The 249,335-nt window shown below is 35.8% G+C and overlaps 34 protein-coding genes, 9 long non-coding RNA genes and 1 other non-coding gene across 93 annotated transcripts; 16 read left to right on the plus strand and 28 right to left on the minus strand.

Annotated features, from left to right (window-relative positions):
• Nucleotides 1–1,990: 1,990 nt before the first annotated feature.
• LOC148786775 (uncharacterized) lies at nucleotides 1,991–8,626 on the plus strand. Its single transcript, XR_016067965.1, has 3 exons — nucleotides 1,991–2,144; nucleotides 3,909–5,139; nucleotides 8,153–8,626. It is a non-coding gene; the product is annotated as an uncharacterized LOC148786775 (long non-coding RNA).
• Nucleotides 3,775–5,438, minus strand: LOC105171544 (MATE efflux family protein). Its single transcript, XM_011092695.3, has 2 exons — nucleotides 5,300–5,438; nucleotides 3,775–5,208 (listed from the first exon to the last, which is right to left on the minus strand). The coding sequence occupies exons 1-2, from the start codon at nucleotides 5,339–5,341 to the stop codon at nucleotides 3,775–3,777; spliced, it is 1,476 nt and encodes a 491-aa protein (XP_011090997.1). The 5' UTR covers nucleotides 5,342–5,438.
• A 2,485-nt stretch (nucleotides 8,627–11,111) lies between the features above and the next one.
• Nucleotides 11,112–15,967, plus strand: BCE2 (2-oxoacid dehydrogenases acyltransferase family protein). Its single transcript, XM_011092759.3, has 8 exons — nucleotides 11,112–11,442; nucleotides 12,046–12,192; nucleotides 12,812–12,937; nucleotides 13,413–13,819; nucleotides 14,175–14,422; nucleotides 14,658–14,746; nucleotides 14,921–15,148; nucleotides 15,564–15,967. The coding sequence occupies exons 1-8, from the start codon at nucleotides 11,224–11,226 to the stop codon at nucleotides 15,675–15,677; spliced, it is 1,578 nt and encodes a 525-aa protein (XP_011091061.2). The 5' UTR covers nucleotides 11,112–11,223; the 3' UTR covers nucleotides 15,678–15,967.
• A 194-nt stretch (nucleotides 15,968–16,161) lies between these two features.
• Nucleotides 16,162–21,356, minus strand: LOC105171545 (pyrimidine d). The gene is made up of 11 exons (XM_011092696.3): nucleotides 20,905–21,356; nucleotides 20,527–20,609; nucleotides 19,433–19,756; nucleotides 19,027–19,279; nucleotides 17,942–18,022; nucleotides 17,735–17,842; nucleotides 17,625–17,654; nucleotides 17,021–17,158; nucleotides 16,850–16,887; nucleotides 16,650–16,749; nucleotides 16,162–16,528 (listed from the first exon to the last, which is right to left on the minus strand). Exons 1-11 carry the CDS (start codon nucleotides 21,061–21,063, stop codon nucleotides 16,454–16,456), a joined length of 1,389 nt encoding a protein of 462 aa, XP_011090998.1. The 5' UTR covers nucleotides 21,064–21,356; the 3' UTR covers nucleotides 16,162–16,453.
• Nucleotides 21,357–21,986: 630 nt separating this feature from the next.
• On the plus strand, nucleotides 21,987–28,099 carry GEX2 (gamete expressed 2). Its single transcript, XM_088886070.1, has 17 exons — nucleotides 21,987–22,071; nucleotides 22,158–22,481; nucleotides 22,773–23,111; nucleotides 23,377–23,703; nucleotides 24,003–24,209; nucleotides 24,284–24,327; nucleotides 24,407–24,593; nucleotides 24,689–24,997; nucleotides 25,090–25,214; nucleotides 25,383–25,600; nucleotides 25,694–25,921; nucleotides 26,027–26,253; nucleotides 26,454–26,692; nucleotides 26,879–27,035; nucleotides 27,300–27,463; nucleotides 27,605–27,693; nucleotides 27,874–28,099. Exons 1-17 carry the CDS (start codon nucleotides 21,993–21,995, stop codon nucleotides 27,998–28,000), a joined length of 3,390 nt encoding a protein of 1,129 aa, XP_088742196.1. The 5' UTR covers nucleotides 21,987–21,992; the 3' UTR covers nucleotides 28,001–28,099.
• A 44-nt stretch (nucleotides 28,100–28,143) lies between these two features.
• LOC105171546 (epoxide hydrolase 2) lies at nucleotides 28,144–30,141 on the minus strand. The gene is made up of 3 exons (XM_011092697.3): nucleotides 29,584–30,141; nucleotides 28,749–28,978; nucleotides 28,144–28,578 (listed from the first exon to the last, which is right to left on the minus strand). Exons 1-3 carry the CDS (start codon nucleotides 30,058–30,060, stop codon nucleotides 28,332–28,334), a joined length of 954 nt encoding a protein of 317 aa, XP_011090999.1. The 5' UTR covers nucleotides 30,061–30,141; the 3' UTR covers nucleotides 28,144–28,331.
• A 756-nt stretch (nucleotides 30,142–30,897) lies between these two features.
• Nucleotides 30,898–33,063, minus strand: LOC105171547 (epoxide hydrolase 1). Its single transcript, XM_011092698.3, has 3 exons — nucleotides 32,399–33,063; nucleotides 31,496–31,728; nucleotides 30,898–31,405 (listed from the first exon to the last, which is right to left on the minus strand). The coding sequence occupies exons 1-3, from the start codon at nucleotides 32,876–32,878 to the stop codon at nucleotides 31,135–31,137; spliced, it is 984 nt and encodes a 327-aa protein (XP_011091000.1). The 5' UTR covers nucleotides 32,879–33,063; the 3' UTR covers nucleotides 30,898–31,134.
• A 1,612-nt stretch (nucleotides 33,064–34,675) lies between these two features.
• LOC105171548 (uncharacterized) lies at nucleotides 34,676–36,152 on the minus strand. Its single transcript, XM_011092699.3, has 2 exons — nucleotides 35,503–36,152; nucleotides 34,676–35,279 (listed from the first exon to the last, which is right to left on the minus strand). The coding sequence occupies exons 1-2, from the start codon at nucleotides 35,587–35,589 to the stop codon at nucleotides 34,875–34,877; spliced, it is 492 nt and encodes a 163-aa protein (XP_011091001.2). The 5' UTR covers nucleotides 35,590–36,152; the 3' UTR covers nucleotides 34,676–34,874.
• On the minus strand, nucleotides 35,142–39,072 carry LOC148786776 (putative late blight resistance protein homolog R1B-16). Its single transcript, XM_088885659.1, has 2 exons — nucleotides 36,184–39,072; nucleotides 35,142–35,279 (listed from the first exon to the last, which is right to left on the minus strand). The coding sequence occupies exon 1, from the start codon at nucleotides 38,483–38,485 to the stop codon at nucleotides 36,230–36,232; it is 2,256 nt and encodes a 751-aa protein (XP_088741785.1). The 5' UTR covers nucleotides 38,486–39,072; the 3' UTR covers nucleotides 35,142–35,279; nucleotides 36,184–36,229.
• A 793-nt stretch (nucleotides 39,073–39,865) lies between these two features.
• LOC105171602 (putative late blight resistance protein homolog R1B-16) lies at nucleotides 39,866–43,302 on the minus strand. 4 transcript variants are annotated; one of them, XM_020697516.2, is made up of 2 exons: nucleotides 40,302–43,302; nucleotides 39,866–40,183 (listed from the first exon to the last, which is right to left on the minus strand). In XM_020697516.2, the coding sequence occupies exon 1, from the start codon at nucleotides 42,879–42,881 to the stop codon at nucleotides 40,311–40,313; it is 2,571 nt and encodes an 856-aa protein (XP_020553175.1). In that variant the 5' UTR covers nucleotides 42,882–43,302; the 3' UTR covers nucleotides 39,866–40,183; nucleotides 40,302–40,310. The 4 variants fall into 4 exon arrangements, with proteins under 4 accessions (XP_020553175.1, XP_020553174.1, XP_020553172.1 ...); XM_020697515.2 differs by having other exon boundaries at nucleotides 39,866–40,186; nucleotides 40,302–43,301; XM_020697513.2 differs by having other exon boundaries at nucleotides 39,866–40,186; nucleotides 40,279–43,299.
• A 647-nt stretch (nucleotides 43,303–43,949) lies between these two features.
• LOC105171549 (RING-H2 finger protein ATL2) lies at nucleotides 43,950–45,316 on the plus strand. Its single transcript, XM_011092700.3, has one exon. It carries the CDS (start codon nucleotides 44,088–44,090, stop codon nucleotides 44,988–44,990), a length of 903 nt encoding a protein of 300 aa, XP_011091002.1. The 5' UTR covers nucleotides 43,950–44,087; the 3' UTR covers nucleotides 44,991–45,316.
• Nucleotides 45,317–46,515: 1,199 nt separating this feature from the next.
• LOC105171551 (pectinesterase-like) lies at nucleotides 46,516–48,748 on the minus strand. The gene is made up of 2 exons (XM_020697146.2): nucleotides 47,589–48,748; nucleotides 46,516–47,475 (listed from the first exon to the last, which is right to left on the minus strand). The coding sequence occupies exons 1-2, from the start codon at nucleotides 48,607–48,609 to the stop codon at nucleotides 46,784–46,786; spliced, it is 1,713 nt and encodes a 570-aa protein (XP_020552805.2). The 5' UTR covers nucleotides 48,610–48,748; the 3' UTR covers nucleotides 46,516–46,783.
• Nucleotides 48,749–57,049: 8,301 nt separating this feature from the next.
• On the minus strand, nucleotides 57,050–59,176 carry LOC105171552 (pectinesterase-like). Its single transcript, XM_011092703.3, has 2 exons — nucleotides 58,090–59,176; nucleotides 57,050–57,976 (listed from the first exon to the last, which is right to left on the minus strand). The coding sequence occupies exons 1-2, from the start codon at nucleotides 59,108–59,110 to the stop codon at nucleotides 57,285–57,287; spliced, it is 1,713 nt and encodes a 570-aa protein (XP_011091005.1). The 5' UTR covers nucleotides 59,111–59,176; the 3' UTR covers nucleotides 57,050–57,284.
• A 9,691-nt stretch (nucleotides 59,177–68,867) lies between these two features.
• Nucleotides 68,868–71,248, minus strand: LOC105171553 (pectinesterase). Its single transcript, XM_011092705.3, has 2 exons — nucleotides 70,163–71,248; nucleotides 68,868–69,993 (listed from the first exon to the last, which is right to left on the minus strand). Exons 1-2 carry the CDS (start codon nucleotides 71,157–71,159, stop codon nucleotides 69,284–69,286), a joined length of 1,707 nt encoding a protein of 568 aa, XP_011091007.1. The 5' UTR covers nucleotides 71,160–71,248; the 3' UTR covers nucleotides 68,868–69,283.
• A 1,765-nt stretch (nucleotides 71,249–73,013) lies between these two features.
• LOC148786777 (uncharacterized) lies at nucleotides 73,014–75,313 on the plus strand. Its single transcript, XR_016067719.1, has 2 exons — nucleotides 73,014–73,972; nucleotides 74,896–75,313. It is a non-coding gene; the product is annotated as an uncharacterized LOC148786777 (long non-coding RNA).
• Nucleotides 75,314–75,494: 181 nt separating this feature from the next.
• LOC148786778 (uncharacterized) lies at nucleotides 75,495–77,625 on the minus strand. The gene is made up of 2 exons (XR_016067718.1): nucleotides 76,950–77,625; nucleotides 75,495–76,866 (listed from the first exon to the last, which is right to left on the minus strand). It is a non-coding gene; the product is annotated as an uncharacterized LOC148786778 (long non-coding RNA).
• Nucleotides 77,626–80,148: 2,523 nt separating this feature from the next.
• LOC105171554 (exopolygalacturonase) lies at nucleotides 80,149–82,261 on the plus strand. Its single transcript, XM_011092706.3, has 5 exons — nucleotides 80,149–80,534; nucleotides 80,642–80,956; nucleotides 81,045–81,331; nucleotides 81,414–81,630; nucleotides 81,718–82,261. The coding sequence occupies exons 1-5, from the start codon at nucleotides 80,346–80,348 to the stop codon at nucleotides 81,934–81,936; spliced, it is 1,227 nt and encodes a 408-aa protein (XP_011091008.1). The 5' UTR covers nucleotides 80,149–80,345; the 3' UTR covers nucleotides 81,937–82,261.
• A 642-nt stretch (nucleotides 82,262–82,903) lies between these two features.
• Nucleotides 82,904–85,967, plus strand: LOC105171555 (uncharacterized). 2 transcript variants are annotated; one of them, XR_016067992.1, is made up of 4 exons: nucleotides 82,904–83,061; nucleotides 83,170–84,628; nucleotides 85,170–85,296; nucleotides 85,531–85,671. XR_016067992.1 is itself a non-coding variant. In XM_011092707.3 (3 exons), the coding sequence occupies exons 2-3, from the start codon at nucleotides 83,231–83,233 to the stop codon at nucleotides 85,702–85,704; spliced, it is 1,572 nt and encodes a 523-aa protein (XP_011091009.1). In that variant the 5' UTR covers nucleotides 82,904–83,061; nucleotides 83,170–83,230; the 3' UTR covers nucleotides 85,705–85,967. The 2 variants fall into 2 exon arrangements, 1 of the variants encoding a protein (XP_011091009.1); XM_011092707.3 differs by lacking the exon at nucleotides 85,170–85,296 and having other exon boundaries at nucleotides 85,531–85,967.
• A 1,240-nt stretch (nucleotides 85,968–87,207) lies between these two features.
• Nucleotides 87,208–89,347, plus strand: EBP (ethylene-responsive element binding protein). The gene is made up of 2 exons (XM_088886146.1): nucleotides 87,208–87,496; nucleotides 88,611–89,347. Exons 1-2 carry the CDS (start codon nucleotides 87,328–87,330, stop codon nucleotides 89,117–89,119), a joined length of 678 nt encoding a protein of 225 aa, XP_088742272.1. The 5' UTR covers nucleotides 87,208–87,327; the 3' UTR covers nucleotides 89,120–89,347.
• A 3,872-nt stretch (nucleotides 89,348–93,219) lies between these two features.
• LOC105171557 (glycine-rich protein) lies at nucleotides 93,220–94,073 on the minus strand. Its single transcript, XM_011092709.3, has one exon. It carries the CDS (start codon nucleotides 93,956–93,958, stop codon nucleotides 93,407–93,409), a length of 552 nt encoding a protein of 183 aa, XP_011091011.1. The 5' UTR covers nucleotides 93,959–94,073; the 3' UTR covers nucleotides 93,220–93,406.
• A 1,524-nt stretch (nucleotides 94,074–95,597) lies between these two features.
• On the plus strand, nucleotides 95,598–98,102 carry LOC105171558 (large ribosomal subunit protein eL19y). Its single transcript, XM_011092710.3, has 5 exons — nucleotides 95,598–95,789; nucleotides 96,484–96,606; nucleotides 97,090–97,403; nucleotides 97,708–97,757; nucleotides 97,837–98,102. Exons 1-5 carry the CDS (start codon nucleotides 95,678–95,680, stop codon nucleotides 97,859–97,861), a joined length of 624 nt encoding a protein of 207 aa, XP_011091012.1. The 5' UTR covers nucleotides 95,598–95,677; the 3' UTR covers nucleotides 97,862–98,102.
• A 742-nt stretch (nucleotides 98,103–98,844) lies between these two features.
• Nucleotides 98,845–109,734, plus strand: LOC105171559 (phospholipase D zeta 1). Of its 6 annotated transcripts, none has more exons than XM_011092711.3 (20): nucleotides 99,001–99,258; nucleotides 100,315–100,416; nucleotides 100,672–100,787; nucleotides 100,891–101,032; nucleotides 101,322–101,492; nucleotides 101,773–101,946; nucleotides 102,619–102,861; nucleotides 102,953–103,069; nucleotides 103,914–104,053; nucleotides 104,150–104,299; nucleotides 104,761–104,917; nucleotides 105,000–105,524; nucleotides 106,296–106,406; nucleotides 107,170–107,316; nucleotides 107,396–107,593; nucleotides 107,901–108,002; nucleotides 108,538–108,669; nucleotides 108,811–108,876; nucleotides 109,011–109,072; nucleotides 109,151–109,734. In XM_011092711.3, the coding sequence occupies exons 1-20, from the start codon at nucleotides 99,007–99,009 to the stop codon at nucleotides 109,398–109,400; spliced, it is 3,357 nt and encodes a 1,118-aa protein (XP_011091013.1). In that variant the 5' UTR covers nucleotides 99,001–99,006; the 3' UTR covers nucleotides 109,401–109,734. The 6 variants fall into 6 exon arrangements, with proteins under 6 accessions (XP_011091014.1, XP_011091013.1, XP_011091015.1 ...); XM_011092713.3 differs by having other exon boundaries at nucleotides 99,118–99,258; nucleotides 100,677–100,787; XM_088885937.1 differs by having other exon boundaries at nucleotides 99,144–99,258; nucleotides 99,408–100,416.
• A 1,348-nt stretch (nucleotides 109,735–111,082) lies between these two features.
• On the plus strand, nucleotides 111,083–113,105 carry MDO1 (telomere-capping, CST complex subunit). The gene is made up of 5 exons (XM_020697192.2): nucleotides 111,083–111,149; nucleotides 111,299–111,416; nucleotides 111,898–112,048; nucleotides 112,309–112,450; nucleotides 112,880–113,105. The coding sequence occupies exons 2-4, from the start codon at nucleotides 111,313–111,315 to the stop codon at nucleotides 112,426–112,428; spliced, it is 375 nt and encodes a 124-aa protein (XP_020552851.1). The 5' UTR covers nucleotides 111,083–111,149; nucleotides 111,299–111,312; the 3' UTR covers nucleotides 112,429–112,450; nucleotides 112,880–113,105.
• Nucleotides 113,106–113,253: 148 nt separating this feature from the next.
• LOC105171561 (putative protein phosphatase 2C 34) lies at nucleotides 113,254–116,338 on the plus strand. The gene is made up of 6 exons (XM_011092715.3): nucleotides 113,254–114,254; nucleotides 114,644–114,914; nucleotides 115,014–115,322; nucleotides 115,412–115,529; nucleotides 115,648–115,880; nucleotides 115,991–116,338. Exons 2-6 carry the CDS (start codon nucleotides 114,672–114,674, stop codon nucleotides 116,210–116,212), a joined length of 1,125 nt encoding a protein of 374 aa, XP_011091017.1. The 5' UTR covers nucleotides 113,254–114,254; nucleotides 114,644–114,671; the 3' UTR covers nucleotides 116,213–116,338.
• Nucleotides 116,339–118,741: 2,403 nt separating this feature from the next.
• Nucleotides 118,742–121,251, plus strand: LOC105171563 (uncharacterized). 2 transcript variants are annotated; one of them, XM_020697282.2, is made up of 8 exons: nucleotides 118,742–118,996; nucleotides 119,298–119,428; nucleotides 119,709–119,786; nucleotides 119,864–119,908; nucleotides 120,017–120,061; nucleotides 120,160–120,211; nucleotides 120,543–120,639; nucleotides 120,783–121,251. In XM_020697282.2, exons 1-8 carry the CDS (start codon nucleotides 118,801–118,803, stop codon nucleotides 120,946–120,948), a joined length of 810 nt encoding a protein of 269 aa, XP_020552941.1. In that variant the 5' UTR covers nucleotides 118,742–118,800; the 3' UTR covers nucleotides 120,949–121,251. The 2 variants fall into 2 exon arrangements, with proteins under 2 accessions (XP_020552941.1, XP_088741875.1); XM_088885749.1 differs by lacking the exon at nucleotides 120,017–120,061.
• Nucleotides 121,252–121,463: 212 nt separating this feature from the next.
• LOC105171564 (lipase class 3 family protein) lies at nucleotides 121,464–125,308 on the minus strand. The gene is made up of 7 exons (XM_011092721.3): nucleotides 124,759–125,308; nucleotides 123,892–124,089; nucleotides 123,545–123,817; nucleotides 123,155–123,257; nucleotides 122,929–123,047; nucleotides 122,630–122,806; nucleotides 121,464–122,400 (listed from the first exon to the last, which is right to left on the minus strand). The coding sequence occupies exons 1-7, from the start codon at nucleotides 125,053–125,055 to the stop codon at nucleotides 121,642–121,644; spliced, it is 1,926 nt and encodes a 641-aa protein (XP_011091023.1). The 5' UTR covers nucleotides 125,056–125,308; the 3' UTR covers nucleotides 121,464–121,641.
• A 551-nt stretch (nucleotides 125,309–125,859) lies between these two features.
• Nucleotides 125,860–131,991, plus strand: LOC105171565 (transducin family protein / WD-40 repeat family protein). The gene is given in 13 exon segments (XM_011092723.3): nucleotides 125,860–126,148; nucleotides 126,590–126,730; nucleotides 126,843–126,958; nucleotides 127,469–127,623; nucleotides 128,328–128,416; nucleotides 128,560–129,103; nucleotides 129,554–129,658; nucleotides 130,320–130,465; nucleotides 130,551–130,630; nucleotides 130,842–130,947; nucleotides 131,501–131,575; nucleotides 131,660–131,775; nucleotides 131,777–131,991. Coding segments are annotated over 13 exon segments (1,782 nt in total). The 5' UTR covers nucleotides 125,860–126,058; the 3' UTR covers nucleotides 131,796–131,991.
• Nucleotides 131,992–132,383: 392 nt separating this feature from the next.
• LOC105171603 (uncharacterized) lies at nucleotides 132,384–133,856 on the minus strand. Its single transcript, XM_088885748.1, has 3 exons — nucleotides 133,478–133,856; nucleotides 133,297–133,381; nucleotides 132,384–133,202 (listed from the first exon to the last, which is right to left on the minus strand). Exons 1-3 carry the CDS (start codon nucleotides 133,613–133,615, stop codon nucleotides 132,442–132,444), a joined length of 984 nt encoding a protein of 327 aa, XP_088741874.1. The 5' UTR covers nucleotides 133,616–133,856; the 3' UTR covers nucleotides 132,384–132,441.
• Nucleotides 133,857–134,001: 145 nt separating this feature from the next.
• On the minus strand, nucleotides 134,002–135,101 carry LOC105171566 (pathogenesis-related protein STH-2). Its single transcript, XM_011092728.3, has 2 exons — nucleotides 134,761–135,101; nucleotides 134,002–134,674 (listed from the first exon to the last, which is right to left on the minus strand). Exons 1-2 carry the CDS (start codon nucleotides 134,942–134,944, stop codon nucleotides 134,370–134,372), a joined length of 489 nt encoding a protein of 162 aa, XP_011091030.1. The 5' UTR covers nucleotides 134,945–135,101; the 3' UTR covers nucleotides 134,002–134,369.
• On the minus strand, nucleotides 134,005–134,200 carry LOC148786779 (U2 spliceosomal RNA). The gene has a single exon (XR_016062271.1). It is a non-coding gene; the product is annotated as a U2 spliceosomal RNA (small nuclear RNA).
• Nucleotides 135,102–140,635: 5,534 nt separating the features above from the next.
• Nucleotides 140,636–146,206, minus strand: LOC110012727 (uncharacterized). Of its 4 annotated transcripts, none has more exons than XR_016067793.1 (5): nucleotides 146,015–146,206; nucleotides 145,637–145,819; nucleotides 144,769–144,850; nucleotides 143,847–143,954; nucleotides 140,636–140,935 (listed from the first exon to the last, which is right to left on the minus strand). It is a non-coding gene; the product is annotated as an uncharacterized LOC110012727 (long non-coding RNA). The 4 variants fall into 4 exon arrangements; XR_016067794.1 differs by having other exon boundaries at nucleotides 140,636–140,939; XR_016067796.1 differs by having other exon boundaries at nucleotides 143,447–143,954.
• Nucleotides 146,207–152,846: 6,640 nt separating this feature from the next.
• On the minus strand, nucleotides 152,847–158,409 carry LOC148786780 (uncharacterized). 8 transcript variants are annotated; one of them, XR_016067792.1, is made up of 6 exons: nucleotides 158,218–158,409; nucleotides 157,840–158,022; nucleotides 157,198–157,266; nucleotides 156,973–157,054; nucleotides 156,050–156,157; nucleotides 152,847–155,699 (listed from the first exon to the last, which is right to left on the minus strand). It is a non-coding gene; the product is annotated as an uncharacterized LOC148786780 (long non-coding RNA). The 8 variants fall into 8 exon arrangements; XR_016067789.1 differs by having other exon boundaries at nucleotides 152,847–155,723; XR_016067791.1 differs by having other exon boundaries at nucleotides 152,847–153,137; nucleotides 155,650–156,157.
• A 6,641-nt stretch (nucleotides 158,410–165,050) lies between these two features.
• LOC148786781 (uncharacterized) lies at nucleotides 165,051–170,613 on the minus strand. 8 transcript variants are annotated; one of them, XR_016067868.1, is made up of 6 exons: nucleotides 170,422–170,613; nucleotides 170,044–170,226; nucleotides 169,402–169,470; nucleotides 169,177–169,258; nucleotides 168,254–168,361; nucleotides 165,051–167,903 (listed from the first exon to the last, which is right to left on the minus strand). It is a non-coding gene; the product is annotated as an uncharacterized LOC148786781 (long non-coding RNA). The 8 variants fall into 8 exon arrangements; XR_016067865.1 differs by having other exon boundaries at nucleotides 165,051–167,927; XR_016067867.1 differs by having other exon boundaries at nucleotides 165,051–165,341; nucleotides 167,854–168,361.
• A 6,641-nt stretch (nucleotides 170,614–177,254) lies between these two features.
• Nucleotides 177,255–182,817, minus strand: LOC148786782 (uncharacterized). 8 transcript variants are annotated; one of them, XR_016067885.1, is made up of 6 exons: nucleotides 182,626–182,817; nucleotides 182,248–182,430; nucleotides 181,606–181,674; nucleotides 181,381–181,462; nucleotides 180,458–180,565; nucleotides 177,255–180,107 (listed from the first exon to the last, which is right to left on the minus strand). It is a non-coding gene; the product is annotated as an uncharacterized LOC148786782 (long non-coding RNA). The 8 variants fall into 8 exon arrangements; XR_016067882.1 differs by having other exon boundaries at nucleotides 177,255–180,131; XR_016067884.1 differs by having other exon boundaries at nucleotides 177,255–177,545; nucleotides 180,058–180,565.
• Nucleotides 182,818–189,458: 6,641 nt separating this feature from the next.
• LOC148786783 (uncharacterized) lies at nucleotides 189,459–195,021 on the minus strand. 8 transcript variants are annotated; one of them, XR_016067877.1, is made up of 6 exons: nucleotides 194,830–195,021; nucleotides 194,452–194,634; nucleotides 193,810–193,878; nucleotides 193,585–193,666; nucleotides 192,662–192,769; nucleotides 189,459–192,311 (listed from the first exon to the last, which is right to left on the minus strand). It is a non-coding gene; the product is annotated as an uncharacterized LOC148786783 (long non-coding RNA). The 8 variants fall into 8 exon arrangements; XR_016067873.1 differs by having other exon boundaries at nucleotides 189,459–192,335; XR_016067876.1 differs by having other exon boundaries at nucleotides 189,459–189,749; nucleotides 192,262–192,769.
• Nucleotides 195,022–201,656: 6,635 nt separating this feature from the next.
• Nucleotides 201,657–207,231, minus strand: LOC105178925 (uncharacterized). Of its 7 annotated transcripts, XR_016067853.1 has the most exons (5): nucleotides 207,042–207,231; nucleotides 206,660–206,842; nucleotides 205,792–205,873; nucleotides 205,223–205,310; nucleotides 201,657–204,976 (listed from the first exon to the last, which is right to left on the minus strand). It is a non-coding gene; the product is annotated as an uncharacterized LOC105178925 (long non-coding RNA). The 7 variants fall into 7 exon arrangements; XR_002288448.2 differs by lacking the exon at nucleotides 205,223–205,310; XR_016067851.1 differs by having other exon boundaries at nucleotides 201,657–205,310.
• Nucleotides 207,232–209,521: 2,290 nt separating this feature from the next.
• Nucleotides 209,522–210,477, minus strand: LOC105178924 (major allergen Mal d 1). Its single transcript, XM_011102517.3, has 2 exons — nucleotides 210,043–210,477; nucleotides 209,522–209,962 (listed from the first exon to the last, which is right to left on the minus strand). The coding sequence occupies exons 1-2, from the start codon at nucleotides 210,224–210,226 to the stop codon at nucleotides 209,664–209,666; spliced, it is 483 nt and encodes a 160-aa protein (XP_011100819.1). The 5' UTR covers nucleotides 210,227–210,477; the 3' UTR covers nucleotides 209,522–209,663.
• Nucleotides 210,478–211,012: 535 nt separating this feature from the next.
• Nucleotides 211,013–211,846, minus strand: LOC105178944 (major strawberry allergen Fra a 1-3). The gene is made up of 2 exons (XM_011102535.3): nucleotides 211,583–211,846; nucleotides 211,013–211,505 (listed from the first exon to the last, which is right to left on the minus strand). The coding sequence occupies exons 1-2, from the start codon at nucleotides 211,764–211,766 to the stop codon at nucleotides 211,207–211,209; spliced, it is 483 nt and encodes a 160-aa protein (XP_011100837.1). The 5' UTR covers nucleotides 211,767–211,846; the 3' UTR covers nucleotides 211,013–211,206.
• A 2,482-nt stretch (nucleotides 211,847–214,328) lies between these two features.
• LOC105178923 (major allergen Pru av 1-like) lies at nucleotides 214,329–215,303 on the minus strand. The gene is made up of 2 exons (XM_011102516.3): nucleotides 215,016–215,303; nucleotides 214,329–214,908 (listed from the first exon to the last, which is right to left on the minus strand). Exons 1-2 carry the CDS (start codon nucleotides 215,197–215,199, stop codon nucleotides 214,610–214,612), a joined length of 483 nt encoding a protein of 160 aa, XP_011100818.1. The 5' UTR covers nucleotides 215,200–215,303; the 3' UTR covers nucleotides 214,329–214,609.
• A 2,485-nt stretch (nucleotides 215,304–217,788) lies between these two features.
• Nucleotides 217,789–220,966, plus strand: LOC105178921 (uncharacterized). The gene is made up of 6 exons (XM_011102513.3): nucleotides 217,789–218,274; nucleotides 218,967–219,172; nucleotides 219,592–219,865; nucleotides 219,953–220,038; nucleotides 220,117–220,208; nucleotides 220,380–220,966. Exons 1-6 carry the CDS (start codon nucleotides 218,065–218,067, stop codon nucleotides 220,595–220,597), a joined length of 1,086 nt encoding a protein of 361 aa, XP_011100815.1. The 5' UTR covers nucleotides 217,789–218,064; the 3' UTR covers nucleotides 220,598–220,966.
• A 98-nt stretch (nucleotides 220,967–221,064) lies between these two features.
• Nucleotides 221,065–223,929, minus strand: LOC105178922 (protein DEHYDRATION-INDUCED 19 homolog 4). Its single transcript, XM_011102515.3, has 5 exons — nucleotides 223,576–223,929; nucleotides 222,759–222,898; nucleotides 221,921–221,998; nucleotides 221,536–221,792; nucleotides 221,065–221,366 (listed from the first exon to the last, which is right to left on the minus strand). Exons 1-5 carry the CDS (start codon nucleotides 223,634–223,636, stop codon nucleotides 221,258–221,260), a joined length of 645 nt encoding a protein of 214 aa, XP_011100817.1. The 5' UTR covers nucleotides 223,637–223,929; the 3' UTR covers nucleotides 221,065–221,257.
• Nucleotides 223,930–230,955: 7,026 nt separating this feature from the next.
• RR2 (response regulator 2) lies at nucleotides 230,956–235,482 on the plus strand. 3 transcript variants are annotated; one of them, XM_011102512.3, is made up of 7 exons: nucleotides 230,957–231,479; nucleotides 231,928–232,080; nucleotides 232,184–232,570; nucleotides 233,408–233,484; nucleotides 233,641–234,336; nucleotides 234,454–234,801; nucleotides 234,907–235,482. In XM_011102512.3, the coding sequence occupies exons 1-7, from the start codon at nucleotides 231,311–231,313 to the stop codon at nucleotides 234,979–234,981; spliced, it is 1,905 nt and encodes a 634-aa protein (XP_011100814.1). In that variant the 5' UTR covers nucleotides 230,957–231,310; the 3' UTR covers nucleotides 234,982–235,482. The 3 variants fall into 3 exon arrangements, with proteins under 3 accessions (XP_011100813.1, XP_011100814.1, XP_011100812.1); XM_011102511.3 differs by having other exon boundaries at nucleotides 230,956–231,479; nucleotides 233,641–234,801; nucleotides 234,910–235,482; XM_011102510.3 differs by having other exon boundaries at nucleotides 233,641–234,801.
• A 311-nt stretch (nucleotides 235,483–235,793) lies between these two features.
• LOC105178918 (COBRA-like protein 7) lies at nucleotides 235,794–238,900 on the minus strand. Its single transcript, XM_011102509.3, has 2 exons — nucleotides 238,221–238,900; nucleotides 235,794–237,474 (listed from the first exon to the last, which is right to left on the minus strand). The coding sequence occupies exons 1-2, from the start codon at nucleotides 238,765–238,767 to the stop codon at nucleotides 236,057–236,059; spliced, it is 1,965 nt and encodes a 654-aa protein (XP_011100811.2). The 5' UTR covers nucleotides 238,768–238,900; the 3' UTR covers nucleotides 235,794–236,056.
• Nucleotides 238,901–244,208: 5,308 nt separating this feature from the next.
• On the minus strand, nucleotides 244,209–245,837 carry LOC105178917 (GATA transcription factor 15). Its single transcript, XM_011102508.3, has 3 exons — nucleotides 245,337–245,837; nucleotides 245,049–245,186; nucleotides 244,209–244,692 (listed from the first exon to the last, which is right to left on the minus strand). Exons 1-3 carry the CDS (start codon nucleotides 245,355–245,357, stop codon nucleotides 244,360–244,362), a joined length of 492 nt encoding a protein of 163 aa, XP_011100810.1. The 5' UTR covers nucleotides 245,358–245,837; the 3' UTR covers nucleotides 244,209–244,359.
• Between the last annotated feature and the right edge of the window lie 3,498 nt (nucleotides 245,838–249,335).

Consider the following 249,335-nt stretch of genomic DNA (forward strand, 5'->3'; position numbering starts at 1 on the left):
GTAAATTTCAGGACACTCATAAAAAAAATTATCAGGATAAAAAAAGAAGAAGAAAAAAAAAATTAGATCCATTCTCAAACTTTATGTAAGTAAAAATTACTTACACTTATAACTATATGTAATAAACTTATATGTCCATAGAAAAACAAAAATGTGAGATGTTTAAGACTAAATTCATAAAAGAAGGACTAAATATGTACACGGAGTAAGTTACAAGACCAAAAATACTAATAACCTAAAGTTACAGGACCAAAAGTTCTTACATAAAAACAAGATTGAACGATTTTTTGCGCACTTATAATTTGAAATTGGTAATAAATTGTTTGATCTTGCATGAATTATTATGTGTGATCTATAAAAAAAAAAGTTTAATAGAATTAACGGGTAAATTGGCATATATTTTTTTTTTCCAATTGTTGAGGAAATAAAATGATTTGGAAGAATATTTGGCACCCAATATGAAATTGTTGTTTGGGAACACAATTTTACATGAATTGAACTGAAGAAACTCAACTTTTTCCTATCTTGTTTTTAAAGTGGGTGACATTGTAATGTGGTTTTTTGGGGGTTGTGGGATACCTTCTCTATCTTTTCTTTTATAATCAAATCCCTTTTTCCACTTAGCGTATGTGATTGATTCATAATATTCATGATTTTGGTGCCTATATTCCCTACTCCCTCCCCTACCCATCTCATTCCTTTCATGAAAACAAATGAACAATCACAATAATTCAAAGTTACTCATCACCATTCATTTAACCTTTTGATATTATATTTTGATAAGGCTGTTGATTTATTATGAATATTCTACTCCGGATATAAAAAATATTTTATTTACAGCGCACTGTACATGAATTTTTAAAATATGAAAATTCATTGTTCGATATTGGTGGTTAATATTGAATGAAAATTTCAAAACAAGTTACATCTCTAGAAGTTCATTTTCAAAAAAAATAAAAAATATAGTAATTTTTTAAAAAATAGAACGTATTTTGATTAATGTTAAAAGATTTCTAAAAATAGACTTTCGGGTATTTTTAATTACTCATTTTTGAGGGAGCTTGTTGTAAATTTATCTTATTAGAGAAGTGCATTTTGCAGATGACTTCTACACCAAAAGTGCTACTTTGATGAGATAACAACAAAGAGAAATAGTATGGTAACCTTTGTACAGAGAGGTGGATTTTCAATTAATTCCAATATTTTGGTGGCTAAATTTACAAAAACGAAAAGTTAGAAGCCAACAATTTGAAGAGAACAAAAAAATGAGGGGCTAATTGGCAAATTTCAGGTGAGATTTGGATGTGGAATAAGATGGGCCCAAATGTCGGCCCAAATTCATTCAAACTTAAAAGGTAGGTGTATTTGGGCTTTTTTCTATTAAATTCGTATACTGGGCCCCACTTTATGACCCAACGTGAAAGCTAAATTGACGGGTAGTTTCATCATATTTTGGACTGATGTGAGTTGTTGGGCCACGTTTACGGTGACAGACAGGGACCCCGTAGTACACTGGCCTTCTCCAAGCTTGACATGACAGGTTAGGGCGTGTTTGGTTGGTTGCAAGCATTGCAAAGTATATCCGTTTTGGGAGAAAGATACAAAATGAAATTATTGGTAAATGTTTGAGTTTACTTTGTTTTGATATTAATTATACTTTACATCAATCACATGATAATATACTAATTTATATAATTAATAGGTGGGTTTTTGTTTTAATCTACTAACACGTCCCAAATTTTGAGTATGCAAAATATTATGACTCAAAAAATTAAAAATTATCATATATCATGGAATTGATTATCATCAACTAATTTATTTGAGAAAATTTCGAGATCAACAGTTGGGTTTTGTTTGATAAAAGACTCAGAAAACAGCATGAGAATATATAGATCTTAACAACATGGTGGATTTGGATTTGTATGTGGGCCTCAAATTGGAAAAACTGGGCTATTATAAGACCACGTTTGAGCCCTATATCAAGTTTGATTTTTCAGTCCAAAAGAGCAAAAAACTTTGGAAATTCAGCCCAAAAATTGTCTACCGAGAGACAATTGCATTATTTTCTTATTGCTGGCGAAAAGCTTGCAGTCTCTTGAATTTTGCACAATGCGATCAACTCTGGTGATTTTCTTGTAAAAGAGGTAGTGTTTTATCTAATTATTTTGCCCAAAAGAAAAATGTACTCATCGTATTAAACAATTCTGTTTCCTTTTCCGCTGTTGTTTCTGGATAATTTGGGTGTCGAATGAAATTATAGTTGCGGTCTTCTTGAGGATGGAGTGGGGTCTCACTCACAGTTGCTTTCGTTGTTATTGTTTTTCTTTTTTTATTTTCCATAATTCTATTGCATTTTTTTGGTTTAACTAAGTGAAGTATTGTTAATGAGAATTTGAAGGGAGCTTTAGCTTTATACGCTTGGGTGCAGATGGTATTAGTAGTGAAGCTGCAAGAAGAGTGTTTAGCTGATGCGTTTTCTTTTTAAATGTAGATTGAAGGGGGGTTAATTGGAGGAAGATTAGTATAGGGGAGTTGTTATACACTTGATGGAAATGAATGTACTATTTTATTGAAATTATTCTTGATTTTAACAATCATAATCATGAAGGTGACCATCTTTGTTATATAATTTCGTGGGGGTGGTTTGATGAGAGAGGTGATTCTAGTTGTGGCTGAGCTACGGTTTGGTCGGACCAAGGCATGGGAAAATTGGGATAATATGCTGTAGTTTGAACGAGGGACCATAATTTTGCGGAATTAGGAGCACGGTACTCTCTTTTTTGGTTGAGATGATTAAACAGGAATCGTATGTCTTGCATAATGAATTTAATTTGACTCTTGGCATTTCAAGATGGATGTCTATATTTCTAGAATAATTCAGGTCTTAATGAGATCCATTGATTCATGACGTGCTGGATCTATAATAATTTACGGTTGTCATAAGATCCTGCAGCCACTGATTTTACAGTTGAAAGTTAGGACATCTATCTATCCGTTCAAATTTAAAATAGTAAATTGCCTGAGTAAAACACTTCTCTCCTTGTGCTCTTCTATGGACATCTGAATATAATTACTGAAGATACTCTGATGGAGAACAGTGAGATGGATATTGTGGACACCCTTATAGAGAGGTTACATTGTTGGTTCTCTTACATTATGAATAAACAAGGGCATTAAAAATTTCAGAAAAGTCTTAAAACTTGAGGTGTTGAAGTGGTGATTGATCTTTGGATATTTAATATGTTAGCCAGTTTGGCCTAGGTTAGTATACTTCCATGGACGGATTTGTTCATTATCTCCCAGTGGAAGGTAGAAATACTTTGGTTAGTAATCTTAGGGCAGGAAGATCTGAGGGCCTGTTGTTCACTCTTTGCAATGCAAGGTAAAATGGTATATTTTGTCATGTTCATTTTTCCTTTTTGGTTTTGTGAACTCTAGATATTATATGACATCTGGAGGAGCTTTTTCTGACAAGCAATCATATGATTATTGATGCATATAATACCTGACAGAGAGAAATGGAAAACTATGGTACTCGTGATGTGTATAGTCAGAAGAGTTATCATCTGTAATATTATTTGCTCTTCAGTCAATGAAAAGGACAATTTATATTGTTCCAAACTAGTACACTTTTATATACAAAGAGTATCTTCACTTTTTACTCCCTGAGTTCTGCAATAGATCTCTTGGTCATTGTAATTTTAAGATTGAAGAGAGAATTACAAATAATCTATTCCTATCTAGCTGCAACTTGTGCTCTCCATTACTCCAATTTTAATATATAGTCACTCCTTCCTCACATTTCACTAATAAATCTGCATGTACATATTCATTGCTTATACCAATCAAGTCTTTTGCTTGTAATGATTCATTCTCCCAATCTGTTTTATGGATAACTTTTAAAATAGATAATACGCATGCTACCTGAGCTGCTAAAAGCCCGTAACAAAGGCCCACGAAGCCCAGTTCCCAGTAAAAGGCCAAAGCTACCGCCACAGGTGTTCCCATCATGTAAAATGAGCAAAAGTTTATTCCTGCGCCAATGCTAGGCCGAGCGCTTCCTCGGAGCACCCCGCAACACGTGGTTTGTGGACAATTGGCAAGCTCACAAAGTCCAATAATGGGTAACACAGCCATTGTCAACTCAAGAACTTCATTATCGTTGGTGAAGACCCTACCCCATGCTCCTCTTCCTAAGGTCGTCAACAGAAAGCCAAAGATTGATGTGGAGAAGGCCAGTGCTATGGCTACTGCAGTTGCCAGGCGTGCCTTTTGTGGCCTGCCTGCTCCAAGTTCATTGCCCACTCTGGTTGAAATAGATGCACTAAGTGCTGAAGGCAGTGTGTACATAAGAGATGTGGTTTGTATTACTATAGCTGATGTTGCAAGTGCAACATGGGGTTTGTAGAGGTAACCAGCTAGAAGTGTCATGAGTTCATACCACCACCATTCTAAGCAAACACCAAGGCAACTAGGGATTGCTAGTCGAAGTAGCATTCCCCATTCCTCCCAAAGTGCGGTTGTCGAACCAAGCTTATTTGAGGGTGGTACTAAGGATTTGGATAAAGATGTCTTCTCATCGTGAGCATAGTTTATATAGCCTAAAAGAAAGAGCAAGATGTTGAGGTTGGCAATAAATGTGGAAATAGCAATTCCCTGGATCCCAAGATGCTGATGGAAAGTAAAGAAGACGGTGATGGGATAATGTAGAAGTATTGCCAGCAGAGTGCACCAGAGTAGTGGCCATGTTGTCCCTTTGCTGCGTATGTAGATACGTAGAGGATGAAGTAAGCTGTTGGCAATAAGATCAGGGACTGCAAATCGGCAGTAAAGGCTTGCAATACGAACTACTTGGGGTTCTTGGTGTAGCCATAACAAGAGAGGTTCAAGATAAATCCAAAGCATCCCAATGGGTATAGATGCTAAAAGCAACAAAATGATTGTTCTCTGTAGAGTGAGAGACACCATGGTAAAGTTTTTGGATCCAAAAGCTTGACTACAGAGTGGTTCCATTCCCATGGCGAGGCCGAAAAGCACGGAATAACCTGTAATGTTGGTGAAACCAATGGCTAATGCACCTCCTGCTAGCTCCAAGCTCCCCAGCCTTCCTATGCATGCTACTGAAATCATGTTTTTCAGGTAACTGAATATGCCCATAATCAATATAGGAAAACCAATATCTACTATATTCTTGAGTTCCTCCATCACCTAACAATTAAAGAATTGTCAGAGTTAAAAAGTTAAAAATCACTATTCTATAGCATTATGCTGTGAGTTTTAAAGATTTTGTTATACTTACCTCTACAATTGTCAGGTTCTTTTTGGTACTCACGGCCGCCATAGTTTCCTTCTTGTTTATTTCTGTTTTTCTTCTCTCTTGTTTGGTTGAGTGTTAGAGCATCTTATAGCTGACACACTCTTCTATGCGCTTCAACATGCATGCTCACTCCATGCACTGAAGGAGAGTGGATGGAGACTTTATAGGGGCTGGAAGTGGTTGGTTTTCAAATTTCTTTGTCCCTTTTCTTCTGATTAAATAATTATGCTAATTGTAAGACAAGAACCTAGATTGGTTTTTGCTCTAACCTCTTACGATTAAAGATTGCTCAAGGTTTGGTTTGTCATTTTGCCAAATATATGAGAACATATCTACTTCCTCCACTTAGAGAATCTTCAGAAAGTAATATTGCCTAGATCTATGATTTAACTCCACATGTGGAGGTTTTATCTATTTGTAGTTCTCATTTTCTCCAATATCACTGATTTCTGCTAGCCTAACTGATATTTTTGCAAGATTAGGTCCCCATACGATCGGATTATTCAAGTAACCCACTCAAATCAAATCAATGCCATTTTTCACTACTTTCCTTCAAATTTTTAAGAAAATTGGGTTCTTAATTGGTTGCATCAAATGCTTGTGATTATCTTTAGTTTCCCAATTTATGCATTAACTTGAAATTATCAAACTACTTTATCACTTAGATATCTCAAGATTTCTTGATGTTGTGAAGAACCTTGATAAACTCATATCTGATGCTGTATATAAATCCATGCTTTGTCAAGTTAATGATGGGAAGAATCTATTTATAGTAGTGGAAGCGATTGATTCGGGTCTATGTCAATTCTAGCTAGTGTTTTCAGCTAAGCAGAAACCTTCCATCCTGTGCCTACGTGAAAGTATGTATCCAAGATCCTGGGAAAAACTTCCTTCTAGTCAATTGTAGCACATACCTTGTCCAGAAAAAGTTTCTAAAAGAAGCTTTCTTTCTGTAAACACTGTTTCTTTCTTCTTTTTGCAAGTTAGGTTCAACTTAAGAAAGCACACTCTCTCTCTCACCCACCCCCCCAACCCACCTTTGCGTCATCAATTTCCAATCTTCTGCAGTAAAGGGTGTAGTCATGCTACCCTAGTGTTAGTTATTTTTGGAGTTATGTTTGCAAGTTGTCATCATATCTATTGTCTCTATCAAGAGATGCATGTCATAGGCATCACACAATAAACTTGCAGAAAATCATGTATTCGCATCCATGCATTTTTATGAAAGGCTTAATATGCATATTTATCACACATGTTTCACACTTCATGCATTTTGACTGTTTATATTTTTTTAAAGGAAAATAACAATGTAGCCAGAATTACAAAGAATTGTCTGCATGTTTACTTTGGTCGCCATTTGCATGTATTTGTGAGTCATTAGTTGGTTAGAAGCCCGAGCACTTGCAACGGATATAATCTTGTGTTGCTCATATGGAACCATGTGCATGTGCATATTTGTTACACCAAATGAGCGACAAATCAGGCCATATGTATAATTATTGTCCCCACTTTCTCATGATCTTTTAGACGAATTGCATTTCAAGCATAATTTTTCTTCTTCCCATCCAAAGATGGGATATTACACCTTCCCACTCAAATTCCAATTGAACCCCAAAAGTGGTACCGTCGTAAGAGAAAAGAGTACTATCCGTAAAGGGTCACATCTATTGCTATTACTGATATGCTGTATTTTGGTCGCGAAGTCTCAGGCAGTGTGCTAAGAGAACCGACAGGATTATTATCCTCCACTATAGTGGTATAATTTTTCACATCCACTGATTGAGAAGCTTGAAAGTAGTTTACACTAACCTTTGAGTTATTTAATTGGATTTTCTTCTCTTCTACTTTAATGTTCTGCCCCTATGTTCCCACCCTAAACTTAGACAAATACACTAAACATTTTCTTGATGTATCGTGCTTTAAATGACTTAAGTTCTGATGAAAATTGATATTATGCACTAACCACCACCATGTTGAGGATCTTATCGTGTTTCTGAAAGCTTAAGCGACTAAGCCACAACTTGCACAAAGTTGACACTAGATCAAATGCCTTTCTTCCTTTGCCCCACAGGCACTTTGCTAATTAGTGTCTTTTGTTGACAAGCAAAGATGGAAAGCCTACTGAATTGTCGTTTGGGTTTGAGATTGAAGAAGAGAAAAGTAACAACTTAGAAAAGAACTAAACACCATAAAGACACCTTGTGGATCATAGTGCAATGATACTCTTTTTGTAGGGTCGTGGGATTTCAAATTGCTGACAAGATATGTAGCACTTATGTCTCTATTATGGACAGTCAAGAATAGTGTGATTAGTTCTAAATTCTGACTATTATATGGCTATCAGTTCGAGTACAGAAGGATTGTTTAGTGGAGAGAATCTACTGGAGCTAGATTTCCCACATTATTTGGTCTCATTTCTTCATGAAATGTCAACCGAGTAACAGGAGAATTTTTCCCAGCATTGGGGGCAGATCCATGGAGTCAAAACTAGAAAAGATCAAGAATTGACCATTGTTTATTCCTTGTTTTGAGAATTTGCTTATCCTAATTGGTGGTGCTTCTTTGCGGGGTGCACATAGTGGAAATGGCTGGGAAATGTCTAAGCAGAAATCTGGTGCAGAATTGCCTGTTAGGCTCTAACCAAATACTCTAAGAAAGTTACAGAAACAAAACTTCGTTAAAGCATCTTCTTTTTGTTTAATGTTTATATCTAACTGAGTCGAGCTCAACCTCATGTTGAATGGTGAACAACTTCAATTATGGCACATATCACCTTTCCTATTTATTCTTATGAAGTGAAAGGCATGTAACTGTTGAACATTTGTGACAGTGCAGAACTCAATCACTTGTAACAAAAGGAGGATTGGATACAACATACAGATGTCAAGTACTCTTCCTGCAACTCTATGTTTGGAGTGAAATGGACGGGGGGAGTCGTGTTTTCCAGCTTATATTTCTCATTCAAAACGTGTTCTTTAATTTACATCTTGTGGTAGAAGGACATGTGATTGGAGATAGATTTCAAAATCAAAGCTGTTGATGGTGTGCCGCATTGCTCTCCTTCCAAATTTGCATGCAATTGCAGCTAAATTTAGGTAGCGCATGTGCTTCAACTTTATAGACTCTCTCTCACTATATATATATATATATATATATATATGGGTGTGTGTGCGTGTGTGTGTCTATTGTCATTTCTTGGTTGGAAAATAATGCAGATATTGTTCAAGGGTTATCGCAATTAACACTAATTAGTCAACATTCTTTTACTTGTAAAGCAATTAATATATTTGTTCTTCTTTCTTCTTTTCATTATATTTTAGCTTTTGGTTTGAAGTAAAGAGAATGTGTTGTTCTCATGATGGGGTTGGAAAAAGAAGGTTGCTTTCCAAGGTTGGCATGTGATGTTTGCAGATGGAGTTCTCCATGTGATGATGATGGAGCCATTGATGGGGATCAGCATCACTGATGGATCAATGTAGAGGATGAAAGAAACTTACTAGTTAGGATTGAGCATGCTCAGCATTATTACAAGAGCTCAACACAAAAATAGCTATGTGATTGAAAGTTATCATGTGATGAGGGTGGGGTTGAGTTTTTGAGATAACATGGATTTATATGGTGACATGACATTATCCTAATATTCAACACACCCCCTAATGGCTTCTAACTAGGAAAAAAACACCTTGCTGACAAGACTCAAATTTAAGCTGTAACATGTGTTGATTTTTGGGGGAAGATTAGGTTTTCTGTTTAGGATTAGAGTTTAGATTAGTTTCAATTCCAACTCAAGAAAGGGTTTTTCAAATGTAGCAAAGAATAAGGCATATGGAGGGGATTTTTGTATGATTGGAGTGAGGTCACAATCATGTGAGGTTGTTACCAATCAAGCTCCATGGATGGTGATGATCAAAATTCCTTCCACCTCAACCATGTGGCTTCATTTCTTAGATGCAACTTAACTAAATTGGACCACTTTCTTCCTTGCCTTAATAATTCAATTCTTGTTAAGTGATCAAGCTCTTAAGATATTTTAGCAATTATTTTATGTTACTTGGTTTTATTTTTTTCACTATTAATGATTATAATTGTCGGTAGTTAGCCTCTAAATTAAAGGGAAAAAAAATTGGTATAGTAGTATACTTGATATTTAAGTGCACAAATTATTAATTTTATTTCATAATTAGAAAGCCCAGTTTGTTATAATAGAGAATGCAACAGTGAAGTCAAGATAGCTTGCTTGCTAGAGTGTGAATAATATAAAAAAAACCCCACTTGGGGAGTAGAGGGTTAGGCCAATAATTCCTATCCATTATAAAACAAAACAAAATTTAGTTTGGGAGGTGGACTTAAACCTAATTTCAACTGAACAAAAATAAATGAACTAGCCATTGCTTTTCTTTTAGTCCTATCTACAGTGTTATTTAAATTGGATTCAAATTTGAATACAGATTCATTAGGTATTATATTAGAGTCCATACCCAATCCTCTTGATAATGATAACTCATTGCCACCATTATTTGATGTTAGGTCAAATTTGACTCTCATTCATTTCTGTTTCCACCTAAATTGTTAAATGACGATTGGGCCCAAAGGTCGACGATTAATGGGCCCAAAGGTCTATATCTTGTGTTCTAAGCAAAGTTCAGATGCCATAGGCCCATTTGTTAAATCGAGAACAATAATTGAGTTGGCAACACCCATGGGCTTAACTGCAATATTTATTGTTCTACTTGATTCAGCTTCCAAGAGAATTAATGTTTAGGGTGGCTCCACTTTCAATACTTGTATTTATTAAAAGCAGTGGCCTCCATTCTATACTTTAAACTTTAATATATAGTTTCATAAGTTTTTATTCCTTGGGCAGAGTAATTGTGACTCAAATTAAATATTTTATATGATCACATTTTTTTTTATTATATGATCACATTTTAATTAAATTAACTGTGTCTGGTGTTTTTTTTAATGAAAAAATAATTCTATATTTGAAATAACAAATGTATCTTTTTGTGAGATTTAAAGAAGTGGATGTATTTTTTAAATCATATCTCAAGTGTTTATTTGGATAAGCTCTGCTGACATAGGAAACGTGAATTATACTAAATGTATAGCGATAAATAAAGGGTGGACTGTGGGAATTAAAGATAAATATTGGGTTAAATATGTGGTATCTGATAAATTAGGGGCAAAAATGAAAGATAAGATAAATAGTAGTAATACATATCTAACAAATTAAATGGGTAAAATTCATTTTAGTTCCTGACTTTTGATTCTAACTTCAAAATAGTCCTTATCTTTTCAACGTATTTTAAATTAGTCCTTCCAACAAGAAACAATCCTATATGGCTTATCAAACTCTTTCTTTCTTTTTTCTTTATTATTTTTAACATAAAATCATTTGTCATTCACTTTTTAATTTTAATTATAACTAAGTCCTTATATTTTAAACTTAGAAAAATATAATTATTTTAATTAAAATAATTTACCGTTGGTCAATTAATTAAGCAATAACTTGATTAATGATATATTAATATAATTATTATGAATTTAACGAGCTTATCGAATCTTCAAATAAAGAAATATTTGAATTAATAAGTTGGAGGAAATGTTTGAATAAGAAAATAGAGCAAAAATATCTTTAAAAAATCTAGTATAAGAACATAAATAAGTAAATATAGGAAAATTACCCCCTAAAAAGACTATTTTAAATTGAATTGAAAAGAGAGGGATCATTTTCAAATTGAAGTTAAATATGGGGACTAAAATGAATTCCACCCCAAATTAAATTGAACTACGGAACTCCTAGACGTAATCAGTAGCAAGCTTCTCTGTGAATTTACTCTCTTAACAAAGAAAATTGGAAATCATAAGGATTCGGACCACTCCCTCGTACGTAACGGCTTCCTAATATGATTTGCCGTAAAATTTGTCGGAGGAATCCATGGAGCTTCAGCCATTGGTGGCGGTGTGTATACCCCACCACCACTCCGCCGTCGGCGGCTGCTGGAGCCGCCGCTCAAAGAGCCAGTTCTGGACTGGGTTCTTTAGCTCTAGCTCGAGCTCAACCCAACATTTTTGTTAATCGAAGAACGTTTCCTTTTTTCGAGAATCATCATGAGGGAGATTCCGTATGCCCCTCTTATTTCGTTTTTTATTAGATAGAATGTGGCTTCTTCCTTATTTTTTCAGAAATTGTTGATTTGCTGCACATGATGTGCGTGTGTGTGTATATCTGCTGCATCTTTTTTGCTTGCAGTAGAAAAAGAAACTGAAAATTTAAGATTTTTAGTTTTGTGCATGAGACACTAGCGCTGGCAGATGAAGTTCTAAAATGCCGGCCTCGACGATATATTTCGTTAAAACATGTAAATTCGTTTGCTGTGTGTGAAGATAGTAAAGAAAAAAGGGCGTATCTTTGTGTTAATTAGTGATGCTGATAATATCAAAATCATTTTCATGGTTGATCAAATGTAATTGTTATGTGCACCTTCCTTGTTGCTTTATTTGTTTTAGTTGAGCTTTCCCTTTGGCATGAACCGGTGTTCTACTCATTTCAGGCTCCCGTGTTCAAATATGACAAAGGAATTCAGAAAACTTTGAATTTCTTTCCTGTGGAATTAAAGAGAGTTTGATATTCTAAGGCTGCCTGTTTTGCCAGGACATGAAGATTTTATGAATGCTTGATGTGTGTTGATGAACTGTGTTTATATGTTCTTTTTTATGTTTTTTAGTTGAGCATTCCATTTGGGACTAAAGGATGTAACTTTACAACTCATACTCTGGGCGATCCTCCAGTTGGTGGGGTGGTTGATGTGCCTTTGGCACAAACAGGAGAAGGTATTGCGGAATGTGAACTTCTTAAATGGTTTGTGCAAGAGGTGAGTGGATGATCCTTTCATTTGTTCAATGTTTAGGTGAAAAATCAACAGTTGTTGATTTTGTGGATGAATTTTCTGTTCACTTTGTGCAAGTTTTTTTCTTGTGTTTCGTTATGCGCTTGTGGTGTATTTGCATGTTTGAGATGTTTGGTGACTTGTACCCAGCAACCAACTATTACAGTCCTTGTAATTTATAAAGCGACAAGCAATCAGCTGCCTGCATCCTTGTGCTTTTCCTTTCATGTAAACTGCTTCTGCGGACGATATTTTTGCTTGCTCTATTCTGTCTCTATTTGCAAGTCCAAGTCAGGGTCAAGAGGCTACATGTTTCTGCTCTTGCAGAACTCCTTGCTCCATGAAGTGCCAAAAGTATGCCAACCTTGGTCTCTAGCAAGGGTCCAAATACATATATGAGCGACTCTTTTCCTCTTGGTTCAAGGATAAAGACTTTGTCCATTTAATGCTCTTAATACACTTTTAAGGTCATTGCAACTACTGATGCTGCTATTCTTACATGGCTTTTTCTGATTCTATATTTTTATAGTACTTGACATCATATTTATCTTTAAGTTATTAGCTATGGGAAATCTTGAAATGTATATTCACCATCTTCCGGCAGGGGGATCAAGTTGAAGAGTTCCAACCACTTTGTGAGGTTCAAAGCGACAAAGCAACCATAGAGATTACTAGCCGCTATAGAGGAAAAGTTTCAAAGGTTCTCCATGTTCCAGGAGATATTGTAAAGGTAAACAATTGCAGTTAACCAAAATAATTTTCTTGGTAAATCAAACACTTCTGCTTGTCCTGTATGCTATTGCAGTTGCTTGCTGATAGGCTTGTTGTTGCAACTTGCTGACCGTAATTGGCATAATACAGTGTGAGCAATGGTGGCTGCAAAATGTAATATTTTGATGTCAAAGATATCTTACAATTGCATGCTAAACACAGACAACAAATTAGCAGCTTCGACTTGTAGCTGAATATTTCATAGACTGTGGATATAAGGAACTATTGTTATCAGAACATAGAAACCCCTGATATTTTATATGTTTTTGAGTTGTCATCTCTCTTTGTTCTAAAGATATGCCTGGTGATGATGCTTGGAACTCCATTTTGCCTTGCATTTCTTTTAATTTTCTTGTACTTGGTGCAAGACTTCATCACAGTTGCAGAATGTAAGCTTTTTAGTATATGAGGCCCTCTTTTACTGATATTTCTAGGTTGGAGAAACGCTTCTGAAGATGGTTGTTGATGAAAATGCTGTCTCTGATCAATGTTCTGAGACACTAGAGGTTATTAAGGTGCACGATTCTAATACAAGTGAACTAGATGTTACTGATTCAGGGCACAAAAAAGCAAAGCTAGGTGGGGCGTTATCCACGCCTGCCGTGCGTAATTTTGCAAAACAATTAGGTGTAAATATCGAAGATCTGCACGGAAGTGGCAAAGAAGGAAGAGTACTCAAAGAGGATGTCCTGAATTATGCTGCACGTGAAGGCATTCTTAAGGAAAGCTCAGCATCATCTGATGATTCTTCTGCCGATGAATATCTTGAGAGAGATCAGAAGTTAACTGAGGTTGCATCAACATATGGACTGAAGTTTGACGACAGGATAGTTCCTCTGAGGTATATTATCTTATATCTCAATCTGTTCCCTGAATTAAATGATAATATCTAATTTTGACTATAGATTCTCATTCTTCCTTTCTTTTTTTTTTTTTTTTTTTTCACATCCTCTTTTAAATAGGCAGGTATACTGTCATATAATATATATTTTCATGATGTTAATGTTTCACTCATTATTATGTTGTTGAGATAATTGGAAAGGTGAAATGGATGGTAGCTGTTGTTTCCAGTTGAGCAAGTTCAATAGCAGCAGATACAAATTACTAATGATTTTGTTAGCATGTAAAAATCAACATGGCAAATTAGTATCAAGTTAAGCATGCTCAGGAACTCGCCGGTGCTTTACTTTTTGCAGGGGTTTCCAGCGTGCTATGGTTAAATCGATGACATTAGCTGCGAAAATCCCTCATTTTCATTATGTTGACGAGATAAACTGCGACGCCCTTGTTCAGCTTAAAGCATCATTCCAAAATGAGAATTCTGACCCAGGGGTCAAGCATACTTTCCTTCCTGTGTTGATAAAGTCACTTTCAATGGCATTGAACAAATATCCTTTGCTAAACAGTTGCTTTAATGAGGAATTGCAAGAGGTGACCCTGAAAGGTATATATACTTCTGCTTATCTGATAATTTTGGTAATGTATCTTGTTTAAGAGCTGATTCTTTTCAACTTTGTAGCAGCTTTTTATTTTATAATATGGCTGTCTGCTGAAGTACCGAGTTATATTTATGACTAAATAGATTTAAAAAGTTATCTTTATTTTCTTTCATTTGTGCTTCGAGTACTGCATTATAAATCATTATGTTGGACCTGATATTTTCTTCTTGGATATCAAAGGACTGCACAACATTGGAATTGCAATGGCTACCCCACATGGCCTGGTAGTACCTAACATAAAGAAGGTTCAGTGTCTCTCCATCTTGGAAGTAAGTTATAATTCTTGGTATTAAGCTTGACAAACGCTTTTATTCTCTTTTCAACAATTTATATTCAATCTTTTCAAGGTATCCCATGCAACCCCTGCTCATAGTATGATAATAGAGCTTCAGTATGCTTTCTTGTAAATACACCTGTTCCTGATATTACTGTTATTCCTTCAGATAACAAAAGAGCTCTCACGACTACAACAATTGGCTTCAGCTAACAAGCTTAGTTCCGATGATATAACTGGTGGAACTATTACTTTGAGCAATATTGGCGCAATTGGTGGAAAGTTTGGTTCCCCTCTTATCAATGCGCCTGAAGTATCCATTATTGCAATGGGACGGATCCAGAAAATTCCCCAATTTGATGGAGACGGGAATATCTATCCTGCATCAATTGTGACCGTAAGCAAATCCCTTGAGCACCTTACACTCTGTACCATGCCCTGCATATCACATATAATATTCAAATAGGGGCATACCAGCCATCTTAGCATATATGAGGATCTCCATTCACTAGGATAATCTGGTTCTCCGACTTAGCTATTGCATACCCAGCATCCTGTTGAATTTCCTTGACCTTGAAACAACATTCCTTTTTGTTCCCAATGTGGTGGTAATATGTGATCTCTACTCAATACACAAAAACATGGGACTGAACAAAAAAAATAATAGGGATGAAGAGAACATATTTTGCAAGTGCTTGATTTATGTGCAAATTCTTTTTCTGGAGAGTAATTATAGGTGGCAGCACCTAAGAGTCTTTTTCCAACCTATGACGTGTGTTTTCTGCCTGGCTAATGTGGTACATGTTCATCAGGTGAATATAGGTGCGGATCATAGAGTTCTGGATGGGGCAACAGTTGCTATGTTCTGCAATGAGTGGAAGCTGTTCATTGAAAAACCAGAGCTCTTGATGCTGCATATGAAATGATTGCTCTTGGGATGGAATTCATTTGAACAAGCACCACTAATATATCCCCAGGAAGTCACCAAATATGAGTGGGAGCTGAACTAAAAGATTCCATGGCTGGTGAGGCACAAGCTAAACACAATGTAGCTAAACGAAGTGGCAATGCTTCTTCTAGTTGTTGAGTCTTTAAGATAGCAACTATTTGACAGGTATTAGAGTATATGAAACAAACTGCAGAAAATACTCTCTTATGTGTAACCATAGAGGCAATAAATTTGTACAAATAAATTCAATCTTAGGTTGCCTTTATATCTCGCATTGTGCCTTCTTTTTCCCTATCTTCAATTCTGTTGTGAACGGGCCCCAAAGTAGTAGTAATATGATCCTTTTATGCAAGGAATGGAGCCAATAGAACTAACTGATGGATGTTTCAGCTAACCAACACCTGCCTCCAATTTCATAAACTCAGCAAGATTTTTCAGGTAAAACTTAAAGGAGAAACAGATGAAATTGCAAGAAACCCTCTGTTCCTGCTGAATAAAATCTTATACTTTTGGCATTCAATACGAATCGCAAGCCTGTCAAAGTTTTGCTCTCTGTTGACAACCCAAACAAATTTTAACTCTCAAATTTGAAAAAAAAAGGAATTTCCGACCAAAGATGAAAGATATATATATCAATGGCAGACAACTCCAGTTTCACAAAATTCTTGGAGGGGATATCTCCCTGGTGGCCTGTGTACAATGTGGTAAAAATTGGATTTTCCGACCAAAGATGAAAGAATATAAATTTTCAGGCTACCTACAGTCTGCTCCAACTGCCTCGTATATTGACTTGTAACCATCCCTCTCTAAGCACTGAGCAAGTTCAGCCTATAAAAAGGAATAGAGGACATCAAAGAGAGGCAAGTATAGTAACCACTCTTTCTTCTTTCTTAGGAGGGAATAGATAAAGAAAAAAACCTTATATAGTACTCACGAAACAAGGTAGTACCTTTATCTCAGGTATAAGTGCAGGACCTCCATACGCGAATGCAGTATACAGCTGAACAAGAGTTGCACCTGCTCGTATTTTCTTGTATGCATCTTCACCACTGACAATTTATTGGTTTAATATGATCTCAAGATACAACAGAACTTGGGATCAAAAAGCAAGAATGAGATTATATCATAAGCTCAAGAAGGATGTGTTACCTACTAACACCTCCGCAGCCAATCAAAGGAATCCTTCCCTGTGATAAGTTACACAAGATGCATGAGTCGAATCCATGAAATGCAAGCAAGAAACTAAATCTATAAGTTGATTAAAGTTAACCAAACTATCAGTAAATGATGCTGTACGGTAGTATTTTGAAACTTGATTACCTTTGTAAGAACATACATGTCCTTGAGTATATTTGTGGACAAATTAAAGAGGGGTTTCCCACTCAAGCCACCAGTTTCTTCAGCAACAGGGTTTATACTTACAGGATCCGGTCTTTGAATAGTAGTATTTGATATGATCTACATGCAAAAACAGAAGCTGGTCAAGCATGCCAGGTTCTTACCATCATCTTATAGACAAACAATGACGCACTCAATAGGAGGATAACAAGTAATTGACTAGAAAAGCATTCCATTGAGCACCACCGCATCCACCTAACTGTTTTAAGATGTATGTGAAATGTAATGTTATAAAACCTTTGACCATTTGAGTGAAACAACCACAGACCAGTTTCCTCAAGTTCAAAGGTCCAGACAAGAATATTCAGGAATATTCTGTCAAGAACATATTAATTCAATATCTAACAGTATGACCTCTATGTCGACAATCACACTAAAGAGAAATAAAAACTCGGCTGTTGGAAGATGAGCCGTCTTTTAAGTTGACAAGAAGCTCTGAGAACTACAATTGTGCGCATTGAGCAGATATTACAGACAGTGAGAAAAGAAAAGGCAGAAGAACTTTAGAGGGTAAGGAAAAACATACCAAGCCGTCTACTCGAAGGGCAAGAGCAACCTGCAATGCAGAGAGCAAAACTGAGAGAATTTAAGGGCCTGTTATACAGAAGGTCAAACAGAACATAGTTAATCGCATACCGCTGCGATATCTTCAAGATCCTGTTTGGACAAGTCTGGAGCAATTTTCACAAGCAGAGGCGGTGGTCCTTCTTCACCCCATTGCATTTCATCACGAGCAGCTTGTACCTTAAAAAATTAAAACATTAAAGTCAAATCCCTACTTAATCAGCAACTCAGTCTCTAATGTATATAGATCAATTGAATTTACATAAGTAATATCTGTACCTTCTTAACAAGGTCTTTCAATTGTTTCCTCCCCTGAAGCTGTCGCAGTCCAGGAGTATTTGGAGACGAAATATTGATAACCTACAAGATGATTCCTATGCATTACAAGATCAGCAGATAGCTGTCCAACAGTGATTTTGAAAGATTGACGATGGATATATGATATTAAGAAAGATAAAAGTGAAATCAGAAATGGCATAAAAAAACACAAAGATCTACCAGCCAGAATGTCAATCACAGCACCATTACATTTAACATCAAGAATAATCCTATTATATTCCCAAGGAAAAATTCATTACCAAGCCATGAATTACTGGAAGTGGGCAAAAAGTGATACATGGAAAACAGATCTGATGGGTAATAAACAGGAAACGAGAAGGAGATGTTGTACTCAAGAAGTATTTCAAATATATATTTGAGGACTCTATGAATACACCCTCCAAGAGAAAATTAAATTAAGAATAAGAAATTTGAGAATACAAACATATTGCATCAGTTTTATTGCTTGCTTCCACCCTCCTCCCCTCCCTATAGTAGAATGCCAGAGCATATAGACGATTCCGGATGGTGCTTATTGCTACAGCCAACACATTAATCCATTATTCTTTACAAATACCAGTTAACCATGGATCTCTTACATCAGCACAACCAGTAAACCTGCAGTGAATGAATATTTGAAGGTAGTATAGGGCACACTTAGCACAAAATTCATTTCAAGTTTCTTTCAGTTTCCAATGCACACTTACTAAGTTTTAACATCAATCCCATCCATTGATACTCAACTCCTACGACTGATGAAGTTCCTACTGCCAATTAAGTGGAACTGGTTTCTTCAAAATTCAACAGCTTTATCTTTGTGGATCTAGCTTTTTTTTTTTTTATTTTAACTGATTTGAAATTGTATTTCCATGTTCTAGTTAATAACAAATTTACCTTGTGAACTTTGACAGATCCCATGATATGTGGATGATTAGAATCAACACTTCTTAAACATCAAGAGAAGAATTACATACTCAGGATAGGGTCAATTGTGCCATGAGAGAGATGGTGAATATGAACTGACATGGATCGTATAAATCATATACCAAATAATCAGCATATTGTGATAATGTATGAACTCCTTGTACATAGTCAGCTGCAGCATCTTCACTGGTCTTATTCTTCCCAAGGTTAACCCCAAGTATTCCAGGACCAGCTTTCCCTCCATGTACGGCATCATCTACAGCTGGAGATAAAGTGCTTGATGTTTCTAACTTTCTTTTACCATGTTGTGCACCCAACCGCTTTGCAACAACAACAATTCCTTCACTATTGAAGCCACACCTATTAATGATAGCACTGCCACAAATTCAAGCAATTTAAAGCTTAGAGTCTCATTTAAGAGAGTGGCACTTTATAGATTAAGTAACAATACACGTAATGCCACAGGAATAGAATATAATAAATGTGCTTTTAGACTTGAAGAAATCAGTTCCAGACATGCAGTCCTACCCTTCATTTCGCAATCTGAATATTCGAGGCTTTGGATTACCATCCTGTGGAACCGGAGTGACTGATCCAACCTCCACAAAGCCAAAACCTAAACCGAGTAAACCTTCGACAGCCTCTGCATTTTTGTCAAAACCAGCAGCAAGACCAATTGGATTGGAGAACCTCCTCCCCCAGACTTCAAGTTCCAATATTGGTGGATCTTGCCTCTTCTCGATCGGAACCCATCCTCGAGCAGCAGCAGAGACGGCTAATCGGTGGGCAACCTCTGGGTCCAGAAAGGCAAAGAAAGGATTGACCAGTTTTGTAGCTGAGAAAAGCCAGCCACTGCATGATCCAAGATAGGTAGAATCAGCCATTCTTTTCACCCCCGAAAAAATTGAAGTACAGCAAAAACTTGAACTTTAAGCCAAGTATGAAAGCATTTACACTCTCTGACCCTGTAAGCTTAACAATATTGATATGCATAAATAAAATTTCATTTTGTATCCAACCAACATGCAGTTTACAACTCCATAACACTAGGTACATATTTTAGGATTGTCAATGGGCAAATCAAAGTTTTTAATCTTTGGATTAGCGACTTGCATATCTGGCCCTCCATTTTAAGGCATTTCCCCAAACTCGAGTTTGTTTAAACGGCATTGTGGCGCTTCTACATGAAGAGCTTAAAGCATAAAATATTTGGTAGAAAATACCACAGCAGCATTTATGATTTATCTTTTCCAACAATCTCGTTAGTGACTGAACATTAAGTTTTATAGAAAGTAATCCAAAAACAAATATCCAGTCTCCACTTTAACATATCCTCCTACTTCAAGAATGATCTCATTATAACAACAAAGAAATGCATTGCTGTGTCTAGACTTCATTCTTCAGCTGGTGTAGTTTATCAACCTTCCTTATGACTTCCCTTCCAAACACTCTTCAATGAATCCTTAAAAGAATTCCTGATAGAGAAAGTGACATAAAAAGTCTCACTGAAAGCAATACACAAGATTGACACATTACCAGACATATAAAAACGCTGTTGTATCTGCTCCAAACATTAGAACAATACAACCAAAACACATCTTAACAAAGATCAATATGAATACCAGAAAGTTGCTTCATCCACAGTACTTGCATACGCACCTCCACCTATGAGTAGACCTATAGCAGCTCCTGTAAACAACCTACCCTGCAGTTTAAGAGCGAAACTTAAGCGTCTGGAGGGAAAAAAAGACGAACTATTCTTTTAATGGAACAGCAGACTCATTTTAGCCGCCCCTACACAAACCATTCTTCCAAAACATCGAATTTTCATGGTAAAAGCTATATTTACACAAGCTAGTAAGACATAATCAAACTACGAGATCACCTTTTTCTTTGGAAATGAGGCACTTTTTCGATATTACATAAAAAAGATTGCATTTTTCATGTCAAAAGCTACATTTACAGAAGAAAGCAAGAGATTACCAGAAAAACAAGATTACCTTTTTGGAAGAATGAGGGACTTTCTTGGGACTCGGAGGCTGTGGAGTGTGAGTATTAGTAGAAGCTGTCGAAAAACAACGAGTGGGAAGATTATTGGATTTCGCCTTCCTGTACACAGAGCATTCTCTAGCGAATTTCAGAGCTGCCCTTGTTGCCATATTTCTTTCACAGAGAAAAAAGAAAAGTAGGAACTCGCTTGAAAACGCTCACTCTCAGCAATTCGGAAATTCTTCTTGTGGATTTCTATCTATACACACACACTCGCGTGGGCAGAAAAGAAGGGCCTAACAAAAAAGACTGAGTGGAAGCGAATCTCTCTGTCTGCCACTGTTAAAGAGTGCGGGAGGTGTATGTGAGAGGGAGAGGGCTCTGCAGGGAGAAGAAAGGGGAAATCTTTTGAAGAGAAAAGGAGCGGCGCACCATAATCCAGCCTCAGGGTTACTATTATACTATACATACATACATGAGACCTGCTCCAAGTAGACATCTAATATTAATGATATACTAAATAATACTTTACAATATTAATATCAATATATCATATGTGTAATAATATTTTTAATTTGTCAAAGTTTTACAAGTTAAATAAATATGAGGAACAATGATTCAAGCAACAAGGTCATAATCAACTATATGAAAAATATTACATAACTAACAAAAAAATAGCAAAGATTTCTTTTTTCTTTTTGGTTTTAAGAGAAGTAATCAAGAATTGATCTTGAAAATAAAGACACTTCCTTTTTCTTTTCTTTTTATCTTAAGATTTTCATTTCCTTACTGAAATTCTTAAACCAAACAAAGTAAAAGAACAAGGCTGAAATGTTTCTATACGCATCAAAGATGCAGATTTTCTATGCGCATTTGCTTTGGATATTTCATCAAATAAGACGTTTTTTTGTACAATTCTCGGAGGTAACTGCAAAAATGGGACTTGGAACCATATCTAACTGCCATTTCTGCCATAAACTAATCAAACTTCTCCCGCTTCAGTCTTTTGATCCTAGTTTTCCTCATAAAAAGAAACAAAGCAAGAAAACTGAGAAACTTATCCAACCCCCTTGAAGAAACTCACCAGATCATTTCAACAATGGCGTCCCAAGAACTAGTACTCTTTACTCTCTTAACATTCTTCACATTCTCTCTCAATCCTCAACCTGCAAGATCAGGTACATTCTCAAAAACTCCATTTGTATATAAAGATTTCTGTGTTAGATTATGATTATATTTCTTAGAACTTCTCTGTTTCCTGCAGATAATGTGCCACTGCCTGCTTTTGCATTCAGTTGGCTGAATGACAATGATACCTTCGTGGCAGGTGCGACTGCAACCATAAACGTGAGAGTTCTTGGGAATTATGAAAGTGGAAAGTATGAGTTTCCTTTTAAGCCAAACATCACAGTGAATGATAAGATGGGAAATAGCAGTTTCGTAACCGGGGTTACTTTGCATGTTGATGGTGGCACTGAGAATTGGAGTATTAGTTTTATTCCCATAATGGTTGGCTTGTTCAATGTGCTTATCACTGATCAGCATTTCCACGTCTTGGATTCGTCATTGCACTTCGGGGTGAACCCAGGTTCTGATTCTTTTTTGTTTTTGTTTGTTTCTAACCAACTGATAATTTCTTCTTATCTAGTGATTTGTTCTTGTGAGAGTGCTTTTGTTAATGTGGGAAGTTTTTGTTTTCGTTTTCGGAAGAAATAGTACTTGTTTTTAAAGTGTTCCTGTTAGTTATCACTCATCATCTTACTACATAATGGCTTTATTTGGCTGTTACATGTTTCATCAGCATATTAGTTAACTCTGTTTCATGAAAAAGAAAGGGAGAAAGCATTTTTAGTTCCCTTCTGATTACATAAATGTGTAGGTCGAATGTATCCAGCAGCTGGAATCTTGTCATGGCTAGATGGACTGGACGAGTTTATAGCTGGGACAGAGGCTGAACTATTGATCCTTCCAAAAGATGCATTTGGAAATAATGTCTCTTCAGCCAGTGAAGGACAAATACCTTATAATTTTACACTGTTTGCGTCAACCTTAAATGGTTTGCCCACAAATATTCTTAATATTACCCAAAAAGGATGGAATCAGCAAGGTTATATCTGCATTGGGTTTGTTGCAGCCACTGCTGGAAGACTGCTACTTCATGTACAAGTTGAAAACCAAACATTGAATGACCCTCCGCTGCCGTTCAAGGTGAATCCAGGTGATTCATGTGAGACTTATTAGTTAAAGTACTCTCTGTCTGGTCCGATTTTACCAGTAAGAATTATTAGATATCATTATTTTACGATGTTTGCTCAGGAGATAAAAGGTCTATGTGCCACTAAAAACATGTTGATTTGATACAGGTCAAATTCAGTAATGAAATGGAAGTGAATAGTTTTTGTACTCAACAGAAGTAGTTATGCTACTGATTGACTGATGAGATGTCTTGGACCCGTTTAAATAAATTCCATAATGTTCTACAGGAAAGCTGGATGCCCACAGTTGCAAAGCTCAATGGAATACAGAAACTAAGTACTTCCAATTATTTACCATGATGGAAGGTTTCATACACCAGCATGATCAATATGGCAACCTGGTTTCAGGATTGTATGCATTTGACATTGAGGTTATTGAGAAGGGAACCAATTTGTCTATGCCAGTGGCTGATCTACTCTTCAAAGATATCAGTCCGGGTATCCAATCATTTTCCTTCAGCCTATACGAGCCTGGAAACTTCATGCTCATGATATCTGATAAGGAGAAGAACACCCTTATCTCCAACATGCCACATGATTTCACTGTATATATAGGTACCCCGTTCTGCCCTTCTAGTTCTCCTGGTACTGCTTATGTTTATCCTTCCCATTTCCAAGTTTTTGTAAGACGCAAATGTTAATGCTAACAGTAATTTTATATTTTCTGAAAACATTTACTTCGCATCCAGTCAATTATCATTAAATGGAATGCCACATAATGTTCATTAGATTTCTGTGTTCATGGTTAATCGTAGATAGCTCTGTAGGAGTAACAATTCCCATTTTGGTCTGATAACGAAAGAAAATGGTGTGAAATTTAAGTTTACAGCTTGATGTTTAGGCTGATTCAACAGGTTATTGTGATGGGGCAAACAGTATTGTCAATGGATCAGGTCTTAACAATTCCGTCGCTGGTGATATTGCAACATTCTCCGTCTTCCTGAAGGACTCTTATTTATATCCATCTCCAGTTGATTTAGAAAACCTTAAAGTTCAAATTTTTCAAGAATCTGATTCCGAGATTATACATCCAAGCATACGGATAAGGGGGGCTATCAATGGTAAAAATTAACTAGTTTCCTCTGAGCATCTTCTTTCGTTATTATATTAATGGAAGCATTCATCTTTCCACCAGGAAGCTTTTCCTCAGGAAGATTAAATTATGGGCTAATTGATCCTGTGCAAATTGCTTCCGCTCCAGCGGTGGACCCAAAGAACACTGCAAGTATCTACATTTCTCATTGATATCATATGATAGATTAGAGATTACAGGCCTGCTGATCATAGATGGTCTTTGTTGCAGTCTGCTGGAAAACGGAATCACAAGTCTAGTGACTTTGCTGTCATTTATAAACCTGAAAAGAGTGGTACATACGAAATCCGTGTGTTTTGTGGAAATATTCCATTGAATGGTGGCCATCCATTTAAAAAAGAAGTCAGCCCAGGTACCGTTGAAGTTTATAGCGAGTATTTGCATTTCATCGGAGGGATTGGATGCTTCATTTGAAGAATTCTTGATAGGTTCTTTGATTGGCTGCAGGAGCTGTTAATGTATCGCTCTCAGGGGTTGTGAAATTTGCAGAGAAAGTCCCGAAGCTGATTAAAAATGAAATTGTTGTACAACTAGTGGATTCATATTACAATCCTGTTCTGCTGCAACAGTCAAAATTGACATTAGAGATCGCTTCGCTCAATAAATCTGCTTCTTTGATGTGGATGTTCTCTGATGAGAATGATGGAACTTATAGCGGTAGCTACCTAGCGAAAGATGTTGGCACCTATGAGATATGTGCTTCATATAATGGAGAGCGATTCATACCGTGCCCTTTTGGTGTGAATGTGTACAACAGTAAGTCTATAATGATACATTATGTCAACTGAATATTTTTGGAATTTTACATGGCATATGATTATCTACCTGATTAAATGAATGTGTTTCAGGTGAGTATTTCCCCAAAGCCTACAACGATACAGTTTCAGTGTGGGAGGATGAATCGATTCCTTTCAATGTTCTTGAAAACGATTATTTTGCTGGGGGTAATGCAAGTATTCTTGAGTACTCAAAGGTAAGTTCTAGACATTTTTGAAGAGGATGTAACAGCATTCACTTTTCTGAAAATCCTAAAGCTTTAGAAATTAAACATGCTTTTGCTCTATGACTAGTATTGATTCAAATTATTAGACAATTAAATGATATTTTTTTGAAAACTCACTTGATATATCGTCCTTGGCAGCCAGGTCATGGTTCACTTCTACAGCACGGCAACCTCTTTAGATATACACCATACAAAGGGTTTTATGGTAATGATTCTTTTCTGTACACGATGGCTGACATAAACGAGAACCGTGCTTCTGGTTCTGTGCACCTACTTATCCTCTGCAGGCCACCTCAGTTTGTTTCTCTTCCAAGTAACTTGCAAGCTACAGAAGATGTAGTTAGTCCCACATTCGGGTTAAATGCTACTTTTACTTGATCTTTTTCTCTTCTTCAGAATGAGAAAGATGAATTATGACTGAATGACAGCCATTTTTGTTATTCATGCAGTGGATTCTCTGGATTTGAGATTGTCTACTCTGCTTTAGCTGAAAACATCACTGTTACTCTCAGTTCCCTATCTGGGACTGTGTTACTATCTCCCACACAAATGCAATTTTGGCAGCCAAGGCGGAGTGAACTTTATGTTCACAAAGAGGCTGGAACAGCCAGTGAATTAACTTTGGTAGGCTCTTTAGATGCAGTCAACTTTGCCCTTCAGTCCATTCAATACTTTGGGTATGCACTTGCCTCTTCTGATATCTAAATTTTATAGCGTTAACAGAATAATAAGTGATTACAGGTAATTTGCTAACGAATGTTATTTGCTTGGCTTTGACATAGAAATGAGAATTTCTATGGTGGTGATACGATCCGAGTTTCTACCATAAACAGGAATGGGAGGAATGATATAGATGTTCCTATCTATGTGCAGCCTATCAATGATCCTCCTGTCATAAACATTCCCTCATTTGTTATCCTGGATCGTATGAGTGATGGGGTAGTCATCTTTGGTGAACGAAGAGACAAGATTGACTTCATTGGAGATCCAGATCTTCTGAATTTTCCTGGTAATACTGCAAACAGCTGAGACATTACTATCTCTGAAGATTAACGGGCAAGAGCTATTTTCTGGAGCCCAGATGATAATAAGTCGAATTCTTGAAATTTGAGTGCCCATTGACTCTTTCTGAAAGCTATGATGATATCATCATTTTGTTGAGGAAAAAAAAAAAAAAGAAACCTGATTTTCAGCTAATGTGGTGTTCAGGTAATAGGTCTAGCTTTTTGATTATGTTCTCCATAGAGGTCAGTGCTGGACTTTTATCGACAAGCCTTCCTGCAGTGCTCATTGGTTCAACTGAACTAAAGTTGAAAACTAGTTATCAGTGGCAACCTCTTCAGACGTTCGTTACCATCTCAAAGCATTTCGTGGTGAAAGCAAAAGGTATCAGGTTCCGGGGTACCATTGATGACTGCAACAGTATCATGGAGCATCTATCATATCATGTGAGTCCGCTGGAACCATTTTCTAATCATACTATACTTTCTGAGACAGTGGAAAGGTTTCTGTCCTATCTTTGTTCCACATGCTCTCATTCTTCCATCGAAACGTTTTGATCATGGGTTTTCGTTTTTGCGTAATCAACACTTACTGTTACATAATCAGACTCTTAGTTCCTAAAAAAATTCCAGGAAGGTGAACATGGTGCTGTTTTGACTGTGATGGTAAACGACCTTGCAAACCATGGATGCTACCCGAACTGTGCTGAGATGATGTCGATGTGTCTATTTGCTGAGTCCACAGTAAATCTGATCAGACACAGGCCCATGGGTTCATTGGCAGCTCATGGTAAGACTGTTAGCTATACTCCTTGCTTTAAAAATTTCAAAACATTTTTTCTCCTCATAGCAATCAAGAATGAAACACAAATTCAGTTACTCAAATGAGCCCATAAACTCCTAAATCATATGAGTTAGTTGTACGATTGATGATGTTTGGTTTACTCACAAGAATTGATTCTTCTGACCTAACATGCTGATGCTGGCCTACTTTTATGCTCAAAGGTAAAAATTACATGAAATTTTATACCAGCCTTTTATTGCATGGTTGCAGCGTTAGGATCAGCAATCGTGATTGAATCCATTGCGGTGTTTTCTCTTGGTCTGCTTCTTTTGTTTTTCGTATGCAAATGTGCTGCTGTTCTCGTCCACGAAAAGAAGAGGCGGAAGGCCCAGGATATTCAGCTATCCAAATGTGAAGGTTCCCCCAAACAAAATGTAAGTTGGTTTTTGATGTTCGTACTCTTCTGACCTTGATTCTCACAGTGAAATTCGTTTTTGCCTGCATATTTCTACATTGTTTCTCCATGAGCTAAATGAAATATATATACAGTTTACAAAGTTTCTATACATCTACAGTTGGCTGGAGACAGTTCTGGAAACGAGAAACTATATACAGGTTATTGTCCATTACCCTTCTTTGGAGGCCAGCATTCAAACTCCCAGAGGTATGTGGTTAGACGAATTGGTCATGAGTTATTTCACAATCACTAGAAGATGTCCTCACTTGTACCAATTGCTACAACTGTAAATCAACATTCAATCAATTCATCAAGACGAAGGTAGAAGAAGTTTAGAGCCTTGTCAATATGTTTTCAGTATGATTTATATGTGAAGTTGAATTTCAGATCAGTCCATATATCTGGAACTGAGGAAGCTGATGAGATCATGAAGAATTCCCCTCGGTCTTCCACTGATCATCATGAAGATGTTCTGCCCTCAGATGTTGCGCCATCTGTTTCTCTGGAGGGATGAGAATCTTAATGTTTCACCCTCAGATGTAAGGCCATCTATTTTGCTGGGACGATGATGCCCGTGTGCATATCAGAAATGATATATCGTTAGAGTTTATCATCTCGTAAACCAACTTAAATTGGAAAACATCCTTTCACAACATATAAGCACACATTTTTCACTTGGATATATTATACTTCTGTCGTGAAAATTCATGAATACTAACAGAAAAGTAATACATATAGCTTCATAAACAGGTTGAAGCCTCACCCCCTGATTCTGGTTGCTTAGAGCATGTACATATAGATGGCCATCACTTGAGCAAACTCCCAGTTGTTACAAAAGGAAGCATCTAAAACTGCTTAAGAAAAGCATAGATGTGTTCATTGATCTCATCTGGTCTTTCTTGATTGATAAAGTGAGCAGCACCTTCCAGCACTACGACTTCCTGCAACAACGGCACAAATTTTTTGAACCCACCTTTGTGTATATGATCTTTGGTTCCTGGTACATGATAGGTTATGTCAAATTCCCCGACAATAAACTTTGCTGGCACTTTTACTTGAGCCCCAGACCAGGGTGCATTCAATTCCCAGTTTCTGCAATTAGCAGCAGCAGGAGAAGTACGAATGAACATTAAATATGTCAATCCAAGCATCACACAGTATTCAGCTTGGAAAATAACAAAGGATGTAAGGGGAATGGGTCATTTAGAACGATTATAACAACATTCAAATTCCAAGAACCGAAGGCTGTGGAGAGCACTTACAAGCCAAACGCGCGATAGTAATTCACTCCTCCAGTGAAACCTGTCTGTTCGAATGTGCTGACATAATAGTCCAGATCCTCTTCTGTCAACCAAGGTGCTCTCTCAAGAGAATAGCCAAATCCTTTACCCTTGGGAAAATAAAATGGACCAGGAGTGCGGAATGCAAAAATATTCTTGACAACTTCCTTAACACCAATATTTGCAAATTCAGCTTCTATGTCACCAGGTTCCTGCAAATAAAGCAATATCTCTGTTACAAAACCGTTAAATTGTTCATTAACATCTTATAGCCACAGAGATGCTTAAGATGTTCGAAATATTGTGAGGCTGCTTAAACAGAACCACACAAGCATGGTTAGTATTCCTTTCTAAACTTTGGTCCAAAATCCCAGAATCTTAATTGATGAGGTAAGAATTCACAGCTTGAGAACAAACCATTGTCTTTGAGTAGAGGAAGTCGTGGCTGCCATTGGTTGAAATTTGTATAAAGCTTTTGTAAAAAACATTAGTTTTAAATTCAACTGCTTGGACAACTAATGATTTTGCCAAGGATTTGAAATCCCTCATTCTCATTCAGCTGAAAGCTATATGTTCTTTCAAAATCATGAACTCAAGCCAAGAACCTAACAGCCATACTAAGATCCTTCAGCCGAATTAGACTCACAGAAAGAAGTTGGAAGAATTTTGAGCAGTAATCATTAAAGAAAACTCTTCACCAATATCATGATTCTCGGGCAAACAATTCCGCATCCACAGAAGAGTGCCCTCCTATCCAAGATTACACATAACATACACTAAAAATCCAGGATTCTACTAAAATACGAGTTATTCCTACCTGAAATCTGCAGATATAGTGATCATCCCCGTATAGACCCCGAAACATCTCCACGGGATTCACCTCAGGATTCCTGGGATAAAAAGCAACACTCAAATTGACCAAAGCCTTGACTCTATCAGGCCTGTACAAGCACAAGTGCCAAGCAACGAGAGCACCCCAATCATGCCCCACAACGAAAACCTTCTCTTCACCCGGCGCAATCGCGTCCAGGAGTAAGATCAGGTCGCCCACCAAGTGGAGAACGGTGAACTTGGAAGGGTCGTCGAGGGGTGCGCCGGTAGTTTCACCGTAGCCCCTCATGTCGGGCGCCACCGCACGGTAGCCATGCGCGGCCAAGAATACCATTTGGTGGCGCCAGGAGTACCAGAGCTCGGGGAAGCCGTGGACGAAGAGGACCAACGGGCCTTTGCCGAGCTCAGCGACGTGCATTTTGATGCCGTTGACGGGTATTATCTTGTGCTCTATGTTCTCCATTGTTATCTCTCTCTCTCTCTCTCTCTCTCTCTCTGTGTGTCTGACACTGATTTCTGATTTCAAACTGTGGGGACGGCAGAGAAACTATAAATACACAGCTGTAGAAAATGGCTCATTTTTTAACAACTTTATCTCTCTTGTAATTTATGTTGCTGACTTATATACAACTTAATAAAATATCCTTTTAAATAATAATAACGTAGTTATTATATGTTGAGCTGAACATAAAATACAATAGTGTTCAAGGAGTTTATTAAATTACCTAAATATCCCTGTTAATTTGAGGTATTTAAACTCCATAGTTGACTATTCTGACCATTTTTGATCAATTGTGATCAGTGAATAAATAAAGGCCTTAGGATTATGATGACGTGGCAACATTTCAAGAAACACGTGGCGCTCTACTAGACGATACCGTACGGTTATAAATAGCCTCATTTATGATTATTCAAATTACGTTTTGTCTATCATTTTACTGTCGTTTCGTGATCTCATTCGATTTTATTTTTATCTTTTTGACCCCGCCTTTCTAACTTAAGCATCGGAAAGCCATCGTCGAGGGCTACTTGGCTAGTCTCACGTTTGCTTTGTTCTTAGGATCCACCAACAGGTAGTACGAAAGAAGGATTCAGCGACCCGACTTAGCGATCCAACCCTGTGACCCGATCCTGATTTCGCGCGACCTACATCAAATAGAAAGTATAATAAAAAAACTCATGATCATATATATTCACGTCCGAAATATGAATATCAATCGTGTAGGGAAATAATTGGTTGATACATTCACATGACATGATCTTGAGTTCATGCAGATACTGGTGAAGTCTATCGACCAAATTTTCAGCAAATTAGCTTCATAAAACACAAACATCAGTTGAGAACCATGTCAAAACGAATTACATACACCGAAACATTTTATCCAAATTAAGTTCCACCAAACTCGATCTGAATTAAAATTTTTCTTACACAAACTACTTGTTTCTGGACATAAATGCTCAAACTTGAGCCATCAATCATAAAATACATAATTAACAGAGAAGAGTGGTATAGTAGCACAATGAGGCTGCACGCAGATCACAATGCTGAACAATGGGAAGAAGAGAATTGCTTGAAGAAAGAGTGAATGTGGGCATTAACATCATCAGGCTTCTCTTCATGAATGAAGTGACCTACCCCTTCCATTACAACTACTTCCTTCAACAGAGGAACATCTCTCTTGAACCCACCCTTGTGTATGTACTCTTTGCACCCTGGGGCATTGTACGTCAGATCAACATCCCCAACTATGAACTTCACTGGGACTGTAATTTGAGCCCCCGTCCACGCTGCCGTCAGTTCCCAATTTCTACAAACATCCGCACATATGTCATTGATTTTTTATGTTTAACAGTTTAAACTTTTAGATGAGACATAAATAAATGGATCAGAAGATTACATGTCGAGTGCTCGATAGTAGTTTAAGGCTGCGGTGAAGCCAGTGAGGTTATATTTGCTGGTATAGTAATCGACATCTTCTTCAGACAACCATGGAGGCAGAGAAATTGGAGTATCAGGGAATGGTTTGCCCTTAGGAATGTTGAGTGGACCTGGAGTGCGGTATGTTAGGAAATGTTTCAGCACAGTCTTTGTACCTATTTGGGCAAATTCGTGTTCTATTGCTCCTGGTTCCTGCAAAAACTAGTTAAGGATATTAAAAACAGAAAATCTAATTGATAAGGCCTCAAACACTTCATAGGTATGGGCCGATCACCGGAATGATCAAACATAGGCCTCCAAACCATTAAATGGTATCCAAACAATATGTAGTTAATACGAATTTTGTGACGCATAAGCCTCTTTTAAAGATCAATTAAGCCATTTTCACGTCTTTTATTATGATCAAATCGTACTTTGTAGTTAAGATTATAGTTCAATACTAATTTAAGCATCGTTGCGTGCCGTTTCAGCAAGCCTAATGTTTTGTGTACGAACAACCCTTATTAATCTAAATCGAGGTAATAATTTGAATCCATACTCGAAGAAATTGTGAAATCATCACGATTGCCAGGGTATTGAGAACCTCGGCCCAGATCACTAATAATTATATTTGATCTACATTTGGCGTTGTTTGTATGAATTAACAAGGAATGTGCCCTTTGAGCTAGTGACGTTTTTACATTGTGAGAGAAAAAATCGAGAAGTTGTAAAATTTCTTTATTCATGTTGAGAGCAGGTTTTCAAGACAAGCCGACTCTAATTAAAGCATATATATAAAGGTATTAATTTAAATTTATAATTTGTTCTTGTTTTTTCTTTCCAAAAAAGAAGTAAAAAAAAGAAAAAACAAAGGGAAATTAACCTGGAATCTGCAGATGTAGTAATCATCTCCATAAACAGCACGGAGCATTTCAAGGGGCTTCCTGCTAGGGTTTCTGCGTGTGAAAACCACGCTCATATTCACCAAAGCCTTAACCTTATCCGGTCTATACAAGCACAGCGCCCAAGCAACCAAAGCCCCCCAGTCGTGGCCCACCACCAACACCTTCTGATCATTGGGCGGCGCCAACGCGTCGATGAGCGCAACGATGTCGCCTACCACATGCAGCGTGGTGAATTTCGCGGGATCACTGGGCGGGACGCCAGTAGTATCTGCATAGCCGCGGAGGTCGGGGGCCAGGGCCCTGTAGCCGTGGGTGGCGAAGAAGGTGATCTGGTGGCGCCAAGTGTACCAGCACTGAGGGAAGCCGTGGAGGAAGAGGATTATTGGACCATGGCCCATTTCTGCTACGTGCATGCTAATCCCATTTAAGCTCAGTGTTTTATGTTCTACTCCTACCATTTTCAGAGTGTGTGTGGAAGTGTTTGTGATTGTGGGAGCAGTGAGTTTGTATTAATATAGCAGAAATGTTGGATTAGTTTTTGCTTATTTCCAATAATCAACATATAATTAGTTTATGTATTAATTATGGAGTGTCTAATAAATTAATTAGGAGTTATAGTGAAGGGGAGGAGGGCCTCAAAACAATGGTGTTATTAGATATACATACATAGTACAAGTACAAAATACCTGGCATATACATAACCAATCAAAACTAATCTAAAGTTGCTTAAAGGTGGAGAAAAGAATCTGCAGCATCTGTAATAAAAAGCTAAGGGCTGCCAAGCTGCAGCTTTTGCTTTATGCAACTTTGCAATGTGGTAGTTACGAGTGTGAAGGGGTGGGTTCAAATATTTGATTTATTATTATTATTATTATTATTATGTGGGCCCCTACATCATCAACTATTACTTTGCATGTTGCTTTTTAATTGGCAATTACACTAATTTTTTTGTTATTAATAATATATTTTAAAATAAAAGAAGATAACATGCCAAATACGTAGAGGTAAACAAAAAGGAAAGGGGGAGGGGCAGAGTGAGAGCGAGAGAGCATGTTAGTGCAGAGTGTGGTCTAAATTGACAAGTCCATACGACATATGCTGCCGCCGTCCCCTATTTTGGATTCTAATCCCTCTACAAAACCACATTTGCGGTTTTGCCCCCCCTTTTCCCCACTTCCCACAAAATTCAAATACTCGAATCCAAATAAATAATTCTATACATCTTAAATTGAAATTTAATCATTTACTTTATATTATCATAAAATAAGCATGAAATATTGCTTACATTCCGACAAATCAAATTTTAAAAATTAAAATTGTAGGTGAATTAAATATAAATATATTTAGACATATAAGAAGCGTATGGTAAGCAAATATTATTGTATGATATGAATGAGATTGGGCCTCGGTGGCTGCACATAAATATTCAAAATCCCATGTGATTGTCTCACTCACTTTCCTACTTATTATTTCAAATTGTGGACCCAATTATTGCACTTTCCCACTCTCTCCTACACAAACGGTTGAGAATTTTAATTCTTATCAAATTTAAATAAATTATATGATAAATATAATAATTTATTGTGATAATCGTATATTTCAGAAAATATGATTAATTATATATATTTACTTAGGTGTGAGTGATTTTGTTTTCTCAAAACTTGATTGATATAAAAAAAAAAAAGCAAAATTTATTGAAGAAATAATTGGCGAATGGGAGTATAGTGACAAACAAGAGAATATTCAAACCCAACCGTTGGGAGCGTCCTCTAAAGTCTAAATACAGACAGACAGCCAACCCCCCACCCCCACCCCCATCATCTTCTCTCAATAAATTCATCTACTTATGATTCATGACAATAAATAGTATTTTCAAGCACAGGACCAATGTTACTAATAATGTCTTAATGTAGTTAAAGTTGAATGTTCTAATAATGTCTCAGTGTAGTTGAATTCTCGTCAACTGGGTAAAAGGTTCCACAGGACTATGGATATTTAGTTTATATTTTTTTTATTATATTAATTGATGTATATATCATATTGTTAACGTTTGTAGCAGCAATCAAAATTGTTGAAATTTTGTTGACCATGAAGAATTTATGAGGTGATAAGTGCAATTATACATAAGTATACATACATAATTTAATCGCAAAATAGTGAAATGTTTTCCAAGTAATAAATTTGGTTAGCACACTGTTAATATTTTCTTGAAATAATAATAAAAGAAAATAAGAGATTAAGTTAAAAATCCATGATAACAAAAGTCACAATTGCATTAAAAAAAAATATTAGTCACATTCTTGAAAAAGGGCAAAACGAAAAAAAGACACACACACACACACACACACAGACACTGAAAAAGTAAATAATTACTTTTCAACCCCCCAAATCCACTAGGAAAAAAGTTCATCTGGAGAAAAAGGGTAAAGAAAAAGCTACAGAGGGTCAAACGCATCATGTGACCAGGTATATGGGCGTCGCCGTGCCTGAAATCCGACGGTTTTCCTCCATATTCAGCTCCCTCAGGCTCATGTACGGGATCTCCATCTCACCCTTCACGAGAGGACCCGACCCAGCCCGGCTGTAGGGAGTGGACGAGCCGCTCCTGCTCTCAGTGATGTAAACCGGGCCTGATATCGAGCCAATGCGGTGGCGAGCACCACCCAAGTCACGGCTGGCGGGAGGTGTCCACTTGGGGAACTTGAAGAAGAGAAGCGCGTTACGCCACCAGCGTTTCTTGTTCTTCTTGATCTTTTTGGAGGAGTCGTCCTTGGAGATGGGCTTCTGTAGTTTGAAGTGCAGGAGGTCTATGGATCTTGATGCCGACTCCCTCTTGTGCTTCCGGGCTTCTTCCAAAACCTTACAAAGTAAAAATAAATGTATGGAACCAAGGAAAACAACGTCAAGAAAGCGCTACTCACTCGTCGTATATTAACACGGTGAAATTCAAACTCAAAACCTCCTCTTAATCTACGCCAAGAATAGCAGTTGGTGCAATAATGTGAAGTTACATGCATAGTCATGCATATACATTAGTTAAGATTCATGAAGAAGAGAAGGTATAGAGTATAGAGAGGAGTACCTGAAAGTAGTCAATTTGAGGTTCAAATCCATAGTCAGTGAAGTGTTGGGGTTGGGGTAGAGGGAAAATGGGGGATTTGTTTGACATTGTTATAGAAATTGGTGACACTATCAACTCTTTTTGTGTTGTTGAGGAAATATGAAGGGGGGGAGCCCTAGTAAGTAAATGCAGTCACATCTTTTGTTGGATTTCTCATGGGTACGGTACCACCTTTAAAATATTATTATTATTAATAAATAAATTTCACGCATGCAGCCCCGTAGCCAAAAATCGAGCTACTCCGCTTGTTAAGAAAATCCTGGATTTGAGCAATGTGTTTGGAATTGACCAGACCGGCCAGTTCGGCTGTGTGTTGGGGCCAATTCATAGTAAAGTGTATTAAAAAGACAGCACAAGCTAAATCATAAATGCGGTTAATTGCATCCTCATCCTCTCAACTTGAATATTCACAAATCTTGACACTTTAGTGCACATACAGAGACTGCAAATTCATACTACAACTACCGACGCGGTTAGTTCACACCATACATCCGCAGACATGAACTTTGCAACTCTTCAGCAACTATAACACAGACACACACTTGGACAAAGTGATAATACTGAATCACTGATCATCATTGACGCAAGAATACAACAAGTGTGGAAATAGTTTCTGAACTTAGGGGTTAATTAAAGTTGTACCTTGGAAATTGATCAGCAAGCAGAAAGTGACGAGAGCTGCAAGGCTCTAACTGATACGAACTTCAAGGCCATCATTCCCATATTCACGTTGGTCCTCCTGAATCTGTTTAGCTGAAGCCACAACAGAAGGGCTGCATTCATCCAACTCAATTATTTCAAGTGTTGGTATCTCTCCAATGCCGCTTGGTATTTCCTCTAGAGCAGAGCAGCCGCGAATGAGAAGGTGCCGGAGTCTTGGGAGGTGAGTCTCATCGGCCTGCCAATGCACAAGATTCTTCAGCTTTTCAAGTAGGAGAAACTGCAATGAGCAAAATTCCCCTTCTGTCAGCACCCACTCTTCATCATCTCTTGGCTGCATTTCCTGGCCCTTGAAGGTGCACTTCCGTATTTTGAGCACTTCAAGATTGGGTAGCAAACCAATAGTTGTCATGAATCCCCAGTGTATAGTTAACTTACTCAGAGTTAACTTTCTAATTGAAGGAGGGAAATCGAGTTTGGATATTGAAGTTCGAGACCATTTTCGAGCAGAGCATTTCAGAATTTCAAGTCTATGCAGATGGGAAAGATCGACATGGAACGGGCTGGCAGAGTGGATTCCCAAGTTTTTAATGTTCGGAATGTTTCCTAAGAGATTGCAATCAATTAATTGATCTAAAGTCGTACAAGAGATTGTTTGAAGCTTTCTTTGAACATTCTTTTTCCTGTATGCATCATCAATGCAGATACGTGTTTTCTTAAACTTGATATGTCTCAACTCTGGCATCTCCCATATTTCAGATGGCAAATACATATAAAATAAACTTGACTGAACAATTAAGGTTTGCAGATTCCACAATCTGGATATCGCGGAAGGGAAGTCTGAGTTGCAGGAGAAAGCCAAGTAATGTAAGTTGACTAGCCCCAATAATTCTGTCGGAAACTGGTGGAATTCTATGTCCAGTACATCCAACACCCTCAGCAATCTTAATGCAAAAAAAACAGGAGAGAGAATCACACGTGATGCAAGACCAATGCAAAGAAAAGAACGCAGAAGAGACATAAATTCTGTTGAACCATAAACATCTCTGATCCGATATGATTGATGCACACTCACACGGCGAGGGAAGTAGGACAAGCCTTCTGGTACATTGTGAACTTGCCAATTCTTGACATGAAGAAACTTATCCTTTGCAGCTTTCTTCACGCACAAATCCCTCAAAAGATCATGGATGCTGTAACTCTTTGCTTTGCCATTAGACTTCCGTTCTCTTACCATTACAAGATTTCTGTCAACAAGAACCTTTAAGTTTTCCTCAGCTATCTCTTCCAAGCTTTTATCTCCATTTGATTCTAGGAACCCCTCAGCTACCCATATCCTTACGAGTTTAGAGGCCCGAATCTCGTGATCTTCGGGGAAAGCTCCCATAAACAGAAAACATGACTTCAAATGATACGACAAGTAATTATAACTCAAAGCTAATATATTATAGAATTGCTCATCTTTTTCAGCCATAGCTGAACTTATATCATCTGCAACACGCTCCCAAAAATCTCTTCTTCCCTTGGCTTCTGAGAGGAGCCCACCAATCACATGGATAGCAAGAGGAAGCCCTCCGCAGTCGCTTGCAATGTTTCTTTCAATCTTTTCAAATTCAGGAGGGCATTTATCTTCCCCAAACACCTTTTGATGAAGTAGATTCCAACTTTCAAACTTGTTCAAAAGACGCATCTGATGATACTGACTCGATGAGCCCACATAATTAGCCACATTCTTTTCTCTAGTGGTTAACAAGATCCGGCTTCTATTATTATTATCTGGAAAGAACATTCTTACGTCATCCCAGGCTCTGGTACTCCACATATCATCTAACACAACCAGATATCTTATGCCAGTTAAGCTCTTGTATAGTGTGACTGCCAATTGACTATTTTTCTGTTGAAGCATATCATCAGTAAGCTTTCCAACTATGCAAGCAAGAAGGCCTAATAGAATAGCTCGCACATCATAGTCTTGTGATATTACAATCCATGCACAAGTGTCAAAGTGGGAAATAATGAGACGATCATTATAGAGATTTCGGGCGAGGGTAGTCTTACCAATACCCCCCATGCCAATCATGGGGATTACCTCGAGTTTATTTTCCAGACTGGTAAGTCGATCCTTCAACTTAATCAAATCCTCGTCAAGTCCCACTACAGTGTTCGTGGAAGTTGGATCAGGTGTGGATGAAACAGCATCAGAGAATGAACTATTCCGCATCCCATCGCTCCCATGTTCCACGATCTTCTGCAATTTATCTATTGCAGAATCAAGTTCTTCCATGACTTCCTGCAAGTCTGGCGGGAAATGGTGCAGCTCTGAGCTCCAGGGTTGGAGAGCCTCTGATCCACCGTATGGGATTCAATGATGTCTTCTGCTTTAAGGGCAGCATCTGTGATTTGACTCATCAGACTTTCAGTCATTGGGCCGCCTGCTGATGAAGACTTTTCAAGAATCTTCTTCAAAGAAGAAGCCTTTTCCAAGAGGGACTCCATTTGTGGCCTCTTATTATGATCAAGAATCCAGCGTTTATTATCAGGTTGCAGGATTTGGTGTAGAATTCTAATAAGAGACTCTAGATTGTAAGCCATTTTCAGATCTCTCCTCACTCTCAGACAGAAAAGTTTTGCAGCAAACTCTACAACTATCCAATGAATAGCAAGGTAGCAAGATGCAGTTGACTTGTTGATCATAAACAGAGGCTGCCCTGTAAATGTGAAGAGATGATAAAAAATTGCAACTGCTATTATATTAATCCATTGATTACTTTGTAATTTGATGTGGAAATGGTTTCGACTGAGGGATTGAATCGGAAAATTAAAATTTTTTGTGGTATATAATATGTCAAATCAATGAATAATAGTTTGTAATAAAAATATTATTTTAAGCATTTGCGATGAAATATGAAATTTTATAATGTTATAGGGTGTAGGTACTTAAGATGTATTTCCACACTATAACCCTCAATAATCATTTAATATTATCAGTATATCCCTCGTAATGTAATGCAAATTCCACTTGATTTTTCGCTGAAATTAAGAAATAATCACATGCTACATGTGAGGTTTGCTACACTGTCCGAGGCCGGCTGGCATTGACTTGTATGCGAAGATGCCCTTACTATATAGCTTGAGTATTGATTTATAACCATCCCATCCACAATTTATTGCTTACAGGAATTGTCCTTGGAGATGGGGTTCTGTAATTTGAAAGTGCAGGTCTATGTATCTTGACGCCGACTTCTCTTGCACTTCCAAAACCTTGGGAATGAAATGAAGTAGAAAGCAATCCCACCAAGAAAAATACAAGCAGAAAATTACTTAGTCATCATATTTTGTTACTTTCTTGTGTCGTCATAGTTTTTGTGTCTATTTTAATTTATTAAGAGAGATCCGAGGTAAAAGCATATAAGCATGATTAAAGTGAGATGGTCCTGATGAGTTTGTACTTGAAAAGCCAATGGGTAACAATAAGTATGAGAATAAACAAAAAACACATGCCTTAAGTCCTCTCAACCTGACAACGAGGTCTTATTTGAGTGTAGAGGTTGAGAACTCACTATGACTAAATAATGTGGGTATATAATGTTTTGTTTCTTTGTTTACTTTGAATATATTTATTAATTTCAAAAAATTAATATTTGAATTTGAATGTATTGAAAGATTTACTAACGAACCGAATCTTATATGAAAACTTGACACATTACGACTGAAAATCCATACATCAAATACTAAGGCTATACTTCCCCAGACATGAACTTAAGAATCCTTATACAATCTGGAATAGCCGAGGAGATGACCAACAGACACAAACTGATGTCACTCGTTGAGACAAGAATAAACCAGATAACTGAGTCCAATCACAACCAACAACATAGAATACTTGCACATTTAGCAGAAGTTGATGCCATCTCTGAGTGTCCTGATGAGAGGCTTCAACGGGAAAAAAGAAAAATAGACAACATCGGCATGGCACGAGCACCTGCTGCAACATACACAAGAAAAAACATTTATGATGAGAAAATATTTACGCACCTTTAGTTCACAGTTTAAGTAGTAAGGAGAAAACATTATCACATCAGCAAGCAGAGAATGATCACAGCAAGGATTTAGCAGATGCGAACTTCAAGGCCATCGTTCCCGTTTTCGCTTTGGTCCTCCTGAATCTGTCTTGCTGAAGCCACAACAGAAGGGCTACATTCATCCAACTCAATTATTTCCAGTGTTGGTATATCTCCAATTGCACGCGGGATTTCCTCTAGAGCAGAGCATTCCCGAATGACCAGGTGCCGGAGTCTTGGGAAGTGGGTCTTATCGGCCTTCCAACGCACCAGCTTCAACTTTTCAAGTAGCAGAAACTGCAATGAGCTGAATTCACCTTCCGTTGGCTCCCACTCTTCATCACTTGACTGCATCTCCTTGGTTTTGAAGTCACAGATCCGCATTTTGAGCACTTGAAGATTGGGTAGTGAACCAATACTTTTAATGAATTCCCAAGTAATTGTGCACGACCTCAAAGCTAACTTTATAACGGAAGGAGGGAAAATGACTTCGGACAAGTGACCGTGATCAATCAAACAAAAATCCGAGAATTTCAAAGTTTCAAGTTTAGGCAGAAGTGAAAGATCAACGACAGTACGGGGTGGTATCCAAGAATAGATTCCCAAGTTTTTTATGTTTGGAACGCTTCCTAGGATATTGCTGTCAATTAATACATTTGCACTCATAGCAGATATTGTTTGCAGCTTTTCATGAACAAAAGGTATCTGATACACCGAATAAATTGAGATACGTGAATTCCTGAACTTGATATGTCTCAACTCTGGCATCTCCCATATCTCAGATGGCAACTCAAAACTGCGTAAGATTGACCCAACAATTAAGGTTTGCAGATTCCACAATCTGGAAATTGCAGAAGGTATTTCTGAGTTGCAGTAGAAAGCCAAGTAACGTAAATTGACTAGTTCCAGGATTTCTGTTGGGAACTGATGGAATTCTATATCCAATACCTCCAACACCCTCAGCAATCTTAATGCAAAAAACACAGGAGACAGAATCACACGTGATGCAAGACCAATGCAAAGAAAAGAACGGGCAAGAGACATGAATTCTGTTGAATTATAAACATCTCTGATTCGATATGATTGATGCACACTCACACGGCGAGGGAAGTAGGACGAGCCTTCTGGGACATTGTGAACTTGCCGATTCTTAACATGAAGAAACTTATCCTCTGCAGCTTTCTTCACGCACAAATCCCTCAAAAGATCATGGATCCCATAAGTCTTTGCTTTCCCATTAGACTTCCATTCCCTTACCATAAGAAGATTTCTATCGGCAAGAACCCTTAAATTTTCCTCAGCTATCTCTTCCAAGCTTTTATCTCCGTTTGATTTTAGGAACCCCTCAGCTACCCATATCCTTATGAGTTTAGAGGCCCGAATCTCATGATCTTCGGGGAAAGCTCCCATATAAAGAAAACATGGTTTCAGATGATACGGCAAGTGATTGTAACTCAAAGCTAAGACATTGTAGAATTGCTCATCTTTTCCAGCTATAGCAGCTCTTACATCATCCGCAACGTGCTCCCAGACATCTCTTCTTCCCTTGGCCTCCGAGAGGAGCCCACCAATTACATGGATAGCTAGAGGAAGCCCTCCGCAATAGCTTGCAATGCTTCTTCCAATCTTTTCAAATTCAGGAGGGCAATTATCTTCCCCAAACACCTTTTGATGAAGAAGATTCCAACTTTCTGAGTTGGTCAGAAGATGCATCTGATGATATGAACTTGATAAGTCCACATAATTAGCCACATTCGATTCTCTAGTGGTTAATACAATCCGACTTCTATTATTATTACCTGGAAAGAACATTTTGATATTATCCCAGGCATCCGTACTCCATATATCATCTAATACAACCAGATATCTTCTACCAGTTAGATTCTTGTACAGTGCAACTGCCAATTGACTATTGTTCTTTTGGAGCACTTCATCAGTAAGCTTTCCGACTATGCAGCCAAGAAGGCCTAATAGAATAGCTCGCACATCATAGTCTTGTGATATCACAATCCATGCACGAGTGTCAAAGTGGGAAACAACAAGAGGATCATTATAGAGATTTCGAGCAAGAGTAGTCTTACCAATACCTCCCATGCCTACAATTGGGATTATTTGGAGTTCACTTTCTAGTCCGGTCAGCCGGTCCTTCAACTGAATCAAATCTTCATCAAGTCCCACTACAATGTTGTTGGAAGTTGAATCAGGTGTGGATGAGACAACATCAGGGAACGAACTATTCCGCATCGCATCACTCCCATGTTTCACGATCCTCAGCAATTTATCCATTGCAGAATCAAGTTCTTGGACGATATCGTGCACGTCTGGGGGGGAAATGATGCAACTCTGAGCTCCAGGCTTGGAGAGCCTTCGATCCACCATATGGGATTCGGTGATGTCTTCTGCTTTATGGGCAGCATCTCTGATTTGACTCATCAGACTTGCAGTGCTTGAGGGTCCGCTTGCTGATGAAGAATTATGAGGAATCTGCTTCAAAGAAGAAGCTTTTTTCAAGAGAGATTCCATTTGTGGTTTCTTATTATGATCAAGAATCCAGCGTTGCTGATTAGGGTGCAGGATTTGCTCTAGGATCCTTGTAAGAGACTCTAGATTGTAAGCCATCTTCTGATCTCTCTCACTCTCAGACACAGAAAAATTTGCAGCAAACAGAAGAATGATCCAAAACGTGAGAGCAAGGTAGCAACATGGAATTGATTTATGCTCTCATGGACATGTACTGGCTGATTGCTGCTATATTGACGTACTGAGCGGTAGTTGGCTTATTTAGTGAAACCTTTACTACTTTGATAATTGAAGGCAACTTATTGCACGGACGAGTCAACCTGACAGAAGAATAAGCATTGACTAAACTTCCGAGATTGGAGTTCCATCGTTTTGAAGAAATTCTGCCAATAGCCCAACACTGTAAGAATTGGGCTGAGAATCATATGAAGCTCATGGGCTTCTCTCCCAAAAATCCCAATGTTTTTAAAGACAGATTTTACTTGTGAATCCTAACGTAATACTTCTGTTCTTAAAAGGAATTAATTTCAAAACAATCCCTACAAAATATTAGTTAGATGTTCAGACAATCAATTTCAGAAACCATAATCTAACACACAATAAAAGTAAATGGGGATTGCTTCATAAATCATAACACTTACTCAAAAAACACACCTAAAGTAAGTAATAAGTGGTATTTTCAGGGATTCAGCAAATATCAAGAGATCTTGACCGTTCATCTCCGAAATCCACAGAATAGTTTTGACTCTGATTTTTCAAATCCCATCTTTTGTTTCCAATGTAAAAAGGGAGGAAAAGAGATAAGAATTTGGACCAAAACTCATTATTAATTCACACACACACACACACTCTCTCATTAATATGGAGAGGGAAAAAGAGGGAAAAAAGAAATGAATAGATAGTAAGTAGTGTATCATCATTTGACCTTTCTTTTCCACACAATTCAATTGACCTTCAGATTTCAGATTTCTGATTTCTCTTTTTACCTCCCAAATTTAACCTGCCATCTTTATTTAAATCCCCACCCAATCCACCTCAATCCACCCATCCCTCTTTGCCCTTTTACGTCAATTCCCACAATCCCGCGTCAACCATGGCGTCTTTTATCAGTTTCAAGTTGGACCCAATTTCTTGACGTCAACACCTTACCATTATAATTCTCACTGAAACCATCAAGAAATTTCCTCCCCTTTTTCTTTTTTCACATATATAACTCCATTTGCTCCTTCCGTTCTTCTCCTCATCAAGAATTCTCTTTCTATTGAAATTTGAACAAGGGTTTTGCTTTTCTTTGAATTTTCGTGCATGGGGGACACGGATCATCAGGAGCTGCGTATTGAGACTGACCCCGGAAAAGGGTATGCCTTGAGTGGTAAAATAATGCTCAGCGCCATTGTTGTGCTCTTCGCCGTCGTCATTTTCATGGTGGGCCTCCATCTTTATGCTAGATGGTACCTCATCCGCCTTCGCCGCCGCCAGCTCGAGCGTCGCCGCCAGCGCCGGATTAGCCGGACCCAAATCGTGCTCTACGCCGACAGCCGCCTCCCCGGGACCGCCGTGGACCGCGGCCTCGAACTTCCTGTTCTTAATTCTCTTCCGGTGTTTCTTTACTCCCTCAAGGCGGAGCAGCCGCCGGTGGAGTGCGCCGTGTGTCTGTCCGAGTTCGAAGATAGGGAAATCGTGCGGCTCCTGCCCAAATGCAACCACTCTTTTCACATTGAGTGTATAGACATGTGGTTCCGTTCTCACTCCACCTGCCCCCTCTGCCGCTCCCCGGTCGAAAAGGTGGCGGAGCGGATGGCGACTGAGGTGAGGGCGAATCAACCGGTGCAGAAACCGAACTCGTCGGAACCGGGCTCCAGTTCCGGGTCAGGGCTCTGCGCCACGTGCCAACACGAGGAGGGGAACGGGGATGGTAACTCTGCACAGCCGGGAGGACGGAGGAAACGGCCGGAATTGGTGGAGGTGAGAATAGACGTGCCGCCGAGGAGGGCCGAATGGGAGAACGAGTTGAGTCAGAGTTCGCCGGCGAGTCGGCTGTTGTCTTTGAAGAGAATTCTGAGCATGGGGAGAAAATCCCCGGCAGGGGTGGGGCCAGCTACGCCTTGCGTGTCGGGAACGAGCAGTGGCGCGGCCGAGTTAGACGTGGAAAATGGGATCGGCGAGTCGAGTGGCGAACCGGGTCGGGTTCAAACACCGAGGGTGTGAAGAGGAAGCAACCATGTAGTTTCAGGGAAAACGACATGGGGCTATTGTTGAAATATCGCGCTTCGAAACGTATCGTAGCGGACACGTGGCGCGCTAAGAGAAGGGATAAGATCCCGAGTAGGCGCTGCTGTGTTTTGACTGCGGTATTTTCTTTTTTCTTTTTTCTTTTTAGAGGGAAAGTGCAGTATTTGTTGTACAGATAAATAGATAGGAAAATATATGGATGAAGTTATCCAGTGAGACAAACTTTATTTTCTTCTTTTATTTACATATTCTAATTTTTCCTTTTTTTTATTTTTAAATATAAATTACAATTTTTTCTCATATATTTATTACTTCTTTAAATTATATTTAATATATCTGTCATTCATTATTATCTAATAAATAAATTCATCCGTTAAAAATTAATTATCTATTTATCATTAAATTAAAAATTTTAATTATTTAATGATTACAAACATTTTTAATTATTGGGTATGAATCAATAATTATGTTCTTAATTACTAAATTGAACATTTATTTTTTCTATTAATAACTTTACTAAAACAAACATATGAAATATTATTGTAAGTATGGGATGGATGTAATTACCACTAAAAAAAAAAAAATAAAGTATGATGTCTCCATAAGTGTGGGGGTGTTTTTCATGTTGAAATATTATTAAAGATTCCATATATATATAAATAGAAAAACGTTAAATAGGTACACTTATAATTGGGCAGGAAGGTACCTCGAAATGCATTGCCTTAAACATTCTCTCTACTTGAAAAGGACTACACTATCATTTTAGTAATTTAAAGAATATTTGAATTTGGTGATATCACTTCAAAAAAAAAAATATTTTTATATCGTCGCTAAATATAATTAATAAAAAATAAAAATTATACATTCTTAGTGATAATTTTAAATTTATTAATTGATATTTTGTTTTTACAGATATCATTTTTTGTTGATCATGTAGTGTATTTGACTGTACGGATAAAGTTATTATATATTTCTATTTGAAACTTATGTAATTTAGAATATTGTTGACTAAATGTACAATAAATCAAACAATAAAATTAGAAAACTCAAAATAAAAATGGATACAAACAACACTAAGTTTATATTTATTGAATTTTATGAGGGGTGGAGGGGGAATGAATTTACCTTTCTTGCCCATAACTCCCACAGACACCATGTGGTGGTGGTACCCAATAGGCGGCTACAGAAAGTCAAAATCCGTGGTCAATGTTCAATTGTATCCCTCCATCAGCACAACGTACACCCCCCCAGATGCAACGTGCCATCCATGTTTCCTTTGTATCATTTGCATAATTAACTAAAATACCCAAATTACCATATATATATATATATAGTTGGTTTTTTTTTCTTATATAAAAATAACCTACGATTGTAATTTATATATGCAGACGAAAAGACAAAAAAAAATCATAAATCTTAATTATTTAATCATATAGCACGTTTTTAAGATTTGAAGTAAACTCAAATAATATATATTCATGGAAAAAATTAAAAAAACAAGTTAAAATAAAATATAATCTATTTCATTCTCACGTAGGTTAAAGTACATAGAAGCTTCTTACAAAATCAATTAGAAAATTATGAATTAAACAAATGAGCTATGATCGATTCTAATCCTAAATGCCGTCACATATGAGGACGACGAACTTAGAGCTACTTATTAATGGAGTCAGTCAAATTAAGTTGACGGGACTCTTTTTTTAGACAAAATTAAAAATTACATCGAGCAAAAGCTGACAAAATTATAAGCAGGTAGAGCACATGAAGACCTAGACCATGCCAGCAACATAAGGAACTCCAGATTGTCTGACCCATTCATCACCTGCAAACAGTCTTCCGGGAGTAAAGCTGTCAGCAATTGCTGGAGTAATAGTCTGGATGCCCTTCCATCTGACCCTCCTCGACATATCCGACCCTGGTCCACGGTTCTTGAACTCCCCGTAGTACAGTGTGTCTAGTGCAAAATTTCCTTGCCACGGTGCCCACCCCTCTGGTGCAATGAACCCGTCAATGAGGGTTTGCATGATGATGGTCCTGGAGAACTGCTTCCAGGGACGTCCGAGGTAAGCTTTCAGTGGAGGTGTAGTGCTGAGGAACGCAGGCTCGGCCAAGATGTGGCAGTTCTGGATCACCGTGACGCCAGTGCTGCGGCGTTCCTTGCGGCCTTGGGCTGTGACCATGCATCCCTGGTTTGCCAACGGCTTGCGGACTATCATCTGGCAATTCTGAAAAACGGCCGCAGCGTCGCCGAAGATAAAGTCAATGGTACCGGTGATGGTGCAGTCGCGGTAGTACTGACGGTAGGCGTGGGCGTAGAGAGTGTCCTGGAAGCCATTCATGTGGACGTTGTAAAAGATGGATTTGTCGCCGGATACGCGAACGGCCACTGCTTGGTGCTTAATGGGCCCGGCGGTGTTCTCGATGCCGATGTCCTTGGCGATGAACCCGTCTCCATTCACGCCTGCAACAAGAAGAATGCATATTTTTGAAACACAATTATTAAGAAATGTGTGGCAGATCAAAGATTAGGGACCATCAAGAAGACTGAATATTGACAAGTTGGAATCAACTGACCAAGAACGGCAGTGTGGAAGGTTTGAACTCCATCTACGTAGTTCTTGCTGCCGCTGATTCTGGTCTTCAATGGCCCGTCTCCGATCAACACTACGTTGTTAACCTTCTTTGGAAAGATAACATTCTCTTTGTAAAAACCAGCCTTTACATGAATCACGAACGGGCCATCGCCCTTCTTTGGCAAGGAGTTGATAGCTCCCGTGATGGTCTTAAACTGACCGCTTCCATCTTGCGCCACCACAATATTTGCCTTTAACGTATTCACATTGGCTGTCATTATCCTCCGGGCCTCAGCGTCAACGAAAGGCGGAGGACCAGCAGCATCTGTTACTTTTCCATCAAAGGCAGTCTTGAGGTCTTCCCCGTCCGTTTGATCCACACCGTATGCAAGGCTACCTTCTTCCTCGAGGAGCCTTCCGCTAGTGAATCCTCCCAGCGATAAGGACGAAAAAATCGAGGAGATATCGCCCACCATCGCCAGGCCATTGCTCAAAATCATGCCCGAAGAATGGAGCAGATTCTTCATTTTCTCTCCAGTATCACCTGTGGTGTTCTGAAAGGCGTCAAGGCACGTCTCGTGGTTGGTGATGGCACCACTAAGCCATACCTTGACATCTTCGATGTACTGCTTGAGCTTGGTGATGTCTAAATTGCCGACTCTGTCGAAGGATCTCCTCAGGTCGTCGATGGAGGTGTCGAGCACTTCTTCACACACCTCAAGGGCCCCTTTGGTTCTGTGATCCGTGGCGGCTTGTTTGTATAGGGTGGAGTTCTTGATGGCCTCCTGGATGTCTGTGATGGCGTGGTTGAACGCTACTTTTATAAGCTCCTGAGGGTTGGAGCTGTGGGCATCGGACAGGCTCTTCTCACAGGTTATTTTGTAGTCCACGGAGGTGCAAAGGGCTTGCGCCGCCTTGTTTGAGATGGTGGGAATATCGCCAGTCGCCAAGGGCAAGACCATGGCCACCAGAAGGACGGACGAGAGGCTGGCCATAGCGATTTTCTTCATCTTGGCACCCATTTTTCAGTGATTATTTTCTCTTTATTCTATCTTCTACTTATTTCTATTTTATTAGTACACTCTTCTTGAAACTTATGGAGTGATGTATATGAGGATGATTGGAAAGGTATTTATAGGTAGGTGTTTGAGAGGTGAAAACAGAAATTAGTGAAGAAAGAAAGGGAAGGCTGTGAGAGATTGTAGGGATGATGAGGAGATCCATTCATGCATGCAAATCCATGGACGTGGTGGATCGAGCTGTTTGCCGTCCAGCCCTTAATTCAGTTGACAAAAACCAGTTTGAATTCAGTACTCCAATGATTTTAGGAATATTTCTTTTAAGTTACTTTGATTTTCAATTCACTATTACTACTAGCTAGTGGAAATTAATATATATGTGGTTTACATTAATTACAAATTTAATTACGATACTAACGGTTCATAATATATCCACACTACTTAGTAATTAGTAAATACTTGTGACTGATATATTATATATTGACTAAATTATTCTCAAGACTTAATATTCTTTTTAAAATGATAATTTGTTGATAGTTTTTCTATCAATAATATTCTATTCATGCATGATACAAATTTGGAGTTCAGTATTACAAAATAAATTGAACGATCTTCCGAGTATTTAATATTATTGAAGAAGTAATGTGTAAAATACGAGTTAGTATTCTAATACTAAAGTTGTTAAAGTATTTTAAAAATAAATGAGATGGGCACACTAAGTAAAATAGTAAAAAAATAGTAAACTTAATTTTGAATTGTACAAAAAGTCATGTGGAAGATGATGATAGCAAAACCTATATATGGATAACTGTGTTGAAAAATGAGTGTGATCGAGTTGAGAGTCAGTGAAAGTCAATTGAAAACTTATTACATCCTTCATCTACTTACACCCTAATTTACAAGGGTACGTAGGATGAGAGAAACAGCGAGGCGGTCGAGGATCTTAAGATATATATCTCTGAATTTCTTGGTATGTCTATTTTATTATTATATAATTGTTTTAGTTGTTTGTCATGTCATATGGGTTCATACTCAGTAGGAAAAATATTTGTCGCATCAGTAGGGAAGTAGGTGAAACTAAAGACAGTGGTTACGGCATGTCATCCATGCTGATGTACTTTTATAATTTGTACAATATGACTGATGTGTTCATTGTGATAGATGGGCCCTTAGTTGTAATTGGGCATAAATTTATAGTTGTCTCACTAGTAGGTCGAGGGTAGCGCTAGCTAGGTTGATTGGACTTGTGATTTCATCGCCTGCTAGTGTTGGGTTTATTTGGCATGATGATATCTTAGACTAATTTTGGTTGGACTTTGCTATTGAACTTCAAAAACTAATATTGTAGCACCTTCTAGCGGTACTACCACTGTATCTCCTCTAATTATCTTATTTGGTGTAAACCTTATTTATTTATACATAAATATGCACCACAATCCAGCTCCTATTGAATATATATACATGTAATCTCAATGTCACAACAACACAATCAAATTCTCCTCTACAAGATTATATATATATATATATATATATCAGGCACCACAAAGTAAAACTATGGTAATTATTTCCCACATCAACATTTTTTTAATTGCTCTTTATACATTTTCAAAATGTGAGTTGTATTTTACTTATTAATGAGGAGAAAACTAAATATTGGCCCGACCTAACTAAAATGCAAGGTTTCGTTCTGAAGATATTATCATGGGAAGGTGCAACTATTGAAGATAGAGTACATAGGACATATTATATCATGAGAAGGTGTAGCTACTGATCCCCAGAGGATTGGGAGCATGCTTAAATGGCCAACTCTCACCCACTATCAAGGTACTCAGAGGGTTCTTAGGGCTCATTGGGTATTATAGAAAATTTATCAAAGGGTATGGTGCAATCAGCAAACGTTTAACAACTTTACTCAAGAAAGATGGCTTTGAGTGGAATTCAGAAGCTGAAAGGGTCTTCAATCATCTTAAGGAAATAACGACTAGAACACATGTGTTAGCTATGCCAGATTTCTCTCAACCTTTCACAGTTGAAACTGATGCTTGTGGAAAAGGGATTGGGGTTGTTTTGATGCAAGGAGGTAAACCTATTGCTTACCTTAGCGAGGCTCTATGCACAAAGAATATGGGCTTGTCTATTTATGAAAAGGAGTTCCTAGCACTGCTCCTAGCTGTCACAAAGTGGAGGCATTACCTACAGGATAATCACTTCATTGTCAAAATAGATCAAAAGAGCTTAAAACACATATTATATCAAAGAGTTGACTCCATGTTGCAGCAAAAATAGGTAACTAAATTATTGGGGCTTAACTATGAAGTGCAGTAACCAGAGGTGTAGATGCCTTTTCAAGAGTGGAACATGAGGGAACTAAATTCTCTTCTAATGCCATCAGTGCTCAAATTCCTCTATGGATATAGGAAGTGCAGCCTAGCTATGAGGGAATACCTTGTTTCAAACAATAATTCAAGCCAAATCTTCGGATGCTATGTTTTACCTTGATTATGTTTATAAACCAGGTTTGGTAAGGAAGGGGGGGGGGGGGTAAAGTGTGTGTAGGGAGCCATGGAGGTGTCAGGAGCAAGATTATCAAATCACTGCATGTCTCAGCATTGGGAGGGCACTCTTGGGTTAATGGCACTTATCAAAGGATTAAACCATTGTTCTACTGGCCTGTAACGAAGCAAGATGTTCAGAAGTGTGAAACTTGAAAAAGATCTAAGCATGAAAACAACCTCTATCTTGGGTTGTTGCAGCCATTGCTTATCCCAAAGCAAACATGGTCTTGTATATCCATGGATTTCATCGTGGGCTACCTAACTTTGAAGGAAAAAACTCTATCCTAGTAATTGTTGACAGACTGACAAAGTACTCTCACTCCACAGCACTCAAACACCCTTACGCAGCTACAATTGTTGCCAAGGTCGTCTTTGATAGCATATACAAGTTATATGGGCTTCCAGTTAGCATAGTGAGAGATAGAGACATGGTATTTACCATCCATTTCTGGAAGGAGTTGTTCACACTTTCTGGGGTATCCTTGGACATGTCCTCATCCTACCACCCTCAGAGTGATGAACAAATAGAGAGGGTAAATCAGTGCTTGAAAAACTATCTAAGGTGCATGTGCCATCAACCCAAAAAGTGGGCTCAATGGTTAACTTTACCCGAATATTGGTTCAACACCAACTTCGATAAAGGATTGAAAGCCACACCATTCCAAGCCCTCTGTGGTTATCTTTCCCATCAGTTAACCTTGGGTCCTTATCTTTAGAATCACCGTACTGAAGTTGAGGAATTGATAAAGGAAAGAGTCAAAGTGATCCAACTGCTAAGGGTTAAACTCCACCAAGCTCAACGAAGAATGAAAATTTATGCTGATAAGAAGAGATCATAAAGAGAATTTGAAGTGGGAGATGAGGTGTTTCTAAAGTTACAACCATACAGACATACTTTAGTCTCACTTAGAAGGAAATTGAAGCTCACAGCAAAATACTTTAGAACATACAAGGTGACTGTGAATATTGGGAAGGTTGCTTACAGGCTGGACTTGCCCCCAGGTTCTAAAGTCCACCTTATCTTTCATGTTTCACTACTAAAGAAGAAGATTGGTTCCAAATACTTGAAGAAACCTTCCCTATTCCTTCTAGTGACGCCCAGAAGCGCAAACTAGAGGATAGGCTGGAGCGTTTGGGAAATGAAAATGCTAAATTGAGAGAGACTAAGAAGGAAATAATAGGGCACTACCAACAATTGGAGAGAGAAATGAGGCAGTTGAAGGAGGAAGCGGCCGGCCACGAGGGTATCATGAAGAGAGCAGTGGAGAAGGCAGTGATGGACTTTTCTAATTCTGAAGAGGGCAAAAATTTCTTGGAGGCCTACTGGGAGAGTTGTTTGAAGGACTTTAAAGGGTCCCTCGAGTACCAGCAGGAGGTATCTAAGATAGCAGGGTCCTTCTTCGAGTACGGCTTCTCGGCCTACAAGGAGCAGTTTCCGGCTCAAGGGTATTCCCCATGCAGGAGATGAGCCCTCCTTCCTTAACCTTGTCACTGCTTTAGATAATGCACCTGATCCTTTTCCCAGACCCTTCGTCCAAGGAGAGGGAGTCTTCCCCCCGGACTCAGGTTAGTTTCCTTCTTCCTCTTCTGTTTGTATTTTTCTTGCCTCTACAGTGATCCTTTGTAATGTCTCGCAGAACGAGATTTGGACAATCTACTGGGGGAAGCTGAGGCAGAAGTAAGGAGTCCGCCATATAAAGCAGCAATTGATGCCACAACAAGGGATCTCCAGAGAGAGTGTGCTTCCGAAGGGAAGAAAGAGGGACCCTCTCAAGCTAGTGATACAACTCCTCCTGTCGCCACTTCATCTGCTGCCGATACTCCTCTTGAGAAGAAGTGGAAGACCCCGCTTGTGGAGAGAAAAATTGATGTATTGTGACTGTTGGTTGAAAATAATTTATTTTCTTTGCTTTGCCTGTTATCCCCATTGAAAATAATTTAATTTTTTGCTCCATTGGGATATTTTTAATTCCCCCCTAGCCGTGTTTTAGGCCAAGGGTCTGGTAATGCGATTTGATGGTTCCTGCTTTCATATTTGCTATTCACATTAGGGAATAAGGCTATGTTCTTGGTGTGTTGATATCTGTAGATTTTGTTCTGATGAGGGGTCCCCCCTTACCTTTTTGGAGGAATGTCACCAAAACCTCTCTGAATAGAAGGCTCTTTGTGCCTTCTTTTTCATGGAAGGAGCCTCCACTATGCTACTTGATCAGAGATTGTTGTCATTCTTCTTGACTGGTGTTTCCTAAGGTCCTCCTTACATTCTTTGAGTGGACTGGTTCCTTCATTTTTTCCTTACAGGATGTGTCCTTAACCCTTTTTGTAAGCGAGTGTTTGAACAGTATATTACAAAATATATATTTATAAAAAAATAATGAAGTATAAAGTAAATGAGGGCTTAGGATGGGAGCCTTAAGAGGTCCCTTTAGCGATGGAAGCCTGCGTGAATTTTGATAGGGCTTACTCATCGACAAAATTTATGCCTTATTTTGACAAATGTAATGAATCATACCTTATTCGAGAAGAGCGTCAATAGAGGTAGACTTAGTAAAGGGAGTCCTTATGGGATGACTCATTGGGGGATGTCTCTCGGGAGAACAATTATTTAGAAAGGGCCCTTCTAGAGAGCCTATGGGAGAACGCCCTGCAGGAAGACATTTTTGGAAGGGATCCTTCAGGAGGACTTATTGTTGGGATGCCCTGTAGGAGGATATCTGTAGGTCTTTTAGGAGGACTTATTGTATGATGCCTTACGAGAGGACAACTTTAGGGGGATCCTTTAGGAGGACTTATTGTAGAATGTTTAGTGTATAATAGGGGTAACCTTTTTCATGAGTAGTATCTTTTGAGGTTATGAATATTCCATGGTCGTGATATCGGACGTCCTTCAAGGTCTTCTAATTCATAAGCACCTTGTCCTAATATTGCTGTGACCTTGAAGGGCCCAGGTGGGGTCCAGTTTTCCCACAGGTCTCAATGTATCTACCCTCCGTAACACAATGTCACCTACTTGAAGGCTTCGTGTCTTCACTCTTATACTATGAGCATTAATCATTGTGCTTTTATAGCTTTGGATTCGAATGAAAGCTTTTTTCCTCAGTTCTTCGATGAGGTCCAAGTTTTCTTTCAGCAATTCCTTGTTATTTTCTTCTAAGAAGCGTAGGATTCTATGGGAGGGTACCCCCAACTCCACTGGGATGATTGCTTTGGTCCCATATACCATGGTGAAGGGCCTTTCTCCTGTAGATTCTCTAGGGATTGTGCGATATGCTCATAAGACACTGGTTAGCTCCTCCGTCCAATTTTCTCCAACTTATTCTAAACGTCTTTTAATCCTTTGAACAAGTATTCGGTTTGTGACCTCTACTTGTCTGTTGGCTTGGGTGTGTGCTACTGATGTGAATCTCTGCTTGATATGCAAACCCTTACACTAGTATTGTATTTTGTGGCCTTGGAATTGTCGACTGTTGTTTGAGATTATTTTTTGAGGGAGTCTAAAGCGACAAATGATGTTACGGCTAGAAATACCCTGCCCGTAGTGCTTTGTTGACAAGCATCCAGATGCCTGCATGTGCTCCACAACAACCGCTATGTATTTCTTTTAAAACAAGGACCCCTTCTGGTAGAGATAGGCATCTGAGCAGATGAAAGATTTCTTATAGAGGGACCACTTGCAATAGGAAACGAGAAGCTCAGGCCTTAAGCCTGGCAGCCTCCCACCTGTCGCCCTAGAGAAGTTCTTCTTCCAACCATTGGATGACGGGGACCCTCTAGTCGTTCGAGGAGGACACAGCTTGAATGCAGACTGGGGGCCCTTGGTTGAGGGAGGTATTGTATGGTGATACGTCTTGTTCTAAAATCCTCTAGGGTGTTGGCTAATTTAGAGAGACAGTCAGCTTTCATGTTTTCCTCTCTTGGAATCTGAATGATTTGAAAAACTCTTGAAACATGTTTTGAGTTCTGCCATCTGTTTGAGATACTAGATCATATTCTCTTCCTTGGCTTCATAGGAGCCTTCTATTTGCTTTACAATCAACTGGGAATCCGAATAGGCTATTACATATTTGGTTCTTACGTCATGCGCCATTTTGAGTCACGTCATGAGTGCTTTGTATTTAGCTTCATTTTTGGAGGTTTTGAATCCAAATTTAACAGCGAACTCCGAGTCTTTTCCTTAAGGTGAGGTCAGGACCATGCCTACGCCACTGCATTGGAAGGTAGATGACCGATCCATGTGTAACAGCCATTCCTCAGCTTATGGAGTATCATTTTCAGATGTTCCTATAATCTTAGAGACAAAATCGGCCAGGGCCTAAGCCTTGATGGTGGTTCTGGGTAGGTATGAGATGTCATATTCTCTTAGTTCCACCGCCCATTTCACCAATCGCTCTGAGGTATCTGGTTTGCCTAGCGTTTGTTTTAAGGGTAAGTTGGTCTTCACTCCGATAGGATGCGAGAGAGGATACGGGTGCAATCTCCTGGAAGTGGTGCCAACGTGAGGGCCATCTTTTCTATGAGGGTGTACCATCATTATGCTCCATTGAGGACCTTGTTGACATAATAGATCGGCTTTTGTTTTCCTTTCTCTTCACGAATCAGCATGGAGCTGATTGCTTGAGGGGTGGTTGACAGGTAGACATAAAGGATATCCCTTGGGGAAGGCTTCACCAACAGGGGAGTCCCTGCTAGATATTGTTTGAGGTTCTTAAAAGTTTGTTGGCAGGAGTCATCCCACTTAAAATCTTTCACTTTTCGAAAGATTTTGAAGAAATGCAGCCTTTTTTTCTGCTGATTTAGAGATAAATCAGCTTAGTGCCGCTATCCTTCCGAGGGAGTGTTGGGGCAAATCATCCACTAATCGGGGTTAGAGATGTTCCTGCAATGACTTTCAAAGCCTAATTGTTATCAAGTGCCTCCACAGCCTTTTGCTTGTTTGCGGGATTGCTGGGGGTTTTCATGGTAACTCACGTATTCAACTCAAAGTTTTCCATAAATGGCGCCACTTGATACGTGCGTTTTTAGCATGGATCTAATAAGTCTGGACCTTGATGATGGACTTGGGCTGATCAAACAAAAGAACTTGAAATATGGCACCTGGAAAACAACACGTTAGCAATCCGACGTTCAAATTAGTCTCGAATTTAGGAATAAATAATCATAAAAATAAATTATAATAAGAATCCAGATATGATTAAGAAATTTGTAGAAGAAATTATAATCAGAGTGTAATTTGATAGCTAAAGCTAGAGTAGAGAACAATTTTCCGGATTTTGAAATGTATCCCTATTGGGGGACTGCACCTGTATAAATAAAGGGGGCATCCCCTTTTGTTAGGACTCTGCATACTACTTGTATTCTCGAAAATGGGCACGAGATACATGTGGATAAAGCATTATGTGACCTTATCTCCAACTAATCATCTTGCAACAACACGCCTTTGCCTGGGGTAGGACTCCCTGCATGCGGAAACTCCTATTCTACGGGGAATTCATCTAGGTTTAGGAGGACCGAGTATTGGGGGTGCCTCCCTTCTCCTGAACTGTCCTAATTGGTTATTGAATGTGAGTCTAAGGTTTGAAAAGCATTTTATTAGGCGTTCTCCCTAGGCCAGATCTGTGGGCCTTCTGGTGAGCTACCCTCTTCTTGAACTAATGGGCTCAATTTGGACTCTATAACTCCTTTTTGGACCAAACCTATTTAGGCCGTACCCATCAATATATATGCAGAACAAAAGACAAAAAACTCATAAATATTAATTATTTAATCAAACATAACATTTATACTTATATAGCATGTTTTTAAGATTTGAAATAAACTCAAATAATATATATTCATGGAAAAAATTAAAAAACAAGTTAAAATAACATATAATCTATTTCATTCTCACGTAGGTTAAAGTACATGGAAGCTTCTTACAAAATCAATTAAAAAATTATGAATTAAACAAATGAGCTTGATCGATTCTAATCCTAAATGCCGTCACATATGAGGACGACCAACTTAGAGCTACTTATTAATGGAGTCGAGTCGAATTAAGTTGACGGGACTCTTTTTCTAGACAAAACTAAAAATTACATCGAGCAAAAGCTGACAAAATTATAAGCAGGTAGAGCACATGAAGACCTAGACCATGCCAGCAACATAAGGAACTCCGGATTGTCTGACCCATTCATCACCTGCAAACAGTCTTCCGGGAGTAAAGCTCTCAGCAATTGCTGGAGTAATAGTCTGGATGCCCTTCCATCTGACCCTCCTCGACATATCCGACCCTGGTCCACGGTTCTTGAACTCCCCGTAGTACAGTGTGTCGAGTGCAAAATTTCCTTCCCACGGTGCCCACCCCTCTGGTGCAATGAACCCGTCAATGAGGGTTTGCATGATGATGGTCCTGGAGAACTGCTTCCAGGGACGTCCGAGGTAAGCTTTCACTGGAGGTTTAGTGCTGAGGAACGCAGGCTCGGCCAAGATGTGGCAGTTCTGGATCACCGTGACGCCAGTGCTGCGGCGTTCCTTGCGGCCTTGGGCTGTGACCATGCATCCCTGGTTTGCCAACGGCTTGCGGACTATCATCTGGCAATTCTGGAAAACGGCCGCAGCGTCGCCGAAGATAAAGTCAATGGTACCGGTGATGGTGCAGTCGCGGTAGTACTGACGGTAGGCGTGGGCGTAGAGAGTGTCCTGGAAGCTATTCATGTGGACGTTGTAAAAGATGGATTTGTCGCCGGATACACGAACGGCCACTGCTTGGTGCTTAATGGGTCCGGCGGTGTTCTCGATGCCGATGTCCTTGGCGATGAACCCGTCTCCATTCACGCCTGCAACAAGAAGAATGCATATTTTTAAAACACAATTATTAAGAAATGTGTGGCAGATCGAAGATTAGGAACCATCAAGAAGCCTGAATATTGACAATTTGGAATCAACGGACCAAGAACGGCAGTGTGGAAGGTTTGAACTCCATCTACGTAGTTCTTGCTGCCGCTGATTCTGGTCTTCAATGGCCCGTCTCCGATCAACACCACGTTGTTAACCTTCTTTGGAAAGATAACATTCTCTTTGTAAAAACCAGCCTTTACATGAATCACGAACGGGCCATCGCCCTTCTTTGGCAAGGAATTGATAGCTCCCGTGATGGTCTTAAACTGACCGCTCCCATCTTGCGCCACCACAATATTTGCCTTTAACGTATTCACATTGGCTGTCATTATCCTCCGGGCCTCAGCGTCAACGAAAGAAGGAGGACCAGCAGCGTCAGTTACTTTTCCATCAAAGGCAGTCTTGGGGTCTTCCCCGTCCGTTTGATCCACACCGTATGCAAGGCTACCTTCTTCCTCGAGGAGCCTTCGGCTAGTGAATCCTCCCAGCGATAAGGACGAAAAAATCGAGGAGATATCGCCCACCATCGCCAGGCCATTGCTCAACATCATGCCCGAAGAATGGAGCAGATTCTTCATTTTCTCTCCAGTATCACCTGTGGTGTTCTGGAAGGCGTCGAGGCACGTCTCATGGTTGGTGATGGCACCACTTAGCCATACCTTGACATCTTCGATGTACTGCTTGAGCTTGGTGATGTCTAAATTGCCGACTCTGTCAAAGGATCTCCTCAAGTCGTCGATGGAGGTGTCGAGCACTTCTTCACACACCTCAAGGGCCCCTTTGGTTCTGTGATCCAAGGCGGCTTGTTTGTATAGGGTGGAGTTCTTGATGGCCTCCTGGATGTCTGTGATGGCGTGGTTGAACGCTACTTTTATAAGCTCCTGAGGGTCGGAGCTGTTGGCACCGGACAGGCTCTTCTCACAGGTTATTTTGTAGTCCACGGAGGTGCAAAGGGCATGCGCCGCCTTGTTGGAGTTGGTGGGACTGTCGCCAGTCGCCAAGGGCAAGACCATGGCCACCAGGAGGATGGACGAGAGGCTGGCCATAGCGATTTTCTTCATCTTGTCACCCATTTTTCGGTGATTATTTTCTCTTTATTCTATCTTCTACTTATTTCTATTTTATTAGTACACTCTTCTTGAAACTTATGGAGTGATGTATATGAGGATGATTGGAAAGGTATTTATAGGTAGGTGTTTGAGAGGTGAAAACAAAAATTAGTGAAGAAAGAAAGGGAAGGCTGTGAGAGATTGTAGGGATGATGAGGAGATCCATTCATGCATGCAAATCCATGGACGTGGTGGATCGAGCTGTTTGCCGTCCAGCCCTTAATTTAGTTGAGAAAAACCAGTTTGAATTCAGTACCCTCATGCTAGTAATTAAATCTACAATTTTAGGAATATTTCTTTTAAGTTACTTTGGTTTTCAATTCACTATTACTACTATCTACTGGAAATTAATATATATGTGGTTTACATTAATTACCGATTTAATTACGATACTAACGGTTAATAATATATCCACACTATTTAGTAATTAGTAAATACTTTTGACTGATATATTATATATTGTGTTAGTAATTCTCGGTGGCCCAAGTGAAAGAGCCGGCCCACTTCGGCAGCCCAAGAACCCGACCCGAGAACCCGACCCACGAACCCACTACTTAAAGGTTTTTTGGCTGAACCCTAAATCACTCTTGTCTTTCCCTCTCTCACTTGCGCCGACAGTCGTCTCCTTCCTCCCTTTTCTCTGTGATTCTGTTTCCTTCTCCTTGCCGCGATTCATGGCTCCCTTCCTTAACCAACGTGATGGTTTTAGGAAGGTGACCGAAGCCTTCCTTCTCCTCCATCACGTCCGACCCTATAAATGAGACGTCGTCTCCTCTCCTTCGACACCGAACAGAAAACTACCGGAAAAAGGAGTGGTGTGCTTGTCCCTTCGTGAGAACAGTAAAAGCTTGAAAGTCTTCGTGACTGTGAGATAGAGACACCGAGTGATTGTGGGTGTTGTGGTCGGGTCCTGAGAGGTTCCTTGGTGTTACCGTGGGTCGGTCTCTCTCGGGTACGGAACTTTTGTGTCCGATTACCCCTTATTGTTGGATCAGGTTAATCTGAGCCGATTATCTCTATCATTTTGCTTTGTTACTTCACTGTTGATTTCTGTTCTTACTTCTACTATTATTCTGTAATATTCGGTCTGTAATTTATTAAGGAGTTTCGTACTCCAATCGCTTGTAATAGTTGAGATAGGAGCGTCTGATTACCACCCAACAGTGGTATCAGAGCCACTCTTCCGATCCGTCAAACGCTCCGGTGGTGGTAAACTTGCTGAAACCCCTCCTTTTAAGTTTTCGCATTTTTTTTTTCAGTTATACTATCTCTCATATTATCCGTGTGCGAGGTGCTTGTTCCCCCTGATTACCCTCCTGGCCGGACCCCTGAGGTCGTCGGGTATCTGGACTGGGTGTCAGGCTGGAGAGGCCTCGGTTTCTATTCTGCTTTTGATATTAACTGTTGCGGTTATCTCATTATTATTCACTGTCTTGAAATCTTGATATACTGGTTATTTCTGCTTGGTGCTTGAATTTCTGTGGATATCTCGGTCTCAAATTAAAATTCTGCTGTGTGCCTGTTCTTGGTGAACTGTGATACCTATACATTGTGAAACTCTGGATATACCGTATTACCTCTGCTTTGTGCTTGACTCACTGTTGACTATCGCTGTCTATACTCTGCTCCGATTTTCTGAGACAAATTTCCTTGGTGTGTTGTCATAATCTTTGAGAAATCTGTGCTATTCATATCTGCTTAAAGATCTTTGCTGTGTTACCTGTTTACAAACCGCTGCAATAATAAAATTTTTCTGAGAAACCTTTTTCCCTTAAAACCGTTTTTCTGAAAAATCCTTTTTTCAATGGCCGGATACAATTTGCAACCTTTTGATGGTAAAAGTGATTTTTCAATTTGGCAACAAAAAATGAAGGGAATTCTTATTCAACAAAAGGTTTTTAAGTCCATTGATGGTAAGTACTCTGATTCCATTTCTGAAGAAAAGGCTCTAGAAAATGACGAATATGCGTATTCTTCTATAATTCTGAATTTGTCTGACAATGTGTTAAGAAAAGTTGGTAAACAAGACACAGCTAGGGATTTATGGAAAAAACTTGAGGATCTTTACACTGATGTTTCGCTTCCGAGTAAACTGTTCTTGCTTGAAAAGTTTTTCAAATACAAACTCGATTTATCCAAAACCATTGATGAAAACCTTGATGATTTCACTAAGTTAGTGCAAGATATAAAGTTGACTGGTGATAAAAATATTGATGAGTATTCTCCTATAGTGCTCTTGAATGCCATACCTGATACCTATGCTGATGTGAAAGCCGCTATTAAATATGGTAGGGATAGCGTTAGTCTTGATATTGTTGTTAATGGCCTAAAAAGCAAAGAAATCGATCTAAAAACAAATAGGCCTAGTAATAATCATCATGAAGTGAACTCGGTAAGAGGTAGGTCTAATTTTAGGAATCCTAACAAAAAGTACAATAATAGGAGTAAGAGTCGGAATAAAAATAGGAGTAAATCCAGAAATAGAAATTATTCTAATAAGGATGATAAACTTAGAGAGAGAAGATGCTATAACTGCGGCTTGAAAGGTCATTATATCAAGGACTGTAGAAAACCTAGACGAGACAATAGGGATAACAATGGAGAAGAAAAAGAACTAGTGAACAATGTTGTTGATGAAACTGGAGAAGTTTTTGTGGTTTCTGATGTGAATTCCGTGCTTCCCTTAAGTATGCATGAATGGCTTATTGACTCCGGCTGTACTTTCCATATAAGTCCTTTTGAAAGCATCTTTTCTAATCTTAAACTTGGTGAATTTGGCTCTGTGTCTATGGCAAACGAAAAACGCTGTGATATTAAAGGGATTGGTGACATTTCCTTGACTTTTGATAATGGTTATAAAATGATTCTCAAGCATGTTAGATATGTTCCTGAACTTAGTCACAACCTTATTTCTTGTGCTGTTTTAGAGGATGAGGGTTTAGAAGGTAGATGGGGAAAGGGCATTATGAAAATCATGAAAGGCTCCCTTGTCATTTTCAAAGCTGAAAAAAGACGCAATTTATACTTATGCTCTGTGACATATGACTCCTTGGCTGCTTCTGTGAACATGCATGACAAAACCGTTCTTTGGCATAAACGTTTTGGGCATATTAGCCAAAAAGGACTTGAGTTTTTAAACAAAGAAGGCATCCTAAGTGATAACATTGATAAACTGCCATTCTGTGATGATTGTGTTATGGGAAAACAACATCGTGTGCATTTTCCTGCCACACCTTCCCCAAATCCCTCTTTGTCATCTTGCATTCTTGACTATGTTCATGCTGATGTGTGGGGTCCTTCTAAAGAACCTACCCATGGGGGAAATCGATATTTTCTGTCCATTGTTGATAACTTTTCCCGAAAAGTATTTGTTTTCTTGCTTAAACACAAATCTGAGGTTTTTGAAAAGTTTGAGAATTGGAAAACCCTTGTTGAAAATCAAACTGGAAAAAATCTTAAATCTCTTCGCACCGATAACGGCCTTGAGTTTTGTAACAAACAATTTGATGATCTTTGTGAAAAGTTTGGTATTAAGAGGCACAAAACAACTCCCTACACCCCACAGCAAAATGGTGTTGCTGAACGAATGAATCGAACTTTACTTGAAAAAGTAAGATGCTTGCTAATTAGTTCAGGTTTACAAAAAATGTTTTGGGGTGAAGCTGTGCTAACTGCTGCGTATTTGATAAATTTATCTCCATCTGTGCCTTTACTTGGGAAGTCACCTGAAACTGTTTGGAGTGGTAAGAAACCTGATATTTCTTTATTGCGCACCTTTGGTTGTTCTGCTTTTGTTCATCAAACTACTGATAAACTTGAACCTCGCTCCTTGAAATGTGTCTTTATTGGTTATCCTAATGGGGTCAAAGGATATAGGCTGTGGGTTAGAAGCAAACCAGGTTTTAAAGTCATCATTAGTAGAGATGTGACGTTCAATGAAAATGAGATGCCCTGCCTATTTAAAACTGAAGAAAAACCAGAAAACTTGACCTTTAATAAGGTGGAGGATAACCAAGAAGGGGGAGAGAATGTAGTTGAGACTAATAATGATGAACAAAACTTAGAGATAGAAGAAGATCCCTTAAGAAACTCCCTAGAGAACTATCAACTAGCCCGAGATAGGAGTAGGCGAGAACGGAAGATCCCTACTAGGTTAAATGATTTCCAAGTAGCTTTGAACATAGAAAACATAGAACCTTCGGACGTAGATGAAGCCCTTAAATCAAAAGAATGGCTTAGTGCTATGAATGAGGAGATGAAGTCTCTCAAAGACAACCATACTTGGGATCTAGTACCCAAACCTAAAAACTGCTCCCTAGTTGATTGCAAATGGATCTTTAAAATAAAGCAAGAAAACCCTTTGAAATATAAAGCCAGACTAGTAGCTAAGGGGTTCACTCAAAAAGAAGGGATAGATTACAATGAAATATTTTCGCCTGTTGTGAAATATACCACTGTTCGTATTATTCTTGCCCTCACTGCTCATTTTGATTGGGAATTGAAACAAATGGATGTTAAAACTGCTTTCTTACATGGTGATCTTGATGAATGCATATACATGCGACAACCTATTGGATTTATTGAGAAAAACAAACCTGATCATGTTTGCCTTTTAAGGAAATCTTTATATGGTTTGAAACAATCTCCGAGACAATGGAATAAGAAGTTTGATATGTTCATGCTCTCACTCAAGTTTAAAAGGAGTGATTATGACCATTGCCTATATTTTAAGTTTTCTGATGAAATGCCTATTTTTCTTGTGCTATACGTCGATGACATGCTCATTACTAGCCCCTGCATAAAACTCATCGAATCCTTGCAAAAAGAACTTTCCAAAAACTTTGAAATGAAAAATCTTGGTGATGCAAAGAAAATTCTTGGCATGGATATTCATAGGAATAGAAAACGTTTCTTTATCCTCTTGAATCAGAAATCTTACATCCATTCTGTTTTGAAAAGATTTTCTATGGAAAATTCAAAACCCACTTCAGTTCCCTTAGCTGCCCATTTTCAACTATCCAAAGATCAATGTCCTAAAACCACTTTCGAAAAAGACAAAATGAGTAAGGTCCCTTACTCTAATGTGATTGGGTCTATAATGTTTCTCATGGTATGTACTAGACCCGATATTGCATATGCTATAAGTTGTTTGAGCAGGTACATGTCCAATCCGGGACCCCCTCATTGGGAGGCTTTAAAATGGCTCCTAAGGTACCTATGTGGTACCGATAACATAGGTATTCACTTCTCCAAATTTTCTGATTCTGTTGATCTTATTGGTTATGTGGACTCAAATTATGCAAATGAGAGGGATAGTAGAAAGTCCACAACCTCTTACATTTTTACTTTGTGCGGATCATGCATTAGTTGGAAATCCCAACTCCAACACATTGTTGCACTTTCTACCACTGAAGCCGAATACATTGCTACTACCGAAGCTTTCAAAGAAGCTATTTGGCTCGAGGGTCTTGTAAAGGAAATTGGTTTTCTTAAAAACCGGCTTACTGTCTTTTTCGATAGTCAATCCTCTATACAACTTTGCAAAAACCCAGTTTTTCATGATAGGACCAAACACATCGATGTCAGATTCCATTTTATTCGTGATATCGTGAGTAAGGATATCATTAAATTGGAAAAGGTAAAATCTGAAGAAAACCCAGCTGATATGGGTACTAAAAGTCTTCCTGCTGAGAAATTTGTTAATTGTTTAAAGATTTTAAACTTAGCCCCAGACTAATCTTGTTTTACCTTTCTCGCAGGTACAAGGGGTGGACCCCCAAAAGGCTATGATGACAAAACCGATCCAACAAACTCCTGACCTCGTTCTTGGAATAAGACTTGGTCCAAGGTGGAGTGTGTTAGTAATTCTCGGTGGCCCAAGTGAAAGAGCCGGCCCACTTCGGCAGCCCAAGAACCCGACCCGAGAACCCGACCCACGAACCCACTACTTAAAGGTTTTTTGGCTGAACCCTAAATCACTCTTGTCTTTCCCTCTCTCACTTGCGCCGACAGTCGTCTCCTTCCTCCCTTTTCTCTGTGATTCTGTTTCCTTCTCCTTGCCGCGATTCATGGCTCCCTTCCTTAACCAACGTGATGGTTTTAGGAAGGTGACCGAAGCCTTCCTTCTCCTCCATCACGTCCGACCCTATAAATGAGACGTCGTCTCCTCTCCTTCGACACCGAACAGAAAACTACCGGAAAAAGGAGTGGTGTGCTTGTCCCTTCGTGAGAACAGTAAAAGCTTGAAAGTCTTCGTGACTGTGAGATAGAGACACCGAGTGATTGTGGGTGTTGTGGTCGGGTCCTGAGAGGTTCCTTGGTGTTACCGTGGGTCGGTCTCTCTCGGGTACGGAACTTTTGTGTCCGATTACCCCTTATTGTTGGATCAGGTTAATCTGAGCCGATTATCTCTATCATTTTGCTTTGTTACTTCACTGTTGATTTCTGTTCTTACTTCTACTATTATTCTGTAATATTCGGTCTGTAATTTATTAAGGAGTTTCGTATTCCAATCGCTTGTAATAGTTGAGATAGGAGCGTCTGATTACCACCCAACATATTGAATAAATTATCCTCAAGCATACTTAATATTCTTTCAAAATGATAATCTGTTGATAGTTTTTCTGTCAATAATATTCTATATATTCATGCATGATACAAATGGAGTCCAGTATTACAAAACAAATTGAACGGTTTTTTGAGTATTTAATATTATTGAAGGACTAATGTGTTAAATGCGAGTTAGTACTCTAATACTAAAATTGTTAAAGTATTTTAAAAATAAATGAGATTGGCACATTAAGTAAAATAGTAAGAAATAGTAAACTTAATTTTGAATTGTACAAAAAGTCATGTGGAAGATGATGATAGCAAAACCTATATATGGATAATTGTGTTAAAAAATGAGTGTGATCGAGTTGAGAGTAAGTGAAAGTCAATTAGAAACTTATTACATCCGTGATCTACCCATACCCTAATTTACAAGGGTACGTAGGATGAGAGAAATAGCTAGCGAGGGCGGTCGAGGGAATACCCTAATCTACCCATACCATAATTCTCTTCTAATGCCATCAGTGCTCAAATTCCTCTATGGATATAGGAAGTGCAGTCTAGCTATGAGGGAATACAATGTTTCAAACAATAATTCAGGCTAAATCTACGGATGCTATGTCTTACCTTGATTATGTTTATGAAGCAGGTTTGCTAAGGAAGGGGGTAAAGTGTGTGTAGGGAGCCATGGAGGTGTCAGGAGCAAGATTATCAAATCACTGCATGTCTCAGCATTGGGAGGGCACTCTTGGGTTAATGGCACTTATCAAAGGATTAAACCATTGTTCTACTGGCCTATAATGAAGGTAGATGTTCAGAAGTGTGAAACTTGACAAAGATCTAAGCATGAAAACAACCTCTATCTTGGGTTGTTGCAGTCATTGCTTATCCCAAAACAAACATGGTCTTGTATATCCATGGATTTCATTGTGGGCTACCTAACTCTGAAGGAAAAAACTCTATCCTAGTAATTGTTGACAGACTGACAAAGTACTCTCACTCCATAGCACTCAAACACCCTTACGCAGCTACAATTGTTGCCAAGGTCTTCTTTGATAGCATATACAAGTTATATGGGCTTCCAGTTAGCATAGTGAGAGATAGAGACATGGTCTTTACCATCCATTTCTGGAAGGAGTTGTTCACACTTTCTGGGGTATCCTTGGACATGTCCTCATCCTACCACCCTCAGAGTGATGAACAAATAGAGAGGGTAAATCAGTGCTTGCAAAACTATCTAAGGTGCATGTGCCATCAACCCAAAAAGTGGGCTCAATGGTTAACTTTACCCGAATATTGGTTCAACACCAACTTCGATAAAGGATTGAAAGCCACACCATTCCAAGCCCTCTGTGGTTATCTTTCCCATCAGTTAACCTTGGGTCCTTATCTTTAGAATCACCATACTGAAGTTGAGGAATTGATAAAGGAAAGAGTCAAAGTGATCCAACTGCTAAGGGTTAAACTCCACCAAGCTCAACAAAGAATGAAAATTTATGCTGATAAGAAGAGATCATAAAGAGAATTTGAAGTGGGAGATGAGGTGTTTGTAAAGTTACATCTATACAGACAGACTTTAGTCTCACTTAGAAGGAAATTGAAGCTCACAGCTAAATACTTTGGGCCGTACAAAGTGACTGAGAATATTGAGAAGGTTGCTTACAGGCTGGACTTGCCCCCAGGTTCTAAAGTCCACCCTATCTTTCATATTTCACTATTAAAGAAGAAGATTGGTTCCAAATACTTCAAGAAACCCTCCCTATTCCTTGTAGTGTCCCCCAGATTGCTAACTAGAGGATAAGCTGGAATGTTTGAGAAATGAAAATGCTAAATTGAGAGAAACTAAGAAAGAAATAACATGGTACTGCCAATTTTATGATTCGAGTAAGGCTCTATTGACGATTTTACACATTTATTATGCATTTATTTGAAATTCATCATTGATTTCTCTTTTTAACTGGAATTAATAATTCTTTGATATTGTTCATTATGTGTTTTTTCTTCTCTTTGTTTAGTCCATACAATATCGCGAAATGAAATGGTGCATGAAGAAAGCCGCTTCAGTATTTCTTTAAAATTTTCTTTCTATTGTAAGTTAAATTTAACTACATTTTTTTATAGTTTATATTTACAAAAGTTTCATATTTCTTGAGTAAATGTTGATATGCTTTGTGTAACATATATAAATTTGTGAAAGAATTGTTTCTGAGTTGATTTTTTAAAGCAAACTAAAATAATATGATATTATTAATTATGTTGAATATGAATACGATATTCAAGACATTTCCTTTTCTTTTAAAAGAAATATATAATATTTATTCATAATTTTAGAAAGAATATAAGTACTCTCTAAACAAATATGACATGCGTCAAAATAAACAAATCAATCTTTCAAAAGTTTATTATGTGCTGAATAAAAATTATTTTCTTGCAACTCCAAAGAAAAAAGAAAAAGGTAAAATGAAATATCTTAGCCTAAATCAATAAAATTAAATTAGCGATGTTAATTTTTTTATACACATGAAATTATTAGATTGCAAATTCATTAGTTTTTATCTTTTTGACAAAATAATGAATCAACTGGTGAAACACAGGATAAGCATGTAAATTATTAATATAAATAGATGTAACTGCACATCCGATGTGCACACATAATATATAGCTATTTATATAATTAAAAAAAAACTATAGAAATAATATCACTTGTTGAAAAGATTGACCATATATATAAATTAAATTTTAATAATATATAAAATAAAAATTGACTATAACTAAAGAAAATTCTAGAATGAAGAGCGGAAGTAAAGATAATTCTTTGAAAATATAATAAAGTTAGAAAAATGTACAAATTAAACAGGGTGCCTGAAAGTATGAATTTTTAAGTGCATAGGATCAAAAATGCTATTTTTTAAAAGTTATGGACCCAAAGTGAGAACTCCGTAATATATGGGACCAAATATGTAAAAGTTCTAACAACCATTGTGAAACATTTGACACATTCTGCTAAAATAATATAACGGAAATATATTATAGGATTAAAAGTGCTATTTTCTAAAAGTTACAGACCGAAAGTAAAAATCTCATAACTAATAGGAGCAAAAGTTAAAAAGTCAACCAAAAATGATATTTTTCAAAAATATATTTTATCTTTTATAGTTACAAAAGGGGAATATTTTTATTCAAATTTGATCTGGACGAATTCAAGCAACAACATAGTAAATATGATATACTTTTCATTTGATCATCGTTTTCTCTGAACGCTCGAGATTAATGCATTACAGGTATGGTGCAATTGATTTTAGGTCTAGCCTGATTTTCCCCTTGGTACTGAGTCTGACTTAATCCTTTTTATCTACTATATCACTGGATGATAAAGAAGCAAGGATAAAAGGGACAGTTAAGGGACGAATCACATGAATTCTCATTTCTCTCTCTCTCTCTCTAACTTCTCTTCTAAAATTCTCTGGTAAGAGTTCGCTGATAAGCTTATGAATGAAGTCAGATATAAACAACGAAGACAAGTGCAGTAATCCCAATGATCAGAAAGGCCACGGGGACAACTGCATGTATGAAACGGAGTTAGCATTGTTATAAGAGCGGTAGGATCAGGCCGGAGTCATATGGTATCCCTTTCCCAGCAATCCAGGAGTCACCAACCATGAATTGTCCGGGCGTAAAATCGTCAGCCTCATTCACCGTGATCTTCTTGATTCCAGGCCACGCAACTCTGCGTGACAGATCTGCACCAGGGCCCTTATTGTTCAACTCAGCATACCAGCAGGTGTCGAGGTGGGCCGACGTCACGTTCCAGGGTGCCCAGCCCTCGGGATCGACCAGAGAATCCAGATGAGAATCCATGATAACTGTCCTGGAATACGGTTTCCAGGGCCGGCCGAGATAAGTCTTATACGTGGGGTCGTTGACAGGGTACTCGGGAGCTGGCAGGATACGGCAATTCTGGAGCACGATTGCTGAGGTCTCATTAATCGTGGTACGACCCTCAGCTGTCACCAAGCACGCCTTTTGGTTTTCAAGTGGCTTCCTGACTAATAATGTGCAGTTCTGGAACACAGCCCTGGCATTGCCAAAGATGAAGTCGATGGTGCCGCTAATGGTACAGTCACGGAAAAATTGGCGGTGGTTGTGGGCGAAGACGGTGTCCTGGTACCCGTCTATTTGGCAGTTGAAAAAAATTGATTTGTCGCCTGATGCTCGGAGGGCTACGGCTTGGTGCATGCTGGCGCCTGCACTGTTTTCGAATCCAATGTCTTTGGCTATGAAATTGTCCCCATCAACCCCTGCATCGTTCAATGCAACCATCAAAAGATTATCATTATTATTTGGGGATAGAAAGAATTATGGAGGAAACAAGGGATGGGGACAGAACGTTGGTACGTGATATACATGTCTAACCATGAACATATCAATAAGAAATATGGCATGCAAGTTATAGTTTTGTAAATTTACCAACAGTTGCAGTCCAAAATGTTTCTGTACCCCCAACTTTGCTTTTGTTTCCAGTAATCTTGGTTGCATTTGGGCCATCTCCTATGAACATGACAGACCACATTGAGGTGCCTACAATAATGTTCTCCTGATACACGCCTGCCTTGATGTAAATGATATATGTGTCGTTACAACTGAGAGGAACACTTTTCAAGGCTTCTCCTATGGTCATGAAATTGCCTGACCCATCTTTGGCCACTGTAACATGTGGTTTAATGTCTCCAGGAGCGGCGTAGAGGAGCCTACGAGTTCTTGTAGCATAATTAAGCCAATGTTCACCTATATAATCCGCCTTGTTGATTAAACCCATCTTATTGCTATCGGCCAGTAGCCGCCTGCCAGCACCATGATCATTTGGTAGCAGCAAATCGGAGAATCCGTTGGCCAGGGCTAGGCCATTGATTGTGAGCTCCTTCCCCAGTTTCATAAATTCCATCATTTTTTCGGCAGCGTCTCCTTCAGCATCCTCAAAGCAATCCAGGCACGTTTCTTGGTACGTCAAGGCACCCGTGAGCCAGGTCTTGATGTCGTCTATTAACAAATTCAAGTTGGAAATGTCAACAGATTCAGTCCTCTCCAACGTTTTCTGGAGATCGAGGATGGAATCATTCAGGAGCTTTTGACAGGTTCGGTAGGCTTCAGCCGTCTCAGGATTCTTGGAGGCTTCCTGAAGGGTAGCTGATTGCTTGATCACATTGCCAAGCTCCTCCATGGCCGTCCGGAAACTAGTTCTGATGAGGTCTTTGGTGTCAGAGGAGATTGTGGCTTTTGAGAGGCTGTTGATGCAGGTTTGCTGGTAGTAAGTGTTTTGACAGAGATCCACAATGGCTTTCTGTGATGGATTTATATTATTGCTGTCCTTGTTTTTCTTCTGGACAATGATTACCGTCGCAGCCACCACCCCTGCCACCACGAGGGTGGCAAACATGGCAATGATGGCTGCTTTTTTAGCTGCCATCTTCCGTTGTTTAAAGATTTAGAGAAAATATTTTTAGTGCAAGGCCCTAAAATTCACAGAGCCATACCCTGGTCCATGTGACAAATTCTAATAAATTGAAAGGTATATTTATGCAGTAGGGGTTAAAAGAATAATTGGCAGACCATAGATTTAGGCAAAAACCATGTAGAGTCCATGTTAATACTAAGGCTACAAATAAAAAGACCCAAAACAGGTCAGCGGCATGCAGTTGAAAAATGTGAAGCTTAAAATTCATCCTCCGTATCATGTTTCATGATTATCCAAGCTGATTCCCACAGGATGATATCCAATCCAAACACAAATTTCAGTAGTGATGTGGTCCACGTTTTTATGAAAGGATAAAATTGAGAATTTTACCCACGACTCGATAACTCACCAGGTGAAAACACGATTTTAGAAGGATTTTTTGAGTAAGAGCGGTCACTATCAATAAGTAGTAATTAGGTAAAAAAATAATATTTTTGGTATTTATAATAGTGTCGGGAGTTATATTGTATGGAGGGTTGCAATTGTTTAACATGTGCCTCATATATGTTAAATTACTTTTTTACCCTTGCAGGTTAATATTTTTTACCAATATACATCATACCGCCCCCCACTCTCGGATGAAATATGCACTAGTCGGTATAATATTTTGTCCGAGAGTAAACACTTTTATGAGTTGAGTTAACACATGGGAGTGGGTGGATGGGGAGTCATTTATTATTTTCAATTCATTGGGGGTATGCGAATACGCTTGCAACCCCATAACTAACCATAACTTAGTTGAATCAATGTCCACCCAGTTAGCCCAACAGTGTTTGGTGCTCGGCTCAAGTGCTACTCGAGCCACCTTGAGTCCAGCTCGAGAGCTCGAGTTGAGTGCCAGGTGGTGCTGCACCTCGAGCCCGGCTCAAGGCAGTGCCTCGAGCTGGGGGTGCACGAGTGCTTGGGACAGTGCCCTGAGTGGGGTGCACCACGAGTTCAGCTCGAGGCACTAGGGCACCAGGTGGTGCACTAAAATACGCATTTTAAAGTTGTAGAAGGGTAAATTGTTGAAAATTTGTCCAGATCTAGCCAGAGAACTAAAATGACGAGTTTTTGAAAAGTTACAGGACTATTTTACCAGGGCTAAAGTTAAAGATTAAAACGTCATTTGCCATAAGTTACAGGATTATTTTCGCAATTACCCCTAAAAAAATATATAGTTTAAGGAAGGGATCAGATTCACATATGATTAAGCACAATGATTACAGATATTAACGAACAAATGCTAGATTCGATGATCTTTTGGTTAGTTAATTTAGTTAATAACTCTAACTTACACAGTTAACTATTAGAGTAGTAAAGGAGGAGGACCCTGCGAACTTTATTCCCATCTTCTTTCATGTGCAACTACCAGCTTTGTAACCACGTTTTCTTACCATAATATCGTCCAAGCACTTGGACGAACATCGAAAACCTTCCGGAGTTCAAATTTTCGGATCAGCATGCATTTCAATAATAAGCTAGCAGGTTTCGGAAACGTTTGGATAAAGTATTTTGCTTTCTGAGTTGTAGCTTATTACATACTGTCACAATGCTACAGGAAATAATCTGAGTTTCGTTTTATTTGTCCCCGTGTAAGAAACCATATTGAAGGATAAAGTGTGCTATAGTTACCTATTTTGAGTCAATTGATGAAGAAAATGGTTTTCTAGAAAACAGAATCTATCGGGTGGATGAGCCACTAGTAAGCGGACATCTTTGAACAAATCCTTATTTTCCTGTGCAGTGAAAGACAATTACATGATTCTTTAGTTAAAACTATGTATACATGTCATTCATTAAGCTACAAATTAACAAAAGTTGGATTCTTTACGTTTCTTTTTCCTAATACCTATCTGAAAGGAATCAGCACTTGTTGGAAAGCTAGTGGCTACAAATTTAGATTTTCTTTTTCCGTCTCAGTTACTTGTGTTCTTCCACTTGATATTGAGCTTTTCCTATTTAAAGGGGTTTCATTTGATATGCTTTAAATCAAGGAAAAGCAATCTATCTTCTATTTCTCGCATATACTAAATGGCAACCAAGGAAGATCTTGTTAGAATAGGCATTGATGGGTTTGATTTAGTCGAGCGATACATGGAAAAGAAGCAATATGCTCCAAAAAGACATGCAGTTCCCGGGGGCACCAGACAAGCTTGTCTGTACCAGTATCAGCCTCAGCAGGCTCATGTTTATCAGCTAAAACCAGTGTCAGCAGAGGAAACAATGATGTACAATTATGAGGTGAGACAGTTCCGTGATGGAGTGTCTGTTATGGACTATTCTAAGAGAAAATCTGCAGCTATGTCTAGTTAGATCCATACTCTATTATATCTAGATATACCTACTAGAATTTCCCTCGGCCAAGCATTCTCGTCTTTGTAATCCTAGTATGGAGTTACTTTGTATATGTAAACCTAGCAGTTGCTGGCCTGTAGGTGGAGCCTGTAACTCTTTTAATATGTGAATAAAGAGTTTTCTCGGCTATAAACATGGTTGTATGTTCCAATTTTCACATACTCCACCGAAGCGGACAGCAAACCAAGTTGAATTGCTACAAGGCACTATATCATGATTGCTGTTGCTACAAGTTAAATGACAGTGAAACGTTGGGTAGAGACTATCAATCTCCTATCCACTAATAATTTTCTTTCTAGAAATCGAGCAACAAGGATAAAAACCAAGCGTTAGTTGAATTCCAAAGGAAATAGTGATCAAAGATGTCACCAAGAGTTGAAGATGAACTCGTGTAGTTGAGCATGTTCATGTGGAGTTTAACAGGCCAGGTATGTGTATTTTAAACTAAAACAAGTATAATTTCCATAACAATACGCTCTTTCCTTTATACCGTACTTTGGAACAAAATCTGCTCCGGCATATCTTTATTTTAACAAATCTTAGTGGAGAGATGGAAAATATATATGAAAGAAGTTCAGAAAAAGCAAATAATATCATATTCAAGATCCGATGCTATTCACTTGATCATGCACTCATTATGATACTGTACTGTTCTCAGATTCCAGTTGATAGAGCTAAAAGAGAATACTTGTTAACAGTTTATTGATCTATGTAAATATTTAACCTTTAAATTATGCAGAAAGCTTAATGCTTTCAGAATATACCAAAGCCTCGTGGATCTTAACGATGCGTTTGGACATTATGGCTAAAAAAGTGTGTTTTAACTAGCTTAACAGAATTCTTTTGACATGTTTTAATAGAAAATATGCAGTACAAGTTGCTTTTGAATCTCATTAATTTGGGGAAGAAAAGATGAAGGATACCCTCAGGCTACTGATCATGCTAAGACAGGTAAAATGAATATCTCAGATGGATGAGCTTGCCAGAACGACTGAACAGATCACAAGAAATAAAACTGTTATCACTTAGAAATAAAAGGGACACTTACATGAAGTTCTTAGTAGTAGTAGTAGTATTAGTAACCAGGCCATGTGCAAAGGTTAAAGAGCTGATATTCAGATTCTTGATTTTCAACAGCTTTTGTACCGTGAAAGCATTAAATTCCCACCTGAAAGGAATCAGAACAAGTTGGGAAACAAGAGGCCACGATTTTTAGATTGTTTCTTCTTTGTTTTAGTAATTTTTTTTACCTCTTGAAGTTATTCTTGTATATAAAGGGATTGCAGCAGATACACATACAGCACAAATCATCTTTCTAAACATCTCTAAACTTGTTTCTTGCATCTGAAAGAATGGCATCAAAGACGGACCTTGTCAGAATAGGAATTGACGGCTTTGCACTAATCGACGAATACATAGGAAAAAGGGGATGGCCTGCTGAACGACAACGGCAGGCAATTCCACGTGGGCCGAACCAAGCTTGTCAGTATCAGTATCAGCCCCAGCAGACTCATTTTTATCAGGTGAAATCAGTTTCTGCTGCCGAAGAGATGATTCATAGCCACCATCAGGTGGTGCAGTTTTGTGATGGAGCGTCGTCAATGGACTATTTTAAAAGGAAGTCCAGAGCTATGGGTTATTGAACTCTTATGTATCTGTGCATGCACATAGTAGAATTTGGCTAAGCCACTTCAACATGTAATTCACTAGCAGTTCCGGGCATGTAGAACATTTCAAGCCTGTATCACTTTTCATGTGTGAATACAAATTCTCAGTTTTGAGTATGAACTATGTCTTGCAATAACCTCCTACTTTTTCTAGTAAAATATCAAAGTGTAGTCAGCAGCAAAACTTTAGTTGCTGCATTATACCATGATGTCTGGAATCAAGTTGCTAATTAAAATAAAACTGATAATCAACACTGGACTAGCATATATCATACTTGATCAATTTTGTGCTAAACCAAGACCAAGCTGTATGCCAGAAACACAAGAATATTTACAGTTTCCTTCCTTCCTAGAATAACAATTATCCTGTCATAATATGATCTGAAATTAATACATTTTGCTCTGAATTCATTTTGCCTTGCAATTTTTGCTCCTTGGGGAGTAAACTTAGAACTAATCTCTAGTCCATATTTTCCCCAGTTGCAATTTTTCTTTAAAAATTTCTGTAATGGACACTACCAATAAATACATAGCAATACTTGCCCAAGTCCTAGGTTCCTGTCATCAATGTGTTTCATCCCCCACCGTTCATGGTTCTTTGTTAACGGTACGTCCTTTTGCTTCCAAAACTGCTTCTGAGCTATCCAAATCTGTCATAGTGTTTCTATGGGGTATAACGTGTATCTTGAAGACGAATTCAAATGAAGAAAATTGAAAATAAGTATTTCCAACCTAAACCTTTTGACACTTTAGCAACCCAAGTCCTCCAGAAATAGGAAAGTTATAACTTAGATATGTCCACTCCTGTCATGGTTGATGAGCATAAGGTCCTGTTATCCATCATTCTTGACTTATACTTTTTCGAAAATTTTCTAAAACAGAAGAAGATGGTTTTTCATAAAGGAGAACAACAAAGAAAATTCAAAAGAATTTACTTCTAGCAGAACAGGACCACATCAGTAATTGATACTAGGCCTATCTTGAGTTATGCCTTGTTGCCACTTGTCCTTAACCAAAGTTTGAGAATTTTTTTCATCAATATGACTAAGAATCAGCCACAGTGGACTCTTCAACTGTACCGTCAAATATACTTGAGAAAAAATTCCACTGTAAACTTACACGGGAATTGGAAAATCAGTTTTTCTTTCACTTATGCTGCATCGACTCGCATCAAATTTTAATCAAAAGTAGTTAGTTAAATATCGATTTTCTGGACAGGAAGGACCAGCTTTCACCGACTTTAAACATAAAGAACAAATTCTAAGTTGATCAGTCATCTGAATCTTTTCTTCTCCAATTTATGCACCACCACATGACATGTCTATCACCTCATCAGCATTATTTTGTCCTCCAAGTCACAATGTATGTAATGCAGACACATAATTTTGTCCATTTCTATCACTTAAAAGATTCTTCTCTTTAACAGCTTCCTGTTCAAGTTACAGCTTAGTCTAATTGTTCATGAATTCATTCATTCAACTTAGTTATTGAACATGGATCAGCTGCTACGGAATTATTTCCCTGCATTATTTATGGCTGCTTTTTACTGGATAGCCACCAGTACATACTTATCTGAAAGGAATCACCAAATTTTGAAAGCCAAAGGCAACCTCATATTCTCCTTCCTCCAGCTCCGCTATATAAATCACTTAACCCTGTCACAGCTTTCTCAACATAAACAACCTAACACCAAAACATATCTTGAAACAGCAACATAAAAATGGCTCATGAGGCTGACCTCGTCAAGATTGGCATGGAGGGATTTGCATTGATCGATTCGTGCTTTGGGAAAAGGGGTGGAAAACGCTATGCTCCAAAAAAATCTCGAGCCCATCAGAATCCTGATCCAACTATCCAAAGCAACATAGCAGCAACAAGGCGTCAACCGATCAACCACTACATTTATCATCCACAAGAATCTCATGTTTATCATGCATGGAAAGTTTCTGCAGAAGAGACTGTTGCAACGGACTATGAAACTGCTCGTACGCATGACGGTGCAGTGTTTATGGATTTCTCAAGTGGAAAGCCAATGCGCATGGCTTTCTAAACGTGCTTTTGTTCTCTGTAAATTTAGATTATGTAAGGCGATTTTATTATGCCACTAATGTGAAATAGCACCAGTATCTCCTAGTCTTCTAGGACTGCCAGGCTTGTAACTTAAGTTATAGCCCTTTATGCAGTTCTAATAATATAACTACTCTATTAGATATTTGATGGTTGTTGCACTGTTTTCTTTAACAAATTCCACTAGCATATGATTACAATTTGCTGGTCAAATTTTCAAAACTTACCATTTTTCAAGCATTATCATCTATCAGAGATGGGGGAAATGACAATCCTTTAAATAGTTGTCAAGATATATCGATTTGTTTACCATTCAATTTCTATATTTCGTCTATCTACTCTGTGTTTGCAAGAAGTAGTACATCAATGAAAAGAAATTCGAAGAATAACTCAAGATTGGCAGCAATCAAGAATGTCAAAAGTTTTTATGCTTTCTAGTATAAGAAAATGCCGTTCTTGTTATGTGTTTATTGAAGTTGTTAATTTGCTTTTCTTCTTCTTGAAAACACAGTGCTATATATTTATGGAGACGTACGTGCAAGTTTGCCAAAATGATTCTCTTATGAATTAAACAAATCATAACACCTAACTAGGAAGTATTCTCAACTGAGGGGTCTCTTCAAAGTTATTGTTGCGTTTTCTAGGCACCTTTTACCCTTCTGGTGATTTCTACAAAATTATGAGTTCAAATTCTTCTCCTTTTACTTCTACTGAAAGAGTTGTAAATCCTCTAGAGAAGGAGCGTCTCGTTCTCCGCTACCTAGAAATGTCGTACCAGAAAGAAATTGTCAATAAGTTAAAAGAGACTTATCTGGCAAATGACCATGTATATACAGTAATTAACATGGACCATCAACGGCCAGAACGACCAGCTGGAGATGTTCCAAAACTCCATAAGATATTTCTTCTTTATTATCCATTGGTTCAATGATTTCCCAAGAGAATAAAAAGTTGAACAGAGTTTCTTTAAGTAAACACAGTCATGCCAGTAATCTACAGATTCTCTGTTTTTCCAGAAAAATTCTACAGCTTGGAGGTTATGTAAGAATATCATTTCTGGCTAAGGCATGAAACGTATTTGGTCCATCTGGGAAAATCTATGTGCTTAACACCAAATACGAGAAACCGAAATCTACTTAAAACAATCAGTTATCAGCCTTGTTTGTACTGAAAGAATAACCTCCATATATAGCTAGAAACAACAATCACTTTTTGTCGTAAATATCTTCTCTTTTTCCTTTGCTAAAAAATCTTTTTTTGTCAGATACATCTGTTATTCTTCACATCAACATTGTTTTCTTTCTCCAAAGAACAATGCTGTATATATCATTAGTACATGAATGTTTTACATCTTTTAAGTCTGAAATAGGAGTACCTGTGAAAATAGTTTATTCAATTCAATGTCACAGCTTGCCAAGTGTTACCCTTTCAAAGTCCATTGTTTTATTAAAAAAATATGTAGTTTGGTAAGTTCTTTGCATCTTCTAACATTCTGGGACCCCATGTTAATATGCTCCTCCAGAAAGATACTCAGTTTTCTATTTTCAATGCCTTTCTTCCGTATCCAGATTTCTTGTTCCACCGGCCAATCTTGGAGTCTCAATTATTTGGTGATACCTGTAATGATCTGATTCTTTTTCAGCTTAAGCCAAGAATTAGCACGAACCATTTTAGTTTTCGATTCTCATGGTACCTGCCTACTTGAAAGAATATTTACCCGAAAATGTGATGATTAATCCAACTTTAGAAGAATCCTTGCATTATTAACCACGATGTGCTGCCATTATGTAGCTTATGGTCCTAAAAGTGTTTATGCTCCCATATAGTTTATATTTTAGAAGTATACATTAATCTTGATAGGGAATCACAGAAATATCTTTGGTGTTAATAAAGATAATTAAAGATGTAAAGAAATAAAATTCAGTAATTTTCATATGTTATAATCAGGTTAGATTTCCTTAAAGAATATCTGCCAGCAAGAAAAATTAATCTAGCATAAAGTATAGCTTTGATATGATACACTAATTAGGTACTTATCCACAAACCACTCTTGCATGCCTTCTCACAGAAGTGAAGTTCCCAGTTCAGGTTAACTAACTATACTGCTTTAAAGTGTCGGAAGGTAGCCAGAGAGTGGGATTCGAAGAGCTTTCCCTGACCCTATATAAAGACCGTTGATCTGCTCCACATTGTCATCAAACCAAAGCCACTTGCAAAAATTAAATTCATCTAGTTATCGGTCGTTGATAATTAACATGGCACATCAGGAAAACCTTGTGAAGATCGCCAAGGAGGGTTTCGCTCTAGTTGAGGAGTTCTACAGCCGAAGCAGGAGGCCTGAACGCCTGCCGCATGAAAATCCAGTTCAGAAAACATATCCAGTTTGGAGAAGCTTTGCTACTCCAAAGACTATTGATACCTACCAGGCTGCCAAGAAATATGGTGGAATAGTAGTCTTGGATGGCCGAAGAAAGTATCGCATGTAAGTTAGTTTTGTAGCTGGAGAACTATGTTAAAGATCAAAGCCAAGTGAAGGTTTAAGCTTTATGCAGTTTTACTTTGCAGGATTTACGTATGGAATTATAATGTAGCTGTTTTGTCGATAATGAAAGTTACAATGTTTTTCTGCTTTTTCAGTGTGTATCAATTAGACCATGAAACAGTATAAATCTCTGTATAGACATTTGCTTTGAATCTGTTATGACAGTAAACCTGATTGCCATATACCAAAAGTAAATGAAAGGGAGATGTTTTAAAAGAAACCAGCATCATTAAGTCCCCTAACAATGTTCCTGCAAAATAGCCAATTGAAGTTTATTTACTGTGTTTAGGGAGTTATTACCTATTAATGGGAATTTCATGAGAGGCAAACAATTCTGTAAAATGAAAGGAATTCAGACACCATTAACCTAAGGCACCTAAATTAAGGCATCCCTTTGTTTTGGACGTGACAATATTATCTTGTTTACGAGAACCCGAAAAACCCAAAAGAGCTCTTGCTCTTCAGTTAAAAACAAGATTAGGGTAGGATTCATATAATAAATTTACTTAAAAAACAAAGGAAAAAATGAATTGCGTAGTGGGTAGCTCATGTTCGATGATGGCTAGCAGAGGCAGTACAGTTTTGGTCCTCATCTTGTGTTCAGCTCTGGTCTCTTGCCACGCAGCAGGCGGCCGAGCAGGCAGAGCTCTTTTCACGACGTTTAACGTCTTGAACTACGGTGCAAAACCTGGCAAGCAACAAGAAAGCACCCAGGTTACCGAATTTATTGTGATTCTTAAGTATACCATTATGACTTTGTAATCACGAACACACAGAAAACATTGAGGAACATGTACATATACGTTCCCTTGTCAATGCAGGCTTTCGTTAAGGCATGGAGAGCAGCTTGCGATTTCGATCGGGAAGCCAGGATCCTCATTCCACCAGGGGTTTACAAGCTAGGAGAGACCATATTCCAAGGGCCATGCAAAAGCCAAACTCCAATAACTATTCTACTTCAAGGAACCCTGCAAGCAGTTTCTGATATTTCTGCTTATCCTGATAAGGGATGGATTTCGTTTGATGAGGTTAACGGTCTAATATTGACGGGTGGAGGCACGATAGATGGAAAAGGCCAGGACTTATGGAAGTATGACGACTGCAAGACCAATCCTGATTGCACGCACCTTGCGGCTGTAAGCACCTAAATCTGATTTAATCCTTAAATTTTGGCACGTTCTATTGGATGATGGATCATACGTTGTTCTTTTTTCTCTTGTACAGAGCATTTACATGACGAAAGTGAAAAATGCAAAGGTCAAGTCCATCAATCTGATAAACAGCATGGGATTCCACATGCACATTACTAACAGCTATCTGGTTAGGTTCCACCGTCTTAAGATCACTTCTGAAGATGGCCCAAACACTGATGGCATGCATATAAGCAAATCCAACACAGTCAAAGTATCGAGGAGCGTTTTCAGAACAGGGGATGATTGTATCTCCATTGGCCAGGGATCAAACAACGTCACCATCAACAAAATAACCTGCGGCCCGGGACATGGCATTAGGTAAACTCATCAAGAATTCAAATAATCGTCTCGTTTTCCTTAAGAACGTCGTCTTATTACTTTCTGATGGTGCAATTACCAGCGTTGGAAGTCTCGGAAAGGTAGCAAATGAATTGGATGTGCAGGGGCTCATAGTGCAGAACTGCACCTTAGTAGGTACAACAAATGGCTTAAGAATCAAGACGTTTCCAGCATCAGGCCCAAGCAAAGCTTCAGGAATGCTATTCAAGGACATCATCATGGAAAATGTGAAGAACCCCATCATCATAGACCAGAACTACGGGTCCAAATCAACCAAGGTTTTCTTCTAAACAATCAATATTATGAAATAAATCACGAAACATAAGCATTCATTCTGAAAGAAAATATTCTGTCATAATATGCAGCCGTCTCGAGTGAAAATCAGTGATGTGATTTACCAAAACATCAGAGGGACTACAATATCACCAGTAGCCGTAAATCTAAAGTGCAGCGCGCAGGAACCCTGCAAAAACATACGATTCCACAACATTAATCTGCGGCATACAAGCAACGTGAGAGTCTCGTCCACATGTACTAATGCAGTAGTTCAACGTACCGGGCTACAAAGTCCACAGGCTTGCTGATTTGTTGCTTCTACTGCTTGTACCTTGATGATCATCAGGAGGAAAACAAGACTGATAAACTTCAGACAAAAAAAGGACTGTTTTGTTGCAATATGAAGATGAGAAATTGGTCATGCTTCTTTCTCCAGATGCTCTGCAACTCAAACAAAGAAGACACAAAATTCAGAACCATCATCTGAGAGATGAAAGCAGTGTTAATGACTATATATGCCATGCAACAACAGATGGAAACTCTCTTCAATGATTTCTTGTCATTGCTTACAGATTCACAAACAAATGTGACAGCTGATTTCCTGACTTGTATTTGGATATGTACTCAATTGATTTGTTTGTTAATTTCAAGACAATTATTTACAATCTGATTATTTAGAAATCAATTTTCAAGAAATGCTAAGCTTATCTTTTACCTGAACGGTGGTTTTATTATATATATTATAATGATTTTATTTTAGAAAATAAACTATTTAAATTCTAAATAGGGTAGACCATAATTTATCAAAACATTAGCCGCAATAATTTCATAATCTTTATAATAAAATTAAAGATACTTGTTAAAATTATAAAAATAAATAATTCATTATATATTCTTTTTTTAAAAAAAATTATATATTTAAATATTTTATTTTTGAAGCTTATAAACTCGTTTTTAAATTTTTGATCCAAAGTTGAATAATTAATATTCTTTACATATTTTTTTATATTTATTTGAAAAGTTTATAAGCATAATTAAACTCCCCTAAAATCAAATTCATAGGGCTCATAATTTAAATTGCAAGTTACGTATTCATCAATATATATATATATATATCAAATTTTGCATCAGACCATATATTATTACACTTTCATCAACAATTACCTCAAAATAAAAAGAAAAAAAAGAATAATAGACATTTTTTTATGATTCCCGAAACTACCCTTCAACAATTTTTTTAATGACATTTCCTGCCATTCGTCTTCCCTGTATAATACTGTCTAATTTTGGAAACCATTGAATTCCCAACCCCCCATCAACGCCAAATTCCAGCTCCTCTCACCCAGAAACTGTCCCCACAACGCCGGAGGTTAGCAAATCTTTCTCTGCATCTGGCAGGCTTTCTCTTGTAAATCCAATCCCATTTCATCGAGGTACGTTTTTCGGATTTTGTAGATCTCGCTTTCGTTCTTTGTGATCTGCAATATTCATTTTTCATGTCATTCGATGTGTTAAAGTAATCGTCTTTTGCTAAATCCCAGTTTTCAGTTGCCTTCATTTTCAAGAATTCCAAAAATCCACTTGAAAAAGAGCTGAAGAAACATGAATTCGAGTTACGGGAAATCGAACAGCAAATCGGGCTCGATCAATGCCTTCGACTTCGATCTTGGCCTGGGTTCGGGCCGTTCGAAGTCTATGAATGATCAGAAAAATCAGACTTCCTCGTATTCATCAACACCTTACACGTATTCATCAGCTCAACAAAAGCCAAACACATCTTCGTCCTGGACTCATCAACCCAACAAGCCCGCGTGGACCCATCAACCCGCAACTTCGGTTCAGTCGGGCATGGCCGGATCTTTATCAGGCCCGACATCAATGGTGGGAGATATATTTGGGAAGAGCTGGAATTCCTCGGCGACTTCCGGTTCCGGTGTTTCGGGTGTTGGGATTGTGAATAGTAAGAACCCAAATCTGTTTGGTGATCTGCTGAGCTCGGCGATGGGAATGAACAAGAGTAGCAATGCACCATTGAAAAACGCTGCGCCAGCTGCGAGCAGGAGCACATTCTCAATGGGGGGAATGGCTGATTCGTTGCCTAAAACTGGTAATTCCTCCAGCGGAACTTGGGGATCTAATGTCAGTAACAGTGGTGGAAATGTGAATTTTGGTGGTAATTTTAATAAAAGTTCAAATCTTGGTGGTGGGAATGTGAATTTTGGTGGTAACTTTAATAAGAGTTCAAGTCTTGGTGGTGGGAATGTGAATTTTGGGGGAAGCAATACTAAAAACCCAAATCTTGGTGGTCCATCAATGAAAAGTATGGCCGGAAGTGGGATAGGAGGTGGTGGGATGGGTGCAAGTAAGGACCCTTTTGTATCTTTGGTTGATTTTGGGTCTAAGCCGCATGGTGGTATGAAGTCAGCAAGTAAAGAAAATGATAAGAGTGATTTTGGGAATGATCCATTTGGGGAATTTCAAAATGCTGCCCCAAAGGCTAGTGCTTCATCATTTTCATCAGGTGCTTTTCCCACGAGTAACAGTGACCCCATGGATGATTTTGGGTTTTTGAATGCTCAGACTCACAGTCAAAATCAGCCCTCAGTGCAATCATCCGCAACAAATGATTTTGATGCATTGTTTTCTTCATCTTCTGATGGTGGCGTGAGGGGGAGTGAAGGGTTCACCAGCCAGCAGTTCACAGGAACTGATGACTGGGGAATAAATTCAGAGTTTGGAGGAGGGGATGATAATGGGACAACCGAGCTTGAAGGCCTTCCTCCCCCACCTGCTGGTGTTACTGCTCCATCTGCAAAGAACAAGGGTATGGACAACTACAAGCAAGGCCAATTTGCTGATGCCATCAAATGGTTGTCTTGGGCTGTCACTCTTCTTGAGAGGGCTGGTGACAGTGATGGAAAAATGGAGGTCTTAATCTGCAGAGCCTCATGTTATAAGGAAGTTGGGGAGTACAAGAAGGCTGTCGCTGACTGTACAGAGGTAAAACTTCTTTCCATTTCCAAGTTTTATTTAATTGCTTAGGTTCTACTACGGAACCTGGTGATAGTATTTATCATGGTAATTCAGTTTAGATGGCCCAATTACTAAATTTTTGCTGATTTAACACTGCAAGTAGTTGCAAGGCTACTTACTTCCAAATGAAAGTATTAGGAATAATGAATATCAGTACATCTTTCTTGCCACTTCTAAATAATCAAACACCCCAATCTATGCTTAGCCAACATATTTGAATATATGAAATCTCTTATTTCTGATACAGTCTTGGGTAAGGATTGAGTGTGCTCTCACGGTTGATTTTTCGAGGGACCTAATATGAAACAGTAGGAAGATTTCCTACACTATCGCCAACTTTCCTGACCTTATTACTCCTTTTCCTATCCGTAAAATTCATCACCGGAGCTTGCTTGTGTGTTTGATGCTCCAGATCACACCTCCGGCTCTCCCCACCCCACACACAAAAAAATAAAATAAAATAAAATGACGTGGACCTCTCATTTCCATTTTTGTCTTCTGTCTGTAGTCTGCTCAAAATTACAAATGTGAAGGTTTATGGTTGTCTATTTGCAATGAGGGTTGATGCAGTGACATCTCGGATTATGGTCGCCGGCTAAAGTATACCTGATCTTTTCATAAATGTCTAATTGGAAGTAAGTTTTGCACTAAGTAATATCTTATTTGTTGACCATCTTAAAAGTGGTTCTGGAGTTTGTATTTCCTAGTTATGCAAAATTGTGGAAGGCCTGATGCAATTTCATTTTACCTTTATCTGTTGCTCTGTCATGCGGATACCTTCATATACAACAATGCAGGCATACAACTTCTTGGTGTTGAATTGCTTATCAGTAGAGAAAATGCCTGAAAGTTGCATTAATCTTGTGCAGGTGCTGGAACATGATTCCAAAAATGTCTCTGTCCTAGTACAACGCGCTCTCCTTTATGAGAGCATGGAGAAATACAAGCTCGGGGCTGAAGACCTCAGAACTGTGATGAAACTTGACCCTGGCAATCGGGTGGCAAGGAGCACCATTCATCGCTTGACTAAGATGGCTGGCTAGAGAAGTTTCTGATGATATTTTTCTCTAATCTCTTGACACATACGTGATCCAGAACAACACCACCTGAACTCAGCATCTCGGAAACTGTATGATTATTCTTTCTAAAGTTGTATGTTTGTAATCTTGTCCTTTACAAGCGAATATGTTATAATTCATACTGAGATTGGCGGGGAAGTTGCCCATTGTGTTTTCTTAGACCTTTGTTAAGACAATGATGATGAACTCAATTTGTTGTTCCTGCATGAACGATTTTTCCCTCGAAATTGTCGCATTTTCATCAACTTGATATCTTCATATATTACTTAATTTTTTTCCTCAAACTTTATGGTGTTCACAAACGACAATGGTGATCAAGAATTGATGTGGAAGGCAGAGGCAGAGGCAGAGATAGAGCAGAGGCAGAGGCGGCAAGAAGGATAAAAGCAGAATGAGGTAGGTATTGTATTTTGGACTGGCTCTTAACAAGAATGAGAAGAGTGGCGTTGTGGAGGAGCAGAGCAGAGCACTACCTTTTTGCATTTGCTTCCAAACACTTGCCTCATTTTGCTGCTTTTCCTTCCCTTAAAGCGGCTTTTCTTGTATTTTTTTTTGGGTCACGAGTGATGCCACCTTCACTTCCTCAAACTCACCTTTATCTCTCTTTTATGCCCCTTTTCTCAACTCAATTTCATCTATCCTCTTTTTACAAACTTAGGATTAAGGTTCAGCTTATAATTCTAATTCAAATCGAATTTGATAGAATTTAAACTATTTATATGGTAGATATAATACACTTATGATGTAATTAGTATATAATTTAAAAAATATTATCAATTAAATAATAAATATATTACACTTACTCCGTGATTAATAATATCATCAATCAAATTTAATTTGAATAAAAATTTTGTCATCAAATCCCATTATAGAAGAGAGCAATATGTCCACTCCAAGTTCAAATAAGTAATAAAAATCATAATTGCATTAATTTCGATGACAAAAGCAGATAGACAAATGCCATTACATTTTTTTATGATGAGAAAGATTTGGAGTTCAAATCGATTTGCATAATCTATCGTCTCATTATATTGTATTAAAGAAAAAAAAAAGGTGTAAAAATAAAAAACATGCCAAAACTCATTTTACTAATAAACCAACTCTATTTTTCTCGACTAATTATTATTACTTTTTAAAATGTGAAGCTTTTAATATAACGAAAATATCTATTCTTTTAACATTTATATATATAAATATATATTTGGTGACAGATATTATTTTTATCTTAATTCATAAGATATGTATTTCTGTTTCCACCAAGTTGCAGAGAGGTGGGACCCGAAGACAATCCAACGGTATGTATTAGCACTGATGCACGACCCCACCTCTGCGAAAGATCCAGCCATCCAAAATTAGGTGGTGCAGTCTGAACCGTTAATCAGATAATTCCAAAAGAATGACAAATGCGCCCTTTTTCTTCATTAGTTGTAACCGTCTACCTCTCCTCTCTATAAATTAACATAATACATTCCCCCTTCTCCATTCTCTCTCCTCTCTCTCTCTCACACACACTCTCTCTCTCTCTCAACCTATGCATACACATTTCTGTATCTCACCTCCTCTTCAAGAACTTGAGAAATAAAAAGGATGTGTGGAGGTTCAATAATCTCTGATGACCCAATCATCAAAAGAAGGGGTAAATTATCCACACAGGAGTTCTGGGCTGAACTCGATACCATTTCTCAGCTTTGGGGCTTTAATTCCCCAAATGGTGCTAACCACCACACCACCAACAAGCCCAACCCACCTACCAACGGTAAGTAATATTCTACTATGTATGTATATATGCATAACAGCTCTCGGTACTGTGTCTGTGTCTGTGTCTGTGTGTTTCTATGTGTGTACGTGTATACGTGTGTGTATTGGGGTGGGGGTGGGGGTGGGGGGGGGGGGGGGGGAAGCTTGAGGGTGGAATTTGGGGGGATGTGGATGTTCTATTGAAACAATCCTTCTTCATAACTTACGACTCTCGGTTCATGCTCTAACTGGTGTTACTTTCATTCTTGTTTTGGTTTTAGCCAGATTACATACATATGTATGTGGTATATACGTAAATATGTGTATGTTTATATAATTGCAAATTCTTGTTCATTTGATGTGTATGTATGTGTGTGTATTTATATATATATGTATGTATGCGACATACATAAATAATATGTGTTCGGTTATGTTATTGTAATCCATTTTATCGAATAGGATGTAAGTTTGGTATATATAGATGAATAGAGAATAAATTGCGTGTGGTACCAAAATGTTTAACATATGCAGCAACATGTGACAATTGTCTAATAAAACACCGCCCTGACAACAACTGTGCGACTGTTCCCATTGATTGAGTAGCTAAATCCAACGCCATATTTATTGCCCGTGTTAAAAATAGCTATATATATATATATATATAATTTGCTGCATGATTCAGAACCAATTGAGTCGGTATTCATTTATGGGTTGTGGAGCAACTAAACAAAATTATCTTCTTTTTTTTCTTTAATGAATTATTCTTATGTAATCTATGAATATATGTATGCGTATATGGTATATGTTAGAAGGTTGATGAAGCAAAGGGACAAGCAGGTTAAATGGGATTTTTTTACTTTTTCACATATAGTGAAGAATTCTTTTTATAGATGATGTAAATTATGTCACGTTACTCTTCGATGTTTTAAACTTGTTAACTTGTTGCACAGTGAATTGATCACAATCTTGATACTGTATTGAATTACGGTTAATTTATCCATATGTGTAACAATTTATTATTCTTTTTTTTTTTTTTTTTGGGGGGGGGGGGGGGGAGGGGGCATGTTTGTGTTTTAGATATTGTATGATTTTGTGGGAGTGAAAAAGCAACATAAAAGCTTTGGAAAATGTAGGGAAAAATGAAAAGGCTGAGAAGGGCATAGAAAAGCCTAGGAAAAACATGTACAGAGGCATAAGGCAAAGGCCATGGGGAAAATGGGCAGCCGAAATTCGTGACCCGAGAAAAGGTGTGAGGGTGTGGCTCGGGACCTTCAGCACAGCTGAGCAAGCCGCTAGAGCTTACGATGAAGCTGCCAAACGCATCCGCGGTGACAAGGCCAAGCTCAACTTTCGAGACGATCATCAGCCACCAACACCACCAGAGCAGCCACCACCCAAGAGGCTGTGCATCCCCAAGCCACCAGCTGAGCCATGCCCAGAAATGGATCACAGCCAGAGCCACGAGCCGTATTACCCTAGCCGATGTGAGATGATCAAGGATGAGCTATCAAGCTTGGAGAGTTTCCTAGGGCTGGAGCCTGCTACTGAACCGACTCCAGTTGGGATGGGTGAGCCTGTGGACTCGGTAGATCTTTGGATGATGGATGAATTTGCTGCAGCGCAGCAAAATGCCTTCTTCTGAAAAAGAATGGATGTATATGAGAGTGAACATGTTATGGTTTTTGCAATAAAGTTTGGAGTGTCTGTTTGAGCTTTAATGTTTGCTGCTACAGCACATATATATATTCATCTTATGTGTGAGGGTGACTTACCTGCACTTGCATGCAACTTTCTTGGGTTGTCTCTCATGTTTGTTTTGGTGCTCTTCTTACAAGGGGGCACTTTGCAATAAAACTTTCGTTTTGGTTTATTTCTATTAGTAGAGATGAAATCAAAAAAATTTATATTTACAAATATACAAGAAAATAACAAAATTATGAACCACTTCAATAGGATATAGCATCGCTGTGTGTTACTTGGATTGATAATGTTGAATAACCAAAACAGCATGCCTAGTCGTTTATCTATTTTTGTGAATAGGGTCTCGGCACAAAAGGCCAAGCCTGATTCAAATCACTGTTTTGCATCGATAACTCATCCCACCAAAATTAATGGGTTGAGTTATTGGATTGTTGGTGGCAGTTATACATATAAATAAATGGCTTGTAATTGATCTCAAATTTTTTTTATAATTCATCTAATTAACACTAATCATATCATCCATTTAGTCGAGTATCTGAAGTAAACGGGACATGAAGTGTTTGATGCGTCAACCTAGGTAGATAATAACAATTTGTGTTGCTACACAAATAATGCCAATTTCCGAAGGCCTCAAATTGTACTACCTTAGATGATTTTGTGTATAAAGAGAATCTATTAATGAATGAGGAATTCAATCAATATTTCATAATTTAATCGATTACGGTTGCTTGCAAATAAAAAATTATGTTTAAGAAATTGAAAGACGGTGCTGAAAAGAGAGTAAGTAGACAATCCTTCAGTTCATCATCAAATTAAGAATATTAATCATAGGAAGTATCAAACATAAAGAAATGTGCTTCTCTCAACTTGGACGGGACAAGGGTTGGAGAGTTTTTGCGCATCCTAGAAGTAATTGATGTACCATTCCCTTTATGGTAGGCTCCAATTATTCATGATGACCACAATTTTCGATTAATTAATCACCAATTTGTGGACAGTAAACGTAGGCACCAACACTTTTCAAAACAATACTAACTTCTCCAATGAACATTAATTATTTAATTCACAAACACATCATCTCCTGTAAAGAAACTCTTAAGAGAGAAACAAAAGAAAATAGAGATCCTTAAAAACTAATTATCTGCAAAAAGTGACATACGTTGTATATACACACACACCTAATACTGCTAAGGAAGAATGACGAAATGATGCAGGTTTCCATGACAAAGATACCCTTGTAAATTTCAAGTCACTTTTATTTCAGAAACATGCCATATAGACAGTGACCATATTAGCGAAAGTCTCATTTATGTGTACTGTAAAGTTTGGACCTTAAGGTTTGGTGGAAAAAAGGTTAGAGAGAGACTGAGAATAAACTAGGAGAACCTAGACCCCACTATACTTGCGCATTACAATCAGCATAATTATGATTCTGGAGCTCACTTAAGACTTTGAGGGGAATAGATTGAATTTAATACATGCACCACAAGCACAAATTTGACAAGAAAGAAAAGGTGTGACACAGGGTCCGGATCAGACACTAAAGATCTTGTGCATGGAGTTAGGGCTGCTCCCCCCCTTAAATTCCACATGTGACTTCCTTTGCCCCATTCCTATTTGGAGTATGTTCCAGCCACACCAGTAAAATATTTCAAAAGGTTTGGTAAGAAAGCTGAATCAATCAAACAGAATTCAACAACTCCTTTTGATTTGTCATTTCATCTGCCAAGTAAATCTAGACATGGAGTTTCAAGTTCCCAACTTTGTTCCTTAGTAAAAGCACGAAGGAAGGGAGGAGATGTTTTCCAAATAGTATTAGAGTTTTATTATTAAATTTAGAAAAGTTTAAACTATATCTCTATCAAACGCTCAGTTTTCAACTTATTCTAACATCTAAATTTATTTTCCAAAATCCTCCACTTTTGCTTCTTAACTATGTCTTCAATATCTTCTAAAATTCATCACTTTTTCCAAACACAAGATATCTCAGACAAGCTCCATAGATCTACTTATATATTATCAGCTAAAAGAAGGCTTCGTTGCAGGCCCATTGTCAAATCTCAACACTTAATAGAATAAAGCTAATAAAAGCAACTCACAACTAGATCTTAATTCTAAACAATCATGAGGAACAACTAAATCTTAATTTCTGAACAATCATGAGAAACACCTGCTAGTTCATAGGCAAAGTCTACTTAGTAATACAGTAACAACAGCCGAACAATTAAGACAGTGATAACATGGCATCTCAAAGTAAGGTGAGGAAAGAAGGAAATCTAGTGACAAGTTGAAACCTCTGAAAAATACCACGAAATATCACATTAAACAACACATGTATGTAAGGTAAGCAACTTGATTTATGTGTACAAAGTAAATTGAAAAATAAGTACTCTTAGTTGATTAACAAATCCTAGTTGGAACTAGGCTACAATAGGGGATTAATATTTAAATTATTAATGTGACAAATAAGGGGAAGATGCATGAACCCTGAAATGGTGCAGCAATTTGCAATCTAAGTGGGGCCTTATGCAGGAACCAAACGCCCTTATCCTTTGATCTACTTAATTAATTTCCTAATTTAGTGGGTGATCTAATCAAAATTATTCTCAAGTGCTGGAGGTAATCTTGGTGGAAAGTCATTCATATGCCAATCAATCAACCAAATCTAATCAAAATCTAGCAGCAGACATACGGACAATGATTTGCTCAAGACATCTTAAGAATTCCTTCTATACCCCTTAGTGCAGATATATTACTAGTTTGGTTCTTCAACTCTTAGATATATCTACATTCCTTAAGGTCTAAAACCAAAAGCCGCACCAATTAACCACTGTAATCTACTTGCCACCGCAAAGTCCTATGAATTTAACCGCACAGCAACATGTTACATCATGAAGAGCAAATAGGAATAGAAGTAAAAAATATTCTTACGTTGGCCATATTAATAATTAATCATATTCAAGGAATAGGATAATAACTTATTACCATTAGTACTGTGGACCCAGTTCATTATTACATAATTACTCAACATTACCCAAAAAAATAAAAAATAATTATAGAAAGAAGATTATCCAGATTGCAATTAGAATACAAGTAAATATATGAAAGTTTTCTTTGAGCTCTAGCTTATAAAGGACTACTAAGCATCGACACAATTGCCAAAAAAAAAAAAAAAAAAGAGCCTCAAGGCCGTTTATTTTCTAATTACAGCTAAAGAATTAAAGCCAAATCCATTAAGGCACAAGCCTCCACTCTATATATGTGTCTATGTATATATATGTGTGTGTGTGTGTGTGTGGGCAAGCATTTGCATAATTCTGCTTCTTAGCAGTTTGCTTCTATTACTTAGAATTAGAAAAGCAGACAATTTAAATATAAATTCCAAGGAGGATATGTGAGACACGTGGAAGAGACATTCGGTTAATCTAAACCATTACCAATTCGTCCAAAGTCAATTTACCGGATAAAATCCTTAGGAATCCATAAACACCACTATGATTTCTCAAATCCTAATTCATCTCAACAAACAATTGGTTGTGGTACAAAGTCCAATTTATAGCTGGATGGACCAAATAGCTTAATATTCTCCATCCTGCCATTTCAACTACCTATGCATGAACCACAAACAAATCAGAAGATTAAGATCCAAAGAAAAGTACAAGGGATGACAACAACATGATAACAAAGTCAATAACATAACTGACTCTACTTCATTGATACATCCATGACCAACATATCAAGGGTCCTCTCCTGTCACAAACATCCTTATGATCGGTTTGGACACAGAAACTGGGGTCATATATTTGGAATTGATGAAATGTCTTCATAAATTTATTCAAACGGTGTTAGCTCAAACTCTGAGGCTTCAATTCTCTCGCGAAAATGTGCTATGTTGAACCACAAAATTAGGCTCATCCACATGTCTCCTTTGCATACCACATATGAATGGGGGCATAGGCAGGAGATAGCATCTCAATTTAAGCCTTCTTAGAGCATAAATAAAATTAATCCGCACCCACTATGAAAAGACAGCAGAGCATGTAATGGAAATGCATCCCATCATAATGAAATTGACGAGGTTCTATATATACAACAATATAATTACATAATCTACCGATTCAATCATGTGATATATACATCATTATTTACATCAATGACCAAGCTAAAACACAGAAAGTAACCCCTTAACTTTGATGACTTATTATTCATGGAAATCAATCTTTACCATTCAGCAGACTGGAGTCAATCTCATTGGAACCTTTTCTCGATCACCAAACCCATCCGCAACAATCCTCACCACCTTTTTGAAAGCGAAATGCAAGCAATTTGACATTGCAATCCAACATAAAATTTCATAAACGAAATCAAAAGCCGGATCAGATATTGAATTGTCCGAAAATTCTTCCCAATTTGCTCCTCCATGCCCACCAAAATTCCACCCCTTACCCCCACCGCCACCCCCAAAATATCCATCACCATTGTTATAATCCCCTCCGTCACTAAAAACAAAAAACCCACTCTCTTCACCGTCGTTATCGAGTACGATTTTCCGCCGAACGCGGCGCGCTTTGCGGGTGCGTGGCTTCGTCAGAGTCCTCGTTGGCGGAGATGATGCGGCAGAGATGTGGAACGGGGACGACGTTTGTGGCGGCTGATCCGATGAAGTGTCGGTGAGAGAAAGAACGTCGTGCGGGCGATTGAGGATAAATTTTGAGAAGCCCAAAGACTGCGTTGAGCAAGCGATAGACGATATTGCGTCGGAAATGACAGAGATTTCCATTAAATCTTACGGAATTAGAGATTTAGGGTTAGGGATTGATGATGGGTGGAGAAATTAGGGAAGATTTTTCTAAAACACAACGAATTTGAGGTTTGAAATTGTGGAAGGAAACTTCTTGTTCTTATTTAAAGTTGCCGGTAAAATGGGCTTCAAGTTGGGTTAGTTTGCCAGCACCAGTGCCAGCCCAACTCACTCAAAATTTGGGCCTGCCTTCTTTAGTAAATTAAAAAGGATAACTTTAAATTGAATTATTATAATTTTAGGTAAAGTAGTCAAAACGTAAGTTCAATTTATAATATTTAAAAAATAAATCCTCCACACTCATATATAGTGATTAATGATATCGTTGTACTATTTTTTTTTTAAAATAAAATATATTATCAACTTATAAGATAATTAACTTATTCAACTTTTTAAAATTTATATTAATTGATGAATTGGTTTTCTTTTCTGTCTTTTTTTCTTTTTCTGATATAATATATTAATTTATATATTTATATATTCTAAAGTGTAAAAAATTATTTATTATATGTCGCAATAACGATGTATTAGCATATAAATTGTCGTTTCTAACACTGCCACACCAATTTTTATATATGATATTTATACTCCTAATTATATTATTTTAAAATTTAATTATAATTACCTTTTTTATATATATAAAAACAACTTCACGTTATTTTAATAATATATTTTTATTTTTTTAATATAATTTATTGGTTTATATATTTTAATTTTATTTGTAATATAATTCAAACGTAAAATATTATTTATTATATATAGTGTGCCATGACACCTGGTATTAATATATAAAAAATAATATCTTTCTCACTCATAAGCAATTGTTTTAAACTCTATTTTCTTTTTTGTTGTTGTTTTTGTTATTGTTGTGTCAATAATGCATATAAATTAGATTTGTTTTCTTTCTGTTTTTGGGGGAGGGGGTTAAACTAGCCGTTGTGGAAATCGTTTCTGCATGCATATAATAAATAAATTATAACAATCTCTCATGAGGTTTAGCATAATTACAAATACCCTTTATTATTTAAAAAATTGCCAATACCCCCTTAATTTTTAACGGCTTACTAACAATTAGTCCAATTAACTAGGGTTTCATCCATTTTTTTGGTAAATTGATAAAAATGCTCTTGTGGATTAAAAAATATAATTTTATTTATTTTTAATTTTTTATCGATTAAGTGAATAATTTTTTTTATAGTTTTAAAATTTTTTTCATCTACTCATTTTGATTTTTTATAAGTTTTTATTTAAAAAAAATAAAAAATACTATAAGGTATCCAATGATTACATATTTCATCAAACATCACGGGTATTCATAATTTTTTAAATATAAAGAGGTATTCGTAATTATATCGAATCTCAAGGGATGTTGTAATTTATCTTATAAATTATCTATATGTATTGCATATTTATAGAAATTACTCATAATAATTAAATTAATGATTGTTTGTGTAGTAATATTAATATTTTAAAAAAATATATATTATTTTTTTAAAAAGAAAGATGATTTTTATAAATAATATTGACATATTTGATAGGTTTATGTATAATCAATAAAAAAAATAAGAATTATCTTTTTTGTAACTAGACCGGGCCGGCGTATACAAACCCTAGCGTAAAGTCGCGGTTCCTACACCACATATAAGCTGCCATCGTTTTCGTCTCCGAGGTGGAGGAAGACAGAAGTGGAGCCGAGGCATGGTGTCGCTGAAGCTCCAAAAGCGGCTCTCCGCCAGCGTCCTCGCCTGCGGCAAAGGCAAAGTGTGGCTCGACCCTAATGAAGGCAGCGAAATCTCCATGGCCAACTCACGTAAGCTACTTTCTCACAAACTCCCAGTCTCTCCCACTTATGTGTATAATTATGTGTGTGTGAGATATACTTTGTTGCAATTGTGTAACTCTTTTGTTTACGTAATTCAGCGGTAGTGTCTTGCAAATTGACAAAGGATGAAAAGGAAGAGCCGCATTTGTGATATCTTGGTGGTCGTTTTTATTTGTAATTGGTTGTTTTGTGTTATACATGGCTGCCACAAATTGAATTTCCTCTTGATGATGTTTTTGAGTGTATTGGCACTCACTTTCTGAATATGGTGACTGATTAGTGATAATGAGAAGAAAATTCCAAATATGATGATACTTACTTTTGCTCGGCTATGAAGCTTAATTACAGATGTGTTGTAATATAGCTTTCTTGGCTGTTACTCAGTTTGTGCTTGCTAGTGCAGAATGCTGGTTTGGATGGCTTTTGGGTGTGATTGTTCAATATTTCAGTTCTAAGCATAATCTTCCTGCTTTTCATATTCTCTTCTAGTTTGCTTGCTATTATATTTCTTCAAAAGAATGTGTTAAAGAATTCACAGGTGTTGATTATGGTGTAAATTCAAGAGATAACCGTCACTGTCTGTTGTCCTCTCTAAGTGTTTGCTTCAAAAGCAACTTAACATCCATTAATTCTATAGAGGTGATTTTATGTGATACAGCTTTGTGAAATTGTCTGGATGCAGGTCAAAATATAAGGAAGCTGATCAAGGATGGTTTCATAATCAGGAAACCCACTAAAATTCACTCTCGATCTCGTGCTCGTAGAATGAAGGAGGCCAAGAGAAAGGGTCGTCACTCAGGATACGGTCTGCCTCATTAACTATACCCTCAAATTGAGAGCATCTTGTCTGGTTGTCTTAAAATTATAAACATGTTGTAGTGTTTTTGTGGCATTACTTGTATTTTTTCTTATTTTTTGGTAAAAGCACTTTATTTTTCAGAATTTTCCATTGTCTCCAATAGTCAAATGTTTATGCAGTAACTTTTGCTTCTTTTTATAGTCTTTTCAGCCTGGTGCTTGTCTAGCCCTATCATTCAAGCTGGATTACTGAGACCTTTGTCTGTAAAATCGATGTTTATGCTCTTATCATCTTAAATTGGAGACTTGTTATCACTGCAACGTGGCAATAGAATTCATTGGGGACTTAGCTTTACAAACTTGCTTAGAAATACCAGCTTCTCCATATTATTTTCTGGCTCAAATATATTTTATCTGGCTATTGGCACTTGCTGTTTTTCATTCTCTCTTTTTTTAAAATGAATATATTAACAATAATATCAACATTCAGGTAAGCGGAAGGGTACTAGGGAGGCTAGATTGCCTACTAAAGTTCTTTGGATGAGGAGAATGCGTGTCTTAAGGCGTTTGCTCCGTAAATACCGAGAATCAAAGAAAATTGACAAGCATATGTACCATGATATGTACATGAAGGTGAAAGGTAATGTCTTCAAGAACAAGAGAGTGCTTATGGAGAGCATCCACAAGTCCAAGGCTGAAAAGGCAAGAGAGAAGACACTTTCAGATCAGTTTGAAGCAAGACGTGCTAAGAACAAGGCGAGCAGAGAGAGAAGGATAGCTAGAAGGGAGGAACGGTTGGCTCAGGTACACACTCGAACTTGTTATTTGAACCTTTTGATTTTGAAGGCTGTGAAATGTGCCAGTATATTCAGTGATTTGAGTTCCATTTCTGGATCGCGAAACATGTATCTCTCTGGAAATGTTAGAATAGTAGGAAAACATAAAACAGTCTTGAATAATCAAGTTTGAATTAATGTGAACGGCAGGTCCTTAAAATGAGATTAAGTATGCCCCCACTTCATGACCTATTACCAGACACGTCTGCAGTGTAGAATTCCTTGTTTGGCATTTATGTATGCCCGTCTCAATTATTTTTGTGATGGGACAGGGACCTGCGGAGAAAGCACCAGCAGCTACACCTGCGTCTCAATCTGCTGGGTAAATAATGTTACTACTTTTCCGCTAATTGTAACACATGAAACAGAAATGTGACGGCAAATTTTGTTGGATCATTCAGGGTAACCAAGAAAGCCAAGAAGTGAAAGCTATCAGGACAAAGGTGAAGACAAACATGACAAAAGAATGATTTTGGTTTCCTATGGTGTACGCACTTTGTATTCCTGCGAGCTAAGCAGCAAAATTTTGCCAAATATTTAATACTTGCTCCATTTGTTAATTTGTGGTTTTAGACTTTGAGAGTGGATTCTTGAACTGTCGTCTATGAACTTTTTGCCTCAAGGGGTTGAAAGAAAGCCAATAATTCATTGTTCTGCTTTCAAGAAATCTATCTGGCAGAATATTTTAAACTGTGCCGATATCATCCCGGCGACTTCACTTTGCTGTCATCTCACTAATTGCATAATTAAAATTAAGAAAATATATTAATTTTATTAGATTTGAGCCTGCGATGCTCTGATGTGATATTAGACTTTACCATTTATTATGGTTTAATAACATTTGAACAAGATTAAAGTTGTAAAAATGTAATTATGTGAAGCAAACACATGGTTTGGACTTTGAATAATTAATTCTGTTTAAATAAGTTAAGCTTGTTAGATATTCAATTTGATATTAATAGCTAAATTTATAAGATTATAAGACAAATGTGTTTTGTTCAAACACAATAGTGCAGTCAGTTGTTTGTTCGACTTAATTGGATTTATTTTCAGTGTATAATTGAGAGATTGTATTGATAATTTTGTTCTTAAAATATAATTAAATATTATTTAAAAGGTAGGGATGGAGAAATTTCATTATCTAAATTAGAGAGAAATATCTAAAGGGATAATTATACGTTCTTTCCTTAGGTTTTGTGTAATTATACGTAAATATTATTTGATTTAAAAAATTATATATAGCACTTTTTATGTTCATTTTCGTCAAACAAATAAATTTTAAATTAGTCAAAATTTACTAATCTATTAAATTAATAAAAAAAAAGTAAAAAGAAATTAATATTCACGTATTGGTTTTATTAGAAAGGACAAAGAGTGGGAACTGCCGAGTACAAATCGAATAAGTAACATGTCGTTGAGGTACTTATAAATACCAAAATCGAATTCCATTCGTCATCTTTCCTTCTCCAAATGCTCCCTCTCTGCACAATCTCTATTGGATCTCACATACCTATGCAATCTTGATTGGTTTATTTTTTCCCCCTTTTTTGTTAAGCTTAATTTATATGTAAATGGCGTCAGCGGAGCAATTCATGGGCCGAGGGGCTAAGTACGTGCAAATGCAACCGGAGGCACGGCCCCGGGGCTCGCCGTCGACGAGGTCAACATACTTCTCGTTTCATCAGCAGAATTTTCCGGAAGCTGACCGTCCTCGGATTTTTGACGAGTTGCCGGTAGCTACTATCGTTCAAATTTCGCGGCCCGATGCCGCGGATATTAGCCCCATGATGCTCACTTACACGATTGAATTCCAATACAAAGAGGTGCGTGCTGTCGTTTTTTGATGTTTGCGATCTGTTGTTTTTTCTGATGTGTCCATTTCTGAGAATTTAATGAGTTTTTCTTGGTGGAACTTTAGCTCGTCAGGAATATTTGAGGGTGTTTACTTAAATGTTAAATTTCTGTCCAACAGGATGGTGCCTCACGGTTTTTCCTTATTTTGGACTTTCACGTTTTGTAGCAAAAATTCTGGGAAGTCATGCGAGGTTGTATTTAGAAGTTACCGAATTAAGGTTTTAAAAGGAAATTTTATTTTTGTGGTCAACTGCTTGGAATGAATTTTAAACTGACGAACAGATAAGACGGATGTGCTTTTTCACCTTCAATCTAACCATGTTTATGAAAAACGAACTGCAAATTTTTGGAGAGATCAAGGCTCTTCTTGGATGTTCCTAATTGGAGTTTCATCAACACTCTGTTTGGAGCATATTGTTGAAGAAAGTGAAAAAGGAAAAGTAAAATCAGTAAATACTATAGTTCCCTTATTTTCCTTTAGGAACAGATCAATTGCTACAACTTCTTGGATGCAGTCTATTCCTCTTAAAATAAGATTTACAGAATGATAAATTAATGTCTCTAGCAATTAACTTTCGACTGGCATTTCTTTGTGTCTTTCTTTAGACGAGGAGAAAGGTTTTCCTTAGAGCTTTCTTTGCTGAGCTGGCCGTCCGAATTAAGATACAAGTTTATGGTTGTCCCTTTATTACTTTTATTAAAGAATATGAAAGGTGCAGGAAGATAGGAGGTTTCCAGATACTGTAGGGAAACTGTTATAGACTTTTGAATATTAGAGCAAAGATGTTGTGATACTTTTGGAACTCTAGTCCGGCTGTCCTTTTCAGACACTGAATTAATAAAGTAAAGTTTCAAGTTTCATAGTCCCACTGCTTTGGTATTTGTCATTATTTAGATTAGGACCCTGTTCTCAATTGCAAAACTCAAAAGTTTCTAGCAAATTTGACAGAAATAATAATTGCTTTTAGATATGTTAAGTTTCTTTTCATTCATAAAGCGCTGATTGTCACACTATTTTTCCTTAGTTCAAGTGGCAGTTAATGAAAAAAGCTTCTCAAGTTTTCTATTTACACTTTGCTCTGAAGAAGCGAAAATTTATTGAGGAGATACATGAGAAGCAAGAGCAGGTAATTTTACCCTAAACAGCTTATACTTTTTCATATTTGCATAAAACCTACAGTTTTTGGGTATTTCACTTGCTATTCCTATGGAATGGTAGATGTCTGTTAAGTTTGACTGTGGATATCTCTTTTTGCTCCTCTGATTTTTTGTCGTATGCTTGGGACTAGGACGATTGCCTACTACGGACTACCATTTGGATATTTATTCTTTGTTTCATTATTTATTTTTTAATAATTTAGTCCTGACTCCAATTTTCAAAGGTTAGAGAATGGCTTCAAAATTTAGGAATAGGAGATCATGCTCCAGTTATGCCTGATGATGAAGAACCAGATGATGAGGCTGTTCCTTCACGTAATGACGAGATTGCTAAGAACAGGTGCTTCTTAATCAAGCATGACATGTTAGATCTTTGAAAAAGAGTGAAATACATTGATTCCTGTTGTAATAGTTATATATCTTACAGGTGGTTTTTTGTTCAGAGATGTTCCTTCTAGTGCTGCTCTTCCAATTATCCGTCCGGCGCTTTTAAGGCAGCATTCAATGTCAGACAGAGCAAGAGGAGCTATGCAAGGATACTTGAATCACTTCCTCAGCAATATAGATATTGTGAATTCTGAAGAGGTGAGTCCATGGTGGCTTTCCTCATATTATGGGGATATCAATATATTGATTTGACATTTTCTTCCGTATTGTGGTTTCTATTGTCATTAATGCAGCCAAAGCTTGACTTTCTGAATTTCTGCATTCCTTTTTTTTTTTTTAATAATTCCTCTCTGAAATTCATATCTTATATGAATCAAGCTTGTTGGTCCTGCATAAGTGGCATTTTCTTCGATCTCAATTGCCTTTTCTTTTAGGTGTACAGCTGGAAACTTCCTCCCTGACTTTAGACAAAAATTGTACATTGCAGGTGTGCAAGTTTTTGGAAGTTTCCAAGTTATCTTTCTCACCAGAGTATGGTCCTAAGCTGAAGGAAGATTACATTATGGTAAAGCATTTACCAAAAATTCTGGGCAATGATGATGATGAAAGATGTTGTTCATGCCAATGGGTCAGTTGTTGCAGGGATAATTGGCAAAAGGTAGGATTGACCTTTTTTTTGTGATACATAACTTAATATCATAAGTTTCATGTTGTATACTTGGTTTACAACCTTTTCTTTTACTTCTTTGTGGTTTAAGCTTGTATTGACTAATCTGGCCTCATTGCCTTCTCTCCTTGTTTTTTTTAATTCTCCGACCACTTGAATGCTCAGAAATGTAATATAATTTTAATCCATTATATATAAATCCTCAAGACAAGAGCTACTAACGGATAAATATGCTGTAGCTATCTAATGTATAAATATTCTTAATTTTCAGGTTTGGGCTGTACTGAAACCTGGATTCCTGGCCTTTCTTAAGCACCCATTTGATCTGAAGCCTTTAGACATTGTTGTTTTTGATGTTCTACCAGCCTCAGATGGTAATGGAGAGGGTCGAGTATTCTTGGCAAAAGAAGTGAATGATCACAATCCTCTGCGCCACTACTTCAGGGTAAGTCATGTATAAATCATTTAGTTCATGAAGCATTCGATATTTTGATGCTCCTTTCCACAGCAGACAGTGTTGAGTGGTAGTCTGATATCGTCTTTGACCTTGGAGTTCACTGCACTTGCTGCTTCAACAGAAGCTCAAGTATTTGGTGGCATTCCCTATTAGCCTATGCATTACCAAGTACTTATTCAGAAATTATCCCTTGTTTATTTCCATAATTGCAAAAGGTAGAACTTATTTGCCAGCATTCCTTGCGGGTGCACCATGCATGGACTGAAGTTTTGCTATGAGAGAACGATTTGTATCCTTGCAGCTGCCCTCGGGGAATTAGCTTGGCACTTTTTTTTTTTTATTTGGTTTTGTATCCAACCATGACTATCAGTTGCGCCAGAGCTTCAATGCCGTACAATCACCTTGAGATTTGTCTTGTCTGGTTTTCTTTGACAATCTACCTGAGATTAATGTTGAAAGGTTAGAATGTGAAGGAATATGTGGCATCTCTGAGTTACTTGGTGATCATTGGTAGTGGGTGTATTATGCTAAGAAAGAACCCTGTAGTATATGTCAAATTGTTTCATCTGATTCCTACGCCTATTGTTTGTGGAAACTAAATTTATGAAGATGTGGATTTGTATTTAAAAGTCTCTCTTCAAGAATCAAATTCTATGGTAGGTGACTTGTGGCACTCGGAGCATCAAGCTTAGAACCAAAAGCAATGCCAAAGTTAAAGATTGGGTTGCGGCAATCAATGATGCTGGTCTTCGGCCACCTGAAGGTTGGTGTCACTCACATCGCTTTGGCTCCTTTGCTCCTCCTCGGGGTTTGACCGCAGATGGAAGTCAAGCTCAGTGGTTTGTGGATGGTCGTGCTGCATTTAAAGCTATTGCTCTGGCTATTGAGGAAGCAAAATCTGAGGTCTGTACTCTAACCTTTGCTTTCTCAAAATTTTATCATAATGGTTTATTACTTGAGGTTCTGGTAGCAAATGATTGGACATATGGTGCAGATATTTATATGTGGCTGGTGGTTGTGTCCAGAACTATACTTGCAGCGTCCGTTCCATGCTCATCCATCCTCTCGGCTTGATTCTTTACTGGAATCTAAAGCCAAGCAAGGTGTTCAGGTAGTTAAGTGTCAACTATATATTGTTTACTCAAACATCATTTGGATGGCTAGGGGTAATTTGCTGTTAGTTATCATTGACCACTTTTATGGTTCAAATATCAGAATGTCTACATCTAATAACAACTGCAGAGCATACATATTTTGAATGCATCCATATACATTTGATTGTTGGCAGTTTGTTTTTTGGTAAATTCTAAAAGCAACTTTGCAGATTTCATCATCGGTTCATCATTGATATTATTGCCCAATACCGCAGAATATTATCAAAGTATGCAAACTTGATGCATTTGCTTAATTTGTTTAAAAGCAAAGATTCTTTATTTAGTCATAAGTACCAAACTCTTTTCAATTTTTATGTTTTTTCAAAATCATAATAGGAAAAAGTATGGCAATATTTTTAGGAGTTAGGTGAGAAAATGTGATGCTCCCAGCCCAAACAAAAAAATGGTAACTAAATAAAATAAGGAAAAAAAAAAGAAATTAAAATTGGGGAGAAAAGACAGCACGGAAGAGATTGAGTGGTATGGTGAACAGTGGGAGTACTAGATTATATACCTATAATGTGACTTGTTGACATGTTAACTTTTTTATGGGTGATTGCTAGACTAGGAGGTTAAGTTGCTGTGGCAAGTATCTCTTCAATAACAAACATTACTTGTAAGCTTGACGCATCTAATCCTAGGTGACTAATTGATAAGAATTTCAAAAGCTCTCCCTGAATTGATTCCTCCTGATTCTTACGTCTTATATTGGCATCACAAGTTTCATGATCTCATTCATCTAATAGTTTCTTTTATGACTCAATTGGATGTTTTGGGTTTAGAATTTTCTTATTTATCTAGGTATACATTCTCCTATACAAGGAGGTTGCTCTAGCTCTCAAAATTAACAGTGTCCATAGCAAGAGAAAGCTACTGAGCATTCATGAGAATATCAGAGTACTTCGATATCCTGATCATTTTTCTACGGGTGTCTATCTGTGGTACGTTTTCCATCATGGAGAGAAGTTTCTCAACCTATCTTATACTTCCCTTTTTGATACTGTTTTCACACTGATATATCAAATTATCTTATGCAGGTCCCACCATGAAAAAATTGTCATTGTGGATCACCAGATTTGTTTTATTGGAGGCCTTGATCTGTGCTTTGGCCGGTATGACTATGGTGAACACAAGGTGGGTGATCATCCCGCTCAAATATGGCCTGGCAAGGATTATTACAATCCAAGGTATGTTCGACAATTTTAGAATTTAATTATGTCACTGCTGCATCACAGTAATTTGTTGTATTAGGAAATCAATTATAAATAATCTCTCTATTGAGACAGAAAGCTCCACTGCTGATCCTTATGGGCCTCTTATCAGTTACGGTGTCTTTTCTCACTGTGTTTATTTTGGGCTTCTTTGTTTGAATCTTGTTCTGATGACAATATCACAAATATCCAGAAACTTATGAGTTTCTACTAATGTAAACTTGAAATATCACCCTTGCCACTTCAACATTGTACCATGCTCAGGAAGCTTGTCAGTAGCTGATTATAATTTTTCATACCAGCAGCAACAGTTTTTTTAACTCTTAATATTGAATGACAGCTGGAATTTGCTTCTTTGCCATTTGGATTTGGTCATATTTGAACTCGTAGTCCTCTTTGAACTAATGCAAAATGCTTGACATAAATACTGAATTCAGGGAATCAGAACCAAATTCCTGGGAGGATATGATGAAGGATGAACTAGATCGAAAAAAATATCCACGTATGCCATGGCACGATGTCCAATGTGCCCTCTGGGGGCCCCCATGCCGTGATTTAGCCCGGCATTTTGTACAGAGATGGAACTATGCAAAGGTTGAATCATTTCCCTTTAAATATCATAAATTGTGTTCTTGGCATATGATTTTCCTAATATACTGTTCTCTTATAATGGCAGAGAAATAAGGCCCCAAATGAACAAGCTATTCCATTGCTCTTGCCTCAGCACCACATGGTTATTCCCCATTACTTGGGAATGAACAAAGAGATAGAGTTTGGTCATATGAATAATGGTAGCCATACAGACATCAAAAGAAATGACTCCTTTTCTTCTCGAGCATCATCTCAAGATATACCTTTGCTTATGCCAAAAGAGGCTGGGGGGCTGGATGATGTAGAGGGAGAAACAAAATTAAATGGGTTTAATACATTGCATGATCTTGATGATCATCCAAGCAGGAGGTACAGGACTCCTTTCTATTTCCACAAGTCCAGAATTGAGCCATTAGTCCCAGAAATGCCTCTGAGGGATTTTTCAGATGATCTCGGTACCTCGGATCAAAGTGAATTCTCCTCCAATGTGATGCAGCTCGGAACGCAAGTTTCTGAAAAAGACTGGTGGGAAACACAAGAACGTGGCAATCAAGTTCTTAGCGCTGATGAAACTGGACAAGTGGGTCCTCATGTTTCATGCAGCTGTCAGGTGAGATTCAGTCCCTTATGCTCCTTAAGCTCTTTGTTGCGACAATCTGCTATGCTCTTTCAAGTCACAGATATGTAACCAGTCCCTGCTGTATGTTTGACATATCTAATTTAATTTATGTTCTACCTTTTTCAATTTAAGGCATCATTAGTCATGTTTATTTGCACATAAAGACACTAGCTCTGCTAGTAATTTGCTCATAAATATTATCTGTGATGAAGAATGTGAATGTTTTCATGTTTATTAACCCTATTGTTCTTATACGTAAAGGAACTTATGGCATGAATACTTCATACAGAGACCATTTTTTTATTATTTTGTATTATTCTGTATTTGGCTAATGCTATTCTGTAATATTTGCAACATCATTCTATTTTCTGCGTCATAGTAAGATGTTCTTTTGTCCCTGATTAGGTGTAGATGTATTAAACCATTGCCCTTTAGTAAATTAGGGAGAAAAATGACAAGTGATTCATTGCATTGCTAAAGGACCAGAGTGAATAATTTAGATGAAGCCATTTCCCCTGTTTTCTGATTTGTGGGTGCCCAAGCTTATGAATCTGCTTCTTTATATCTATATTATATCAAAATATGAGCATGACTTGGGGATTGTTATGCTATTGACTCTGAGTAAAATCGACTCAGTTATTGGGTCCTTGTCTGGCTCTTAAATACTGCAATGCTCGAGTAAGGTGCTCTGAACATTGATTTATTCGTTTGCAAAATTGACTGTCCTTTGTTCTAATATCATGGATGAGCTTTGGTTCTCAGGTTATAAGGAGTGTCAGTCAGTGGTCAGCTGGTACAAGCCAGATTGAAGAAAGTATTCACAATGCTTACTGTTCACTTATTGAAAGAGCTGAACATTATGTCTACATTGAGGTCCGTAATTGCCTCTAAGTCCTAATTCCAGACATATTAGTTTCTTGCACTTAATCCCAGCATTTTAAACATCTTAACAACATAATTGTGGTCGATGTGTCTGGCAAAGGGAATGTAGATAACTTGGTGAATTGCTCTTTTCATATTTTGTTTGTGGAATATTATTGTCAAGTATGATTTATGATTCTTATGCTTTCCATCCTCAATCAAATAAAACTGTTTCAATATGTGATTCTCATCCAGTGATCCATTTGTTTCTGTGTACTTTACTCTTTTCTATTTTCTCGACCCCAGATCTAGACTTGTAGGAATGACATATTGTGTTTCTTCTAGATTTGATTGTGTCAACCTGCCCACTTTGTTCTAGTGGGATGACTTAGTCTTATTTTACTTGGATCAAGAACAGATGGGAATAGACAGATGGTGAAAGGAAATGACTTAATAAGATACCTCATTCAGTATCTCACGGAAAAGTTGTTCCTTTGGTCGCAAGAATGTCAGTAGGACAAAACTGATCTACTTGCTTTGGTCAATCAGAAAGAGTGTCAGTCGTCTTAGGTTGTATCGAGAAAGGAGATTAATAAAAGATACATGGTGAGATGTCTTATCCGAATGACTAAATGAAATAAGCTTGTTACTTTAGAAATTTCAAGTCACATCATAGAATGAAATTTTAGTATGGGGTTAGCTAAAACTTCTATTGGTGCCTTATAAAGCGTCAAAGGTATTCTCCTGACATGCTATTTTCTTATATTGGTTCCAGAATCAATTTTTCATCTCTGGTCTATCAGGTGATGAACTGATTCACAATCGTGTTTTAGAAGCATTATATAGGCGTATCATGCGAGCTCACAATGAGAAGAAGTGTTTCAGGGTTATTATTGTAATACCTCTTCTACCAGGTTTCCAGGTACACCTTTCTCTGTTGGTCAGATCTATTTTCTGTTTTTTTTTTTATTGTGTTTCTTAATCTGTCAAATATTCAACAGGGTGGTGTTGATGATTCTGGTGCTGCATCTGTCAGAGCCATTATGCATTGGCAATATCGGACAATATGCAGAGGACATAATTCGATACTGCATAATCTATATGACCTTGTTGGGCCTAGAGTGCATGATTATATATCCTTCTATGGTCTGAGAGCATATGGCAGACTTTTTGATGGCGGCCCTGTTGCCACCAGTCAGGTGAATATAATTTCATCTCTCTCTTTCTCCTGACCATGGGAATCCAGTTCCTAAATTGTAACTCTTCTTCGGCAACTTCTTTCCACACTGAGTTCTAGAATCATAGAAACTTGTACGGTTGTCAAAATATGGAGGTGGTAATATCAATCTTAGCTCTTTCTTACAGAAGACTGCAAATCTTGCATGCTTAATTCTCCTATGACCTTTTTGCGCCTGGGTTTCTTTTCCTTTCCCACGTCTATTGGAACCTTGCTTGGGGATGGATGTATCTATAACCTGGATACTGATGTTAACATGATTTTCTCAGGTGTATGTTCATAGCAAGATCATGATTATTGACGACCGTATGACATTGATGGGCTCTGCTAATATTAATGACAGAAGTTTGCTTGGTTCTAGAGATTCTGAGGTATGACTGAATTCTTTCTGAAACTGATTTCCTTTAGACATGAATGCAATATTGTTAAAGAGCTGCTAAAAATTGGAAGTTACCACAATTGCTGAGCGAATTGAAATGGAACTTCTCCAATTAATTAGACGAGCTCCCAGTGTTAGCCTTGAGAAACCCGTGTTAGAATTTGCAGAGAGGGGTCCAAAGTCAGAAAAAGTAATTGCGGCTTCTCTTCCCCTTATGGCCACAATACCATGCCTCATGCATTTGTTTTGCTAACCCAGCTGCTGAAACTCAAGACCATACAAGACTTAGTTGAAGACCCCCACCCCCACCCCCACTCCCTCTCAACGTTGTCCTGAATTATAACTAATTGATGGTGTTAGTCTAATTTCAATGCATGCCTGACATTATGTAGTTGGGCCTATGCTCATTCCCCTTTGGTCGTTCATCTCGAGTTCTTTTGTTTCTCATCTGTGCATAAAGATATGACGGAAAGAGGAAAAAAAAGCCATTGTTGAATTTTTGCTGATTATTAGTTTCATTCTTCCAGATTGGTGTGCTTATCGAGGATAAAGAATTTGTTAATTCGTTGATGGGAGGCAGTTATTGGAGAGCTGGAAAATTTGCTTCGAGTCTCCGCATATCTCTATGGTCAGAGCACCTTGGTCTTCATGCTGGAGAGGTTGAATTCATCAATAGACAAAGCTACAAATACTGACCATGCATTGAATTCTTGTTCAATGGTTAATACTGATCGTAAGAAAATAAACTGGCTGTGAGTTCTTTCTTCATGCTTTGACACACTATCTCCTACCATTTGTAGGTTAATCAAATTCGAGATCCGGTGATTGATTCAACCTATAAGGACATATGGATGGCAACTGCAAAGGTGAGAAACTGAGGATTATAATATGATGTAGCGGTCATATCAAACACTATTGGTACTGTTTGGAATCTAACGCATCAAACATTCTGAATTTCCCATCGGGAATCCAAATCTAACAAATGGTTCAAATGTGACAGACAAATACAATGATCTACCAAGACGTGTTTTCCTGTATTCCAAATGATCTCATACATACAAGGTATGGTGGCTAAGCTACTATCTTTACTTGCTTTGGTATTCAAGTTGAGTTTGTTTTACTTGATGTGATTGCATACAGGGTTGCGCTCCGACAAGGGATGAGCTTCTGGAGAGAAAAAGTTGGGCAGACGACCATTGATTTAGGAATAGCCCCAAAGAAGTTAGAAACATACGTAAATGGAGATGTTAAGGGCACAGATCCTATGGAAAGATTAGAATGTGTGAAGGGACATCTGGTGTCGTATCCTTTGGAATTTATGTGCAAAGAAGACTTAAGACCTGTATTCAATGAAAGCGAATACTATGCATCACCCCAAGTTTTTCATTAAGCATAAGGAGCAGTCCATGTACTCTAATAATTGGAGAGTTTCCATTCATGCCACAGGATTTATTTATGTACTTTAAGCAGCACCCAAGATGAAGTACTTGGAGGAAAGAAGTTGAAAAGGTGTGAAATTATGTACTTTGTCTTCCTGTAAGAGACATTATTCTTCTTCATGATTTCTTACCTTTTTTCTTCTTTTCTCTTCTATTTTTTTTTTTCTTTTGGAAAGAACAGTATTTCTCATTGTTTAGAACTATAACCCAAAAGAAAAAAAAAACAATCGTTTTGGACATGTAGAAACTCTGTACTCCATTTTTGAATGAATTTTTTGTCCGGAATATAGATGTTGAAATATTTTGAGTATGATGATAAATATCAGTTACATGCTATATTTGGGTCAAGAGGTGCAGCCAAGAAGTAAATATGATGATCAAATCAAGTAATTATCAATAATCCAATTATTCGTACAAGTTGAAATAAATATCAGTACTACACTGGGCTTTTGGTCTTCATTCAAACTCCTACGGGCTACGGTACATAACTAAAGAGAGAAGGGTAAATTATACAGACACTTTATGAAATTATGTTTAAATATACAAATTCTTCCTATTCTTTTGTAAAATCATAATTATTTGTTTGAAGTTATAATTGGAATTACAACTACACCTCTTATTTAAATGTAAGACTTATATAATATTTTTTTTGAAAAAATATTACACTAACATCATTTAAAGGTATGGTTGTAATTTTATGGAGTATTTGTATAATTAGCGTAATTTCGTAGGGGTAAATGTAATTTGAGTTATTTATTATAATATTGTAAAAACAATAATAATTTGCAATTATATCCCAAAATGGGTTAGTAGCACTAACGACTCCCTTGGTTCTCCAATAGCATCTGAGAATAAGTTTGACATAGATATGATGAACGAGACATTGACATCGAATCCACAAGGTATGTTATTATCACACAAAATACTAGTTGAATTACCTACGTTAAATACAGATACCTATTAAATAACTTATCCTTCTATATCTTTTTTTGCTCGAACATTTAACGGATAAAGAGTATTAGAATGTCCCAAAATTTCAATTGGTCTACAACACTACTATACGCACCTCTTCTCTTTCAGGTCAACAATAAAGCACCAGAATTCCTAATGGGATAGACTGGCCCCAAGCACAGGCAAGACAACAAATTCGTATCCAATCACAACAAAATCAAGCTCCATCGTATTAAAATAATGTTCCAAAATAGGGTCGCAGATGCCAAAATAATAAAGCCAGTATTTGAATATATTTTTTTGGTTGTATGTAATTTTCAACTTTATTAGTTGTTAAAAATTAATCTAATAGTAATATACTTTTATTATAAAAATTCAAAATATTATAAAATTTAAAATAATAAGTATTATTAATTAATTAATATATTATATTCTTAATTAATAATTAACAAAAATTGAAAAAGAAATAAAAAATTGGCCCGAGTCGTTAGTTTATGTGCCAAGTCTTTAGTGCTACTAATGACTTGGTGTTGACAGTGGCACTAACCAAATCAACCAAAACTAAAATAAAACTTAAAAAGAAATTTGCCTTAATTTTGCAATTCTCTCAAGTTTGCGATATTCTTATAATTTTTTTTTTAATAATATTTAAATAAATAACTCAATGTAATTTACGCTAAAAAGAAATGTTATTGTGGGCGAAGTTGATAGTTGGTGGGTACTCTGCGCGCTCCCGCGCTTGCCAAAAGGTACCCGACCTGACCTCCTCCTCCATCCCAATTCCTCTCTTGGAATGGGCTCTCTCTGTTATCACACACACTTGAGATTTCATATCAATCTGGTTTTTTAGTTCTCATCTTTTGGCAAATAGTGATATTCGGATTTTCTACTGTGGAAGTGGAAGTGATTGAAATGGGTACATCTGCAGTAAGTGCGGGCGCATTGGTTACTTTACAAGAACTGAATCCGTCTTCCCCCAACTTCAAGGAAGGTGCCTCCTTTAGGGTTACTGGAAAGTGCGTACTACTATACCAACCTTTTTCACTTCAATTTACTACCTCAACTTCCTCTTTTACTTATTTTTTTTCATTCTATATGATGTGGATTCCTGGTGATGTGATCATGTCGAATACAAACATATGAAACCACTTCCGGAATGGGCATTTGGATTTTGAAGTCAATTTGTCAAAAGCTGTCATTGATTTTGTGGTGCTTGATTTCATGTGACTGCTAAAGAAAAAAGGTGTTAGATTCTGGTTATTGGATTGCTGGCTGAATAATTGCTTTGGAATCTTCTCATGAGTTATAGCTAGCTTTCTATCATGAGTAAGCTAGAAAAAAATGTTTTATGATTTTCTGGTAAACAAAGAAATTATAGATCCTAGTTCTCCGTCACTCTTATAGTCGGACCTCTGTTAAAGCATGTTTAATTTGTTATAGCATACATTTCGCAATTACGTTAGAGTTTGATAGATTGTTATCCTCTTTTATTTCTAGGCTGCAAGACTATGATTTGGAGACAGCAGTGGCTGTGATTGTTGATGGAGATGCTCGCTTAAATGTTGATACAAAGCATTTGAAGCTCAATCTTCGTTCTGGTTCTATGTATCAGTTCATCGGAGAACTACATATTGAACCAAATAATGAGGTATATGATTCATATTTTCCTCTGAGATGTTGATATTTGCCTCAGCTTATGAGCATGTACTACCCTCTCTAGCTTATATTCTGTTATGGATAGCATGGATCATGGCCCATTTAAACCATCTCACCTTGTAGCATTATATGTGGGCGACTTGTTTATTGTTGTTGCTGGGTGACCTCTTCGAACACAGCAGTTGTGATGATGATAAAATGTGCTGTTTTGTTTTCTACTCTTGATTTACTGGATCAGTTTTCCAATTTCAGGCATTTCTTAGGGCTCGAGTGGGTAGAAATGTAGATGGACTGGACATTAACCTCTACCGTCAGTCACTGCAGCTCCTGAGGGAGTTTCAAGCTGAGCAAATAAATACTCGAAATGGTTAAAATGCAATGGTTCCTGCCAAAGGTAAGTACGCCATCGAGTTGACTTAGTCGTATTTAGGATTACTAGCCTCCTAAAATGAATGCATACTTGACTTTTTAAAGCTCTACATAGAATTTATATGACAAGTTCATCCAAAATGCACATGATTGTGAGACCAGCTGAACTTCATTAAAATTGTAAGAGAAGTTCAATAAATGCTGCCAACTTGTACCAGCTTTTCACCATGCCCTGATCCCTTGTTGATGTTTGCTAGTACTCATTTATTTCAGAGCGGAACTACGTTAATTTTTATCACAGATGACACCAAGTTCATCTATACTTAACTGCTGAACAACTTCTCAGCCTAGATTTTTAAGTTACACGTTTTGCAGTTACATGTTGGGTTTGAGGTTCTGTACTTCTTCACTATTTTAGTCATCAAAGACTAACTTCATGCAACTGAATTTGCAGCTCTTTTGTTAAATCAGAATCAGATTGTGCATGAGGCTGATCCCAGCAGAGTTGTGAACCAAATACAGCAGAGTGGTTTAATGTGGCTTTCTTTCAATCACTTTAACAAACCATGGTGGACATCACTGTTAGGCCAGCCATATTTTATGTTATCCAGAATGTTTGAGAAGGACCCTTCAACTATCCTTGAAACTCATATAATGCATTACAAAAGTTGCACTACAAACTATCATATAATGCATTTGTCTATCTAAATCCACCAATCAAAAGTTGCACTACAAACTTTTCATACAGATGATTTTGCAGCTGTAATAAATAATGTGGAGTTGTCAAGATCTGTGGGGTCATTTGCTGTCCACTATGGACCAAATGTAATCTAACGCCCAAAGGTTACAATTTCTTGATCAATGTCATCTCTGCAAAAAGACAACCCTTAACCTCGGCCCTTGGTAAGAGATTAGGTACAATGAGGTCACCCCTAATTAGATATTTCTAAATTTAGGGCCATTTGTGGTGGAAAATGATCATAGATTTTTCTTGGGATTTATTAATCATCAATCAACCCCATTAGATTCTATATTAACAACAATGCATGGTTTCTTCCCTTTGTTTTTTCTCTTATATAAAAACCAACACTATGTACTATAATTTAATATAATGATAAGATTATGAATTCTTATCAACTGCTCAACCTACGACCGACTTTAGTTTACTTTGTTTATCAACCACCAAAATATTATTGTTAATTTGCAAGGATTATATTATATCCAGGCACAATGTTTAATATAAATGTCATATTCCGATAATTACCTGTCATTAGACTATGATATGTTTGTAATAATGCTAGGTCATTATTAACCTGATATCTTAAACTATAGCCTCCTGCAACTTTAGAAAGTGCGACACATTATCAAACTCGGGTTTAATATTTATGTGTCTATTTAACTCGTCCAACAAGAAAAATACGTTGTTCAGGGTTGTAATATATATTTTTTAGAAAGCGATAAAAAGAAGTTACATAACATTAGTTCTTTCACTTATATTTCATCTATTTGAATTTTGGTAAGAATTAAATGTAATATTTGAAGAAATATAGAGGTAGCTATTTCATGTAATAAAAAATAGTGGGCAGCACTTGATTTTGGGGTTTATGTAATTTAAACTTTCCCAGCATAGGCATGCATATGCTTTGTTGTCTGTACTCAGGCCCCTACACATGGTCTAGAGACAAGAATGGAGTGTAAGGTGTCTGAATCATCTCTACCTTTGTATCTCAGTTTAAGCCGCCGGCCCTTCACCGGAATTTGGCTGGAAAGTGGACTATTCCGGCAGTTTGCAGGATTTTCTTGAATCTGATCAAGTTCCAGCAAAAGAGGTAGTTTCTTCATATTTTTCTTGTCAGGGATGAATGAAGTTCTAAATCCTGCTGCAGAAAATATACTGCTTCTTGATGCAACTTATGTATGAGTTTGTATTGTGAAGGTTCAACTTTTCTAGTTTTGCTTGTGGTTTGTTTCTTTAGCTGTTAGAAAACGCAGATTTTGAGTTTCTTTCAAGGTTTTTCGGGTCTTCAAGAACTCTGAATATTGAACTCTGCCTGCTATTTTAAAATTTCTTGGTTCTTCCTTTTGTTCCATGTGTGTGTAAGAGAAGGCAATATCTATCTGTACAATAATGTTAGACAATACTTAAGTTTCAGGTTAAAACCGATCAAATTTATCGATATCTTACCTTTTTAATGAAGCCCAAATTGATTATTTGCAGACCCAGGCATTATTGTGTTACTGAGAAGATGGTGCAGTTGTCTGCTCTATTCCACACTTTTTCAAAGAACATCACAAGTGGACCTGGGAAGAAGAGTAGACATGGTGTTGAAAGAGAAGCTGCCATTCACCTGGCAAAGGAAGCAAAGAGGCATGAACTGGTGTTGACTGCTTCCGGTGTTGCTACTGCCAGAAATCAGAAAAATTTTGCTGCTGCTTACTCGAAACAAGGGAAGAAAGGGCTTAATCAGGATCGCTTCATTGTCTGGCAGGTACTAAAATCACATTGCAGTTTGATCCGTAGTTCCGTACTACATGTTTTCTTCTACTATGTGGTTCTGATCTTTTCAAGGACGGCGTTTTGATCTTAGGAGTTTGGATGCCAAGAAGACATGATTTTCTGTGGTGTTTTTGATGGGCATGGACCATGGGGACATCTAGTGGCCAAATGCATTAGAGAATTGATGCCATCGTTGTTGCTGTGCAATTGGCAAGAAGCTGTTGAACTAAACGGACATGATGCTGATTACAGCTTGGGACTAGACAGGAACAAGGCCCAGTTTGATATGTGGAAGCAATCTTATTACAAGACTTGTGCTGCTGTTGATCAAGAACTCCAGCGACATCCTGGAATCGACTCTTTTTACAGTGGTAGCACAGCTTTGGCACTTGTCAGGCAGGTAAGAACTAAGCAGCATCAGTTCTTGGTTCTTTTCTTTGTGCCCAAAGATACATTTTGTCTGAAGCTTTTGGAATTGTATTTTTCCAGGGCGATCTGATGATAGTTGCAAATATTGGAGATTCTCGGGCTGTACTAGCAACTACCTCTGACGATGGAAGTTTGGTTGCAACTCAGCTCACAGTTGACCTCAAACCAAACTTACCTCGTTAGCTCTCTTTTGTTTCTTGATCTCATCTCTTGTCCATGCATCATTATGAAAGTGTCCTCAGTTTTTTACCTTCTAAGCAACTACAAGAGTCTAATGTTTGCGTTCATGGTCACAGATGAGAGCAAACGAATAGCACAGTCGAGAGGGAGGGTATACGCTTGCCCTGACGAACCAGCAGTACACAGAGTTTGGATGCCAAACGGGCAGACAGTAAAAGGTCCAGGCTTAGCCGTATCAAGAGCTTTTGGTGATTACTACATCAAAGAATTCGGTGTCATCTCTGAGCCAGAAATAACACAAAGAAGCATAACTATCAGAGATCAATTCGCTATTTTGGCTACAGATGGGGTAACGTAACATGCCATCGTTATACATGAAATAAATGTGTTTTCTTGAATTCTGCTATAATATGAAGATCTGATGTTGTGTTTTTGAGAAACTGACAGCACATTTCTCAGGTTTGGGATGTCATCTCTAATCAAGAAGCAGTAGAGATCGTTGCTTCGACACCAGAAAGGGCGGAGTCGGCTAAGAGGCTGGTTGAACATGCAGTTTGTGCCTGGAAAAGGAAAGGAAAATCCAATGTGATAGACGACATTTCAGCTGTCTGTCTCTTCTTTCATCATTCGATTGCTTCTGAAGCAGTCGACGACGTTAAACTAAACAAGAACTATGTCTGAACGTTCAACTTATTGTTGTAGTCATGTCTGAAAGCTCATGCTTTCAGAACTTCCTTACAACTTAGATTAAAAGACACACATAATCACCATTACGGGATATTTATATGTACTCGCATTTGGTCATAACTTGGTCTTTTTACGTGTTTGAAAGCTCAAATATCCAATGACAAACAATGTTTCACACACCTGATCTCACAATTTTCTGTCGAATTATAGACACGACAGATTGAAATAATACGATTAATCTATTTTCTTGAAGAAGTATTTGATTGTGAGACTATCAAGTCCTTTGTCCCCATAAAATTATAATCCAAATCCTATTTTATAGGATTTGAACCAATTAATTACAGATCAAAAATACTTGTGGTGGTGGACAGTTCAACGAAAGCGATCAATTACATCATATGCATCACACTTATTCTGTGATTGATTTGATTCGACCAAATCTGATTTGAAGAAGGTCCCAACCACAAAACAAAGTCGTTCCCAAGTATAGCGTGCAAGAATCTTTCATGTGTATACCATGAAACATGTAATTATCAAATGATTTAATTAGTTATCAGTTTCGCCAATAATACTACATTGGTATCCATTTCATGATTTTTATGTTATCTTGTTTTGTAATGATTCAATATATTTTATCTTTATTTGAATCAATTCACTTTCATTTTCATATTTGATTAGCAAAATTAGTATTTTGTTATTATTTGAACAATTTCTAATATCTTTATTTGTCAATATATATGTAGAGAAACTCATTATTAAATAACTTACGTTAAGAGTCAAATCCTGAGAAATAGAAATTTTCACAGTAAATGATAATTTTTTGAATTTAATCGAGATATTAATTTGATTGCAAAAATTTCATATTTATATTATAACTTTTCAAATTTTAAATCGGAAATTCAACTGACATATTTATATTATATTGTTAAAAAAAAATTGCAAGTCTACCCCAAAATAGAGTAGACTTGCAAACATACCATGAATAGTTAACTGAGCTAATAATTCATTTTATTTATTTTATTTTATTATTTTAATTATGGGCTGAGTCGTTAATTCGATTAATTGAGTCATTTATAATTAATCCAGTGCCATGACACTAAAGGCAAAATTGGGATGTCAATAAAAATATTAGTGTAAAGTGGGTGGTTCTTGAATTTAATTATGTGATTTGATTTCCCATTTCCATCGCCCAATAAAAAATGGCTATTTTTCCTTGACTTGAACTTGTTAAATAAATTATTTTAAAACGTATGTATGGAGTATGGACAAAAGATTCACAATCGTCAACCAATATTTACTATTTTTCGTGTTATAAAAAACGTGTTTCTCATTTTTATCCACAACCATTGTCAATTGGTGAGATGTTAAATCTAGCAATCAATTCACATTTAAAAAGAGAAGCATAGTGTCAGTGTCCATCCAATTTGGAAATTTGTTGTCAGTTATAGAAATATATTTGAGTTTCTAAAATTGTCAAAAAAAATTTATTCAGATCAAATTTAACCGAATCAAACCAATCATAAAGTAAGTGTATCACACTTGTTATGTGATTGGTCACTTTTTCTTAACTGTACACCAATCATACAACAAGTATATTATATTTGCTATATAATTAATTCAAATTTAGTCGGATCAGGTTGGGAGCCGAATTTCCCACCTGATATTTGTTGTGCTTTACACCCCTAACTTGCCACATTTTCCACCTTAATTAGGTTGTAGCACTCTGCCAAAACAACTTTTTACCAAATATGCTTTACCTCTTTTTCCTTCTAAACTTTCTTTTTCACTTGTTAATTACGCCAAAAAGTTGTCTTGTAAATTATTGTTTCTCATTATCATTTCATTTCCTATGGCTAAATATGTCCTTTGAGCTATAATTGTTTGAATTACTGAGTGTTTGCAATATAGAGAGATTTGGAGTAAGCACAAATTAAGTCATCAAATATGAATAAACTATTTGGATTACATCACTGTCATTAATCGAGAGCATGATTCTCGACAATCAACTTTAATATCCAAAGAGACGTTAAAGGAATTACCTGATGAAATTACTGAAATACCCTTATGAAACTATTAAACATAGTCGTATTCGATGAAATTTTGGACAAGATGGTCGGGAGGGCCGCTTTCATCTAGATTAGATGGATAGTAGAAATGGGTCCATAGATCATTTGAGGAGGTTGGAATTTCTAACAAAAAGTAAGATTACGTGTATTTTAGTATGTTTGAACATATTAAGAACTGTAATTCTAACTTATTATGAAATAAACAAGACTATATATTTATGTTCTGTTGTGTCAGTTTGTATTTTGATCAACTCTGTAATTAATCTTACTATAGTAAATAATGGCATGAATAGTTTATAATTATACCAAAATATAAGAAAAATTGTTTTGTAATTTGCATTGAAAATAAATAAATAGATAAGTTTAAGAGCTATTATTTTTGGGTTTGAATGAGGGGTTGGGGTAGAGATAGGGGCAGGGGGTAGGGGTAGGGGTAGGGGAGTTTCCCTCTCAAGTTAAATGAGATAACTAATAAGAGCATATGATTCTCATGGAAGCTGTGAGCTTTTCTTTCCTATGCCTAATGCTAATGCTAATGCTCCTCCTCTACTACTACTGCTTCTTCCCTCCATTTTTCCTTCTTTACCTGCACACCATTCTCCTCCCTTCTGCCCCATGACGACGCCTTTTCAACTCCTAAATGACTCCGATTTTGATCAGATCGTATCCGATGGATTTGTGTCTATATGCGACTACGGTCCTCTCCTCTCCGGTTCGTATGACTAACCTGTTTAGTTCGGAATCAAGGAAAATGAAAGACGTTTATTTTCTGATGAGATTGATGTCGCCACTTCAACTTCACATGTTGCAAATTGCTTTGTTTTCTAACCCCTTCTTATTCTCTGCTCTTTTTCCTTAGTCTTTGCTTCACGTGCTCTAACTCAATTTCTCTTCTTTTTTTTGGAATTGCATCATCACGTCTAATAACAATCTTTCCTTACATATATTTGTGACTTGAACTTCGTTTCTCTTTTGATTTTTGGTTCAAATGCTTTGTCATGATGATTATGCAGAGAGGAGCGCGAGGAGTATGTTCCCAAGTTTGATAAATTTTAGATTGGCGAAATTGAGTGGATTTAGGAGAGTATTTGCTCATGTTGCTCCTATTTTTTTCGAGCTTGGCATAGCTAACCCTGAAACCAAGGTGCTGCTTCTTTTTACTTTGCTAATTTGTATTAATAATCTTATGTTCTGAAGACCTTTTCATGGGCTATTTATGAAACTTCTAAATAGTAAGTGAAGATTTGGTTAGATTGTATATACTTGCAGTTTTCCATGCAGACTTTGTAGTATTGCTGGTATTATGCAGGGCCCTTTTTCTTTCTTCTTTCTTTTCCTTTCAACGTATCCTGATCTTTTAGCAAGAGTTACCGGATTTTAGGCAGAGTGCTTTGTGAATGATGCAATAATGAATTATGTAACAGGAGATATCAAAATTGAGCGTGGAGCCATGTGAAAGTGAAAGTCTTATAGTTGCCACTTTTGAGATACCGAGATCAGAGGTGATTCTTTTTGCTATTAAAATTTAGATTTTACCTTGATAAAATGATATTAACTTGGGTTTTGCTTCTCAACTCAGATACCATCTTTTATTGAGAGGGAGCAAGAATTCCGTTTTCTGGCTGTAAGTTGGATATTATTAGTTTCTTTTTTGAAGTGTTGCAGTCAAGGTATAAAATATTGCTTGCCGATAATAGTAAATGTTGCTTTTGTTTTTTTTTTTTCTCTTTAGGTGACACTAGAAACACTTAATGGTTTGTTTTACACTACTCCTGCGGTGAGCTAGATTAGACTGCTCTATTGGTTGTCTATAACATAACTATCTCGTTAATTTGTTTCATGACAATCTGTTTTGCTGCATTCATTCAAGTGCAGGTATTATGTGCCCGTTACAGTGATGAAGAATACTTGGTAAACAGATGTAGAGGTGATTTCTCACTTCCCTGAGAAGCACAGATAATTCAATGTTTTTATATACGGGAACTTTTGTTCGGGATCAGATAGCATACAAAAAGTTCAATCTCCTAAGTTTCTTCTCTTCATCTATCAGATGAGTTTCCTAGTTGTTAGGTGTAGTATTCAAGACTCTGTTTCACATGTGAGTTCCTCTAGACAGGATGACCAATTACTACACCATAGAGCCAAGACTTATTCTAGAAGGCGAAGATTAGGGATGAACTTGGCATTGTCCTTTATTTTGTATAACATACGCACGCAAGAAGTTTATTGATTAATAATCTTGGGGACATCTGGAGCAGGAAGCAGAGAGATCTTCTCTCAGCGATATGGACGATATGGCATTCACAAGATTTGGGTAGATGACATATTACCCTGTCGGGTTTATCTCCGGCACTGGTGAGTACTACAACTATTTGGCATTGTTGCTTCTCCTATGGCGAAGTTGGTATATATACCTTGCATCATTGAAATTAAAAAACCATCACAAAGTATTATAGTTGCCAACAGTCACTGACCAATGTGAGGATATTGTTCTGCAGTGTCCTGGCAGCACAGAACCTACATCACATTGCCTACAATAACTTCCTGGATCATACATTCCTTGGGGATCGTAAAACGACCATCCGTGAGTACCTTTGGACTACAGCTTCAGGCATAATGGAAGAGGAGCCGCCTCTACAGCTAAAACACATATTTGGTGGTTGACATGAAATTTCTCTTCAATGCGTCTGTCGAAACTTGAAGCAGGCACTTCTTGTTTGCACATAGTAAAAATCAAGGAGCATCTTTTGTTCGAAATTATAGAAACCTGGAAATTATTTACTTTGTTGTATTGACTTACATCGTTGGATCAGATTTAACATAGATTTTCCTCCTATTCTTTGTAACTAGCTTGTCTGAAGTTGCCTTCAGATACTTTGGCGTAAGAGGAAATCAACCTGATATATCGACTTCTTCTACAAATTATTCAAATTCAAAGGAAATCAACCAGATACGTTGACTGTCTTATCCAGCTTATTCAAATTTGCTCACGACTTCTATACTGCTCTTTTCTTTTAGGGGAATCTCCGAAAAACAAGATCGAATGTTAGAATCCAAATGCTCCATTTATTATTGAAGGTAATATGATAGAGCAAAATCGCAACTAGAACTATATAATTTTGTCTGAGAAGTTGAGTCCAATTCCTGTTAATGGCAAGAAATGACTGTCTACAAGAATCTTAAGAAATCAGCTTAAAAGCCAATAGCCTTTTAGGTATACATCCATTCTGCAGAGCGTTAAAGCACTCCACTTTTCACATTAGGATATACATACTCTAGACAGAGTCCCCCATACAATCAGTATTACAACAATTTCTACTTGCCAATTGCAGGCACAACCGATGTATATGCTCGGGCTCATCTATCCACCACATAACCAGAATCTAACTCATCTTCTAGCTGTTTAATCAATAGTTCCATCATTTTCTTGTACATTGGCATATAATGATCATTTATCATAGTCCTTGACAGTCGGAGCTTACTGTATAAATCTCTTGGTGTCTCGTATATCCCAACTTGCTCTTCAGCCAGGTCATCATGACTTTGATCGGTTGACTCAGTCAGAGGTACAGAGATTATATGCATTATTCGGCCAGGAGGGTAGAAGTGGTGATTGTCAGAAACATCTGATGAAGAGATGGGAGTATGGCTTTCAACAGCGTCTGCAAATACCTTCTCCTCTTCAGTTATTTCCTTTGCCACAGCCTCTTCTTCTTCCTGGACTTGGGCATCAACTTCACTCCCCTGCCTCTTGAGTTCTTTCTCCAGTTCATACCACAACTGACCTTCAGTAATCTCCTCAATGGTGGATGTGGAAACTACTTTATCCACCTGAATGAGATCTTCATCTTCATCAGTCTCGTCGTGCGTAGTTTCAGTGCCGCTTGAAGAACAATAGTCTGCATTATTTATGTCAGAATTGCTGCTTATTACTTCTGTTACAAGAGATTCTGATGTTCTTGCAGTGATAAGAGGAAGCTCAGGCAAGTCATCTGTTACAGAATTTGATGAAGGGGCATTAGCACGTCGTCGGGGACCCATGCATGTCCATGATGATATAGAAGAGCGAGTCTTAACAACCGCCTGGGCCACATCTTGTGCACGTTTCATCACAACCTATTATACCAAGCACAGAGATCAGGTCTCATGGTGCAAAATTAAGGAAATATCTACACAATCTACATTTGGTCCATTTTGCTTCATGAGTAAACAAAAAGGAAATTACCCTTAGTTGTGACGGCATACGTTGATAAGTCAATTGAAAATTATCTTAAAAAGAAGAAAAATCTTGGAACCTACTTATGCTATGAAGAAGCCAAGGACTCAAGATTTTGCAGCATCTTACCTGAGTGCTGCTTGAGACAGGGCGTAAAAGTGCACCTGCACCAGCAACCCTTGCCTTTGCATTTGATATTGATGGTAGACGGGAACCAAGTGCAGTGGCAGATCGATAGATGACATTCAAAACTCTGTTGCGCTCAACTTGATCACGGAGATCATTTAACCAAGACGATGCTGTTACCTAATAAAAAATGAATAGGAGGATTTGCAAGTTTCAAAGGCCAAGAATGCAAATGAAATTAACATTCCAAAAGACAAAGTCGGTTTCTTATGATTCTCTGATACAGATGCAAATCAACATACCTCTGAACGAAGATCATCCACAGAAGCAGCTGAAAATGTAGGAACCAGATCAGAACCATTGATTATTGTGGTAATGAAGTTTTTCCCTGATTCTGCCAACTCCCATGTCATGCAGGCAGCTGTAAGAGAGGCAATTCACAAAAATATATCATAGACCACATTATAGCAATTATATAAATAAGGAGCTATTAGAGAAAGAAACAATGAAGAACAAGTCACAACATGCCTGGTGCAAAAGTAACACAAGTTGTTGCAGAAAATTCAGTTTGTTCCCGAAGAATGTATGTTAGCAATGCAGCTGTACCACCACCAAGTGAATGGCCAACAATCTGAAATCAAATGAGGCCATGGTAAAGAAATAAACAAGAGTCTGTCCACATGGATGGAAACTAAAACATGTATGCATGCATGTATTTGATAATAACTTCTGGAAGAACAAAGGCTAATAATGATGCCCAAGGGCACCAAGAAGTTAGTGATGGAAATAAATAGGGCAAGACTGTACTTCTGCTTTCTAATGCTGAGTGTGCGTGTGCATATGTACGTCTGCATGTGTGTGTGAGAGGTAGGGGGATTGTCCTAGCAAATAGAGAATGAGGAAACAAGAAGTCCCTACCTTCACCTCATAGTCAGGATTTTGTTCAAGAGCCTTGAGCAAAGATGGAGTACTTAGCTTAGCTATCCACCGAGCTGCAGCAACCATCCCACAATGTGCGTATCCCAAAACTAGATTGCTTATGCCACCATCATGCAAAACTGAATGGTGAAAGGGGACCACTGCACCTGTTGCTGCGGTCAATGTATCTTTAATGCTGTGAGTACCGCGAATCAAGAGAAGGAAGCACTTTGACTTTTCATCACATAAAATTGTAAAGGCAGGCTTCAGAATCTGCAAAACAAACTTAAATATCAAAATCCGTCGAGATAAGTAACAACTGTAGATATATGATAGCAATCACATACCCCTGCTTTGGGCTTCTGAAGAAGAACATTTGCCTCCGAGAATCCAGCAGATACCAAAAATACTGGAAAGGGCTTCTTGGAGAAAAGCATGCATAAAGTCAGCAATTTCAAATAGTAATACAATTGATCAATGATCTCAGGGCCCTTCAGTCGCACAGAATTTTCACCAGCATACACTCTTGCAACTTGTAAATTACCCTGCAAGATAATTATACCCTATACATTCAACTTTTGGTAAAATTTCACAACTACCAAAACTAAGTTATGATCATGACACAATATAAAAGGCACAAGTTCCTGCACTGAGATTTTGAGCTACTAATGTCTATCTGAGCAATTTGCTTGTTACACACTATAAAATCAATATCACATTCTTGGTCAAAGCCTTGCAGTGAAGGTTATAAGCACGAAAAGGAACTGCATCCCAGAGCACTGAGAAAAGACAACTAATACTACATTGACATAAATGTACAACGACGCAAAACTATCTTGCAACTATAAATCCAACTTGTTCTGAGTGAAGAAAAGTTGATTACATGCTTACAGCATTTGCAATCTCTCAACACGGCAAATCCACTACAGAGACAAATGCCTAACTATACAACTTCATTGTACACAAGTATTAATCCATATTATGCTAATTTACTTTGAACTCCACAAGTCACGGTCACTGAGAGAAAATTGTGATTTTTGCACAATATCCAAAAGAGATAAATCGAGTATAACTAAATTCAGTACTCAAAACGGCTACCTGACCCTATTAAACGCCAGTCATTTGATGAAAATGTAGTATGAAATATCCAGTTTATGTAGAATAACCACAAATATGACACAGAAAACAAACTAAAAACGCAGAGAATCCCTAACCTGCCTGCGAATAAGATAATTAATTCCGAAAGCCAAGTCACCGATCGGCCATTTCCCCAACGTCTCCGAGTATGTAAACCTCAGAGTCTCCGCCAGCGTGGAAATCGTCTCCAGCCAAGTAGCTGGCGCCTGAGCTGGCCTCCGCGACAACCTTTTCTTCTCCGATCTACTCTTGGATTTCGAATAATCGCCGCCGCCGGAATCTTCTCCCTCCGCAGCCGATGACATCCGTCGGCTCAGTACGTAGTACAGCAGCACAACCGCCCCGGCCGCCGTCGCCATCGTCGTAGCTGCCATCGGAGTATCTCCCTTCACACAATCAACAATCAAAAAATTCACAAATCACTGTACACCTATATATACACACATAATCCGAAGAAATTACTACTAAGACGCGGAAGTTTCTGCTCTTTCACATATGTATAATCTATTGATTGATTATGTATTTGCAATTGTTTGTGTTATGCAGACACAAACAAGGAACTGAACAGAAGCAGAGTAAAGCTCTAAGGCAAATCAAGAAATGACGGCACTACCCTGCTCTGAATTTCAAATACTTTCCTACCTTTAAATATTGAAAGACTAATTAAATAATTTTTATTGCATCAAACTGATAATTACAAAACTAAATATGGAGATAAAGATTTATAATTACTAAAGAACTCAAATACAATACTCTATAATCATAAAAATTTTGATAATTAAATAAATGTAATTTTCATTTTCTAATACGTCTGTCTGAAATATATTTTTCTATATATATATATTAATGCTAGTACAAATTTATACTGGAGGGATAGAATGGTCATTTGGAAGTGAGAATGTGCTTTGCGTTGGGTAAAGGAAGGTGAAGTGCGTACGTTAAGTGGCGGTGGAGGAGTTATCGGGTGTTGACGGTGTGGGAGGGTAGGGTAGGAACTGGGGTAGTTAATTAAGTACGCTGTCTGTCCCGTGATCGACTTTGCCGGTGGGCCCACTATGTCTTAAGGTTTCCTTCCCCTTTGCTTGTCTGAAAATATGGGTTTCAACAAATGGGTGAGCCCAATATTATTGGGCTCATTGTTACTATTCGGCCCATTTAATATTTGTTTTCCTCCCACCACACCCCCAACGCTGATTCTTGCAGTTTTCGCGCCGCCAGCTCGACCGCCACCTCCGGCACCGCACTGCCGCACCTTCTACACGGTTTGAAGGGAACACCCACAAACAAAAGAAAGAATACCCCATTTTACATTCTTCAGCTTGCTCGGCTTTTCATCCAATTTTCTTTTCTGGGTTTTAAGCTCTCAAGAAAAAGAAGATGGGGTCATCAAATATCCGGGACGTTTTGACTTCGTTTAGTCCATCTTTAGACTTGTTTGCAATAACTCTTGGTGATGGTCGAATAAAGGTGCGTTCTTTCGCTGCTTAGAATATTGTTGAGAGTTTGAAAAGACAGTTCAGAGCTGGAGTATTCTTGTTGTTGTTAAAATTTGTAGTATAGCTTTGGTGCCTCTGGCTTTGGGTTCTGGTTCTTAAACTAGCATGCTTCTAGGTTGGTGACAAATGCATTTTGTGCAAAATTATTGTTATTGTTCTTTTAAGATGTAATGGGCTCACGTTATGAACTTCAATTTTGGAAATGCATAAAGTGTTTGAGTGGAGAGTTTGTTTTTCTTTGATGAAATGCGAAATTTATTTGAGTGTGGGAGAGGGAGGGAGCGAGAGAGCGAGACGGAGGGGTAACTGATATAGTTAAAGAGTGAAAGATTTTAAGTCATAGTATTGTTTGGAAGATGGGGTATTGCCAGGTCTAAGATTTCCAGGATGATTTAATTTGGCAAATTTTCAGATATGGGACACAGGGAAGGGTCAGCTCCAGACTGAATTTGCAGATATTTCTTCAACGGAAACGACGAGTATATTTGGGAATCGGGAAGGTCACCTTTCAATGGATTATACTTGTATGAAGTGGTTGTCTTTGGAGAGAAAGGTTTGGCATTTTGTATACACATATATTCAAATCAGTTTTTTTGGTTCAATTATCTATGGACAGATGTTAGTTTCTGAATTAGCCTTAACATTGTTGGAATGGATGCGATTAGAAAAAGCGGAAACTTGGAAGTTCCCTATTGGTGTTGGGAACGGGCGGTGGTGATGTTCTGGCATTGGATGTTTCTGCTGGCCAGTTGAAATGGAGGGTTAACAACTGTCATCCAGGGTGAGTTCTGTTGCGTAAGACCACTGCTTGCAGATTTACAACTTTCTTTAATGTTTAATGTGCTCAATTTTCTTGGGATCTTGAGCAAAAAGTACTTCCGCGGACCACGAATATGACAGGGTTAATTTCATCTTAAAATAGAATAGTTTATCTTCTTTGCCAACCTATAAGTGTATCGGCAGACATGCACATCACATTGTACCTCAAATCTTTGAATTTTGTGTAAGAATAGTTCATAGAAAAAAGTTGTTTGTTTTACTTAGTTGTTTTAACCATCTGATCTGAATATTTGTGGTGGCCTTGCCCTTGAACTAAGAAAGTATAGATGATTATTCTATTAATTGCAATTTCACCAAGGAGAAATAGAATGGACCTACTTCTCTGCAGTGTCTTATATAGTTATCAAAGTATTCATAAGTTCATGTAGATGTAGAAGTTGTGTGAGGAAACATGCAGAGTTTGGGACTCGGTAGACTTATAATTTTTGCCCTATTCAATGCCAATGTGTAGGGGTGTCACTGCTGTTTCATTTTCAGTACATGGTTCACACATTTATACTGCTGGTGCGGATGGAATGGTTTGTGAAATTGACTCAATGTCAGGAAATGTGTTAAACAAGTTGACCGCTTCTTCAAGGGTAATATCTTCTCTGGCAGTTTCCCCAGGTATTAGTCCTGTATTCGTCCTTTCTGATAAAACTCTATGTACTTCTACTTCATTGTTTTAGTGTTGATAAAGTTTTATTGTTTGCTCTGGTTTTCTTTGCTCAATGGATGAGATGGTACTTGTATCCTGCTGGTTTGATGTCCATAAAGTTTGCTGTTCACTTTATTACTTTTTGCTTAGTGGATGAGATGATTCTTGCATCCTGCTAAGTTTAGTGTTGATAAATTTTGCTGTTCGCATCATCATTTGTGGGTAACTTTTGGCACGAAGTTAGTTTATCTATCAAAGTTGGCCTGCAAAATAAAATGTACATAGAACAGTGCAACCATTTTGCTGTGCTTGAATTATGAGTAGCCAACACTTTATTACTAATCCTCCATAAAAATAATGTTGGATCATCAAATTCCAGAAATAAAGTTCCTCCATAAATCTTTTTCTTTAACAAATCTTAATCTAAGATATTTAATACATTGTCTCTGAAGTAATTAAAAGTTAGCCGAATCTGGGGACTCAGTGTCAGTCTTTATCTGTTAGGGCCAATTAGTGCTAACAAGAGTGGTTGATATTCTGCAGCATTGAAAGCCTGTAAATCACTATACCTCTTTCTTCTCTGTCATTTTTTCAATGTTCTTATATAGAAGTTAACATTGGAATGTTTCTTTCCTACTTATTGGCTTCTTGTTTGGCTTTTGCCTTAAATCAGATGGGAAGATGATAGCAACTGCAGCAGGTCAAGTGAAGATTTTCAATTCTTCAAATCAAAAAAAGCTGCAGAAGTTTTCTGGCCATCCTGTGAGATGCTAACAGCTTTTTGGTTCATGTCATTGAGTCACACTTGGTTGATCCATTTTTGTCTTATGAAAACAATTGGAGAATTTTCAGTTCTGCAGCAGTATATTGGTTATTCATAATTTTTTTTCTCCATTTTTAAACAGGGTGCTGTGAGATGTATGGTTTTCTCTGAAGATGGTCGATATGTGCTTTCTTCATCTTTAGTTGAACGATATGTTGCAGTGTGGAAAATTGATGGTAGCAAAAAGAAATCATCTTCAGTGTTTCTTGCAATGGACCACCCTGCTGTCTTCTTGGATAGCAGATGCACCAGTAGTGGAGATGCAGATGCTGGTCTATCTGTTCTGGCTATATCCGAAATTGGTATTTGCTATTTTTGGCATGGAAAGACAATAGATGAGTTGCGGAATTCCAAACCCACAAAAATCAGTGTACCTTGTGATGGCGGAGTTCTAAAGAAACACAAGGGGGCAGTTCCGAATGTATTTGCTGCAAAACTACAAAACATTTCCGAGCCTGCATGTGGTCACATGTATCTTGCTTTTGGTTTACTTATAAAACCGACATTTGAGAAAGTTCTGGTGCACTCTGGGACAGACATAGAGTTAAATTTTTCAGAAGATGGTATCCTTCGACCTATCAGTCAATCACACATATATGAAAGAGCGTCAGAGACCAGGAGTAAAGGCAAGTCAGCCTTCTTCGTTCCCCCAATCCCCCCCCCCCCCTCTCTCTCTCTCTTGATGACAATGTTGATAACAATTTGAATACATCTTTAGGAAATAAGCATCATATTAAGTTAGAAAAGAAAAACCATTTGTTGTGGATGCGCATTTTGGTATTATTCAGCTTTGCCCATGATCTGTTTCTCAACACAGTTACAAGTGTAACTGATAGCATGGCGTAATGGTTATATAAACATGTTCTTGTAAAATAACTCTGTGGTTCTCCTTATTTAAACTTCTATAAATATGACATCAACTTATTCCATTTGATTCAAAGTGCTGAATGGAAAATGCATGGCACGTTTGAATGCAGTTGCTTGCTTGCTAGTGTTCAGTTTGATGCCATATTTAACTTTCTAGCTACCTTATCCAGAATATGTTTGTGCTGATAACTGTTTATCATGATGAACAGTAACTGCTTTGGATCGCACAAATACGGAGGGTGCGCTACTTCCCGTGCCTAAGATATTTGATCCGGTTGACAATAAGAGCGGAACTAAGCCTTCGGGAGGCACAGGTATGCTTGAAAATTGAGCCCTGTTGATAGCTTTCTTCTGACTACTTCATTGTCTTGGTGGGAAAAAATTATACCATCTTCATTCTGCAAAATCGACTTGCCTTCCACCTGAGGAATAATTTCTCCATGCAATATGCACGTCAAGTAAGATATATTGGAATTTAGAATAAAAACCCATCAATGAAAATTAGCATTTCGTTGTTATTTGCATGCATAATGGATTTGACTCTAAAAAAAATACCTTAAATTGTCTGCTGTTATAATGTTATGCACAAATGTTGGTATACATATGTAAGTTGGATGAGATCATTTCTTTTCCACAAAACAAATTGAATCGTTAATGGAAACGCATAGTCATCTTGTGAATTTTCTGTTCCCTGTACAGTTCAATTCAAAGTGAAAATAGTACATCATTCTCATATATTAATGATATCCATTTCTTTCAAAGGATTACAAAATGATGACTAATATTGTGTCTTAAAATACAATGCTTGTCTTCTCCGGCTGTTTCAACTGCCGGGATCTTCCTAAAACAATATGCAAGATGCTAGTTGCTTGGTGTATTATTTAAGGGGATTGGATGCATAATCCATCTCCAGTATTTACCGCTAGTTGAAGCAATTGTTTAGGTCATGTGACTCATGTATGTGGGATGATGCAGATGAAGGCGAATTGGACTCTGTCACCCTTTGCATGGAGGACCAGCTGAGATCTTTAGGGATACTTGGCAGTAATGATCTTAGCACAACCTTGGATTCTGAAATATTGGACGGCATTAAGCTTGATTCAAGTATGCCACATAAGAAGGTTTGTCTTCCTGATAGTGTTGCAGAGTTGTTTCTATTGCTGATGTTTCTATATAGAAAATAAAAAGTTGTCCCCGTCTATATAGGTGAAAGCAACTGTCTCATCCATGGAACCTAATGATGCATTCAACCTGTTGAAGGGCTTGGTTGATGTTTGGGAATCCAGGTTTGCTCTTTAAAATCCCTTTACAGGCTCTTTAACAAGCCTGTGCAACTTGGTGCTGCAAATGGAGAACTACATTTGGAGTAGAAACAATGATGTCATAATTTCGGCTCTTGTAACTGCAAACAGTATTTATTGTGTCTAGGCACATGATTTTTTTTCTTCTTTTGTTTCACATTCAATCTTCACCCTTGATCAACTTTTATTTTGCCAGATCTCAGAGTGCCAAGCATGTTCTTCCTTGGATATGCTGTATATTAGTGTATCACAGCGATTATGTTAAATCTCAGGAACCAAAACTTCTTGATTCCTTGTACAAGGTAGATATGGTGAAAGTTACATTCTAGTTTTGCTTCTTTGCCTTTTTATTTTATGCTGTGTTTTTTAGTGGAATAGATGTTACATGTTTGGATTCTACTGCTTGTCCCATTGCATAGCTTGATGTTGGCTGAAATCAGGCCAACGAGAGCTATGAATTTATAGAGTAATCCATGTTTATTTTGCTCAATTATCATTTCAAGCTATTGATATATAACCCCAACCTGCTTGGCCCAACATACTTTCAGGATGAATGGTGCTTTACAATTAAATTGCCTCTTGCGCAGCAGAATAGGGTTGCTAGTCTGACATCTGAAAATGGCTGAGTTTATGGCTAATATTGTTATTGGAAGAATTGGTGGAATAATCTTATCATCAACCATCTCTGGACATCCTACTCAGATTAGAATTTTTAAAGATGGAAAATATGAGTCTAAGCACGTATTCGTTTTCTTTTTCCGTAATAAGATGACTAAGTATAGTATTTTCTCTTTTTGCTATTAATATTTGGTCTTTAATGGTATATATGACTCAACTGTATTGTTTTTCCTTTAGGTTGCCAAATCAAAAGTGCCAGCCATGAACTCTTTATTCCAATTGTCTGGTCGTTTGCAACTTGTGTCAGCTCAGGTTAATTCCTTTAGGATGTCAGTTGAAGGCAAATTTCTATGACATTTTCTATATCTTGCTCATTGAGGTTTACTTTCTGAATAGATTGACAAGGCCACGAATAACAGAAGGCAGGTCTTAGAACGTGATGTGCAAGAGGATGAAAGTGAAGATGAAGATGTTGATGAAGTTCTCTATGGAGTTGATGAAGATTCTCCGACAGAGTGATAGTGATGATTAGGTGTCCTTGCAACAGAAAGTAAGCACTCCATTTTTTCGTTATCTTCTTTGTATTTTCCGGCTTCATCGCCCACAGGAAAGCAATTTTGTTTTTCACTATTGGCAATTTCCCTGCCAGAACACATTTTTAGATCGAGAAGCGAGCAATCCCTTTAGATATCATGTTATATGTTATGCTGACAGCATCTTTCTCTTTATTCAGTCACGAAGTAGATACACGAGTTTCCATATTGTGAAGGCAATTCTGTGCTTTGTTTAGGCAGATATATTTTGAATTATTCCTATCACTTTCAAGGAGCGGACATTTAGTTAGATCCTTTACCTTCCATTTCTGATACTACTGTTAATTATATATAAGAACATTGATGTAATTTTTTTATAATCATTTGGTAATTGAATATGAATTTTACTGTGATGCTTTCACATGGAAGGAATCCTGGGTACCTTTGAATTAATCCTTAATCTTAATGAAGAGTAGTATTAGGATAAATGCTGTCTGGTCTTACAAGCTAGGAATCTATTTGCTGAGAAATGGCAATGAATTCTCTTTTAAGTATCATCGCAAATGAAAATTTTCAAGTTTGGTTGTTTTTTTGGTTTACTCTGGCAATGGTCTCTCTTGTATGCAATTTTAACCCATATGGGTCTTACACTATTCTGCATGCATTTGGGTTGTCCTCACTAAACATTGATGTGATATTGCCATTGCCAATGTTCCCACTGTAGTAATCCTGACTATAGTCGTCTGGTCTACTATACTGTGAGTACCGTGGCGGTGGATCGGGAACTGGATAGGCATATTCTGTTACACATAGCGATGGCTTGTATGTGTTGTAACCATGAGTCACGCAAACAGGTTGAGGTGGCTGAGACTGTTCCCTTGTGAATCCTAGACCACCATGGGAGTCGTGCCATTGTCCACCATAGCCCTGTTGATAACTATAATTGTAGCCATATCGATATCCGTAGTTGGGTGGCTGGTGGTGTATGACATGAATTGCTAAACGATCTTTTGGTTCAGGATATCCAGTCAATCCACTGCTTGTGGCAATAGCAGATTCACGCGATGGATTTTCCTGGTCTTTTTGTTCTTTCAATGACTCTTCTGGTGTTGTCATGTCTGCTGGCGGGTTTGTGGACTCCAAAGGTGTTGCTCCTCCATCAATGGCCCCACCTTCAGGCGGTGTCTTCTCTGCTGGCAGTTTGGTGGACTCCGAAAGTGGTGCTCCTCCATTAGTGGCCCCACCTTCAGGTGTTGGTTCTTTTGGTTGATCGAACTGTTCTGAATGTGAAGAAATGACTGCCCTTTTTCTTGTTTTCATGATGGCTTTGACTATTATATCAGGATCTGCCCACCCAACTACTGTTATCTTCTGCTGACATAAATCAACGTAGATATCATATATACCTGTGGCCAATAAACATTGTGTTATAGACGCACGCACTACACTTAACACAACCGTTAAACACATGTCGTGCTGTAAGCCATAGAAACTGAATACCGGTGATGCCATGAAGAGCTTTGTTGATCTTCCGTACACAGCCATTACAATCCATCCGAACTTTTATCTCCGTGACTCGAGCCTTCTGTGTTTACACCATATGATGGGATGTGAAAATGGTAAACGTAAAACTAAAATCTCTTAGCCTACGTGTATGAGTACATGAGGTAAAACAACATACCTTCATATCTGGAAGCATGATTAGGTAATGAAGAGAAACTAGAAAAGTAGCTTTGTTGTCGAACACAGTGGATGAGTAACATGGAATCGATATATGGAGGAGAGGGAATAATTTGCAAGTTTGTGCATTGTGGGGCATGCAAAGAATCTCTTCTTTTCCATGTGTTGTGTCTTATGTTTGGGACCTTAGGCTTAGAACGTTGAGGCTGCGGGGAATTCGCATTAGTTATGTATGACTATGCTACCTTTGTGCCTATTTAGGATGTCCAAAACCCGTCCCTTTTGGTATAAAAATTATATTTTTGATCATTTACCGCATAGATTGAAATTGTAGTTTTTAGGATAATGTGTCAACCTGTTCATATCATGAATCTAATTTATCTACAAGACAAAAAGTACTGCTCCCATTTGTATCTTAAATTGTTAAACGTCTATAACAGTATTGCCTCTTTTCTCGTACGAGCGCCTGACGCAACACTTTGCCATAATGTTAGAAAATACTTCAATCAATAATATAGACGAGGATTGGTGGGGTGCGCCAGGCCCTTGCAGTAGTGCAACGCATGGGCGACGCTCGAAGGCCCAGGCAGCAAGCTACCTTATCGGGCCTTCCCCCTAAAAAAATTAATTTAATATCATGTGGGCCAATGGCCCACGTATCAGATATTAAACTGATAAGAACAGATACTACACTTGATCTTAGCCAAAAGGCCGAGAAAGGTATGCTTTAAACAGAGGCGGCCCGGCTCTTTTTATATATGACTCGTAGCCCTCCTTGTTGATGTAGTTCCAGTGTGGGATGGATTAACTATTACACTCCATGTTGTAATGAAGCTAGCAAGTTTAACTTTGAACTGAGAACACAGATTCAGACAAGAACATATATAAGCATATTAAGCATAAAGATGGGGATTCTCCAAGAGGTGAGCTTCCACAACTTTGTATATGCCCATCGCACTCTCTTTCCCGCCCTTGATTTCTTCCTCCTTAACTTCATACCCTCCAAGGGTGTGGTACTCACTCGTCATCTTGCACACACAACCTGCACCATTAATGTCGGATGCCTCAAACTTGATCTCGTACACGATGGATTCAAGCTTGTCGCCCAATGCATCGCCCTCAATCATCGTGTACTTGCACACAAGGTTCTGTTTGTCCAGCTCATTTATCTGATGCTTCACGTACTTAAAATGGCTAGCTGTACCAAAAAGTAGATAAAACTAGAACAATTGAGTTTATGATGTCAAGATTTAATGTTTTCAGATCAGCGTTGAGGTTGCTTACTTTCGGTGAAGTTGACTTGCTCAATGCTTCCGGCTCCTCCATCTCCTCGTAGTAAATCGACACTTTTGATGGATTGAGGTAGGAGTTTTGGTATTAGGTTGTTAGAGTCTAGGATCAAGGCCTTAAACAGGCGTTCCGGTGCCACCGGGCTGCTAAATTCTTGAGTGATGCTTGTAACTCCCATGACAACTATGCAAGATAATATTTTCTAGATTTGAGTAGCTTGCTAGAATAATGAAATGTCTGAAAATTTTGAATGATGAGATGATAAATGTGTGTGTATATAGAGAGAGATTGTTAGGAAAAGGGTTTGGTGTCTGCACCTCAAAGTTGAACAAAGACCAAGAAAAACCTGTCATCAAATATAAGATATGGGAAAATTTGTATTCAAATTGAATTTGGTTGAATCGAATAAATTATAAATTAAATATAATTAATTTGATATATAATTGGCCATCTTTTTTAAATTATATAACAATCACATCGCAAGTATATTATATTTATCATATAATTAATTTAAATTTTGAACAAATCCAATCTAAATTAGAATTTGGTTCGTGTAAGTAGTGGTCAAGGGACTAGAGGGTATAATCTTTGCCTTCAACACCTTAGGATTTTCAGTTGATTGGTTGCATCTAATTTTCCACATGGGCGGCCTCTATTGTATATCAACCTAATAATTTGGCATCCATCAATTTGGAATTTCCACCTTCCACTAATTATTCTCAAGCCATATTTTAAGACTTCCTAAATCTCGAATTTTTACAGAACTATTATCAGAAACTGTAAGTCTGAAATACTTGCATTTGAGCCCAAAAATCAAAACCACTCAACAACCCAGAATTATAATGATTTTTTTGTGTTCTCATCTATTCTAAAGCATCTCAAAATCTTGCCAACAATCCAATCATATTCATCATCTTTCGTTGAATCACTAGACCGCTTCATGCAAGATACTCTATATATGTCAGCTAACCTCTCCATAGCATACCTTTTCACCAGAAGCTATGAGACACAAGCAAAGTAGATACCAAGAATTAATAATGAGAAAGAGGTACCGTCACTGGATAGGTACATACAGATTTGTCCCGAAGGCGTTCTGAGACCAGTTTGACAGTTTCAACTGGTATGGATGTGAGGGCATGACATGCTACATCGCAAACCACAGAAACAACTTGTTTATGAACATTTTCATCATAGTCCAACAACCGGTCAGAGAGAGCATCTGGAAAAAATTACATAAGTATTTTCATCATTTGTATAATTACATAAGTCACTATTGACAGCAAAAATTAACAATCTTATTATAATTAGAAATGCTTTTTTGAAAAAATTATATTTTTGGTGTTAGGGTCTTTTTAATTAAATTCTATTTATTATGATTTCTCATTTTGTATTCCTTAAGTTAAAGATTTCTCAATTTTAGTCATCACATGCATTTTTCGATCAATTATTAAATGAGTCGTTAACATTTTCAATAAAAAAAAATTTCAATTATAATATGGTCAGAATGATCAATTGAGATAAAATTAAAGTTTAGGGATGTTAACGTTTAGAAATGAACTTGAAAAATTAAAATGATTCTAAATGAACACATAAGGAATCAACTATAATATTTAATTCTAACCAATAAGAAAAATATATGGTACTTCTAATTCCTCTAAAGTACTTAAAAGATTAATGATATATCTAACTAAATAGGCAAATAATTTTTTGACAAACTTAATTTGCTAGGAAAGATCTTAAATATTTTAAAAAAAAAATGATTACTAGGGCACATTAAAATTTAAAATGAATATCAATGAGTAGCATGTAAATACTAATCCAAACTTTAAAAAAATATAATATTGAATAAATATCCTCAACTTTATTATTAAATTAAAAGTATTGCTGAAAAATTTAACTCAAGTGATTTCTGACTAATTAATTTTATTTTAATTTTAATATTAGATAAATATTTTTAGATTATAATTTTTTTCATAATATAATGGACGTATCATTTTGAGAATTCTAATGAATGTAACTTATGAATAAATATAAGATAGTGAAATCTCTTGAGTGTTTATTTTTATTGTAAGAAAATATTTGTACCTTTATTGGGGTACATTTTCATATTATGCTCTTATTGAGTTATATAGTTAATCTTTTCTTAAATGGAACTTCTTACTTAAACAATCCAAAATAAGGAGTTTTGATAAATTATTTTATTTTACTATTGAGTTTGTGAATATTATTATTTTTATTTCATATTAATTGACTTAAATACAAAATAGTGAAATACAATCATCTGCGAACAAAAAATATAAAATTTTGATTTTGAAAAATATTTTTAATTTAGTAGTACCAATTAAATTTAGAAAGTGAATTACAAATAATAGAAGTAAATAGTTCCTTATCAATTAAAACAATTATTATCAATTTATTTTGAAAATATAATTGTATAATACTAATGTTTCAATAACAAAAACATAAATAACATCATGAACCTAAAGTGCCTGACTCCTGAAGAGGAAAATTATGTCCTAAGAAAGATACATAAGGAAATTTGCGAAAACCATCTTGGAGGAAAGGACTTAGCGGGAAAAGCCCTCAGGCATGGGTTCTTTTGGCCAACGATGCTCTCCGACGCACATGAGTTGGTAAGGAGATGCCGGGCATGCCAAGAACACGCAAGCATTAATCACCAGCCGACATCGCTAATGCAACCCCTTGAAAGTCCCTGCCCTTTTGATCAGAGGGGATTGGACCTAGTTGGGTCTTTTTCGCAAGCCGCAGGACAAAGAAAGTTCTTGGTCGCGGTAGACAATTTTAAAAAGTGGATAGACGCCAAGCCGTTAGCCAAGATATCGGAGAAAGATCAAGTTCCTATGGAAGAACATCATATGACGTTTTGGATCCCCCGCGCCATAATATCCGACAATGGGACTCAGTTTTCAGCGAATAAATTTAAGGACTGGTACAAGGAGTTGACGATCAAATAATTCTTTACATCAGTTAGTAATAACCAAGCAAACGGACAGATGGAGGTCACCAATCGGACAATCCTTTAACACTTGAAGACTTGATTGGGAACCGAAAAGGGGGCATGGGTGGATGAGCTCCCTAGCATTTTATGGGCATATCGAACGACACCAAGGACTCCTATGGGAGAATTCCCGTTTAACCTATCTTATGGGACAAATGCCGTAGTGCCGGCAGAAATAGGAGAACTATGTTGGCGACTGAAACATTACAACCCAAACTACAACGAGCAAGGGTTGAGGATGAACGTAAACTTTTTCGAAGAGTGCAGAGAAAAAGCCACAATCCGGGCCACTATTTACACAACCAATGCGAGAGTCAAGCCGAGAAGTTTTTAAGTGGGAGATCTGGTGATGCGAAAAGCCTAAGCTTTGGGCCCCATTGGAAAGTTGGATGCAAAGTGGGACATCCCTCGCACGTGGAACATCGCAAATCTCAAGAAGTATTACTATTAAGTTATCTGGGTACGTAAAGTTCCATTTTTGAATGTTTTGTAATAAGGGGCAAAGTAGAAGTGTAGCGTTTTATCCCTCCCCGTCGACCTCTTGTGAAACTCTTATAATTTACGCCCAAGTAATGAAGTTAATTTTTCCGCTGTAGTTCAAAATTTCTTTGATAAGGGGGATCTATGGATTTTCGAGAGGCTCCCTTGAGATACCAATTTCCCCGAGACCCCTAACCGAAAATCCACTAAGATCAACCCCCAACGACGTTATCCCTGGAAAACTTTTCCTCCCTAAATGAAGTTGGCAAAGATCCAACTCTGGGACGCAAGCGAAATCATCCCTTGAGACAACACACAATCAAAATACATTGCGTAAAAAAAGCAAACTCATCCTAGAAAGATACAATGCGAGTGACATAAAAGTCGATTAAGTAAAATACTACAAAATCACGAGTTAGAACCGCCTACTTACAAAAGCGCCCCATATGAGGCGAAGCGGTCACCCTAAATAATATACATTACAAGGAATTATCCCCATCACAATGTATCATGAGGAGTGTTGTTGTGCATATAAATTTTTTAATTTAAACCGAGTTAGATCAAACATAAATCAATTACACAGTAAATATAATACATTTGTCATGGAATTGATGTGCAATTTGAGAGAAATGATCCATTACACGTCAAATATGTCATATTTATTGTATTTTGATCGAACCTGATTTAAACAAAGTTGTTTTTACTGTACGTATATACAAATTTGAGCTATAAAATGTGAACAAATCACAAATCTGATTTCCTGTATTTATAGTAGCACTAACTACTAGTTGACAACTTACAAATTTAGGGACTGAAGTGAAGAAAAAAAAAAGTCTAAACTGGTCATTTTATTCCCAATTATAATATGGTCAAAACGATAAATTTGAAACAAAATTCAAGTTTAGGAATGTTAATATCAAGAAATGAACTTGAGAAATTAAAACGATTCTAAATGAAAACATAATGAAGCAACTATAATATTTAATTCTAATAAAGAAGAAAAATATAGGATACTTCTAATTCCTCTAAAGTTCTTAAAAGATGAATGATATATCTAACTAAATAGCATAATATTTCAACATGCTTAATTTGCTAGGAAAGATCATAAATATTTATATAAAAATTACTAGGGCACATTAAAATTTAAATGAATAGCATATGAGTAACATGTAAATACTAATCCAAACTTCAAAAAATAAAAATATAACATTGAATAAATATCCTCAATTTTATTAAATTAAACATATTGTTGAAAAATTTAAATCAAGTGATTTCCGACTAATTAATTTTATTTTAATATTAATATTAGATTAATATTTTTAGATTATAAAATTTTTTATAATATAATGGACGTATCATTTTGAAAATTCTAATAACTGTAACTTATGATTAAATATAAAATAGTGAGAATGGCTTGAGTGTTTATTTCTATTGTAAGAAAACATTCATACCTTTCACGGGGTATACTTTCATATTTCATATTGTGCTCTTTTTGAGTTATATTGTTAATCTTTTATTAAATGAATCTTCTTACTAAAGCAATCCAAAAATAAAGAATTTGACTAATTATTTTTATTTTACTATATTACTATTTTTATTTTTATATTAATTGACATGAATACAAAATAGTGAAATATAATCATCTGTGAATACGAAATATAAAATTTTAATTTTGAAAAATATTTTTAATTTAGTAGTACCAATTAAATTTAGAAAGTGAATTACAAATAATAGAAGTAAATAGTATCCTTATCAATTAAAACAATTATTATCAATTTATTTTGAAAATATAATTGTATAATGCTAATGTTTCAATAACAGAAACGTAAAAAATATTGTGAACTTAATATATTTTATGACTAACTATGATAATATATTTACCGGTCAAAACATATTTATATAATCTCCATAAAAGAAGAGATATTTCTTATTATATGTCACGTCGGTAAGTCTCTACGAGATCATTGACATCCCCATCTCAATTATTATTAATTTTGAACATTTAAAATCAAGATATTTAACAATCACCATCACATTCATAATCATTAGCTATAGTTATATATAACCTGGAGACTTCGCCATATTCTAAAGTTGCTAATAAAATGCCAAATTTATTTATGTGTACCCATAAGTCTAAAAAACGATAGAGGATGAAAACATGCAAGCTAGCTTGTTGATAGACACTACCTTAACATTGATATACCTCAATTGGATTGTAGTTTTGCTTTTTAGTTTGTTGATGACGATTGTATACTACAAAAGTTCTATTTTCTTTTATTTATTTTTGATTGGCAGTGTATTTTCCATATGGAGAATAGAGTTCAACGATGTTCCAATTGTAAGCAGTATAGGAAAAAAAAAAGAAAAGAATTCTCAAAAAACAGTTGATTTGAGCTTCAATAAAGTACCAATTTGTGCATATGGTTTTGATCAAGTAATAAATATACAACTACAAATTAGTTTCGGATCCAAACTTTTATTTCTTTGGCTAAGAAACAAGGCGGTCTTATTGGAGCCATAATACAAAGAAGGCCGAATTACTACCATACACACTTAATTCTTATTTACAATAGACTCTGGCTGCCGATTTCTTGGAGAACCTAGGAGGGTTGATACTCTGGTGCAAAAGACTCAATACTCCAAATTACTTGAACCCAATCGCCGTGAAAGCTGTCTTCACCAACATTAAGTTGTTAGAATGAAATAAACAAACAAGAAAATGTGTACAGAATCAACAATTAAAGAGAAAACGCGCAACATAATGACATGCAATAACAACTTAATATAAGTAACATCTCTCTAAGAACTAATTTAAACACCCAGTTGTCACATATTGGCCGCTAAAAGAAGAGTGCATCTTCGACAACATCTAGAACCACATAATAACCTATATATCCATATATTCCTCTCTACCATTTTCTAGCCAAAAAAGCAACCTTTGACCTTATTAATTGCTTCTTTATCAATTTTTCCCACATTGAGAAATCAAGTAAAGTTGAAACCATTGCAATTTACTTTGTATAATTCAAACCCAAAAGTGTCTAATTTCTATGAAACACTCACGTACTCAACATTCTAATTTGGAAGCGATGGAATTACGGATTCTGAGACCGCTTTAAATATGACAGGCGCAAGAGAGTTGGAGTTGAGACGTAAACAAAAAGTAACCCTCCATTATTTTTCTTGGTTTATTCTCGGTTTGTTCATTATGTTAGGTTTTATTCCCATGTCGCTTTATCAAAACTTTTTGTTTGTCGGACATTTAAGATTCTTGTACAAATTTTACAAAACACCATATTTGTTCATATCATCGACATCTCAACTTTGCAGGCGTATCAAAGTATTGTTGGAAATTCTATAGCATACAATCACAAATTAGTTCATTTATGAACTTTAAAAAATAACATACATATAATAAATTGCATAACTGTTCTAGATGCCAGTCTCATTATCGTTTTTTAAATTATTGGTCAAATATCTTAAAAGAATTTTCAACACATCTTAACAAGTTTCAGCACGATAATCATTTGTCAAAAGAAAAGTTAATAATGTATTTCTTGAAAATCTGAACAATTATGGCAATGAATGCAATTTGACCAAAAATAGTAAACTGAATGCTTTTTAAAATGTTCCAAAAAACTTCAAAAACTGTTTCAAAGTAGATTACTTTTATAAAATTAAAATTCAACAAAGAAAGCTTCACTTAAAGTCCAAAACATATGACTTGTCATGCATTTATCCAAAAACAATTAAAGGAATTCATCTATTGCTAATCAAAATATTTTGTTAATTTTTCTTCATTATTTGTAAGCACAAGCTGATTTTGAAAAATTGAGTTTATTATAAAATACTTGACAAGAAAAACAAATCTTTGAGTAAAATATAAAAGCTGATTTTGAAAACATTAATTGATAAGAGAAGAAACAAATCTTTGAGTAAAATATAAAAGCTGATTTTGAAAATATTAATTGATAACAGAAGAACAGTTGACAAGGAAACTAATTTCCAGTAATATTAAAGGTTCTTCAAACGCAATTTAAGTTAGCAAAACTCCGTGTTCCTCAAAAACCATTTATGGACTCATGAAATTATATAGTACTCACAAAATATTTACCAAGTCCTCTTGAAAAACAGATTTTAAATTGGCATCTAGACAACAGTTAGGCATTTTAGTATAGCATTTAATTTTCAAAGTTCACAAATAAAATAATTCATGATCGAATGATATAGATTTTTCAACGCATTTTTCTATGATACGCCTGCAAAAACAAGAGGTTAATAACATGAACCAACATGAATTTTGTAAATTCATACAAGAATGTCAAATGTAATACGAACAAAAAGTTTTAAGGCAAGCGCATGAAAAGAGAACCCAACACAATAAATGCACCAAGAATAAATTTACGAAAAAAAAGGAGGGTTAATTCTCCAATTTAGGTCTCAACTCTAACCTCGCACCCTTCACACTTTGAGCAGCCTCAAAACCCATAATTATTTTCTTTCCAAACGAGAATGGTGATTCTGTGACTTTTCAAAGAAATTAAAGCAATACAATTGGGTTTGAATTATACAAAGTGTAAAATCAATGGTTCAACCACCTTGATTTCAAAATATGGAAGATAAATTGACTTAGAAGAATTAATAGGGGCACTGGTTACTTTTGAGTTAGAAACTAGAATAGAGGAATATGAAGATAGGTAGGCTACCATTAGGTTCTAAAATGTCGTCAAATAGCATACTTTAGCAGCCAACATATGTTTTAACTGAGCATTTAAATCCTACTTAACCTTTTGATTCCCGCACAATCTTTATCGATATGAGGTTATCTACTTCGCACAGAATTGGCAAATCAAATTCAAACTCTGGCCCTCGCTCTTGTAAAAGACAAGTATGAATCACACATACCAACTGACATGGTTCACTTGTAGAATCAAATAAATGCATATCATACATATTACTGAAAAATTATTTGTGACCAATAACAATAAAACTCGCATATAAAAGAATTCGTGCTAGATTACTAGTAACAACAGTACTTCTCGAAGAGATTATAAATAGTATGACATCTATTCTTTGCATTAAGATAGAATCATGAAGGCACAAAAGAAAACAACACATATACATAATATGGCGACATGCTCTAATTTAAAGGATAAAATAGATACCGCATAAACAAGATACCTTTCTATATGGCACTTGAGAGAAAATATTCTGTCTGTCCATTAATTGGTCTGGGAAGTTAAAATATCACTGTCCTAAGTGAATATTATAATACTTGAAGTCAAGTTAAAATAAGAGTAAGAGAGAGTGGATGATGGCACTTAGCTTTCAGCGGATTACATATAAGAGTAAAATACTTAGGAAGTTTCATCACAGTCCCAGGAGAATATTAAGATACTTAAGTCAAGTTCAAATAAGAGTAAGACAGAATGGACGGATGACACTTAGCCATCAGTGGATCACATACATGCAATCAGAGGTGAAGTAGGCAAATTGATCAGTAAACATAATGTTACTTACTGCTCCTCAAGTAGACACAGATTCAATAATCAAAGTGAAGACATACATGGCTTTCCATTACCTTCAAGCAGTAGTCTTACTCTAGATTGTGCAATTGACAACATCAGCATCTTGCTCATATAGCTCCATGTGTTAATAAGTGGAGCCAAAAGGTTTCAGCACCAAAGTCCTACGTGAACCAAAGATCATTCGGCAGCAATTTTCAGAAAACTTAAAATATCACTAACCTCTCACACAGGTAGAAATCATTTCCAAAAAAAACTTTTGTGAAAAGCTTGTAAGTGTACGTATGATTCTTTTACATCAATGCAAATAACCTTTTCCCAAAACAAGAAAATCACTTCCACTACATTTTTGCATTCATTTAGATAATATAACGTCAAGTAAAGAACTTTCTGAAACAGAAAATGCACACATTTATATTATTGCTGCAGTCACATTCTTTCCTATCTCAATGGTAGGAAGATCATCCAACACACCAAGATGACAATCCAAACCAAAGCCTGTAGATCCTCATGGCAGATTTGGAGAAACAAAGTGACTATGTCATGAACACTCATCGCAATTTGATAAAGTCTTGCAATTAACACAAACGTACTGATCAGAACCTATTAGACTTAAGAAAAGGGACGGGAAATATATGCCTTCAGAACACATTACAGACGTTTTGGAAAATGATAAGTAAAAACAAAGCAACAATCAAACTGTAAATAGTGAAATCTTAAGGAGGATTTAATTGCAGTAACCCGGGGAACAAAATTGTTTGAGGTTCAAATAGGCCACTGCTGTTGATTGCATTCTGAGGATCAGGGATTTCAATGGTAAATTAATGTCACTAAGAGTGGAAAATGACCAGATAAAACCAAGAAAAAACAATCATAAGCACAACAGTTTCTGAACAGAAATATTAGAACCAATCCATTCACAACTGAACAAAGACATGGCCTGAATTTCCAAACCAATCAAATTTACACATAACTGACCTTGTCTTCCACCAGTTAACTTGATTTCGACACCCTTGTCGACAAACTTCGCCAAATCCAAAACCGTTCCTTTTCGACCAGACTGAAACAAAGAAACAATCTGTATATCAGAAAAACTGACAAAAACATATATAGACATATAGATCTATATATATGCACCCGTGCACGCACACACGCCTGAGAAAGAAGAACCAGTAATTCGTGTCCTTATTAAGGCTAGAATAGCATGTTTAGGGAATACGTCTCACGAGAGATTGCTAAAGAACAGCACCTTTATGCAGCAACAAATATGGCCGGCAATTGTCGAAGGACCAAAGAAAACAATGAGAATAAACTTAACAGCTCTTCACTACACATCTTTTAACAAACAAGGGTAAATACATGATGCACCATATACAAGAACAAAACATGCAACTTACCTGTAATTAGAATTACTTATTCCCGCATTCTGAAAATGACATGAAAGAAAGACTGCAGCTCATCCTTGCACATGATTTAGAGCAAAGAAAGGATACCAGGGACAGTTCCACCAAAAGAACACTATCCCAAGAACACATTTTCTTGAAAATGAAGATAAATTCACCAACTTGACTTATTTTTTCTTGAAAGGAGAAGCAGTTAAACATAGTCAAGAGACTTGGAAATAGTTTTCAGGGAAGTTCCTTAAAAGTAGTTCCAACAATTTCCTCGGTCATGTCTTGAAAATTTTATTATTTGGGAGTTGCTGATGCCAGAATTACCAACCCGTGTACAACTTCAACATAGAATGTTAGGAACGAACGCCACCATTTTCTCACCATTTTATCCAGTGTAGCAATAAAAATCACAACAACATCAATACAGTAATCAAACAAAAAAACAACCATACCAAAAGGGAAGAGGCCTCAGAACCTCCAATGATGGGAGCCGTCTTGGCTATTCTCCTCGCAAGTTCTGAACCAACAAAACTATCTTCACCGGCATCCTTGCATTTAAGTTCCGCACCTTTGTCCCCGGCAATAGTAATCCACGGCGTACTAGAGAATCCATGTAGTAGTTGAATTTCAAGAACCTTGAAATCATTCACCAACACCATAAAGAAAAAAAAAACAGAGTAAGACCGTGTAATTCAAGAATTCGTGATCTTTAAGAAGTACTCATACCAAGTTTTCCATTGGGCAGATAAATTCATTTAAACAAGATACATTTAATTTCACAAAGCAAGAACCCTAAATCAAGAAACTTAAAAAAGAAAAAAAAAACTCACTTGCTTTGATCAAGAAGTACCTACTGAAAAAAAGAAGAAACTGAGGTTGGAGAATGGTGGCTGTCGGCGGAGGAAGGCGACTGGTGGCTGACAGCGGAGGAAGGCACGGCTGCCTCAAGTATTGAGAATTGATGCTGCAGATGAAATGGGACGTTTTTCTAGGCTTTTTTCTAATTACACTGATATTTCATTTTTATAGGATTTTTGTATGTGTTTGGTATTTTACAACGACTATAAAATTTAGATTGGGCTGGGCCGGGCACACTTTGTTGGGCCTTAATGGATAAGTTGTTTTATCTTGTTTGCCACATACATTTAGTTCTATAAAATAAATAGTTAATTACATTAATTTTTATTAATTATTATTTGTCATCATTATTTTTTACTTTTTTTAATCCATCCATTTATGTTAAATTTTTAATTATTTTTTTATTATAAATCATTCAGAATTTACATCAATTAGGTTTTATAATTTAAGTAATTTAATATAAAAACGTTTCTCAGTTTTTAAAACTAGTTTTGTCCATCAATTAATACATATCATAATTTTTTTTATTTTTTATTTTATTATATTTATGATTATTTCATCATGTTTTTCTTTTTTTAATGTACATACATACTTATTATTGATTTTTTTAAGAAGTCATGTGACAAAAACTACACTGTTTAGTATCACATTTACAAATTCTTTAAATTATAAAAATTATATTTATCTATTCAAATGTTATTGACTCAATTAAATATTTAATTCATGTAAATAAATAGTTTAGTCAGCAGAGGAAGGCGGCTCCTTGAAATCTTGACGACTGATGCAACCGTTGAAATAGAACAAACAAATTTTATTTTTCAATATTTTTTGCTATTTTTTCTTTTTACTTTCAACTGATATTCCTATGATTTATAGTGTCTGTTTTAGTGTGTGTTGTGCATTTCACAACGGTAACAAATTTGCAATTTTACAACTCACTTCCAATTGGACTGAGCTGGTGGGCTTAATGGATAAACAATCTCTTTCAAAATTCACATCAATTAGTTTTTATAATTGAAGTAATTTTATATAAGAACCTTTCACAATTTTTAAAACTCGATTTTGTCCATCAATTAACGCTATAATATTTTTTTAGTTAATTATATTTATGTTTATATCAGAATTTTTTTTTATGTACGTACTTATTTATTATTGATTATATTTGAGAGGCCATGTAACAAAACTATAGCGTTTAATATCAATTATTAAAAAAATATTATTCTTAAATTAATCAATTTACAAATTTTTTAAATTATAAAAATTATATTTATCTATTCAAATGTTATTGACTCAATTAAAAGTTGGATTCATTTATAAATAATTTTATTGAGTGAAGTGATCATAATCATATAAATATGGTTAAGTTGGTATTTATAATTTAATATAATTAATAATAATTTATTCTATATATATGTGTGTGTCTTTATTCAATTTATTTATTTTTAAGCATTATTTGGCTTATAATTTACTTATTGGATACATTTTATTCTTAATATTTTAATTACACATTTCGAATTAATGCATTTTAATTTCATAATGCAAAAACACTTCTTGAGAAGTTCGAAGAAGCCTCTGTTGTTCAGGTGTCGAAAACAGATAATGCCGTAGCCGAACAACTAGCCAAGTTAGCAAGCTCGATGACAGCCATCCGAAGCAGAAGAATCACTTTTCTCTCATTGGAAAGAGCCGTGATAGAGGAGCAAGATGAGATTATGCGAGTGGATCCAACACCTCCGAGTTGGAAAGAAGGGATCGTCAGATTCCTAACTGATGGAACTATACTAGAAGATCAAAAAGGGGCAAAGGCCTTGAAAGGAAAAGCATCCCGCTTCATTGTGATAGATGGAGACTTATAAAAACGTGCTTTCTCGCAGCCCCTCCTAAAGTGCCTGACTCCTGAAGAGGAAAAATTATGTCCTAAGAGAGATACATGAGGGAATTTACGAAAACCACCTTGGAGGAAAGGCCTTAGCGGGAAAAGCCCCCAGGCATGGGTTCTTTTGGCCAACGATGCTCTCCGACGCACATGAGTTGGTTAGGCGATGCCGGGCATGCCAAGAACACGCAAACATTAATCACCAGCCGACAACGCTAATGCAACCCCTTGAAAGTCCCTGCCCTTTTGATCAGAGGGGTTTGGACCTAGTTGGGTCTTTTCCAGAAGCCGCAGGACAAAGAAAGTTTTTGGTCGCGGTGGACTATTTTACAAAGTGGGTAGAGGCCAAGCCGTTAGCCAAGATATCGGAGAAAGATTAAGTTTCTATTGAAGAACATCATATGCCGTTTTGGATCCCCAGCACCATAATATCCGACAATGGGACTCAGTTTTCGGAGAATAAACTTAAGTACTGGTACAAAGAGCTGGTGATCAATAATTCTTCTCATCAGTTAGTAATCACCAAGCAAACGGACAGATGGAGGTCACCAATCGGACAATCCTTTAACACTTGAAGACTCGATTGGGAACCGAAAAGGGGGCATGGGTGGATGAGCTCCCTAGCATTTTATGGACATTTCAAACGACACCAAGGAACCTACGAGAGAATTTCCGTTTAACCTATCTTATGGGACAAATGCCGTAGTGCCGGCAGAAATAGGAGAACTCTGTTGGTGAGTGAAACATTACAACCCAAACTACAACGAGCAAGGGTTGAGGATGAACGTAAATTTTTTCGAAGAGGGCAGAGAAAAAGCCACAATCCGGGCCACTATGTACACAACCAATGCGAGAGTCAATCCGAGAAGTTTTCAAGTGGGAGATCTGGTGATGCGAAAAGCCTAATCTTTGGGCCCCATTGGAAAGTTGGATGCAAAGTGGGACATCCCTCGCACGTGGAACATCGCAAATCTCAAGAAGTATTACTATTAAATTATCTGGGTACGTAAAGTTCCATTTTTGAATGTTTTGTAATAAGGGGAAAAGTAGAAGTGTAGCGTTTTATCCCTCCCCGTCGACCTCTTGTAAAACTCTTGTAATTTAGGTCCAAAGTAATGAAGTTAATTTTTCCGCTGTAGTTCAAAATTTCTTTGAAAAGGGGGATCTATGGATTTTCGAGAGGCCCCCTTGAGGTATCAATTGCCCGGGGACCCCTAACCGAAAATCCACTAAGATCAACCCCCAACGACGTTATCCCTGGAGAATTTTCCCTCCCTAAATGAAGTTGGCAAAGATCCAACTCCGGGACGCAAGCGAAATCATCCCTTGTGACAACCATCCAATCAAAATACATTGCGTAAAAAAAGCAAACTCATCCTAGAAAGATACAACGCAAGTGACATAAAAGTCGATTAAGTAAAATACTACAAAATCACGAGTTAGAACCACCTACTTACAAAAGCACCCCATATGAGGCGAAGTGGTCACCCTAAATAATATGCGTTGATTACATGCCGAGGGTCAAATTCATACTAAACAAATTAATCCGGTTACATTCCGAGATTAAATCCTAAGTAACAAACAGAAAACTACGAAGCTTTTAAACTTGGGGGGCTCAACCGTCGGCAACTTCCACCACCTCCTCTTCACCCTCCGACACCTCAAGATCAAGGAGCCCATTGTCTTCTTCAACAATCCGGCCCTTCTTGCTAAGGGTCCAACGAAAGACACGACAACACCTTCGAATTGCATCATCGTAAATAAGAGTTGCCTTGTCAGTTAAGATCGTATCCAACTTCTTTGATTCTTGGAACCTCGAGACCGCCTCCTCTTGAGCCTTAGCAATAAAAGCAACACAAGTGGCAGAGGCCAAAAATTTCCTCCCAATAGATATCTCTCGCTCAAATCGATGCTCCCTAGAGGCAATATTTTCGAAAGCCTCATCCCTCTCGCTACGTCTAGACCCCGTTGAGTTCAACTCAAAATCAGACATATCCTCTAAATTTTCACCTGAGTCAAAAGAATGACACTTAGGCAAACTCATAATCGCGGCAATATGATCGGTGAATAACCTTCTAGATATGGAGGAAGATCACCCCAAACATGAAAAAAATTTTCGGCAGGTGGATCAAAGCCCGTAACATCCCCTCTACTGAGCCCCGGTACCGAACCACCTGAGGCGCGATCACAAATTGGGAGGGGGACTGCACCCCCTACTCGAGGCGCCGCCTCGAGCCGACGGGTCGCCCCCCTCCCCCCACCTCGAAGTCGCGCCTAGTGCCTCCCCCCACCTTCGTCGTGCCCTCCCTTCCGTCGGGTGTGCCGTCGTCTGTCGGTAATGTAACTCACAGCCATTTTCACAATCACCCTCCCCACTCCACATTTCAATCAAAGAAGCAAAATACAAAGCAAGAACACTAAATGAAGAAGAAACAGAATTTAACTAAGGAAGAGAGTCACCTTTGCTAGCCATTGTGGAGAAAATGGGGTTGGGAGTCTGAAATGCAAATGAAAGGAGAAAAATATAAGTGAGTAAGTGGAAGACAAATATGAGGCACATATCAAACAAATTCAACCAACCACACTGTATAACTTCCAACGCTACTATAAATACCAAAAATATTAATTTTTTAAGGCAACCGCTATTTATTGCAAGTGATTATTTTTCTTATGAAAAGACCTTCCTTGAAAATCGTGTTTCACCTGGTGCATAATTGTGTCGTAGGTAAAATTTTCAATTTTATCAATTCGTAAAAATCTCGACCGCATCAAATATATATATATATATATCTTAGTGATTACATAACTAAATTATTATTGTGCGATACAAATGTTTAATTCACATGATATATATTTATAATTATTATAAAATTTTACTCGTTATTAAAATATATTAGTTTTCAACTTCTCATTAGGGAAACAAATAACTCAAAAATAAAAACATAACAAAACAAGTCAATCAAATAAAAAGTATAATGCAAAGTAACTATTTTGCCCTTGAAAGATACATTACAAAGAATTATCCCCATCACAATGTATCATGAGGAGTGTTGTTGTGCATATAAATTTTTTAATTTAAATCGAGTTAGATCAAACATAAATCAATTACACAGTAAATATAATACATTTGTCATGGAATTGATGTTCAATTTGAGAGAAGTGTTCCATTACACGCCAAATATGTCATATTTATCGTATTTTGATCGAACATAATTTAAATAGAGTTGTTTTTACTGTACGTATATACAAATTTGAGCTATAAAATGTGAACTAATCACCAATCTATGAATCTGATTTCCTGTATTTGTAGTGGCACTAACTACTAGTTGACAACTTACAAATTTAGGGACTGAAGTGAGGAAAAAAAAAAGTTTAAACTGGTCAGTTTATTTCTAATTATAACATGGTCAGAATGATCAATTTGAACCAAAATTCAAGTTTAGGAATGTTAATATCAAGAAATGAACTTCAGAAACTAAAACGATTCTAAATGAAAACATAATGTAGCAACTATAATATTTAATTCTAATAAAGAAGAAAAATATATGATACTTCTCATTCCTGTAAAGTTCTTAAAAGATGAGGGATATATCTCACTAAATAGCATAATATTTCAACATGCTTAATTTGCTAGGAATGATCATAAATATTTATATAAAAATTACTAGGGCACATCAAAATTTAAATGAATTAGTATATGAGTAACATGTAAATACTAATCCAAACTTCAAAAAAATAAAAATATAACATTGAATAAATATCCTCAATTTTATTAAATTAAACGTATTGTTGAAAAATTTAAATCAAGTAATTTTCGACTACTTAATTTTATTTTAATATTAATATTAGATTAATATTTTTAGATTATAAATTTTTTTATAATATAATGGACGTATCATTTTGAGAATTCTAATAACTGTAACTTATGATTAAATATAAAATAGTGAGAATGGCTTGAGTGTTTATTTCTATTGTAAGAAAATATTCGTACCTTTCACGGGGTACACTTTCATATTTCATATTGTGCTTTTTTTGAGTTATATTGTTAATCTTTTATTAAATGAAACTTCTTACTAAAGCAATCCAAAATAAAGAATTTGACTAATTATTTTTATTTTACTATATTATTATTATTTTTATATTAATTGACATGAATACAAAATAGTGAAATATAATCATATGTGAATACGAAATATAAAATTTTAATTTTGAAAAATATTTTTAATTTAGTAGTACCAATTAAATTTAGAAAGTGAATTACAAATAATAGAAGTAAATAGTATCCTTATCAATTAAAATAATTATTATCAATTTATTTTTAAAATATAATTGTATAATGCTAATGTTTCAATAACAGCAACGTAAATAATATTGTGAACTTAATATATTTTATGACTAACTATGATAACATATTTACCGGTCAAAACATACTTAATATATAATCTCCATAAAAGAAGAGATATTTCTTATTATATGTCACGTCGGTAAGTCTCTACGAGATCATTGACATCCCCATCTCAATTATTATTAATTTTGAACATTTAAAATCAAGATATTTAACAATCACCATCACATTCATAATCATGAGCTATAGTTATATATAACCTGGAGACTACGTCATATTCTAAAGTTGCTAATAGAATGCCAAATTTATTGATGTGTACCCATAAGTCTAAATTACTATAGAGGATGAATACATGCAATCTAGCTTGTTGATAGACGCTACCTTAACGTTGATATACCTCAATTGGATTGTAGTTTTTCTTTTTAGTTTGTTGATGATGATTGTATACTACAAAAGTTCTATTTTCTTTTATTTATTTTTGATTGGCAGTGTATTTTCCGTATGGAGAATAGAGTTCAACGATGTTCCAATTGTAAGCAGTATAGGAAAAAAAAAAAGAAAAAAATTCTCAAAAAACAGTTGATTTGAGCTTCAATAAAGTACCAATTTGTGCATATGGTTGAGTTGATTTTGATCAAGTAATAAATATACAACTACAAATTAGTTTCGGATCCAAACTTTTATTTCTTTGACTAAGAAACAAGGCGGTCTTATTGGAGCCATAATACAAAGAAGGCCGAATTACTACCATACACACTTAATTCTTATTTACAATAGACTCTGGCTGCCGATTTCTTGGAGAACCCAGGAGGGTTGATACTCTGGTGCAAAAGACTCAATACTCCAAATTACTTGAACTCAATCGCCGTGAAAGCTGTCTTCACCAACATTAAGTTGTTAGAATGAAATAAACAAACAAGAAAATGTGTATAGAATCAACAATTAAAGAGAAAACGCGCAACATAATGACATACAATAACAACTTAATATAAGTAACATCTCTCTAAGAACTAATTTAAACACCCAGTTGTCACATATTGGCCGCTAAAAGAAGAGTGCATCTTCGACAACATCTAGAACCACATAATAACCTATATATCCATATATTCCTCTCTACCATTTTCTAGCCAAAAAAGCAACCTTTGACCTTATCAATTGCTTCTTTATCAATTTTTCCCACATTGAGAAATCAAGTAAAGTTGAAACCATTGCAATTTACTTTGTATAATTCAAACCCAAAAGTGTCTAATTTCTATGAAACACTCACGTACTCAACATTCTAATTTGGAAGCGATGGAATTACGGATTCTGAGACCGGTTTAAATATGACAGGCGCAAGAGAGTTGGAGTTGAGACGTAAACAAGAAGTAACCCTCCATTATTTTTCTTGGTTTATTCTCGGTTTGTTCATTATGTTAAGTTTTATTCCCATGTCGCTTTATCAAAACTTTTTGTTTGTCGGACATTTAAGATTCTTGTACAAATTTTACAAAACACCATATTTGTTCATATCATCGACCTCTCAACTTTGCAGGCGTATCAAAGTATTGTTGGAAATTCGATAGCATACAATCACAAATTAGTTCATTTGTGAACTTTAAAAAATAACATACATATAATAAATTGCATAACTGTTCTAGATGCCAGTCTCATTATCGTTTTTTAAATTATTGGTCAAATATCTTAAAAGAATTTTCAACACATCTTAACAAGTTTCAGCACGATAATCATTTGTCAAAAGAAAAGTTAATAATGTATTTCTTGAAAATCTGAACAATTATGGCAATGAATGCAATTTGACCAAAAATAGTAAACTGAATGCTTTTTAAAATGTTCCAAAAAACTTCAAAAACTGTTACAAAGTAGATTACTTTTATAAAATTAAAATTCAACAAAAAAAACTTCACTTAAAGTCCAAAACATATGACTTGTCATGCATTTATCCAAAAACAATTAAATGAATTCATCTATTACTCATCAAAATATTTTGTTAATTTTTCTTCATTATTTGTAAGTTCAAGCTGATTTTGAAAAAATGAGTTTATTATAAAACACTTGACAAGAAAAACAAATCTTTGAGTAAAATATAAAAGCTGATTTTGAAAGCATTAATTGATAACAGAAGAAACAAATCTTTGAGTAAAATATAAAAGCTCATTTTGAAAACATTAATTGATAACAGAAGAACAGTTGACAAGGAAACCAATTTCCAGTAATATTAAAGGTTCTTCAAACGCAATTTAAGTTAGCAAAACTCTGTGTTCCTCAAAAACCATTTATGGACTCATGAAATTATATAGTACTCACAAAATATTTACCAAGTCCTCTTGAAAAACAGATTTTAAATTGGCATCTAGACAACAGTTAGGCATTTTAGTATAGCATTTAATTTTCAAAGTTCACAAATAAAATAATTCATGATCGAATGATATAGATTTTTCAACGCATTTTTCTATGATACGCCTGCAAAAACAAGAGGTTAATAACATGAACCAACATGAATTTTGTAAATTCATACAAGAATGTCAAATGTATTACGAACAAAAAGTTTTAAGGCAAGCGCATGAAAAGAGAACCCAACACAATAAATGCACCAAGAATAAATTTACGAAAAAAAAGGAGGGTTTATTCTCCAATTTAGGTCTCAACTCTAACCTCGCACCCTTCACACTTTGAGCAGCCTCAAAACCCATAATTATTTTCTTTCCAAACGAGAATGGTGATTCTGTGACTTTTCAAAGAAATTAAAGCAATACAATTGGGTTTGAATTATACAAAGTGTAAAATCAATGGTTCAACCACCTTGATTTCAAAATATGGAAGATAAATTGACTTAGAAGAATTAATAGGGGCACTGGTTACTTTTGAGTTAGAAACTAGAATAGAGGAATATGAAGATAGGTAGGCTACCATTAGGTTCTAAAATGTCGTCAAATAGCATACTTTAGCAGCCAACATATGTTTTAACTGAGCATTTAAATCCTACTTAACCTTTTGATTCCCGCACAATCTTTATCGATATGAGGTTATCTACTTCGCACAGAATTGGCAAATCAAATTCAAACTCTGGCCCTCGCTCTTGTAAAAGACAAGTATGAATCACACATACCAACAGACATGCTTCACTTGTAGAATCAAATAAATGCATATCATACATATTACTGAAAAATGATTTATGACCAGTAACAATAAAACTCGCATGTAAAAGAATTCGTGCTAGATTACCAGTAACAACAGTACTTCTCGAAGAGATTATAAATAGTATGACATCTATTCTTTGCATTAAGATAGAATCATGAAGGCACAAAAGAAAACAACACATATACATAATATAGCGACATGCTCTAATTTAAAGGCATAAAATAGATACCGCATAAACAAGATACCTTTCTATATGGCACTTGAGAGAAAATATTCCGTCTGTCCATTAATTGGTCTGGGAAGTTAAAATATCACTGTCCTAAGAGAATATTATAATACTTGAAGTCAAGTTAAAATAAGAGTAAGAGAGAGTGGATGATGGCACTTAGCTTTCAGCGGATTACATATAAGAGTAAAATACTTAGGAAGTTTCATCACAGTCCCAGGAGAATATTAAGATACTTAAGTCAAGTTCAAATAAGAGTAAGACAGAATGGACGGATGACACTTAGCCATCAGTGGATCACATACATGCAATCAGAGGTGAAGTAGGCAAATTGATCAGTAAACATAATGTTACTTACTGCTCCTCAAGTAGACACAGATTCAATAATCAAAGTGAAGACATACATGGCTTTCCATTACCTTCAAGCAGTAGTCTTACTCTAGATTGTGCAATTGACAACCTCAGCATCTTGCTCATATAGCTCCATGTGTTAATAAGTGGAGACAAAAGGTTTCAGCACCAAAGTCCTACGTGAACCAAAGATCATTTGGCAGCAATTTTCAGAAAACCTAAAATATCACTAACCTCTCACACAGGTAGAAATCATTTCCAAAAAAAACTTTTGTGAAAAGCTTGTAAGTGTACGTATGATTCTTTTACATCAATGCAAATAACCTTTTCCCAAAACAAGAAAATCACTTCCACTACATTTTTGCATTCATTTAGATAATATAACTTCAAGTAAAGAACTTTCTGAAACAGAAAATGCATACATTTATATTATTGCTGCAGTCACATTCTTTCCTATCTCAATGGTAGGAAGATCATCCAACACACCAAGATGACAATCCAAACCAAAGCCTGTAGATCCTCATGGCAGATTTGGAGAAACAAAGTGACTATGTCATGAACACTCATCGCAATTTGATAAAGTCTTGCAATTAACACAAGCATACTGATCAGAACCTATTAGGCTTAAGAAAGGGGACGGGAAAATATATGCCTTCAGAACACATTACAGACGTTTTGGAAAATGATAAGTCAAAACAAAGCGACAATCAAACTGTAAATAGTGAAATCTTAAGGAGGATTTAATTGCAGTAACCCGGGGAACAAAATTGTTTGAGGTTCAAATAGGCCACTGCTGTTGATTGCATTCTGAGGATCAGGGATTTCAATGGTAAATTAATGTCACTAAGAGTGGAAAATGACCAGATAAAACCAAGAAAAAACAATCATAAGCACAACAGTTTCTGAACAGAAATATTAGAACCAATCCATTCACAACTGAACAAAGACATGGCCTGAATTTCCAAACCAATCAAATTTACACATAACTGACCTTGTCTTCCACCAGTTAACTTGATTTGGACACCCTTGTCGACAAACTTCGCCAAATCCAAAACCGTTCCTTTTCGACCAGACTGAAACAAAGAAACAATCTGTATATTAGAAAAACTGACAAAAACATATATAGACATATAGATCTATATATATGCACCCGTGCACGCACACACGCCTGAGAAAGAAGAACCAGTAATTCGTGTCCTTATTAAGGCTAGAATACCATGTTTAGGGAATACGTCTCACGAGAGATTGCTAAAGAACAGCACCTTTATGCAGCAACAAATATGGCCTGCAATTGTCGAAGGACCAAAGAAAACAATGAGAATAAACTTAACAGCTCTTCACTACACATCTTTTAACAAACAAGGGTAAATACATGATGCACCATATACAAGAACAAAACATGCAACTTACCTGTAATTAGAATTACTTATTCCCGCATTCTGAAAATGACATGAAAGAAAGACTGCAGCTCATCCTTGAGCATGATTTAGAGCAAAGAAAGGATACAAGGGACAGTTCCACCAAAAGAACACTATCCCAAGAACACATTTTCTTGAAAATGAAGATAAATTCACCAACTTGACTTATTTTTTCTTGAAAGGAGAAGCGTTAAACATAGTCAAGAGACTTGGAAATAATTTTCAGGGAAGTTCCTTAAAAGTAGTTCCAACAATTTCCTCGGTCATGTCTTGAAAATTTTACTATTTGGGAGTTGCTGATGCCAGAATTACCAACCCGTGTACAACTTCAACATAGAATGTTAGGAACGAACACCACCATTTTCTCACCATTTTATCCAGTGTAGCAATAAAAATCACAACAACATCAATACAGTAATCAAACAAAAAAACAACCATACCAAAAGGGAAGAGGCCTCAGAACCTCCAATGATGGGAGCCGTCTTGGCTATTCTCCTCGCAAGTTCTGAACCAACAAAACTATCTTCACCGGCATCCTTGCATTTAAGTCCCGCACCTTTGTCCCCGGCAATAGTAATCCACGGCGTACTAGAGAATCCATGTAGTAGTTGAATTTCAAGAACCTTGAAATCATTCACCAACACCATAAAGAAAAAAAAAACAGAGTAAGACCGTGTAATTCAAGAATTCGTGATCTTTAAGAAGTACTCATACCAAGTTTTTCATTGGGCAGATAAATTCATTTAAACAAGATACATTTAATTTCACAAAGCAAGAACCCTAAATCAAGAAACTTAAAAAAGAAAAAAAAAACTCACTTGCTTTGATCAAGAAGTACCTACTGAAAAAAAGAAGAAACTGAGGTTGGAGAATGGTGGCTGTCGGCGGAGGAAGGCGACTGGTGGCTGACAGCGGAGGAAGGCACGGCTGCCTCAAGTATTGAGAATTGATGCTGCAGATGAAATGGGACGTTTTTCTAGGCTTTTTTCTAATTACACTGATATTTCATTTTTATAGGATTTTTGTATGTGTTTGGTATTTTACAACGACTATAAAATTTAGATTGGGCTGGGCCGGGCACACTTTGTTGGGCCTTAATGGATAAGTTGTTTTATCTTGTTTGCCACATACATTTAGTTCTATAAAATAAATAGTTAATTACATTAATTTTTATTAATTATTATTTGTCATCATTATTTTTTACTTTTTTTAATCCATCCATTTATGTTAAATTTTTAATTATTTTTTTATTATAAATCATTCAGAATTTACATCAATTAGGTTTTATAATTTAAGTAATTTAATATAAAAACGTTTCTCAGTTTTTAAAACTAGTTTTGTCCATCAATTAATACATATCATAATTTTTTTTATTTTTTATTTTATTATATTTATGATTATTTCATCATGTTTTTCTTTTTTTAATGTACATACATACTTATTATTGATTTTTTTAAGAAGTCATGTGACAAAAACTACACTGTTTAGTATCACATTTACAAATTCTTTAAATTATAAAAATTATATTTATCTATTCAAATGTTATTGACTCAATTAAATATTTAATTCATGTAAATAAATAGTTTAGTCAGCAGAGGAAGGCGGCTCCTTGAAATCTTGACGACTGATGCAACCGTTGAAATAGAACAAACAAATTTTATTTTTCAATATTTTTTGCTATTTTTTCTTTTTACTTTCAACTGATATTCCTATGATTTATAGTGTCTGTTTTAGTGTGTGTTGTGCATTTCACAACGGTAACAAATTTGCAATTTTACAACTCACTTCCAATTGGACTGAGCTGGTGGGCTTAATGGATAAACAATCTCTTTCAAAATTCACATCAATTAGTTTTTATAATTGAAGTAATTTTATATAAGAACCTTTCACAATTTTTAAAACTCGATTTTGTCCATCAATTAACGCTATAATATTTTTTTAGTTAATTATATTTATGTTTATATCAGAATTTTTTTTTATGTACGTACTTATTTATTATTGATTATATTTGAGAGGCCATGTAACAAAACTATAGCGTTTAATATCAATTATTAAAAAAATATTATTCTTAAATTAATCAATTTACAAATTTTTTAAATTATAAAAATTATATTTATCTATTCAAATGTTATTGACTCAATTAAAAGTTGGATTCATTTATAAATAATTTTATTGAGTGAAGTGATCATAATCATATAAATATGGTTAAGTTGGTATTTATAATTTAATATAATTAATAATAATTTATTCTATATATATGTGTGTGTCTTTATTCAATTTATTTATTTTTAAGCATTATTTGGCTTATAATTTACTTATTGGATACATTTTATTCTTAATATTTTAATTACACATTTCGAATTAATGCATTTTAATTTCATAATGCAAAAACACTTCTTGAGAAGTTCGAAGAAGCCTCTGTTGTTCAGGTGTCGAAAACAGATAATGCCGTAGCCGAACAACTAGCCAAGTTAGCAAGCTCGATGACAGCCATCCGAAGCAGAAGAATCACTTTTCTCTCATTGGAAAGAGCCGTGATAGAGGAGCAAGATGAGATTATGCGAGTGGATCCAACACCTCCGAGTTGGAAAGAAGGGATCGTCAGATTCCTAACTGATGGAACTATACTAGAAGATCAAAAAGGGGCAAAGGCCTTGAAAGGAAAAGCATCCCGCTTCATTGTGATAGATGGAGACTTATAAAAACGTGCTTTCTCGCAGCCCCTCCTAAAGTGCCTGACTCCTGAAGAGGAAAAATTATGTCCTAAGAGAGATACATGAGGGAATTTACGAAAACCACCTTGGAGGAAAGGCCTTAGCGGGAAAAGCCCCCAGGCATGGGTTCTTTTGGCCAACGATGCTCTCCGACGCACATGAGTTGGTTAGGCGATGCCGGGCATGCCAAGAACACGCAAACATTAATCACCAGCCGACAACGCTAATGCAACCCCTTGAAAGTCCCTGCCCTTTTGATCAGAGGGGTTTGGACCTAGTTGGGTCTTTTCCAGAAGCCGCAGGACAAAGAAAGTTTTTGGTCGCGGTGGACTATTTTACAAAGTGGGTAGAGGCCAAGCCGTTAGCCAAGATATCGGAGAAAGATTAAGTTTCTATTGAAGAACATCATATGCCGTTTTGGATCCCCAGCACCATAATATCCGACAATGGGACTCAGTTTTCGGAGAATAAACTTAAGTACTGGTACAAAGAGCTGGTGATCAATAATTCTTCTCATCAGTTAGTAATCACCAAGCAAACGGACAGATGGAGGTCACCAATCGGACAATCCTTTAACACTTGAAGACTCGATTGGGAACCGAAAAGGGGGCATGGGTGGATGAGCTCCCTAGCATTTTATGGACATTTCAAACGACACCAAGGAACCTACGAGAGAATTTCCGTTTAACCTATCTTATGGGACAAATGCCGTAGTGCCGGCAGAAATAGGAGAACTCTGTTGGTGAGTGAAACATTACAACCCAAACTACAACGAGCAAGGGTTGAGGATGAACGTAAATTTTTTCGAAGAGGGCAGAGAAAAAGCCACAATCCGGGCCACTATGTACACAACCAATGCGAGAGTCAATCCGAGAAGTTTTCAAGTGGGAGATCTGGTGATGCGAAAAGCCTAATCTTTGGGCCCCATTGGAAAGTTGGATGCAAAGTGGGACATCCCTCGCACGTGGAACATCGCAAATCTCAAGAAGTATTACTATTAAATTATCTGGGTACGTAAAGTTCCATTTTTGAATGTTTTGTAATAAGGGGAAAAGTAGAAGTGTAGCGTTTTATCCCTCCCCGTCGACCTCTTGTAAAACTCTTGTAATTTAGGTCCAAAGTAATGAAGTTAATTTTTCCGCTGTAGTTCAAAATTTCTTTGAAAAGGGGGATCTATGGATTTTCGAGAGGCCCCCTTGAGGTATCAATTGCCCGGGGACCCCTAACCGAAAATCCACTAAGATCAACCCCCAACGACGTTATCCCTGGAGAATTTTCCCTCCCTAAATGAAGTTGGCAAAGATCCAACTCCGGGACGCAAGCGAAATCATCCCTTGTGACAACCATCCAATCAAAATACATTGCGTAAAAAAAGCAAACTCATCCTAGAAAGATACAACGCAAGTGACATAAAAGTCGATTAAGTAAAATACTACAAAATCACGAGTTAGAACCACCTACTTACAAAAGCACCCCATATGAGGCGAAGTGGTCACCCTAAATAATATGCGTTGATTACATGCCGAGGGTCAAATTCATACTAAACAAATTAATCCGGTTACATTCCGAGATTAAATCCTAAGTAACAAACAGAAAACTACGAAGCTTTTAAACTTGGGGGGCTCAACCGTCGGCAACTTCCACCACCTCCTCTTCACCCTCCGACACCTCAAGATCAAGGAGCCCATTGTCTTCTTCAACAATCCGGCCCTTCTTGCTAAGGGTCCAACGAAAGACACGACAACACCTTCGAATTGCATCATCGTAAATAAGAGTTGCCTTGTCAGTTAAGATCGTATCCAACTTCTTTGATTCTTGGAACCTCGAGACCGCCTCCTCTTGAGCCTTAGCAATAAAAGCAACACAAGTGGCAGAGGCCAAAAATTTCCTCCCAATAGATATCTCTCGCTCAAATCGATGCTCCCTAGAGGCAATATTTTCGAAAGCCTCATCCCTCTCGCTACGTCTAGACCCCGTTGAGTTCAACTCAAAATCAGACATATCCTCTAAATTTTCACCTGAGTCAAAAGAATGACACTTAGGCAAACTCATAATCGCGGCAATATGATCGGTGAATAACCTTCTAGATATGGAGGAAGATCACCCCAAACATGAAAAAAATTTTCGGCAGGTGGATCAAAGCCCGTAACATCCCCTCTACTGAGCCCCGGTACCGAACCACCTGAGGCGCGATCACAAATTGGGAGGGGGACTGCACCCCCTACTCGAGGCGCCGCCTCGAGCCGACGGGTCGCCCCCCTCCCCCCACCTCGAAGTCGCGCCTAGTGCCTCCCCCCACCTTCGTCGTGCCCTCCCTTCCGTCGGGTGTGCCGTCGTCTGTCGGTAATGTAACTCACAGCCATTTTCACAATCACCCTCCCCACTCCACATTTCAATCAAAGAAGCAAAATACAAAGCAAGAACACTAAATGAAGAAGAAACAGAATTTAACTAAGGAAGAGAGTCACCTTTGCTAGCCATTGTGGAGAAAATGGGGTTGGGAGTCTGAAATGCAAATGAAAGGAGAAAAATATAAGTGAGTAAGTGGAAGACAAATATGAGGCACATATCAAACAAATTCAACCAACCACACTGTATAACTTCCAACGCTACTATAAATACCAAAAATATTAATTTTTTAAGGCAACCGCTATTTATTGCAAGTGATTATTTTTCTTATGAAAAGACCTTCCTTGAAAATCGTGTTTCACCTGGTGCATAATTGTGTCGTAGGTAAAATTTTCAATTTTATCAATTCGTAAAAATCTCGACCGCATCAAATATATATATATATATATCTTAGTGATTACATAACTAAATTATTATTGTGCGATACAAATGTTTAATTCACATGATATATATTTATAATTATTATAAAATTTTACTCGTTATTAAAATATATTAGTTTTCAACTTCTCATTAGGGAAACAAATAACTCAAAAATAAAAACATAACAAAACAAGTCAATCAAATAAAAAGTATAATGCAAAGTAACTATTTTGCCCTTGAAAGATACATTACAAAGAATTATCCCCATCACAATGTATCATGAGGAGTGTTGTTGTGCATATAAATTTTTTAATTTAAATCGAGTTAGATCAAACATAAATCAATTACACAGTAAATATAATACATTTGTCATGGAATTGATGTTCAATTTGAGAGAAGTGTTCCATTACACGCCAAATATGTCATATTTATCGTATTTTGATCGAACATAATTTAAATAGAGTTGTTTTTACTGTACGTATATACAAATTTGAGCTATAAAATGTGAACTAATCACCAATCTATGAATCTGATTTCCTGTATTTGTAGTGGCACTAACTACTAGTTGACAACTTACAAATTTAGGGACTGAAGTGAGGAAAAAAAAAAAGTTTAAACTGGTCAGTTTATTTCTAATTATAACATGGTCAGAATGATCAATTTGAACCAAAATTCAAGTTTAGGAATGTTAATATCAAGAAATGAACTTCAGAAACTAAAACGATTCTAAATGAAAACATAATGTAGCAACTATAATATTTAATTCTAATAAAGAAGAAAAATATATGATACTTCTCATTCCTGTAAAGTTCTTAAAAGATGAGGGATATATCTCACTAAATAGCATAATATTTCAACATGCTTAATTTGCTAGGAATGATCATAAATATTTATATAAAAATTACTAGGGCACATCAAAATTTAAATGAATTAGCATATGAGTAACATGTAAATACTAATCCAAACTTCAAAAAAATAAAAATATAACATTGAATAAATATCCTCAATTTTATTAAATTAAACGTATTGTTGAAAAATTTAAATCAAGTAATTTTCGACTACTTAATTTTATTTTAATATTAATATTAGATTAATATTTTTAGATTATAAATTTTTTTATAATATAATGGACGTATCATTTTGAGAATTCTAATAACTGTAACTTATGATTAAATATAAAATAGTGAGAATGGCTTGAGTGTTTATTTCTATTGTAAGAAAATATTCGTACCTTTCACGGGGTACACTTTCATATTTCATATTGTGCTTTTTTTGAGTTATATTGTTAATCTTTTATTAAATGAAACTTCTTACTAAAGCAATCCAAAATAAAGAATTTGACTAATTATTTTTATTTTACTATATTATTATTATTTTTATATTAATTGACATGAATACAAAATAGTGAAATATAATCATATGTGAATACGAAATATAAAATTTTAATTTTGAAAAATATTTTTAATTTAGTAGTACCAATTAAATTTAGAAAGTGAATTACAAATAATAGAAGTAAATAGTATCCTTATCAATTAAAATAATTATTATCAATTTATTTTTAAAATATAATTGTATAATGCTAATGTTTCAATAACAGCAACGTAAATAATATTGTGAACTTAATATATTTTATGACTAACTATGATAACATATTTACCGGTCAAAACATACTTAATATATAATCTCCATAAAAGAAGAGATATTTCTTATTATATGTCACGTCGGTAAGTCTCTACGAGATCATTGACATCCCCATCTCAATTATTATTAATTTTGAACATTTAAAATCAAGATATTTAACAATCACCATCACATTCATAATCATGAGCTATAGTTATATATAACCTGGAGACTACGTCATATTCTAAAGTTGCTAATAGAATGCCAAATTTATTGATGTGTACCCATAAGTCTAAATTACTATAGAGGATGAATACATGCAATCTAGCTTGTTGATAGACGCTACCTTAACGTTGATATACCTCAATTGGATTGTAGTTTTTCTTTTTAGTTTGTTGATGATGATTGTATACTACAAAAGTTCTATTTTCTTTTATTTATTTTTGATTGGCAGTGTATTTTCCGTATGGAGAATAGAGTTCAACGATGTTCCAATTGTAAGCAGTATAGGAAAAAAAAAAAGAAAAAAATTCTCAAAAAACAGTTGATTTGAGCTTCAATAAAGTACCAATTTGTGCATATGGTTGAGTTGATTTTGATCAAGTAATAAATATACAACTACAAATTAGTTTCGGATCCAAACTTTTATTTCTTTGACTAAGAAACAAGGCGGTCTTATTGGAGCCATAATACAAAGAAGGCCGAATTACTACCATACACACTTAATTCTTATTTACAATAGACTCTGGCTGCCGATTTCTTGGAGAACCCAGGAGGGTTGATACTCTGGTGCAAAAGACTCAATACTCCAAATTACTTGAACTCAATCGCCGTGAAAGCTGTCTTCACCAACATTAAGTTGTTAGAATGAAATAAACAAACAAGAAAATGTGTATAGAATCAACAATTAAAGAGAAAACGCGCAACATAATGACATACAATAACAACTTAATATAAGTAACATCTCTCTAAGAACTAATTTAAACACCCAGTTGTCACATATTGGCCGCTAAAAGAAGAGTGCATCTTCGACAACATCTAGAACCACATAATAACCTATATATCCATATATTCCTCTCTACCATTTTCTAGCCAAAAAAGCAACCTTTGACCTTATCAATTGCTTCTTTATCAATTTTTCCCACATTGAGAAATCAAGTAAAGTTGAAACCATTGCAATTTACTTTGTATAATTCAAACCCAAAAGTGTCTAATTTCTATGAAACACTCACGTACTCAACATTCTAATTTGGAAGCGATGGAATTACGGATTCTGAGACCGGTTTAAATATGACAGGCGCAAGAGAGTTGGAGTTGAGACGTAAACAAGAAGTAACCCTCCATTATTTTTCTTGGTTTATTCTCGGTTTGTTCATTATGTTAAGTTTTATTCCCATGTCGCTTTATCAAAACTTTTTGTTTGTCGGACATTTAAGATTCTTGTACAAATTTTACAAAACACCATATTTGTTCATATCATCGACCTCTCAACTTTGCAGGCGTATCAAAGTATTGTTGGAAATTCGATAGCATACAATCACAAATTAGTTCATTTGTGAACTTTAAAAAATAACATACATATAATAAATTGCATAACTGTTCTAGATGCCAGTCTCATTATCGTTTTTTAAATTATTGGTCAAATATCTTAAAAGAATTTTCAACACATCTTAACAAGTTTCAGCACGATAATCATTTGTCAAAAGAAAAGTTAATAATGTATTTCTTGAAAATCTGAACAATTATGGCAATGAATGCAATTTGACCAAAAATAGTAAACTGAATGCTTTTTAAAATGTTCCAAAAAACTTCAAAAACTGTTACAAAGTAGATTACTTTTATAAAATTAAAATTCAACAAAAAAAACTTCACTTAAAGTCCAAAACATATGACTTGTCATGCATTTATCCAAAAACAATTAAATGAATTCATCTATTACTCATCAAAATATTTTGTTAATTTTTCTTCATTATTTGTAAGTTCAAGCTGATTTTGAAAAAATGAGTTTATTATAAAACACTTGACAAGAAAAACAAATCTTTGAGTAAAATATAAAAGCTGATTTTGAAAGCATTAATTGATAACAGAAGAAACAAATCTTTGAGTAAAATATAAAAGCTCATTTTGAAAACATTAATTGATAACAGAAGAACAGTTGACAAGGAAACCAATTTCCAGTAATATTAAAGGTTCTTCAAACGCAATTTAAGTTAGCAAAACTCTGTGTTCCTCAAAAACCATTTATGGACTCATGAAATTATATAGTACTCACAAAATATTTACCAAGTCCTCTTGAAAAACAGATTTTAAATTGGCATCTAGACAACAGTTAGGCATTTTAGTATAGCATTTAATTTTCAAAGTTCACAAATAAAATAATTCATGATCGAATGATATAGATTTTTCAACGCATTTTTCTATGATACGCCTGCAAAAACAAGAGGTTAATAACATGAACCAACATGAATTTTGTAAATTCATACAAGAATGTCAAATGTATTACGAACAAAAAGTTTTAAGGCAAGCGCATGAAAAGAGAACCCAACACAATAAATGCACCAAGAATAAATTTACGAAAAAAAAGGAGGGTTTATTCTCCAATTTAGGTCTCAACTCTAACCTCGCACCCTTCACACTTTGAGCAGCCTCAAAACCCATAATTATTTTCTTTCCAAACGAGAATGGTGATTCTGTGACTTTTCAAAGAAATTAAAGCAATACAATTGGGTTTGAATTATACAAAGTGTAAAATCAATGGTTCAACCACCTTGATTTCAAAATATGGAAGATAAATTGACTTAGAAGAATTAATAGGGGCACTGGTTACTTTTGAGTTAGAAACTAGAATAGAGGAATATGAAGATAGGTAGGCTACCATTAGGTTCTAAAATGTCGTCAAATAGCATACTTTAGCAGCCAACATATGTTTTAACTGAGCATTTAAATCCTACTTAACCTTTTGATTCCCGCACAATCTTTATCGATATGAGGTTATCTACTTCGCACAGAATTGGCAAATCAAATTCAAACTCTGGCCCTCGCTCTTGTAAAAGACAAGTATGAATCACACATACCAACAGACATGCTTCACTTGTAGAATCAAATAAATGCATATCATACATATTACTGAAAAATGATTTATGACCAGTAACAATAAAACTCGCATGTAAAAGAATTCGTGCTAGATTACCAGTAACAACAGTACTTCTCGAAGAGATTATAAATAGTATGACATCTATTCTTTGCATTAAGATAGAATCATGAAGGCACAAAAGAAAACAACACATATACATAATATAGCGACATGCTCTAATTTAAAGGCATAAAATAGATACCGCATAAACAAGATACCTTTCTATATGGCACTTGAGAGAAAATATTCCGTCTGTCCATTAATTGGTCTGGGAAGTTAAAATATCACTGTCCTAAGAGAATATTATAATACTTGAAGTCAAGTTAAAATAAGAGTAAGAGAGAGTGGATGATGGCACTTAGCTTTCAGCGGATTACATATAAGAGTAAAATACTTAGGAAGTTTCATCACAGTCCCAGGAGAATATTAAGATACTTAAGTCAAGTTCAAATAAGAGTAAGACAGAATGGACGGATGACACTTAGCCATCAGTGGATCACATACATGCAATCAGAGGTGAAGTAGGCAAATTGATCAGTAAACATAATGTTACTTACTGCTCCTCAAGTAGACACAGATTCAATAATCAAAGTGAAGACATACATGGCTTTCCATTACCTTCAAGCAGTAGTCTTACTCTAGATTGTGCAATTGACAACCTCAGCATCTTGCTCATATAGCTCCATGTGTTAATAAGTGGAGACAAAAGGTTTCAGCACCAAAGTCCTACGTGAACCAAAGATCATTTGGCAGCAATTTTCAGAAAACCTAAAATATCACTAACCTCTCACACAGGTAGAAATCATTTCCAAAAAAAACTTTTGTGAAAAGCTTGTAAGTGTACGTATGATTCTTTTACATCAATGCAAATAACCTTTTCCCAAAACAAGAAAATCACTTCCACTACATTTTTGCATTCATTTAGATAATATAACTTCAAGTAAAGAACTTTCTGAAACAGAAAATGCATACATTTATATTATTGCTGCAGTCACATTCTTTCCTATCTCAATGGTAGGAAGATCATCCAACACACCAAGATGACAATCCAAACCAAAGCCTGTAGATCCTCATGGCAGATTTGGAGAAACAAAGTGACTATGTCATGAACACTCATCGCAATTTGATAAAGTCTTGCAATTAACACAAGCATACTGATCAGAACCTATTAGGCTTAAGAAAGGGGACGGGAAAATATATGCCTTCAGAACACATTACAGACGTTTTGGAAAATGATAAGTCAAAACAAAGCGACAATCAAACTGTAAATAGTGAAATCTTAAGGAGGATTTAATTGCAGTAACCCGGGGAACAAAATTGTTTGAGGTTCAAATAGGCCACTGCTGTTGATTGCATTCTGAGGATCAGGGATTTCAATGGTAAATTAATGTCACTAAGAGTGGAAAATGACCAGATAAAACCAAGAAAAAACAATCATAAGCACAACAGTTTCTGAACAGAAATATTAGAACCAATCCATTCACAACTGAACAAAGACATGGCCTGAATTTCCAAACCAATCAAATTTACACATAACTGACCTTGTCTTCCACCAGTTAACTTGATTTGGACACCCTTGTCGACAAACTTCGCCAAATCCAAAACCGTTCCTTTTCGACCAGACTGAAACAAAGAAACAATCTGTATATTAGAAAAACTGACAAAAACATATATAGACATATAGATCTATATATATGCACCCGTGCACGCACACACGCCTGAGAAAGAAGAACCAGTAATTCGTGTCCTTATTAAGGCTAGAATACCATGTTTAGGGAATACGTCTCACGAGAGATTGCTAAAGAACAGCACCTTTATGCAGCAACAAATATGGCCTGCAATTGTCGAAGGACCAAAGAAAACAATGAGAATAAACTTAACAGCTCTTCACTACACATCTTTTAACAAACAAGGGTAAATACATGATGCACCATATACAAGAACAAAACATGCAACTTACCTGTAATTAGAATTACTTATTCCCGCATTCTGAAAATGACATGAAAGAAAGACTGCAGCTCATCCTTGAGCATGATTTAGAGCAAAGAAAGGATACAAGGGACAGTTCCACCAAAAGAACACTATCCCAAGAACACATTTTCTTGAAAATGAAGATAAATTCACCAACTTGACTTATTTTTTCTTGAAAGGAGAAGCGTTAAACATAGTCAAGAGACTTGGAAATAATTTTCAGGGAAGTTCCTTAAAAGTAGTTCCAACAATTTCCTCGGTCATGTCTTGAAAATTTTACTATTTGGGAGTTGCTGATGCCAGAATTACCAACCCGTGTACAACTTCAACATAGAATGTTAGGAACGAACACCACCATTTTCTCACCATTTTATCCAGTGTAGCAATAAAAATCACAACAACATCAATACAGTAATCAAACAAAAAAACAACCATACCAAAAGGGAAGAGGCCTCAGAACCTCCAATGATGGGAGCCGTCTTGGCTATTCTCCTCGCAAGTTCTGAACCAACAAAACTATCTTCACCGGCATCCTTGCATTTAAGTCCCGCACCTTTGTCCCCGGCAATAGTAATCCACGGCGTACTAGAGAATCCATGTAGTAGTTGAATTTCAAGAACCTTGAAATCATTCACCAACACCATAAAGAAAAAAAAAACAGAGTAAGACCGTGTAATTCAAGAATTCGTGATCTTTAAGAAGTACTCATACCAAGTTTTCCATTGGGCAGATAAATTCATTTAAACAAGATACATTTAATTTCACAAAGCAAGAACCCTAAATCAAGAAACTTAAAAAAGAAAAAAAAAACTCACTTGCTTTGATCAAGAAGTACCTACTGAAAAAAAGAAGAAACTGAGGTTGGAGAATGGTGGCTGTCGGCGGAGGAAGGCGACTGGTGGCTGACAGCGGAGGAAGGCACGGCTGCCTCAAGTATTGAGAATTGATGCTGCAGATGAAATGGGACGTTTTTCTAGGCTTTTTTCTAATTACACTGATATTTCATTTTTATAGGATTTTTGTATGTGTTTGGTATTTTACAACGACTATAAAATTTAGATTGGGCTGGGCCGGGCACACTTTGTTGGGCCTTAATGGATAAGTTGTTTTATCTTGTTTGCCACATACATTTAGTTCTATAAAATAAATAGTTAATTACATTAATTTTTATTAATTATTATTTGTCATCATTATTTTTTACTTTTTTTAATCCATCCATTTATGTTAAATTTTTAATTATTTTTTTATTATAAATCATTCAGAATTTACATCAATTAGGTTTTATAATTTAAGTAATTTAATATAAAAACGTTTCTCAGTTTTTAAAACTAGTTTTGTCCATCAATTAATACATATCATAATTTTTTTTATTTTTTATTTTATTATATTTATGATTATTTCATCATGTTTTTCTTTTTTTAATGTACATACATACTTATTATTGATTTTTTTAAGAAGTCATGTGACAAAAACTACACTGTTTAGTATCACATTTACAAATTCTTTAAATTATAAAAATTATATTTATCTATTCAAATGTTATTGACTCAATTAAATATTTAATTCATGTAAATAAATAGTTTAGTCAGCAGAGGAAGGCGGCTCCTTGAAATCTTGACGACTGATGCAACCGTTGAAATAGAACAAACAAATTTTATTTTTCAATATTTTTTGCTATTTTTTCTTTTTACTTTCAACTGATATTCCTATGATTTATAGTGTCTGTTTTAGTGTGTGTTGTGCATTTCACAACGGTAACAAATTTGCAATTTTACAACTCACTTCCAATTGGACTGAGCTGGTGGGCTTAATGGATAAACAATCTCTTTCAAAATTCACATCAATTAGTTTTTATAATTGAAGTAATTTTATATAAGAACCTTTCACAATTTTTAAAACTCGATTTTGTCCATCAATTAACGCTATAATATTTTTTTAGTTAATTATATTTATGTTTATATCAGAATTTTTTTTTATGTACGTACTTATTTATTATTGATTATATTTGAGAGGCCATGTAACAAAACTATAGCGTTTAATATCAATTATTAAAAAAATATTATTCTTAAATTAATCAATTTACAAATTTTTTAAATTATAAAAATTATATTTATCTATTCAAATGTTATTGACTCAATTAAAAGTTGGATTCATTTATAAATAATTTTATTGAGTGAAGTGATCATAATCATATAAATATGGTTAAGTTGGTATTTATAATTTAATATAATTAATAATAATTTATTCTATATATATGTGTGTGTCTTTATTCAATTTATTTATTTTTAAGCATTATTTGGCTTATAATTTACTTATTGGATACATTTTATTCTTAATATTTTAATTACACATTTCGAATTAATGCATTTTAATTTCATAATGCAAAAACACTTCTTGAGAAGTTCGAAGAAGCCTCTGTTGTTCAGGTGTCGAAAACAGATAATGCCGTAGCCGAACAACTAGCCAAGTTAGCAAGCTCGATGACAGCCATCCGAAGCAGAAGAATCACTTTTCTCTCATTGGAAAGAGCCGTGATAGAGGAGCAAGATGAGATTATGCGAGTGGATCCAACACCTCCGAGTTGGAAAGAAGGGATCGTCAGATTCCTAACTGATGGAACTATACTAGAAGATCAAAAAGGGGCAAAGGCCTTGAAAGGAAAAGCATCCCGCTTCATTGTGATAGATGGAGACTTATAAAAACGTGCTTTCTCGCAGCCCCTCCTAAAGTGCCTGACTCCTGAAGAGGAAAAATTATGTCCTAAGAGAGATACATGAGGGAATTTACGAAAACCACCTTGGAGGAAAGGCCTTAGCGGGAAAAGCCCCCAGGCATGGGTTCTTTTGGCCAACGATGCTCTCCGACGCACATGAGTTGGTTAGGCGATGCCGGGCATGCCAAGAACACGCAAACATTAATCACCAGCCGACAACGCTAATGCAACCCCTTGAAAGTCCCTGCCCTTTTGATCAGAGGGGTTTGGACCTAGTTGGGTCTTTTCCAGAAGCCGCAGGACAAAGAAAGTTTTTGGTCGCGGTGGACTATTTTACAAAGTGGGTAGAGGCCAAGCCGTTAGCCAAGATATCGGAGAAAGATTAAGTTTCTATTGAAGAACATCATATGCCGTTTTGGATCCCCAGCACCATAATATCCGACAATGGGACTCAGTTTTCGGAGAATAAACTTAAGTACTGGTACAAAGAGCTGGTGATCAATAATTCTTCTCATCAGTTAGTAATCACCAAGCAAACGGACAGATGGAGGTCACCAATCGGACAATCCTTTAACACTTGAAGACTCGATTGGGAACCGAAAAGGGGGCATGGGTGGATGAGCTCCCTAGCATTTTATGGACATTTCAAACGACACCAAGGAACCTACGAGAGAATTTCCGTTTAACCTATCTTATGGGACAAATGCCGTAGTGCCGGCAGAAATAGGAGAACTCTGTTGGTGAGTGAAACATTACAACCCAAACTACAACGAGCAAGGGTTGAGGATGAACGTAAATTTTTTCGAAGAGGGCAGAGAAAAAGCCACAATCCGGGCCACTATGTACACAACCAATGCGAGAGTCAATCCGAGAAGTTTTCAAGTGGGAGATCTGGTGATGCGAAAAGCCTAATCTTTGGGCCCCATTGGAAAGTTGGATGCAAAGTGGGACATCCCTCGCACGTGGAACATCGCAAATCTCAAGAAGTATTACTATTAAATTATCTGGGTACGTAAAGTTCCATTTTTGAATGTTTTGTAATAAGGGGAAAAGTAGAAGTGTAGCGTTTTATCCCTCCCCGTCGACCTCTTGTAAAACTCTTGTAATTTAGGTCCAAAGTAATGAAGTTAATTTTTCCGCTGTAGTTCAAAATTTCTTTGAAAAGGGGGATCTATGGATTTTCGAGAGGCCCCCTTGAGGTATCAATTGCCCGGGGACCCCTAACCGAAAATCCACTAAGATCAACCCCCAACGACGTTATCCCTGGAGAATTTTCCCTCCCTAAATGAAGTTGGCAAAGATCCAACTCCGGGACGCAAGCGAAATCATCCCTTGTGACAACCATCCAATCAAAATACATTGCGTAAAAAAAGCAAACTCATCCTAGAAAGATACAACGCAAGTGACATAAAAGTCGATTAAGTAAAATACTACAAAATCACGAGTTAGAACCACCTACTTACAAAAGCACCCCATATGAGGCGAAGTGGTCACCCTAAATAATATGCGTTGATTACATGCCGAGGGTCAAATTCATACTAAACAAATTAATCCGGTTACATTCCGAGATTAAATCCTAAGTAACAAACAGAAAACTACGAAGCTTTTAAACTTGGGGGGCTCAACCGTCGGCAACTTCCACCACCTCCTCTTCACCCTCCGACACCTCAAGATCAAGGAGCCCATTGTCTTCTTCAACAATCCGGCCCTTCTTGCTAAGGGTCCAACGAAAGACACGACAACACCTTCGAATTGCATCATCGTAAATAAGAGTTGCCTTGTCAGTTAAGATCGTATCCAACTTCTTTGATTCTTGGAACCTCGAGACCGCCTCCTCTTGAGCCTTAGCAATAAAAGCAACACAAGTGGCAGAGGCCAAAAATTTCCTCCCAATAGATATCTCTCGCTCAAATCGATGCTCCCTAGAGGCAATATTTTCGAAAGCCTCATCCCTCTCGCTACGTCTAGACCCCGTTGAGTTCAACTCAAAATCAGACATATCCTCTAAATTTTCACCTGAGTCAAAAGAATGACACTTAGGCAAACTCATAATCGCGGCAATATGATCGGTGAATAACCTTCTAGATATGGAGGAAGATCACCCCAAACATGAAAAAAATTTTCGGCAGGTGGATCAAAGCCCGTAACATCCCCTCTACTGAGCCCCGGTACCGAACCACCTGAGGCGCGATCACAAATTGGGAGGGGGACTGCACCCCCTACTCGAGGCGCCGCCTCGAGCCGACGGGTCGCCCCCCTCCCCCCACCTCGAAGTCGCGCCTAGTGCCTCCCCCCACCTTCGTCGTGCCCTCCCTTCCGTCGGGTGTGCCGTCGTCTGTCGGTAATGTAACTCACAGCCATTTTCACAATCACCCTCCCCACTCCACATTTCAATCAAAGAAGCAAAATACAAAGCAAGAACACTAAATGAAGAAGAAACAGAATTTAACTAAGGAAGAGAGTCACCTTTGCTAGCCATTGTGGAGAAAATGGGGTTGGGAGTCTGAAATGCAAATGAAAGGAGAAAAATATAAGTGAGTAAGTGGAAGACAAATATGAGGCACATATCAAACAAATTCAACCAACCACACTGTATAACTTCCAACGCTACTATAAATACCAAAAATATTAATTTTTTAAGGCAACCGCTATTTATTGCAAGTGATTATTTTTCTTATGAAAAGACCTTCCTTGAAAATCGTGTTTCACCTGGTGCATAATTGTGTCGTAGGTAAAATTTTCAATTTTATCAATTCGTAAAAATCTCGACCGCATCAAATATATATATATATATATCTTAGTGATTACATAACTAAATTATTATTGTGCGATACAAATGTTTAATTCACATGATATATATTTATAATTATTATAAAATTTTACTCGTTATTAAAATATATTAGTTTTCAACTTCTCATTAGGGAAACAAATAACTCAAAAATAAAAACATAACAAAACAAGTCAATCAAATAAAAAGTATAATGCAAAGTAACTATTTTGCCCTTGAAAGATACATTACAAAGAATTATCCCCATCACAATGTATCATGAGGAGTGTTGTTGTGCATATAAATTTTTTAATTTAAATCGAGTTAGATCAAACATAAATCAATTACACAGTAAATATAATACATTTGTCATGGAATTGATGTTCAATTTGAGAGAAGTGTTCCATTACACGCCAAATATGTCATATTTATCGTATTTTGATCGAACATAATTTAAATAGAGTTGTTTTTACTGTACGTATATACAAATTTGAGCTATAAAATGTGAACTAATCACCAATCTATGAATCTGATTTCCTGTATTTGTAGTGGCACTAACTACTAGTTGACAACTTACAAATTTAGGGACTGAAGTGAGGAAAAAAAAAAAGTTTAAACTGGTCAGTTTATTTCTAATTATAACATGGTCAGAATGATCAATTTGAACCAAAATTCAAGTTTAGGAATGTTAATATCAAGAAATGAACTTCAGAAACTAAAACGATTCTAAATGAAAACATAATGTAGCAACTATAATATTTAATTCTAATAAAGAAGAAAAATATATGATACTTCTCATTCCTGTAAAGTTCTTAAAAGATGAGGGATATATCTCACTAAATAGCATAATATTTCAACATGCTTAATTTGCTAGGAATGATCATAAATATTTATATAAAAATTACTAGGGCACATCAAAATTTAAATGAATTAGTATATGAGTAACATGTAAATACTAATCCAAACTTCAAAAAAATAAAAATATAACATTGAATAAATATCCTCAATTTTATTAAATTAAACGTATTGTTGAAAAATTTAAATCAAGTAATTTTCGACTACTTAATTTTATTTTAATATTAATATTAGATTAATATTTTTAGATTATAAATTTTTTTATAATATAATGGACGTATCATTTTGAGAATTCTAATAACTGTAACTTATGATTAAATATAAAATAGTGAGAATGGCTTGAGTGTTTATTTCTATTGTAAGAAAATATTCGTACCTTTCACGGGGTACACTTTCATATTTCATATTGTGCTTTTTTTGAGTTATATTGTTAATCTTTTATTAAATGAAACTTCTTACTAAAGCAATCCAAAATAAAGAATTTGACTAATTATTTTTATTTTACTATATTATTATTATTTTTATATTAATTGACATGAATACAAAATAGTGAAATATAATCATATGTGAATACGAAATATAAAATTTTAATTTTGAAAAATATTTTTAATTTAGTAGTACCAATTAAATTTAGAAAGTGAATTACAAATAATAGAAGTAAATAGTATCCTTATCAATTAAAATAATTATTATCAATTTATTTTTAAAATATAATTGTATAATGCTAATGTTTCAATAACAGCAACGTAAATAATATTGTGAACTTAATATATTTTATGACTAACTATGATAACATATTTACCGGTCAAAACATACTTAATATATAATCTCCATAAAAGAAGAGATATTTCTTATTATATGTCACGTCGGTAAGTCTCTACGAGATCATTGACATCCCCATCTCAATTATTATTAATTTTGAACATTTAAAATCAAGATATTTAACAATCACCATCACATTCATAATCATGAGCTATAGTTATATATAACCTGGAGACTACGTCATATTCTAAAGTTGCTAATAGAATGCCAAATTTATTGATGTGTACCCATAAGTCTAAATTACTATAGAGGATGAATACATGCAATCTAGCTTGTTGATAGACGCTACCTTAACGTTGATATACCTCAATTGGATTGTAGTTTTTCTTTTTAGTTTGTTGATGATGATTGTATACTACAAAAGTTCTATTTTCTTTTATTTATTTTTGATTGGCAGTGTATTTTCCGTATGGAGAATAGAGTTCAACGATGTTCCAATTGTAAGCAGTATAGGAAAAAAAAAAAGAAAAAAATTCTCAAAAAACAGTTGATTTGAGCTTCAATAAAGTACCAATTTGTGCATATGGTTGAGTTGATTTTGATCAAGTAATAAATATACAACTACAAATTAGTTTCGGATCCAAACTTTTATTTCTTTGACTAAGAAACAAGGCGGTCTTATTGGAGCCATAATACAAAGAAGGCCGAATTACTACCATACACACTTAATTCTTATTTACAATAGACTCTGGCTGCCGATTTCTTGGAGAACCCAGGAGGGTTGATACTCTGGTGCAAAAGACTCAATACTCCAAATTACTTGAACTCAATCGCCGTGAAAGCTGTCTTCACCAACATTAAGTTGTTAGAATGAAATAAACAAACAAGAAAATGTGTATAGAATCAACAATTAAAGAGAAAACGCGCAACATAATGACATACAATAACAACTTAATATAAGTAACATCTCTCTAAGAACTAATTTAAACACCCAGTTGTCACATATTGGCCGCTAAAAGAAGAGTGCATCTTCGACAACATCTAGAACCACATAATAACCTATATATCCATATATTCCTCTCTACCATTTTCTAGCCAAAAAAGCAACCTTTGACCTTATCAATTGCTTCTTTATCAATTTTTCCCACATTGAGAAATCAAGTAAAGTTGAAACCATTGCAATTTACTTTGTATAATTCAAACCCAAAAGTGTCTAATTTCTATGAAACACTCACGTACTCAACATTCTAATTTGGAAGCGATGGAATTACGGATTCTGAGACCGGTTTAAATATGACAGGCGCAAGAGAGTTGGAGTTGAGACGTAAACAAGAAGTAACCCTCCATTATTTTTCTTGGTTTATTCTCGGTTTGTTCATTATGTTAAGTTTTATTCCCATGTCGCTTTATCAAAACTTTTTGTTTGTCGGACATTTAAGATTCTTGTACAAATTTTACAAAACACCATATTTGTTCATATCATCGACCTCTCAACTTTGCAGGCGTATCAAAGTATTGTTGGAAATTCGATAGCATACAATCACAAATTAGTTCATTTGTGAACTTTAAAAAATAACATACATATAATAAATTGCATAACTGTTCTAGATGCCAGTCTCATTATCGTTTTTTAAATTATTGGTCAAATATCTTAAAAGAATTTTCAACACATCTTAACAAGTTTCAGCACGATAATCATTTGTCAAAAGAAAAGTTAATAATGTATTTCTTGAAAATCTGAACAATTATGGCAATGAATGCAATTTGACCAAAAATAGTAAACTGAATGCTTTTTAAAATGTTCCAAAAAACTTCAAAAACTGTTACAAAGTAGATTACTTTTATAAAATTAAAATTCAACAAAAAAAACTTCACTTAAAGTCCAAAACATATGACTTGTCATGCATTTATCCAAAAACAATTAAATGAATTCATCTATTACTCATCAAAATATTTTGTTAATTTTTCTTCATTATTTGTAAGTTCAAGCTGATTTTGAAAAAATGAGTTTATTATAAAACACTTGACAAGAAAAACAAATCTTTGAGTAAAATATAAAAGCTGATTTTGAAAGCATTAATTGATAACAGAAGAAACAAATCTTTGAGTAAAATATAAAAGCTCATTTTGAAAACATTAATTGATAACAGAAGAACAGTTGACAAGGAAACCAATTTCCAGTAATATTAAAGGTTCTTCAAACGCAATTTAAGTTAGCAAAACTCTGTGTTCCTCAAAAACCATTTATGGACTCATGAAATTATATAGTACTCACAAAATATTTACCAAGTCCTCTTGAAAAACAGATTTTAAATTGGCATCTAGACAACAGTTAGGCATTTTAGTATAGCATTTAATTTTCAAAGTTCACAAATAAAATAATTCATGATCGAATGATATAGATTTTTCAACGCATTTTTCTATGATACGCCTGCAAAAACAAGAGGTTAATAACATGAACCAACATGAATTTTGTAAATTCATACAAGAATGTCAAATGTATTACGAACAAAAAGTTTTAAGGCAAGCGCATGAAAAGAGAACCCAACACAATAAATGCACCAAGAATAAATTTACGAAAAAAAAGGAGGGTTTATTCTCCAATTTAGGTCTCAACTCTAACCTCGCACCCTTCACACTTTGAGCAGCCTCAAAACCCATAATTATTTTCTTTCCAAACGAGAATGGTGATTCTGTGACTTTTCAAAGAAATTAAAGCAATACAATTGGGTTTGAATTATACAAAGTGTAAAATCAATGGTTCAACCACCTTGATTTCAAAATATGGAAGATAAATTGACTTAGAAGAATTAATAGGGGCACTGGTTACTTTTGAGTTAGAAACTAGAATAGAGGAATATGAAGATAGGTAGGCTACCATTAGGTTCTAAAATGTCGTCAAATAGCATACTTTAGCAGCCAACATATGTTTTAACTGAGCATTTAAATCCTACTTAACCTTTTGATTCCCGCACAATCTTTATCGATATGAGGTTATCTACTTCGCACAGAATTGGCAAATCAAATTCAAACTCTGGCCCTCGCTCTTGTAAAAGACAAGTATGAATCACACATACCAACAGACATGCTTCACTTGTAGAATCAAATAAATGCATATCATACATATTACTGAAAAATGATTTATGACCAGTAACAATAAAACTCGCATGTAAAAGAATTCGTGCTAGATTACCAGTAACAACAGTACTTCTCGAAGAGATTATAAATAGTATGACATCTATTCTTTGCATTAAGATAGAATCATGAAGGCACAAAAGAAAACAACACATATACATAATATAGCGACATGCTCTAATTTAAAGGCATAAAATAGATACCGCATAAACAAGATACCTTTCTATATGGCACTTGAGAGAAAATATTCCGTCTGTCCATTAATTGGTCTGGGAAGTTAAAATATCACTGTCCTAAGAGAATATTATAATACTTGAAGTCAAGTTAAAATAAGAGTAAGAGAGAGTGGATGATGGCACTTAGCTTTCAGCGGATTACATATAAGAGTAAAATACTTAGGAAGTTTCATCACAGTCCCAGGAGAATATTAAGATACTTAAGTCAAGTTCAAATAAGAGTAAGACAGAATGGACGGATGACACTTAGCCATCAGTGGATCACATACATGCAATCAGAGGTGAAGTAGGCAAATTGATCAGTAAACATAATGTTACTTACTGCTCCTCAAGTAGACACAGATTCAATAATCAAAGTGAAGACATACATGGCTTTCCATTACCTTCAAGCAGTAGTCTTACTCTAGATTGTGCAATTGACAACCTCAGCATCTTGCTCATATAGCTCCATGTGTTAATAAGTGGAGACAAAAGGTTTCAGCACCAAAGTCCTACGTGAACCAAAGATCATTTGGCAGCAATTTTCAGAAAACCTAAAATATCACTAACCTCTCACACAGGTAGAAATCATTTCCAAAAAAAACTTTTGTGAAAAGCTTGTAAGTGTACGTATGATTCTTTTACATCAATGCAAATAACCTTTTCCCAAAACAAGAAAATCACTTCCACTACATTTTTGCATTCATTTAGATAATATAACTTCAAGTAAAGAACTTTCTGAAACAGAAAATGCATACATTTATATTATTGCTGCAGTCACATTCTTTCCTATCTCAATGGTAGGAAGATCATCCAACACACCAAGATGACAATCCAAACCAAAGCCTGTAGATCCTCATGGCAGATTTGGAGAAACAAAGTGACTATGTCATGAACACTCATCGCAATTTGATAAAGTCTTGCAATTAACACAAGCATACTGATCAGAACCTATTAGGCTTAAGAAAGGGGACGGGAAAATATATGCCTTCAGAACACATTACAGACGTTTTGGAAAATGATAAGTCAAAACAAAGCGACAATCAAACTGTAAATAGTGAAATCTTAAGGAGGATTTAATTGCAGTAACCCGGGGAACAAAATTGTTTGAGGTTCAAATAGGCCACTGCTGTTGATTGCATTCTGAGGATCAGGGATTTCAATGGTAAATTAATGTCACTAAGAGTGGAAAATGACCAGATAAAACCAAGAAAAAACAATCATAAGCACAACAGTTTCTGAACAGAAATATTAGAACCAATCCATTCACAACTGAACAAAGACATGGCCTGAATTTCCAAACCAATCAAATTTACACATAACTGACCTTGTCTTCCACCAGTTAACTTGATTTGGACACCCTTGTCGACAAACTTCGCCAAATCCAAAACCGTTCCTTTTCGACCAGACTGAAACAAAGAAACAATCTGTATATTAGAAAAACTGACAAAAACATATATAGACATATAGATCTATATATATGCACCCGTGCACGCACACACGCCTGAGAAAGAAGAACCAGTAATTCGTGTCCTTATTAAGGCTAGAATACCATGTTTAGGGAATACGTCTCACGAGAGATTGCTAAAGAACAGCACCTTTATGCAGCAACAAATATGGCCTGCAATTGTCGAAGGACCAAAGAAAACAATGAGAATAAACTTAACAGCTCTTCACTACACATCTTTTAACAAACAAGGGTAAATACATGATGCACCATATACAAGAACAAAACATGCAACTTACCTGTAATTAGAATTACTTATTCCCGCATTCTGAAAATGACATGAAAGAAAGACTGCAGCTCATCCTTGAGCATGATTTAGAGCAAAGAAAGGATACAAGGGACAGTTCCACCAAAAGAACACTATCCCAAGAACACATTTTCTTGAAAATGAAGATAAATTCACCAACTTGACTTATTTTTTCTTGAAAGGAGAAGCGTTAAACATAGTCAAGAGACTTGGAAATAATTTTCAGGGAAGTTCCTTAAAAGTAGTTCCAACAATTTCCTCGGTCATGTCTTGAAAATTTTACTATTTGGGAGTTGCTGATGCCAGAATTACCAACCCGTGTACAACTTCAACATAGAATGTTAGGAACGAACACCACCATTTTCTCACCATTTTATCCAGTGTAGCAATAAAAATCACAACAACATCAATACAGTAATCAAACAAAAAAACAACCATACCAAAAGGGAAGAGGCCTCAGAACCTCCAATGATGGGAGCCGTCTTGGCTATTCTCCTCGCAAGTTCTGAACCAACAAAACTATCTTCACCGGCATCCTTGCATTTAAGTCCCGCACCTTTGTCCCCGGCAATAGTAATCCACGGCGTACTAGAGAATCCATGTAGTAGTTGAATTTCAAGAACCTTGAAATCATTCACCAACACCATAAAGAAAAAAAAAACAGAGTAAGACCGTGTAATTCAAGAATTCGTGATCTTTAAGAAGTACTCATACCAAGTTTTTCATTGGGCAGATAAATTCATTTAAACAAGATACATTTAATTTCACAAAGCAAGAACCCTAAATCAAGAAACTTAAAAAAGAAAAAAAAAACTCACTTGCTTTGATCAAGAAGTACCTACTGAAAAAAAGAAGAAACTGAGGTTGGAGAATGGTGGCTGTCGGCGGAGGAAGGCGACTGGTGGCTGACAGCGGAGGAAGGCACGGCTGCCTCAAGTATTGAGAATTGATGCTGCAGATGAAATGGGACGTTTTTCTAGGCTTTTTTCTAATTACACTGATATTTCATTTTTATAGGATTTTTGTATGTGTTTGGTATTTTACAACGACTATAAAATTTAGATTGGGCTGGGCCGGGCACACTTTGTTGGGCCTTAATGGATAAGTTGTTTTATCTTGTTTGCCACATACATTTAGTTCTATAAAATAAATAGTTAATTACATTAATTTTTATTAATTATTATTTGTCATCATTATTTTTTACTTTTTTTAATCCATCCATTTATGTTAAATTTTTAATTATTTTTTTATTATAAATCATTCAGAATTTACATCAATTAGGTTTTATAATTTAAGTAATTTAATATAAAAACGTTTCTCAGTTTTTAAAACTAGTTTTGTCCATCAATTAATACATATCATAATTTTTTTTATTTTTTATTTTATTATATTTATGATTATTTCATCATGTTTTTCTTTTTTTAATGTACATACATACTTATTATTGATTTTTTTAAGAAGTCATGTGACAAAAACTACACTGTTTAGTATCACATTTACAAATTCTTTAAATTATAAAAATTATATTTATCTATTCAAATGTTATTGACTCAATTAAATATTTAATTCATGTAAATAAATAGTTTAGTCAGCAGAGGAAGGCGGCTCCTTGAAATCTTGACGACTGATGCAACCGTTGAAATAGAACAAACAAATTTTATTTTTCAATATTTTTTGCTATTTTTTCTTTTTACTTTCAACTGATATTCCTATGATTTATAGTGTCTGTTTTAGTGTGTGTTGTGCATTTCACAACGGTAACAAATTTGCAATTTTACAACTCACTTCCAATTGGACTGAGCTGGTGGGCTTAATGGATAAACAATCTCTTTCAAAATTCACATCAATTAGTTTTTATAATTGAAGTAATTTTATATAAGAACCTTTCACAATTTTTAAAACTCGATTTTGTCCATCAATTAACGCTATAATATTTTTTTAGTTAATTATATTTATGTTTATATCAGAATTTTTTTTTATGTACGTACTTATTTATTATTGATTATATTTGAGAGGCCATGTAACAAAACTATAGCGTTTAATATCAATTATTAAAAAAATATTATTCTTAAATTAATCAATTTACAAATTTTTTAAATTATAAAAATTATATTTATCTATTCAAATGTTATTGACTCAATTAAAAGTTGGATTCATTTATAAATAATTTTATTGAGTGAAGTGATCATAATCATATAAATATGGTTAAGTTGGTATTTATAATTTAATATAATTAATAATAATTTATTCTATATATATGTGTGTGTCTTTATTCAATTTATTTATTTTTAAGCATTATTTGGCTTATAATTTACTTATTGGATACATTTTATTCTTAATATTTTAATTACACATTTCGAATTAATGCATTTTAATTTCATAATGCAAAAACACTTCTTGAGAAGTTCGAAGAAGCCTCTGTTGTTCAGGTGTCGAAAACAGATAATGCCGTAGCCGAACAACTAGCCAAGTTAGCAAGCTCGATGACAGCCATCCGAAGCAGAAGAATCACTTTTCTCTCATTGGAAAGAGCCGTGATAGAGGAGCAAGATGAGATTATGCGAGTGGATCCAACACCTCCGAGTTGGAAAGAAGGGATCGTCAGATTCCTAACTGATGGAACTATACTAGAAGATCAAAAAGGGGCAAAGGCCTTGAAAGGAAAAGCATCCCGCTTCATTGTGATAGATGGAGACTTATAAAAACGTGCTTTCTCGCAGCCCCTCCTAAAGTGCCTGACTCCTGAAGAGGAAAAATTATGTCCTAAGAGAGATACATGAGGGAATTTACGAAAACCACCTTGGAGGAAAGGCCTTAGCGGGAAAAGCCCCCAGGCATGGGTTCTTTTGGCCAACGATGCTCTCCGACGCACATGAGTTGGTTAGGCGATGCCGGGCATGCCAAGAACACGCAAACATTAATCACCAGCCGACAACGCTAATGCAACCCCTTGAAAGTCCCTGCCCTTTTGATCAGAGGGGTTTGGACCTAGTTGGGTCTTTTCCAGAAGCCGCAGGACAAAGAAAGTTTTTGGTCGCGGTGGACTATTTTACAAAGTGGGTAGAGGCCAAGCCGTTAGCCAAGATATCGGAGAAAGATTAAGTTTCTATTGAAGAACATCATATGCCGTTTTGGATCCCCAGCACCATAATATCCGACAATGGGACTCAGTTTTCGGAGAATAAACTTAAGTACTGGTACAAAGAGCTGGTGATCAATAATTCTTCTCATCAGTTAGTAATCACCAAGCAAACGGACAGATGGAGGTCACCAATCGGACAATCCTTTAACACTTGAAGACTCGATTGGGAACCGAAAAGGGGGCATGGGTGGATGAGCTCCCTAGCATTTTATGGACATTTCAAACGACACCAAGGAACCTACGAGAGAATTTCCGTTTAACCTATCTTATGGGACAAATGCCGTAGTGCCGGCAGAAATAGGAGAACTCTGTTGGTGAGTGAAACATTACAACCCAAACTACAACGAGCAAGGGTTGAGGATGAACGTAAATTTTTTCGAAGAGGGCAGAGAAAAAGCCACAATCCGGGCCACTATGTACACAACCAATGCGAGAGTCAATCCGAGAAGTTTTCAAGTGGGAGATCTGGTGATGCGAAAAGCCTAATCTTTGGGCCCCATTGGAAAGTTGGATGCAAAGTGGGACATCCCTCGCACGTGGAACATCGCAAATCTCAAGAAGTATTACTATTAAATTATCTGGGTACGTAAAGTTCCATTTTTGAATGTTTTGTAATAAGGGGAAAAGTAGAAGTGTAGCGTTTTATCCCTCCCCGTCGACCTCTTGTAAAACTCTTGTAATTTAGGTCCAAAGTAATGAAGTTAATTTTTCCGCTGTAGTTCAAAATTTCTTTGAAAAGGGGGATCTATGGATTTTCGAGAGGCCCCCTTGAGGTATCAATTGCCCGGGGACCCCTAACCGAAAATCCACTAAGATCAACCCCCAACGACGTTATCCCTGGAGAATTTTCCCTCCCTAAATGAAGTTGGCAAAGATCCAACTCCGGGACGCAAGCGAAATCATCCCTTGTGACAACCATCCAATCAAAATACATTGCGTAAAAAAAGCAAACTCATCCTAGAAAGATACAACGCAAGTGACATAAAAGTCGATTAAGTAAAATACTACAAAATCACGAGTTAGAACCACCTACTTACAAAAGCACCCCATATGAGGCGAAGTGGTCACCCTAAATAATATGCGTTGATTACATGCCGAGGGTCAAATTCATACTAAACAAATTAATCCGGTTACATTCCGAGATTAAATCCTAAGTAACAAACAGAAAACTACGAAGCTTTTAAACTTGGGGGGCTCAACCGTCGGCAACTTCCACCACCTCCTCTTCACCCTCCGACACCTCAAGATCAAGGAGCCCATTGTCTTCTTCAACAATCCGGCCCTTCTTGCTAAGGGTCCAACGAAAGACACGACAACACCTTCGAATTGCATCATCGTAAATAAGAGTTGCCTTGTCAGTTAAGATCGTATCCAACTTCTTTGATTCTTGGAACCTCGAGACCGCCTCCTCTTGAGCCTTAGCAATAAAAGCAACACAAGTGGCAGAGGCCAAAAATTTCCTCCCAATAGATATCTCTCGCTCAAATCGATGCTCCCTAGAGGCAATATTTTCGAAAGCCTCATCCCTCTCGCTACGTCTAGACCCCGTTGAGTTCAACTCAAAATCAGACATATCCTCTAAATTTTCACCTGAGTCAAAAGAATGACACTTAGGCAAACTCATAATCGCGGCAATATGATCGGTGAATAACCTTCTAGATATGGAGGAAGATCACCCCAAACATGAAAAAAATTTTCGGCAGGTGGATCAAAGCCCGTAACATCCCCTCTACTGAGCCCCGGTACCGAACCACCTGAGGCGCGATCACAAATTGGGAGGGGGACTGCACCCCCTACTCGAGGCGCCGCCTCGAGCCGACGGGTCGCCCCCCTCCCCCCACCTCGAAGTCGCGCCTAGTGCCTCCCCCCACCTTCGTCGTGCCCTCCCTTCCGTCGGGTGTGCCGTCGTCTGTCGGTAATGTAACTCACAGCCATTTTCACAATCACCCTCCCCACTCCACATTTCAATCAAAGAAGCAAAATACAAAGCAAGAACACTAAATGAAGAAGAAACAGAATTTAACTAAGGAAGAGAGTCACCTTTGCTAGCCATTGTGGAGAAAATGGGGTTGGGAGTCTGAAATGCAAATGAAAGGAGAAAAATATAAGTGAGTAAGTGGAAGACAAATATGAGGCACATATCAAACAAATTCAACCAACCACACTGTATAACTTCCAACGCTACTATAAATACCAAAAATATTAATTTTTTAAGGCAACCGCTATTTATTGCAAGTGATTATTTTTCTTATGAAAAGACCTTCCTTGAAAATCGTGTTTCACCTGGTGCATAATTGTGTCGTAGGTAAAATTTTCAATTTTATCAATTCGTAAAAATCTCGACCGCATCAAATATATATATATATATATCTTAGTGATTACATAACTAAATTATTATTGTGCGATACAAATGTTTAATTCACATGATATATATTTATAATTATTATAAAATTTTACTCGTTATTAAAATATATTAGTTTTCAACTTCTCATTAGGGAAACAAATAACTCAAAAATAAAAACATAACAAAACAAGTCAATCAAATAAAAAGTATAATGCAAAGTAACTATTTTGCCCTTGAAAGATACATTACAAAGAATTATCCCCATCACAATGTATCATGAGGAGTGTTGTTGTGCATATAAATTTTTTAATTTAAATCGAGTTAGATCAAACATAAATCAATTACACAGTAAATATAATACATTTGTCATGGAATTGATGTTCAATTTGAGAGAAGTGTTCCATTACACGCCAAATATGTCATATTTATCGTATTTTGATCGAACATAATTTAAATAGAGTTGTTTTTACTGTACGTATATACAAATTTGAGCTATAAAATGTGAACTAATCACCAATCTATGAATCTGATTTCCTGTATTTGTAGTGGCACTAACTACTAGTTGACAACTTACAAATTTAGGGACTGAAGTGAGGAAAAAAAAAAAGTTTAAACTGGTCAGTTTATTTCTAATTATAACATGGTCAGAATGATCAATTTGAACCAAAATTCAAGTTTAGGAATGTTAATATCAAGAAATGAACTTCAGAAACTAAAACGATTCTAAATGAAAACATAATGTAGCAACTATAATATTTAATTCTAATAAAGAAGAAAAATATATGATACTTCTCATTCCTGTAAAGTTCTTAAAAGATGAGGGATATATCTCACTAAATAGCATAATATTTCAACATGCTTAATTTGCTAGGAATGATCATAAATATTTATATAAAAATTACTAGGGCACATCAAAATTTAAATGAATTAGCATATGAGTAACATGTAAATACTAATCCAAACTTCAAAAAAATAAAAATATAACATTGAATAAATATCCTCAATTTTATTAAATTAAACGTATTGTTGAAAAATTTAAATCAAGTAATTTTCGACTACTTAATTTTATTTTAATATTAATATTAGATTAATATTTTTAGATTATAAATTTTTTTATAATATAATGGACGTATCATTTTGAGAATTCTAATAACTGTAACTTATGATTAAATATAAAATAGTGAGAATGGCTTGAGTGTTTATTTCTATTGTAAGAAAATATTCGTACCTTTCACGGGGTACACTTTCATATTTCATATTGTGCTTTTTTTGAGTTATATTGTTAATCTTTTATTAAATGAAACTTCTTACTAAAGCAATCCAAAATAAAGAATTTGACTAATTATTTTTATTTTACTATATTATTATTATTTTTATATTAATTGACATGAATACAAAATAGTGAAATATAATCATATGTGAATACGAAATATAAAATTTTAATTTTGAAAAATATTTTTAATTTAGTAGTACCAATTAAATTTAGAAAGTGAATTACAAATAATAGAAGTAAATAGTATCCTTATCAATTAAAATAATTATTATCAATTTATTTTTAAAATATAATTGTATAATGCTAATGTTTCAATAACAGCAACGTAAATAATATTGTGAACTTAATATATTTTATGACTAACTATGATAACATATTTACCGGTCAAAACATACTTAATATATAATCTCCATAAAAGAAGAGATATTTCTTATTATATGTCACGTCGGTAAGTCTCTACGAGATCATTGACATCCCCATCTCAATTATTATTAATTTTGAACATTTAAAATCAAGATATTTAACAATCACCATCACATTCATAATCATGAGCTATAGTTATATATAACCTGGAGACTACGTCATATTCTAAAGTTGCTAATAGAATGCCAAATTTATTGATGTGTACCCATAAGTCTAAATTACTATAGAGGATGAATACATGCAATCTAGCTTGTTGATAGACGCTACCTTAACGTTGATATACCTCAATTGGATTGTAGTTTTTCTTTTTAGTTTGTTGATGATGATTGTATACTACAAAAGTTCTATTTTCTTTTATTTATTTTTGATTGGCAGTGTATTTTCCGTATGGAGAATAGAGTTCAACGATGTTCCAATTGTAAGCAGTATAGGAAAAAAAAAAAGAAAAAAATTCTCAAAAAACAGTTGATTTGAGCTTCAATAAAGTACCAATTTGTGCATATGGTTGAGTTGATTTTGATCAAGTAATAAATATACAACTACAAATTAGTTTCGGATCCAAACTTTTATTTCTTTGACTAAGAAACAAGGCGGTCTTATTGGAGCCATAATACAAAGAAGGCCGAATTACTACCATACACACTTAATTCTTATTTACAATAGACTCTGGCTGCCGATTTCTTGGAGAACCCAGGAGGGTTGATACTCTGGTGCAAAAGACTCAATACTCCAAATTACTTGAACTCAATCGCCGTGAAAGCTGTCTTCACCAACATTAAGTTGTTAGAATGAAATAAACAAACAAGAAAATGTGTATAGAATCAACAATTAAAGAGAAAACGCGCAACATAATGACATACAATAACAACTTAATATAAGTAACATCTCTCTAAGAACTAATTTAAACACCCAGTTGTCACATATTGGCCGCTAAAAGAAGAGTGCATCTTCGACAACATCTAGAACCACATAATAACCTATATATCCATATATTCCTCTCTACCATTTTCTAGCCAAAAAAGCAACCTTTGACCTTATCAATTGCTTCTTTATCAATTTTTCCCACATTGAGAAATCAAGTAAAGTTGAAACCATTGCAATTTACTTTGTATAATTCAAACCCAAAAGTGTCTAATTTCTATGAAACACTCACGTACTCAACATTCTAATTTGGAAGCGATGGAATTACGGATTCTGAGACCGGTTTAAATATGACAGGCGCAAGAGAGTTGGAGTTGAGACGTAAACAAGAAGTAACCCTCCATTATTTTTCTTGGTTTATTCTCGGTTTGTTCATTATGTTAAGTTTTATTCCCATGTCGCTTTATCAAAACTTTTTGTTTGTCGGACATTTAAGATTCTTGTACAAATTTTACAAAACACCATATTTGTTCATATCATCGACCTCTCAACTTTGCAGGCGTATCAAAGTATTGTTGGAAATTCGATAGCATACAATCACAAATTAGTTCATTTGTGAACTTTAAAAAATAACATACATATAATAAATTGCATAACTGTTCTAGATGCCAGTCTCATTATCGTTTTTTAAATTATTGGTCAAATATCTTAAAAGAATTTTCAACACATCTTAACAAGTTTCAGCACGATAATCATTTGTCAAAAGAAAAGTTAATAATGTATTTCTTGAAAATCTGAACAATTATGGCAATGAATGCAATTTGACCAAAAATAGTAAACTGAATGCTTTTTAAAATGTTCCAAAAAACTTCAAAAACTGTTACAAAGTAGATTACTTTTATAAAATTAAAATTCAACAAAAAAAACTTCACTTAAAGTCCAAAACATATGACTTGTCATGCATTTATCCAAAAACAATTAAATGAATTCATCTATTACTCATCAAAATATTTTGTTAATTTTTCTTCATTATTTGTAAGTTCAAGCTGATTTTGAAAAAATGAGTTTATTATAAAACACTTGACAAGAAAAACAAATCTTTGAGTAAAATATAAAAGCTGATTTTGAAAGCATTAATTGATAACAGAAGAAACAAATCTTTGAGTAAAATATAAAAGCTCATTTTGAAAACATTAATTGATAACAGAAGAACAGTTGACAAGGAAACCAATTTCCAGTAATATTAAAGGTTCTTCAAACGCAATTTAAGTTAGCAAAACTCTGTGTTCCTCAAAAACCATTTATGGACTCATGAAATTATATAGTACTCACAAAATATTTACCAAGTCCTCTTGAAAAACAGATTTTAAATTGGCATCTAGACAACAGTTAGGCATTTTAGTATAGCATTTAATTTTCAAAGTTCACAAATAAAATAATTCATGATCGAATGATATAGATTTTTCAACGCATTTTTCTATGATACGCCTGCAAAAACAAGAGGTTAATAACATGAACCAACATGAATTTTGTAAATTCATACAAGAATGTCAAATGTATTACGAACAAAAAGTTTTAAGGCAAGCGCATGAAAAGAGAACCCAACACAATAAATGCACCAAGAATAAATTTACGAAAAAAAAGGAGGGTTTATTCTCCAATTTAGGTCTCAACTCTAACCTCGCACCCTTCACACTTTGAGCAGCCTCAAAACCCATAATTATTTTCTTTCCAAACGAGAATGGTGATTCTGTGACTTTTCAAAGAAATTAAAGCAATACAATTGGGTTTGAATTATACAAAGTGTAAAATCAATGGTTCAACCACCTTGATTTCAAAATATGGAAGATAAATTGACTTAGAAGAATTAATAGGGGCACTGGTTACTTTTGAGTTAGAAACTAGAATAGAGGAATATGAAGATAGGTAGGCTACCATTAGGTTCTAAAATGTCGTCAAATAGCATACTTTAGCAGCCAACATATGTTTTAACTGAGCATTTAAATCCTACTTAACCTTTTGATTCCCGCACAATCTTTATCGATATGAGGTTATCTACTTCGCACAGAATTGGCAAATCAAATTCAAACTCTGGCCCTCGCTCTTGTAAAAGACAAGTATGAATCACACATACCAACAGACATGCTTCACTTGTAGAATCAAATAAATGCATATCATACATATTACTGAAAAATGATTTATGACCAGTAACAATAAAACTCGCATGTAAAAGAATTCGTGCTAGATTACCAGTAACAACAGTACTTCTCGAAGAGATTATAAATAGTATGACATCTATTCTTTGCATTAAGATAGAATCATGAAGGCACAAAAGAAAACAACACATATACATAATATAGCGACATGCTCTAATTTAAAGGCATAAAATAGATACCGCATAAACAAGATACCTTTCTATATGGCACTTGAGAGAAAATATTCCGTCTGTCCATTAATTGGTCTGGGAAGTTAAAATATCACTGTCCTAAGAGAATATTATAATACTTGAAGTCAAGTTAAAATAAGAGTAAGAGAGAGTGGATGATGGCACTTAGCTTTCAGCGGATTACATATAAGAGTAAAATACTTAGGAAGTTTCATCACAGTCCCAGGAGAATATTAAGATACTTAAGTCAAGTTCAAATAAGAGTAAGACAGAATGGACGGATGACACTTAGCCATCAGTGGATCACATACATGCAATCAGAGGTGAAGTAGGCAAATTGATCAGTAAACATAATGTTACTTACTGCTCCTCAAGTAGACACAGATTCAATAATCAAAGTGAAGACATACATGGCTTTCCATTACCTTCAAGCAGTAGTCTTACTCTAGATTGTGCAATTGACAACCTCAGCATCTTGCTCATATAGCTCCATGTGTTAATAAGTGGAGACAAAAGGTTTCAGCACCAAAGTCCTACGTGAACCAAAGATCATTTGGCAGCAATTTTCAGAAAACCTAAAATATCACTAACCTCTCACACAGGTAGAAATCATTTCCAAAAAAAACTTTTGTGAAAAGCTTGTAAGTGTACGTATGATTCTTTTACATCAATGCAAATAACCTTTTCCCAAAACAAGAAAATCACTTCCACTACATTTTTGCATTCATTTAGATAATATAACTTCAAGTAAAGAACTTTCTGAAACAGAAAATGCATACATTTATATTATTGCTGCAGTCACATTCTTTCCTATCTCAATGGTAGGAAGATCATCCAACACACCAAGATGACAATCCAAACCAAAGCCTGTAGATCCTCATGGCAGATTTGGAGAAACAAAGTGACTATGTCATGAACACTCATCGCAATTTGATAAAGTCTTGCAATTAACACAAGCATACTGATCAGAACCTATTAGGCTTAAGAAAGGGGACGGGAAAATATATGCCTTCAGAACACATTACAGACGTTTTGGAAAATGATAAGTCAAAACAAAGCGACAATCAAACTGTAAATAGTGAAATCTTAAGGAGGATTTAATTGCAGTAACCCGGGGAACAAAATTGTTTGAGGTTCAAATAGGCCACTGCTGTTGATTGCATTCTGAGGATCAGGGATTTCAATGGTAAATTAATGTCACTAAGAGTGGAAAATGACCAGATAAAACCAAGAAAAAACAATCATAAGCACAACAGTTTCTGAACAGAAATATTAGAACCAATCCATTCACAACTGAACAAAGACATGGCCTGAATTTCCAAACCAATCAAATTTACACATAACTGACCTTGTCTTCCACCAGTTAACTTGATTTGGACACCCTTGTCGACAAACTTCGCCAAATCCAAAACCGTTCCTTTTCGACCAGACTGAAACAAAGAAACAATCTGTATATTAGAAAAACTGACAAAAACATATATAGACATATAGATCTATATATATGCACCCGTGCACGCACACACGCCTGAGAAAGAAGAACCAGTAATTCGTGTCCTTATTAAGGCTAGAATACCATGTTTAGGGAATACGTCTCACGAGAGATTGCTAAAGAACAGCACCTTTATGCAGCAACAAATATGGCCTGCAATTGTCGAAGGACCAAAGAAAACAATGAGAATAAACTTAACAGCTCTTCACTACACATCTTTTAACAAACAAGGGTAAATACATGATGCACCATATACAAGAACAAAACATGCAACTTACCTGTAATTAGAATTACTTATTCCCGCATTCTGAAAATGACATGAAAGAAAGACTGCAGCTCATCCTTGAGCATGATTTAGAGCAAAGAAAGGATACAAGGGACAGTTCCACCAAAAGAACACTATCCCAAGAACACATTTTCTTGAAAATGAAGATAAATTCACCAACTTGACTTATTTTTTCTTGAAAGGAGAAGCGTTAAACATAGTCAAGAGACTTGGAAATAATTTTCAGGGAAGTTCCTTAAAAGTAGTTCCAACAATTTCCTCGGTCATGTCTTGAAAATTTTACTATTTGGGAGTTGCTGATGCCAGAATTACCAACCCGTGTACAACTTCAACATAGAATGTTAGGAACGAACACCACCATTTTCTCACCATTTTATCCAGTGTAGCAATAAAAATCACAACAACATCAATACAGTAATCAAACAAAAAAACAACCATACCAAAAGGGAAGAGGCCTCAGAACCTCCAATGATGGGAGCCGTCTTGGCTATTCTCCTCGCAAGTTCTGAACCAACAAAACTATCTTCACCGGCATCCTTGCATTTAAGTCCCGCACCTTTGTCCCCGGCAATAGTAATCCACGGCGTACTAGAGAATCCATGTAGTAGTTGAATTTCAAGAACCTTGAAATCATTCACCAACACCATAAAGAAAAAAAAAACAGAGTAAGACCGTGTAATTCAAGAATTCGTGATCTTTAAGAAGTACTCATACCAAGTTTTTCATTGGGCAGATAAATTCATTTAAACAAGATACATTTAATTTCACAAAGCAAGAACCCTAAATCAAGAAACTTAAAAAAGAAAAAAAAAACTCACTTGCTTTGATCAAGAAGTACCTACTGAAAAAAAGAAGAAACTGAGGTTGGAGAATGGTGGCTGTCGGCGGAGGAAGGCGACTGGTGGCTGACAGCGGAGGAAGGCACGGCTGCCTCAAGTATTGAGAATTGATGCTGCAGATGAAATGGGACGTTTTTCTAGGCTTTTTTCTAATTACACTGATATTTCATTTTTATAGGATTTTTGTATGTGTTTGGTATTTTACAACGACTATAAAATTTAGATTGGGCTGGGCCGGGCACACTTTGTTGGGCCTTAATGGATAAGTTGTTTTATCTTGTTTGCCACATACATTTAGTTCTATAAAATAAATAGTTAATTACATTAATTTTTATTAATTATTATTTGTCATCATTATTTTTTACTTTTTTTAATCCATCCATTTATGTTAAATTTTTAATTATTTTTTTATTATAAATCATTCAGAATTTACATCAATTAGGTTTTATAATTTAAGTAATTTAATATAAAAACGTTTCTCAGTTTTTAAAACTAGTTTTGTCCATCAATTAATACATACCATAAATTTTTTTTTATTTTTTATTTTATTATATTTATGATTATTTCATCATGTTTTTCTTTTATTAATGTACATACATACTTATTATTGATTTTTTTAAGAAGTCATGTGACAAAAACTACACTGTTTAGTATCACATTTACAAATTCTTTAAATTATAAAAATTATATTTATCTATTCAAATCTTATTGACTCAATTAAATATTTAATTCATGTAAATAAATAGTTCAGTCAGCAGAGGAAGGCAGCTGCTTGAAATCTTGACGACTGATGCAACCGTTGAAATAGAACGAACAAATTTTATTTTTCAATATTTTTTGCTATTTTTTCTTTTTACTTTCAACTGATATTCCTATGATTTATAGTGTCTGTTTTAGTGTGTGTTGTGCATTTCACAACGGTAACAAATTTGCAATTTTACAACTCACTTCCAATTGGGCTGAGCTGGTGGGCTTAATGGATAAACAATCTCTTTCAAAATTCACATCAATTAGTTTTTATAATTGAAGTAATTTTATATAAGAACCTTTCACAATTTTTAAAACTCGATTTTGTCCATCAATTAACGCTATAATATTTTTTTAGTTAATTATATTTATGTTTATATCAGAATTTTTTTTTATGTACGTACTTATTTATTATTGATTATATTTGAGAGGCCATGTAACAAAACTATAGCGTTTAATATCAATTATTAAAAAAATATTATTCTTAAATTAATCAATTTACAAATTTTTTAAATTATAAAAATTATATTTATCTATTCAAATGTTATTGACTCAATTAAAAGTTGGATTCATTTATAAATAATTTTATTGAGTGAAGTGATCATAATCATATAAATATGGTTAAGTTGGTATTTATAATTTAATATAATTAATATTAATTTATTCTATATATATGTGTGTGTCTTTATTCAATTTATTTATTTTTAAGCATTATTTGGCTTATAATTTACTTATTGGATACATTTTATTCTTAATATTTTAATTACACATTTCGAATTAATGCATTTTAATTTCATAATGCAAAAACCCTTCTTGAGAAGTTCGAAGAAGCCTCTGTTGTTCAGGTGTCGAAAACAGATAATGCCGTAGCCGACCAACTAGCCAAGTTAGCAAGCTCGATGACAGCCATCCGAAGCAGAAGAATCACTTTTCTCTCATTGGAAAGAGCTGTGATAGAGGAGCAAGATGAGATTATGCGAGTGGATCCAACACCTCCGAGTTGGAAAGAAGGGATCGTCAGATTCCTAACTGATGGAACTATACTAGAAGATCAAAAAGAGGCAAAGGCCTTGAAAGGAAAAGCATCCCGCTTCATTGTGATAGATGGAGACTTATAAAAACGTGCTTTCTCGCAGCCCCTCCTAAAGTGCCTGACTCCTGAAGAGGAAAAATTATGTCCTAAGAGAGATACATGAGGGAATTTACGAAAACCACCTTGGAGGAAAGGCCTTAGCGGGAAAAGCCCCCAGGCATGGGTTCTTTTGGCCAACGATGCTCTCCGACGCACATGAGTTGGTTAGGCGATGCCGGGCATGCCAAGAACACGCAAACATTAATCACCAGCCGACAACACTAATGCAACCCCTTGAAAGTCCCTGCCCTTTTGATCAGAGGGGTTTGGACCTAGTTGGGTCTTTTCCAGAAGCCGCAGGACAAAGAAAGTTCTTGGTCGCGGTGGACTATTTTACAAAGTGGGTAGAGGCCAAGCCGTTAGCCAAGATATCGGAGAAAGATTAAGTTTCTATTGAAGAACATCATATGCCGTTTTGGATCCCCCGCACCATAATATCCGACAATGGGACTCAGTTTTCGGGGAATAAACTTAAGTACTGGTACAAAGAGCTGGTGATCAATAATTCTTCTCATCAGTTAGTAATCACCAAGCAAACGGACAGATGGAGGTCACCAATCGGACAATCCTTTAACACTCGAAGACTCGATTGGGAACCGAAAAGGGGGCATGGGTGGATGAGCTCCCTAGCATTTTATGGACATTTCAAACGACACCAAGGAACCTACGAGAGAATTTCTGTTTAACCTATCATATGGGACAAATGCCGTAGTGCCGGCAGAAATAGGAGAACTCTGTTGGCGAGTGAAACATTACAACCCAAACTACAACGAGCAAGGGTTGAGGATGAACGTAAATTTTTTCGAAGAGGGCAGAGAAAAAGCCACAATCCGGGCCACTATGTACACAACCAATGCGAGAGTCAATCCGAGAAGTTTTCAAGTGGGAGATCTGGTGATTCGAAAAACCTAATCTTCGGGCCCCATTGGAAAGTTGGATGCAAAGTGGGACATCCCTCGCACGTGGAACATCGCAAATCTCAAGAAGTATTACTATTAAGTTATTTGGGTACGTAAAGTTCCATTTTTGAATGTTTTGTAATAAGGGGCAAAGTAGAAGTGTAGCGTTTTATCCCTCCCAGTCGACCTCTTGTAAAACTCTTGTAATTTACGTCCAAAGTAATGAAGTTAATATTTCCGCTGTAGTTCAAAATTTCTTTGAAAAGGGGGATCTATGGATTTTCGAGAGGCCCCCTTGAGGTATCAATTGCCCGGGGACCCCTAACCGAAAATCCACTAAGATCAACCCCCCAACGACGTTATCCCTGGAGAATTTTCCCTCCCGAAATGAAGTTGGCAAAGATCCAACTCCGGGACGCAAGCGAAATCATCCCTTGTGACAACCATCCAATCAAAATACATTGCGTAAAAAAAGTAAACTCATCCTAGAAAGACACAACGCAAGTGACATAAAAGTCGATTAAGTAAAATACTACAAAATCACGAGTTAGAACCACCTACTTACAAAAGCACCCCATATGAGGCGAAGCGGTCACCCTAAATAATATGCGTTGATTACATGCCGAGAGTCGAATTCATACTAAACAAATTAATCCGATTACATTCCGAGATTAAATCCTAAGTAACAAACAGAAAACTACGAAGCTTTTAAACTTGGGGGGCTCAACCGTCGGCAACTTCCACCACCTCCTCTTCACCCTCCGACACCTCAAGATCAAGGAGCCCATTGTCTTCTTCAACAATCCGGCCCTTCTTGCTAAGGGTCCAACGAAAGACACGACAACACCTTCGAATTGCATCATCGTAAATAAGAGTTGCCTTGTCAGTTAAGATCGTATCCAACTTCTTTGATTCTTGGAACCTCGAGACCGCCTCCTCTTGAGCCTTAGCAATAAAAGCAACACAAGAGGCAGAGGCCAAAAATTTCCTCCCAATAGATATCTCTCGCTCAAATCGATGCTCCCTAGAGGCAATATTTTCGAAAGCCTCATCCCTCTCGCTACGTCTAGACCCCGTTGAGTTCAACTCAAACTCAGACATATCCTCTAAATTTTTACCTGAGTCAAAAGAATGACACTTAGGCAAACTCATAATCGCGGCAATATGATCGGTGAATAACCTTCTAGATATGGAGGAAGATCACCCCAAACGTGAAAAAAATTTTCGGCAGGTGGATCAAAGCCCGTAACATCCCCTCTACTGAGCCCCGGTACCGAACCACCTGAGGCGCGATCACAAGTTGGGAGGGGGACTGCACCCCCTACTCGAGGCGCCGCCTCGAGCCGACGGGTCGCCCCCCTCCCCCCACCTCGAAGTCGCGCCTCGTGCCTCCCCCCACCTTCGCCGTGCCCTCCCTTCCGTCGGGTGTGCCGTCGTCTGTCGGTAATGTAACTCACAGCCATTTTCACAATCACCCTCCCCACTCCACATTTCAATCAAAGAAGCAAAATACAAAACAAGAACACTAAATGAAGAAGAAACAAAATTTAACTAAGGAAGAGAGTAACCTTTGCTAGCCATTGTGGAGAAAATGGGGTTGGGAGTCTGAAATGCAAATGAAAGGAGAAAAATATAAGTGAGTAAGTGGAAGACAAATATGAGGCACATATCAAACAAATTCAACCAACCACACTGTATAACTTCCAACGCTACTATAAATACCAAAAATATTAATTTTTTAAGGCAACCACTATTTATTGCAAGTGATTATTTTTCTTATGAAAAGACCTTCCTTGAAAATCGTGTTTCACCTGGTGCATAATTGTGTCGTAGGTAAAATTTTTAATTTTATCAATTCGTAAAAATCTCGACCGCATCAAATATATATATATATATATCAAAGTGATTACATAACTAAATTATTATTGTGCGATACTAATGTTTAATTCACATGATATATATTTATAATTATTATAAAATTTTACTCGTTATTAAAATATATTAGTTTTCAACTTCTCATTAAGGAAACAAATAACTCAAAAATAAAAACATAACAAAACAAGTCAATCAAATAAAAAGTATAATGCAAAGTAACTATTTTGCCCTTGAAAGATACATTACAAAGAATTATCCCCATCACAATGTATCATGAGGAGTGTTGTTGTACATATAAATTTTTTAATTTAAATCGAGTTAGATCAAACATAAATCAATTACACAGTAAATATAATACATTTGTCATGGAATTGATGTTCAATTTGAGAGAAGTGTTCCATTACACGCCAAATATGTCATATTTATCGTATTTTGATCGAACATAATTTAAATAGAGTTGTTTTTACTGTACGTATATACAAATTTGAGCTATAAAATGTGAACTAATCACCAATCTATGAATCTGATTTCCTGTATTTGTAGTGGCACTAACTACTAGTTGACAACTTACAAATTTAGGGACTGAAGTGAGGAAAAAAAAAAAAAAAGTTTAAACTGGTCAGTTTATTCCTAATTATAACATGGTCAGAATGATCAATTTGAACCAAAATTCAAGTTTAGGAATGTTAATATCAAGAAATGAACTTGAGAAACTAAAACGATTCTAAATGAAAACATAATGAAGCAACTATAATATTTAATTCTAATAAAGAAGAAAAATATATGATACTTCTCATTCCTGTAAAGTTCTTAAAAGATGAGTGATATATCTCACTAAATAGCATAATATTTCAACATGCTTAATTTGCTAGGAATGATCATAAATATTTATATAAAAATTACTAGGGCACATCAAAATTTAAATGAATTAGCATATGAGTAACATGTAAATACTAATCCAAACTTCAAAAGAATAAAAATATAACATTGAATAAATATCCTCAATTTTATTAAATTAAACGTATTGTTGAAAAATTTAAATCAAGTAATTTTCGACTAATTAATTTTATTTTAATATTAATATTAGATTAATATTTTTAGATTATAAATTTTTTTATAATATAATGGACGTATCATTTTGAGAATTCTAATAACAGTAACTTATGATTAAATATAAAATAGTGAGAATAGCTTGAGTGTTTATTTCTATTGTAAGAAAATATTCGTACCTTTCACGGGGTACACTTTCATATTTCATATTGTGCTTTTTTTGAGTTATATTGTTAATCTTTTATTAAATGAAACTTCTTACTAAAGCAATCCAAAATAAAGAATTTGACTAATTATTTTTATTTTACTATATTATTATTATTATTTTTATATTGATTGACATGAATACAAAATAGTGAAATATAATCATATGTGAATACGAAATATAAAATTTTAATTTTGAAAAATATTTTTAATTTAGTAGTACCAATTAAATTTAGAAAGTGAATTACAAATAATAGAAGTAAATAGTATCCTTATCAATTAAAATAATTATTATCAATTTATTTTTAAAATATAATTGTATAATGCTAATGTTTCAATAACAGAAACGTATATAATATTGTGAACTTAATATATTTTATGACTAACTATGATAACATATTTACCGGTCAAAACATACTTAATATATAATCTCCATAAAAGAAGAGATATTTCTTATTATATGTCACGTCGATAAATCTCTACGAGATCATTGACATCCCCATTTCAATTATTATTAATTTTGAACATTTAAAATCAAGATATTTAACAATCACCATCACATTCATAATTATGAGCTATAGTTATATATAACCTGGAGACTACGTCATATTCTAAAGTTGCTAATAGAATGCCAAATTTATTGATGTGTACCCATAAGTCTAAATTACTATAGAGGATGAATACATGCAAGCTAGCTTGTTGATAGACGCTACCTTAACGTTGATATACCTCAATTGGATTGTAGTTTTTCTTTTTAGTTTGTTGATGATGATTGTATACTACAAAAGTTCTATTTTCTTTTATTTATTTTTGATTGGCAGTGTATTTTCCGTATGGAAAATAGAGTTCAACGATGTTCCAATTGTAAGCAGTATAGGAAAAAAAAAAAAAGAAAAAAATTCTCAAAAAACAGTTGATTTGAGCTTCAATAAAGTACCAATTTGTGCATATGGTTGAGTTGATTTTGATCAAGTAATAAATATACAACTACAAATTAGTTTCGGATCCAAACTTTTATTTCTTTGGCTAAGAAACAAGGCGGTCTTATTGGAGCCATAATACAAAGAAGGCCGAATTACTACCATACACACTTAATTCTTATTTACAATAGAATCTGGCTGCCGAACCCAGGAGGGTTGATACTCTGGTGCAAAAGACTCAATACTCCAAATTACTTGAACCCAATCGCCGTGAAAGCTGTCTTCACCAACATTAAGTTGTTAGAATGAAATAAACAAACAAGAAAATGTGTACAGAATCAACAATTAAAGAGAAAATGCGCAACATAATGACATGCAATAACAACTTAATATAAATAACATCTCTCTAAGAACTAATTTAAACACCCAGTTCTCACATATTGGCCGCTAAAAGAAGAGTGCATCTTCGACAACATCTAGAACCACATAATAACCTATATATCCATATATTCCTCTCTACCATTTTCTAGCCAAAAAAGCAACCTTTGACCTTATCAATTGCTTCTTTATCAATTTTTCCCACATTGAGAAATCAAGTAAAGTTGAAACCATTGCAATTTACTTTTGTATAATTCAAACCCAAAAGTGTCTAATTTCTATGAAACACTCACGTACTCAACATTCTAATTTGGAAGCGATGGAATTACGGATTCTGAGACCGCTTTAAATATGACAGGCGCAAGAGAGTTGGAGTTGAGACGTAAACAAGAAGTAACCCTCCATTATTTTTCTTGGTTTATACTCGGTTTGTTCATTATGTTAGGTTTTATTCCCATATCGCTTTATCAAAACTTTTTGTTTGTCGTACATTTAAGATTCTTGTACAAATTTTACAAAACACCATATTTGTTCATATCATCGACATCTCAACTTTGCAGGCGTATCAAAGTATTGTTGGAAATTCTATAGCATACAATCACAAATTAGTTCATTTGTGAACTTTAAAAAATAACATACATATAATAAATTGCATAACTGTTCTAGATGCCAGTCTCATTATCGTTTTTTAAATTATTGGTCAAATATCTTAAAAGAATTTTCAACACATCTTAACAAAGTTTCAGCACGATAATCATTTGTCAAAAGAAAAGTTAATAATGTATTTCTTGAAAATCTGAACAATTATGGCAATGAATGCAATTTGACCAAAAGTAGTAAACTGAATGCTTTTTAAAATGTTCCAAAAAACTTCAAAAACTGTTTCAAAGTAGATTACTTTTATAAAATTAAAATTCAACAAAAAAAACTTCACTTAAAGTCCAAAACATATGACTTGTCATGCATTTATCCAAAAACAATTAAATGAATTCATCTATTACTAATCAAAATATTTTGTTAATTTTTCTTCATTATTTGTAAGTTCAAGCTGATTTTGAAAAAATGAGTTTATTATAAAACACTTGACAAGAAAAACAAATATTTGAGTAAAATATAAAAGCTGATTTTGAAAGCATTAATTGATAACAGAAGAAACAAATCTTTGAGTAAAATATAAAAGCTCATTTTGAAAACATTAATTGATAACAGAAGAACAGTTGACAAGGAAACCAATTTCCAGTAATATTAAAGGTTCTTCAAACGCAATTTAAGTTAGCAAAACTCTGTGTTCCTCAAAAACCATTTATGGACTCATGAAATTATATAGTACTCACAAAATATTTACCAAGTCCTCTTGAAAAACAGATTTCAAATTGGCATCTAGACAACAGTTAGGCATTTTAGTATAGCATTTAATTTTCAAAGTTCACAAATAAAATAATCCATGATCGAATGATATAGATTTTTCAACGCATTTTTCTATGATACGCCTGCAAAAACAAGAGGTTAATAACATGAACCAACATGAATTTTGTAAATTCATACAAGAATGTCAAATGTATTACGAACAAAAAGTTTTAAGGCAAGCGCATGAAAAGAGAACCCAACACAATAAATGCACCAAGAATAAATTTACGAAAACAAAGGAGGGTTTATTCTCCAATTTAGGTCTCAACTCTAACCTTGCACCCTTCACACTTTGAGCAGCCTCAAAACCCATAATTATTTTCTTTCCAAACGAGAATGGTGATTCTGTGACTTTTCAAAGAAATTAAAGCAATACAATTGGGTTTGAATTATACAAAGTGTAAAATCAATGGTTCAACCACCTTGATTTCAAAATATGGAAGATAAATTGACTTAGAAGAATTAATAGGGGCACTGGTTACTTTTGAGTTAGAAACTAGAATAGAGGAATATGAAGATAGGTAGGCTACCATTAGGTTCTAAAATGTCGTCAAATAGCATACTTTAGCAGCCAACATATGTTTTAACTGAGCATTTAAATCCTACTTAACCTTTTGATTCCCGCACAATCTTTATCGATATGAGGTTATCTACTTCGCACAGAATTGGCAAATCAAATTCAAACTCTGGCCCTCGCTCTTGTAAAAGACAAGTATGAATCACACATACCAACTGACATGCTTCACTTGTAGAATCAAATAAATGCATATCATACATATTACTGAAAAATGATTTATGACCAGTAACAATAAAACTCGCATATAAAAGAATTCGTGCTAGATTACCAGTAACAACAGTACTTCTCGAAGAGATTATAAATAGTATGACATCTATTCTTTGCATTAAGATAGAATCATGAATGCACAAAAGAAAACAACACATATACATAATATAGCGACATGCTCTAATTTAAAGGCATAAAATAGATACCGCATAAACAAGATACCTTTCTATATGGCACTTGAGAGAAAATATTCTGTCTGTCCATTAATTGGTCTGGGAAGTTAAAATATCACTGTCCTAAGAGAATATTATAATACTTGAAGTCAAGTTAAAATAAGAGTAAGAGAGAGTGGATGATGGCACTTAGCTTTCAGCGGATTACATATAAGAGTAAAATACTTAGGAAGTTTCATCACAGTCCCAGGAGAATATTAAGATACTTAAGTCAAGTTCAAATAAGAGTAAGAGAGAATGGACGGATGACACTTAGCCATCAGTGGATCACATACATGCAATCAGAGGTGAAGTAGGCAAATTGATCAGTAAACATAATGTTACTTACTGCTCCTCAAGTAGACACAGATTCAATAATCAAAGTGAAGACATACATGGCTTTCCATTACCTTCAAGCAGTAGTCTTACTCTAGATTGTGCAATTGACAACCTCAGCATCTTGCTCATATAGCTCCATGTGTTAATAAGTGGAGACAAAAGGTTTCAGCACCAAAGTCCTACGTGAACCAAAGATCATTTGGCAGCAATTTTCAGAAAACCTAAAATATCACTAACCTCTCACACAGGTAGAAATCATTTCCAAAAAAAACTTTTGTGAAAAGCTTGTAAGTGTACGTATGATTCTTTTACATCAATGCAAATAACCTTTTCCCAAAACAAGAAAATCACTTCCACTACATTTTTGCATTCATTTAGATAATATAACTTCAAGTAAAGAACTTTCTGAAACAGAAAATGCATACATTTATATTATTGCTGCAGTCACATTCTTTCCTATCTCAATGGTAGGAAGATCATCCAACACACCAAGATGACAATCCAAACCAAAGCCTGTAGATCCTCATGGCAGATTTGGAGAAACAAAGTGACTATGTCATGAACACTCATCGCAATTTGATAAAGTCTTGCAATTAACACAAGCGTACTGATCAAAACCTATTAGGCTTAAGAAAAGGGACGGGAAAATATATGCCTTCAGAACACATTACAGACGTTTTGGAAAATGATAAGTCAAAACAAAGCGACAATCAAACTGTAAATAGTGAAATCTTAAGGAGGATTTAATTGCAGTAACCCGGGGAACAAAATTGTTTGAGGTTCAAATAGGCCACTGCTGTTGATTGCATTCTGAGGATCAGGGATTTCAATGGTAAATTAATGTCACTAAGAGTGGAAAATGACCAGATAAAACCAAGAAAAAACAATCATAAGCACAACAGTTTCTGAACAGAAATATTAGAACCAATCCATTCACAACTGAACAAAGACATGGCCTGAATTTCCAAACCAATCAAATTTACACATAACTGACCTTGTCTTCCACCAGTTAACTTGATTTGGACACCCTTGTCGACAAACTTCGCCAAATCCAAAACCGTTCCTTTTCGACCAGACTGAAACAAAGAAACAATCTGTATATCAGAAAAACTGACAAAAACATATATAGACATATAGATCTATATATATGCACCCGTGCACGCACGCACGCCTGAGAAAGAAGAACCAGTAATTCGTGTCCTTATTAAGGCTAGAATAGCATGTTCAGGGAATACGTCTCACGAGAGATTGCTAAAGAACAGCACCTTTATGCAGCAACAAATATGGCCGGCAATTGTCGAAGGACCAAAGAAAACAATGAGAATAAACTTAACAGCTCTTCACTACACATCTTTTAACAAACAAGGGTAAATACATGATGCACCATATACAAGAACAAAACATGCAACTTACCTGTAATTAGAATTACTTATTCCCGCATTCTGAAAATGACATGAAAGAAAGACTGCAGCTCATCCTTGCACATGATTTAGAGCAAAGAAAGGATACAAGGGACAGTTCCACCAAAAGAACACTATCCCAAGAACACATTTTCTTGAAAATGAAGATAAATTCACCAACTTGACTTATTTTTTCTTGAAAGGAGAAGCAGTTAAACATAGTCAAGAGACTTGGAAATAGTTTTCAGGGAAGTTCCTTAAAAGTAGTTCCAACAATTTCCTCGGTCATGTCTTGAAAATTTTATTATTTGGGAGTTGCTGATGCCAGAATTACCAACCCATGTACAACTTCAACATAGAATGTTAGGAACGAACACCACCATTTTCTCACCATTTTATCCAGTGTAGCAATAAAAATCACAACAAAATCAATACAGTAATCAAACAAAAAAACAACCATACCAAAAGGGAAGAGGCCTCAGAACCTCCAATGATGGGAGCCGTCTTGGCTATTCTCCTCGCAAGTTCTGAACCAACAAAACTATCTTCACCGGCATCCTTGCATTTAAGTCCCGCACCTTTGTCCCCGGCAATAGTAATCCACGGCGTACTAGAGAATCCATGTACTAGTTGAATTTCAAGAACCTTGAAATCATTCACCAACACCATAAAGAAAACAAAAAAAAACAGAGTAAGACCGTGTAATTCAAGAATTCGTGATCTTTAAGAAGTACTCATACCAAGTTTTCCATTGGGCAGATAAATTCATTTAAACAAGATACATTTAATTTCACAAAGCAAGAACCCTAAATCAAGAAACTTAAAAAAGAAAAAAAAAACTCACTTGCTTTGATCAAGAAGTACCTACTGAAAAAAAGAAGAAACTGAGGTTGGAGAATGGTGGCTGTCGGCGGAGGAAGGCGACTGGTGGCTGACAGCGGAGGAAGGCACGGCTGCCTCAAGTGTTGAGAATTGATGCTGCAGATGAAATGGGACGTTTTTCTAGGCTTTTTTCTAATTACTCTGATATTTCATTTTTATAGGGTTTTTGTATGTGTTTGGTATTTTACAACGACTATAAAATTTAGATTGGGCTGGGCCGGGCACACTTTGTTGGGCCTTAATGGATAAGTTGTTTTATCTTGTTTGCCACATACATTTAGTTCTATAAATATAAATAGTTAATTACATTAATTTTTATTAATTATTATTTGTCATCATTATTTTTTACTTTTTTTAATCCATCCATTTATGTTAAATTTTGAATTATTTTTTTATTATAAATCATTCAAAATTTACATCAACTAGGTTTTATAATTTAAGTAATTTAATATAAAAACCTTTCTCAATTTTTAAAACTCGTTTTGTCCATCAATTAATACATACCATAAATTTTTTTTTATTTTTTATTTTATTATATTTATGATTATTTCATCATGTTTTTCTTTTTTTAATGTACATACATACTTATTATTGATTTTATTTAAGAGGTCATGTGACAAAAACTACAGTGTTTAGTATCACATTTATAAATTCTTTAAATTATAAAAATTATATTTATCTATTCAAATGTTATTGACTCAATTAAAAATTTAATTCATTTAAATAAATAGTTCAGTCAGCAGAGGAACGCGGCTGCTTGAAATCTTGACGACTGATGCACCCGTTGAAATAGAACGAACAAATTTTGTTTTTCTATATTTTTTGCTATTTTTTCTTTTTACTTTCAACTGATATTCCTATGATTTATAGTGTCTGTTTTAGTGTGTGTTGTGCATTTCACAACGGTAACAAATTTGCAATTTTACAACTCACTTCCAATTGGGCTGAGCCGGTTGCCTTAATGGATAAACAATCTCTTTCAAAATTCGCGTCAATTAGTTTTTATAATTGAAGTAATTTTATATAAAAACCTTTCACAATTTTTAAAACTCGATTTTGTCCATCAATTAACGCCATAATATTTTTTTAGTTAATTATATTTATGTTTGTATCAGAATTTTTTTTATGTACGTACTTATTTATTATTGATTTTATTTGAGAGGCCATGTAACAAAACTATAGCGTTTAATATCAATTATTAAAAAAATATTATTCTTAAATTAATCAATTTATAAATTTTTTAAATTATTAAAATTATATTTATCTATTCAAATGTTATTGACTCAATTAAAAGTTGGATTCATTTATAAATAATTTTATTGAGTGAAGTGATCATAATCATATAAATATGGTTAAGTTGGTATGTATAATTTAATATAATTAATAATAATTTATGCTATATATATGTGTGTGTCTTTATTCAATTTATTTATTTTTAAGCATTATTTGGCTTATAATTTACTTATTGGATACATTTTATTCTTAATATTTTAATTACATATTTTGAATTAATGCATTTTAATTTCATAATGCAAAAACCCTAAATCAAGAAACTTAAAAAAGAAAAAAAAAAGTCACTTGCTTTGAGTTGACACTTTCAAGAAGTACCCACTTAAAGAAAGAGGAAACTGAGGTTGGAGACTGGTGGCTGTTGGCGGAGTAAGACGGTTGAGAACTGATGCCGCCGACGAAATAAAATGGCTAAATTTTGTTTCTCTTCTATTACTCTTTTTTTCAACCGATATTCAATTTTATAGAGTTTGAGTGATTTGGGCATTTTATAACAGTAATAAAATTTCCACTTTGGACTGGGCCAGTCACTCTCGTTTAATCTAAGGCCCAATAATAAATAAATACGGTCCTTAATTGATAAAATGAGTTTGTCATAACTTGGGCTTCCAATTATTGTTTGGCATGTATAACCTAGAGATTTCATCATATTGTAAAGTTGCTAATAGAATGCCAAATTTATTGATGTGTACTCATAAGTCTAAATTACTATAGGGGATCAAAACATGCAAGCTAGCTTGTTGATAGACACTACCTTAACTTTGATATACCTCAATTGGATTTTAGTTTTTCTTTTTAATTTGTTGATGATTATTGTATACTACAAAAGTTCTATTTTTTTTTATTTGAGAATAGAGTTCAAAGATGTTCCGATAGTAAGCAGTATAGGAAAAAAAAAGAAAAGAATTCTCAAAAAACAGTTGATTTGAGCTTTAATGATGTACCAACTTGTGTATATTAAAAATTATATAATAAATTAATAGTATCTATAAATGTCAAACAAAAATCAATACAAAAATTAAAATTTTGGCTATAATTAATTAACATTTCCCATAGTTTTCACCTGCAACTAATGTTTTCATCTTACTTATAGAAATAACAACACATCGATCAATGAATGAAAAAAGGAAGATCTACATATGTATAGGGAAATTAAAAGCGGCCAAATTAATTAATATTATTATGACCTACAAACCATACATATACAACCACATCAAAGATAAAATTCAAAGAAAAAGGGAAAAAAATAGAGTGAGAGTGATGTATACAAAGTCTCTAGAAAATGAAATACAGATCAATTATAGGCATGAGGGTGTGCCAAGAGATAGGCCTCCACAACTTCATACATCCCAATAGCCCTATCTTTCCCAAGCTCAATATCTTCCTCCTTTATCTCCACATTCTCTTTTGTGTAATACTCACTTGTTATCCGACAAATACACCCTCCAAAGCCATACGGTTCGAACTTCACTTCATAAGTGATGTGATCAAGCTTGTCCATCAACGCATCTCCTTCGATGAAAGTGTACTTGCACATGAACTTCTCTTCATCCATCTCGTCGATCCTATGTTTCACGTAGTTGAATGGACTAGCTGCATATATACATATATATATATTACACGTTCATCATAGATATCAATCCGTATAATTATATATATATAAGAATGCGTACCATCGGTGAAGTTCATCTGTTTGATGGTTCCGGGCTCGCCTTTGCCTTGGAGGAAGTCGATGCTCTTGATTGAGGAGAACATGAGCTGGGGGCAGAGGTTGTGAGAATCCAAGATCAGGGCCTTGAACATCCTACTTGGGGTCACTTTTGTTCTGAAGGATTGGGACACCTTGATCACACCCATCGATAGATATGTCGGTCACTCGTTTCCTCGCAAAACTTATCTAAAGGGAGATGGAGGATTTGAGGGAGCAAGGAAGAAGAGCTTCTGGCTTTTGGGGGGATTGGAAATGAGGTGTAGGCGTATGCAGAGAAAGTTCCCTGGTGGAAAAAACTAGTCTTTCTTTGCTGGTTTTTGACTCATTCAACGCGTAAACGAACCATCATCTTAATTAATTCTAAAAATATTTCTGCTTTTAATTATAGTTTTCACGTTGCACACTGGTAGATGCAACCTAACACCTCAAAAATTTATGCATCAATAACCACTTGCTTTTCAGCATATATATATATCTTTTAGGATGAAAGTCATGGCGTGGGTCCATCTTCTAGCTGTTGGATATTGATTAATCGTATTATTCTATCCCAACTTTATTTATTTATGTATTCATCGATTCTCTGGAACAATATATATTATGTATTTGTATAATCTCGAATTTAGATTTATATTGAATATGCATCACTATAAAAAAAATACAACATTTAGTCATGGTTAATTGTCAAAAAAAGTCGTAGCAAATAGTCGTTGATTATGGCTATAGTCGTTGGTATCTGCAAAAGTGGCTAAAAGTCATGTCAAATATTTTTACCATGGCTTTTAGCCATAACAAATAACTTTCACACATTCATTAATAGTCGTAACAAAGTATTTACAATAATTTTTAATCCATAACTATTAAACTTGTAGTCAATAGTCATTTTCTTTTTTTAATGCATATAATATATATATATATATATATATATTTAACAGTTCACCATAAACATATATCCATACATTCATTAATACATATACGTTATTACAACATGAGTTGAATCATACATAGGGATAATTACACACCTTAAATTAATAGAAATGATAGTCACAATTCACACACACTCTCACACCGGCACACTCCATTTTATTTCATTTTTATATAATTAAGAAACAGCCATTTTAATTAATAATTAGTTGTATTCATGAGGGTGTGCATGGAGGTGAGTCTCAACAGCCTTGAAAATTGCCTTTGCCCTCTCTTTGCCAGCCTTGATCTTTTCTTGTATAACATGATCTTCCCCTTTGGTGTGGAATGTGCTGGTGGTTTTGCAGATAGATCCTCCATCCGCCCCGACTTCGATCTTGAAACCGTGCGTCATGGAATCAAAATCTTCCCCAAGAGCATCACCTCCTATCACGCTGTACTTGTATATGTAATTTTCCTCGTCAATTTCATCAATACGATGCTTTGCTGTCTTGTAAGGACTCCCTGTACCAAAGTTTTATACATATAATTAGTGATAATTTTAGAACGTATTAGTAAAAAATCCTGGATTATTTACGTACCATCAGCAAAAGTGACCAATTTGATGGTTCCAGGTCCTCCATGGCCCTCTAGGATTTGAAAGCTCTTAAAGGCATGTGGCAGAAGCTTAGGAATGAGGTTGTCTCCGTCCAGAACGAGGGACTTAAACAACCTAGCTGGTGGGACTGGGGAGATCAGTTCATCCTCATAATTGAGCACACCCATATCTGAACTGAAATCTTGTATTGGAAAATCAAGAAACACAGGTACCAAACTAAAGCTATGTGGTCTGAAAATTGTGAGAAACAAAAGCCCACATTTATAGTGAAAGTCAAAGGCCAGCTTAACGTTTAATTATTCGGTGGAAACACATATTGTAATCATAGTCTTCTTCTCTTACAAATTTTGTAATGATATAAGTCTTCATTTCCTGCCAATATTGTAATGATAAATAGTCTTTGTTTTCTGCAGATGATGATGATGTCCCTCAAAATTTGGATATATTGATTGAAGCAGTTGGTTATCTAATTCAGCTCAAGAGCTTGGAACTTTTCAATGCATATGTAAGCATTTGAATATTTCAGCCTAATCCATAATATAATTTGGATATATAACGAGTTGACCGCGAGTTCCTTTAAATCATTTATTTGGACATCATCGAATAACTATTATGTTTAGATTGATAAATTTGAATGAAATGATTTTAAATTTTTTATTTTGAATTATAATTTTTGTAAAAATACTAATTGATGTAAAAACATATATAATACTGAGTCACTAGAATTTTTTTTTATTTTTTTCAAAATATAACCTTAATGAGTTCCAAGAGCTTTAAAATTTCATTATATATATCAGTACTTGTCAAGGATATAAAATTAAGACAAAAGATAAATAAATTCAACGCGGGCTCAAAGTTGAATATTTGAACTTATTCATTTATTATTTATTTTTTACCGTGACTAAAAGCAAAGATGATGTAGTATATATATACCTAACAAATATAAAATTGGTGAATTAGGTAAATGGATTGCAGATATGATAGGAAGATAATGTGGCAACTTGATTGATTAAAAATAGTGCAAAATCGAGCGGTTGATTATAGTTTAATTTACCAATTAAATCCATACAAATTGAGCTTAAATTACTGATAATATGTTTTGGTCCATGGTAATTAACACCAAGAATTCGTCATTGTATATCGTCACATAATTGATATCATAGGCATATATTTTAATGTTGGGACAACGCAATCAAGAAGATATAATTATGGGATGTGCATTATGATCTGATGGGGCCTCGATACAAGCAACAAAAAGTTCCCAACAAAAACTATTTTGAAGCATATATATATATATATATATATATATATGAGTATATGTTACGAGGGAAAAGTTCAAAGACCCATATGATAATAGGAATGTTTAAAAAAATTCTTATCAAAACTAAAGTATCAAATATTTTCCTATGATATAAAATAAAGTTCAGAAAAGTTTCTCCATACAGAATTGGGCTACATGCGTTTTGACTTGAAAGTACATTTTTTTGAATATTTTTGCCCTCTCTCTCACATCTAATAATAATCATTTAATTAAACTATATATTTATTAATAATAAAATATTATTTAATATAATAATTATTTAATTAAAATATTATATATTTATTAATAATAAAATATTATTTTATATAATAATTATGTATATAATAAAATATTATTTAATTAAATTAATTTATATATTAAAAAAAAAACACAGCGGGGGCATGCTGAAAAGCCGCGCCCTTCTCACTCCTAGGCGACGGCTGTCGCCCTCCTTTTTTATTTGGGCGGGGATCAGGGGAGGGGGCGAAGCAGGTGGGGTGGGGGTGGGTTATAATTATTATTTTAAATTTTTTTATAAATTATAATTATATATATTAAGTATATTTTAATAGTTATAAATTATATATATTATAAATTAAAATAATTATATATTAATAGGCTTAACTTGACCGGTTGACTATGAGGAGTATTTTAATCATTGTTTTTAAAAGAATAGACTCAAGTTGATCAGGAGACGATGTGATTATTTATTCGTAACATAGGGGTGATTTTTTATATTAAAAAATTCATAGAAAATTTTTTGATTTTTACATATCACCGAGGGTCAAAATAAATTTAACCCTATACTATTAATATTTCTGCACATCAATTTTGACCACCAGCATATATAGGAACCTCAAATGATGGGGAATGTAAATGGAAAAAATAAAAAAAAGCCCAGAAATTATATCTTCTTACGATAAAATATTAATATTAAATGATTCCTATTTTTAATTATCAAATAATAAGTCTTGAATTTGAATTTCATTTTCACCTATTCACATGCGGGATTTGCACGTGATGGGGGTGTGTCGTTAGGATATAATATTAATATTAAATGATTTTCCTCTCTTTAACTTAAACTTTTAGATGATATGACCGTCTAGCAAATATTGTCCAGTATTTTTTAAGAATTTATTTTCCCTTGAAGATATTTTCATATTTCTTTAATATTTCAAATTGGGTATACGCTGTTAATTTTATGTTTGTTTTTCTTTTTTGGCTTTTTTTGTGAGGATTTCTGTGTTTTGTGATTTAATAACCTTGTGTATAGCATCATGATTTAGCTAGACTATTAGTTGAGGGATGATCACATAGCCCCATTATAAAGCAAGTTGCATGTCAACATTACTTCAATAGTATACCTGAAATTAATCAAGATCCGCAGAAGAGAAATTTTTCAAATATAATTAACAATAATACACAAAAATAAAGAGAAATATTGCACACATGAACTATATATAATATTATTACAGAATGTACTCAAATCATACAGACATCAACCCTTTATGCTTATTATCAAACCAGGAATAGCATTTCAGGCAAAAACCACCACCACCACCGACCCCCACCCCCCCCCCCCCAAAGAAAAAAATACACACCTTAAATTCATAAAAGTGGTACTCACAATTTAAAAAACACTTTCATATGTAGCGACACACTTTATTTAATTCGGGGGATTATATAAGAAAAAGCGTGGTTTTAATTAATTTAGTTGTATTCATGAGGGTGTGCATGGAGGTGAGCCTCAATTGCCTTGAAGATTGCCTTTGCCTTCTCTTTGCCTTCCTTGATCTTGTCTTCTGCGATGTGGTGATCTCCTTTGGTGTGGTATGTGCTGACGGTCTTGCAGATGGATCCTCCGTCCGGCCCCGCCTCAATCTTCACAACGTTGGAGATCGATTCAAGCTGGTCTCCAAAAGCATCACCTTCTAGCACCGTGTATTTGAACACGTAATTTTTCTCGTCAATTTCATCGATTCTGTGCTTCGCATGCTTGTATTGACTCCCTGTACGTATCATACATAACAATTTAATATAATATGATTGAAATAATTATATATATCGCCCTCGTCTAAAATTGAAAACTATGATTAATATTATTATAAATACGTACCTTCGCCAAAAGTTAACAACTTGACGGTTCCAGGACCTCCATCGCCCTCAAGGGTTTCACAACTCTTGATGGCCTGTGGGAGGACCTTAGGGATGAGGTTGTCGGAATCAAGAACGAGTGACTTAAACAACCTGTGTGGTGGGATTGAGGAGACATCTTCATGCTCGTAAGTTGTCACACCCATGTTCAAATCTTGTACTGATCGAAGAAACTTGAGAGAGAGCAAACTCAGAATTGGTACCGGCTTTGAGTTTGATTGATGTGAGAAATCATGAGGATCGAAAGCCCTATTTATAAGTGAAGCCGGGGGGCTTAAGGTTGTCCCTGTGGATAACACATGTTGCAATAGTATATATAGTCTTCTTTTATTGTAATGTTTGTCTTTGTTCTCTACTTGGCATACATTAAAGTATAAGATCATTATCTAATTGAACTGTTGGAGATCTTTGGAAATTTCCCTTTCATATGTAGATATTAATATCTAATATTTATTGACTCGATTTATAAAAAAGAATTAATTGATTGTGGATTTGATTCTTTCTGCTATAGCTATATTGATGAGTAATCTGTAAGTATTTCTATAAACGATCTATATATAATTTTAGGATCATGTTCTGATCGTATCTTAAAAAAAAAAATACAAATATTAATATATTTTTAATGTCTTCACTTATCCACTTTGCATTAAAATAGAAAGGCAAATTAACGACCCACAGTAGTGCAAGTTATGAGAAATAAATTGGTAAATTTAGTTAAGTGGAGCAGGTATTAAATTAACAAACCTAATCTACCAACTGGATAAAATCTTTAAATTTTTGTCGGACGTAGAATTTATAAATTCTACAAATTTAGCAAAAGCCGCCTTCATTTTATTTTTATTTTTTAAAAAAAAAAAGAAAAACAAGGTGACCAATTAAAATTATACAAATAGGGGTGGTATAGTAATTATATTTTATGGTGGGTAACACGACGAATTCTTGATCGAATATTCTTTGAATAATTGGTGTAGTACAGATGTATTGATGTCCCCGCATGCAATCAAAGATGATATTATCGGATATGCATTAGTCTGATGGAGCGATCCCCTCTTTCCAAGAACACGACATGTGGTACGATGTGGGGTTACTTTAAAAGTCGTGAATATTAGTACACAATGCCCTCACCTTTTGAGTTAATCTTGAAATAATTTTAAATATATATAGATTCATACTAATCATTTGATATTTTTAAATTAATTTTTAATTCATATGAAATTATATAAGTTAAAAAATTTATAAATACTAACTTTTTTCCCCTCGATTTTTATTATTTCTTTTATACGACCACACTAATTTAGACATTCGTAGGATATATTATTTACATGTCATATATTGAAGAATTAATATTGTCTTAAGCTTATTTAAATCTTTTTATGTACGAATTTAAAGTTTTATTTTTTTGAACACACGTCAAAATATGATTAATAATATCTCAGCACATCGAACTTGACCACCAACCACCTACACCCCACCCACATTCTGGTAGGTGGGCAATGTGAAAAATATTTAATACGCTCAGAAACTAATCTTGTCTCCTATTTTTAATAAATTTATCCTCCAAGGTTTATTAGATTTATTTAAAATCTAAATTCGGGTTTTGCACTAATTTTAAGTTGCAATCTTTTATTTATTTTTTTTGGGGGGGATTTTCTGTGTTTATTATATAATTTAGGATAAATTACAACGATCTTTCTTGAGATTTGACATAATTACGAATATCTTCTTATCATTTGAAAAATTATCAATATTCCCTAATTTTAACGTCTGTCTAACAATTAGTTCATTCTGTTAGTTTCAGTTAGGCTCCATTCATTTTTTTTATGGTCAATTAATCAAAATATTCTTGTGGGCTAAAAATTATAATTTATATATAATTTTATAAATTTTTTCATCCACCCCAATCGATTTTTATAAACTCATATTTTAAAAAGAAAAAAAAATACAAGAGCATAATTAATAATTTCATACATTCGTTCAAGAATTATATAATTTTATCAAATATTATGAGTGCATTTATAATTTTTTAAATAATAAAATATATTTATAATTATGTTGAAAGTTAGGAAAGATTATTATACCTTATCTATAATTTAATAACCTTCCAGAAATGATGACGTGACTAGATTAGCATTGGGGAAAGAACATAGCACGATTGTCAAACAAGTTGCACCTCAGCATTAATTGAATATATATATATATATGTACAGAGTTATGCACAAAAAGAAATTTTTAAATAAAATTGACATAAAGTCGGTGCCCCCATATGAAATAGGGAAATTCAGACTTTATGAGTAATTTATGTTGTAATATTTTAATTAGCGGGTTCAATTAGAGTTGGATTGCAGCAAAATTTTGAGTTTAGGCTTCTTAATTAGGACATTTGTGTCAATTAAATTTGAGCTGAGATATAATTCCGAAGAGATTGTAATGATTTTCAACTTAATTAGATCAATCATAGATAAATATGATTTATCACTTTATCTGAACTATACATAATTCATATCAAATATGTATTTGTAGTTGTTATATAATAATTTAGATGAGAGCAACACAATCTAGATTAGAGGTTTTAATACACTTTTATTATTTGATTCATATCAAGATATTTGAAGAGAGGTTTTTTATTTTTTATATTTTTTAAGAAATGAGGGCAATAATGGAACTTAAATGTCAAGGGTGATATCGTCATTGTGAAACTAGAGTTCTCTGGAGCATACGTACACGACACTTACAGTGCACCTTCTTTCTCGAGTCTTTGCATCACAAATCATTTCTTTGGCTTTGACAAGATTTATGCAAAAACCCAGTCTTCAAAACCCTAATAAAAAAATTCCTGAAATTCCCAATTTCCTTTTTTTAAAACACTTGAAAACCCTAAATTTGTTGTTGCAAACAGAACCGGTGATTGAAGGGACAGTATTCAAAGATCAAGCATTTACAGACGACATATGTTTGCGTACAGAAATCAATTAATAGAAATTCTGCTTTTTAATTGTTAATCTGGGAGGTAAATGTCGGCGAGGAGGAGGACAGGGGAAGAAAGGTTGTACTACAGTCCGCCAGCGATGAGAAAGTACAAGTACAACCAGCAACAGCAGCAACCGAAGCTAAATTCGTCATATTCAGCATTATCCGAGAAAAGAGAATTCCGGTCTGATTCATATTTGGATCGATTCTTGGAGCACACCACTCCTGTTGTGGCAGCTCAACATTTTCCAAGGGTAAATTATTTTTCTTTGCTTTTTGGTTTCCTGGAAGTAAGAACAGATGAAAAGTTATATATTTCTTTTTACTGTTTTGAGAGTCGTTCGTAGGTTTATGTTGTTACTTTTTTGTTTAAAGTAGTGATATTATTCATTAGATTAATCACTATACGCTGCTTCTTTATGTAAAGATGATTCTTTTCCCCAATTTTTTAGTTTGTTTAGTGCTGCATTATGTAATTCAACTAACTAGATGGAAGCTGAAAATCCTCTTTTCTGTCGAGTTGGGTTCCTAGGATAACAACCAAACTGAAATGGAGAGAAGAAGTTTTGACCTTCTCATGAATACAAATTGATGAAGTGATCCTTTATGTTCTTTCTATGATGCTAGCTAGTATTTGATTTTTTAGTGGGTGTGTATTTTGGTCTGGTATTTTTCATTTCTTGGTGTTGTTCCCTTATGTTGTTCATTTACTGTTCAGTGAGACATGAATATCACGGCCAGTTATAAAGTTGTCAACAATAATTGTTGAAGTAATTCAAAATTAAGGATCTTAGAATCTTGAGCTTAATTACAATGAACTGCTGGCATTATTGCAATGGGCTTAATCTAGCACTTCATATAATTGATTTCACATATCTTGTGAGATTAAGTCACTGTGGAAGCAAACCTTAATCGTCTAATTTGATGCACCTTTTGAGATCTGCAGACGAGTATGCAAGCATGGCGGAATCGTAGTAGTGAGTTCCATCCATACTTCATTCTCGGAGATCTTTGGGAATCTTTCCGAGAGTGGAGTGTTTATGGAGTTGGGGTTCCTCTTCTTTGGAGTGATTCGGTTGTCCAATATTATGTGCCATCCCTGTCTGGTATTCAACTGTATATAGATCCAACGAGACATGTTGGGGAACAAAGGTGAGATCATTTGTTGTCTTTTCCTTTCTCCTTTCTTTTTCTTTTTTCTTTGTTTCCAGGATGAAAGAGGTGCACTTGATAGGAGAGACCACTTGTGACCCCGCAGTCACAGTATATTTACTGCTATAATAAGTTCTTTGAAGAAAAACACAAGATTGATGGTTGTCATTCTATGAAGGCGTCATTGGATGGTTGCAGTGTCTTGTAAGTCATTTAGTGGTGACTCGTGCAGAGGGTGAATTGATTATGGGATTTCAGAAAAATAGGTGTTAATCTTTGCGTTACAGTATTTTTATCGACTTCATCCATGCAGCTCCTTTTATTTGGCCAGTTATCCATCCAAGGTATCTTGATATGATGAAATGTTTTCATGGGTGACAGTAACTCAGTTTCTCATGTTGATTTTGACATTGTAATAGGAGGCCTGGAGAGGAGAGCGATGCCACTTCATCTAGGGAGACGAGTAGTGATGGTGACAGTGAGTGTGGAACTGATAGAGGTGCCAGTAGTAATCAGGGATCTTGGAGCCAGAAGAACACAGTTGGCCAAGGGTATAGCAGATTTGCAGGAAGAAACAATCCTTTGACGGAATCATCGATTGATGGGGATGATATTAGCAATCCCCCAGGTCTTCTTATTTTTGAGTACTTTGAGAGGGAGCTTCCATTTCATCGTGAACCATTAGCTGATAAGGCAAGTAGTTTTTTTCTGGACCATTTTACTGAAGTTTATTAAATTTTGGCGTTGACAAAAGACTTCTACTGGCTTGCATTCAAACAGATGTCAATACTTGCCTCCCGCTTTCCTCAACTGAAAACATATAGAAGCTGTGATCTGACTCCATCAAGCTGGATTTCTGTTGCTTGGTAACCTTATCTCAGAAAAGAAACCAAGATGCTTTGGCACTGATCTACTCCGATACTAAAACTCATCTTATTATGCAGGTACCCTATATACAGGATACCTATTGGCCCAACTCTGCAAAATGTTGATGCCTGTTTCTTAACTTTCCATTCCCTTGCAAAACCTGTTAGAAGTAAGTCGCTTCTTCTTTGTTTCAGTATTTTCTTTTTCTCTCTTCCCCATGCAGTCTTTTTCTTTTCTTTTCCTCCCCTTTGGTTTGCCCTAGGTTGTCCTATAAACTAATAACAAGAACTAGCGTTAGGTAGATATTATAACTAACTGGACAACAATTTCTTGTGAACAGACAGCGAGGGCATGCAGAATGCTGACAGCAAGCTCTCGCTGCCAATATTTGGACTTGTCTCATACAAGTTTAAAGTCTCAGACTCAGATGGGAATGGAGTTTATGAACGCCAGAAGGTCAATTCGCTATTGCGAGCCGCTGACAACTGGCTTCGAGTTGTGCAAGTCGATCATCCTGATTACAACTTTTTCATGTCTCACAACACATTCTGGAGATAGAAGTTGGAAGTTGAGAGTTGAAACACAAACATCTCTCTCCTCCAATACCACCAGGCTCCTGAACAACCTTAGAGGTCGGTGATGGAATTTTTTGGAGAAATTGAGAAGTTAAAGCAACCTTGCAAGTGGCTTTTCCTACAGCGAAAGCAGATATAAAGGTGTTGTCATGGGTTTTCTGGAACTTCAGTAGATGAGTACTGTTGCCGTAGGGCTTTTTTGTTGGAGAGGGTTGATGAATATAATGTAGCATGCAACTCTTTGGCTGTGTATACTATAGAATTGTTGTTGCATTTGGCTGTGTACACTATAGAATTGTAGATTAACAACTTCTTGATGAATATAATGTGCATGCAACTCTTTGGCTGTGTATACTATAGAATTGTTGTTGCATTTGGCTGTGTATACTGTAGAATTGTAGATTAACAACTTCGTGCAAATTGCCACATAACCTCAAAGCAATAGGAATATGGCACATAATGGTATATCTTACTAACATTCATAGCTTCATTATGCACATAATATGTTTTGTGATAAATCATGTCTTAGTCAGGATACAGAGTAAAATGATAGCTGTTTCCTGATATTAATCCCACCAAACTAGATTTCCATTTCTAAAATGTAAACTAGCATAGCTGCTATATGCTGGGGATACTGCAATGTTTACAAGTCATCATCAAGAAAAGTCGACAGCACAAGCCCTTGAACAAATTTGCATCTTTGAGCCTTCTCTTTTAGGTCCTCATCTGACAGAGGAGGCTGTTTAAAGACTCTGCATTATGAAGCCAAGTAAGTCAGAATAACGTTTTAGGTACAATGATGCTTCAGAAACATGAAGTAAAGGCAATATACGTGGGCCTTGTTATGAACTGACCATCATAAAATAAAGAACAGCTCATGGAGCTGGTGCTAATGGATCAATTTTTATAAGATGGACATACCTATCAGCCAAACCCTCATGGGAGGGCGCTGCCATAAGGGTAGTCTCAGCCGAAGATAGAGGTTGGACAGAAGAAGGTTCATCAACCACCTTTTGCATGAATGAGGTTAACAGTGGATCAGTCTCCATACGAGAGGAGGAAACCAAAAATGAGGATCCACCAAGAAAGGATTGCAGATTCCCTTCTTTCAACTCTTTTCTTAAAATGGAAAATGACAAATTGGATCCTCCTCTTCGAAATCTTCTCCTCCGCTGCACGTAATGCTCAAGTCAAGGAGAGCAATAATCTGCAATGCTAATATTTGCATACAATTTGGAAGAAAAGAAAATTGGTGGTTATAAAAAGTAACAAGTTCTTTAGCATTCTGGTATCTTCCGAAGGATATTTTAAGAAGGCTTCCATGCTGCACGGTTATATGGCGAACCAAGTCTGCTCCAACTCTTTTAGCACAAACAGGGCAGACCTGCATGGATAAAAATCCATCTATATAACAACCAAGATGTATTATTCAGACAAACCCCTACAGCTCTCACACATCGACATGGCCCAAATGTTGGCTGCATTCAACTAAGAAATTTGTAAAGTCCAAGCATAATATTTAAAAAATTCAACCTAGCGGCAAAAGGTACACTAGTTGACATTCATAACCACATCTTACCAATATGCATCATGACATTTATAGCAAACCGATAATGGTACGGCATGATTATGCTCTCAAACGGAACGGAACACCATAGAAACAACGAAAAACGCCTGCTAACACATTATAAATGTGCACTCATCCATTTCTTTGTGACTTAGATTCTTTCATCAGATCACAACATTCAGTAAATAAAATGTAACGGGTTATGACTCTGATCAGAGCATGCAAAACAAAATCTTCATGAAGTGTCTTACTCCCTATTATTCTTTTGGGAGGCATTTTCTATCTGGGTAGACCTTCAAACAAGTAAACAAATCCGAACATCACCCAACTTTCTGCAACAACAGGCCAAAATCAAGTCCTAAGCACTGATCATTATAACATATGAAAAGTTCCATTCTCTTACTCAAAAGTGCTTCACCAATGCTCACGCTCTAACAGATTGTCCGCAATTTACAAACTCTCATATAGTTGCACAACTAATACAAGAGTGCATGCGATCCAACCCCGAATTGTAGCCCATATACACACAAACAAACACTAAAACAAGAATGAAAAGAGAGCAGTAATGTCTTGGTACCCCATTCTTGGCTTCAATGGCATGCTCTTCATCAATATGACAACAAAGCCCCACAATATCAAAATCTTCGGCACAAAATGGGCATAGAAACTCAGGCCTCTGCTCCTCTTCACCCTCGTACTCTTCTCCATGATATACATCTGTAGAATACCCTCAAAAAACCATTAGCATCAAGTGTACATTATAACAATGCATGAAAAGAAATATACTTATACATCTTAAACAAATGACAACAGTTTGCAAATTATTTAAAACTAAAAACCGCACACTAAAACGTTCTGCAAAAGAAAAGATCGCAAATTTTCTATCATGCTTCGTTTTGGGAACCCGGAGCTATGACAAACAAAAGTTCCACAATTTTGTTACGAGTAAAATTACACTAAAAATGAATGGGAAAAAGAAAAGTTTCAATTTTCCTTCTCATTTCTCGCACAAAACTAAGTTTCTATATGATGAACCCGAATAGAGCATTGGGTTCCCACTAAAACAATAACCCAAAACCTTTCCAGTTTCCAGGTTCCTTGAAGAGAACCCACAAGCAGAAATTAACAAAAACTAAAGCAAAAAATTCCAAAAATTTACATTGATACAGATATAAAACTTCCAAATTTCACACGAAAAATAGTTCCAGACCACGTATTTTGTTTCCAAAATCACAGCAGCTAAGAAACACGACGAACAAAAAAAAAAAAAAAAGAAATCCCAATTCCACTAAATTTCCTAAAAATTATTTAACTCCTTGTAAATTCTGAAGAAGACCGAAAGACAACATATTTTTTCATCGAAATCAGGTAAAAGGGTTGATAATTCAACAAACCTGATCGAGATTGATAGCGCCTAGAATAAGTAGAAATCCGAGCCCATGAATCAGAGTTCATTTTTTCTTGAAAATATTAATATAAAAAAACCAAATTACCAAAAGAGCTTCACTCTCAGAATTCTATAGAACCCACTTGCGCGGAAACACACACACACACAGACACACGCAATCTACTCAAACTAAGGGAGAAATGAAGACATATAACTCTACATGTGTGTGTTGTGTGTGTGTGAGTTTTGTGTTTATTAAAGCTGAAGAAGCGAAGCTTCTGAGAAATTAAGGAAGAGAGGCAGGCAAGTGTGAAGCTCTCCACCACGGTATTCCTCAAGGTCAGACACGTCGGAACTTATATACTCTCCGTTCTCTTGCAGAAAAGGCGTTGCATTTGCTTGAATTTGCGGGACTGCCACTACCTACTAGTTTAATTACTGGACTGTACAACCTTGTGATGCGTGATGTACTCTCGGAGTTTGTGTGGTGGATTATGCACTAAATTGAACTATTCACATATTAAATTTTGTCCATAAATGTATTATAAATTCAATTTTATGATATTTATTTATACGTGGTTTATAACAAGTGATATTATCACTATATATATACATATATACATTGTAAATGAAGCTCCGAAAAACGAGAGCTCTATACGATAAATTTTGGACCCTCTCCTCATCATTATAAATCAAATCCATAAAAAAAGAGTTTTTGAGCAATTATTATTAATAATGCGTTAAAAAAATACACAGTTCCAATTAATATGAACTATACTTAAAGTTTGGGTCGAAGTAAATGCCAATTCTTAAGTGGAGACCTGTAAAAAAGGCGTTAGCACTCCGACGCCCAAATTAGTATCGGATTTAGGAGAAAAATAATCGTAAAAAATAAAATATAATACAAATTGTGATAGAGCAAACAATTTCGTAAAATAAATCATGTAATAGTGCAATTCGAATGCTAAAGCAAGAAGGGAGAGTGGTTTTCTAAATTTTGGATAGAGTACCCGTAGAAGGATTAAAGGTGTCCCTGTTGGTGGATTAAAGGTGTCCCTGTTGGTGGATTAAAGGTGCCCTTGTTGGAGGACTAAAGAAGGCATCCCTGTTAGAGGACTAAAGAAGACATCCCTGTTGGAAGACTGAAGAAGACGTCCCTGTTGGAAGACTGAAGAAGACGTCCCTGTTGGAGGATTGAAGAAAGCGTCTCTGTTGGTGCATGGAAGAAGGCGTCCTTGTTAGAGAACTGAAAAAAGCCCTATTGAAGGACCGAAGTAGCGTCCTTGTTGAGGGGTGCTAAAATGATAAATTGAAATAAAAATAAAAATTTCGTGAGTAAAATATGACAAAAATACAAATTGAGAGTTGCATTAAAATAGCAAGATAATTTTCAGCTTCTTCAAGGTATGTTTGTTGGGGAATGCTGCCTATATTTATAGAGAAGGAATCCCTCTTCGTAGGGACTTTATGTTATGAGCTGCATTTCAGAAAAAGATGGCAAAAATTTGGGAATAAGGCTCGATCTTTTCTCCTCCTTGGCTTGAGCAACACGTCTTTAGTTGAGGGAGGATTCCTTTTCCATGAGGATTCTTACTTTTGTAAGGAGCCCTTCTAGGTCAAGGAATTCAGCTTCTTGGAGACGCTTTCGTTTTCCTGAACTGGGGTTGGCAGGTGGGTTTGAGGTTCGGTAGGCCTTGTACCAAGCCTCCTTCTTGGGCAGAACTGGGCTTCCCTCTTGGGCTGAACCTAGTAATTTTTCAGCGGACTATCCTCATGATGTGAGCCTCCTAGAATTTTAGGAGCCTCTTGTTTCTTTCTTTTTTTTGGATTGTTTATACCAACTTATTTTTATGCACATCAATGAAAATTAAAATTTTTAAATTTAAACAAAATAAAGGTGTTTGAAAATATAAATGAATGTAAAAGCAATAAATTGATGAGAGAATGTTGTTATTCTAGATTAAAGTATTTTTATAAATAATTTAAAGTTTTTTATGAATTTTGGGGTTTTGCTTGTAATTTATATATATTCTGAAAATAGGGAGTGAGGGGGGGGGGGGGGGTTGCTTGTATTCATGAAATGCGTGGTCATAGAGATAGGATTGAAGTGAAGAGTGGGACGTGATCATAGGATTTCATACGCTGTCCTTTCATCGTCTCCAGCTGGGAAAAAACAGCTTATCTGCCTCTTAACAGACAATAACATACATACATATGAGTGTGACTGAGAGAGAGATGTGTTGGGCCGCTAATGGGCTCAGATATATACATTGCCATATCCCACTTGAATTTCATGAAGCATAGAATAGGGCATAGGGGGATGCAAACCTCATCATCTTCTACTCAAGTGATAAGGACAAAATGGGGCGGGGCCCACTAATACCTCAAGTACATTGCTCTATTCGCCTTGTAGCTTCAGGTGGGCCCAATTATTTCCCCAGTAACACGTGTCATCATCTCATTTAACCTTGGGACGGTGGGGGGTGCCATCCAGACTTCAGTATTACCCTCTGTCGGTGCCAACTTGAATACTGAAACAAATTTGGTTCAACAAATAAAATTAAGGATAAATTCAACTTATTCCTAAAGTTAGATTAAGATACATAAATATTTTTTATTTTTTAAGAATACCTTCTAAAATTATACTTTTAATTATAAGTACGCTTCTATTCAAAAATAAACCTTATCAAACACCTCATAAAAAGCATTAAACTAACACTCTTTAAGGAGTATACTAAAAAGTTAAAAAAATACTCATACTTTTTACTCTAATTTTAAAAATATCAATATAATTTATTCTACAATTAAATAAATCTATATAAAAAACTCGTACAGTTTTTTTCAAAAAAATATGAAATAAGATATTAGTATTACAATCTTCATGTAGGGCGACCATAAGAGTCGTCTAACGCCTACTAGGGGGCCATAATCACTATTCAATGAGTGAATTCGTCACTTGAATTTACATAAGTGAAAGATGTTTAAGTTAAGGATGCGAACTCGGAAATTGAGTTTAATTATTTAGGTGGAATGGGAAATAGTAAAGTATTAAGTGGGGTGCAATTTTATGGTCCCATCATTTTGATTTCTCACACGTAAAGATGTCACAATACTAATAATGAAAAGAAATGATGCATCAACTTAACAACAATTATTCAGTATTCATTGAACTCAATTTCTTATTTTGATGCTTTGGTCTGTGCTTTCATTTTCAGAAGATGCCCCAACCCCTATTCATTCCTTGTCTCTTTCACTACTACACTTTTTCAAACCTAATTAACTACCTCTTCTCTAAACTAATGTTCGAATATTAATATTATGACGTTCTGAGTTCAAATCTTTTAAATATTAACATACATCGAATTTTATAATAAGTGCATATATGTTTATCTATGTCCTCCAATCGTATTCCTTAATTTAAAATTATAAATATTTGAATATCGATATAACCCTCGAATTTACATTTCTTAATAATTAAAAAAAGTTGCAAGTTTTGAAATTTTAATATTGGTATAATGATATTCAACAAAATGAGTAAGGTTAAAATATGGAGGGAAGGAATATTATTATTAGTCAAATTTGATTTGCGGTATGCTCTCGCAAGAAATAAAATGTTTTTATTCCTTGTCAAAAGAAAAACACAAAATATTCTCGCAAGATTGCATTGCACATAAAAGCCCACATAAGTGCAGGGAATCTGCAGACGGAAATCAAATTCCCTTCTATTAAATCAATGTAAAACTCACTTCAAAAAAAAAAAAAAAAAAATTAAACCTTTCCATTTTTTTTAATTTATTTGCAAAGGCATGGTATCAAATTTATCACCAACGTACCCTCAAAACAACATTCTGTGGTCGGTTTTACATTAATCTTATTCTTGCTCAATACTTTTGCTATCTGTCAATACTTGTTTGCTCAGTTGGTAAAGACGAATCACTCTCGATTTTGATGAATATATTTTTACAGAAAAGAAAAAAAAAAAAAAAGGGTGAAGAAACTACCCCAAGTCGAGTAGGGCAGCAAAGAGGAAAGTAATTGAAGCTGAAAAAACGTGGGATTGAGGATTTGGGCAGCTTTATTAGTTTCATAAAGTTGTGGAAAATTAAATGAATGTACTGTAGTAATGGTAAAGTCACAGTTGGACTTATTTTTAATTAAACACGCTTGTTAATATAAATTAGACCACTAATTGCCTAATGCCTACCACTATCTTCATTTATAACTATATATAAATCAGGAGAAAATTAAATTTGATGTTCTAATATACTAGTACATTTATGTTATAATTAATTTAACTCATCATGCTCTCCTCCATACTTTATAAGTCTCCTCGGTTTGACTTATATTTTAATTCAATTAATTAATCATCTGTAAATTAATTTTAAAAAAATAGACTCGAATTATCATAAGCTTATAAGTGGTCAGTCGCAATAATTTTTGTAATTAACAGAAATAAAATTGAATTGAGTTTGTTAAGATTCTTAAAAACAAGATACTTTTTAATGGGCTAATTAAATAATTCTTAATTATGGAATATTGAAATTAGTTATAAAAAATGATACTTTTGATAATTAAGTAATAAAAAAATAGATTGCTTTTAAGTAATGGTGTGCATTTAAAAACAGTGTGGGATGGGAGTGGGATGGCACTAATCATTCCAAGGGCCAAACTGCAAAAAGGGCACAAATTTGCAGGGAGGAAAAAGTAAGTAAAGAAAGTAGCACGGACTTTTTTTGTTAAACTCTCCCCCTGAGTTCCACGTGGTGTTGTCCCATTGGCTGGAGCCATCGCGCGTGAAGCAGCGCTCGGTTACACACACATATTCTCCTCCTCCCCTTAAAAGCATATCCCCCTCAGGACTGCCATAATTATATTATTATCCTTTTTTCTCATTAAAAGGTCAAAAATCAGTGTTTTGATTAATTAATAATAAGAAAAAGTATTAAGTAAGTAAAAAACTAAAAGCAGTCATTATGACAATTTACCCTTAACAGTTAAAAAAGTAGTTATGACATGTAAGGGAGTGGGAGTTGACACTACTCCACTTTCCACGTTACTTTAAATTACTTCATTCCCAATCTATTGTTCAAGAACAAATATTAAATTATAAATTCATGAAATTATATATATGTTTTGAATTCTAAAATGAAAAACGGTAAAATAATTTTGATGTAGGGGTTATGTCAAGATTTTGAAAATTTATACAAATGTCTCCACAACAACAAAATACAATAAAAAATAATTCGATGATAGGTCAAGAGTCATGCCCTTTTTATTCGGGTTGTACTGTAACGATCTGATTTAAATTCAAGCATGTACAAACTCGCGATGGCTATTCTATCGTCTTTAAATCAATGGGTTCAAATGAAATGGTATAAATTGGAACATATATAAATATTAGACCTCAATGCCCCAAGTAGGACTTTTGTCCCTATATACTTTTTCTTCTGTAACCTTGCGGAAGGATTTAATAATTTCAAGGATTATAATAAGGGTCTTCTTAATAATATTTGACGATTGCGACATAACAAGATTCAAACTTTTGTAAACTCAAATTAGATCCTAAGCGAATTTATCATATTTTGTTTTTGTTTGAAAACATAGTATAAAATCAAGAGTTTGGACAAAAAAGAAAAGACAAAGATTCAAGAAACGATTATGCTAATTATAACTACTCCTGGACCGTTATTAGAATGTCTTAATTAATAATTATTGTCACATAAACTCAAACTTTTGAATATCACCCATAATGCAAATTAAAGGGGGTGTGTGTCTTTTAAGGGATTCATGGGAAACAACAAAGTTCATGTTGATATATGTTCCTTTGACCATATTACCTTTTTTCAGACGCTTTCTCCTAACCAAATGTAATTAATAATAATAATAATAATCATCATCACCCTTTAATTAATCTAAACATAATTACCTTTAAATATTATTATGTCCAACTGCGAAGCAAATGGTACAACAACAGTACGCCTTCAACGGCGCCGTAATCTACTTGTCACTTTTTTGCTGTCTTTCGACATAATATTTCCTTCTTCCACAGGAAGCGTGTCGTTGCTAACACGACATTAACACTAAAAGTGCAAAACCGTAGACGATGATGAGCATTCTTTTCTTACAATATTTTGGTAAGGTGTAGTAATTGAGATTAATTAGAAGAAATTAATAATGGGTGATGAAATAAAATAAATAATGTAGTCCCCATCTGGAGAAAGTGGGTGGACAGTGGCAATGCTTGTATTGATTAATGGAGAGATGTTATGTAATAAATGCACATGACATGACATGACATGCAAGCATCATCATGCTCACCTTTTGCTAACACTATCACTAATCAATTATAAGCATGTGCTTAACACCTAATTAGCCCCTACTTAACACCAATTAAAACACCTCTAATTACACAATTACATACGTCTTAATTAAACCCATTCTCAAGCCTGAGTTTTCAAAACTATTCTAACTAAAAAAAATCTGAATTTCTTAATTAATCTTTAAATTGTATATTTTATTATTTCGAATTAATTTTGAATTTAATTTAAGAAGTTGTCCCTCTATATAAATATTAGTGGTAGAATAAGAGAGACTGACATCATAGTTGAATCAATTCAGTGCTATTATTAGCACCTAATCAATTAATATTTAATGGCATATAACAGTTATAGTATATTTTTAAGGATATTGAAATGTAGTAAGTAAAGCCAATCAACTTTTTGTTGGTCCAATAAATGAAAACAAACATATAATGGTTTGGATGATCTTATGTGTCTTATCAAACTATACTAAACTCAACATTCCATACCTTTTCTTTTCTTTTCATTCTTCAACTTTAATTTTAAATGGTCCTTTTTTTTTTGATTTTGATTAATATATTTTGTGACAACCCTTCTTACAAAAAAAACACGATAACATGAAAATGTGTCTGAATTAGGATGTTTTGTAATAATTTATTTTTAATGTAAAAATATATAGAATATATTTGAATCCTGATATTTGTGATAACTTATCGTGCAAAAATACTACACTATTTGAGAGGTACCATAAATTACTTATAAAAAGAAATACAATTTGCATGGATGACTTTATTTCACTACTCATTGACAAAGCAATTCCCATGGAGATAATAATTGTACTATATTACTTTATAATTTTAATTAGGAAATAAATATTATAATTATCAAAAAAAAGATTTATTATTATTATTATTATTTTGTTTTTCCTTTGGCTGGCGCTGGCGTGGGGTTAGCTAAGCTCATATGTGAGCTGGATCCACACTCCATGGAGCGACCCACTACCAAATGAAACCCCCACCCCCACAAAAAAATTAAAATAAAGAAAAGTGAAAATGAAAAACCTACACATAAAGATTAATCCCAATAAAAAACTGAGGGAAGAAAAATAACTAGTTCAAGAACAGCACACTAATACAGCCCTCAATGTCCGAAATCTCACCTATGAGCGCGCACACGTATATAAAGCAGAATATTTTCTTCCCTTTTCTTCTTCTTACTTAGAAGAACCCCTCGGAGGAAATAATTTCAAGTTCAAGTTTGCAAATTGCAAATTCCCCATTTTCCACTCGATTATATCCTATGGTTAATTGTGTTTCCAAGGCCTGGGTATTAAATCCGCGAGAAAGAAGTTGAGAGAATATGTGATTTCTAACGTATTTCCCATCCGGGCTTTGTTGTTTGCATGCAAATTTTAACTTGTTTTTGGTGAATTTTGAAGAAAAAATGGATCTTGGAGTGAAACCCGTGTCTTTTACAAGTTCAAGTGCTTCTTGGAAGTCTGCCGACGGAGTTCCAGACCAGTTTCCGGCGGGTCTGAGAGTGCTTGTTGTGGATGACGACCCCACTTGTTTGAGGATCTTGGAGAAGATGCTAAAGAATTGTCTGTATGAAGGTAATATTTTAACACAGACATGCGTGTGTTACGCTTTATTCTGAAGCAATTAACTGTTTCTGGTAATCTTTTTTCGCATAGTTAAATTTTTTGTGTGTATTTTTCTGGGCTTTTATGTGTATACATACATAACAGATCTTGTATCACAACTTCCTATTCTTATAGGAAATTTTGCATTTTGGAGTTATAATTGGGTGATTGACTAGGGGAAGTATGGAGGGAGGTTTGTGAGATGATGTGCAATGGGCTTATGATTCCATTTCTTTGAGGGAGAAGGGATTCTTGAAAATTAGGAAAAATTGGTGGTTGACTTTAGATCTTGTGCAGAGCTCCTAATGTTTAATTTTTTGCATCCATTAGCTTTATATGTTTAATCTTGGACTAAGGTAAAATATTCGATTGTATTTGTTGGGTGACTAATCTTAACTATTTGTGTGCTTTTCTCCAGTTACTACATGCAATCGAGCAGAGGTTGCCCTTAAGTTTCTCAGGGATAACAAAAATGGCTATGACATTGTTATAAGCGACGTACACATGCCTGATATGGATGGTTTTAAACTTTTAGAGCATGTTGGACTCGAGATGGATCTGCCAGTTATCAGTCAGTATTATTGCTTTGTGCCCTTCACTCGACTTGTAATTAGCAATAATAAGTTACATCTAACCTTGGTTTTTTCTCCTCGTCTGGTTTTGTATTTTTTTAGTGATGTCGGCGGATGATAGCAAAAATGTTGTGATGAAGGGTGTTACCCATGGAGCTTGTGACTATCTTATAAAACCAGTTCGTATGGAGGCATTGAAGAACATATGGCAGCACGTGGTTCGGAAGAAGAAGCATGAGTGGAAGGAAAAGGATTTTGAACAGTCAGGAAGTGTGGATGAAGTGGAAAGGCAGCACAAACCACCCGAAGATGTAGATTATTCCTCGTCGGCTAATGAAGGAAATTGGAAAAATTCCAAGAAAAGGAAGGATGAGGAAGATGAAGCAGAAGAAAGGGATGATTCATCCACATTGAAAAAGCCACGGGTTGTTTGGTCAGTGGAGCTCCATCAGCAATTTGTAACTGCTGTTAATCAACTTGGAATAGACAGTACGAAGCTTCTTCCTTCTTTTCTTCGTCTTTAGCCATTCCTGTTGTTTTCTATCTATTTTGCAGAGCTTCATTATCATCTTCTGATTTTGGTAATCTGAAAATTTTTAATTTGCTGGTGGCTCATGCAAAGTCCATCTGTTCTTAATATTTATCCAAGTTTTCCTTCTTATGGTTGGGAATACAGAAACAGCTTCTGTGGAGGGCTAGTGGACTGTAGTATTTAGAACTTGAGCACCACCCAAGATAGATTGTTGAGATCATTTTGAAAAAATATGTTGGTGTTTTCTAGTATTCTGAAATAAATTTGTTTCTTCCTTGAACTTCATTGTATAATAATCACAAGAAGATTGCAAATGCGTATACCTAGAAAACCAAATGAATTTTTTCATTTTCTTGCATCCTATTTATTGCTGCATTTTGAGTTCATCCATTTAGGAGTAAGGCCTATGAATAACTGTGATTTCTTGAATATTGATATAGATGCCACTTTGAGTACTCAACTCACTGCCTTCTACTGCAAGATAACCAGAAAGTAGACCTGAAAATCTCCGTTTTAGATCATTTTATTGCCTCAAAGGTAGTGACCTTTGATAAGATTGTTATTCTTATTCTACATTTCCATAATGATAGAGACAAAATGATTACTTAATGTAAACGCCCTGTTGTAATGAGTTACTTTGTGCTTATTGGCCAATGTGTGTTCCTGCTGTCGTATGTGTACAGACAGATGTGCACTTTGCATTTAGAACAGCATTTTATTTTGGATTCCTTTGCATGCATGGTCTTGCTGTCACGTACTTGTAATCATTATTTCCTACTGTTTGATTATTGCAGAGGCTGTTCCTAAGAAAATCCTGGAATTAATGAATGTTCCTGGTCTTACAAGAGAGAATGTTGCAAGCCATCTTCAGGTTGGGCAGCTGTAGTTTGATTTTTTGTTCACAAGCTAATCTGCTGAAGCACCTTGCTCGATCGTTATCTGAACTATGCACTCTTTTAATTATTTTTACCTAGATATCTGAAATCCATTTCCTTTGAAAGTTAACAATAAGCAACTATTCTTTCAGAAGTATCGCCTGTATCTCAGAAGGCTAAGTGGTGTATCGCAGCATCAGAATGGATTAGGTAGCTCTTTCATGGGACCCCCAGATGCGCCATTTGGACCAATGTCTTCGCTCAGTGGTGTTGATCTTCAAGCTCTTGCTGCTTCAGGCCAACTCCCACCCCAAAGTCTTGCTACAATTCAGGCAGCTGCACTTGGTAGGGCTGCTACAAAGTCTGCCATACCTGTACCTCTCATTGATCAAAGAAATATTTTCAGCTTTGAAAATCCAAAGTTAAGGTTTTTGGATGGGCAGCAACAACAAAACAATAACAGTAAGCAAGTGAGCTTACTGCATGGAATCCCGACAAATATGGATTCAAAACAGCTAGCTACTTTGCACCAATCTGCGCAGTCCTTTGGTAGCATGAATATGCATGTCCACTCCCAGGCAAGCCAAAGCAACTCCTTGCTGACTCAGATGGTTCAACCGCCGTCGAGGGCTCAAATTTTAAACGAAATCAATGGAAGCCATGCGCTGAATTTGCCATCATCTGCAGGTCAACCTGTTTTGTCACAGGCAGTTCCTAATGCTGTCTTGGGCCAGAATGGAATTGAGAATGTTCGTAGACCAGCATTTACTTCTGTTTCCCAGCCCTCTACAGTTGTAGATTTCTCAAGGAGTCAGAGCACAGAGTTTCCAGAGAATAGCTTTTCGCTTGTGAGTAATTCAGGAATATCGAATCTCACTTCTAAGCTTCAAGATGAAGTTAACTCAGAAATGAAAGCATCTAGAGGCTTTGTTCCTAATTATGATGTTTTCAATGATATCAATCAGAATAGAACCCAGGATTGGCGTTTGCAAGACGTTCGATCAACTTTTGAAGCCCAGCAACATTCAAATGGACGAGGCAGCCTGGATGTTTCATCATCGGTTTTAATTCAGCAACAGTTCTCTTCTAACCAGAAGAGTGGACAAAACAGGATTCCACCTGTTAGGAAGGCAGCCTTCTCGGTTGCAGATGGACTTGGCAACACTTCCAACATTGGTCAGCAGCTTAGCTCATCTTTAGTGGACAATCCATCAAGGATTAAGGCTGAAAGACTACCTGATATGGGCTTCCAGAATGGCCTTTTCTCTGAACACTTTGGCCAGGAGGATCTCATGACAGCAATTCTCAAACAGGTTAGCTTCTTTACTTCTGACCCTGAAACAACTTGTATGAGTATTGTTAATATGAATAGTAAATGACTAGATCTGTTCTCTAATACTAAATTTTCTTCACGGCAGCAGCAAGGAGGCATGGAACCCATTGAAAACGAGTTTGGCTTCGATGGGTACCATCTGGATAATCTTCCTGTATAGCATGCCGGTTTGCTGTAGCTTAGTGTATTTAAGCACTTTGTACATAGCAGCTGAAATTGACCTCTTGTCATCAACCGCTATAAGTTCTTCGTCGACTGCTTCCAGAAGTAGGATCTTGGTACTGTCTTTGCTTTATTATTCTAGTGTGAATAGTTTGCCAGGTTTCTTCTTTCAAAATCAGAAACACAGAACAGGAAAGAGTTGATCAGGTGGATTATCAGCTGTTGAAGATGAAGGAGAAATGCGCATGATATGCAAAGCATACCGTGCAAAATTTTTGATTGCTTTAGCTTTAGGTAATTGTAGTATGAACATTGTACCGGGGGGATTCTGGAAATTTCTTCTTATTGGGTGCTCTTCTACTTAGGTGTGAGATGACGTACTTACCTATCATCAAACTCTCGAGTCTTCTCTGATTGAAATAAGATGTTTTAGCAGGATATGTATGTAGTAAACAGATTGATCTGAAGAATTTATCTGCTGGTCCCTCATATTCTTGAAGTCGTTGGTGTTAGCTACCGTATACCTGTTTATATCATGTCCAATTGTTCTTCTGGAATATTGATGTGGTTTTTGCTGCTTTATTACAAACAAGATTATATCAGTACATCCAGCCAGTTGTTTGAACCTATTAGTTGTATAAGTCTGCGGAAAAGGGGTTTCAACAATGCTAGTTCTGAAGTGAAAAAATTGCCATCTCTGCTGTTGTTTCATTCAGATGGATAACAAAATTTATGTTGAAAACCAAATGAAACCTCCATTTCGTTCATCATTAACCCGTCATGAGACATTAATAGCAAAATATTCAAACCTTAATCAATCAAACCCGGAAAACTTTACTTCATGATGTTTACAAAATATCAAACAGTATGCGAAACTAAACTATATGTATATTACAATGCCAACTTCAGATATTCTTCTAAAACAACAAATAGCCCCAGTTAAGTACCAAAAGTACTTCCCAGACTTCTCAGTTAAAATGTTCCTCAGAGAGGAACAACGATCTTGATCAAATAACCAAAAGAATGAACCAATAACCAGCCATGTACCGGATCGTACCTGCTCCCTCCGCTAACTATTGCTGCATGAACATGAAAAGAAAAACGAGCAGAACGAATGACAAGAAAACAGATGAGCCCAATCTGTCGGAATTGCTTGTTGGGAGTAGTTTGGGTAGTGAGCACTCCTCCCCGTTGAAGTACACTTTTGATGGAAATCCATCGCCAGCCGGGATGTTAATTCCTGGTGTCAACTTTTTCGTGAATGAGATCACAGACTGCTGTTTTCCAGGGACTCTGGGATCCTTCTGGGGATTAGCCGCGTCCGTTTCAGCCACCAGATAGTTCAATCCTGGAAGACCCTGCATGAAGATCGTGTTGTTGACGCCTTCTAGTGTGGTTCCATTGAAAGAGTAGACTGCTTCAAAACCAGGAGCCGCTTTGTCCAACTCCACTGCAGTAAACCAATCAGCAAAAGCAAAATCGTCCCAGTTGAAGATTGTGATTCTAGCAGACCATCCACCTCTGAAGTCGGTGAACAAATGCCAGTTCAAGCTAACACCACAATTATCACTACACGGCAGAGGGTTTGGCACAGGAAAATGATGAAGATCAGCCCACGCTCGGGCCAACATACTACGATTATCAAACGGGACCAGGAGAGCCTGAGATGGAAGGAGGAGGGCTGGGGCAGTACTGCTACATGTTCGATCAGTGTTCGCAGGACAACCACAAGCACAGGTTTGACATGGGATGATGGACTCATTATAGTAAGCAGAAAACGACACACAGCATCGGGGGCTGGATCCCTTTGCTTGTGTGATATTGCAAACTACTTGCCAGCTTGCCATTGCAGCTGAGTCAGGCAACAAGCCACTTGGATCAGGGAATTGGCTGGGACTTACTCGAACAGGCGGCCCACATTTATAATCCGGGTTGAGTCTGCCTTTGATTCCCCAATTCTGTGGTGGAATAAGATAGGAACGGTTGAGATTAGGTGGCATCTTGAAAACATTGAGCTGGAATGCTGATTTTGACTTGCTTGGGTCCATTGCAGGTGGCAAGATAGTCCCGTTCCTACAGCAAAACGGTATCATTCCCAGGGTTGTGTCGTTGGTCTTTTCTAGAGGGAGGTCAACTATGGTTGGCCTTCTATCACAATTCAAGGCGTTGGAGAAGTCAAGATCCTTGTAAAACTGTCCTTGTTTGCCAAAAACACAATCTGATGTATCCACCACAGAGGGGTAGGCTCCCTTCATGGCGAATATAAACTCGTCTTCCATCCAATCCCAGCTTAGCTGCCAGTTGTCGAGGCGGCCAAGGGGGTTGTGGTTTTCAATCATAACCTGCGCCCAGTAACTGGACTCGTACGTTCTCGTCACATCATAGATGATGGTGAGATCACCATTTTGACGCGGTAAAAATTCTCCATCTATCGTAACATTGGACTTGAACTTGGGGTCTCTCGTGCAGCATACTTGCAATGTTCTATTCCCTGGAAAAACAAGAGCAGCCATTCAACATCTCAGGATCATACAGCAAAGGTATATGACAGGGTAAAGCGAAAACTTAATCGAATAAACTTCGCACTATATTCCAGAACTCAAACAAAGTTCCAAATTTCCATTTTTTTTTCTCAAACAACCAAACAATATTTATATAAGAAACATACAATAACAATTGGAGAAAATCTCTATCTTATCTCTGTTTCTATCCCCATCAACAATGTAAAAAATCATCATATCGAGCTCCTAGTCCTAATCAGGTCAGTCTTATTGCATCACATGACCTCATAAACAGCACTAAGTGACATCGTTCATTTCTCATAAATCAAAATCAACATAAGTTATATAACCAACATAGTATGATATTCTATAAATTTCAAATCTTCCTCAACATTCAAACAGTCGAAAGAAAACCAAATTCCAAACCAAGCAGAACCACAGAATTCATTCATTTAATTCTGAAAAACTAATATAGAGGTTTTAGCTGACCTGATCATTCATTACATTCTAAAATACTACGAAAAGACAAGTCTTTAAACATCCTGCACTAATCCACTCCACCAAACATTAGAACTCATCAATCGCTCCGAAAATAAATCCACACATAGAAGGAACCTCCCAAGACCAAACCTTCACCCGGTTGGGAATAAATCTCATGAACCAAAGACCTTTTGACTTGGAAAGGAGGGGGGGGGGGGAAAGAAAGACTACAGTACTACACACATATACTACTGACCTTGCATAGTGGGTTTGGGGCAAACCCACCCATCATTCACCAAAGAAATATTCGTCGGCATAGGCGCATCAGGTGGGGCGACTCCGAACTGGGTTCCCACCAATTCCACCCGAGCACTCATCTGGGTCAAGTCCCCGGCCGTCTCAATAGCCGTTTTCAGATCCGGATTGGGGAATCCTGCAAAAACCGTCCCGTTCCCTACACTCCCTGGAATAGAATTCCCATCAGCAAGCACGGCGTTAGAGGCAGACACCAAGTACTCATCGTGCTGAAACCCAACGAACACTCGCCAAGACTTGAGGTCTTCCAAATCGTTGTTGAGTATGGAGAATGCGGACTCGAATCGATAAGCCTGGCGGGTGGGATCCGACTTGAGTATCGGGGGTACTCTTCTTCCGGTGGAGTAGGAGTAGGAGAGGAATATCCCGTTGCAAGCGTCGGAGGCAGGTGGTGGGGCTTGGGGTTGGGCGGGGGGCCGGGTCTGAGCTCGGGCTTGGCCCAGAATGAGGAGAATGAGGGAGGAGAGGAAAAGGGAAGTGGCTGCCATGTTCTCTGAGAATGAAAGCAGAGCGTGTTTCAATTCAAACTCATGACAATGAATGAAGAGAGAGAAAAATTTCTTGCAAACAAGATTATAGTGAGAGAGAGAGAGAGAGAGATTAATATGTAAAGTGTGGACGTATAGATACAGAGAATATGTATAAATATGTTGGGGGGGGGGGGGGGGAGGGAAGCAGCAGAGTTGCAGCAGAAGGAAATGTGTGAGACGCGGTAGAGGAAAGACAGCTTAGTACAAGCTGTAATTGGTAGTAGTAGATTAGTAGTTCCATTCCATAAGCAAGAAAGAAAAAATAATCTGTTTTTTTATTTATTTATATATTTTCATTTAGTTCTTTAATTAATTAATATATAAATAATGTGTAATTAGTGTGTTTCCAACAGCTACCCCACACACACTCAACTATTCAACACGTAAAGTTAGATTTATTATATATATATATAAAATAGGGAACGAAAACATGAAATTGGGGTTGAATTGTTTTGAGGGTGTGGGACAAGGGAGATGGAGATCCGTTGAATTTTGAAATTTGAATTTTGAATGGATGTATAGTGGCAAAAGTGGAATTATGAAAAAAGTTTTTTGTTTTTTGAAGATGAGATGAGTTGTTTAGTTTAGGGTTGGGGGCTCTTTTTCGTTCTTCCCTCTTAAATTAATTAAAAGAGAATTGCAGTGATTAATTATACAGAAATGAGTATTTATTAATTACAAGATTTGACCAAATCGACAACAAAAATGTGAGTGGGAAGGCAAAAGCATAACTCACATGTCTGGGGCACGTTGTTGATTGTCCGTAGATCATCCCAAACCCAATTCCAAATAAAATAATAATAATAATACCAAAGGCGAACAATTCCGGCCCAAGCTAACCTTTTTTGATATGTGGGCCGAACGTAGGCCCATGAAGCATGTCGAGTCCAAGCCCATCAATACTAGTTCCAAATCCAATAATATTATAGTCTAGAGTTGAACGTTTTTATATGATACAATAATTATTGTTGAATTGGGGGATGAGTGGGACCCATCTCCATCTCCATGTCTTTACAATTTTAATTCACTACAAATCCACTTTTCTACCTACCATTCCCATTATTCATAAACCCCAAAAATCCAATCACTCAAACACTAAAACCAAAAAAGAAAACCCCAACATCTAACATCTCTACTATACTCTATACCCATCCCTATGATATAACATCACTCCACTCCTTTTTCCCCTAATTATTATTATTAAAACTCATTAAAAAAATAAAAAAACAGAGGGGATGGACCCACTATTTTATTTGAAGAATTATTATATTTACATCTCTTGATTTATGACAAATTATTTTTATTTTTTAAATATTCATTATTACTTACACAAATCATCCCCATTTTTTTGAAAATTACACACATTCTCCCTAAAAATATTAATATCATTACACAAAAAATCTCTACTTTTTAACTGTCAAGAGTAATTTCTCATAATTATACAATAAATAAATAATAAATATAATGATCCCTTTATTTTATTAGATCCTTGAAATGTTGATAAGGATAGAGAAGGAATGAGTTTGCAACAGGGTGGAAAGCTTGGTTTGGTCGGTGATTGTAATTTCTGAAATGCCTTCTCCTACAATTTCCTATTTCTAATTCCAGAAATATTTACCATCACCTCCTTTGTAAATCCTTATCACACGTAAACAAGTCCCATTATGCCCTCCCCCCAAACGCTATTTCTCAATAAAATTCCATTCGTAACTCTAAAATTAATTTAATTTATTAATATTTTTAAATCAATCAAATAAATAAAACAGATTGTAGAGTTACATGCATGGAATTTGAATTTTAAAATTTGAATAAAAAACAAATAGTAAAATGGATATATTAATAAAATAGTAAATCCAATCTGTCAATGGGGGATTCTGTATTACATTAATAAAAAGTAATATTCAGATTGAATTTGATGGCATGAGTTGAATAATAGGGAAGGGCATGATTGGAAATTTAGCAGCATTTGTTACGTGTGAAACCCCAGTTTCATTGGTCCACGTGTGAACCAACAAAACCCATAATACTTAACACATGGAGTCGGAAGAAGAATCAAGAATTTTGATTTTCCACCTTTATTTCTTTTCATTTTGTAAATTGAATTGACAAAAACACCCTCCATTGCATTGGAAGTAGAGAGATTGACAAAAGCTCTTTTGTCGGTGCCCACCTTTTTTCCATCTCAAAATAATGACGATGATGGCATTCAAAGACAGATGTTGTTAGTCCCAAAAATTTTAATTTAAATTGTGTTTTAATATATTTAAATTAATTATATAATTAATTTAAAAAAATAACTTATTATATAATAAAAATATTTTATTTATTTTTGTTATTAATTTGATTCTATCAAATTTGATTTGAATAAAAAAAATTCAATTAACTGATTATATTCCCTTTGATTACCACTTTTACCCTTTTCTTAATTCCTCATAAAGACACATTGTGTAGCTTCTAAGCCAAGAGACTACAATTACTAATACCACTCCACTCCACTCTTTACTCTCTCTCTCTCTCTCATCATCTCAAAACTCCTTTTTCCTCCCACTTCCCATTTCCTCAATTTCTGCAGAATCAATTTAATTTTTCGATGCCCTTTTAATTATTTTTCAAGAAAATGTGGAGAAAAGTTGATGAGCATCATCATCTCAAGTTGTTGTTCCTGTTGATAGTGTTAATTGCATCAAGAAATGAGGGCTTGGTGTTGGTGATTGCCAAGAATGATACTTACACCACTACTGCAACATGGGTGGGATCCAAGTACCAGATTGAATGCACAATGTGCTCAGCTTGTGACAATCCATGCACCACCCCATCTCCGCCACCGCCACCGCCCTCGCCTCCTCCGCCGTCCACCACCCTCAACTGCCCTCCACCGCCATCTCCTCCTCCTAGCTCAGGCAGCTACTACAACTCACCGCCCCCACCAACACCTTACACATACTACTCACCACCACCGCCTGGAGGCGCCACCTACTACAAACCACCGCCGCCTCCTTACCCCACAGGACCGGTGCCGCCGCCTCCAAACCCAATTGTGCCTTATTTCCCTTACTACTACTACAACCCTCCACCGCCGTCATCATCTCCACCACCATTATTCAAGAAACTTCACTCAACTTTCTTGATCATCATCACTATGCTAGCTTTTCTTCACTAGTACATCTTTTATTATTAAAGAAAATTATATAATCTTTTTGCTTTTCACTTTTTCTTTTTTCTAGTCCAGAGGGAAAAAACAAAATGAAGAATGTGAAGAAATAATTTGTCAGATTCACAGATCTTCAAGATTGCTGAGGAAGGATCTTCAGATGATGGCTTCCACGATTATGTGGATTTCCAGGAGTGCCCTTCAACCCCACCATGATGATGAAGCAAAAAGAGGAGCAATTGTGGGCTTTTGTGGAAGAAAAACACTTGGAGAGTACAGAAGCTCTCTCTACTCTCTAACTCATCAGTGAAGTCATCTGTGAATTCTTGACAATTTATTTTAGCTTTATTAATGTGGTGAGTAAGTTTTACAAATTTTTATAGGGTTGTGAGAAAATCAGTCAATTTTGCATAATCTATCAAGTGTCAATTATGATTTTTCTCCATCATTCTTTCATATGTGGGAAAAGATCTCATCAAACATTGTGTTAAAAATCTTTACATCAATTATTTCTTGAGTGGGTGTGTGTGTGTTGAAAGTTGATGTTAGGTGGTAATCGGGATCCAAGATGAGATGACGAGTTTTGTGAGAAAAAGAGAGAATAAAGTAGTTGTCTTGGATCAAGAAACCTATTGGGCATATGACTCTGCAACTTTCTACGTACTGCTGTCAACAACAAACACTCATCAGTACAATCCAATCCTACCAACCTTTAATATTTATTGGAAAAATACATTTTAAAAAATGGATGGGTGATCGATTAACTAGCTTGAGATTATAGTATTATAGTTTATGTAATATTTTTAATTGAAATATTTTTATAGAAAAAAATAAAAGTGTGTGTAATAATGAGGTGTTTGGGGTGGAAATTATTCGGGAGGATTAGGGAAAAGGAAAGTTGGGGGTTAGGTGGAAGGCAATAAGTGGGAAGAATGCAATTCATATATTTAACCACACTTTATTATGCTACTCTACTACCATTTTATTATGCTTCTTCTTTCAACCACACCTTTTTGGTGTGAAAAGAAAACCAAGTAAATGTCCAATTATATAGAAATATATCACTTCTACTTGCTTCCACTCTTAATTACTGGGCATCAACTTCCACTTCTTTTCATTTCCCAATCCTTAGTTTTCTCCAAAGTAAACTAAGAATGCATATCACTGTAATAATACCAATATCGATCGACAGCAAGAAATTAGAAACTCGTCAAGCAAAACCCATGATGCTAATGAGCCCCATCCTCAATTTATTTCAAACAAACAAAGTTTTACAAGGAAAATCAAATGTGTTGGGCCTCCTTACATTTATTCAAATATGTTAAGCATTTGGTGCCAAGCTTTATGTATAGTCTAGCCAAAAATGGGCCTTTATGAGACCAATACCATAGACATTGAAGATTACATAAATTAAAATATATACAAGGCCATTAAAGGCCTATTAAATTGTAAATAAATAAGGTAGGTAGTTGGGTCATCATATTTATAGCCCAAACCAATTCAACAACCTACTTATTTTAATTTGAGGGGACAACACTAATGACTTTTTTGAGGTTTCTAACTCCACTCCTCCTTATGCAATGGGAATAAAGTTGAGGTATGTCATGTGTCATATCTAATCCATTATTTTTTATGATATTAAAATTTCTTTTTTGCTTCACCTCAAAATTATTAATTACATGTAAACACAAACATAACTTATCCGCGACCAGTTGATGAAGATCATGAAATAAAGGCATAAGTTATATAATAACTCGCAAATGACACCAATGCTGACTGGTCAATCTTGTAGACATTCACAGATCATGGCTGGATTGGATATGCGAAAAGCCTCATATTATAAACTTCACTCGAAATCTATCAATCTCGGGGACTAGCCAAAACTTTGTAGCAGGAATCTTATGTGTGAAAGATTCGAATATAGAGGGAATTTATGCAGATAGCTTGTTTCTTGGTAATAGAAGAGAAAGTTGACATGTCATGAATGAAATCTGTTTGATGATGGTCCAGCTACCAGAAAACTACTGTTGAATGGACGCAATTTGAATTCTTGGATTGCAGTAAAATATCATGATAATAGTAGCTAGTGTTTTGAGTTTTTAGTAGACTATAGACCTCAAGTCATCATCAATCATGAGCTGGAGCTGTAGCTGTAGCTACACTCCTATTTCTTTGATTGCCTAATCATGCTTTGAAATTCTGCACTAAACACATACAATACCTTACATCACAAAACCAATTACAAATATTATAACCAAAAATTAAATTGGAACAACTTTGATTTATGCTCTCAAAAGGTACACTTGAAAAGCCCATTTGAGCTGTTTCTCCTTGTTGAAATTAGGGGTGGGAGAGAGGGGAAAAAGAGTACAACTACTACTGCAACGAGTACACACATCCTAAGCATAAACAGAGCCACACGATAAAGCCATCAAAAGAAACGCAGCTTGCTCTTCCTCTCCCAACTTTCTCCTCCTTGTAGTGTTTGATCTTGGTCTCTGCAACGCTACATCTCTACCAAATGCCCACAACTTCTTCTTGAATGAATCACCAATCTTCCCCGTACTATCCCCACTGCTGCTGCTACTACTGTTGCTGCTGCTGCTGTTGCTTTGATGATGGCTCGTGTTCTTCCCACTTGTTGATTTCTTTGTTTTCTTTTCTTCTTTAGCAACGCCCATCAGCGCCCGTCTCTTTTTCCGGCTCCGAATCCCACACGCGTTGCACAGTGACTGCAGGCAAAAATACAAAAAACCACATTGAATCAGATCACATGATATATAAAATCAAGAAACACACACTCAGCACATGCAACGACATCCCCACCTAACACCAAACGTTTGAATCCACCAAACCTTCCAACTCACCTTTTAATTTTTGCGACATAGATAAAAACAAGTACTCACAATTCGACTTTTTTATGGGCCCTAAACATGTGTGACCACACGTGCGTGTCACGTGAAGCATAAAAACTGTGATGTAATTAAGATACACCAACACCATGCATCTTACTGCGTTGAGAAAACAAACACAAGAACGACTAGATATAATAATGGTTGTGTATGTGTGTATATATGTATGTATGTACCTTGGGTCCAGCAGGACCACCTCTCCATAGGGGAGTTTTTGAGGTGCCACAATCAACACAAGTCTTGACGTTTGAGCCGTCAGATGAAACCCTATCCGGGGTTGGTGTTTGGCTACTCATTTCTTCACACTCTGAACCCTGTAAACCACCAACCAAAAATCGAAAACCATTAATTAAACTAAACCTGATCATCGCATCCTAATCAAGTTCAACTCCATGTTTAACTAGAACGTGAACCAAAAGAATTGAGAAAAGGAAAGGTGATGATTATCAATCATGATCACTTACTTTATCACTCAGATCCATCATTTGCGAGGCTCTATTCGAAGATCTGAGGCAATCCGAGACGGAATCCTTGGATCAATTAACAGGAAAAAGAACTTCCAGCCCAAGAAACAACTGATCAAACCAAAGCTACTAAGATCACACCTAAGAAGCGCGATGATTCAAGAAAAAGGAACTTTGCGATTGAACTCAGAACTAGCCAGATCACGAAATACCAGATAACACCAGGAAAAATGAACTAAAATCCTAAACTACGATCAAGCAAGTGACTGCTAACTGAAAAGAGAGAGCTGCAGCAAAACTAAAATCCCTAGACTACCGCTTTCTATCAATCTCTCTCTATACGTACACATATAGCTACAGAGAGAGAAAGGTGGAGAAGGGTTTTAGTGAAAGGTCGGGAGTAAAGCAATTTGGCTAAGATTGAGATGAAGCAAAAACCGACACGCAGAAATTCTAGAGAGAGAACGTGCAATTGGGGGCGATTGCGAAAAATTTTTTGTTGGGGGGTTTATATATAAGTATATGAAAACCCTAAGGCGCGCGGGAGACGGAAAAGACGAAAAAGGGCTTCGGTTCCAAAACTTTTTTGTACCCCGCCAAATTGCTGGGTGGAAGGCGCCACGCCAGTTTCCCCGTTTTCAAGTGGGGGTGTTTTTCGGAATTTGAGGAATATGTTTTGGTGTTTGCCGCCATACCAAAAGTTTCTAGGGTTTCTTACATTCCATAGGCACCCACATAACTTTACTACGTGACCAAATTTAAATTTACTAATAAATTATTTTCCACGTCAAAAATATAGTTTTGTTGGCTTTTTCTACGGGCACTATTTTTTAGGAAAAATAAATTATATTAATAAGATTTGGTCCAATCAAATCAATCACAAAGTAAGTATAGTACACTTGTCACGTAATTAATTATTTTTTTTAATTGTACATCAATCACACAACATATATATTATTTGTCATACAATTAATTTAGGTATGAAATTCTGAAAAAATAGTTAAATATCACACACAAATTCATAAGGGAAATTGATTTATAAAGTAATGATCAAATTCATTTATACACATTCCACACTTTATTTTTAAATAATTATTACAAATCACATTAGTATCACTAGTGAGCAACTCGTACAATAGCATACAATCATATTTAAATTAATTTAATCATTTATTTATTTAATAGAAAGAATTTGATACGACTTCGTAATGTATTAAAAAAACTCAATGTTTAACTTACAACTTAAGAAATAATAAAAGAATTTGGTCTTAACTAGAGAAAAAAAAAATGCTATTTTGGTAAAAATTTCGTGTCCATATGTACGGTGTGGTGTGGTGTGGTTGATTGATTTAAGAAAATTGTAAAGTTGGAATTGGTGGGAAGATTTGTTACCGAAAAAGTGCAACTATTCCCACCTCATTAACAACACAAACACACGTGACTCATATAATATCTTACCTTGTAAAAGTGAGTAACAAGTTATTATTTTGCTATATTCTTCCTACCATTTCACAAAAAAAAATTGATATATTATTGATTTATAACTTTCATATATGTTGAATCGTGGATTGAACACCAACATTATGATACAGAAAATTTCAAATATTTAGAATATAATACGACACCAACATAAGAAGTAAAGAACGAAAAAAAAATATTAAAAAAATAGAGAAATAAATTGATAGGAAAAAAAAAAGTATTTTTACAATCTTCATAAATGGTAAGTCAAATTTAGTTTGTTTTTCTTTTTTTCTTAACCACCATATTTCTTAAATTTATTATATAAAAAAAAAGCATAGTCGCGTTATAGTGTTGAAAGTGGTGTCCCTTCTTTTTTTTAAAAAAATAAATGGACACAAAATATCATGTATAATAAGTGTTGGTGGTGTATCGGCGGTCGATACATGTTTGGTGTTGTATTGAGCTTATTGTCTAATTTGTTGAAGTGTCGATGCATTAAGTGAAAATATCAATTATAATATGCAATAATGAGTGTTACTATGATTTATAAGGAGAAATCTACGAAATTTCACAATACTCAAACAATGTTGTCTAATAAGATGTCCCAATAGCCACTGTGTTATTTGATGTCATTTGTGGAAATGAGGCTTATAATAGTAAATGTGTATTGTTATTTTATATTGAATGAAAAAGATGAAAAAGGAAACAAAAATGAATCTCCGGCGGTGGCACCAGAGCGGCGCGTGAGGTTGGCTCAATCTATGTCAGCCACCTGAAATAATTCTTGAACAAAGAATGATTTTCTTATAATTATTTGATTTTGATTTGGGGGTTGACTTCAAATTTTTACTGAGCGTTGCACTTTTACTGGAGACATTATTGCTCAGTAAAGGAAAAGTGATGAGTGATGAGCCCTACTTTTCACACTACACCTCCAAATTTGGCTACACAATAACTACCTATTTTTCCATTTTAATTCTGTCTTTCTGCTGTTTGTGGTAAAACCAACAAATTACCACTATCCTATCCCAAAAGAAGTAGCATTTGGTGTATCAAATATACATGTCTTTTTCTTTGAGAATTTAAAATTACTAGAGATACGACCAGCATAACAAATTTCATCGAACGTGGCTATTAGTGCTTAATTGAATGAAACATAATTTGAAAAGTTCAAGTTGGTATTCCAAATTATGTAGTTGTAGGAGTTGGAGCCGTTTTCATATTTTTGAAAATTTAAACCAAAGTATTTAATTAAAGTAGTTCATAAGTTGATTGAAAATGATCGGACATTAACCCAAGAACGTAATCCCCATAATGACCAATTGATGGTGAGTGGTCCATATCAATTTCAACTTTTTGGCATTTAATTAGATGTTGATTGTGTGTGTTTTTGCTGCTTGTCATGAAATCAAAGCTTCAATTTTAGCAACAGAAGGTAGACAAGTTGGTAATGAATCCATGCACGCACAAGACAAGAGGATTGCCAAATCTCCTGTGCTTTCTACTTACAAATTTGAACATATGTACCATGCATGCTTTGATAGTGTAATTTGTGAAGTAGCTGGGACAAACTACATGGGACTTGCTTAATTGCAAAGAAGGTATGTTTGTTTTGCAAAGATGAACTTTTAAAGAAAGTAAGCTCAATTAATCTTTTTTTATAAGATAAGCTTTTAAACTCTTTAATCTCAACGTCCACTGTACAAAAATACTATCATAATTTGCTAGTATTTTACTTTTATAATTTTAAAATAAATATTAAATATAATTACATCGAACCTCATGAGAGGACGATGCAATTAATGTATTATAATAAATAAGATAATATTATATCACAATTAAAAAAACAAATGATATGTTGGTCGGCACAACTTAAGACTTATACTAGCGACGTCCCATAAAATGATTAAAAACATTAATTATTAATCCCTGCAAATTGAAATAATATGATTAGTATGGGCAATTAATATATATATATATATATTACTGTATATGGGATAAAAGAAAAAAAAATAAAAAAAAAAAGGGTGTAGGGTGAGGCAACACGTATATATATAGATAAATAAAAAGGAGAGGGACAAATATTTGCTAGATATTATGGTGACAGCAAATGAAAATGATGTGTCATGAAACCCTTTTGTTGGTTGCATACAACAGACAATAACAACATGCCCTCAGCCTCAGGACCACTAACAACTCCCTCCCCATGCAAACATTTCATTATGAATTTTCTATCACAATTTTAATGCTATATCAATGCCTCATTCATATGTATTATTTTTAAAAAATTTAAAAATATAATTAACTTAAGCTATATTTTAAAATAGGACAATATACTATACATACGTCGAGTGTAATACTAAGGGCTAATTACACTGCAATTTCTTAAGATTTAGTGTAATTTTACATAATTTTTTTGTGATTTGAGAAATTAAATTTAGTACTCCTGACGTTTGTTTCTGTCTGATAAATAGACCTATCCGTTAGTAAAAATTTATCAAATTTGCTGATATTAGCAAAAAATTGAATGAATTGATT

The sequence above is a fragment of the Sesamum indicum genome, linkage group LG10, assembly GCF_026168435.1.
Source record: "Sesamum indicum cultivar Baizhima isolate 11 linkage group LG10, ASM2616843v1, whole genome shotgun sequence".
Lineage (NCBI taxonomy): Eukaryota > Viridiplantae > Streptophyta > Magnoliopsida > Lamiales > Pedaliaceae > Sesamum > Sesamum indicum.

What these genes read in the sequence shown, in the direction of transcription:
- LOC105171555 (XM_011092707.3), top strand. Translation starts at nt 83,231, where the DNA reads ATGAATTCGAGTTACGGGAAATCGAACAGCAAATCGGGCTCGATCAAT. An exon ending in CTGTCGCTGACTGTACAGAG is followed by an intron (nt 84,629 to 85,530) that starts GTAAAACTTCTT and finishes AATCTTGTGCAG; the next exon opens with GTGCTGGAACATGATTCCAA.
- LOC105171546 (XM_011092697.3), bottom strand. Translation starts at nt 30,060, where the DNA reads ATGGAGAACATAGAGCACAAGATAATACCCGTCAACGGCATCAAAATG. An exon ending in ACTATATCTGCAGATTTCAG is followed by an intron (nt 28,979 to 29,583) that starts GTAGGAATAACT and finishes CTTTATTTGCAG; the next exon opens with GAACCTGGTGACATAGAAGC. An exon ending in TACTATCGCGCGTTTGGCTT is followed by an intron (nt 28,579 to 28,748) that starts GTAAGTGCTCTC and finishes TGCTAATTGCAG; the next exon opens with AAACTGGGAATTGAATGCAC.
- LOC105171561 (XM_011092715.3), top strand. Translation starts at nt 114,672, where the DNA reads ATGGTGCAGTTGTCTGCTCTATTCCACACTTTTTCAAAGAACATCACA. An exon ending in ATCGCTTCATTGTCTGGCAG is followed by an intron (nt 114,915 to 115,013) that starts GTACTAAAATCA and finishes TTTTGATCTTAG; the next exon opens with GAGTTTGGATGCCAAGAAGA. An exon ending in CCTCAAACCAAACTTACCTC is followed by an intron (nt 115,530 to 115,647) that starts GTTAGCTCTCTT and finishes TCATGGTCACAG; the next exon opens with ATGAGAGCAAACGAATAGCA.
- LOC105178924 (XM_011102517.3), bottom strand. Translation starts at nt 210,226, where the DNA reads ATGGGTGTGATCAAGGTGTCCCAATCCTTCAGAACAAAAGTGACCCCA. An exon ending in ACAGATGAACTTCACCGATG is followed by an intron (nt 209,963 to 210,042) that starts GTACGCATTCTT and finishes GTATATATGCAG; the next exon opens with CTAGTCCATTCAACTACGTG.
- LOC105171558 (XM_011092710.3), top strand. Translation starts at nt 95,678, where the DNA reads ATGGTGTCGCTGAAGCTCCAAAAGCGGCTCTCCGCCAGCGTCCTCGCC. An exon ending in GGGAGGAACGGTTGGCTCAG is followed by an intron (nt 97,404 to 97,707) that starts GTACACACTCGA and finishes GTGATGGGACAG; the next exon opens with GGACCTGCGGAGAAAGCACC. An exon ending in CCTGCGTCTCAATCTGCTGG is followed by an intron (nt 97,758 to 97,836) that starts GTAAATAATGTT and finishes TGGATCATTCAG; the next exon opens with GGTAACCAAGAAAGCCAAGA.
- LOC105171602 (XM_020697516.2), bottom strand. Translation starts at nt 42,881, where the DNA reads ATGGCTTACAATCTAGAGTCTCTTACAAGGATCCTAGAGCAAATCCTG.
- BCE2 (XM_011092759.3), top strand. Translation starts at nt 11,224, where the DNA reads ATGATTTGCCGTAAAATTTGTCGGAGGAATCCATGGAGCTTCAGCCAT. An exon ending in ATCATCATGAGGGAGATTCC is followed by an intron (nt 11,443 to 12,045) that starts GTATGCCCCTCT and finishes TATGTTTTTTAG; the next exon opens with TTGAGCATTCCATTTGGGAC. An exon ending in AGTGTCTCTCCATCTTGGAA is followed by an intron (nt 14,747 to 14,920) that starts GTAAGTTATAAT and finishes TTATTCCTTCAG; the next exon opens with ATAACAAAAGAGCTCTCACG.
- LOC105171557 (XM_011092709.3), bottom strand. Translation starts at nt 93,958, where the DNA reads ATGGAAATCTCTGTCATTTCCGACGCAATATCGTCTATCGCTTGCTCA.
- LOC105171564 (XM_011092721.3), bottom strand. Translation starts at nt 125,055, where the DNA reads ATGGCAGCTACGACGATGGCGACGGCGGCCGGGGCGGTTGTGCTGCTG. An exon ending in ATCCTGACTATGAGGTGAAG is followed by an intron (nt 123,258 to 123,544) that starts GTAGGGACTTCT and finishes ATTTGATTTCAG; the next exon opens with ATTGTTGGCCATTCACTTGG. An exon ending in TGGATGATCTTCGTTCAGAG is followed by an intron (nt 122,807 to 122,928) that starts GTATGTTGATTT and finishes ATTTTTTATTAG; the next exon opens with GTAACAGCATCGTCTTGGTT.
- LOC105178921 (XM_011102513.3), top strand. Translation starts at nt 218,065, where the DNA reads ATGTCGGCGAGGAGGAGGACAGGGGAAGAAAGGTTGTACTACAGTCCG. An exon ending in CAGCTCAACATTTTCCAAGG is followed by an intron (nt 218,275 to 218,966) that starts GTAAATTATTTT and finishes TGAGATCTGCAG; the next exon opens with ACGAGTATGCAAGCATGGCG. An exon ending in AGACATGTTGGGGAACAAAG is followed by an intron (nt 219,173 to 219,591) that starts GTGAGATCATTT and finishes ACATTGTAATAG; the next exon opens with GAGGCCTGGAGAGGAGAGCG.
- LOC105171551 (XM_020697146.2), bottom strand. Translation starts at nt 48,609, where the DNA reads ATGGGTGCCAAGATGAAGAAAATCGCTATGGCCAGCCTCTCGTCCGTC. An exon ending in CTTCCACACTGCCGTTCTTG is followed by an intron (nt 47,476 to 47,588) that starts GTCAGTTGATTC and finishes TTCTTGTTGCAG; the next exon opens with GCGTGAATGGAGACGGGTTC.
- LOC105178922 (XM_011102515.3), bottom strand. Translation starts at nt 223,636, where the DNA reads ATGAACTCTGATTCATGGGCTCGGATTTCTACTTATTCTAGGCGCTAT. An exon ending in CCATTGAAGCCAAGAATGGG is followed by an intron (nt 221,999 to 222,758) that starts GTACCAAGACAT and finishes TTATCCATGCAG; the next exon opens with GTCTGCCCTGTTTGTGCTAA. An exon ending in CATGAGGGTTTGGCTGATAG is followed by an intron (nt 221,367 to 221,535) that starts GTATGTCCATCT and finishes TTCATAATGCAG; the next exon opens with AGTCTTTAAACAGCCTCCTC.
- LOC105171559 (XM_011092711.3), top strand. Translation starts at nt 99,007, where the DNA reads ATGGCGTCAGCGGAGCAATTCATGGGCCGAGGGGCTAAGTACGTGCAA. An exon ending in AAGCCAAGCAAGGTGTTCAG is followed by an intron (nt 103,070 to 103,913) that starts GTAGTTAAGTGT and finishes TTATTTATCTAG; the next exon opens with GTATACATTCTCCTATACAA. An exon ending in TTGGTTCTAGAGATTCTGAG is followed by an intron (nt 108,003 to 108,537) that starts GTATGACTGAAT and finishes TCATTCTTCCAG; the next exon opens with ATTGGTGTGCTTATCGAGGA.
- EBP (XM_088886146.1), top strand. Translation starts at nt 87,328, where the DNA reads ATGTGTGGAGGTTCAATAATCTCTGATGACCCAATCATCAAAAGAAGG. An exon ending in GCCCAACCCACCTACCAACG is followed by an intron (nt 87,497 to 88,610) that starts GTAAGTAATATT and finishes TGGAAAATGTAG; the next exon opens with GGAAAAATGAAAAGGCTGAG.
- LOC105178918 (XM_011102509.3), bottom strand. Translation starts at nt 238,767, where the DNA reads ATGGCAGCCACTTCCCTTTTCCTCTCCTCCCTCATTCTCCTCATTCTG. An exon ending in CCCCAAACCCACTATGCAAG is followed by an intron (nt 237,475 to 238,220) that starts GTCAGTAGTATA and finishes TTGTTTTTCCAG; the next exon opens with GGAATAGAACATTGCAAGTA.
- RR2 (XM_011102510.3), top strand. Translation starts at nt 231,311, where the DNA reads ATGGATCTTGGAGTGAAACCCGTGTCTTTTACAAGTTCAAGTGCTTCT. An exon ending in GATGGATCTGCCAGTTATCA is followed by an intron (nt 232,081 to 232,183) that starts GTCAGTATTATT and finishes GTATTTTTTTAG; the next exon opens with TGATGTCGGCGGATGATAGC. An exon ending in ATGTTGCAAGCCATCTTCAG is followed by an intron (nt 233,485 to 233,640) that starts GTTGGGCAGCTG and finishes CTATTCTTTCAG; the next exon opens with AAGTATCGCCTGTATCTCAG.
- LOC105171603 (XM_088885748.1), bottom strand. Translation starts at nt 133,615, where the DNA reads ATGCCCCACAATGCACAAACTTGCAAATTATTCCCTCTCCTCCATATA. An exon ending in TCATGCTTCCAGATATGAAG is followed by an intron (nt 133,382 to 133,477) that starts GTATGTTGTTTT and finishes GTGTAAACACAG; the next exon opens with AAGGCTCGAGTCACGGAGAT. An exon ending in AGCTCTTCATGGCATCACCG is followed by an intron (nt 133,203 to 133,296) that starts GTATTCAGTTTC and finishes TATTGGCCACAG; the next exon opens with GTATATATGATATCTACGTT.
- LOC105171563 (XM_020697282.2), top strand. Translation starts at nt 118,801, where the DNA reads ATGCCTAATGCTAATGCTAATGCTCCTCCTCTACTACTACTGCTTCTT. An exon ending in TAGCTAACCCTGAAACCAAG is followed by an intron (nt 119,429 to 119,708) that starts GTGCTGCTTCTT and finishes ATTATGTAACAG; the next exon opens with GAGATATCAAAATTGAGCGT. An exon ending in AAGAATTCCGTTTTCTGGCT is followed by an intron (nt 119,909 to 120,016) that starts GTAAGTTGGATA and finishes TTTTCTCTTTAG; the next exon opens with GTGACACTAGAAACACTTAA.
- LOC105171547 (XM_011092698.3), bottom strand. Translation starts at nt 32,878, where the DNA reads ATGGTAGGAGTAGAACATAAAACACTGAGCTTAAATGGGATTAGCATG. An exon ending in ACTACATCTGCAGATTCCAG is followed by an intron (nt 31,729 to 32,398) that starts GTTAATTTCCCT and finishes TAGTTTTTGCAG; the next exon opens with GAACCAGGAGCAATAGAACA. An exon ending in TACTATCGAGCACTCGACAT is followed by an intron (nt 31,406 to 31,495) that starts GTAATCTTCTGA and finishes GGATGTTTGTAG; the next exon opens with AAATTGGGAACTGACGGCAG.
- LOC105171552 (XM_011092703.3), bottom strand. Translation starts at nt 59,110, where the DNA reads ATGGGTGACAAGATGAAGAAAATCGCTATGGCCAGCCTCTCGTCCATC. An exon ending in CTTCCACACTGCCGTTCTTG is followed by an intron (nt 57,977 to 58,089) that starts GTCCGTTGATTC and finishes TTCTTGTTGCAG; the next exon opens with GCGTGAATGGAGACGGGTTC.
- LOC105171554 (XM_011092706.3), top strand. Translation starts at nt 80,346, where the DNA reads ATGAATTGCGTAGTGGGTAGCTCATGTTCGATGATGGCTAGCAGAGGC. An exon ending in GGCCCGGGACATGGCATTAG is followed by an intron (nt 81,332 to 81,413) that starts GTAAACTCATCA and finishes TGCAATTACCAG; the next exon opens with CGTTGGAAGTCTCGGAAAGG. An exon ending in ACGGGTCCAAATCAACCAAG is followed by an intron (nt 81,631 to 81,717) that starts GTTTTCTTCTAA and finishes CATAATATGCAG; the next exon opens with CCGTCTCGAGTGAAAATCAG.
- LOC105171544 (XM_011092695.3), bottom strand. Translation starts at nt 5,341, where the DNA reads ATGGCGGCCGTGAGTACCAAAAAGAACCTGACAATTGTAGAG. An exon ending in AGAACCTGACAATTGTAGAG is followed by an intron (nt 5,209 to 5,299) that starts GTAAGTATAACA and finishes TTTAATTGTTAG; the next exon opens with GTGATGGAGGAACTCAAGAA.
- MDO1 (XM_020697192.2), top strand. Translation starts at nt 111,313, where the DNA reads ATGGGTACATCTGCAGTAAGTGCGGGCGCATTGGTTACTTTACAAGAA. An exon ending in TCCTTTAGGGTTACTGGAAA is followed by an intron (nt 111,417 to 111,897) that starts GTGCGTACTACT and finishes TTTTATTTCTAG; the next exon opens with GCTGCAAGACTATGATTTGG. An exon ending in ATATTGAACCAAATAATGAG is followed by an intron (nt 112,049 to 112,308) that starts GTATATGATTCA and finishes TTCCAATTTCAG; the next exon opens with GCATTTCTTAGGGCTCGAGT.
- GEX2 (XM_088886070.1), top strand. Translation starts at nt 21,993, where the DNA reads ATGGCGTCCCAAGAACTAGTACTCTTTACTCTCTTAACATTCTTCACA. An exon ending in TGATTTCACTGTATATATAG is followed by an intron (nt 23,704 to 24,002) that starts GTACCCCGTTCT and finishes CTGATTCAACAG; the next exon opens with GTTATTGTGATGGGGCAAAC. An exon ending in TAAAAAAGAAGTCAGCCCAG is followed by an intron (nt 24,594 to 24,688) that starts GTACCGTTGAAG and finishes GATTGGCTGCAG; the next exon opens with GAGCTGTTAATGTATCGCTC.
- LOC105171553 (XM_011092705.3), bottom strand. Translation starts at nt 71,159, where the DNA reads ATGGCAGCTAAAAAAGCAGCCATCATTGCCATGTTTGCCACCCTCGTG. An exon ending in ATTTTGGACTGCAACTGTTG is followed by an intron (nt 69,994 to 70,162) that starts GTAAATTTACAA and finishes TGAACGATGCAG; the next exon opens with GGGTTGATGGGGACAATTTC.
- LOC105171548 (XM_011092699.3), bottom strand. Translation starts at nt 35,589, where the DNA reads ATGTCAAACAAATCCCCCATTTTCCCTCTACCCCAACCCCAACACTTC. An exon ending in CTCAAATTGACTACTTTCAG is followed by an intron (nt 35,280 to 35,502) that starts GTACTCCTCTCT and finishes TTACTTTGTAAG; the next exon opens with GTTTTGGAAGAAGCCCGGAA.
- LOC105178923 (XM_011102516.3), bottom strand. Translation starts at nt 215,199, where the DNA reads ATGGGTGTGACAACTTACGAGCATGAAGATGTCTCCTCAATCCCACCA. An exon ending in GTTGTTAACTTTTGGCGAAG is followed by an intron (nt 214,909 to 215,015) that starts GTACGTATTTAT and finishes TGATACGTACAG; the next exon opens with GGAGTCAATACAAGCATGCG.
- LOC105171549 (XM_011092700.3), top strand. Translation starts at nt 44,088, where the DNA reads ATGGGGGACACGGATCATCAGGAGCTGCGTATTGAGACTGACCCCGGA.
- LOC148786776 (XM_088885659.1), bottom strand. Translation starts at nt 38,485, where the DNA reads ATGGAAGAACTTGATTCTGCAATAGATAAATTGCAGAAGATCGTGGAA.
- LOC105178917 (XM_011102508.3), bottom strand. Translation starts at nt 245,357, where the DNA reads ATGATGGATCTGAGTGATAAA. An exon ending in TGATGGATCTGAGTGATAAA is followed by an intron (nt 245,187 to 245,336) that starts GTAAGTGATCAT and finishes GGTGGTTTACAG; the next exon opens with GGTTCAGAGTGTGAAGAAAT. An exon ending in GTGGTCCTGCTGGACCCAAG is followed by an intron (nt 244,693 to 245,048) that starts GTACATACATAC and finishes TTTTGCCTGCAG; the next exon opens with TCACTGTGCAACGCGTGTGG.
- LOC105171566 (XM_011092728.3), bottom strand. Translation starts at nt 134,944, where the DNA reads ATGGGAGTTACAAGCATCACTCAAGAATTTAGCAGCCCGGTGGCACCG. An exon ending in GCAAGTCAACTTCACCGAAA is followed by an intron (nt 134,675 to 134,760) that starts GTAAGCAACCTC and finishes TTTTTGGTACAG; the next exon opens with CTAGCCATTTTAAGTACGTG.
- LOC105178944 (XM_011102535.3), bottom strand. Translation starts at nt 211,766, where the DNA reads ATGGGTGTGCTCAATTATGAGGATGAACTGATCTCCCCAGTCCCACCA. An exon ending in ATTGGTCACTTTTGCTGATG is followed by an intron (nt 211,506 to 211,582) that starts GTACGTAAATAA and finishes ACTTTGGTACAG; the next exon opens with GGAGTCCTTACAAGACAGCA.
- LOC105171545 (XM_011092696.3), bottom strand. Translation starts at nt 21,063, where the DNA reads ATGGCAACAAGGGCAGCTCTGAAATTCGCTAGAGAATGCTCTGTGTAC. An exon ending in TCCCTCATTCTTCCAAAAAG is followed by an intron (nt 20,610 to 20,904) that starts GTAATCTTGTTT and finishes CTTAAACTGCAG; the next exon opens with GGTAGGTTGTTTACAGGAGC. An exon ending in CACTTATACCTGAGATAAAG is followed by an intron (nt 16,529 to 16,649) that starts GTACTACCTTGT and finishes TCCTTTTTATAG; the next exon opens with GCTGAACTTGCTCAGTGCTT.